Here is a 288,358-nt window from a genome sequence, read left to right on the forward strand (position 1 = left end):
TCATGCCCCGTGGTTGAGAATCACTGTAATCAATTACTGATAGATTTAGACTTCATTTCCCATCAGACCCAGCAATTATTTTGCTTGATTTCCGCGTCACATGACGATGAGAATCAACATTTGTTTGCTCATCTCATCTGCAAACTTGCATAATTGTAGGGCCAGACAATTTCAATTGTTAACAAAAGAGCAGTCAACAGCCAGTAGTATTTAGACGTGCGTGAGTATTTTGAATCAGTTTAGGGTGTTGAGATTTTTTTTCGTGTGTAAACTTTTAACTCACGATATTCAGCAAAAAAAAAAAAAAAACTTTTCAAGCCAACCCGGAAAGAACTTAAAGCTACAGTTAGCTACTAACTTTGTTTAGCCAAACGGACAATTTCTACCTACCTAACATTAAGTTAATTTGGTAACTAGCTACTTCATTTGTTTCTTCGAATGAATGTTGAATTTTCATGCTCCTCTATTAAAACGTTAAGTATTCGGCTTCCTAGCAAGTTACATGACATATGCATAGTAAAAGCTAACATGTACTAGCTAGCTTGCTGGCCAACGCCTTTTTTTTTCTCCCTTTTTTGCCCCCATTATGCTCGTCGCACAAATATAGTTTGGAAACGTGTCGTAGTTAACATGGACCAGAATTCTGCGGCAAGCGTTTGACAGACACAACAGTACAACTTTGTGGTTAGAATTAGAATGTCATTCCGTCTTTTTTACTGAACGTTTTTTCCATTTGGATAACTTGTCAAACGCCAGATAGCTTTCCAGCTTTACATTATCATAGTATTTAGGATTTACCTGCTGGGATCAAAATGGGTTGCACACTAAGTGCCGAAGATAAAGCTGCCATGGAGAGGAGTAAAATCATTGATCGGAATCTGAGAGAATCTGGCGAAAAGGCTTCAAGTGAAGTCAAATTGTTGCTTCTAGGTGAGTGTTCCTATGTGACTGACATTGGCAGGGTCTGAAGAGGGTGTTTGTCTAATTGATTACTTTTATGTAGGGCTCATGACTGAATGATCATGACAACTTTCATTTGAGCTTTCATGCTCATGGTGTAGCCTAATTGTTTCCGCTAGATTCTCAGACCAGGTGTAAAGGCCCCAAAGCAGTAGGGTGGGGGGGTGTAGAACATAAACAGATGGATTCTGCTGGTTCTGAGCACTGACTGCGTGATTGTTTTTATATCTTTACACGTTTAGTGGAGCTAAGAGTTGAAACTTTCTACCTGATCTTATGGCTTCTCTCTTTACCACTAAACTTTTCACTTCAAGGTGCTGGGGAGTCTGGGAAGAGCACTGTTGTAAAGCAGATGAAGTGAGTACATATTTCAACAGTTTTGTGCACACCCCAAAAACAGCTTTTTACTGATTAGGAACACTTATGAAGGGATTAATCATTTAGGAGCCTTTGAGATGTTATCTAGATTAGATGTTGACCACAAGCACCAGTAAGATGTGCATGATAACCTTCTCTTCCTGCACCCAGAATCATCCATGAGGATGGCTACACACAGGAGGAGTGTAGCCAGTACAGGGTTGTGGTTTACAGCAACACCATCCAGTCCATCATCGCCATCATCAGAGCCATGGGCAGGCTCGCCATTGACTTTGGGGACACAGCAAGATCAGTGAGTCAGCTTGAAGATTCTCTTACATTCCAGTGGTTTTAGAACAGTGTATGTAGTTTACTACTGCTTTTTCCCCATTTGTAAAATACCACAGTAAGTGTTGTTTCTCTTTGTTATGACTACAAGGAAGTATGAACTTTACAAGAACAATGTACAGAATGATCCACCGGCTGCAGAGACATTCCATTCCAACATGGATGGTCAGCATGTGAAGGAAATCACTTGAAAGCTGATTCTGTACCTAACATGTTGATTTGAGTGACATTTTTCTGTTGTCATACTGTTCCCACAAGGATGAGAGCTGTCAGAAGTAGTTTCTTTTTGGTAACTGTTTGCTTGGCTCCAGGATGATGCCCGCCAGCTCTTTACCTTGGCCAGCTCAGCAGAGGAAGGGGTCATGACCCCTGAACTGGCTGGGGTCATCAAGAGGTTATGGCAGGATGGAGGGGTCCAGATCTGCTTTGGCAGGTCCAGAGAGTACCAGCTCAACGACTCAGCCTCATAGTAAGAGCATTACAAATATCTGCTGTAAAACTGCGTGAATCAAGTATTAAAATGACCAGAGAACCATAGTGAATGATAGGAGGGATATCGTCTTGCACACTTGGCCATCCTCTTTGAAGAGGTAGTTTCAAATGTTTTCGGAAGATGTGCAGGGACTGTCTGAACTTCAGGGGGAAGCCGTTGCCAGGACAGAAGCGCTTGGACTGGGCTGAACTGGAGCTGACCCCTGTAGCGGTTGGAGGGCCAAGAGACCAGAGGTGGCAGAATGGAAGTGCTCAGGTTGAGGTGTAGGGTTTGCGCATAGCCTGAAGGAGGGAGGGGGAGTTAGTCATGGACCAGGAAAAAGTCCCCTGTTGCTAGATAAGTTGGCTAGGTACAAATGATTTCCCTGAAACTGACTCCTAGTTTGAGACATGTCTGACTCCTCTGATACCAGTGAGGACATGAAAGGAGGAACCCTGTGATAGACTGCTGCTGTTGCACCACACTGCTGAAACAATAGAAACGGGAAGTTCCGGCCCTAAAGGCAGGAACAGGTTGCCGTTAGTGCCAGGACAATACCATTCTCGCAATATTCTTTCCATGGCAAAAATGAAAACCGGAAGCAGACCACTCTTTGGTCCTTTAAAAACCTACTATACTAAATATTTTGTGCTATTGCTTGGAAAATAAATAAATAAATGTGACTGGATGACAACATGTTTGTTTCCAACATAAATCCGCTTAGTGTTTCGTTTCCTTGCCATGATACTAACGAGTATCACAATACTGGTATGGTCCCGGCCCTAGTTGCCGTCACTTAGTTTATTTAGGGAAAAACGGGAGATTTCAGGACTCAAGGCAAACGAGACAGACTATATGATTACAAGCTCTCTGAGTTGTTTTAGGAATCATTTCTTTGTTTATTTTATATTCCTCCATATTGGCTTTATTTGTTCACTTGCATTGTTGTTCGAATCCATAGTTGATTCAAAATCAGAACTTCCATTTGCATGTCTTGGCTCACTGTATTATCCAACAATTGGCAAGTAGTAGTGTTTAAGTAACTTTTTACATTAAGTCAGTCTGCTTTCTCCTCAGTTACCTGAATGACTTGGACAGGATATCCCAGCAGAACTATGTGCCCACGCAGCAGGATGTTCTGCGGACCAGAGTCAAGACCACCGGCATCGTGGAGACACACTTCACATTCAAGGACCTCTACTTCAAGTCAGTAACCTGTTAACACAGCACTCTGTGCACTGACACTAATAATCACTGAGGCACTTTGTCCCTACAGATAATGATTCACTAATGTGATTCAAATCCCTGAGCTGACAGGGTACAAAATCTGTCGTTCTGCCCTTGAACAGGCAGTTAACCCACTGTTCCTAGGCCGTCATTGAAAATAAGAATTTGTTCTTAACTGACTTGCCTAGTAAAATAATCATAAAATATGAATGTTTCACTGCCTTTCATACCCATTTTTTTAATGTCCTATTTTTCTCACTTCCTCATGTCTCTGTCTGACTCATCCTGGCTGCAGGATGTTTGATGTGGGGGGTCAGAGGTCAGAGAGGAAGAAGTGGATCCACTGCTTTGAGGGAGTCACAGCCATCATCTTCTGTGTGGCGCTTAGTGACTATGACCTGGTGCTTGCTGAGGATGAGGAGATGGTGAGTGGGACAGGGCATCAACTCTAGATCTATAGTCCTGTGGTATTTACAAGGTTGTGCAGTATAAAATGTACAGTACCAGTCAAAAGTTTGAACACCTAATTTCAGGATTTTTCTTTATTTTTACTATTTTCTACATTCTAGAACAAGTGAAGACATCATCAAAACTATGAAATAACACATGGAATCATGTAGTAACCGAAAGTGTTTAGAAAATATTTTATATTTGATATTCTTCAAAGTAGCCACCCTTTGCTTTGCAAGGAAGACCCACAGTTATCTCTGCTGCAGAGGATAAGTTCACTACAGTTAACTGCACCTCAGATTGCAGCCCAAATAAGTTCTTCACAGAGTTCAAGTAACAGACACATTTCAACATCAACTGTTCAGAGGAGACTGTGAATCAGGCCTTTAGTGGTTGAATTGCTACAAAGAAACACAACTAAAGGACACCAATAAGAAGACTTGCTTGGGCCAAGAAACACGAGCAATGGACATTAGACTGGTGGAAATCTGTCTTTTGGTCTGATGAGTCCAAATTTGAGATTTTTGGTTCCAACCGCCGTGCCTTTGTAAGATGCAGAGTAGGTAAATGGATGATCTTCGCATGTGTGGTTACCATGTGAAGCATGGAGGAGGTGTGAAGATGTGGGGTTGCTTTGCTGATGACACTGTTTGTTATTTATTTAGAATTCAAGGCACACTTAACCAGCACTTAACCTGTTATTCTACAATGTAGAAAATCCTTGAATGAGTAGGTGTGTCCAAACTTTTGACTGGTACTGTATATCAAGTCTTATCAAAAGAGATTGCATAACAGTTTCACCCACACAGACCCTGACACTGCTCATCTCTTTAGAACCGTATGCATGAGAGCATGAAGCTATTTGACTCCATCTGTAACAACAAGTGGTTCACGGGCACCTCCGTCATCCTCTTTCTCAACAAGAAGGATCTGTTTGAGGACAAGATCCAGAAGAGCCCGCTCACTATCTGCTACCCAGAGTACTCAGGTACATCAGTGGAGAGCAGCTGTACATAGTGGGTTCTTGTTTGAGATGTCTGAGTAATGAGTAATACCTCTATCTTGAAATATTAGCTTGTGCAATATGGGAGGAGCCTCAGGGACACACTTTGGCAAAGCAGGAAATTAAAGTTTAGCAAGTGTTTGTCCATAATAGGAAATTACTACTTTGCCCAAAGCAGTGTATTGAGTTATACCTATTTTGCATGTCCTTTGAGAATAAGTGCATAAATGAGATTGAATACATTCTCTTCCACTACTCTAGGTCCAAACACATACAAAGAGGCGTCAACCTACATTCAGTGTCAGTTTGAAGACTTGAACAAGCGGAAGGATACAAAGGAGATCTACACCCATTTCACTTGTGCTACTGACACTAAGAACGTGCAGTTTGTCTTTGACGCTGTCACTGATGTCATTATCAAAGCCAGCCTGAAGGAGGTTGGCTTGTACTGAGACTCCTGCAACATCTGCCTGTCATCATAGGGGCGGGAGTGTGTTGGAATCCTCTTGCGCATTTACAAGTGGGAATTGCTCATTGCCATTGACAGTCCACATCTATGATTGGCTATTGGAAAGGTTCAGTGTTTGAACTGCAGAAGTAGGCTGCAGAGTACATGGGGGTTGTTAGACCATATACTGTTGCCATAATGTATGATGAATCCTTGGATATTTCAAGACAAGATTACATAGGCCACTTATGTGCTTTTGCTTTTCTATACTTTTGTTGTGGATTCATGGCTATGGACTTTTTAAGTTGTGAGTGTTGGATTTCTAATTTTTGAATGTTATTGCCAAATATCTGTCAAACCTTTCAAACATCTGCACTTAGGCTTTCAGCGTTCACTTTAAAGGGTTAAAAGGTATTAATTACATTGTAAATGTTGAATAGGATATCAACTATTATGCATTTTCTGAGTTTTGATAACTCTTTATAACTGTCTTTATAACTAAGTCTTTCTTACAGTATAAATGGTCATGGCCTTGTACACTAGTGTTAAGTATTTTTAATTATCTCTTGGTAATGTTAATATGCTGAATTCTTATTGTTTTAATTCATCACTATTCAGATCGTTACATAACACTTAAGTAGTTTACTGGCTGTAAACCAACTGTAAGAGATTAATTTTCAGATGATATCACTTGATGTTTTAAACCACTTTTAAAGAATAAGCTTTTGTAATGGTTGCCTTGACTTGGATTATGTTGCCTATTTTCTTTGGATTATCTTTGTATATAACTATTTGTATAAAGATTATGGCCTTTCACTTAGTGGCCTTATTAGAAACTAAGTATTTGCCATTGAAATGCTCCTTTTTATGTTAATCACATTGCCATTTGGACATTTAACATGAATGTTCCTTTGATTAAATTGAATGTGGGCCAAACTTGTCTGATTACTCAATAGTAATTATAAGATTGTAAAAAAGTTATACTGTTGATTCTCATACAGTGGGTTCAGAAACTATTCAGACCCCTTGACTTCAACATTTTATTACGTTACAGCCTTATTCTAAAATTGATAGTTCTTCCCCTTCAATCTACACACAATACACCACAATGACAAAGCAAAACAGGTTCTTAGATTTGTGCAAATTTATACAAAAATGTCAATTTAAAGTATTCAGACCCTCAGTGCTTTGTTGAAGCACCTTTGGCAACGATTACTGCTTAAGTCTTCTTTGGTATGACGCTACAAGCTTGACACTTGTATTTGGGCAGTTTCTCTCATACTTTTCTGCAGATCCTCTCAATCTCTCAGGTTGGTTGGGGAACATTGCTGCACAGCTATTTTCAGTGCTCTCCAGAGATGTTCAAGTCTGAACTCTGGCTGAGCCACTCGTTTTGTCTTGGCTGTGTGCTTAGGGTCATTGTCCTGTTGGAAGGTAAAACTTTGCCCCAGTCTGGTCCTGAGTACTCTGGAGCAGGTTTTCATCAAGGATCTCTCTGTACTTTGCTCTGTTCATCAAGGATCTTTTAAATGAACATAAAGAGACCTATAAGCAGTTGTTACAACAAGAAAATAGTGTCAAGTGTTTTGTTCAAATACTTCTGGATTCTACTAATAGAAGAATGGACGACCTGAAGAACAGTTTGCAGTTCTCCCAGTGTCAGCTCGACAAGTTGAAACAGAACGGCAAGATGACATCAGTTCTGTCTGAGTCCATGATAACAATGAGATCTCGAGGGGCAATCAAGGTGAAACAACATGGTTGTGGATGGAATTGCATAATCTCCACGAGACCTTAATTGAGTCTGAGGACAAAGTGAGGGAAATGATCTCAGAAAATGTTTTATTTATTTTACTAGCAATGTCAATTAAGAACAAATTCTTATTTTCAATGACGGCCTATGAACAGTGGTTAACAAACTTGTTCAGGGGCAGAGCAACAGATTTTTCCCTTGTCGGCTCAGGGATTTGATCTTGCAACCTTTTGGTTATTAGTCCAACACTCTAACCACTAGGCTACCTGCTGCCCCAAATTGAACATGGACCACAGGAAGATTGAGGTTGAGCACGCCCACAGGACTGGAAAACCCACCACCGGCCTAGATGATAGGCCCAAGCCGATAGTGGTCAAGTTCCTGAGGTTCAAGGACATAGTAGCTGTTCTGGAAAGAGCCAAGAACTTGAGAGGAACGTATATCTTCCTCAACGAGGACTATCCTGAAGCTGTGCGCCAGAAGAGGAAAGACTGATCCCACCCATGAAAGCTGCCAGAGCACGTGGGGACATTGCGTACATCCGCTACGACAGGCTCATTGTCCACCCTCCCTCCCAGAAGCCTGGAAGGGATGAGAGAGCCAAGCCTATGGGTTCATAGCCTCAACTCCGCAGCACGCATGCACGCACACACGCACACACACACACACATACATATACACACACACACACACACACACACATCAATTGATTAATGGACTGCTGAATGTATTTTTTTCTCTTGCTTTGTCTGCTCTTTTCAATATTATGTCTATCTCTGATAAGCTACCCAGGAAAGGGCTGAAAGTAGCCCATATTGATATATGTAGCCTTAGAAATACGGTTAATGACATCAATAACTTGCTAACATCAGATAACATTCATATATTAGCCATTTCTGAGACTCACTTAGATAATTAATTTGATGATACATCAGTAGCAATACAAAGATATAACATTTATAGAAGAGACATAAATGCTTATGGGGGAGGAGTTGCTGTATTGTCAAGAGAATTTTCAATCCCAATGATAACTGACAATCAATAGCTCTGACCAATCCCCGAGATCTGTAAAACCATGGGTTTGATAATAATTAATAATTCCCTTATCAATCCACCCTTTAATGACTAAATAATACACACTGATACATCAAACACTGTATGGAAACATAAATGTTATACAAGAATAAACCAAACCAATACATGTATTTACATTCGATTACTCATCAATGACTGTTCCAAGCCTATATCCAATCATAACTCTTTTGAAACATTTTTATTATAATCTTCATCAATTGAACAGTCTTGTCTAAACATTGAAAATAGTCTCATCTAACATTGGCTCCTCGTAGTTAAAAGAAACGGAGCCATCTCCTAGGCCTGGAAGCCTGTATTCGTCATCCCACTGGTCGGAGCTCGGAATCGGCCCATATCTCACCATCTGTTGCGTCATCGATCACTAGATTTCTGGTGATTAAACCTCTCACACATGGGACCAAACAACATCCACACAGAACCAAAACACGCAAACAGGTGAAAGTTGCGCACAACACATTGATTATGGCATTTTTCCATTTCCCAAACATACTGTCAAACCACCCTGTCAGGGAAATATCCACCCCAGAGTTCTCTGCTAACTCATGAGCTAATGTGGTGTCATGACGTTGGCCTGGGGGGGTAGGTTTATGACAGTCATAAATACCTCTTCCCCCCTTTTTCCTCTCTCTACCCTATTGAGGTTACATTTGCAAAACCCTTGGTTAACATAGAGATTCTGGGAATGTCAGAATGTGGGGGGAAATTAACTATATTCTGGAAATCTGAACAATTGAACATATGCGGTGGTACTTAATGAATATGATGTCAGTTCGGTTGTCATCTGAGACATTCTCATCAATGATAAGATGACAAACTCTACAGTGGAAAGTCTACACATCAGAGTTATCGGATTCACATGGAGTTGTTGTTCAATTTAAATGTTTGAATATGAAATTATTTGTGATTGGATGAAATGTGGTTTTAGCTTCTAAAATGTGAGATGTAGGTTTTCATAAGATATTGCTGCTCACTCAGTGGCCCGCCCATGTGAAGAGAGAGAGGTTGTAAACTATGAACCACACCCCTTTTCTCCCTTCCTATATAAAGCCTTGACGACAATAGAACTTCCTGTTCTGATGAGGCAGGATGACGATCCTATGTCAGAATGGTTCAGATAAAACTACACAACGAAGCCAACATCAGCATGACCTTTGGTTGCGAATGGTATGTACTTTGAACTCTTATTCACGACAGAAGTGATACCTCCTAGCCGTTGAGTTAGCGACCGCAGCTACAAACGCAGGTTAGGAAGGAACAGACAGAGTATCCCATCTACCACACAATGACGTTACTACAACTTATCCAAGTGACCACCAGAGACATTCTTTAAAGGACAGAGGCCTCGGTTTGGCAACACGGTCTTCCATCTACCACCAACCTACTGAAGCATAGCTCAGAGGAAAAATGTATTGCATTTTCCTTTTCCAAATGGGCAGTAATTTAGAATGCATAAGATACTGTAATTACGATAGCACAGCGTCGCCTTTGTTCCTGTCTTCACGCTCTTTCACTCAACCCAGCCCCTTTCCTTTGTGTAACAAGTTGTCATATCTGTTCCGCCCACTAGGGATGTTTTCCTATGACGTAATTCATTCTTTGTGTATGTGAATTCTGTGTAATTAGTTAGGTATTTAGTAAATAAATAATTAAACCCAATTTTGATTGCTGATTCAACTTGTTAGCCAGGGTTCTTGCAGATAACCAAGAATTTTCAACTTTCAGATTATGAGACTGAAGTAAGATGACGATTGATATTGACTGCTATTGATGTAAAATATTACAAGATCTTTAAGAGTTTATTCGGAAAATAACAGCTCTATAAATATTATTTTGTGGTGCCTGACTCTCTAGTTAATTACATTCACATGATTAGCTCAATAAAGTGATATTAATTACGGAGAAATTATTTTATAGAATTGCATGTTTTAGGAATTAATCCGGCATAGCCAAAGACACAACAATGGTAAAACCTGTCAGTGCCTTGGTCACTGATCCATCTGGAGCTGTGTTATTAAAAAATAAACGTACAGCAATGAACCCCAATCATTCTACATACCCCGCCCTTTTCTGCCAATAACATATCGAGAGTCAGTCTATTTTACCAGGTCATGAGGGAGGTGGCGGATAATTGGTCAGAGAACCCCTTTACTGCATCCCCAGTATCATTCACACATCTCTGTTGATTATAATAGATGTCATTAATCCAATCCACATTTGTATTTATTGTCAACCACCAAAATAAGGTAGTGGTAAAGCCTTCACCTATTTGATTCATCTGGAACCTCCCTGAGGATGCCAATAGCATCCATCTAGACTCCTCCTGTGCCTACTTTAGCCTCCTTTAACTGGCCTCTGATGACTAACTCAAACTAGTTGGACCAATAACCCCAGGGCGCAAGTTCCTAACCACACTTTTTGGTAGTTTCTGTCGTATGCATCCTTTGCTGGTCCGTGCCCACCCTACATCAGTTATAGGTGCTGAATTTTCTCCTGTACTTCTTAACCTAAGTCAGTCACATTAACGATTACCTTTCAGCCATTAAAATCATCTGAGTTCTTGGTGCCATTCTTGTATCTATAACACTGGTACTCATCAGGAGTTAAAGTGAACCGAGGTGGGTTGGCCAAGTACTTCAATCTGGCCAACCCAATCCCTGTAAAGTTATTTGTTTTCCTAGGGAATTGTTTAATGTTTACCTTAAATCATACACCTTGATCTTCTTTGACTCCTTACTCTGTAAGTCACTCATCAGTGTATTATATAGTTTATCTATTACTTCTTATCAATGACAACGGTGTCATATAATTAGTACTGGAAGGTGGTGGATCTGGATGTATCAGAAAGGTTACCAAGACTGTGATGCAGCTCAGAGCCCCTACTCTTCCCAAAAACCGCCAACCCTCTCCTGTCCTTAGTCTGTCTGCTAGGTACCACCGCATACTCACACTTCTAGGATCACCCACAGTGATGAACGGTCGGGATAGGAAATCTTCGTTAAATCTTCGTTAAGGAGGTAACCCCCAGACCCTGTTGGTACTCGGTTCTTCTCCTAACTCTGTGTGTGATCCGCCGTGCTCATATGTGTACATACCTTCTTGCAGTGGGTAACATGGACCCAAGTGACTCTCTAGGCTATTCTAATGGCAAAGGCGGTGGTTTAACAGAACCTGGTATGGGCCTTCCCAACGGGGCTGCTTCCCGTCTATTCTCCTCAGGGACTGGATCAACACCCAGTCTCCTGGTTGGATTGAGTGAATCACATTCTCCTGTAATTCACCTGTTTGACACAAAATCTTGGACATACAGGTTTGGTTAACAAACAGTCTTTTCATGTGTTCTGCTAGTATATCTTCAACTTCTATGTCTACTTGTTCTGGTCCCTAATTCTGGCATTCTATTTGTTCTACCTGATTAGCTAGAATGTCATCCATTATTTAAAGAAATAGATCCTAGTAAACCAACTCTAGGCATAATATCTTGACCTAATATTTTAACTACCATAATCATGTCCATCAAGTAAGTTGGGCATGCTTCTACCCCTTTAATATACGTAAATATTATTGTTAAACACCCCTTCTTTCCCTCACTTCGGAATAGTTCAAGAAGTCCATTTCCAAATGTTGGAGTGGATATTCTATTTTTTTTAAGTAGTTATCCTCTAGGCCACTAAGTCTTTCCTAACCTGCAGTGTTTCCTAACCTGCTCTACCACCTGGTATTTCCTAACCTGCTCTACCACCTAGTGTTTCCTAACCTGCACTACCACCTGGTGTTTCCTAACCTGCTCTACCACCTAGTGTTTCCTAACCTGCTCTACCACCTAGTGTTTCCTAACCTGCTCTACCACATGGTGTTTCCTAACCTGCTCTACCACCTGGTGTTTCCTAACCTGCTCTACCACTTGGTGGTTCCTAACCTGCTCTACCACCTGGTGTTTCATAACCTGCTCTACCACCTGGTGTTTCCTAACCTGCTCTACCACCTGGTGTTTCATAACCTGCTCTACCACCTGGTGTTTCCTAACCTGCTCTACCACCTGGTGTTTCATAACCTGCTCTACCACCTGGTGTTTCCTAACCTGCTCTACCACCTGGTGTTTCATAACCTGCTCTACCACCTGGTGTTTCCTAACCTGCTCTACCACTTGGTGTTTCCTAACCTGCTCTACCACCTGGTGTTTCCTAACCTGCTCTACCATTTGGTGTTTCATAACCTGCTCTACCACTTGGTGTTTCCTAACCTGCTCTACCACTTGGTGTTTCATAACCTGCTCTACCACCTGGTGTTTCCTAACCTGCTCTACCACTTGGTGTTTCCTAACCTGCTCTACCACTTGGTGTTTCATAACCTGCTCTACCACCTGGTGTTTCCTAACCTGCTCTACCACCTGGTGTTTCCTAACCTGCTCTACCACCTGGTGTTTCCTAACCTGCTCTACCACCTGGTGTTTCATAACCTGCTCTACCACCTGGTGTTTCCTAACCTGCTCTACCACCTGGTGTTTCATAACCTGCTCTACCACCTGGTGTTTCCTAACCTGCTCTACCACCTAGTGTTTCCTAACCTGCACTACCACCTGGTGTTTCATAACCTGCTCTACCACCTGGTGTTTCCTAACCTGCTCTACCACCTAGTGTTTCCTAACCTGCTCTACCACCTAGTGTTTCCTAACCTGCTCTACCACCTAGTGTTTCCTAACCTGCTCTACCACCTAGTGTTTCCTAACCTGCTCTACCACATAGTGTTTCCTAACCTGCTCTACCACCTAGTGTTTCCTAACCTGCTCTACCACATAGTGTTTCCTAACCTGCTCTACCACCTAGTGTTTCCTAACCTGCTCTACCACCTGGTGTTTCATAACCTGCTCTACCACCTGGTGTTTCCTAACCTGCTCTACCACCTGGTGTTTCCTAACCTGCTCTACCACATAGTGTTTCCTAACCTGCTCTACCACCTAGTGTTTCCTAACCTGCACTACCACCTGGTGTTTCCTAACCTGCTCTACCACCTGGTGTTTCCTAACCTGCTCTACCACCTGGTGTTTCCTAACCTGCTCTACCACCTGATGTTTCCTAACCTGCTCTACCATCCTTCCTCCCTGTTGGCACATGGCTCTGCCCATGTGTCAATATTGCTGCATATCTAAACAATGACTTAGGTAAGATTAGTAAATTCTCCTTCTGACATTATCTTGTAGGATCGCCCGTTTCATTTTCCACATGTCTAATTCTCCCTGGGGCGTTCGTTCTTGGCTATCCTGTAACAATTCTCTGTCAAGTGTCTTATCTACTTTAAAGATTTATCTGTGCTGCTTCGTATGGTTTTAAATGCATATGTGCTGTCTATGTAAATAGTAACCTTTCTCTCCTTTCTTATTTCGCAGGCTCTAGTCAATGCTACTATTTTGGCCTGCTGTGCCGAATAATTTCTGGGCAATGGTTCAGTGTCTAACACCTTAGTTCCTGAAACCAACTAAGCTTTCATTCCACTTTTAGTTAGGATAACAACTACTTCCAACAAAATCATCATATCTCTTCCTAGCGAATTTAATAACCCTACCCTTAAAATATAAACTAAAATACCTGCCTCCTCACCTAACTTTTCATATTTGAAAAACCAATGGAGCTGACAGTCTCTCCATTAATTAATATCCTAAAGCTAAGCGAACCAAAATCTCTTCTGAATCCCTCTATTCCTGTCTTAGGATGTGCAACTTCTTCTAATGCCCTCGCTACATCCCTCTGTGTCCATGCCCTATAGACTTCTATCGTGTCTGGTTATGTTCCGTCCCCAGCTCTGGGGTTGAGTAAGGTTATGAGTGGGGATTGGGGTATCTTCTCATTGTCATCGAACTATTCTGTGTCACTTCTATCTTCTCTCAATCCTGGCTTATTATGAGATTCTAACCTTCGTAACGCTCCAGGTCTCCTGCTCCTCACTCCCAGTCTCTCCCTCTCATTCTCCGCATATTCCATCGGCTCTCTCTCTATCTTGCTAACTTCCTGCCCCCCCCCACTCCTCCTCCTAATACGCCCAAACCATCAAGGTCACCTTAGGGCCCAGTATAGGGCGGGGGAGCCCTTCTCCGTCTGCCCTTCCTTCTATCTGTTTGTCGCTCTTTCTTATAACAGTCAGTATTAAATATGGGTTGTTTCCAAATATTGACTAAATGTCTCACTGTCTCCCCGTCTGCACTCATGGATTTTTAGAAAAATTCACATGTCTATGGTAGTAATCTCTAAGATTATTACCTAGTTGATAAAGTTTTCCTCGATTACTCTCAATGATCCTGAATCATTACAGCATGTACCTGTCCTGTTGGCTCAGAATATGTCCTAAATACTTAACATCAGAACATTCCCTTCTCTAATGAATTCACGTGTTTAATTAAAATTCAGAAAATTAAACTTCTACAATTCCATGTGTGTGTGTACCCCTTCAAGATATCGTGGCTCTAGGAAAAATGGAAATCTCCTCAAACCCCTAGGTTAAAAACAAACAAAACATTTCCAGGCCTTTTCAATTTGGTAGAAATATGCCTCTATATCACTCGCTCCCTTCAAGATTACAGCCCCAGAAAACATTCCATGTTGGCTTTAGCCAGCCAAACATGAGTGGTGTCGAGCCCTTCTGTCCGTTGCTTCTCTGCCTATTATTGTTGTTATGCTTCTTCTCACAATCTATGTGTATGTGCTATTTACCTTCTATGTGTGTGTGCTTTCTACCGTTATTATCCTTAACCTATGTTGATAAATACCTCCCGTTAATCTTTCCTAGATTTTTTGAATAATTATTTGTAGCTCTTATGTGGATGATGTTAAAAATATTTGTTGGTCTGATGTGATTAATGAGGAGCATCCAGACGCTGCACTTGATGAATTTATGAAATTGCTTCTTCCAATTATTGATAAACATGCACCTGTTAAGAAACTGACTGTTAGATTGATGAGGAATTGAAAAACACATGCTTGAAAGAGATGGGTCAAAAAGAGTGGCTAATAAGTCTGGTTGTACATCTGACTGGCTTACTGCAAATTGAGAAATTATGTGACTAAACTCAACAAAAAGAAAAAATAACTTTATTATGAAGCCAAGATCAATGATACAAAGAATGATTGAAAAAAACTTTGGAGTACTTTAAATGAAATTATGGGCAGGAAGACAAATCAACTCCATCTTTCATCGAATCTGATGGCTTATTCATCACAAAAACCATTTGATGTTGCCAATTATTTTAATCATTATTTAATTGACAAAGTGGGCAAACTTAGGCTGGAAATGCCCATGACAAACAGTGAGCAATTATATTTATGTATAAAAAAACAAATAATGAAAGAAAAGCAGTGCAAGTTTGAATTTTGTAAAGTTAGTGTGGGAGAGGTGGAAAAATTATTGTTAACGATCAATAATGACAAACCTCCTGGTATTGACAAGTTAGATAGAAAGCTATTGAGGATGGTAGCTGACTCTATAGCCACTCCTATCTGTCATATTTTTAATCTGAGACTAGAGGAAAGTATTTGTCCTCAGGCCTGGAGGGAAGCCAAAGTAATTCCGCTACCAAAGAGTGGTAAAGTGGCCTTTACTGGTTCTAACAGCAGACCTATAAGCTTGCTGCCAGCTCTTAGCAAACTGTTGGAAAAAATTGTGTTTGACCTAATACAATGCTATTTCTCTGTAAACAAATTAACAACAGACATTCAGCATGCTTATAGAGAAGGGCACTCAACGTGTACTGCACTGACACTAATTACTAACGATTGCTTGAAAGAAATTGATAATAAGAAGATTGTGGGAGCTGTACTGTTAGATTTCATTGCAGCCTTTGATATTATTGACCATAACCTGTTGTTGAAAAAACTTAAGTGCTATGGCTTTTCAACCTCTGCCATATCGTGGATTCAGAGCTATCTATCTAATAGAACTCAAAGGATTTTCTTTAACAGAGGCGTCTCTAATGTCGAACATGTAAAGCGTGGTATACCGCAGGACAGCTCTTTAGGCTCTATACTCTTTTCTATTTTGAACAATGACCTGCCACTGGCATTAAACAAAGCATGTGTGTCCATGTATGCTGATGATTCAACCATATACGTATCAGCAACCACAGCTAATGAGGTCACTGAAATCCTTAACAAAGAGTTGCAGTCTGTTTTAGAATGGGTGGGCAGTAATAAACTGGTCCTGAACATCTCTAAAACTAAGAACATTGTATTTGATACAAATCCTTCCTTAAATGACTTCAGCTGAATCTGGTGTGGCTGTTGAACAAGTTGAGGAGACTAAATTACTTGGCATTACCGTAGATTGTAAGCTGTTGTGGTCTAAACATATAGATTCAATGGTTGCAAAGATGGGGAGATGTCTAGCTGTAAAAAAAGAGATGCTCTGCTTTTTTGACACCATACTCCAAAAAGCAAGTTCCGCAGGCTCTAGTTTTGTCTAATCTTGATTATTGTCCAGTCGTGTGGTCCAGTGCTGCAAGGAAAGACCTAGTTAAGCTGCAGCTGGCCCAGAACAGAGCAGCACATTTTGATCTTCATTGTAATCAGAGGGCTAATATTAATACTATGCATGCCAGTCTCTCTTGGCTAAGAGTTGAGGAGAGACTGTCTGCATCACTTCTTCTTTTTGTAAGAAACATTCATGTGTTGAAAATCCCAAATTGTTTGCATAGTCAACATACACACAGCTCTGACACACACTTATCCCACCAGACATGCCACCAGGGGTCTTTTCATAGTCCCCAAATCCAGAACAAATTCAAGAAAACATACAGTATTCTATAGAGTCCTTATTGCATGGAACTTCCTTCAATCTCATATTGCTCAAATAAACAGCAAACCTGGTTTAAAAAAACAGATAAAGCCACACCCTGTGGCACAACGTCTCTCCCCTATTTGACCTAGATAGTTTGTGTGTATGTAGGCTACGTGTGCCTTTTTAAAAATGTATGTAAACTCAGCAAAAAATAAACGTGCTCTCACTGTCAACTGTGTTTATTTTCTACAAACTTAACATGTGTAAATATTTGTATGAACATAAAAAGATTCAACAACTGAGATATAAACTGAACAAGTTCCACAGACATGTGATTAACAGAAATGTAATAATGTGTCCCTGAAAAAAGGCGGGGTCAAAATTAAAAGTAACAGTCAGTGTCTGGTGTGGCCACCAGCTGCATTAAGTACTTGTCGTAGCAGAATCAGAATTAGTTGGGTAACATAGATAAGATGTTTTATTTTCATAATATGCTTGTGAGATACTTGTCATTTAGAATGTATTTTGTTGTACTATAGTGTTGGCCATTTTCAGTTATCTGTTCTCTGTCAGGGTTCAGTTAATTGGGCCAAAGAAAGGGGAGAGGTCAAGCTTGTCTTCATATGTAAACGTATCTTTTAAACCATGTGAAGGGATGATTGAGGGGGAACCAATTATCTCTTGGCTTCACAATGTCTGTGTGCCAGTCACTCCCTACTTTTCTCATCGGGGAGAGGAGGATGGCAGTGTCTTGAACCATTCTATGTTCCCTCTGAGGTTGCCCTTATCTTGACCTAGAGAGTCACTCTCCTCTCTGTGATCTTGTCCAGGAGGGGGTGTATTTGATATATGCCATTGGGTGAGGTAATGGTGTTGGTCCTGAGTGGTACCAAGAGTGAGATAAGAACATAGTTTAGGAGACAAAGCTGAACGATAATTTATAGCCAATGCTGTCTGGCTATGTGTGTCTTTGCTATAAAGGATCTCAGTTGCAATGTGTAAGCACTCTCAGAGAATTCATTTATAGACACTGAATTGATCTGAGAGTCACAGGGATGTGATGGTGCTCATATAATTAAAGATGGACTTTATGATAACTCTGACTTGTATGTGGTTTGCTCTCATGATTTGGTAATACAGGAAATGTCCACTACATACTGCAGTGCATCTCCTCCTCATGGACTGCACCAGATTTGTCAGTTCTTGCCGTGAGATGTTACCCCACTCTTCCCCCAAGGCACCTGCAAGTTCCCGGACATTTCTGGGGGGAATGGCCCTGGCCCTCACCCTCCAATCTAACAGGTCCCAGACGTGCTCAATGGGATTGAGATCCAGGCTCTTCGCTGGCCATGGCAGAACACTGACATTCCTGTCACGCACAGAACGAGCAGTATGGCTGGTGGCATTGCCAGGCTGGAGGGTCATGTCAGGATGAGCCTGCAGGAAGGGTACCACATGAGGGAGGAGGATGTCTTCCCTGTAACGCACAGCGTTGAGATTGCCTGCAATGACAACAAGTTCAGTCTGATGATGCTGTGACACACCGCCCCAGACCGTGACGGACCCTCCACCTCCAAATCGCTCCAGAGTACAGACCTCGGTGTAACGCTCATTCCTTTGACGATAGACGCAAATCCGACCATCCCCATTGGTGAGACAAAACCGCGACTCGTCAGTGAAGAGCACCTTTTGCCAGTCCTGTCTGGCCCAGCGACGGTGGGTTTGTAACCCACAGGTGACGTTGTTGCCAGTGATGTCTGGTGAGGACCTGCCTTACAACAGGCCTACAAGCCCTCAGTCCAGCCTCTCTCAGCCTATTGCGGACAATCTGAGTGAGCACTGATGGAGGGATTGTGCGTTCCTGGTGTAACTCGGGCAGTTGTTGCTATCCTGAACCTGTCCCGCAGGTGTCATGTTCGGATGTACCGATCCTGTGCAGGTGTTCTTGTCTAATGATGTTCTGTATTATGTCATTCTGTATTATGTTGCATGTTTTGTGTGGACCCCAGGAAGAGTAGCTGCTGCTTTTGCAACAGCTAATAGGGATCCTACTAAAATTCCAATACCAAATCTTTCCCTAGATCCTGACTAGTCTCCCAGTCCCTGCCGCTGAAAACATCCCACCATGCATCACCATAGGGAGGGGGTCATATTTCCTTGAGATGTGATGCTTGGCATTCAGGCCAAAGACTTCAATCTTGGTTTCATCCGACCAGAGAATCTTGTTTCTCATGGCCTGAGAGTCTTTATGTGCCTTTTGGCAAACTCCAAGCGGGCTGTCATGTGCCTTTTATTGAGGAGTGGCTTCCGCCTGGCCACTACCATAAAGGCTTGATTGGTGGAGTGCTGCAGAGATGGTTGTCCTTCTGGAAGGTTATCCCATATCCACAGAGAACCTCTGGAGCTCTGACAATAAGTGACCATCGGGTACTTGGTCACCTCCCTGACCAAGGCCTTTCTCCTCCGATTACTCAGTTTGGCCAGGCGGCCAGCTCTATAAAGAGTCTTGGTGGTTCCAAACTTCTCCTGTTTAAGAATTATGGAGGCGACTGTGTTCCTGGGAACTTTCAATGCTGCAGAAATTTGTTGATACCCTTCCCAAGATCTGTGCCTCGACACAATCCAGTCTTGGAGCTCTAGGGACAATTCCTTCGACCTCATGGCTTGGCTTTTGCTCTGACATGGACTGTCAACTGTGGGACCTTATATAGACAGGTGTGTGCCTTTTCATATCATGTCCAATCAATTGAATTTACCACAGGTGGACTCTAATCAAGTTGTAGAAACATCTCAGGGATGATCAATGGGTCTGAATACTTATGTAAATAAAATATTTCTGTTTTTTTATATCTATTTTTTTTTTTACAGATGCACAACAATCTAAATTCACTAAAAAAGTACATAAAAGTACATAAAAAGTCTGTTTTCGCTTTGTTATTATGGGATATTGTGTGTAGATTGATGCGGAATTAAAAAAATAGATTTTAGAATAAGGCTGTAAAGTAACAAAATATGCAAAAAGTCAAGGGGTTTGAATCTTTCCGAATACACTGTATAGTGTCATATAAATGTGTTTGTTGGCATTGTGTATCTCTGAGTCAGTGGTTGACAGCACAACACAATTCCAACCACAATGGGGGTTATTTCATACAACATATTAATTAAAGCCTAAAAGCCACATCACATATCTTGATAAAAAAATACAAAGAATGATGACATGCAGAATTGGCCGTTTCTATGTCGATCTTTATTTTGAATGTCTTATCTTTCGCAAGACCGGTCAGAGTTACAGGTTCAATTGTCAATAGTCAAAATGAAATATACATGTACATCACTAGACATGTCACTGATGTTGAACATTTTGATATATATTTTAATATTAATATAAGGCCCACTAATCTACTATTGTATTTACAAAATACTTTGCTAACTTGTTTTGAGGGTACTTTTTCTGAAATTCCAGTTTAGACCTGGCTATTTGAACTCACTGATTGGAATTAGCTAAATATGTTTTTTTACTGTGTTACATCTGGTGTAAAACAGTAGGCATATCCAAACAGAGTTCTAATTTGAGATACTTAGAACTAGATAAAAACATTATAAATCATGGGGCAAGAGCAATGTTACTGGAAAGGACTTCACTCTGACCATGTTGAGTAAGATGGATCACCTCAAAACATATTCTTTCATGAGTTTATCAATAGGAGTCCTGAGCAGCTTTGGACACTTTCCTCAACACAAACCCATCATAAAGAACCAGAAATAATTCAGAATAACAAAGTACCTATATCAAACAAGTGTTAATTCTGCTGTTCTTCTGACTTCTTATCCTCATTTCCATCTGAAGGACATCATCATCCACATTGTCTCCAGGAGGGACATGTTGCCATCTTTGTTCGATTTGTTGGATATGATGTGTGTTAACTCCCTTTGGAGTAAATTGGGTGCTGTTCCCTAGTGTTTGCATTCATTACTCATCATTTAGGGTGTCAGGAGTTAGGAAGGAAGGGATGGGATAGTCTAGAATTGAAGGGTCTGAAGAGTCTTATGCCATTACAAAGCCTTCTGTTGTGCGTTCTGTTCCTACTGCTCAACTTCAACATGAATCCAAGTGAAGGGATGAGGGGGGAAAATAAAATCTGTGAGGAAGAAAACCAAAACATTTAGGTGAAAAAATAACCACATATAATCATAAAAGAACAATAAGATGCTGAATTTCAAATCAACACCTACCCTTGAAACACTTTAAATCTGAAAGAATTGGATGGCTGTATCCAACATGGTGAAAATGTCACCTTGTCTGTCTGAGGCAAGTCTTATTTGAGCCCTCCAAATCTACTAGAAGTGTCAATGTGTACAGCCTAGGTGTCAATTTGGGTTACAAGAACAGACAAGAGATAACTACTGCACCTTTTTTGTGTTTCTGCTTAGAACAGACCGCAAGATTTTAGGTTCTCTTTGATAATGATGTCTGTCACAGCTCCAAACACAATCTCAACATTCTTTGTGTCCGTGGCGCAGGTCAAGTGAGAGTAGATTTCTTTGACACCCTTCTTCATGTTCAGCTCCTCAAACTGCTTCTTGATGTAGTCGCTGGCATCATCATACGTGTTGGGGCCTAGTGGCAGAGTAAGCAGGCAGCTCATGAAGTGGTTCTCAGTTGTTTTCAATTGTAGATGATGAAGTTGACAGTATCTATTCTGTTGGCTAGTATCTTGCCACTGCATCATATTGCAGTAGAAGATAAAACATTTCCATCATTCCTGTCCTTGGGAAATCATGCGGTTTTACTATGCTGTTTTTACTTGTGGTTACTCTTACCATCGTAGTCGGGGAAGCAGATGCTTAGGTGGACCTTCTTGATCTTCTCCTCGAAAAGATCCTTCTTGTTGAGGAAGAGTACGATGGAGGTGGTGGCGAAGAACCTGTGGTTGCAGATACTGTTGAACAGGTGAAGAGACTCATGCATACGGTTCTGTGGAGAAAAGGAAAAAGAGGGTTAGGTTAAGTGGCAACAATCTCACAGTTTCTTTCATCAATCCTCACTCAGGCTAGATTAGTATGCTAACTATACTGAACAAAAATATAAACGCAACATGCAACAATTTCAAAGATTTTACTAAGTTACAGTTCATAAGGAAATCAGTCAATTGAAATAAATACACTAGGCCCTAATCTATGGATTTCACATGACTGGGAATACAGATATGCATCTGTTGGTCACAGATACCTTAAAAAAAAAGGTAGGGGCGTGGATCAGAGAACCTGTCAGTAACTGGTGTGACTACCATTTGCCTCATGCAACGCGACACATCTCCTTCGCATAGAGTTGATCAGGTTGTTGATTGTGGTCTGTTGAATGTTGTCCCACTCCTCTTCAATGGCTGTGCGAAGTTGCTGGATATTGGTGGGAACTGGAACACTCTGTCGTACACGTCGATCCAGAACATTCCAAACATGCTCAATGGGTAACGTGTCTGGTGAGTATGCAGGCCACAGAAGAACTGGGACATTTTCAGCTTCCAGGAATTTTGTACAGATCCTCGTGACATGGGGCCGTGCATTATCTTGCTGAAATATGAGGTGGTGGTGGCAGATGAATGGCATGAATGACAATGGGCCTCAGGATCTAGCCATGGTATCTCTACATTTAAATTGCCATTGATAAAAGGCAATTGTGTTCGTTGTCCGTAGCTTATGCCTGCCCATACCATAACCCCACCGGAACCATGGGGCACTCTGTTCACAACCTTGACCTCAGCAAACCGCTTGTCCACACGACGTCATACATGTGGTCTGCGGCTGTGAGGCCGGTTAGACGTACTGCCAATTCAATGAAAAGACGTTGAACATTCAATTCTCTGGTAACAGCTCTGACTGAAATTCCTCATGTCAGAATGCAAATTGCACACTTCCTCAAAACTTAAACTTGAGACATCTGTGGCATTGTGTTGTGTGACAAAACTGCACATTTTCGAGTGGCTTTTTATTGTCCTCAGCACAAGGTGCACCTGTGTAATGAGCATGCTGTTAAATAAGGTTTTTGATATGCCACACCTGTTAGGTGGATGGATTATCTTGGCAAAAGAGAAACGTTTACTAACGGGTATAAACAAATTTGTGCAAAAACATTTGAGAGAAATAAGCTTTTTGTGCATATGGAACATTTCTGGGATCTTTTATTTCAGCTCATGAAACATGAGACCAACACTTTACATGCGTTTGTATTTTTGTTTAGTGTATACTCTTAACCACATGTGCCAAACTCATTCCACGGAAGGCCGAGTGTCTACGGGTTTTCGTTCCATGGGTTCTACGGGTTCTCGTTCTTGGATGATTAATTAAGGTCACTAATTAGAAAGGAACTCCCCTCACCTGGTTGTCTAGGTCTTAATTGAAAGGAAAAAACAAAAACCTGCAGACACTCGCCCTCCATGGAATTAGTTTTACACACCTGCTCAAACCAAAGAGATTATCTAATTTCCTATTTTGGTCCTTTGGCAAGCACACAAACACAACTCTACATGTCTTCTGTGCTTGAACTGGGGTGATGTTATTAGGTACAGGACTGTGAGGCGATTGAGAAATCATATTGTATAGTCATCTGAGCTATGTCCTTGGGGAGTTTAACATGTGATGGCCTGGTAGGGTTCAATAAACTTGTGACTGAATAATCCATTGTTTACTTGATGTCAGACTGGAGAAAATACCCTTCAGTTAGAATCAGAACATCTGATGCTCTTTCAATCTTACCAAATGGATCACAGTACAAAAAAAGAGAAATCCAAGTAAACAGTACAAAAGTACAACATTTGGACTAAAAGGGCCACATAGAGGCGTTCTGTCTCGATATGGAAAATCACAACTGTGACAAACTAGTTGAACTATCAGAGGTCAACTGTAAAGCCAAACCCACCACTTCATCGTCCTCTACAAGCACCATGTCATAAGCACTGAGGGCTCCGCAGAAGATGATGCAGGTTACACCCTCAAAACAATGGATCCACTTCTTTCTCTCCGACCGCTGGCCGCCCACATCGAACATCCTGTCAGGGGGGATGGGTTAAAAAGGGAGATGTTAGATATGACTGTAAAGAGATAATCAACGATTGTGCAAAATCACACCCCAAAGGAAATGGAATGAACATGCAAGGATGTATGGAAGACCACTGTAGGCCCTTTGTGGTCTCCCTTGTTTGGCTAATATTCCCTCACCTGAAGTGCAGCTCTTTGCAGGAGAACTGCTCCTCGATGATACCGGTGGTCTTGACTCGAGAACGCAGCACATCCTGCTCGTTGGGCAGGTAATCAGACTTTGTGATTCTGTCCAATTCTCCAAGATAGCTGTTGAGCGAGATTTCAGTTTAGCATACATTCACACCCCCATATAGAACATAATCATGCTCACCAACAAAGATATGACCTGAACTGTCATGAGAATGATATGACTGTCATAACAAACTATAACAGTTGCTGTGACACTCACTAGCCAGCTGAGTCGTTGAGCTGGTACTCAGCTGCTCTCTCGAAGGAGGCCTGGACACCACTGTCACTCCAGAGCCTCTTGATGACATCAGCCAGCTCAGGGGGCATTGAGCCTTCTTCAATGGAGTCTGACAGGTTGGACAGCTTCTGCCCGTCTTCCTGCACCATGAAGTCAACTGGTGAGTTTTACTGCTACTAAAATGAAAATGTAATTCTATTGTACGGTAATTAGCTAAGCTAACAATGTAGTGTTGTTATTTCTATTTGAATAACATGTGCAACTACTGAAACTTCTGCTGGTGTCTCAATGTCTATCCGTGTGTGTCATTGAGGGGCTATTTGGTGGACCAGAAGGGTTAGAGATGCAGGGTGGGACTCACAGATCCCTTTGGTGATCCAAAGTCAATTGACAGCATCTCCATGCCTCTGATAATGGCCAGAGCAGACTGCAAGATGTTACCATAGATGATCGCCCTGAACTCCAATTGTTCTTCTTTGGTATAACCACCTTGATGGAGAATTCTACCCAATACAAGAGGAAGAAAACAGAATTGTAATTACAGTTTAAAATACAACTGACATACAATGCTACCAACAACCATTATTGGCCAGAAGAACTAGTACTAGTCATTCTGCAGCAAGTGTTTTAGTGTTTTGTTCAGTAGTCATCAGGGTATATGTCAATTGTAGCTGCCACAATTTATTCTATCATGGTCCATTTTGTTTTCCCATATGATTATGAGCCATAAACTTATTGAACACCCAATTCACACCTTTTAGAGTGATGGTAAAGTATATGGACAAGGTTTGGTTGCATGTACATTAGGAGGGAGGAGGAATTACATGCAATGTCAAAGGTGTTTGTTTTGTTATACTCACTTCATCTGCTTGACAATTGTGCTCTTCCCAGACTCACCAGCACCTGGTAAAACAAAAGAAGAAGTAGATACACCTGTATGTTACAATGGCTTTCCCATGTACAAACACATCATCCTCAGTCACCCTGTAGTTGGTTAAAGGGAACCTGAGGGCCAAAACATGACCTATGCAAAGAGATGTATAATGACAGCACATAGTGAAAGAGGAAGCTCAGCAGTTGCCCATCCCCTCCACTGGTACAGATCCAGTCCTCTGAGACACACAACATGACAAGCATTCAGTGGTGTTGCAGAAGTTACAGTTGTAGTTATTTCACAGCTGTTATATTATGACCTTTTGTTTTGTGTTTAGCTTTGTTTCTGCATGTTGTTGTTGCATTTGTACCATGAGTTTGGCTATAGACACATCTTATGGGATACTTCCCATTGTAACAACATACTTAGCGGAGGGGGGGGGGATAACAGAGAAATCTGAAATGAATAAACAAGTACTGGGCCATAGGGCAGACTGGGCTGAGCAGTGAAGTTGTATGTCATAATACCAGTAAGCTAATTTCCCTCTGGGCTTATATCAAACAAGACTCACCACCAGCGGATTTGTTATCCCACCTCAACGGGGTCATCTAGGCTTCCTGACTATTTGGAAATGAGCATATGAAAGGGTTTATGGCTAATGTGATGGACATCTGTCCCAATGGTTTAGCAGAGGCCAATGTCCTTATTAGCTAAGGGCTAAATGGATGGGATTTGAGAAGCCATATCGGCCGATATGTAAAGACGTCACTAGGAAGACGTCAGTCCATGAGGAATCGTGAGTTTGTGTCACTCTAAAAAGTTCCTGGGATAGTGTGTCCTTCTCTCCGTTGGTTCTTATCCATGAAGGTAGGCGAGAGGGCTACCTAGATAGGCTGGGGTGACTGGGCTGTGTCCATAATAGACCTATTTCACCATCAATATCTCCATGCATAGGTTTATTTTCCTGAAGGCAGGCCTGATATTCCTGAATAAAGCCATTCCTCCAAATGTAGGCCTATTTCTTCATGCTCTCCACAAGTAGGTTGTTATCTCTTAAGGTAAGTGTGCACCAGTACATTGATACCTGATGCAACCAGAAGATGGCATTGGTTGTGGAGCATTGCATTCTGCAAAGTTCAATTGCTTTTTAAAACAAGAGGTGAGTAGTTACTGTTCTTGTACCCCAGATACAGTGCCTTCAGAAAGTATACATATCCATTGACTTATTCCACATTTTGTTGTGTTACAGCCTGAATTAAATTAAATTGATGTTTTTTCTCACCCATCTACACACAATACCCCATAATAACAAAGTGAAAATATGTTGTTAGAAATGTTGGCTAATTTATAGAAAATTAAATAGAGAAATACACTTACAGTTGAAGTTGGAAGTTTACATACACTTAGGTTGGAGTCATTAAAACTCATTTTTCAACCACTCCACAAATTTCTTGTTAACAAACTATAGTTTTGTCAAGTCGGTTAGGACATCTACTTTGTGCATGACACAAGTCATTTTTCCAACAATTGTTTACAGACAGATATTTCACTTATCATTCACTGTATCACAATTCCAGTCGGAGATAAGTTTACATACACTAAGTTGACCATGCCTTTAAACAGCTTGGAAAATTCCAGAAAATTATATCAAATCAAATGTATTTATATAGCCATTCTTACATCAGCTGATCTCAAAGTGCTGTACAGAAACCCAGCCTAAAACCCCAAACAGCAAGCAATGTAGGTGTAAAAGCATGGCTTTAGAAGCTTCTGATAGGCTAATTGACATCATTTGAGTTAATTGGAGATGTAGCTGTGGATGTATTTCATGGCCTACCTTCAAACTCAGTGCCTCTTTGCTTGACATCATGGGAAAATCTAAAGAAATCAGCCAAGACCTCAGAAAATAAATTGTTGATCTCTCCACAAGTCTGGTTCATCCCTGGGAGTAATTTCCAAAAGCCTGAAGGTTCCACGTTCATCTGTACAAACAATAGTACACAAGTATAAACACCATGGGACCACGCAGACGTCATACCACTCAGGAAGGAGACACGTTCTGTCTCCTAGAGATTAATGTACTTTGGTGGGAAAAGTGCAAATCAATCCCAGAACAACAGCAAAGGACATTGTGAAGATGCTGGAGGAAACTGGTACAAAAGTATCTATATCCACAGTAAAACGAGACCTATAATCGACATAACCTGAAAGGCCGCTCAGCAAGGAAGAAGCCACAGCTTCAAAACCGCCATAAAAAAGCCCAACTACGGTTTGCAACTGCAAATCGGGACAAAGATCATACCTTTTGGAGAAATGTCCTCTGGTCTGATGAAATAAAAATAGAACTGTTTGGCCATAATGACCATCGATATGTTTGGAGGGAAAAGGGTGAGGCTTGCAAGCTGAAGAACGTCATCCCAACCGTGAAGCATGGGGGTGGGAGCATCATGTTGTGGGGGTGCTTTGCTATAGCAGGGACTGGTGCACTTCACAAAATAGATGGCATCATGAGGTAGGAAAATTAGGCGGATATATTGAAGCAACATCTCAAGACATCAGTCAGGAAGTTAAAGCTTGGTCGCAAATGGGTCTTCCAAATGGACAATGACCCCAAGCATACTTCCAGAGTTGTGGCAAAATGGCTTAAGGACAACAAAGGCAAGGTATTGGAGTGGGCATCACAATGCCCTGACCTCAATCCTATAGAACATTTGTGGGCAGAACTGAAAAAGTGTGTGCGAGCAGGAGGCCTACAAACCTGGCCTACAAAGTGGTGATCCTAACTCACCTAAAACAGGGAATTTTTACCAGGATTACATGTCAGGAATTGTGAAACTGAGTTTAAATGTTTTTGGCTAAGGTGTATGTAAACTTCCGACTTCAACTGTATATGGACACCTGCTCGTCAAAAATCTAATTCCAAAATCATTGTCATTAATATGGGATGGTCCCCCCCTTTGCTGCTATAACAACCTCCACTCCTGGGGAGGCTTTCCATTAGATGTTCGTCCATTGCTGCGGGGACTTACTTCCATTCAGCCACAAAAGCATTAGTGAGGTCGGGCACTGATGTTGGGCGATGAGGCCTGGCTCGCAGTCGGTGTTCAAATTCATCCCAAAGGCTGTCTGATGGGGGTTGAGGTCAGGGCCCTGCGCAGGCCAGTCAAGTTCTTCCACACCGATCTCGACAAACCATTTCTGTATGGACCTCGCTTTATGCATGGGGGCATTGTAATGCTGAAACAGGAAATGGCCTTCCCGAAACTGCTGCCACAAAGTTGGAAGCAGAGTATCGTCTAGAATGTCATTGTATGCTGTAGCGTTAAGATTTCTCTTCATTGGAACTAAGGAATCTAGTCAGAACCATGAAAAACAGCCCCAGACCATTATTGCTTCTCCACCAAACTTTACAGTTGGCACTATGCATTCGGGCAGGTAGCCTTCTTCTGGCATCCACCAAACCCATATTTCTCTGTCGGATTGCCAGGTGGTGAAGCGTGATTCATTCTTCCAGAGAACGCGCTTCCACTGCTCCAGAGTCCAATGGCGGCGAGCTTTACACCACTCCAGCCGAGGCTTGGCATTGCACATGGTGATCTTAGGCTCGTGTGCGTGCGGTTGTTAGTCATGGAAACCCATTTCATGAAGCTCCTGACGAACAGTTATTGTGCTGACATTGCTTCAAGAGGCAGTTTGGAACTCGGTAGTCAGTGTTGCAATCAAGGACAGACGATGTTTACGTGTTAAGCACTTCAGCGTTTGGCGTTCTTGTTCTGTGAGCTTGTGTGGCCTACCACTTTGTGGCTGAGCCGTTGTTGTTCCTAGACGTTTTCACTTCACAATAACCGCACTTACAGTTGACCAGGGCAGCTCTAGCAGGGCCAAATTTGACGAACTGACTTATTGGAAAGGTGGCATCCTATGATGGTACCACGTTGAAAGTTACTGAGCTCTTCAGTACGGACCATTCTACTGCCAATGATTGCATGGCTTTGTGCTCGATTTTATACACCTGTCAGCAACGGGTGTGACTGAAATAGCCGAATCCACTAATTTGAATGGGTGTCCATATACTTTTGTTGTGTATCTCATTTAAATACGTATTCACACCCCTGAGTCAATACGTAGGAAACCGCTTTGGCAGCGATTACAGCTGTGAGTCTTCCTGGGTAAGTCTCTCAAAGTTTTGGACACTTGGATTGTACAATATTTGCACATTATTATTTGTTTAATTCTTGAAACTCGATCATGTTGGTTGTTGATTTTATTTATTTTATTTAACCTTTATTTAACTAGGCAAGTCAGTTAAGAACACCTTTTTATTTACAATGATGGCCTACAATGACAGCCTATTGATCATTGCTAGACAGCCATTTTTAAGTCTTTCCATCGATTTTCAAGCCAATTTAATTGAAAACAGTAAGTAGTCCACTCAGGAACATTCAATGTCTGCTTTCTTTTTTATTTATTTTTATCTACCAATAGGTGCTCTTCTTTATGAGGCATTGGTAAACCTCCTTGGTCTTTGTGGTTGAATCTGTGTTTGAAATTCAATGCTCGACTGAGGGATATTACAGATCATTGTATGTGTGGGGTACAGAGATGAGGTAGTCATTAAAAAGTAATGTTAAACACTATTATTGCATACAGAGTGAGTCCATGCAACTTATTATATGACTTGTTAAGCACATTTTTATCCTGAACTTATTTAGGCTTGCCATAACAAAGGGGTTGAATACTTATTGACTCAAGACTTTCAGGCTCCTGAGTGGCGCAGCGGTGTAGGCACTGCATCACAGAGCTAAAGGCATCACTACAGACCCTGGTTCGATCCCGGGCTGTATCACAAACCCGGCCGTGATCAGGAGTCCCATAGGGGGACGCACAATTGGCCCAGTGTCGTCCGGGTTAGGGGTGAATCATTTCTGAAGGTACTGTAAATATCATACACTAAGCTCTGACAGCATTTTGTTGACTATGACAACATTGATAGGGATGATGTACCTACATTTCATTCAGAATACAGAACAACTTGGTCTTTAGAAGCCTAATTGTTACTCTGCCAGAAAATTGGCTTTGCTGCGTCTGTGTTGTGTTCTGCAGGAGCAGCAGGAGACACATGGATTAATGGCTGTTAATTGCTGCACTTCATCCACAAAGCCTCAACTCATTCTTTGGCTGCAGTCCTACCAACTGGATTGTGGGTCATTTCACGTCTTCAGTTTTGCAATGTGTCAATATTTGACCAATTCCTTCAGCTGTCACTGCATCTCATTGGTTTAGTTTAAAATATGGCCAATAACTACTACAATATGGTTATTTCGTTTAAGATATGGACAATAACGACTACAATATGGTTATCTTAACCACCAAAACCTCATACCAACAGGGGAAAGTATGCCATTTTTGATGCCTTAAACATGATTACTGTTAGTGAGGGGTGTAGACAGGTGAGACAGGGGTTATGGTTTACAAGATGTTACATCTGCACATGTGATCTTTTTTAAATGAAAGTGTCTCCATTAATGTAAATGAATGTTGATAATATGATGATCTATGGCCCAGATAGTCATTTGTTCCTGTCAATTGATCCTAATAAGCTTTTGTTGCTGCTGGCCCTGATTACTCTGATGGTTGACCCCTCTGAGTTTCTCTGGTAGTCTTCTAATGTTGACCCTATTGTCTGCAAACTTTTAGTGGATTGGTACCTGTTGTATTTGGCTTTTCATAATTGCTGTATTGATCAGCATCTCTATTTGTCCCTTGTTATTTTCCCTGTCAATTAACTTGTGTCATTGGCCCTTGCTTTTTGCCATGTGTGATGACTACTTAGCATTTGATGATGCATGTTGCAGGCCATGATGTAACCCGGTGCTAGGGAAATTATTACAGGGAGTCTAAGTAGCAGGAAAGGAAGCATAATTGGGTTACCATGATCCTATGGGAAAGGCTGACTAAATCCTGCCCCTGAACCCTCACAAAGCTATTTATACCCAGAGCTCATGACACATCTACCGCTCATTGTTTTACATACTGTATTGAGACACGTGCTGCTGATATGTCAACATTCATAACTGTTGCCACTTCTACAGACAGTCATATAACCCTGTTTTCATAACCTACGAAGACAATATAGGGCTATTCTAAATCCTCTCAGAGCCAAACATTAACACTAATCTGATTCCCTGCTAGGTAGTGTTCCAGATTTTCTACTTTACAGACTTTTCTCGGAGTCTAATATCTATTGAAGTAGCTAATATAGAAATAGACTCACAATGTCCCTTCTAGTAGTTATGAATCAACACATTCAATATCAGGGGAACTTAAAAAACAATGCTCAGCTATCAACCTTATAGTTGCTGAGAAACATTGAATGACCCCATACTACAGTAGCGACTGTCATACAGATTGTCATTATGAGAGAATTTGTTGTTTCAATCAAGGGAAATGGTATTGCCTTTTATTATGGTGTTTTCTAACACCTTTGACCCCACAAATCCTACGATTTCTCATTTCAGTCTTGAGGTAACAGAAGCAGTCACTCTTGGACTTATCTGATTTAATGTAAGCTACTTTCAGCGTGACATGCTTATCTGTTTACATCCAGGCTGTGTTACAGTGACATGCCAATTCACATTCACGTTGAATGTGCAAAGGCAGAACACCAATGTAATATATAACAGATTACCGTTAAGCTCTTGTCATATATAACTGAGGCTAGATATCAGGATCAATGCTAGTGTTCTGATTGAGTAGGCCTAATAAGTTTAGCCTGTTTTTGAACGCACCATTTCAGCATTGGCAAGTTTCCACAAATCTGGAAGTGTTACACAATGGGAAAAGTCCATTCCATTGATCACAATTCAGATAATTTAAGACATTTTTATAGGTTGAGCCTGTTTTTGAATGCACCATTTCAGCATTGGCACGTTTCCATAAATCTGGAAGAGTTAAACAATTGGAAAAGCTCATTACATTGATCAAAATTATATTTTTTAGCTACATTGAATGTTCCAGAAGGACCTTGAGCAGCAAGCACCATCGATCAAGTTACCATATCAAAGTGATGAAGAATTCACAACAACTATGCTAACTTCGCCAGGGAATATTCAGTCTCATATAATTCCAACTGTTATCATCAGTGTAACCTACTAAAGTCCATCTTATCTAATACGTAAGCTCATACAGAGGTTGGGTATTGGCATGACTGCTCATTGCAAAACCAAATTTATTTTCTTCACATTATGTAAAATTCAACTATTTATGCCTTTCATTGCTGTGCAATTTCCAATACAATGCCCCCTAACAAAAACTGTTTGACTCTCAAATCTCTCAAAGATCAGGGCACATAGTTGCATAATATTCAACCAATATCTTTCTTTCAGTTTTTTTAATAAGATGATGATATCCTGATTGTTTGCATCAGACACTGCTATGGTCTATGCCTGACAGACCACAAGCCAGTTAAGGGTCTCATTCTACTTTTCTGAAGTTTCAGAAGAGGCCCCACAGGCACAACAGCTCCTTACCAAGCAGCAGAAGCTTGACTGTCTTGGATTCTTTGTCTGCATCCTCCGCCAGCTGCTTTTCCAGCTCCTTGGACTTTGCGGCTAATGCCTTGTCTTCGACACTTCCTCCAGCTCCCATTTTAAACTTTGGGTCTTTCTCACTCCTTCAAGTCAAGATCCTGTGTGGTACGGAAATGCGGCCGTCCGCTCCCGCCGTCTGAGGGGTGCACTGGGAGACAGGCAAAAAGGAGGGCAGAGGTGGGGGCTGGGAACAAGGGGTCCTGGCCTCAGTCAGGGGTTGGTGGATGGAGGAAGAGGACTCTGGAGATGTATGCTGGCACGCAGTCGGACAATCACTACTTGGGGACTAAGGGAAGCTGTCTTCTCTCTGGTGTTAGCCCTCCCTTATTCCCCTACGTTAAACCTGACATCTTGAAATCAGGTTGGGATTGGGCAGGGCTTTTTCTGGCGTTCCCATGGGAACCATTAGATCCAATTAGGATGAAGTAGAGGGCAAAAGTGAAGGGTAAAAAAAGCAAACGCCAAAGGGTTTAGAAAGAGATGGATGGATTAGAAATAGAGAAGGTCTGGTTTTTTATAGCTCAATGGTCTGGGTGTTCAAAGTTGACTTTCTCTACCTCTTGCACAGTTTAGCTCCCCCAGCCTCTGTCAAGTATGGCTCAAAAAGAGATGGTGACAGGTGTGATAATGTTCTTGTTCTTCTTGTTCTCATTTAGAATAAACTTATAACCACAGAAATAAAACAATATGATGTGCTCTGTCCTGTTTATGCTGTAGGGATTTGTAAATACTTTTTAGATTTTACCAGACTTTAAGTGACAATTGGCTTACAAACCTGAACCATGAAAATACACTAATTGTCACGAAGGCATTTCTACAGCATAAGACCTTGGCTTTGTGTCTTTACTGGTGAAGGATGGAGAGTTTAACAAGCATCAGGTATTTACATTAAAAAAAAACCTATTTAACTAAGCAAGTCAGTTAAGAACAAATTTTATTTACAATGATGGCCTACCAAAAGGCCTCCTGCGGGTACTGGGGCTGGGATTAAAAATATAAATATAGGACAAACACTCATCACGACAAGAGAGACACCACAACACTACATAAAGAGAGACCTAAGACGACAACACAGCATGGCAGCAGCACATGACAACACAGCATGGGAGCAACACAACATGACAACAATACGGTAGCAACACAACATGGTAGTAGCACAAAACATGGTACAAACATTATTGGGCACAGACAACAGCACAAAGGCAAGAAGGTATAGACAACAATACATCACACGAAGCAGCCACAACTGTCAGTAAGCGTGTCCAGGACTGAGTCTTTGAATGAAGAGATGGAGATAAAACTGTCCAGTTTGAGTGATTTGTTTTTTATAGCTCGTTCCAGTCGCTAGCTGAAAGAGAACTGAAAAGAGGAGCGACCCAGGGATGTGTGTACTTTGGGGACCTTTAACAGAATGTGACTGGCAGAACGGGTGTTGTATGTGGAGGATGAGGGCTATTGTAGGTATCTCAGATAGGGGGGAGTGAGGCATAAGAGGGTTTTATAAATAAGCATCAACCAGTGGGTCTTGCAACAGGTATACAGAGATGACCAGTTTACACAGTATAGAGTGCAGTGATGTGTCCTATAAGGAGCATTGGTGGCAAATCTGATGGCTGAATGATAAAGAACATCTAGCCACTGGAGAGTGCCCTTAGCTGCCGATCTATAAATTACGTCTCTGTAATCTAGCATGGGTAGAATGGTCATCTGAATCAGGGTAAGTTTTGCAGCTGGGGTGAAAGAGGAGGGATTACGATAGAGGAAACCAAGTCTAGATTTAGATTTAACTTTAGCCTGCAGATTTGATATGTGCTGAGAGAAGGACAGTGTACCGTCTAGCCATACTCCCAAGTACTTGTATGAGGTGACTACCTCAAGCTCTAAACCCTCAGAGGTAGTAATCACACTGGTGGGGAGAGGAGCATTCTTCTTACCAAACCACATGACCTTTGTTTTAAAGGTGTTCAGAACAAGTTTAATGGCAGAGAAAGCTTGTTGGACACTAAGAAAGCTTTGTTGTAGCATGTTCAACACAAAATCCGGGGAGGGGCCAGCTGAGTATAAGACTGTATCATCTGCATATAAATGGATGAGAGCGCTTTCTACTGCCTGAGCTATGTTGTTGATGTAAATTGAGAATAACATGGGTCCTAGAATTGAGCCTTGTGGTACTCCCTTGGTGACAGTTCCTGGCACGGCACGGGGTGAGGCATCGGTTGAGAATAGAAGCCTTGTGAGTTCTACCATTTACAAAGAAGCATAAGTCAGTGGGTTACCCCACTGGCCTTTTATACAGACAGACAGAGATTGCATACATCTCAGACTACTGTGTCATGGGTCAGCACAAAGATTTACTGTAATCAGCAGTTTTCCAATAATAATCAACTTTTTCCCAGATAAGAATGTTGACAGGGTGCCTTCTGTGCACAGTGCCATCTGTGCTTCTATGTGCCTAATTGAAAATATCAGCTATTTATAGATGCATTTTGCAGGAGTTTTCATAACCAAGAACTTTGCATGTAGTGAACTCCAAGGTGGACTACATCTGTATCAAAACAATAGAGACATGAACAGCTAGCTACTGTTTGACCAGGCTTAGTTGTAAACAAAGTAACAAAGGCAATTCTAATGTAAAAATGCTTCATGCACCTGATATCAGACACTGGGGGTCTGGTCGGCATCTAGAGGCAATACGACATCAGGAAGAACTACGCCCTCTAGGGGTCTTGGCACTAATCGGGACATTTCCGGGGACAGCTCTAGCTGGGGACCGGCCACCAAAATCAGGGACTGTCCCCGGATATCGACGTCTGATCAGCTTAATCTGAATGTGACTTGGATCTAAAAGGAATTGCTCTGAGACTGGTGCAACAATATTTATTTAAAATTAATAGGGCCGAGACTAGTACATGTAAGAAGAATCAAGTTAGCTCCTTAGCCAATTTCTCCTCCTGTGAGCTAGTGATAGCCAGTGATAGTGATGCCCAAGCTAGGTGTATTTGAAACTTCGCCATCTCCTGGCAGCTCTTACCCGATAGATTCAGTAGCTTGAAATTCCGCAAAAAGCTTGAAAACCCCATTGAAAACCCCATTTGATTTTATGCCCAATTATTTAAAAAATTGGTGAAAAATAAATAAATAAATGAACATACTTCATGATTGTTTTTATACTAGTTAGTTTTGGAATTAAATATACTAGTTTCAGTATAGTTTTGTTTTTCAAACGGATTTGTTAATTGTTTTATTTCAGTTTACTAAATCGTTTTAGTTTAACTTTTAGTTTACTACAATAACCGTGATGTGGACAAACTCAAATGGTGTGGCACTAGTTGTGGTTAGCTAGGTAGTGGGCTCTAACTTTGCTGCATGAAGAAAAAGCAAGATATTGGCCCTTCCACCTTCAGATACTATGAGATTGCCCAACCTGCAAAAAAAGAGAGAAATTTAGAGAGAGATCTTATCTGATGTCACATGGTCTCATGGCAAGAAGTGGGTTGCAGGGAAATTAGGCCCCCACAAATGCTTCAGAGAGTAAAACAGGCGGCTAATTAGGGCATCCTCCAATTCCGTAGTCCCTTTCTAATTCTGACCCTTCAAGCTTTGACTCTGTCCTTCCTGCTGCATCCTGGGATTGGCCTGGTGCAGCTGATCTGTTGATAAGATTATCCAGAGAACCCTGTTAAATCTTGGGCCACAGTTTAGGCCAGCAGATGGCCACTAACTGTGAGAGAGGTGCTGGTTATGAGGTGTAGTGCAGTGTTGGTTGTACAGTAGCAGGGAACAAGGGTAATGATACTAGTTCACCTCTCTTTCAGAATAGTTCCACCCTCTCTGCTCACCTGAGTGACAAGTCAGCCGGTCAGACCTTTGAGTAAGAAGTAAGAGGGTGATTGGATAAATGCACATCCAACTGCCCCTAAGACACTGTTCATTATTAACTACTTTAGCTCATCTGAGGGTAACTGAGGTGGACGCTCTGGACGTTTGAATATGTTGATTCATCTCATCCAACTCCTTTCACCAAAAAACAAAAAAAGTTTGTGAATTTACACATGCACTTACACATGATGAAGGCGCAACAGCTCCTCTTCAACCTCAGGAGGCTGAAGAAATTTGGCTTGGCACCTAAAACCCCCCCACTTTTACAGATGCACAATTGAGAGCATCCTGTTGGGCTGTATCACCGCCTGCTACGGCAACTGCACAGCCAGCAACCTTAAGGCTCTCCAGAGGGTGGTGCGGTCTGACCAATGCATCCCCCGGAGCAAACTACCTGCCCTCCAGGACACCTACAGCAGCCGATGTCACAGGAAGGCCAAAAAGATCATCAAGGACGACAACAACCACCCGAGTCATTGCCTGTTCACCCCGCTATCATCCAGAAGGCGAGGTCAGAAAAGGTGCATCAAAGCTGGGACCGAGAGACTGAAAAACAGCTTCTATCTCAATGCCATCAGACTGTTAAATAGCCATCACTAGCACATTAGAGGATGCTGCCTATATACATAGACTTGAAATCCCTGGCCATGTCAATAAATGGAACACTAGTCACTTTAATAATGTTTACATATTTTGCATTACTCATCTCATAGGTATATACTGTATTCTATTCTATTGTATCTTAGTCTATGCCGCTCTGACATTGCTCGTCCATATATTTATATATTCTTAATTACATTATTTTACTTAGATTTCTGTGTATTGGGTATATGTTGTGAAATTGTTAGATATTACTTGTTAGATAATACTGCACTGTCGGAGCTAGAAACACATGCATTTCGCTACACCCGCAGTAACATCTGCTAAACAAGTGTATGTTACCAATAACTTTGTTTTGATTATATTGACTAGATACTCTAGTGCCTGCTCTGCAATGAAAATAAATGTCTTCAAAATTGGAAGGCAATCCGGAGGAGCCTAGATCAGGTGGGACCATTCTAGCCAATGCGAGGACAGATACGCGTGTGAACAACAGGCACAACGCTTTCCACTAGTTACTACAGCCACAAAGTCAAACGTGGCTATATCATAAAAGTTCACGAAAACAAAAATGGTTAATTAATTAACACACCAATGGTGTTAATTTAAGGTTAGTCATAAGGTTAGCAGTGTGGTCAGGGTTTAAAATCAAATTTTAAGAAAATAAATTGTAGAAATATGCGGGGTGTTTGACTTTGTGGCTGTGGTAACTAGTGACGACTAGGCACAACTCCGATAGTTTTTTTCTCAAAGTTGCCGGGATGTCACGTGTCCTACTTACGTCAGTACACTCGTAACAACCCAAATACTGCGAAACGTATGTTCGAGCAAATAAGCCATTACATTTACTGTTAACCAAATTCGACACTCTCGTTGACCTCCTCCACAAAAACTCCTCGCTATGGGGAGCAAAAAAAACAAAATAAACGAAGAGCGCCACCTGCTGAAGAACACTTATCCCTCTCGCTTTGCATCTTCCTCTCGGTCAAAAGTCCCATCCGCCAAAGTGCAGATAATGTCAGATAAGTGCCTGTAATGTCAATGAGTCTCACGAAACGAAGACAGCAATTTAGAAATGATCCAATTGTTTAGCTAACGAGATATATATATTTATACATTCGGTGGAGAAATGCATTTACTCAAGCAAATAGCTATTGCAGCAATATAGCTACTTAGTTAGACAATAAGTTCACATTTCTGGAATATTTCCAAAGATCTTTGTTTTGAAAAAACGGCTTGCTGGCTAGCGAAGTTACCAGTGAAAACAACTGTTATAAGGCTGTATTCGGGACGTCTGAGAGAAACAAACTGTCAGCTACAGCAAGGTTATCAGTTGTTTCCTGGGCGAGGACAAGACAAGTGCTACAACTTTCTGCATCAGCTCTTCGAGCTGAGCCAGTCCTCAACCATGGCAGGTGGTAAGTACACAGACAGAGCAGCTAAAGTGAATTCTATGCTGCATTCTTAACAAAGTGGGAAGGTGGTAATTATCAATTGTGACGTTTTAAATTAAAATTGAATGCGTACTTTGAACTCATTGAAAAACGCCGATTGTCTAATGGCTAAGCTGCTTCATCCATAAACCAAAAGTGCGGCTTTCATGCCTGTAAACAAATTAGTGTTCAAAAACCACATGAATAGATTACTTTTTAAAAATAATATTTGTTGTTAAATGTAACTGCTGAAAATGCTGTTGAGGCTATTTCCTTAGGTGACGTGTCAGCATGTGGGAGAAGTTGGAGCTCAGGGATGATATGAGTTTCCCACTAGTAATATGGCGAGTTTAAAACAACTGGGAACTCTGAAAAAAGAGTGACGTCAGTGATTTTCGGGGCCGGAACTCGGAGCTCTAGAAAGAGAGGCCCGAGTTGGATGACCATTCAAATAGATTTTTCCCAGCTGGAGCTCGTTTTTTTCAGAGTTTCCAGTTACTGAAGCACATTTCATTCGTAGACCTATCTGTACTGGCAAAAAATCTACTACTCACCTGGAGCCTCTTAGGATCGCTCACCGTTGGCCCATCCTCAACTTTCTTCACAGGTATAGCATAAGACACCTTCTGTACAACTCTGATCCTGGCAACCTCAACCTGCCTCTCCAGCACAGGACACTTGCACGGTATACCGGTACTACTGTAATATGGTGACGAGGGGGGGATGCAGACCTTGATCAGTCTTCTGTTGTTACATTTTTACATTTGTTTATTAAAAAAAAAAAAAAAAACTTCATTTAACTAGGCAAGCAAGTTAAGAACAAATTCTTATTTTACAATGACGGCCTACCTGGGAACAGTGGGTTAACTGCCTTGTTCAGGGGCAGAAGGACACATTTTTACCTTGTTAGCTTGGGATTCGATCAACAACGCTCTAACCACTAGGCTACCTGCTGCCCCATTTGATATATTGGAGCAGCACACAGAGCGAGCAAAGTTCATAGCCTACATTGTATATAATTTCATCCCTGGTATAACCAAGACCACATGGTGTATGGAGCGATTTCAGTGCCAACAGAAATTGTATTTGAATTCCATAATTCTGAATTTGTATTAGGATATTGAATTTGAATGTAATGTTTTTATTTGTAATACACAAATTGAATCATTGAATTCATAAATTGAACTTGTATTTCATGATTTGAAACTAAATTGAGTGAATATTGCATTCTGTTTTCAAATTCAATTTGAATATTAAAATTCAATATTTATATATTCAGTTTCAGAATGGTAGATTTTGTATTCATTGTCTTTGTGGCAAGTTTACAAACTATAATTTAAAGTTTATCGAATTTTCATATAATCAACTTCTCAAATGCATTCAGATTAAGTTTTAAAATTCAGTTCTCTTAATTCAAAACCAAAGACAATATCTTTGCCAACCATGAAAGGTAGAGGAGAACAGAGAATCAAAGCTTTCTGTGGTAAACTGAAGCTTCTGGGGATTTCTGAAGCCAATGTAGCATGTTGAATTTATTTTCTTCTTATGAATTTGGCTTTAGCATTCTAACCGTTTAGGCTATAAGATTATGACCCCATTCCTGAAAGCTAAGACTCTCTGGAACATGGACGTGCTTTCTGTTCCACTCTATGATGATCACAGGTCGTACTAGAAGGGAGTGTCACAAAAACAATTTGGCCTCCATAGGAATACAGTTGAATAGCAATGTCATAAACCTTCTAAGGATAGCTTTTCAGCTCCCTATTTAATCTTGCTCTTGTGACTGACTGGGTTCGAACCAGGTTTCCTGCATGTCACAAGACTGTTAGCCCACTTAGCTAAAGCCCATAGGGATGAGTCGAGCAAGGTTACTCGTCAAAAGAGCGTGGTTCATCGAACCACCTCAGTTACAGTTAACCCCACTTTGACCTCACACTCAGTGATCATGGCACCAATATACCCTACTGGGTTCGAATATCAGTCCTACTGCATAACAACACTTTCTGAGGCAAATAGAAGCAGAAGGATCTGTGCACCCCATTTAATGAGAGTGCAACAGAGGTGGTTTGGTGATCCATGCTTATGTAATGAGCATCCTGGCCAGAGACCTACAGATTTGTGTTAGATTGACCGATGGGGTTCTAACCCATGTCTCCTGTGTACCAAACAATGCAACTTTTCAGGTCTCAGACATGTTACTCATCACACAAGCGTGATCACCGAACCACCTGTGTTACACTTCACCCACCTTTGAGAACCATCCAAGTCACAGGACCAATGCCTAGGCTTTAGCTCAACAGTTTTGACCTAGTAAGTCACATGTTAACCTTTATAATGACTATCCTTGCTGGAGACTTGAGTCTAACACAAACTAAAACATGTCAAGCTAACATGTCTTCAGGTCTCAGGCAAGGTTTTCATCACATAAGCATGGATCCCCAAACTATGCTCTTTTGATGAGTAACCTTGTTGGATCTTAGTTATTAGTGTAGCAGATGGACATCAGTGAACCTCACTCATCAGCCTGATGTGTCACCCCTTGCGCAATTAAATAATGCCTTTTTTAATAGCACAATGTGTTGGAATGCTTCTGGAGGGCGGTTAGAGGTCCTGAGTTCGAGTCTCCATATGAGCTGAATCAGGGGGAAGCAGTACTAGCCAAGCAGGCAGCGTGAAGCCTTTACAGTGGAGCCACTGGACCTGGATCTACAGTTGCACTTGTTCAACCACTGGGGTCACTGGGGAGTGAGTTTAGGGGATGAATGTAGCTAATGGGGATCTGTGAAACTCACTCAGTGTCTCCCCTTGCGCAATCGAAGAAGGCCTTTTTCAATAGCATGGTGGGTTGAAACACTTCAGGTGGGTGGTCATGTGTGTTTGTGAGGCAGATGTCCCGAATTCAAGTTTTGGTATGAGCTGAATCAGCGGGAAGCTGTACTTGTTAAGCATTTACATTTTTGTAATTTAGCAGACACTCTTATCCATAACGACATACAGGAGTAATCAGGGTTAAGTGCATTGTTCAAGGGCTCTTCAACAGATTTTTCACCTAATACGCTCGGGGATTCGAACCAGAAACTTTTCGGTTACTGGCCCAACAATCTTAACTGCTAGGCTACCTGCCTAGCAGCAGCGTGTCGTCATTTAAATGAATGTCCTGAACTTATCCCTATAGCCTTTAGCTAAGTGTGCTAACACGGTCTTGTAAAATTTAGGAGACCTGGTTCGAACCCAGTCAGTCACAAGAGCAAGATTAAATATGGAGTGAAAATGCTATCCTTTAGAAGGGCTATAACAGGGCTATTCAACTACTTACTGTATATTCTTATGGGGGCCAAACTGTGGTTTTTGTGACACTCCCTTCTAAGTTGGCCTGTGATCATAGAGAGAAACAGAAGGCACGTCCATGTTCCAGAGTCTTACCAAAACGGTTCAAACGCTAGAGCCAAATTCATGGGAAGATAATAAATTAAACATGCCACATCGGTTTCAGAAACCACCAGAAGCTCCTGTTTTATCACAGTAACTGTTTGATTCTATCTGTTCTATTCTACCTTTCCTTGCTGGCAAAGTACCAGGATGTTGTCTCTGGTTTTGAATACGAATTTAGAGAACTGAATTTGAAAACTGAATATGATAAGTTGAATATATGTAACTTTGATACACTTGAAGTTATAGTTTGTAAACTTGATACACAGACATTGAATATCTACCATACTGAATATATAAATATTTAATTTTAGAATTAAAACTGAATGCAATATTCACTCAATTCACTTTCAAATAATGAAATACAAGTTCAATTAATTAAGTTATAAGAAAATGATATTCAAATTCAATATCCTAATACAAATGTGAAATTATGGAATTCAAATACTATTAATGTTTACACTGAAATTGCTCCATACACAGGCCAGTCTGATAGGCTTTGCAAGTTCGCTGTCCCACAGCTGTGCCAGAGTGGAAAAACAGCTTTGCAACATTCATGCTTGCAGCTTTACATAAAGGAAACAGCTTGTCTCTAGCTCAAACGATAAAAAAAAATATGACTCCTATTACTGGAGCTACCTTTTTTTCCCCTGTGCGATTTTGCATGCATTTGATATAATTTCACAAACCATGTCGCCGGACGTTTTTAAACTAATCCCAGGCCTCTAATTATTGTTTTGATAACAACGTTGTTCAGTTACCTAGCTATCTAACAACCTGGTAACTTGACTGTAGGTCTAGACAAATTTGATTGGTACAGGAAGGAAGGAAAATGATCTGATATGTGCTTCAAAGGTAGGATTCATATAGGCCTAATGTAAGCCTAAATTATAAAAAATCTATCTCTTTCTGGTGCTCCTTACATTCTGTTTGGTGCCTTTTACAGTTGGGAGCAGTGTCAATAGTTGGTGGGAGAGAGATGGAGTGGTGTGTGTTTATGAGAGTGATGGAGAGAGTGTGTGTGTGTGTAACTGAAGACTAAAGGTTCCATGCTGTGCTTTCACCATATTGACACTGACATGCAGGTCATTATGCATGAATATTCCTTACTCTTATTCCTCCAGCAAAATCACAGGTAGGCCTTTGCAAATATGAGCAAATGAACCATTCTATGCAGTATTCTATTATACAGTGTGCAGTTAAATTCAATATGTGTTGTATTGAGTAGAAGTGTGAATATCAGTGACAGGTTTTTTTGTTTGGCACATGTGCATGTTTAGACAACAGAGACAAGTGTCAGGGACGGGGTGAACAGGACATTAGACCAATCTGGATTTTTCCGCCCCAGTGGTCTTGTGATACTACCCGGTATCATGATACTTGGCCTGGTATCATATTGTTAGTAATATGTTGGTATTGTGACAACACGACTTCTGATCCCCAGCAACATGGGCACCCCTACAGTTAACACATCCCGCTTCTTTCACCGATACTACACATTCCTTTGTCTCGTGTATACTTCTCACATCTAGGAATCTCCCTCTTACAACCTGCTGCAACCATGACCATAAGCTTGGCACCTGAAATACCATAGTGGGTTTGGCACAAAACCTTGTATGGGTTAACTGATATATCCTAGCATTACTTTGTCAGGTAAAGACTTAGCATCAAAACTCAAAAGGACAGACGGTGACTCTTCTATTCCACCACGCTCGCCACCGGGTCTGAGTCGCACCAAATGGCGGGCTTCACACCGGGAATTTTCGACTTCAGTTGATCTACCTCCATCCTTACCACTACCCCAGTAATCACTATTTTCAATGGCGCCCTGTTCCTGAGAGCAAAGCAAGTAACAGTTCTTGTCCAGCATGACCAGCAGAGCTTGAAAGAAAAGCACAGAGGAAGGAATAAGAACCTGAGGAATTCCCAATAACAATCCTCCACATTCTCAGGTTAAGGACTGTTAGATAGTGTTGGCATCATTTGTCTTCATTGCCTGCCATAGACTTGGGGCTTTTGGGTGACGTATTTTTTTACATGGGAAAAAATGTAGGCCTCTGTTTCTAGCCGTGTAGCTACACTTCAGGGAGGGAGAGGAGGGGAAGTCAGCACCCAGCATTGTAATCCATGAGGAGACTGCGTGGCAGGTTGACCACCTGTTACGCAAGTGCAGCATCAAAAGGACCTTGTGGCTGCAAGGAACCAAGGTAAGTTGCTAGGTAGCGTTAAACTCATCTTATAAAAAAACAATCAATCTTCACAATCACTAGTTAACTACACATGGTTGATGATATTACTAGGTTAACTAGCTTGTTCTGTGTTGCATATAATCAATGCGGTGCCTGTTAATTTATCATCGAATCACACCCTACTTCAACTTGATTTAACAAAAGTGCATTTGAGAAAAAAGCACAATCTTTGAGTAATGTACGTAACAATAAACATCAATGCCTTTCTTAAAATCAATACACAAGTATATTTTTTAAAACCTGCATATGTAGTTAAAAGAAAGTCATGTAAGCAGGCAATATTAACTAGGGAAGTTGTGTCACTTCTTTGCGTTCAGTGCAAGCAGAGTCAGGGTATATGCAGCAGATTGGGCCGCCTGGCTCGTTGCAAACTGTTGAAAGGCCATTTCTTCGTAACAAAGACCATAATTAATTTGCCTGAATTTTACATAATGATGAAATAACATTGAAGGTTGTGCAATGTAACAGTAATATTTAGACTTAAGGTTGCCACTAGAGGTCGACCGATTATGATTTTTCAACACCGATACTGTAATGGTCCCCCACATCATAGTTTCACTCCACCGGGCTGAGCTTCTTCAAAAGAAAGCACAGGGGCGGAGCTTTGGTGGTGTACCCGAGCGCTTAGAGAGCACGGCCCCTATCCCAGCCTCGGACGCGGCCACCTCCACTATGAATGCCAAAGAGGAATCTGGATGAGCCAGCACGGGAGCCGAGCAAAGCCCTCAGGTGACCAAAAGCCCTGTCCGCCTCAGCCGACCACTGCAGTCGCACCGGTCCCCCCTTCAGTAGTGAGGTAATGGGAGCCGCTACCTGACCAAAGCCCTGGATAAACCTCCGGTAGTAGTTGGCAAACCCTAGAAACCGCTGCACTTCCTTTACCGTGGTGGGAGTCGGCCAATTACGCACGGCTGAAATGCGCTCACTCTCCATCTCCACCCTTGAAGTGGAAATGCGGTACCCCTAAACACCTCCCGAGCACTTTCATGACCACCCCTTGAGAGCCCTCTGTTGCCACGAAATAGTGGGGTCATGACAGGCCAACCAGGGTAGGCCCAGCACCACGGGAAATGCAGGAGAATCAATAAGGAAAATACTAATTCTGTCCTTGTGACCCTCCTGCCCTCCATGCCCAGTGGAGCGGTGGCCTCCCTAATGAGCCCTGACCATAATGGTCGACCTATCTAGGGCGTGCAAAGAGAAGGGCATATCTTAATTTATGGGAAAATGCTCTGTCAATAAAATTCCCAGCTGCGCCTGAATCTACGATTGCCTTATGCTGGGAATGCGGGGAACACTCATGAAAATGTATAGAAACATTTATAAACAAAAACATGTGAGCAACAGGGGGCTCTGAGTGAGTCTGGTGCCGACTCACCTGGGGTGACACGAGAGTGCCCTGCCTGCTGCCTCGACTCCCAGAGGAACCTCCCCAGCACCGACCAGCAGTGTGCCCTCTGCGGCCACAGATGGTACAGGGAACAGTCCAACTCCCGATGTATGTCCTCGCGCAGACTGCACCGGTAGTGATCGATCAGGGCCCTGTCGTTCCATCCCGCGCTGGCGGCCAGGGTCCAGGAGTCCAAGGCGAACTCCTGTGCGCTCCTCATCCTCTGCGTCAGGTGGAACAGACGTTCACCCGCCGATCTACCCTCAGACGGGTGGTCGAAAACTGCCCGAAAGCGGCGGATGAACTCTGCTTCCCCCCATACGGCATTGGCCCACTCCAGGGCTTTCCCTGAGAGACACGATCTCACGTCCCCGAAGGAGCCGGGTGGACGGTCGCCAGGTAGTGTTCCAGCTGGAGCAGGAACCCCTGGCAGCCGTCCCATCATACTCCCTCGGGAGCGCGAGCCGAATCCCACTGGGACCGGGTGAACAGTGGTGCTTGTTGTAGTGGTGCCGGTGGAGGCGCTGGAAGAACTCCTCCTCTCTCCCATCGGTCCATCGTCTGCAGCACGCGATCCATGGCGGTGCCGAGATGTTGCAACATGGTCGCATGCTGCTGGACGCGCTCCTCGACCGCCAAAGGGGGGTTGTCTGCTCCTGCTGACTCCATTTTTGAGGTGCGTGGTTCTGTAATGGTCTGGGTATAGCTGGTGCAGAGGAGTCAGGCGCCGGACAGCAGAGATAACACAAGTAACTTTACTCAAATATTCCAATAACATGTCATAATACCGAGCCCGCAATAACGGACTGAACATACATAAAACAATCACGCACAAAAACCATGGGGAAAACAGAGGGTTAAATAATGAACATGTAATTGGGGAATTGAAACAGGTGTGTAAAACAAAGACAAAACAAATGGAAAATGAAAAGGGGATCGGCGATGGCTAGAAGGCCGGTGACGATGAACGCCGCCCGCCACCCGAACAAGGAGAGGGACCGACTTCGGCGGAAGTCATGACAGATACCGATTTATTGGAGGACCAAAAAAATCCGATACCGATTAATCGGACAATTTAAATATATATACACTTTGTTTTATATAATATTAAAAAATATATAATATTATATAAAAAAATTATATCAAAAAATGTTTATTTAATTTTTTTGGTTGTAATAATGACAATTACAATAATACCGAATGAACACTTTTATTTTAATATAATATATCAATAAAATCAATTTAGCCTCAAATAAAAAATGAAACTTGTTCAATTTGGTTTAAATAATGCAAAAACAAAGTGTTGGAGAAGAAAGCAAAAGTGCAATATGTGCCATGTAAAAAAGCTAATGTTTAAGTTCCTTGCTCAGAACATGAGAACATATGAAAGCTGGTGGTTCCTTTTAACATGAGTCTTCAATATTCCCAGGTAAGAAGTTTTAGGTTGTAGTTATTATAGGAATTATAAGACTATTTCTCTCTCTACCATTTGTATTTCATATACCTTTTGCTATTGGATGTTCTTATAGGCACTTTAGTATTGCCAGTGTAACAGTATAGCTTCTGTCCCTCTCCTCGCCCCTACTTGGGCTCAAACCAGGAACACATCGATAACAGCCACCCTCGAAGCATCGTTACCCATCGCTCCACAAAAGCCATGGCCCTTGCAGAGCAAGGGGAACAACTGCTTCAAGGTCTCAGAGCGAGTGCCGTCACCGATTGAAACGCTATTAGCACGCACCCAGCTAGCTAGCCATTTCACATCAGTTACACCAGCCTAATCTCGGGAGTTGATAGGCTTGAAGTCATAAACAGCTCAATGCTTGAAGCACAGCGAAGAGCTGCTGGCAAACGCACAAATGTGCTGTTTGAATTAATGCTTACGAGCCTGCTGCTGCCTACCACCGCTTAGACTGCTCTATCAAATATCAAACCATAGACTTAATTATAACATAATAACACACAGAAATACGAGCCTTAGGTCATTAATATGCTCAAATCCGGAAACTATCATTTCGAAAACAAAACATTTATTCTTTCAGTGAAATATGGAACCGTTCCGTATTTTATCTAACGGGTGGCATCCATAAGTCTAAATATTCATGTTACATTGCACAACCTTCAGTGTTATGTCATAATTATGTAACATTCTGGCAAATTAGTTCGCAACGAGCCAGGCGGCCCAAACTGTTGCATATACCCTGACTCTGCGTGCAATGAACGCAAGAGAAGTGACACAATTTCCCTAGTTGATTTTGATATTGATATTGATATATTGATATTGATTTTAAGAAAGGCATTGATGTTTGATTGTTTTTTTCTAAGATAACGTTTAATGCTAGCTTGCACCTTACCTTGGCTCCTTGCTGCATTGGCATAACAGGTAGTCAGCCTGCCACGCAGTCTCCTCGTGGAGTGCAATGTAATCGGCCATGATCAGTGTCCAAAAATGCTGATTACCGATTGTTATAAAAACTTGAAATCGGCCCTAATTAGTCTGCCATTCCGATTAATCGGTCGACCTCTAGTTGCAACCCGTTCAATAAAATACGGAACGGTTCCGTATTTCACTGAAAGAATAAACGTTTTGTTTTCGAAATGATAGTTTCCGGATTTGACCATATTAATGACCTAAGGCTCGTATTTCTGTGTGTTATTATGTTATTATTAAGTCTATGATTTGATATTTGATCGAGCAGTCTGACTGAGCGGTGGTAGGCATCAGCAGCCTTGTAAGCGTTCATTCAAACAGCAGCTCTTAGTAATGCTGGGATGCAAAGTGCCTGTAAGAACATCCAATAGTCAAAGGTATATGAAATACAAGTGGTATAGAGAGAAATAGTCCTATAATTACTACAACCTAAGACTTCTTAACTTCTTAACTGGGAATATTGAAGAACCAGGAATATTGAACCACCGGCTTTCATATGTTCTCATGTTCTGAGGAAGGAAGTTAAACATTAGCTTTTTTACATGGCACATATTGCATTTTTACTTTCTCCTCCAACACTGTTTTTGCATTATTTAAACCAAATTGATCATGTTTCATTATTTATTTGGGTCAATTGATTTTATTAAGTTAAAATAAGTGTTCATTCAATATTGTTTTAATTGTCATTTATTACAAATATATACATTTGAAGTCGGAAGTATACATACCTTAGCCAAATGCATTTAAACTCAGTTTTTCACAATTCCTGACATTTAATCCTAGTACAAATTCCCTGTCTTAGGTCAGTTAGGATCCCCTCTTTATTTAGAAAATGTGAAATAATAGTAGATTGTGATTTATTTCAGCTTTTATTTCTTTCATCACATTCCCAGTGGGTCAGACGTTTACATACACTCAATTGGTATTTGGTAGCATTGCCTTTAAATTGGGTCAAACATTTCGGGTAGCCTTCCACAAGCTTCCCACAATAAGTTGGGTGAATTTTGGCCCATTCCTCCTGACAGAGCTGGTGTAACTGATTCAGGTTTGTAGGCCTCCTTGCTCGCACACGGTTTTTCAGTTCTGCTCAGAAATCTTCTATAGGATTGAGGTCAGAGCTTTGTGATCGCCACTCCAATACCTTGACTTTATTGCCCTTAAGCCATTTTTCCACAACTTTGGAAGTATGCTTGGGGTCATTGTCCATTTGGAAGACCCATTTGCGACCAAGCTTGAACTTCCTGACTGATGTCTTGATGTTGCTTCAATATATCCACCTAATTTTCCTACCTCATGATGCCATCTATTTTGTGAAGTGCACCAGTCCCTCCTGCAGCAAAGCACCCCCACAACTGGATGCTGCCACCCCTGTGCTTCACGGTTGGGATGGTGTTCTTTGGCTTGCAAGCCTCCCCCTTTTTCCTCCAAACATAACGATGGTCATTATAGCCAAACAGTTCTATTTTTGTTTCATCAGACCAGAGGACATTTCTCCAAAAAGTACGACCTTTGTCCCCATGTGCAGTTGCAAACCGTAGTCTGGCTTTTTTATGGTGGTTTTGGAACAGTGGCTTCTTCCTTGCTGAGCGGCCATTCAAGTTATGTCGATATAGGTCTTGTTTTACTGTGGATATAGATACTTTTGTACTTGTTTCCTCCAGCATCTTCACAAGGTCCTTTGCTGCTGTTCTGGGATTGATTTGCACTTCTCGAACCAAAGTACGTTCATCTGTAGGAGACAGAATGTGTCTCCTTCCTGAGCGGTATGACGTCTGCGTGGTCCCATGGTGTTTATACTTGCGTACTATTGTTTGTACAGATGAATGTGGTACCTTCAGGCGTTTGGAAATTGCTCCCAAGGATGAACCAGACTTGTGGAGGTCTACAATTTGTTTTCTGAGGTCTTGGCTGATTTCTTTAGATTTTCCCATGATGTCAAGCAAAGAGGAACTGAGTTTGAAGGTAGGCCTTGAAATACATCCACAGGTACAGTTCCAGTTGACTCAAATTATGTCAATTCGCCTATCAGAAGCTTCTAAAGCCATGACATTTTCTGGAATTTTTCAAGCTGTTTAAAGCCAACTTAGTGTATGTAAACGTCTAACCCACTGGAATTGTGATACAGTGAATTATAAATGGAATAATCTGTCTGTAAACAATTGTTGAAAAATTACTTGTCATGCACAAAGTAGATGTCCTCACCGACTTGCCAATGCTATAGTTTGTTAAAACCTCTTAGAGCTACCCCCCTACTTTTTTCAATTTCCGCCTGAAGACATACCCAAATCTAACTGCCTGTAGCTCAGGCACAGAACCAAGGATATGCATATTCTTGGTACCATTTGCAAGAAAACACTCTGAAGTTTGTGTAAATGTGAATTGAATGTAGGAGAATGTAACACCAATAGATCTGGTTTAGATAATACAATGAAAAAACATACGTTTATTTCTTTTTATTGTAGTATCATCTTTAAAATGAACAAGATAAAACAAACATTCAGATAGGACGATGGGGACAATTTCAGTGAAAAACATAAGAGGGCAACAGTACTTGTGCAACGTTTCAGAATGATAACTTCCAAAATGAGTGTGTCCCACACAAGCCCAAATGTACACAAGTGGCCAAATTGGTGAAGTTATACATTTTAAATGGAATAACTATATACAAAATACCAAAATGGTATTCTAACACACACCCCCCAAAAATGGAGAAAAAACATGAAAAAAATATACATTTACAAAATAACACTTTCAATATTTGGAAGACCCTGGGTCCTCTACACAATATTGTGCTGCTGATGCCAGGTGCCATAGCACATCCATGCCTGCAGAAATACATTTGGGCAAATGAACACCACTTGTGGCAGGAGCTGGATGAACCAGCTTCAGTGGGGGATGGACACCTTGGCACTGGGGGCTCCCATTCGGAGTCAGTGTCACTGTGAAAGAAAATGTTCAGTTAGAATAGTTTCACATATGAGCCCTGTATCAACAGGTATAATAAACAGATATATATAGAGTACAGGGAACATAATATTATGACAGACCAGCTAGATCTACTGTCTTTATTATATTACAACAGACCAGCTGTATCTACTGTCTCCATTTCACTTTGGCCATTGTTGTGGGCCTGCCCTCCCCTCAACAGCCTCAAATAGGCTATTTCATTTCACAAATAATATTTTATATTATTAATTTCAAACAACAGCATTAGCATGAGAAGAACTTACCAGTCCAAAACGATGTCCTCTCCGTTCAAAAAATATTCCTCCATTTGGGAATCGCTAAATTAATCGTCCTCGATCAATTTCTTCTAAAATTGTGTGTAATTGTCTGTAAATCTAGACTTAGATCTAGCTTTCCCTGACTTAGTCGCCATACTGATTTTTTTATATATATATATATATATATATATATATATATCAAACAGCTGAATATGCGCTTTACCAAAACAATGCTGTGCGCAACATGCGTGGCTCCTTCTGGTATGAATCGTCAATGGCGAATGAACCTCTTTACGCCGGAGTTTACTAGATGGGTTGGTCTTCCAACACATAAACATTACATATTGCTGTTTACCTCAGCTCATTGGCTATCTACCCAGCTAGATTTCAAGACGATCAGTGGTCATTGGGTTAAAATACCATCAATCAACGAAACAGCGGGCAAATCATTGGTGCACAATGATGTCATTACTTGTTGTCTTCAAATCGGTTTCTTTCAGTCAATACGTCCCGCAAAATGACCCATCAGGTTTGGTTGTGTTACAAACAAACCAGTTGTTTGCAATGAAACCAAACATGACTGTAAAAGTTACATTTTGTGTGTGTATTTACCTCGAATGTGTCGTCGAAAATGGAAGGAATTCGGAATTCACGGAATTCACGACACAAGCGGTTCACAAAATGTGTCGTGTTAGGCTATAAAAATGGATTTTATCAAACGAAAGACCATTGTGTAACAATGAGCATTGGGATTGCAAACAGAGGAAGATCGTCAAAGGTAAGCGATGTATTTTATTGCAGTGTGTGATTTTGTTACGCCTGTGCTGGTTGAAATAGTTGTTTTTTTATGAGGCTCTATCCTCAGATAATCGCATCGTATTCTGTCGCAGTAAATTCTTTTTTAAATCTGACATCGCAGTTCGATTAGCAAGATTCTAGGCTTTCGAAACATGTGAGACACTTGTATTTTCATGAATGTTTAATACGACTATTTATGTAGCGATCACCGTATGTTGTCGAATTTCATCCCGCTACCGGGTTCGGTGCGCAGAGAGGTTAACAAGAAATTTGTGGAGTGGTTGATAAACAAGTTTTAATGACTGCAACCTAAGTGTATGTAAACTTCCGACTTCAGCTGGATATAAAACTCAGCCAATTAATCGGTATTGGATTTTTTTTGGTCTTCCAATAATCTGTACCGGCATTGAAAAATCATATTCGGTCGACCTCTAGTCTTGATAACCTACCTTGTAAAGGATGTTCTTGTATGGACTGAGAGAGAGAGAAACTGTTGATTTTATCTGTGTGAATTCCTGTCTTGTTAAAACATATTTTTATTTAACTACGCAAGTCAGTTAAGAACAAATTCTTATTTACAATGACGGCCTACACCGGGCCAAAAGACGCTGGGCCAATTGTGCGCCGCCCTATGGGACTCCCAACCACGACCGGTTGTGATACAGCCTGGATTCAAACCAGGGTGTCTATAGTGACACTTCAGTCTTGTTGCTAATAACATTGCTTAGTGTTGACATGATTTTCGGATGTTGACATGCTGTCAACATTCTCTGTATACCACATGACATGAGAACAATTAATAATTATCATAATTATTTTCTCTGGCACTGGAATGAGTTTACACTTCTCTCATTGCTTGTATGGCTCAGTTTCTTGCAGGGCAGTAGGGTGATTTGGCTCTAGATGACAGTGTATTGACATGGCAGGAAGTTTGGAGCATGTCATGGAGTGCTGAGTTGGCCAGCCTGCCAGGAAAGGTATCTAGCTTTTTCTGCGTCATCACAGGGTATTTATAATCCATAATATCAGGCATGCAGAATTTCATCCACCCCTCTGCCCTGGCTGGTCTGCCTGCCTTCTCTCCCCAGAGAGATCTTCCAGGAAAGGAGCCTGTGAGCCTACTAGTCTGCTTATAAAGCACTCTGTGTTGGATTCTCCCACACCACCTTAAATTCTCTCATTTGGCTTCCAGCTGTGTCATCCATTTTTTTTTTGGTATTATTTAACAACCGATCAATGATATTTGTCATACATTTTTTTTTTAGAAGACGAGATAAACTTTCTGGTGCTCTTGTTGGTGCTGCTGTGCTGTGCTGTACCATGTCTGCTGTGGTGTAGTCTTGTCTCTCTCTCAGGGCCTACTGCCTGTCACACTGACTGCACTGAAGACTCTAAACTGCAATGCCCTCCTCCTCCGCTGTCTTTCTCCGCATTGGCTCTCGTCAGCTTGTTCCATGGTTGCTGGGGCAACCGAGTAGGATGGGGCCCAGTGGGGCAGGGGGAAACCTTGGGCTGCGTTGTGTCCCGCCCCTGTGCTGCCTGACTGCTGACCTGCTGCTGGGGTTGGGGCTAGGCAGGGGGAGGAACCAGCCCTGCAGAGGGACTTCCACAGGCCCGGGATGGGCCCTGCCATCCAGCTGCATAAAAGTCCCCCTAGTGTTAGTGCTAGTGTCACAGCTGCTCCTCCCTGCCGGCTGTTCTGCAGCTCTGTCTCACTCTGCTCCGACTGTCACAGGAGCACAGGCAGCAAGATGTCATCCTCCTCATCCAACGAGGGCCAAGGGAAGCCCAAGCCCAAATCCCCACTGCACAAGAGAGGGAGTCTGCAGAGTACCACCAGCCCTGGTGAGTGGAGAGGTGTGGGTTTAGGGGTTCCCAGAGAGCGGAGTAAAGGAATGCAGGGGTTAAAGGGGGGGGGCACATCTGGAATCGAATTGACACATTTGCTAGTGTAGTAGTGTGAAGACACTCAATGTTAAAGGAAACAGAAGTGGATATCTTAATGTTCTTTCTCTGATACTCCATTTTTTGGGGATGAGTTTGTTCTTAGGCCTATGTTCTAATGAGAGTTTTGCAAGCACTTTGACTTGTACTATATTACACTGACTGTGAAGAGGATGTAGTGCAAAGTACTGTAAAAAGGGGTTTTCCTTCTGTATTTATTTGAAAAAATACATGCTTGGTAAATGCATGGGTAATCATGGAATGTGGCTTGCCTGATTGTTTCTAATAGCCTAATCAAGGTTGTTATTCACCAACAGCAGCAGATGGAATCGCCAGACAGATTGATTAAAAGTGTGATGTTTTTATCATTGCTTTAGCATTAAGGTACTGAATCTCCCAGTAATACCCACTGTAGCAACTCAGTGTAGTGACTTGGTTGGCCTGCTGATGATGCTTGACTCTAGTGTAGGAGAGGCTATGAAGGAGAGAAGTTCAAAGCAGTGTTTAAACCTAAAGGCCCTACTTGCACACAGTCCTTTTTTTTAAAATTCAAGAATGTACTCATAGTGTCCATGTGCATGACACAACTCTTCCATCCCCTCCATATCTCCTCCAGTGAGCTTGGACAGGGCACAGTCATAGGGGCCCTTTATCTCCTATCATCACAGCCCTCACCATGGAGTCCAAACAGGAAATAACACAACAAATACCTAATATAAATATACATACATAGCACTACATTTACATTTCAATTTAGCCATTCAGCAGAAGTTCCTATCCAGAGCGACCCACAGCTAGTGCATTCAGGCGAGAATAGGCGAGACAACCAAATAGCACAGTCATATCCCAATCACGTATCACATACATAATACAATGCAAAATACAATACAAAATGTTGTATTCCCATCCTCTGTTCTGGACCTGGGGACTGTGAAGAGACCTCTGGTTGCATGTCTTGTGTGTTACCGATGAGTGTCCGAACTGTGTGCCAACTGCTTGAACAGTCAGTTCGGTACCTTCAACACCTTGCACAAAGACCAACAGTGATGCACTCAATCTCTCCTCAACTTTGAACCAGGAGAGATTGACATGCATGTCATTGAAATTCGCTCCTTGTGTACATCAAAGCTCAATACGAGCTGCTCTGTTTTGGACCAACTGCAATTTGCTTATGTCCTCCTTTGCTGCAGCTGACTTGACCACACAACTGGACAATGTTCCAGGTGCAAGAAAACTAGGACCTGTAGGACCTGTCTGGTTGACTGAGATATCAAGAAATTACAGCAACGCCTTATCATGGACAGACCTCTTCCCATTTTAGTAACCATTGAGTCTATATGTTTTGACCATGATAGCGGGCTATCTAGGGTGACACCCAGCAATTTAGTCTCTTCAACTTGCTCAATAGGCACATTATTGAAAATGATGCTTTTCTTTTTGTGATATTTAGCACCAGCCTATTGCTAGTTACCCATTCTAAAAATCACTGGAGTGCAATGTTAACGGTGTCAGTTATTTATTTTACTGTAAGGAGCCGGCGTGTATACTGTTGAGTCGTCAGCGTACATGGACACACAGGCTTTATTCAAGGTCATTGGAAGGTTATTAGTAAACACAGAAAACAATAATGGTCCAAGCTGGCTGCCCTGCGGTACATCACACTCAACCAAATTTGTATTAAAGAAAACCCTCTGTGTTCTATTGGATAGGTAACTGTCCATCCATTGTAAGGCAGAGGATGTTAATCCGTAACACCTAAGTATTTTCATCAATATGTTATGATCAAAGCTAGCACTGGAGTCCAACAAAACAGCTCCCACAATCTTCATCAGTCATTCTATATAATAACATTGCATTTTGTCGAATACAATTTTTTTCAGAAGTTTGCTAAGCACCGGTAACAGGCTGATTGGTTTGCTGTTTAAACCATTAAAGGGTGCTCTGCTATTTTTGGGCAGCGGAATTACCTTTGCTTCCCTCTAGGCCTGAGGGCACACTGTCTTTTAGGCTTAGATTGAAGATGTGGCTAATAGAAGTCGACATGTATTCCTCTACCAACCTCAGTAATTTACCATCCAGGTTGTCATTCATCATCTATCTATGGGGATTTGGTCGTTTTAACATTCAGTTTCTTTATGGGCGCTGCCTGTCAGTATCCGGAAGAAGCAATTTCATAAATGCAGCGGCAGGATGTTCCTCATTACACACATCGGACCAACAAATATTTTTCACATCTTTGACATACGTATCATTGCAAAACCTCTTGTATGATCACTTATACACTATTTTAGGACCAGTCTTTGGAACTTTGGTTTTCTTAGATATGTCTATCTAGTGGGTGTGGATACTGTTTTAGAACAGATTTCTGCAGCATTCGTATGGATATGGTTAATACTTTTTACTGAGCGGACAGCTTGATGAATGAAGCCAGTCAATATTTAGGTCACCCAGAAAGTATACCTCTCTGTTGATATCACATACATTATCAAGGATTCTACACACATTATCCAGATACTGACTGTTAGCACTTGGTGATCTAGAGCAACTTTCCAAAATAATAGACTGAATCAATCACGAGAGCCTGAAGTAGCTAAGCAGATTCTTTATCAACATTATTTGCTTTAAGTTTCCCAAAAAGTTTTGTATGATCCTTCAAATATTGTAGCGGAGTCGGCATGGTGCGGCTATTAAGATAAAAAGATGGTGCCTTCCGGGCTGGGGGCCCCTGATCTCCCTACACCTCTCTCTGTGTGGCCAGGATGGTTTATCAGAGGACAGCCTGGCTGGGAGTAGGACAGCACGTCTTCCAGCCCCTCCATATCTCCCCCAGTGAGCTTGGACAGGGCACAGTGATAGGGGCCCTTTATCTCCTATCATCACAGCCCTCACCATGACAATGGCCCCTCTGGCTGTTTATACAAGCGATGCTATGTCACACAGGGGTTGGTTTGACTCTACTGCGATGCGTTCACTCAAAATACAAATATGTCCAGTCACATTGGGAGAGGAAGAGACCATTGAGAGTGGTTCCTTTTTCATGGACTTCTGCAAACCTTGTATTTCTAGCTGGAGGCCGAGGGGCCCTTTAGTCAGTATTTTGTTAGGATCCCCAATTAGCTGCTGCCGAGGCAGTGGCTACACTTACTGGGCTCCAAACAGGAAACAACACAACAAATAAATACATAATATAAATATACATACATAGCACAACATTTACATTACAATTTAGCCATTCAGCAGAAGTTCCTATCCAGAGCGACCCACAGCTAGTGCATTCATATTATGATAGCCAGGCGAGACAACCAAATAGCACAGTCGTATCACGTATCACATACATAATACAATGCAAAATACAATACAAAATGTATAAAAATGTCTGTGTCTCTTCGCTGTACCAGTCATGCTGTAAGGTGTTCTTTTATTTTTACATGATTTTATTGCTAGCTGAGTTACCTGGGGTGGCAGACAGTTCCATGTAATACTGTGTGTTTCCCATCCTCTGTTCTGGACCTGGGGACTGTGAAGAGACCTCTGGTTGCATGTCTTGTGTGATACAGATGAGTGTCTGAACTGTGTGCCAACTGCTTGAACAGTCAGTTCGGTACCTTCAACACCTTGCACAAAGACCAACAGTGATGCTCTCAATCTCTCCTCAACTTTGAACCAGGAGAGATTGACATGCATGTCATTGACATTCGCTCCTTTGTGTACATCAAAGCTCAATACGAGCTGCTCTGTTTTGGACCAACTGCAATTTGCTTATGTCCTCCTTTGCTGCACCTGACTTGACCACACAACTGGACAGTGTTCCAGGTGCAACACAACTAGGACCTGTAGGACCTGTCTGGTTGACTGAGATATCAAGAAAGTACAGCAGCGCCTTATCATGACAGACCTCTTCCCATTTTAGTAACCATTGAGTGAGTCTATATGTTTTGACCATGATAGCAGGCTATCTAGGGTGACACCCAGCAATTTAGTCTCTTCAACTTGCTCAATAGGCACATTATTGAAAATTATGCTTTTCTTTTTGAGATATTTAGCACCAGCCTATTGCTAGTTACCCATTCTAAAAATCACTGGAGTGCAATATTAAGGGTGTCAGTTATTTATTTTACTGTAAGGAGCCAGCGTGTATACTGTTGAGTCGTCAGCGTACATGGACACACAGGCTTTATTCAAGGTCATTGGAAGGTTATTAGTAAACACAGAAAACAATAATGGTCCAAGCTGGCTGCCCTGCGGTACATCACACTCAACCAAATTTGTATTAGAGAAGCTTCCATTAAAGAAGAGGATGTTAATCCATAGCACCATTAAAGGGTGCTCTGCTATTTTTGGGCAGCGGAATTACCTTTGCTTCCCTCTAGGCCTGAGGGCACACTGTCTTTTAGGCGTAGATTGAAGATGTGGCTAATAGAAGTCGACATGTATTCCTCTACCAACCTCAGTAATTTACCATCCAGGTTGTCATTCATCATCTATCTATGGGGATTTGGTCGTTTTAACATTCAGTTTCTTTATGGGAACTGCCTGTCAGTATCCGGAAGAAGCAATTTCATAAATGCAGCGGCAGGATGTTCCTCATTACACACATCGGACCAACAAATATTTTTCACATCTTTAACATACATATCATTGCAAAACCTCTTGTATGATTGCTTATACACTATTTTAGGACCAGTCTTTGGGACTTTGGTTTTCTTAGATGTGGGTGTGGATATTGTTTTGGATTAGATTTCTGCAGCATTCGTATGGATATGGTTAATACAAGTGGATGATTTGGATCCTGTTCTGTTTGTAAATACCCAGGTAGGTTGACTGATAACCTGAACCAGTTTGCAGGCACTGATAACAGTTTGAAGCTTTTTATTGAGTGGACAGCTTGATGAAGCCAGTCAATATTTAGGTCATCCAGAAGGTATAACTCTGATATCACATACATTATCAAGGATTTCAGACACATTATCCAGAGACTGACTGTTAGCACTTGGTTGTCTGTAGCAACTTCCCACAAGAATAGGCTTTAGATGAGGCAGGTGAACCTGTAGCCATGTTACTTCAACTAGAGGTCGACCGATTAATCGGAATGGCCGATTTAATTAGGTCCGATTTCAAGTTTTCATAACAATCAGAAATCGGTAATTTTGTGTGCCCATTTGGCGATTTAAAAAAAAAATATATATATATATATGTGTATATTTTTATACCTTTATTTAACTAGGCAAGTCAGCTAAGAACACATTCTTATTTTCAATGACGGCCTAGGAACGGTGGGTTAACTGCCTCGTTCAGGGGCAGAACGACAGATTTTCAAGTTGTCAGCTCGGGGGATTCAATCTTGCAACCTTACAGTTAACTAGTCCAACGCAATAACGACCAGCCTCTCTCTCGTTGCACTCCACAGAGAGACTGCCTGTTACGCGAATGCAGTAAGCCAAGGTAAGTTGCTAGCTAGCATTACATTTATCTTATAAAAAACAATCGATCATAATCACTAGTTAACTACACATGGTTGATGATATTACTAGATATTATCTAGCGTGTCCTGCGTTGCATATAATCTGACTGAGCACACAAGTATCTAAGTATGTGACTGAGCGGTGGTAGGCAGAAGCAAGCGCGTAAACATTCATTCAATCAGCACTTTCGTGCGTTTTGCCAGCAGCTCTTCGTTGTGCGTCAAGCATTGCGCTGTTTATGACTTCAAGCCTATCAACTCCCGAGATGAGGCTGGTGTAACCGAAGTGAAATGGCTGGCTAGTTAGAGTGCGCTAATAGCATTTCAAACGTCACTCGCTCTGAGCCTTCTTGTAGTTGTTCCCCTTGCTCTGCATGGGTAACGCTGCTTCGATGGTGGCTGTTGTCGTTGTGTTGCTGGTTCGAGCCCAGGTAGGGGTGAGGAGAGGGACGGAAGCTATACTGTTACACTGGCAATACTAAAGTGCCTATAAGAACATCCAATAGTCAAAGGTTAATGAAATACAAACGGTATAGAGGGAAATAGTCCTATAATTCCTATAATAACTACAACCTAAAAATTCTTACCTGGGAATATTGAAGACTCATGTTAAAAGGAACCACCAGCTTTCATATGTTCTCATGTTCTGAGCAAGGAACTGAAACGTTAGCTTTCTTACATAGCACATACTGCACTTTTACTTTCTTCTCCAACACTTTGTTTTTGCATTATTTAAACCAAATTAAACAAGTTTCATTTTTTATTTGAGGCTAAATTGATTTTATTGGTGTATTATATTAAGTTAAAATAAGTGTTAATTCAGTATTGTTGTAATTGTCATTGTCAGTGTAAAAAATCAGCCGATTAATCGGTATCGGCTTTTTTGGTTCTCCAATAATCGGTATCGGCGTTGAAAAATCATAATTGGTCGACCTCTAACTTCAACAGCATTTGACACGAGATCCTCTCTAAGCTTTTCCCAGAAATATGACTCTAAGTATAAACCGCAATGTCTCTTCCGTAGATATTATAACCATATATTGCTACCACCGTGTCATCAAAGCGATTATCTAAGTGAGTTTCAGAGATACAGTGGGGCAAAAAAGTATTTAGTCAGCCACCAATTGTGCAAGTTCTCCCACTTAAAAAGATGAGAGAGGCCTGTAATTTTCATCATAGGTACACTTCAACTATGACAGACAAAATAAATGTTAAAAAATCCAGAAAATCACATTGTAGGATTTTTTAATGCATTTATTTGCAAATTATGGTGGAAAATAAGTATTTGGTCAATAACAAATGTTTATCTCAATACTTTGTTATATACCCTTTGTTGGCAATGACAGAGGTCAAACGTTTTCTGTAAGTCTTCACGAGGTTTTCACACACTGTTGCTGGTATTTTGGCCCATTCCTCCATGCAGATCTCCTCTAGAGCAATGATGTTTTGGGGCTGTTGCTGGGCAACACGGACTTTCAACTCCCTCCAAAGATTTTCTATGGGGTTGAGATCTGGAGACTGGCTAGGCCACTCCAGGACCTTGAAATGCTTCTTACGAAGCCACTCCTTCGTTGCCCGGGCGGTGTGTTTGGGATCATTGTCATGCTGAAAGACCCAGCCACGTTTCATCTACAATGCCCTTGCTGATGGAAGGAGGTTTTCACTCAAAATCTCACGATACATGGCCCCATTCATTCTTTCCTTTACACGGATCAGTCGTCCTGGTCCCTTTGCAGAAAAACAGCCCCAAAGCATGATGTTTCCACCCCCATGCTTCACAGTAGGTATGGTGTTCTTTGGATGCAACTCAGCATTCTTTGTCCTCCAAACATGACGAGTTGAGTTTTTACCAAAAAGTTATATTTTGGTTTCATCTGACCATATGACAATATGACATTCTCCCAATCTTCTTCTGGATCATCCAAATGCTCTCTAGCAAACTTCAGACGGGCCTGGACATGTACTGGCTTAAGCAGGGGGACACGTCTGGCACTGCAGGATTTGAGTCCCTGGCGGCGTAGTGTGTTACTGATGGTAGGCTTTGTTACTTTGGTCCCAGCTCTCTGCAGGTCATTCACTAGATCCCCCCCCGTGTGGTTCTGGGATTTTTGCTCACCGTTCTTGTGATCATTTTGACCCCACGGGGTGAGATCTTGCATGGAGCCCTAGATTGAGGGAGATTATCAGTGGTGTTGTATGTCTTCCATTTCCTAATAATTGCTCCCACAGTTGATTTCTTCAAACCAAGCTGCTTACCTATTGCAGATTCAGTCTTCCCCACCTGGTGCAGGTCTACAATTTTGTTTCTGGTGTCCTTTGACAGCTCTTTGGTCTCGGCCATAGGAGTTTGGAGTGTAACTGTTTGAGGTTGTGGACAGGTGTCTTTTATACTGATAACAAGTTCAAACAGGTGCCATTAATACAGGTAACGAGTGGAGGACAGAGGAGCCTCTTAAAGAAGAATTTACAGGTCTGTGAGAGCCAGAAATCTTGCTTGTTTGTAGGTGACCAAATACTTATTTTCCACCATAATTTGCAAATAAATTCATAAAAAAATCCTACAATGTGATTTTCTGGATTTTTGTTCTCATTTTGTCTGTCATAGTTGAAGTGTACCTATGATGAAAATGACAGGCCTCTCATCTTTTTAAGTGGGAGAACTTGCACAATTGGTGGCTGACTAAATACTTTTTTGCCCCACTGTATATAGTGTACTTTATAATGATTTGGACATGAATTGTGAAAATGCTAATATCGGTACCATTGACTTGCCTTGGATTTGTGCCACAAATGCAAAAAAAAACATTTTGAAACTGGACAATAAAACCAAAGCATGGATTTCTGTCATACCTTGTCCATAAACTGCTTACAGGGTAAGGAAACAAATATGTTATTTTGTGATTTGGTTGAATTGTCCCTATCTAGTGGTCAGAGCCTGGTAATATCAGGATGTCAGATGGAACATAAACCTAACAACTTCAATTACACATATCTGAACGGTGGAAAAAACATCAACTTCCCTGAGTGCATTCGGAAAGTATTCAGACCCCTTCCCTTTTCCCACAATTTGTTACAGCCTTATTCTAAAATTGATTAAATACAAATATTTCCTCATCAATCTACACACAATACCCCATAATGACAAAGCAAAAAGTTTTTGGGACATTTTTGAAAATGTATTAAAAATAAAAAACAGATACCTTATTTATATAAGTATTCAGACCCAGCCTGCTTGGAGTTTGCCAAAAGGCCCCTAAAGGGAACAAGATTCTCCCGTCTAATGAAACCAAGATTGAACTCTTTGGCCTGAATGCCTAGCGTCATGTTGGAGCGAATGGAATGGCATCAAACACAAAAGGTGGAAAGGCAGATGGAAGGAGGCAAGATCAGGTGTGAACATTCTAGCCAATGAGAGGGCAGATACGCAAGTGAACAACAGACACAAAACTCCAATTTAAAATAGTTTTTCTCAAAGTTGCCGAGATGCCACGTGCGTCCACTTATATCAATACATTCTTAACAAACTAAAGATTACATAACTTCTATTCCATCAAATAATTCTCACTTAGCAAATTGACAACAAAGGAAATAGTTGGCCAAATCCCCACTTGGTTTGATTCTTGTGTGGACTGATTTTGACAGAAGTGGAGCCTCTTGGTTTGCCTCTTCCACTTTGACTTGCCTGCCTAGTTAAAGGTTAAAAAAAAATAAAACTCTGAGCATGCAGGCGCTTCTCTCTATTTTACCCACTAGAGGGAGTCTTTGACAAAGTAATGTGTCTTATCTCTGACCATCAATTTCAACTAGGGCCAGAGCAGAAAGTTGCATCTTCTCTGTGTTAAGATGGAAAATTCCAGAGCTCTCTACTTCTAAGAATAGTTCAGAGGTAACAGAGGATTTGGAATAACCAGGAACAAAGCTCCAAGGGCTACCATCATGGCAGGTGGAAATGTTGCCGGGGGTAACCAGATAGCCCGGCAAGGCCCCCTCTTCCACCCCTTCCATACAGTCTGAGTCAACTACTGCACTTAATCCACACCCCACTGGATGGCCATTGGTCCCTCTCTACCCAATGGGGTGGTTTGCAGGCTGACGGTCTGTGTTTATGATGAGTTGTATTTCATGGTTGTGGTACAGTTAAGCATGCTGCTCGCCTAGGGGCTGGGCTGTGGCCACCGCTCCTAACGAGGTTCCAGTTAATCCCATTGATATGAGTGCTGGTATATCTCTGTCAGCTGGTATTGGGCTGATATGCCACCAAAAATATCCCCCCCTGACTCAATCGCTCACTCGCTCAGTTACCCACCCATTCACTCACTTTTGTGCACTGACTCACACGGGTGGGATATCACAGTTTAGTGATCCTCACACGTCTCACTGAATAAACTGAACATTCCTGCAAGCCCAGGGCAGCTGTAGTCAGGGTCATATATCAGACAGTGCTCTGTGTGGAGAGTCAGAATCTTTATAACACAGGTCTGTGGCTCAGTGTGAATGTGTATATTTACGAGGGCTGTCCCCGACTAAAAAACATCTTGTTCGGCAGAAAGTCGTCTGTTCTTTCGACCAATTGATTGGTCAACATTTTTCGTGTATTTTCCCGTATAGACACACCCTATGTGTTTTAATAAAATAAACTATATGCATTGAGCTTGTCTGATGCTTTAAGTTTACGGTTTGATGAAATAAGACAAATGCCTTGAGGGTGCCAGAGAACCTGACCGAAATATTCTCCTCCTGCTCCTGCTGGCTTTCGCAGATTCTGCCATTACTCTCCTGAAGTTGCCTGTAATAGGTTGCCGACTCGTCGTGTAGTCTTTCTCACGTTACAGGCCAGTTTCTCTTACCATTTCTACCGATCTACATGCCAGTTATGGTTTCCATATGCACATTTTCGTGAAACAGTTTAATTTATAATAATGTCTTCGTATCTCAAAATCCTTGTCATGTGGTTAAACAACATTCTATCCAAATCTAAATGATAACCTAAAAAGTAACTTCTTTTGCTATTGCCAACTATGTAAAAATAGCCTACATAAAGCCAACAAATAAAAACATTGCAGCCTGCAAGTAGAACATATCCTGATAAAAAATAAATATCCTATAAATCACATTGGGTAGACATGGCCTGTCTGCTATGAACTTGAAACATTGTATCAACTATTAAGTTGGGTCCATCCCAAAGCTGCACTAGCAAACCTGTAACATTGTATGCAAAATATTCTGGGCCTGTCATGCCAAATTCTGGGCCCGTCCAAAAAGTGTCTCTCTCTCTCTGCATCACAATGGGATTCGATAAACTATTAGCGTCCGATGATTTGAATTTTGAAGATCATTACAGCCTAAATTACGTTATTTTCACCGTCACTATGCAAACAAGGCTGATTTCCGTGACAATTTCGCTGTTTAAACCAGTTTTGTTTAGCTAATAAAATGAAAACATTAATTTGAACTACTTGTGGTACCTTGTTAACATTACAACATGAAATACATGTCTTAAACGTTGCTACGTTTTTCGGAAATGGCAAAGAAAACGTGTAAGATGCTTGACACATTAAAGGTACTTACCTTACAGATCACCAAGTCAGCTAATTTCCACTCCTTTCATATGCAAATCCATTTTATACATACACTGGCTTGTCTGGCTGTCATGTTTTTATTTAACCTGCCTTTCCCTAGTCCTTTATTATGATATATACATCTCATGTAGCTCATTAGTACACACTTGTGGTTAAATATGTATTTATTGTAGGTCCTATTATACAACAATAATGTGGAACAAATACATACCATCAAAGGATACCTTAAAACATACAATAATGAACACCTTGTGAAACAGCTGTGAAAACCAACCTGACAAAATGTAAGATTTTAATACATAAACGTTGTTTTTTAAAACAGTTGTCATTTTATATATATATATATATATACACACACATGGCAATCATAAAACTCTGGTGTGTGGAATATTGACGAGGTGGTTGCTGTGTGGGTGGAGGTTTCTGCCTGTCACTTGTTCTCAACAGGCAGCCAGTCTCAGAAGGTGGACTTGAAGAGGGAGACTGCAAAATCCAAGCACTGCTCTCTTTGTTCTGAGTGTTTGCAGTGCTAATGTTTTTAGTTAATTTGTGTATCTCACATAATTATGTACCCAGTATGTTAGAGCAAGAAAACGTTCTTAGCAGATAATGACAATAACAGTAGCTGTAGATGATGTAATGAAACGTTGAAGGGTGACTGGTAATGAGGACGTCAGGTGGATCCAGGTCTGGGTGTTGGGCAGAACCCCTAGGTCCTGGAGAACAGGAGCAGAGTTAAAGGGAACAGGGTAGGAGGCAGAGACGTAAACAAGGAAACACTCCAACTGCTCCAACTGGAGAAGATTGTTTGCTTCCACTGAGGTAACCCTAGGAAGACAAAGAGAAAAATATCAGTGTTAGGGAAACTAAAACTAGCTTCAGGTTATTTTTTGTGCAAATGCAAATAGTTATTATCTAAGATTTCTTATATTCACCTTAACAGATGGTGACCCCAGCTAGGAGCGAAAGAGCAGCGAGGTTTCCCAGGCCTCTCCTTCCTTTCGTCCTTCTTCCAAACCAATTGCATTGTTTACGTCAGTCAACAGCTGCGGCTTCCGTCTGTACTCAGTGGAGGCCTGGATGCTGTTGTTGTGTGCAAAAAGAATTACCTTTATAATTACGATATCTATTGACAATGTAAGATATTGAAATATGTCTGATTATGTACCATGGACAAACAAAAACTAATTGTAAAAAATAAATCAAACCATTGGTGACAGAATATAACTTATAACATCCGTACCTTGTTCCAGCTTTCATGACCTCGGTCACTCAAGATGACCTCTGGAGAACCGTGGGTGTTGAAGATGTCGCCTTGGTGATGTCGCCTTGGTCATCGCCTTGGTGGTGGCCTCGCCAGTCTCGTCCTTGATGGGTATCATACAAAACAAAAAATATATTTTTGGTTCCAAGCACCCTTTTTAATTGGTTACAGACGGGAATTTAGAGTTATGCATGTACTCTTCCTTTTACTGACCTTAATGGGTTTTGCCTCCACCCACTTGATAAAGTGATTGGTTGCCATCAGACACCAGCTGTTGCCATTCCTGGATTTTGTGAAGGGTCCGATGAGATCCACCTCTAACATTTAAAGTGTTAGAGAGAAGATTACGTTATTCTTACCCGTATCGGTCTTACAGTATGCACATTTTCATATTTGTAAGGATATTGACACACACACACACACACACACTTACACATTCTATGATATTGAACTCTGCTGTGGTCAAATAAAGCAACCATTACAAAACAACTTATCAGGGCAAAATTTGAATTGGGACACTTACCGATCATGGTGAAACAACTTTGATGGGCTTCAACTCCGATGCCACAGTCTTTGCCCTCTCAAACTTCTGGCAGGCTAGTCAGGGTACTGACCTTTAAGCAAAAAGTGACATTGAAACATTGTGTGCTCTCTGATATGACATTCATTGAAATCATAATAATTTCAGATAGAATGTGATTGATAAACAAAAGGTTATTTCACTTGCCCAGCTGACCACCTTGATAATTATCTGTCTCCAGCTCTCTCTGTCTGTCTTCCACTCTCTTCCCACCTCTCTCTCCCTCTCTCACTTTAATCCTTTCTTTCTCACTTTCTTCCCCTCCCCCCCCTCTCTGTGTCTGTCTAGCGAAGACACCTAGTTAAGGGCATTTGGGGGGGGGGCACATTTTGACACGGAGACACTATTTGTCATGACAGGCCCTCAGTTTCCACCCCAGTGAGCTTGGGACAGACACAGCTGTAGGCTATTCGCGCAAAGGATAAGAAGCAGTGTTTGACTTCAGGAGGAACTCACCGGAGCTGAGTACCGGCACCTCAAATGTTCTACTGCTTGGGCTCCTGTTCCTCTTATAGAATAATAGCTAAAAAGTATTGTGTAGCTCCTGCACATAAATAAACTCAGCAAAAAATAAATTCAACAACAGACATAAACTGAACAAGTTCCACAGACATGTGACTGACAGAAATTGAATAATGTGTCCCTGAAGAAAGGAGGGGTCAAAATTAAAAGTAACAGTCAGTATCTGGTGTGGCCACCAGCTGCATTAAGTACTGCAGTGCATCTCCTCCTCATGGACTGCACCAGATTTGCCAGTTCTTGCTGTGAGATGTTACCCCACTCTTCCACCAAGGCAGTTTTGCACATCGAGAGACTGACATTTTTTCCCCATTCCTCCTTGCAAAACAGCTCGAGCTCAGTGAGGTTGGATGGAGAGCATTTGTGAACAGCAGTTTTCAGTTCTTTCCACAGATTCTCGATTGTATTCAGGTATATGTTTATTTTTGAACCATTCCATTGTAGATTTTGCTTTATGTTTTGGATCATTGTCTTGTTGGAAGACAAATCTCCATCTCAGGTCTTTTGCAGACTCCATCAGGTTTTCCAGAATGGTCCTGTATTTGGCTCCATCCATCTTCCCATCAATTTTAACCATCTTCCCTGTCCCTGCTGAAGAAAAGCAGGCCCAAACCATGATGCTGCCACCACCATGTTTGACAGTGGGGATGGTGTGTTCAGGGTGATGAGCTGTGTTGCTTTTACGCCAAACATAACGTTTTGCATTGTTGCCAAAAAGTTCAATTTTGGTTTCATCTGACCAGAGCACCTTCTTCCACATGTTTGGTGTGTCTCCCAGGTGGCTTGTGGCAAACTTTAAACTACAATTTTTATGGATATCTTTAAGAAATGGCTTTCTTCTTGCCACTCTTCCATAAAGGCCAGATTTGTGCAATATACGACTGATTGTTGTCCTATGGACAGAGTCTCCCACCTCAGCTGTAGATCTCTGCAGTTCATCCAGAGTGATCATGGGCCTCTTGGCTGCATCTCTGATCAGTATTCTCCTTGTATGAGCTGAAAGTTTAGATGGACGGCCAGGTCTTGGTAGATTTGCAGTGGTCTGATACTCCTTCCATTTCAATATTATCGCTTGCACAGTGCTCCTTGGGATGTTTAAAGCTTGGGAAATCGTTTTGTATCCAAATCCGGCTTTAAACTTCTTCACAACAGTATCTCGGACCTGCCTGGTGTGTTCCTTGTTCTTCATGATGCTCTCTGCACTTTTAACGGACCTCTGAGACTATCACAGTGCAGGTGCATTTATACAGAGACTTGATTACACACAGGTGGATTGTATTTATCATCATTAGTCATTTAGGTCAACATTGGATCATTCAGAGATCCTCACTGAACTTCTGGAGAGAGTTTGCTGCACTGAAAGTAAAGGGGCTGAATAATTTTGCACGCCCAATTTTTCAGTTTTTGATTTGTTAAAAAAGTTTTAAATATCCAATAAATGTCGTTCCACTTCATGATTGTGTCCCACTTGTTGTTGATTCTTCACAAAAAAAATACAGTTTTATATCTTTGTTTGAAGCCTGAAATGTGGCAAAAGGTCGCAAAGTTCAAGGGGGCCGAATACTTTCGCAAGGGACTGTATTCAATAATTGTTTATGGTTCATTGAACAAGCATGGGGAACAGTGTTTAAACCCTTTTCAATGATGATCAGTGAAGTTATTTGGATTTTTACAAATTATCTTTGAAAGACAGGGTCCTGAAAAAGGGACAATTCTTTTTTTGCTGAATTTATAAACAGTACCAACGCCCAAAATGACTACTGGAACCTAAAAGTCAAGCACTGATAAGAAATAATCAGGTAGGCCTATTTTATGACGTTTCTACTGGATCAGAGCTTTACATTTTTCCCTTTCACGCTGAGTGGTTATAAAAAGGGGGAGAGCTGGAAAGCTTTTTCAAATACATTGAGGAACTATTGTAATTCTCAGTGGATGTAAAAACAGACTTTGTTTGCTCCCTGTTTGAGATGAAGAAAACCTTAATTTGAGACGCTCCACAAGTCACTAGTGGTGCTGCATTAAGCCAATCAGAAATACTATCAGATCCCCAAATGGGCCCATTTATATTCCTACATTTGCGTGCAGGCCAGGTAGCCTATAGACCCACTTCTATGTACAATCAGGCCAGGTAGCCTATAGGCCTACTTCTATGTATAAACAGGCCAGGTAGCCTATAGGCCTACTTCTATGTATAATCAGGCCAGGTAGCCTATAGGCCTACTTCTATGTACAGTCAGGCCAGGTAGCCTATAGGCCTACTTCTATGTACAGTCAGGCCAGGTAGCCTATAGGCCTACTTCTATGTACAGTCAGGCCAGGTAGCCTATAGGCCTACTTCTATGTACAGTCAGGCCAGGTAGCCTATAGGCCTACTTCTATGTTTAATCAGGCCAGGTAGCCTATAGGCCTACTATGTTTAATCAGGCCAGGTAGCCTATAGGCCTACTATGTATAATCAGGCCAGGTAGCCTATAGGCCTACTATGTATACTCAGGCCAGGTAGCCTATAGGCCTACTTCTATGTACAATCAGGCCAGGTAGCCTATAGGCCTACTATGTATACTCAGGCCAGGTAGCCTATAGGCCTACTTCTATGCGTGCGCGTCCTTACTCAACATTGACAGAAGCGCTCCAAACAAAAGACAGACTACATTTACAAAACTCATAAATGGAGTGAAACAAACTAAAACTTGTTTCTCACAAGTGTAGCATAGGTTGCGGATTCTGAAAACAATGTGTCCACTCAGAGAATGAGAAGAAGAAGACTGGAATAATAATAATAGTGAATGCATTAACAGAAATTACTGTAACCAAAGTAACAAACATCGTAGATTAGAAATTATTGGAATTAACGGTAAATGTACTACTGGTGATATATGTAATGTGGGAGAATGAGAAGACACTAACAATCAAAGGCAATCAATTCACACAATGATGTTACAAAATAATGAATGTGCACAAAATTGGCGGGAGAGTGTTCATTCTGGATAGAGAAATGCATTGTGCATCTGGGTGCATGGTCAATCCGACATCTACATTGACCATGCAGCATTTACGGTGATATGGCCTCAGAAGTCAGGGCATTCGTACTTCTTGCGCTTCACGGAGCAGTGCAGTTATACAGGATTATACAGGATGTACCGCCCCAACCAAGTTTATACAGGATGTACCGCCCCCACCTACCGTCAACTAATCATGTCATTGTGGAACTATACAGAGCCCTCTGCATTGTTTAAAAAATCGGGAGAGGCATGGTGATGCTCGATTTGGCCTCTGCATGCCTCTGGAGGCTCTGCTATTGCATCACATCCTCCATATAGAGCCTCCTACCACATTTTTAGATCAAGCCGAAATGGGCTTTTAGTCTAGGCCTCTGCAATGGATAAATTCACTGAGATGGGCGCAAATATATATTTGTTACTGCTCAACTAAAATGATCTCGGTCGACCATCAGCCTAATCTCCAAACATTCGACCAGTCGACTAATCGGGGTCAAGCCTAATATTTACAGTACATGAGTGACAATTATAAACATAGGTGTTTCCTGTTTGTCTTGCCTTCCAACGTGTGTGTGTGTGTGTGTGTGTGTGTGTGTGTGTGTGTGGTCTTGTACTGCTCTAGTCTGTCTGCCCAACCAGTGCACCCAAGTAGACTGAGCTGCCCCTTAAACACCATCCATCATGGGAGAGGCTCTGAAAGCCCCCCCCCCCACTCAGCCCTCCTAGTTGACCTCAAGATAGCCGGTTTAGCTGAATGGTTAAATCCCTGAAGAAATAGCTGTGGCACAGTGTATGTTATGTGTAAAGTGACACTGGTTCTGGGCTCCCTCTTTGCTATATTCAGATACTGTGAAAGCTGTGCTGATAAGCAGAGGGGCTGGTGAGTGGTGAAGTTAGGGCTAGGTTATCAGAGATGGGAGGGAGAAGAGGAGCAGAGACTCTGGTAGCCTTGGGACAGTGAGTGTGGGATATTAGGGTATGTGTGGACGGAATGTTTTGAGAACCCTCTCAGGGATGGGCTCTCACAGAGATACGGAGCATCATGCTGGGGTGAATGGTGAGATATCAGACCGGAGCTAACAAGATTTGGTTGTTTTTTTCATTTGTTTCAATTTCTAATTATTTGTTTCACATGAGAAAGAAGATTGAACAAGTTCTTGTTAGATTTTTCCCCACTCTGTATTTCATCATACCCATGTCTACTGTCTAAAGTTGAACTCATTCAATCAGCTTACACTAGATGACTGGCTTAAATAAAAATCAGCATCCAAATTAGTCGTCCTGGACCAGAGTTGATAAACAAATGGTGTTGTTCTGCAGCACAGTGTTCTCTGGTCATCTCTAAAGACAGATCTCTTTATATCTCCAGAGGTCATCATGGTGTCAGGTCCAGCTCATGTATGTTTTCTTTCTCTTTCTGGTAAAGCAAGAGTGTGAAAACAGTCTGGACAACCCCTCCCTCTCTCTCTTCTCTCTCCAGTTATTGTCACCTCCCAGCTCTTACTGACATCTACCCATGAGCCCCATCTTTCCATTTACTGAAACCAGCCCTCTTACCCACCGAGCACCGACTGACACGGGACATCATGGACGTTGAAAAGTAGTTGAAACTTGGTCAGTTCAAATCTGAACCAATCATGGGCGTTTGTTTCACAAGTTTGGAAAGCACAGTACAGTAAAGAAAAGTAGAGTATAGGTCAGTACTATACAGTACATTACTATAAAGTTTAGTACAGTAGAGCACAGTCCAATTTAGTGTACTGAACTTTACTGAACTCTACTGTGCTGCACTGAACTCTACTGTGCTGCACTGAACTCTACTGTGCTGCACTTAACTGTACTGAGCTGTACTGTGCTGTGGTCTACTGTGATGTACTGTGATTTCCAAAGTTGTGAAACATATACGTCTATGATTGGAACAGGTTTGGTCCGGTCCGACCAACCCAATTGGGTCTTGTTTGGGGCCGGAGCTCATTGGAATAAGTGTGTAGAATAATACCCAAACAAGCAAAGGAGGATATAAGTTGTGTACCTATTCAGGATATGTCACCATGAAGAGAATGACATTTATAATTATGCATTTTTGTATAGTACAGATCAGGGACCCATGATGTCATTCTGTTACCATCATTCTGTTACCCGGGTATAAATCCACTTCAATTACTGTAGTTCAATAACTAAAATGGATTGAAGTCGTGTCATAGCGGACAACCCATTCTTTCAGCAGACATCTTTGAATATTAATTTGTGGCCACAAAAAAAACAGTCATTCTGTTACCAAACTTTACGCCTGCACTGTTATTTCGAGACAATTTTGTTTTTGTAAAAGTTTCTGTAGAAATTGTTAAAAGTAGTCCTTGTGTGTAGAGTTGTATGGTTTTTCACTTTGTAATCAATGGTTCAGAGACAAACTGACTGTTTGGCATACTTTTAAAGTGAAGAGTCTCAGCGTTGTTCTGTTACAGTGGAATTGCCTCTTTGCTCTGCTCCTCAGTGTTATTTCTGTCGTTCTCTCTTTGTATTCTCTGTTCCTATCCTCCCAGTTATGTAATATTATCTAGGGCTAATGTCAACAGTGACACAAACTAACAATGCACCATGCCCTATCTTCATGACTTCCAGCCACTAAACACCTGCTCTGTCACTCAACCATCATGTAGCTACCCTCTTTGAGCATCTTTTTTTCTCAGTGGGATGAGATGGGATGCTTTGCTTCCTAGTGCGTACTCTCTTTTGGGGGGTTTAGACTAACGGAAGTACTGTGTTTTGTTCTGCTATGGTGCATTTTCTGCACCAAGCATTAACAAGAATTTATGGAGAAAGAAGATGTGGTATCCCTAAACATAGGAACTCATTTTAGTTTTTTAGGACTACAAGCTAGCAAGCTCTATTGCATGAGAAGCTCCGCCCGCTAAGTGCACAGCTGGGGGGGATGGACTGTATCCCGGTATCCCTTGGGCTCCCAATGCCACACGCCTAGAGGCTGGTAGACCAGTACAGTGGGAGAGGCGGCATTTGCATGTGTGTGTGTGTGTGCTTGTGTTTTCAAATGTCTGAAAGTTTGAGGACAGGAATATCTAGGTCAGCTTTCTTCCTTTTTCAGTTAACTGGTACATTCTGGAGTGAGGTTTTCAGTTAACATCTGGTACATTCTGGAGTGAGGTTTTCAGTTATCTGGTACATTCTGGAGTGAGGTTTTCAGTTAACATCTGGTACATTCTGGAGTGAGGTTTTCAGTTAACATCTGGTACATTCTGGAGTGAGGTTTTCAGTTAACATCTGGTACATTCTGGAGTGAGGTTTTCAGTTAACATCTGGTACATTCTGGAGTGAGGTTTTCAGTTAACATCTGGTACATTCTGGAGTGAGGTTTTCAGTTAACATCTGGTACATTCTGGAGTGAGGTTTTCAGTTAACATCTGGTACATTCTGGAGTGAGGTTTTCAGTTAACATCTGGTACATTCTGGAGTGAGGTTTACCGTTAACCAGATGTTTTCAGTGGAGGCTTGTAAAGGGGGTTGGGTGAAGTATCATGTTTTAGTTTAGAAAAAGGAACATTTCCAGTACTGTCAACTTTGTCGGAGCCCTTAATGTCTTATCTCACAGTGCATCAGAGCTCATAAAATGTTTTGTCAGACAATGTTCTTATCTTTCATTGTATCAAGAGTAATAAGATAAAACCAAGTAATCTGTTGATTTAGCAACCAGTATGAAACCAATCTCACAGCAATCAGATTGAAGACTATATTGTATTACATTACACTGCAGAAGTCAAGACAGATTTGGGTCGTCCTACCCTTGTAACGCCCAGAAGAACATGATTTCACTTGGAAAGGCCAGTCACTGCCTTTTAGGGATGTCATTTTATGAGGACATGACTGACCTGGAGGATATAGTGAGTGTTTGTGTTCCGGCCAGACAGAAAATGACTCTACTGCTGTAACCATTCAGATAGTAGAACAAGCCACTCAGTGAAGGTTAGGTCAACTCCTGTGTAATTATGTCTATTTATGTGTGCTGTTTTTTTTCAGACAAAACAGGAACCGTCAGGAATCTGACTCTTGTCTAGCTGTGGTGTGTGTCTAGGCTGTGCCTGGGTCTATATCAGGGTTGTCAAATGGCCCGCGAGTCCTATCAATTCGAGCCTAAGGTGGTTTGAGTAAGCCTTTCTTTAAATATTTTTTCCCCTGGGGAAAAATTCTCAATTGACATGACTAAAACCAAATAGAAATGGTGTAGAAATGACAATGACCTACATTTCTAGTCTCTTTACTCTGTCCAGCTTGCGAACAGTCTTCAAAACGAAAACTAGACACAGGATTTTTTATTTTTTGACGGCGAGGAAATATAACCAATCTTAAGTGCGGCCCTCCGGACTTCGCGGAAGACCGCGTATGGCCCGCTGGGCAAAATGAGTTTGACACCCCTGGTGTCGGCTATATGCTTATCTCTGGGGGGACTGTGATCCTGTGTCTTCATTCTCTGCTATGAAGGGAATTTCCCTCTTGTCATTTCCACACCCCCACTTAGTCCTCAGCTTCTCATTCTGAGAAGGTTGCACTACATACTTTTTCTCTCAGACTTTCCTGAAGAAATAGAGGAGAGTCAAAGAATGAGGGATTGAGAATACAAAGAGATAAGAAACGGGAAGAATAGAGAGGTAAATAATAATAATACAACTACTCCTACGGAGTTCCAGCAGTCTCCTAGGGAGGGATGACCAAGCCTGACTCACTAGAAGAAACAGGCTTCCCTTTAACAGCAGTCATGTGAGGAAGGAAGCAGGAAAACCCCTCTTCCCCCTGCCTGGCCCCTTACATGCTGCATTAGAGCAGAGAGTTGTCTGCTGTCAGGGAGGACTATATGATACTAATTCACACATGCTAATGTAGTGTACTCACTCCCATTACATCATAGAACTGCATTAGTCTACACTTTGTGGAGTAGGCTAAATGCTCAAAGGTGTTCACTGTTCACATTTGCAAAAAACAAACACGCATTAAAACTAACAATAACAGTATAAACTATGTGTATCTTCAGGCACTATAGGCGACTTTCTATTAATGCAGACTAAATGAAATACTCATGATTTTAAAGAACACAAAGAAACAAACCACTTTCATATAATTTAAGCTACATCACACATTAACACACACACACAGCATGCAGTAATACTGTGAGGGGGAGGGGGAGAGAGATGGAGACAGTGGAGGGGGAGTGCTGAGAGAAACCCAGCCTCCTCCATTCTACAGCACATGAAGTGGTGCAGCCCACCTCACACCCCTTAGCACCACGTGGTACACTCCAGACCAGTCATAGGGATTTAAAGGGATTGTTATGTGTACAGAAAACCGGCCTAATCCAGGAAGCAGCACAGGCACAGAGGCAGAGAGAAGGGGGGAAGCAGAGGAAAACAGACTCAGTGCAAAACGGGACTGAGTGGGAAAACTAAAGAGACAGTGATAACAGAGAATCAGAGAGACGGAGAGAGAAGACAGTGTATCCCGCTGCTGCTGCTGAATGTGAGGGTGAGAGCATACTCTGTCTCTCTCCCTCTCTCTCTTTGTCATCACTCTTTCCACGTCCGTCCGCTGTGTCTGTGGGGGAGGGAGCAGCAGCCATCCTGTCCCGGGCCTGGTGACATGTCCCAGCATCCCACAGGAGCCCTCACAAGCCCACCGCCACCACAACCGTGAGGTACTGTAACACTAACTGGAATGACAGTGATGTAGCCAGTTATCTTCTCCTTCGGGGATAATATAGCCATGTTGTTAGAACGCTAGTTGTGTGGTGGAGACCACTTCTGTATTGTACCCTGCTCTGCTACTTCTGAGACAGGAGCGGGATGTACACATGCACATTGCACACACAACACACACTGACCAACACAGGCACCATCGATCAATGCAGCAGGAAACTGCTGTTGCTGACAGCAATTAAAAGAGGGATGAGAGGGGGATGAGGATGGGGGTGGGGGGGTGTGATGATGAACGAAAGCATCCTTTGGGAGGAGAAGGAGAGGGCAGATAGAGAAGGCTGCGTCACAGTTGTACCACCGGGCCGGTCTATCGCTAGTCTCACCGATCTCGGTTGTACTTACTGCAGTGTCAGAGTGCAGCCAAAGGGCTGCATGTGTTTGGGTGAGGGGGTAGATCTCTAAGAGAACATATTGCCTGTGTGTGATGACCGCTGATATCCATGTTGTGAGTTAAAGTACCTGCCGGTGTCCTACAGTCAGTTTGTCTCTAAAATCATAGTCGTTTGAACTTTACATTGTGGAGTACTGTGACATTTGAAGTAGGAATTTCTTCTGTCCCCACCCATAAAAGGTCCTTTCAAAAGTCCTCAACTCAGCACAGTTAAAAATGTTCAGCGTATGTGATACCACAGTCTATTTCTAGCAATGTGGTCCCAAACTTGAATTGCTAGAATTATAAACTACAGAGTATTTCATGTTTGTTTACCACAATCCTGCTAGTTATAATTGTCCACTTCATTTGGTGAAGTAGGCATTCCTGTGGTGGGCTAGTGGCCTAAGCCACATGTACCAAGCTAGCATGGGTTTGAATCCGGTCCATTGCCTTTTCAGCACACTGTTTTTACCTTTCGTCTCTCTACCTCTCTCTATCCTAACCAATAAAGTAAAAATACCTAAGGAGTGGGACCTGCTGTCACCCCCGCAAAAAAAAAGATGGGGGGATAATTATGCATTATTGTTGCATGTGTCATTTGTGTGACATGACAGCATTTTGATTGCGTGCAGAAATGTGAGAGGATCAATAGCAGCTCTCACTCAGGTATTCATCACTGGTCCTTTTCACCTAAACGGCCTTTAGGGTCTTTCCTCAGTTACCTCGACTAACCGGTGACCCCGAACATTGACTCTGTACCAGTACCCCCTGTATATAGCCTCGCTACTGTTATTTTACTGCTGCTGTTGAACTATTTTTAACTTTTATTTTCAGTTTTTTACATAACACTTTTTTTTTCTTAACTTCTTAAAGCATTGTTGGTTAAGGGCTTGTAAGTAAGCATTTCACTGTAAGGTCTACAGTTGTTGTATTCGGCGCATGGGACAAATCAGATTTGATTTAATTTCCAAGGCTCTGTAGAAAATATTCCATACTGTAGCAAGAAGACTTGAGGAATTCAGGCTACATTTGAGACAATATATTGAGGCAAAAAGGGGTTCAAAGTACAGTTTTATTCTTATCTGTGGTTGCTAAGGAATATTTGCAGAGTATGTCGCCCTCTCAGGGAATAGAGCGAGGGAGGTGTAGTGAGCTGTGAAGCAACAGCTGCCTCACACACTGACGCCATAAACAGTCTACAATACAACATATGATACACACACACAGATATGGTCAGACACACAATCTGTGTCTCACGAAAACAATCAGGATAGACACATCTCTTTCTTAAACACACACACCACACACTTCTCACACACACACACAGCATCGTCTCCTCACTGTGTCCACTGTCTGAGAGCTCTTGTTATCGTATGTAGGTCACCGCTCTGTGAGGATGTCATCTGTCACTTAGCACTAGGTCAGATGATGATGAGGGGAAAACTGAGGTGAGCTCAGCTGACTGACTGCACTGTCATGCTGTGTGTTGAGGAGCTGGGCTTTCATTGCAATGAGGATTAGTGGTAAGTAGGACCTAGGACAGCATACCCCCACCCCACAAACACACATATTTTGTAAACAGTAAAAAACATGCAAGCAGCATCTTACTGGAAATGTGCTACAGGCTAGATGGCACACAAACTGTACAGAGTACTGATGTACCAAGGTACATTCACAGGGAAAGTAGATTATACAGGTGCTCCAAAATAACAAACACTGTCTGGGTTCTTTTAAAACTGGATGAATGCAGTGTGTTATCCTGGAGTGTTTGCATAAAATGGAAATACGCTCACACACGTTTGGTCCTCATTCAAAAACAATTGGTTGTGAATGGATGGATTTTCTCCTCTGTGGTTTTCAGACTGTTATTAATTGTTACTCTCCAATACCAATCAGTTGTCATGGCGCTGGGCTCCGTCAGTGCGCGCTAACATCAAAAGCTTTCCTCTTGCGTTGTGAATGAATTAACTAATGATGTCCCTGTACCATGTAGGCCTAATGCTCAGAGATCTGTCCCTGCACATGATCAGGGTATTTGTATTTACTGTCATATCACTGTCTTTCTGTACTTTGAACTATATATTAGTTTACATGAAGCACAGTAGTCTCTTTGTCCTCTTTCCATGATCACTAATAGCTCCTTCTCCACTTCAAAACTAGCCCCTCTGTCCTTATCTAAAACAACCACTAGGCTTTAAGCTGCTGTATTGGGTTGCATGTTTTGATTCATGTTTTAAATCAGGGTCACACAATGCAAATCCTAATCCTCTGGGCCACTGTGTCTGCAGTGTGCAGTAGTTTTGTTACGCCATTACTTTGTAGTAGCCCATCACCCAGTCATATAGCCTGCCTAGTGTTGTTAGTATGAGTTAGTTATTGGCAGTGTTTACTGCAGGATATGTCTGTGGTGTTGTTGCCCCCTTCCCTGATGTCACTGAGCTAAATGGGTCTGGGGGGTGCTGGATTAAGAGGCATATGTGGTGGAGGGAGGGGAGGATTATGTGGAGGCTACGCAGGGGAGAATGGAGTATGTGTCCTTGTCTCTGTGTCCTGCTCTGTGCTTTGATTGCCAATGCTGATATCACTGAAGAAATACTGAATAATGTCCCATAAACGGGAAATATAATACTATATCTCATATAGGGGTGTTAATGTGTGCTGGGGAGGCCTAGCGCCATCAACTACTGTAGTCGTGTCTAAACCTGCCGACATAGACATGCTGCTTTAACCCAGTGGTCTAGCAACACAGTTGGATGCTTCCAGGTGCTCTAGATGTTAGTGGGTTGCTTTAGCCTCCCAGTAATACTAATCTGAATGACAGTGGAATAAGGAATACAAATATTCCAAAACATGCATCCTGTTTGCAATAAGGCACTAAAGTAATACTACAAAAAATGTGGCAAAGAAATGAACTTTTTGTCCTGAGTACAAAGTGTTATGTTTGGGGAAAACGCAACACATCACTGAGTACCACTCTTCATATTTTCAAGCATGGTGGTGGCTGCATCATGTTATGGGTATAATTGTCATCGGCAAGGACTGGGGAGTTATTTAGGGTAAAAAGAAACGTAATAGAGCTCAACACAGGCAAAATCCTAGTGAAAAACTTGGTTCAGTCTGCTTTCCAGCAGACACTGGGAGATGAATACACAAGGCCAAATATACACTGTAGTTGCTTACCAAGATGACACTAAGTGCCCTAGTTACAGTTTTGACTTAACTCAACTTGCAAATCTACAGCAAGACTTGAAAATGGCTGTCTCTAGCAATGATCAACAACCAATTTGACAGAGCTTGAAGAATTTTAAAAAATTAAAATAATGTGCAAATATTGTAGTCCAGGTGTGCTAAGTTCTTAGGGACTTACCTAGAAAGACAACTGTAATCGATACCAAAGTTGATTCGAACATGTATTGACTTATCTAGTATTTGATTTTTGTATTTGATTTTTTATGTTTGAATTTTTCTTCCACTTTGATAGTACAGAGTATTTTGTGTATATTGTTGACAAAAAAATGACAATTCACTACATTTTAATCCCACTTTGTAACATAACAAAATGTGAAAAATGTCAAGGGGTGTGAATACTTTTTAAAGGCATTGTAGCTGAATGAATGGACAGTCATTGTAATGGAGCCCAGAGTCTGTATGTCTGTCTGTCTGTATGTGTTTTGATGAGTCCCAGTTGCTCTGGCATCTTTCATTGGGTGATTTGGCCCTGGTCAATTTTCCAGACAGCCATTAGGCCTATCAGAGCATGCTGTTGGACACACACACACTAATCTACAGGGCTCGTCTATCATAAAGTAGAACCTTCTGCATCTCAGGGGTCCCATCCAGTCCAAAGGCCTTATGAGTATGCTACGGTAGCATTCTCTGTGCAGGAAAACACACACACACAGTTTAGCAAACTTCCACGTAGCTTTTGAGCTCATCCCTCATCTGTTGGTTATTAAGCCTCCATCGCTCTCTCTCGCTCTCTGTGTGTGTATTTTCTATGGGACAGACACAATGGGGTCTTTGTCTTGTGCCTGCCTGCCTGTGTAGTGTGTGTACTTTCTCACCCTGCTTTGTCCGTCTCAGGGGAAGGTGCTGTCATTGTTCTCCCCCCTACCTCGCCTCTCTCTGACCAGCAGGCCAGGTCTCCATGGCAACGGGTGGCTGGAATCTAACTAAATGTATCTCTGTTAATGAGCACTCCACCTGAATGGCTCCCAGTGTGGGCTGTATACCACAGAGACTGCTGCCACACACACACATCACTCCGACTCCTGCTGCTGCCTGACACACACTGCAGTGAGAAGGTACCCAGCTCAGAGTCAGCAGTGCTGTGGAGAGACTAACACACCACTGACGCTGTCGTACAGTAGGGAGGCTCCTCTGTGCTGGTTACGAAGCCACAACACCGCTGCTGAGAGCAGTTGAGGGTCGGAGGGGAGTCTACTAGTGTAGGCCCATTTTGTAGGTGGTGATGCAAGAGTTCTGGCTGTGAAAATATGTGTTTTAATGTTTGCTCTGAATATAGCAAATCCATGCAACTCACTCTATCTCCCTCCCAGTTTTTTGACTTTTTTATTTTCTTTGTCTTTTTTTGTAATGTTTGTTATTTGTTGTTTAACGCTCTCTCTGTCTCTTTCTCTCCCTCCCTTTGTCTCTCCATCACCCTCCCTCTCTAGATCTGCGTGGTGTAGCAGAGCAGGCCAAGACCCTGAAGCCTCAGCGCTCCCTCCCTGGGACGCCCGTCACTAACCCACTCAAACACTTCCCCATCGACCTGCGTACATCCATGGACGGAAAGTACAAGGAGATTGCAGAGGTGAGATCACAGGGACACAGTGTTATCACTACCCTAGTGTTTGTGTGCGACTGCGTGCGTTTTTAGATGTTTGTGTGTGTTAAATGCTCATATTGTTTATGGGCGTTAGTGTATTGTAATGATTCTTTAGCTCTTCCTGTGCGTGTAATGTGTGTTCTAATGTTAATTTGATGGTGTATCTCTCAGGAGCTGTTCACTCGCAGCCTGACGGAGAGTGAGATGCGCACCGCTCCTTATGAGTTCCCTGAGGACAGCCCCATCGAGCAGCTGGAAGAGAGACGCCAACGCCTGGAGAGGCAGATCAGCCAGGACATCAAGTGAGAGATGCAGCAGACACGCACACACACATACACACCAACACAGCTCCCATATACACACCCAAACAACCCACCTCTACCCACAGGAACTCATACACGCTCAACAGCTTCCATCGTGTTGGTTGCAAGCTACCAGCGAACTAACATAAGCAAACAGCTAATTGAATTAGTCCGTAGCATTCACATCCTAGTGTTCCAGTCTGTTCCACCCACAAGAAAGGGAGGGGGAGGGAGTTCTGTCTGTGTTGCTGGGGTGGCGATGGCCGGTTTCACTAAGCCAATCTCAGGGGGTGGATCTGACACACTAAGGAATCCTTGCTCCACTCAATGCAGCAGGGTCATGTGACCAATCAAGGTATACGTACCACTGCTAACTGATCATGTTTCTCTGTTTGTCTCATCCCACCTGATCACTCTTCACACTCTGGTCCCATTTGTGTGTCATGTGCATTTCTATGGCTCTTTTGTGTGTTATGTTTGTGTACCTGTATTTGCATCCTCTTTCTGTGTTTCGGTGTGCACGTGTGCTTTTGTTTATGTGTGCTTGTGTGGCCCTTTCTCTTTCCTTTTGCTTTGCCTCACCCGTACCCATGGTGCCCCCCTGCCTTCTGACCTCGCCTCGCCGCGCTCCGCACTACGCCCCGCCAGGCTTGAGCCAGAGATCCTGCTCCGCGCAAAACAGGAGTTCATGAAAATCGACAGTGATGCCGACCTGGAGTGAGTGAGCTGTCCTTTCAGTCTCTCTCTTTCTCTCTCTCTCTCTGTCTTTTGCCTTTTCCTAACAATCTTGCTACTGCACAAAGTCATGTTTTACCTACATCTGCACACCGTATGTACAATCCTTGGCACTCAGTTGCAGAAGAGTTTGATTTTAAATGTATAATATTGTCTCATATTGAGAATGTTCCGGTCCAACTCCATTCCAACTCCATTAACTAAATACCATATGAGTTCCCTGTTCCCTGGTGATGTGAGGTATATATTACCACAGGTGTTTTAAAAAAATAAAAATAATTTTTTTTTATTGAGTTGTTGATGTTTAGTCTTCAGGGGGGCCTCTGAAGTGCCAGGCTGTTAATGCATTTACATTTGAGTCATTTAGCAGACGTTCTCATCCAGAGTCTTACAGTTGGTGTATTCATCTTAAGAAGGCTAGGTGAGACAACCACATACCACAGTCGTAGTAAGTACACTTTTCCTCAACACAGAGGTTATTATCAAAGTCAGTGCTAGTAGGAACAGAAGAGTGCCAAGGTGTTGTTTTTTTTAATTGGGGGGGGTGTGTGAGACTGAGATGTCTTATTTAATATACTCTTTGAAGAGGTAGTGTTTCAGAGGTTTTGGGAAGATGAGCAGGGACTCCTCTATCCTAGCGTTGGGGGGAAGCTCGTTCCATCTTTGGGGTACAAGGCCACCAGTGTCAGGCCCAGGTGCAACCTTTCACTGGCCAAATTGGCGCCTATCTCCAAGACGCTTATCACCATGGTTTCCACAACATCAGCAAAACGCTTTGATATTCATCTTATTAACAAACCTCTGTAGATGTCTCTTTGTATTCATCACGTCAATAGTCATTCAGTTTTAATGCAGATATGCAACAGCTGAGGCCCAATTCCCAGAGAGACGAAGACTACCTTCTGTTCTGACTCATTTCCAACTTAACCTTCTTCAAAGTGTACTTTACCAATAAAGTATTGATGAATGTGTTTTCATAGCAGAACTATTTACATGAGGTTTCTCTTAACATTCCCTCCACATCATACCTCCATTCGTGTTCTCTCCTACCCTCCTCTACCTCTCTCTTCTCTCTCTAGGTTGATGAATCAGGAGGGTGGTGTGGACAGGACCGATGATGGCTGGATGAAGGAGAGAGTCTTACCGATGGAGCGAGAGTACCAGCGTGTGTCAATATCAGGGGAGGAGAAGTGTGGGGTGAGAGCCACTGACTAAACAACTTGATTGAATAAATCCAATCACAGTCCATCCTGATCTGTGTTTTATCAAATCAATCAAATGTTATTTGTCACATGCGCCGAAAATAAGAGGTGTAGACCTTACAGTGAAATGCTTACTTACAAGCCCTTAACCAACGATGCAGATTTAAGTGTTTACTCAAATAAACTGAAGTAAAAAAATATATATATATATATATACCGTTCAAAAGTTTGGGGTCACTTAGAAATGTCCTTGTTTTTGAAAGAAAAGCATATTTTTTGTCCAATAAATCACATCAAATTGATCAGAAATACAGTGTTGACATGGTTAATGTTGTAAATGACTATTGTAGCTGGAAACGGCAGATTATTAATGGAATATCTACATAGGTGTACAGAGGCCCATTATCAGCAACCACCACTCCTGTGTTCCAATGGCACGTTGTGTTAGCTAATCCAGGTTTATAATTTTAAAAGGCTAATTGATCATTAGAAAACCCTTTTGCAATTCTGTTAGCACAGCTGAAAACTGTTGTTCTGATTTATAGAAGCAATAAAACAGGCCAATAGTCATTTACAACATTAACAATGTCTACACTGTATTTCTGATCAAGTTGATGTTATTTTAATGGACAAACAATTAGCTTTTCTTTCAAAAATAATGACATTTCTAGCAGTAAAATAACAATAGTGAGGCTATATACAGGGGGTTATCAAATCAAATCAAATTTTATTGGTCACATACACATGGTTAGCAGATGTTAATGCGAGTGTATCGAAAAGCTTGTGCTTCTAGTTCCGACAATGCAGTAATAACCAATGAGTAATCTAACCTAACAATTTCACAACAAATACCTTATACACACAAGTGTAAAGGGATAAAGAATATGTACATAAAAATATATGAATGAGTGATGGTACAGAACGGCATAGGCAAGATGCAGTAGATGGTATCGAGTACAGTATATACATATGAGATGAGTAATGTAGGGCATGTAAACATATAAAAGTGGAATTGTTTAAAGTGGCTAGTGATACATGTATTACATAAAGATAGCAAGATGCAGTAGATGGTATAGAGTACAGTATATACATATGAGATGAGTAATGTAGGGTATGTAAACATTAATAAGTGGCATTGTTTAAAGTGGCTAGTGATACATTTTTCCATACATTTTTCCATTATTAAAGTGGCTGGAGTTGAGTCAGTATGTTGGCAGCAGCCACTCAATGTTAGTGGTGGCTGTTTAACAGTCTGATGGCCTTGAGATAGAAGCTGTTTTTCAGTCTCTCGGTCCCCGCTTTGATGCACCTGTACTGACCTCGCCTTCTGGATGATAGTGGAGTGAACAGGCAGTGGCTCGGGTGGTTGTTGTCCTTGATGACCTGTACAGAGTCAATGTGCAGGGACACCAGTTAGTCAAGGTAATATGTACATGTAGGTAGAGGTAAAGTGACTATGCATAGATAATAAACAGAGAGTAGCAGCAGCGTAAAAATGGGAAGTGGGGTGGGGACAATGCAAATAGTCCGGGTAGCCATTTGATTAGCTGTTCGGGAGTCTTATGGCTTGGAGGTAGAAGCTGTTCAGAAGCCTGTTGGACCTCGACTTGGTGCTCCGGTACTGCTTGGTTGATCTTTCAGTGTGCCGCATGCTCACTATCGAAGTCAAACCAATTCAGTCAACAAACTGAATTGAAGAGAAAAGAGGAGTGGGCTAGGAATGGACATGACTTTGACTTGTAATTCTTTCGACAGTTGGATATACAGGGGAGTCAGAGTAGGGAGGAGAGCCTGGTCTGGGTAGTGATCCCTGTTCTTCGGTTTGGGGACAGCAGGTGGGCTACAGTGTTACCAACTCATACACTCTCAGGCACGTTGCAATGGCCTCTTGGCAGTGTGTGGATGTCTAATCACTGTAGACTATGTCTGCCTTGCCCAGGTGCCCTTCACAGACCTGGTGGATGCAGCTAAGTGTGTGGTGAAGGCCCTGTTCATCAGGGAGAAGTACATCGCTCTGTCCATGCAGAACTTCTGTAAGACCACTGCCCGTGAGCTGGGGGAGCTGGGAGAGAAACCCCTGGACCTACGCATCTATGAGGAGATCCCTGAGACCCCCGTTGATGCAGGCATGACACACACACACTAACACACACACCTGACACGTTGGGTATGACACACACGCACACCTGACACGTTGGGTATGACACACGCACACCTGACACATTGGGTATGACACACACACACATCTAACACGTTGGGTATGACACACAGACACACCTGACACGTTGGGCATGACACACACACACACATCTGACACGTTGGGTATGACACACAGACACACCTGACACGTTGGGTATGAGACACACCTGACACGTTGACACACACCTGGTGGGAATGACACACACACACACACACCTGACACGTTGGGAATGACACACACACACACACCTGACACGTTGGGTATGACACACACACACACACCTGACACGTTGGGTATGACACACACACACCTGACACGTTGGGTATGACACACACACACACCTGACACGTTGGGTATGACACACACACACACCTGACACGTTGGGTATGACACACACACACCTGACACGTTGGGTATGACACACACACACCTGACACGTTGGGTATGACACACACACACGCCTGACAAGTTGGGTATTACACACACACTAACACACGCACCTGACACATTGTGTATGACACTAACTGAGACACACAGGCATAGCTATAGTGTTTCTGTCCCAATCTCCTTTAGCAATTGAGTTACTTTGTGCGATTGTGAATGAAAATGTTGTAATATGAATCATTGAGGTATTATAGTGTGGTCAACGTTTCTCCCTTCCCTACTGTCTCCCACAGATGCTCCAGTCCACCCCCCTGTCTCAGAGACTCACCCCTATGAAAACCAGGTCACCAAGAACATGCCTGCAGACACAGGGTACAGCTGTAAGATGGTGGATGGGGTCATGCATGTCTACACCAAGAAGAGCCCCATGGAGAAGTGAGTGTTTGTTTGAGTCTGCTTGTTTTCAGTTAGTTTCTAGTTGTGTGTGTGATGGGCTAATCTGGGTCTGTAGTCTGGGTCTGTATGTTTGTGGAAGAGAGAGTGGATAACTGATTGTCCATCATTTCCAGGAGTACAGAGTTGGACCTGCCCTACCCAGACCTGAAGGAGTACATCGCTGACATGAATGTCATGATGGCTCTCATCATCAACGGACCAGTGTGAGTGTTACTGGTTCTTCGCTTTAGAATCATATCAGTCACATCTGTTGGCTCTGCAGTAAAATAAACTGTCAGTGTGTGTGTGCGCGTGTTTGTGCGCGTGCAGGAAATCGTTCTGCTACCGCCGGCTGCAGTACCTCAGCTCTAAGTTCCAGATGCACATTCTGCTGAACGAGATGAAGGAGTTGGCAGCCCAGAAGCAGGTTCCTCACCGCGACTTTTACAACATTCGCAAGGTGAAGGAACACCAGCACAACAGCATCTGCAACACGTCTATAATGCCTGCATAGTGTTCCACATCAGCTAGTCCCCCCACAATGTTGGATAGAAATGTATTTAGAAGTTTACACCAGAGCTAGAAAAAGCCTGGGTTGGTTTGGGTCTTTCTGGCATCCATCCTAAATGCCTCACTGTCCCTGAACCTCCCCCTCCCTCTGCCCCCAGGTGGACACCCACATCCACGCTTCGTCCTGTATGAACCAGAAGCACCTTCTGCGCTTTATCAAGCGGGCCATGAAGAAGTACCCTGGGGAGATAGTCCACATGGAGCACGGGCGGGGACAGACCCTCATGGAGGTGTTTGAGAACATGAACCTGACCGCCTTCGACCTGAGTGTGGACACACTGGACATGCACGCGGTGAGGAGAGGGGAGGGGTGAAGAACATTGTTAAAGAGGGATGGGTAAGAGAATTGGGGAAGACGAGTGGAACAGTAGATGTAGTGTCACCTGTCTGTTCTCAGGACCGCAACACGTTCCATCGCTTCGACAAGTTCAACGCCAAATACAACCCCATCGGAGAATCCATCCTGAGAGAGATCTTCATCAAGACAGACAACCACATCGAGGGCAAATACTTTGGCCACATGATCAAGGTCTGAAACCAGCCCATGTTACCTTAAAACAGCCAAAGAAGCAGTTGTGTTTATGTGTTAGTTCACCCCACATAGTAATGTATATTCATATTAAGTTTTAAATTGGTACGATTGAATAGAATGATGTATTGATATTGTTGATGTTCCATCAGGAGGTGATGGCTGACCTAGAGGAGAGTAAGTACCAGAACGTGGAGCTGCGTCTGTCCATCTACGGCCGCTCCCGGGACGAGTGGGACAAGCTGGCCCAGTGGGCCGTCAAACACCAAGTCTACTCTGACAACGTGCGCTGGCTCATCCAAGTGCCCCGCCTCTTGTAAGTAGTGTCTGTACCTAATACAGCATCAACAAAGCAGTTACGCACATCCACCTTTAGTCAGCTTGCCTGGATGTAAACCTCTCCTATTTGTGTCAAGTATTATGAATGAAGGTCATGAATCTGTAAATGAGGACTATGCGTGAATGTGAGTCTTCCATATTATGTGCGAGTGACGTTAACCCTCCTCTGACTGCAGTGATGTGTACCGAACCAAGAAGCAGCTGGCTAACTTCCAGGAGATGATGGAGAACATCTTTATGCCTCTGTTTGAGGTCACCATCAACCCCCGCAGCCACCCTGAGCTGCACCTCTTCCTGCAGCACGTGAGGCACTAGCCCAGCACTAGCCCAGCACTAGACACTAGCCCAGCACTAGACACTAGCCCAGCACTAGACACTAGCCCAGCACTAGGCACTAGCCCAGCACTAGGCACTAGCCCAGCACTAGACACTAGCCCAGCACTAGACACTAGCCCAGCGCTAGACACTAGCCCAGCACTAGACACTAGCCCAGCACTAGACACTAGCCCAGCACTAGACACTAGCCCAGCACTAGACACTAGCCCAGCACTAGACACTAGCCCAGCACTAGACACTAGCCCAGCACTAGACACTAGCCCAGCACTAGACACTAGCCCAGCACTAGACACTAGCCCAGCACTAGGCACTAGCCCAGCACTAGACACTAGCCCAGCACTAGACACTAGCCCAGCACTAGACACTAGCCCAGCACTAGACACTAGCCCAGCACTAGACACTAGCCCAGCACTAGGCACTAGCCCAGCACTAGGCACTAGCCCGACACTAGCCCAGCACTAGACACTAGCCCAGCACTAGACACTAGCCCAGCACTAGACACTAGCCCAGCACTAGGCACAGCCCAGCACTAGGCACTAGCCCAGCACTAGGCACTAGCCCAGCACTAGGCACTAGCCCAGCACTAGGCACTAGCCCAGCACTAGGCACTAGCCCAGCACTAGGCACTAGCCCAGCACTAGGCACTAGCCCAGCACTAGGCACTAGCCCAGCACTAGGCACTAGCCCAGCACTAGGCACTAGCCCAGCACCAGGCACTAGCCCAGCACTAGGCACTAGCCCAGCACTAGCCCAGCACTAGGCAGTAGCCCAGCACTAGGCAGTAGCCCAGCACTAGGCAGTAGCACAGCACTAGGCAGTAGCACAGCACTAGGCAGTAGCACAGCACTAGGCAGTAGCACAGCACTAGGCACTAGCCAAGCACTAGGCACTAGCCAAGCACTAGGCAGCACTAGGCACTAAACCAGCACTAGGCACTAGCCCAACACTAGCCCAACACTAGCCAAGCACTAGGCACTAGCCCAGCACTAGGCACTAGCCCAACACTAGCCCAGCACTAGGCACTAGCCCAGCACTAGCCCAGCACTAGGCACTAGCCCAGCACTAGGCACTTGCCCAGCAGTCCACACACACCCCAACATATCCTCAAACAGACACTTCAGATTCCATTTTCAGGGCCCTACCTCCTTCATACACTTCAGGCACTGTTTTAAAGGGACTTATCGGTGTGTTGTTAGGTGGTGGGCTTTGACAGCGTGGATGACGAGTCCAAGCCGGAGCACCACATCTTCAACATGGACAGCCCCCTGCCAGCCGACTGGACAGAGGAGGACAACCCTCCCTACTCCTACTACCTCTACTACACCTACGCCAACATGACCGTGCTCAACCATCTGCGCAGGTAGCAGGCTGCTTAACGAACCTCCGCACACAGACCGCTAGATCAATGTTTTAACAACCGAAAGGATGTATGTCACATCCAAACCGTTTAAGGATTGTTTATGAATAGGCTTTATGTTTGTTTGTATCGTGCAGGAGGCGTGGTTTCCACACGTTGGTGCTGCGCCCTCATTGCGGGGAGGCGGGGCCTGTCCACCACCTGGTGTCTGGTTTCATTCTGTCAGAGAACATCTCCCATGGGCTGCTGCTCAGGAAGGTCAGTCAGCACACATGCCGTCTCCCATAGCGACAACACACTACTATGGCAACAACACTACTGACAAATAGAGTTCAGTTCATAGGTGACCTCTGAAGGATTTGATTGGGTTTGATTGATTTATTGAATTAAGTTTTGGCTTTTGGAGTTTGTTCATCCGGTTTCTTAAGTTTTAATTTAAGAGAATTCAGGAGAACAATCAAACAGTTCCCTTGAATTCCTGCAGTTGTGCATTCAACAAGATAGACAATTGTCTTTTTCCTCCTCTTGTCCCCAGGCTCCAGTGCTGCAGTACCTCTACTACCTGGCTCAGATTGGCATCGCCATGTCCCCCCTGAGCAACAACAGCCTGTTCCTCAGCTACCACCGCAACCCCCTGCCTGAGTATCTGGCCAGAGGCCTCATGGTCTCTCTGTCCACTGACGACCCCCTACAGTTCCACTTCACCAAGGTCAGTGCACAGTGGTGCTCTGTCAGGACACACACACACACACACACACACACACAGAGACATAGACACACACAGAGACACAGACACACACAGAGACACAGACACACACAGAGACACAGACACACACACAGAGACACAGACACACACATCGTATGTGTATGTGGACTCAGCGTATTCGTCAATGTTTCGTATTGCATCAAACAACAACATTGACGAATACGCTGATTCGGTGAGCGAGTTCATTAGAACGTGTGTTGAAGATGTCGTTCCCATAGCAACGACTAAAACCTTCCCCAACCAGAAACCGTGGATTGATGGCAGCATTCGCGTGAAACTGAAAGCTCGAACCACTGCTTTCAATCAGGGCAAGGTGACCGGAAACATGACCGAATACAAACAGTGTAGCTATTCCCTCCGCAAGGCAATCAAACAAGCTAAGCGTCAGTATAGAGACAAAGTAAATTCTCAATTCAACGGCTCAGACACAAGGGGTATGTGGCAGGGTCTACAGTCAATCACGGATTACAAAAGGAAAACCAGCCCCGTCACGGACCAGGATGTCTTGCTCCCAGGCAGACTAAATACATTTTTGCCCGCTTTGAGGACAATACAGTGCCACTGACACGGCCCGCAACCAAAACATGCAGACTTTCCTTCACTGCTGCCAACGTGAGGAAAACATTTAAACGTGTCAACCCTCGCAAGGCTGCAGGCCCAGACGGCATCCCCAGCCGCGTCCTCAGAGCATGCGCAGACCAGCTGGCTGGTGTGTTTACGGACATATTCAATCAATCCCTATCCCAGTCTGTTGTTCCCACATGCTTCAAGAGGGCCACCATTGTTCCTGTTCCCAAGAAAGCTAAGGTAACTGAGCTAAACGACTACCGCCCCGTAGCACTCACTTCCGTCATCATGAAGTGCTTTAAGAGACTAGTCAAGGACCATATCACCTCCACCCTACCTGACACCCTAGACCCACTCCAATTTGCTTACCGCCCAAATATGTCCACAGACGATGCAATCTCAACCACACTGCACCTAACCCATCTGGACAAGAGGAATACCTATGTGAGAATGCTGTTCATCGACTACAGCAACTGGGTACTGGACTTCCTGACGGGCCGCCCCCAGGTGGTGAAGGTAGGCAACAACATCTCCACCCCGCTGATCCTCAACACTGGGGCCCCACAAGGGTGTGTTCTGAGCCCTCTCCTGTACTCCCTGTTCACCCACGACTGCGTGGCAACGCACGCCTCCAACTCAATCATCAAGTTTGCGGACGACGCAACAGTGGTAGGCTTGATTACCAACAACGACGAGACGGCCTACAGGGAGGAGGTGAGGGCCCTCGGAGTGTGGTGTCAGGAAAATAACCTCACACTCAACGTCAACAAAACTAAGGAGATAATTGTGGACTTCATGAAACAGCAGAGGGAACACCCCCCTATCCACATCGATGGAACAGTAGTGGAGAGGGTAGTAAGTTTTAAGTTCCTCGGCGTACACATCACAGACAAACTGAATTGGTCCACCCACACAGACGGCATCGTGAAGAAGGCGCAGCAGCACCTCTTCAACCTCAGGAGGCTGAAGAAATTCAGCTTGTCACCAAAAGCACTCACAAACTTCTACAGATGCACAATCGAGAGCATCCTGTTGGGCTGTATCACCGCCTGGTACGGCAACTGCTCCGCCCACAACCGTAAGGCTCTCCAGAGGGTAGTGAGGTCTGCACAACGCATCACCGGGGGCAAACTACCTGCCCTCCAGGACACCTACACCACCCGATGTCACAGGAAGGCCATAAAGATCATCAAGGACAACAACCACCCGAGCCACTGCCTGTTCACCCCGCTATCGTCCAGAAGGCGAGGTCAGTACAGGTGCATCAAAGCTGGGACCGAGAGACTGAAAAACAGCTTCTATCTCAAGGCCATCAGACTGTTAAACAGCCACCACTAAAATTGAGTGGCTGCTGCCAACACACTGACTCAACTCCAGCCACTTTAATAATGGGAATTGATGGGAAATGATGTAAAATATATCACTAGCCACTTTAAACAATGCTACCTAATATAATGTTTACATACCCTACATTATTCATCTCATATGTATACGTATATACTGTACTCTATATCATCTACTGCATCTTTATGTAATACATGTATCACTAGCCACTTTAACTATGCCACTTTGTTTACATACTCATCTCATATGTATATACTGTACTCAATACCATCTACTGTATCTTGCCTATGCCGCTCTGTTCCATCACTCATTCATATATCTTTATGTACATATTCTTTATCCCCTTACACTTGTGTCTATAAGGTAGTAGTTTTGGAATTGTTAGCTAGATTACTTGTTGGTTATTACTGCATTGTCGGAACTAGAAGCACAAGCATTTCGCTACACTCGCATTAACATCTGCTAAACATGTGTATGTGACAAATACATTTGATTTGATTTGACACACGGAGACACAGACGCACACAGAGACACAGACACACACACAGGCAAAACCACCCATGCTACAACTATGTAACTATGGGAGCCGCAATGGTGAGTCAGTACAGTCAATAAGTATAATTCACTTAATGCTTATTTTGTCTTTTGTGCGTGCGTTTGTGTTTGACCTCAGGAGCCCCTGATGGAGGAGTACAGCATCGCCACACAGGTGTGGAAGCTGAGCTCCTGTGACATGTGTGAGCTGGCCAGGAACAGTGTCCTCATGAGCGGCTTCTCCCACAAGGTATCCATCCACTTCCTCTTATCTCATCTCTCTTTTTGCCCTCTTTGGTCTCTGAGCTTCCCTTTTAATTTGTCTCTTATAATGGATTAATAATGGATTTAATTAAATTAAGTTGTGCATAGCAACCATTTTGTGCCAAGTGCTCAGCTCTGACATTCTTTCTTGTCTCCAGGCAAAGAGCTACTGGCTGGGGCCCAAATACAGCAAGGAGGGCCCTGAGAGCAACGACATCCGTCGCACCAATGTCCCGGACATCCGCGTGGCATACCGCAGTGAGACCCTGCTGGAGGAGCTCAACCTCATCACCCATGCTGTGCACACCAAGGAGCTGGACAACATCGACGAGGAAGACACCCTCTCCATGGCCCCCGTTGGGGCAGAAGGACACTAAATCAACAACCCCACCCCGACTTCTAACCCCCGGCCCCTCCCTGCATGACACTGAGGGGCTGCAGTATGAGTGGACTCCAGCTTGTTGTTTAACCTCTACCTCTTATCCCCTTATCCCCCTCCCACTAGGGAATTGGACTGTGCACTCGTCTCTCAGCTCTCTTGTACTAAAGCCAAGGATACAATGCTCCCTGAGTGGCCCCATCTCTCTGTCAGTGATGGGGGTGGTCAGTATGGACTCATGTTCCAGTCCCCCCTTCTCCCTCAACCCAGGTTCCCTCTTCAACTCTCTCTGGGTAGCCCCTGTTTTTCCTCTCTACTTCTTTTGACTCCTCCCTATCTCTCTAATGCTCACTGTGAGATTTCAATCAGCACGGCCAAGGTTGGCAGGGGGAACATCCAGTGCTTGGATTATTTTCTAATACACATATGGGAGGAGAGAGACTGTAGCCTGAAGTCTTTTTTTTCACCTCATCTGTTCTTCGATCAGTTCCTGGATCACTTTCTCTGTAACTTTGATCTCCTGACCCTTCAAACCAATACTTCTGCCCTTTGCTTTGTCATGTGACCCTGCATGAGAAAAAGGGTCCCACAGTTCAGCCTGTGATATGTTGGCATGTTTGTACCCATCACCTATATTACACACACACACACACACACACACTACACAGTTTAGCTGTCCTGAAAACTGCTCCTCTTCCATCACACAGTCGTGTTGCCTGAAGCTCATCTAGTATCTTAATATCTTCACAATGAAGTAGGGAAGCAGATACAACTTAACATAAATATAATGAGGGTGTTGTCCATGGGTCGCCTAACCTACACAACATGGACACACCTAAACAATGCATAGGTGAATGTTCCACCCCACATTGTTCCAACACCCGTTGCGCACTGATAGGAACAGTCACATGTAACTTAGAGTTTCATGGAAACCGCGGTAACAAACTTCTAATGTATGGACGTACTGAGTTAAGAAAAATGGAGAAAGGACCAAATCTGTGTGGCCTAGAAGCAGAAGTCGTGCACAAGTCCAGTCTCTGCTGCTGGGTATCCGATGGCTTTCATCCTTCTCTGTGCTTCTGGAAGGTTGTAGGGAATTATTGGCTAAATGAGTCCTCTCGGCCGGTCTCCCTGATCTAAGTCAGCTCTGAATGAAATAGCAGGCAGGACATTCAGCAGAGAAACGGCAGCAGCCATCAGGGCATGGAGCTGTGTACCTGACTGGTCTAGTGCAAACATTCCATTAAAGTAATATTAAGATCAATGTTATTTTTATTTAACAAATCACATTAGTTATAGAATATGCAGACACAAATAGTAGATTTATAGTATTCCATGGTGTGTACAATATACTAAATATCTAAAAAGGATATAGATACGTGTGTATATCTAAAGAAGAGGTACATGTGTGTGTATATCCAAAGAGAAGATATCAGTCTGGTAGTGGATGCTTAGAGGTGTGTTTGATAAGAGATGTTAAACCACAGCTTTGTTTTCCAAGCACAAGTCCAGAAGAATGTCAGGGAGGCTCCCCTGTCCCCCTACAATTACCTCAACACTGTGTGTGTGTGTGTGTGTGTGTGTGTGTGTGTGTGTGTGTGTGTGTGTGTGTGTGTGTGTGTGTGTGTGTGTGTGTGTGTGTGTGTGTGTGTGTGTGTGTGTGTGGAGACCAGGACTGAACTCTGGGCCCACTATGTTAGTTATTGCATGCAGTGCCCTGTATGCACCAAACCAGACTTACCAGGTGAAGGCCTTACCACTGCTAGCCTGTCACTCTCCGTTTTCATGACCTGCTGCAACGCCTCACTCCTCATCAACCATAACCATAACACCTGTCCTCTTCAAGTTTAAGCATTTTTGCTGTCCTAACATCAAGGAACTGATACCAGGCTGCGTGCTGTATGTTAAAGTACTTTATCCTTTATCTACCCAGGCCTTCCAGTGAAGTGGAAGAAGCGTTTTTAGCAATGCTCTGCTTTGCCTGCATTTCCACCGTGCATCTGATGTTGTGCATGTCTGCATGGACCACTGTGTGGCCACGGGAGTGTCTGGGAAGCTGGTTAAAGTGCTCTGTAATGTGAAAAAGCAACACATGACAATCCAAGGAAGCTGAACAACTGTCATGTATGAAGTATGTGTGCAGTCAATAATTGTTGTTAGTTTGAGTTCTGCAAAACAAACTCAAATCCAGCTCATCTCTATGGTAACGCTCAAACCATGGGGAGACAAAGTTGCTTGGTTGTTATCAGCATCAAATTAACTCACCCCCATCAGTCATGGTTTTCGTGGTCACCAAAACAGATGTGATCTGTACCATAGAGATCCTATTGTAATTCCTAATTATATGTTCTGTAAATTCATCACCATCTCACCCAACGAGCCTTTTCCTCATCGGACCTCTTCTGTGACTCAAACTGTGGGAGTTCTATTTGTACAGTCCTATTATTTGCCAAGACTGTTAATTACTGGGCCCTAGTTGTAAAATGTTCACCACGCATTGCATACCATTACCTACCAGCCCATTTTAAAAACCTAAGTGTGACAAAAGCCACACAAAATATACGAGTAAATGTTTGAGAAACCAGATAATTTAGGACAAGCTGAACATGGGGATGGATTTAATATATAAAGTGTATTTTTTTAAAGGCTATGGAAATAAAAGGTTTATATAAACAGTATATCAATATCTAGATCACAAACTTGAAGTTTCGTTGCTGTAGATCATTTTAAACTGCCCTTATTTAAGCAGAAAGATGTATTTTGTCATATTATTATTGGCCTTGTCTTTCACTAGATTTACAATTGGACTCAATATTTCCATGTATATTCTTTTATTATTTAGTATTTTAATCGTTTTTCTGGTGTTCTTGTTGTGTTAGGACTGTTGAAGTGTTCCATGTAGCTCTCTCTCAGTAGAGTATTGAGTGATATTGATTAAGTTAGCTAGGGTTATTTGGAGAGGCCTTCATCAATGGTAGGACCCAGAGCCATAATGGGTATCCCCTCTGACATTTAACTCAGCCAGAGCTGCCAATGTAATCTGGCTGTACATTCACACCTAAACACCCACTCAAACACTGTAATCCTTCCCACAGACATACAGCCATAGACTGGAACACTGTTTCTCTTTGATTGATCCAAAGAGGGCTTTAAAAAACAAGCAACCGTTCAGTACAACTTTTGATTTGATTCTTTGAAATCGTATTTTGCAGGGAATTAGAGGATGCATGTATGATTTGAAGGGTTTGTGTCTCCTCATGTGGAGTAGGATGTGTGTAGTTACTTGATAAACGATCAGACATCCATGTTTAGATCCAGGTGTGGCTCACTGAGGGACCCAACAACTTCGTTGACCTTTTCATTTCCGTCTGTCCATTTCAGATTGTCCATCAGAGTTCACAGATGTGTTCTTTCAAAACCTCACTAACTCCTGTTGTTGGTCTCCATCTGTAAAATGAGTTTAGTTTCTTTGCTTGTTTATAAACTACAATGCTAGCGAACCTGTTGGTTCTACTGGTACCATAGACCATACTTTATCAAACTTCACTAAGGACTGCCATATGTATTTCTGTTCCAATCGAAAGAGCACACAAACAAAGTTGGAAGAAATAAGTCAAATGCTGTTTGTTTTCTTGCACTGTGTTCAGTAGTGCAAAGAGTCTTGGGCAGTAGTGATATACAGTGTGTTGTCATCACAGAACACAAACCAATTAATCAGTCAATTATCACACTGCAAGTTTTGTTTTTTGTTCATTTGATTTTCTCATTGCAAAATCACATAGTATTCTTTTCACTTCATTATGTTTAATACAATGAGTTTGTTGACTTGTTTTGTGCCTCCATTCATTCATTGTTTTAGACATTTGAATGTTTTTCCATGAAAGGTTCTCTGCACGTGTTTTATTATTGACATGGTTGTCTTTCATTTGTTTAAGTCTATTGTAGTCACTATCATGACTTTAAATGAATGCCAATGTTTTACATTTACTCAAATGCTTCTGATATGGTACATGTGTAACGTCTGAAAAATGAAATAAAGCATGTTTATTCATCGAACGTGTTGTGTCCTACATCATTCATTCAGTTGTTGGCTGGTGTCATTCAGCTAATTTACTTAAGTCAAATAATACAAGTGATTTATATGGATAGACAGAGCCAACCTTGAGATACATGATTAGTTTACAGAGATACACACGGACTTACATGTCCATACATATCACTACCAAAATAAATTGTATATCAATTGATTACATTTCAGATACATCAAAAACAAGATACATAAAGTATTATAACACTTAACGTACATTTCTACATGTATAAATGGTGACTTGAATAAATTAATCAAGATCAATCATAGAATCAAGTGGCATCAACACTGGTTTGATACAATACATATGCTAAACATATTTCAGTTAAAACAGTTGATACAGAATATATATAGAGAGAATCTGTCTTTAAGTATTGGATCTTATCAAATGCACTAATAGTATTTTTTACTAAATGTAACTAACACTAGAGCTTTGATACGTCCGCCCTACATCTAACTAAACTCTGCTTACTTTGTTTTCAGTGGATATAATCACTATTTTCTCTACTGCACAGCGGAAATTTGAAGCTCAAGGGTTGAAACTTCATGTCCTGACTCGTCTGTGACTCTCTGGTCATCTTGTCTTCTCCCGTCCTAAGGCTCTATGGGCCTTACCTCACTGGCAAGCTGGAGGGGAAAGGAAAAACAAATCAGTTTGTTACCTGTCATGTACAAGAATATAAATCAACAGTTTTCGTGGTGGTGTGGGACTTGCTGAGTGGTGTGGGACTTACAGCCATGGCAGACTTGATGTTCTGGAGCTGGAAGAAGACCCGCCCCCCCTCCTCAGGACACACAATCTTCAGCTCCTCTCTTGTCATCCCCAAGAGCATGGAGCCACTCAGCACACCCAGACAGTGCACCGTGCTGAGAGAGAGGGAGGAATGAACAAATCATGGAAAAGAGATACAAGACTTATCCTGTAATTTTCTCATGCTCACTTTATAATTACTGTAGTCAATCACATGTATGCCTACAGAGATCAATAATCTATAGTTAATGTGATTGGGAGTTTGAGTGCTCTTACATTTTACTGAAGCCCTTGTGCTCTAGCCAGGCCTTCACTTGGTCAGGCTTGGACCTCTTGGTTAGGGAGGGAGGACCACTGGTTCCCTAACGGGGGGGGGAATAAAGTCTTGATAATTACACACTAATACAGTGCACTAAACACATGGAGCTCGATTCAGACTTAGGAAATCTATTCCTTTTTATGCGTTTTGATTGAAGCACTTCTCAGTATTTGGTAATCAGACTTACTCTATATATACAAAAGTATGTGGACAACCCTTCAAATTAGTGGATTTGGGTATTTCAGCCACACACATTGCTAACAGGTGGATAAAGCCGAGCACACAGCCATGCAATCTCCATGGACAAACATTGCCAGTAGAATGGCCTTACTGAAGAGTTCATTGACTTTCAATATGGCAACAAGTCCAAGTCCAACAAGTCAATTCATCACATTTCTTCCCTGCTAGTTGTGCCCCGGTCAACTGTAAGTGCTGCTAGTTTGAAGTGGAAATGTCTAGGAGCAGCAACGGCTCAACAGCGAAGTGGTAGGCCACACAAGCTCACAGAACACGACCCCCGAGTGCTGAAGCGCGTAGTGCGTAAAAACGGTCTGTCCTATGTTGCAATATTTACTACCGAGTTCCATACCGCCTCTGGAAGCAACATCAGCACAAGAACTGTTCATCGGGAGCTTCATGAATTGGGTTTCCATGGCCCAGCAGCCACACAAGCAGAATATCGCCATGTGCAATGCCAAGCGTTCGCTGGAGTGGTGTAAATCTCGCCGCCATTGTACTCTGGAGCAGTGGAAACGTGTTCTCTGGGGTGATGAATCACACTTCACCATCTGACAGTCTGATGGACAAATCTTGGTTTGGAAGATGCCAGGAAAACTCTACCTGCCCCAATGCATAGTGCAAACTGTAAAGTTTGGTGGAGGAGGAATAATGGTCTGGGGCTGTTTTTCATGGTTTTGGCTCCTTCGTTCCAATGAAGAGAAATCTTAACGCTACAGCATACAATGACATTCTAGACGATTGAGTGCTTCCAACTTTGTGGCAACAGTTTGGTGAAGGCCCTTTCTTATTTCAGCATGACAATTCCCCCATGCACAAAGTGAGGTCCATACAGAAATGGTTTGTCAAGATCAGTGTGGAAGAACTTGATTGGCCTGCACAGAGCCCTGACCTCAACCCCATCAAACACCTTTTGGATGAATTGGAACGCAGACTCCGAGCCAGGACTAATCACCCAACATTAGTGCCCAACCTCACTAATGCTCTTGTGGTTGTGGTCCCTGCAGCAATGTTCCAACATCTAGCGGAAAACCTTCCCAGAAGAGTGGAGGCTGTTATAGCAGCAGAGGGGGGACCAACTCCATATTAATGCCCATGATTTTAGTATGACTAGCAGGTGTCCACATACTTTTGGTCATGTAGTGTACCTACATGACCAAAACAAGCTTTTTGGGAGTAAAAACTGAGAAACGCCCAGGCATATAATTAAAACATTCTGGAGTGCATAAATCAACTAGGTAGGTTGAGCCAAATTTCATCCCCGTAAATTGTGTAAACATACAATTAAAATTGGGAATAACAGCAGAGCTATTTATAGCCTAATTCACAGTGGAAAAGGGGCCGAAATACATGTCATGTTGACATGAATTATAGTTTACTTACATATGACGGGCTTCACATTCGGCTCCAGCAATAAGGAAAAATCATCTGAAACATTGGTAATTACAATTCCCTTCTCCAAACGTATAACTAATTTACCTAGCTCTTATCAATGTATACTTTACAGTGCATGGAGAATGGCGTTATTTCTTTCTGAAATAGTAGATGTTTTCTCACTTGGAACTGACATGTGCTCAACCTTATTCATGGTTTCCTCGCGAGTAAAGGTGTTGGAATTATGAGGGAATTAAGTCAAGGTCAGAATAGGTGTATCTCTAGACACACCTCTGCCACACCTCCATTTTTCTGTGATCACCTCCCCAAACTAATATCTGGCTGTCACATGCATTTCCTCATGCTTAAGATGAAGGTCAGAATACGCAGAGAGAAAGTGAATAAGGGAAAGGGAAAAGGGAATAAAGTTCCATTTCCACAGGCGTAACACGGGTCTGAGTTCCCCACATGGAGCATACACAACATAATAACACACAGCAGGCGTTCCAGTATAAAGTGTTGCTGAGTGTTGAAGTATCTTGCCTGCTTTTCCTGATCCTTGTCCACTGACTCCAGTATGTTGTTGGGCACAAAGCCCTGCTCCCCTCTGTCGCTCCTTACTTTCCACCATTTCTTGGACATGTCCAGTAGCTGTGGAAGCACAGAGCACACAAATGCTTCTGTCAAAACCTCCTCTTGGGCGGGCGGCAGACAGACAGCAGACAGACAGACAGACAGACAAACAGACAGGCAGGCGCCATGCAGACAGACAGACAGACAGACAGACAGACCGACAGACAGACAGACAGACAGACAGACAGACAGACAGACAGACAGACAGACAGACAGACAGACAGACAGACAGACAGACAGACAGACAGACAGACAGACAGACAGACAGACAGACAGACAGACAGGCGCCATGCAGGCAGACTTCAAAGTGCTCACCTGAACCACTTCTCCCTTGGAGATGCTCAGCTCTCTGTTGTTCCTTGCAGTGAAGTCATACATCACACGCATGTAACTGGAGTTTGGCTCATCTGGACTGAAAACACATACATAGAACTATAGACACACACAGAACAACATGTATCCATAATACTTCCATGGCTTTTAAATAGTTTATAATTGTTTCTTATTAATGCATACCGTGATGGTGAAGGCTTCCATTGGGCCGAACTCTACAGGGGAATATTTTGAAAGAACTTATCGAAAGAAACCTTATTGAAACTTCCCAACCTATAGAAAACTATAATATGCAGCTCACTGGGTATTTACCTTTTCAGGGGTGGAGAATGGAATCTGACTCTGCTGCCTCCTCTCAGGTTCTCTCTTCTCTGGCTCTCTCCCTGGGGGAGAGTGGGTCACCTCTGGGGGCTGCCAACCATCGTAAAACTCCAGAGTGTAGGTAGGGATGTCCTCATCATCCTCGGGCCATTTTGTACTGATAACCCATCAGGGACATAGGAAGCCATTGTCAAAATGTATGGAAGTACATTTGTATGTACAGAGCACCCCTGACTGACAGTAACTCTCCCAATTCCCTGATAAGCTACTAATCACTGATTCTCACCTGGGGATGTTCCAGGCGTCTCCCAGTGACTGCCACAGCTGGTCCTCCTCAGGGGTGGCTTCCTCACTCAGCAGACGGATACACTCAGGCTCCAGCAGGGGCGCCACGATGGTGGGGGGCAGCTCCTCGGGACAGTGGGATACCACCTGGAGGAGGGGGGGGGGGATAGCGGAAGTGGTGGGAAACAAGCGCACGGAACTCATTGATGGGAAGTTATCATACACTGTCAATTCATTTGCTCATATAATCAAATGGGACAGAAGGTAGGCAGGTTCAAAACATATGGTTGAAAAATATGATCATGGGTGAATCCCTGTGTTGAAAACAAAGATGGAGTAAGCAGTAACTTACAAATGCCAGGGTGGAGAAGAGGCAGTGGACGAATTCCGGAGCGCTGGGATTATTAATCTTTCCATTGAGCTCCCCCTATCATAGTGAACAGACAAAAGATACTGGATTAAGCTCTCATATTAAATGAATAACATTTATTAATTCATGAGTCCACAACAACAAAAATAACGGAGATATTTGAATACACACCAGAAGGTTGAACCCGTATTTGATTTTGTGGAGACAGGTTTTAAACTCCTCTGCTGGTGGCATGCCGTCAATGCCTCGGAAATGAAACAAATGGCATCAAAAAAATCAAACCTTAGACCATAGTTTTCCCAATGTCATCTTGCACCTGAATATGAGATATCCCAGGGGTTAAATAATGGGTTCAGGTGGGGGAGCCAAGATTAGGTTTAAGGTTATTCCAAGTTTTGGTTACCGAACTAACCCTGACCCTAACTCTAGCTTCATGTCCACACCCCAACTCAACCATTTCCCTTTCCCTATCCATAACCCTGACCCTAACCCTAGCTTCATGTCCACACCCCAGCTCAACCCCTATCCATTACCCTGACCCTAACTCTAGCTTCATGTCCACACCCCAGCTCAACCCCTATCCATTACCCTGACCCTAACTCTAGCTTCATGTCCACACCCCAGCTCAACCCCTATCCATTACCCTGACCCTAACTCTAGCTTCATGTCCACACCCCAACTCAACCCTTACCCTATCCATTACCCTGACCCTAACCCTAGCTTCATGTCCACACCCCAACTCAACCCTTACCCTATCCATTACCCTGACCCTAACTCTAGCTTCATGTCCACACCCCAGCTCAACCCCTATCCATTACCCTGACCCTAACCCTATCTTCATGGCCACACCCCAACTCAACCCTTACCCTATCCATTACCCTGACCCTAACCCTAGCTTCATGTCCACACCCCAACTCAACCCTTACCCTATCCATTACCCTGACCCTAACCCTAGCTTCATGTCCACACCCCAACTCAACCCTTACCCTATCCATTACCCTGACCCTAACCACCATTACTCTAACACTTACTTTGGTTTATCATACCCTTATTCTACTTTTCTCTTTGGACACATACAGTAGCTCTGGCCCAATTTAACCACTGGTGTAGCCTTTTTTGGAATAAGGGGAAATACATTTCTAAATCACCTTTATCCTTGTTCTTCTTCTTTTTTTTCTTTTTTTTCATCTCGGCTTTGGCTGCTATAGCAGCGACTTGGCCCATAAACATCTCAATATCATTGAAAATATGATTCAAGATGTCCTGTGGAAAAAAACAAGAAAATGTTGTACAATATTCATATGCAACCCACTAAAAGTACCTTAAGCAATCATCCACAGTACTGCTAACATTAATAATATATTAATAGAGGCAGAGTACTGACCACATTCCTATCAGTCTCTGCGTATGGGCGTGGATGTGAGACAGGGGTTGTCTCGGGCTTGTCCTCCATAAAGAGGGGTTGGACTGAGGTTTCCTTCCTGTGAGGAGAGGGCTCTTCTCTGGGCATGGGCGGTGTAGGTGTAGGTGTAGGTGTAGGATCTTCATCTATTGAACACACACATTGATAAATACAGAACTGATTTGATTTCAAGATATTTGGCATCACCTTGACTAAAGCTATTCATCTGTCATTAACATTGGAAACAAGCCCTTGACCAAATCGTCTCAGGGTTTCTTACAGTGATCGAGACAAGCTCACAACCGTAGTCCTCTTGATCAATGGTTTCCAATGACTACAGCGGTATTTTGGGTTGGAGCATGCCATTGACTTACCATAGTCCGGTGCGCTCCATTGAGCTGAGGGTTCTTCTGGAGGAGTCCATCCTCTCTGCTCAGGGGGTGGGCCAGTTTTCTGATGATTCCTAACAATTTGATGGCCAGACATAACTTCTAGATTGACCCTGCTAGAGAGAAGAGGTTTACCCAGAGAAAATGAGCATATACTGTGATAACCTACAGTAAACCACCAATTTATACGCATTTGTAGACTGTTATTACCTGTTGTTGCTGTGATTGCTAAAGTCATCTCTCTGGTGAGGGAGTGCTCTCTCTAGGTCCCGTTTTATGAAATCGGCCTGAAATGAATCACCAACATCCATTTAAAACCATTTTGAAACATGAGAGTAACATGATGATCATAATACAGGCTGGTGATAAGGTCAGGGATAAATAACAGTCTCCTCACCCGGAGGTCCTCACACTGGAACATGAAGACACTGGTGGTCCTCTTGCTGCAGTCCTTGACGGTCGCGGTCAGCAGGGAGTTGTACACACAGCTGTCCATCACAGCCTTCAGCTCCACAATGCTGCTCAGAGGCAGGGACTCCAGCTCCTCCTAAACCCCACACAGGGAGAGGGGAGAGGGGAGGATGGGGAGGATGGGGAGAAGGGAGGAGGGGGAGAGGGGAGGAGGGGGAGGTGATAAGAGAATAGTAGGTCATGAATCAGAACTGAAAGAGATTTTTAAGCCATCTGTACATTTGAAAAGGCAAAGATAAATGTAAAACGACAAACAGAAACCATAGCTATTACTGCCTGTATGTTGTGTACAGCCTGTATGTTGTGTTGTGTACAGTATGTATGTTGTGTTGTGTTGAGTACAGCCTGTATGTTGTGTTGTGTACCGTATGTATTTTGTGTTGTGTACAATATGTATCTTGTGTTGTGTACCGTATGTATGTTGTGTTGTGTACAGCCTCTATGTTGTGTTGTGTACCGTATGTATGTTGTGTTGTGTACAGCCTGTATGTTGTGTTGTGTACCGTATGTATGTTGTGTTGTGTACAGCCTGTATGTTGTGTTGTGTACAACCTGTATATTGTGTTGTGTACCGTATGTATGTTGTGTTGTGTACAACCTGTATGTTGTGTTGTGTACCGTATGTATGTTGTGTTGTGTACCGTATGTATGTTGTGTTGTGTACCGTATGTATGTTGTGTTGTGTACCGTATGTATCTTGTGTTATGTACAGTATGTATGTTGTGTTGTGTACAGTATGTACAATGTAGAAATGTCCTTGTTTTCAAAAGAAAAGCCAATTTTTTGTCCATTAAAATAACATCAAATTGATCAGATATACAGTGTAGACATTGTTAATGTTGTAAATTACTATTGTAGCTGGAAACTGCAGATTATTAATGGAATATCTACATAGGCACAGAGGCCTATTATCAGCAACCATCACTCCTGTGTTCCAATGGCACTTTGCGTCAGCTAATCCAAGTTTATCATTTTAAAATGCTAATTGATCATTAGAAAACCCTTTTGCAATTACATTAGCACAACTGAAAACTGTTGTTTTGATTAAAGAAGCAATAAAACTGGCCGCCTTTAGACTCGCTGAGTATCTGGAGCATCAGCATTTGTGGGTTCGATTACAACTCAAAATGGCCAGAAACAAAGAACTTTCTTCTGAAACTCATGTCTATTCTTGTTCTGAGAAATGAAGGCTATTCCATGTGAGAAATTGCCAAGAAACTAAAGATCAATGTTTTACCATCTAGCGTTCAGTCGAAATAACAACACAATGTCAAATACAGGTAGCCTAGTCAAATAATAAACAGCCAATCACATTAACCGTTACTCTCTCGCGGGGAACCTTCACTCTTGCGCAGACATTTAAAAACGAAACATGACCATTTGAAAAATAAGCCAGTTTTTGGAGCGAGAATAAAGACAACTTTCGAGTAGTGAGACATGTATAAAAGCAACAGATACCGTTAATAAGAAGCATCTTATATGGTGAGCAACTGAGTGGCTAGGACAGGCAAGCCCCATACTATTGTGGAGGACTTAATTCTTCCTGCTGCTGCGGATATGGCTGGGACAATGCTGGGAGAACTATATAGACAATGTCTTCATCAAACAACACTGTTTCACGACGCTTCTGAGATGTTTCAAAACAATTACTGCTTTGCATACAAGCTGGATGGGCCTGGCACAGCTCCTGGTATATGTCCGTTGGGTTTATGAGGGGGCAATTAAGGAAGACATCCTCTTCTGCAAATCACTGGAAACCAGGACAACATGAATTTGATATATATATATATATTTTTTTTTTACCCCAATTGGTAGTAGTTACAGTCTTGTCTCATCGCTGCAACTCCCGTAAGGACTCGGTAGAGGCAAAGGTCGAGAGCCACACGTCCTCCGAAACACAACCACACTGCTTCTTGACACAATGCACAGCCAACCCGGAAGCCAGACTCACCAATGTGTTACACCGTACACCTGGATACCTGGTAAGCGTGCACTGTGCCCGGCCCGCCAGCTTTGTGACATCAAACGGACTTTGGTGGTCAAGCTGTGTTGGTATCTGTACTGATGGCGCAAAAGCCATGACAGGAAGACATAGTGGAGTGTTAACGTGCGTGCAAGCAATTGCTCTCGACGCCACCTGGGTACACTGCAGCATCCACACACTGCAGCATCCACCGAGAGGCTCTTGCTGCCAAGGGAATGCCTGACAGCTTGAAAGACGTTTTGGACACTACAGTGAAAATGGTTAACTTTGTTAAAGCAAGGCCCCTGAACTATTGTGTATTTTCTGCACTATGCAATGATATGGGCAGCGACCATGTAACGCTTTTACAACATACGCTGGTTATCAAGGGGCAAAGTATTGACACGTTTTTTTAATAGAGAGACGAGCTTAAAGTTGTCTTTACTGACCATAATATTCACTTTTCTCACACGACTGGCCTATCTGGGTGATTTTTCTAGCCTGAATGATCTGAGTCTAGGATTACAGGGACTCTCCTCAACTATATTCAATATGCGGGACAAAATTGAGGCTATGATTAAGAAGTTGGAGCTCTTCTCTGTCTGCATTAACAAGGACAACACACAGGTCTTTCATCATTGTATGATTTTTTGTGTGTAGATGAACTCAAGCTTACGGACAATGTCAAATGTGATATAGTGAAGCACCTGAGTGAGCTGGGTGCGCAATTACGCAGGTTCTTTCCCGAAACGGACGACACAAACAACTGGATTCGTTATCCCTTTCACACCCTGCCTCCACTCCCCTTACCAATATCTGAACACTAGAGCCTCATCGAAATTACAACAAGCGGTTCTGTGAAAATGTAATTTAATCAGAAGCCACTGACAGATTTCTGGATAGGGCTGCGCTCAGAGCTTCTTGCCTTGGCAAATCGTGCTGTAAGGACACTGATGCCCTTTGCAACCACATACCTATGTGAGAGTGGATTCTCGGCCTTCACTAGCATGAAAACTAAATACAGGCACAGACTATGTGTGGAAAATGATTTAAGACTAAGACTTTCTCCAATACAACCAAACATTGCAGTTATGTACATCCTTTCTAGCACCCCCTTCTCATTAACCTGTGGTGAATTATTCACAATTTTTGATGAACAAATAAGGTTTTATATGTAAGATGGCTCAATAAAGAGCAAAATCATTGATTATTATTATATTATTATTTGTGCCCTGTTCCTATAAGAGCTCTTTGTCACTTCCCAAGAGCTGGGTTGTGACAAAAACTGTATCTTATAGTGTGTGTTATAGTGTGTTATAGTGTGTGTGTGTGTGTATGTGTGTGTGTATGTGTGTTATAGTGTGTGTGTGTGTGTGGCAGGTTTACATGACTGCAAAATAAAACAACATTTGAGAGTGTGCTGACCCTGATGCTAGTGGGGGTACACAGCTGGAGGTTGAATATTTGAAGGGGTACGGGACTATACAAAGTTTGGGAACTACTGCTCTAGAACACTTCATATCTGCTAGTGAACTATGGGTATAGCTTTGCCCATTCAATGTTTTAGTGTCAAGTGTAAAGTGTGTGCACCAACCTTGGTCTCGATGTCTGTTAGCAGCAGGTTCCCATCCCGCACCTCCAGGACCATGTCCTGCCCCCACACCCTACCCATCCCATCCAGTATATTCAGCCTCTCAACACAGTCATTCACATCACACACCTCCCCACCATCCAGGTCACAGGTGAACAGATGCTGGAGAACAGACACAGGGTTTATATAAGCATATGATATCACAGAAATAGCTCAGTATCTATTGTGATCAAAGGCAGACCATTATCATGGCTAGATGATGAGCATAGTAAAATCATATTGGATAAACCAAAACAATACCTCTACTCTGTAATGGAATTTGTCCATAATCTTGGTGATAGAGTCTGCATACTCCTTCCTCTGCACTGATGGGATACATGGAATGATTAACCCGTTATGCATGGTTGCTTTTCACAAAACAATCTATAATAAACAATGCTTTAGGTAATCAGTTTCAATTTCTCAAGGTCAATAGTCAATGTTAATGGTCATGTTTTCTCTTTACTTACTATATATTGACTTGGCACTTGGTCTGGACAGATTTGATATCTGTGATGACCGATCATCCACTGAATAGCCACTGCCAGAAGAGAATTGAGAGAAAAGCATATATAGATTCAATTTCAGAGGCAGAATATACAAGAGTTAAGAAGAGAAAGAAACATAAATGGGTTATAGCCACAATGCAAGCACACAAGAGAACACCTACTTGGACTGGATGGACTGGACAGATCCTGTGTAACTGCTAGAGTCAAAGCCATAGGGACTGTTAGTCCTGTACATCCTTAAACACCTTGTTCACACAACTGTAACACAAGGAGACATCGAGACAGTAAAGACACGAGAACACCAGCACAACCTCAACCACAAGAGCGTAATACAACTACTGCTGCAATTGCAACTGATACTTAATTCCACCTTATTGGCTACTGATAGAGTAACATAAATCACTCACCTGTGATTGTTGTTATTGTCATGACTATATTCATTTGATTTGATACATGATGTGCTATGAATGAGTAACATCAGACTCCAGAGCTGAGCTGAACCACGAGGACAAACCTTTAGTCGTCACACCTCATAAACCCTAGTGTTAATCATTCATTATGTTATTACAGGCAGTACAGCGCACTGTATGTATAGCCTAAAGACCATGTTTAGACATTTACAGTATATTAGTTGTGTACTATTGCAATAGATCCCAAAGAAAACAACAACTTGAAACCAGAAACCTCAAAGCTCTGTGAACTTCTGTGATATCTTAATTTATATGATTGAGATGTGCAACCACACATGAACAGTGCAAACAACAAATCTTAATTACATTCTCCATCCACCCTATTAGTTGAAACGAAAGCAACACAAGCGGCTGAAAATGTTGATATTGTTTGAAGTAAAGTCAAACATTGATCCGTTAAGCATTAATAAATGACAGAAGACGGTTTATCATGGTTTATTATGAGTTAGCTATGGATTTGACACCTAGCAACACATCATATTTTTATCATCAAATCCCAACGCTAATTAGGGCTAGCTATGTACATAGTTTCAAGATAAGTCAGCTTACAGCAGGTTAAGGGGGCCTATATGTTGTATAATTAAGCATTTGAGATACTCATACACTAACTCAGCTATATTAAAAAATGGTTTAAATCAACACTGGACTCATTAGCTGATCAAACTCTCACCAGGAAAAACACTGAAAAGAAACACAGGACAACCTATGGTTTATAGATGTTACAGGTACCTTACCTGTTGTATCCGCCAATGTATTTTCTGTGTTATTTGTTGTGGATAAGTGTATTTGTCTCTTCTACTTCAAAGCCGATACCACTCATATTTCAGGCCTGGGTTTGTATTGCGGAACAAATACTTCCAAGATTTAGTTCCACATAAAAGACAAGGGCAAAGTCCAGAGTCAAGAGCACATTGATCCAATAGAGGGACAGCACTCAATAAGGTGTTACTGTTGAGACAAATTCCTTATGGGAGAAAATGCCAGAAATGCTCCACGTTGGGAATATCTATGCCTATTGTAAAAATCTCTCTCCCTCTCCCCTATGTAGGACATCGTTCAACTCTCTGAGTATCTACAGGTGTGTAATCCTGCTCTGCTGACTCCTTAGATTGCTGCAAGTGCTTCTATATTGGAATCTGTAATGATAATACATATAATTGAGACATGCCATTCAGTCAGAAACTTACTTGTATTATGGTGCATCTCTTTCCATAGGAGGCTCTGCGGCGAGAGGATTCTCTGAAACAGAAGCTGTCTCTACTGCAGCACACCACCTCTACTCTACTGCTCTCACATGACAATGTCTGGAAGGTTAGGACCTGGATCTCTTATACACTGATGTGATTACTCTATTTCTATATCATACTCTGTTTCATGAAGTGACTGCCTTGAAGTTGACAGTAGGTTGGTGTAGTGTGTCATAGATGTTGACACAGGAGTGAAAATTAATTCCTGTCCCGTCTTGTATTGTATCTCGTTTAAACTCGGCTCCAGGGCAATGGTTGTCGGTGTGCCTGGTATTCATGACGGCATCCCTACAGAGCAAAGGTCTGTCAGGGAGGGATCCTTGACTAGCCCATGCAGACTCCTGTAAATCACTCCTGTGTCAACAAGTTGTGAGTATGATAGCAGTTAACAGACTATTTTAGAGTCAGTTGGGAATAAAATGGAGATATGTAATGTGGTTCAAAGTTTATACATCTTCTAAACATATACCGTGTGGCACACTATAAGCTTTGGCTTATCACTAACCACAGTACCCCTACATTCTGCAGGCCTTCAACTGTCCCACACCACTCTATAGTAGCTCAAAATGTATGTTTCCTACATGTCACTTCTCTGATGGTTTGCCCATGTGTGACGACAGTGTGAGGATGCAATGTGGGTGTCATGATAGTGGAACAGAAGTGTGAACATGAGCAGTGTGGTTTCTCTCATTTCCTGTTCTGAGAGTGAGTATGTGACAGTTACTGAATTCAAAGACAACAGAGGAGGAGAAACGATAGAGGAGACATCAGGCTGCTGGGTTCTTTGAACATTTTCAGGTTTGTTTTTGCTACTCACACTCACAAGGTTTAATCCGTGGAGAGATGTGTGGTTTTGGTCTTCTCTTGACCTATGGTGTGTTGTGAGTGATCTGTCTCAGCTTTGTGTCAGCAGCCTTCTCATACATTGAGATGGCAACCTACAGCTAGTTGTTGCTTAAGGTGAAGCAGAACTCATATACATAAAGTAGAACTTCATACCACAGGTGTTTGAATGTCAGGCTCAATTTCCTTCATTCAATTGATACTGAAAGTCATGCTTGCTGTCCTCATTTCTCTAGAGTCAAAGCTGAATGCACTGCATCCTGTTTTGACACACCCATAACCAATCATGCTTTCTTTAAGAATCTGATGGAAGGATACTGTCTTATTCTGAATCCTGCAGTTGAAGTTCATCCACCAAAATGGAGATCCAAAAAGACCTCAGGATGAGACGACCTCAGATGGAGAGTTACGACCAAAAGCTGGAACAACGGGCAGCAAAACATGAGTTCTTGAGAGATCGCAACAATGTGACGACATGTCGCAGCCCAGGACACAAGCTGGAGGCAGACTGGAAGAGTGAGATGCAGCAGAAAAGACAGATAGAGTTCCAGAGAAGGAGACAGATTGTCCAGGCTGCCACTCATCAGGCTGATGAAAAGCAGTCAAACAAGGAGACCAAAGTCACGATGAGGACCAACAGGCAGAGAGTGCCTCTCATACACAGACAGTCCCTCATATCAGCAGAGGATCTGGGGATCACCTGGCCAGACGTACACTCCATCGGGAAGGTAAGCACATAACACAGGGTGGCAGGTAGCCTAGCAGTTAGGAGCATTTGGCCAGTAACCGAAAGGTTTTAGGTTTGAATCCCAGAGCCGACTAGGTGAAAAATCTGTCGATATGCTCCTTCCTGTGGGTCGCTGTAGATAAGAGCATCTGCTAAATGACAACATTTTTAAATGTAATACACATTACCTGCGTGACATTATTTTATAATATGTATCTTAATACACAAATACTAGAATATTCCGTTTGGTCAAACACAAAATGAGTGTCACAGACGCAAAACTGTTTCACCAGGCGACATGGATCACCTCACCACCACTGCATGGGGCAGGAGGGAAAAACAAAATAGGGCAGCTCCACTCTGACGTCTCACAGATATTCCCTCAAACACCACAGCAGCCCTCACTGAGGAAGAGTATGGATATCAGAGATAAAGGTAAAATTGGACTCACTGGGGATCCTTATTTTTTAATTGATTGAGGTTGGACACCCATGGCTGTACTGTCAATCATCAAACTTGAATTTCAACATACTTATTAAGTTTGAACACTGAGTTTGTTGGTGAATTTCATGATCTTCCTCTGTCCTTCTTAGTAGTTAAACAGGACCAGAGTGGCCTAGTAATGTTAACCAGACAGCTCCAACAAAGGAATGCCTGCTGTCAGACAGAGTAAGTACAGTAAGCTACTGACCTCAACATGAAGACACTGATCTGTTTAACTGTTTTATCTCTGTCATGTATTGCATGTATAACACTTTGACCTCTGACCCCCCACTCATTTCCTGTCATTCACAGGCATGGCTATAGCACTGTGAAGGAGACAGTAAGTAACTCCAATGTACTGCATCTCTGTAATGTTTTTGGGTAGATTCTAATTCAAATGTGAGACACAGCAATGAATCACAGTTCTCATCTACACAATCGTTCATCATTCTGACAAGAGGCCGCATTCCCATAAAGTTATGAAGAAGGCATCACTATCAGTTGTGTTGCATAGAAACATAGAGATAGATGTTATGATATTTGAACTATCATGGGTGCGACATACATAGTCAACCACCCATTATAACTACATATATGATGTCCTTCCTTGCTCCACGTTGGGAATATCTTTTATGCCTATTGTGAAAAATCTCTCTCCCTCTCCCCTATGTAGGACATTGTTCAACTCTCTGAGTATCTACAGGTGTGTAATCCTGCTCTGCTGACTCCTTAGATTGCTGCAAGTGCTTCTATATTGGAATCTGTAATGATAATACATATAATTGAGACATGCCATTCAGTCAGAAACTTACTTGTATTATGGTGCATCTCTTTCCATAGGAGGCTCTGCGGCGAGAGGATTCTCTGAAACAGAAGCTGTCTCTACTGCAGCACACCACCTCTACTCTACTGCTCTCACATGACAATGTTTGGAAGGTTAGGACCTGGATCTCTTATACACTGATGCGATTACTCTATTTCTATATCATACTCTGTTTCATGAAGTGACTGCCTTGAAGTTGACAGTAGGTTGGTGTGGTGTGTCATAGATGTTGACACAGGAGTGAAAATTAATTCCTGTCCCGTCTTGTATTTTTCCCCTGTGCTGCACTGATCCTGCAACAGTTCTATAACTCCTGAACTTTGCTGTCCCTTCCCGTTAAAAATCACTCCCATTCTGTGCTCATTTTTGCACCCAGAAATATAGGCTATTGTGTTTGTTTACTAACTATTCAAAATAATGTCAGTAACATGTGATATGTTAACTTGGCTATTTTAGTTAAATGCACTGATTGTTGGCCTAAAATGCTCTGGATAAGAACATATTCTAAATTACCTAAATGTTTATCGATCAAAAAGGTTGAAGGATGAGGACAGAGACCCCAGCAGGACGGTCTGCACATAACAGCACCGGCATAAATCTGTAGCCTACAGTTGAGCACTGCGCACATATGAACATTAACAACACATTAAAATGTATAACATGGACACTAAACAAATGATAATAACCCGTGTGGCAGTAGTGCATAGGTCAATCTATTTTTATTTCACTCTTCACCTCAGATGGCACGGGATTAGTTAAATATGTGAACAATTGGCCTTGACTGGAAAGTGAGTAGAGCAGCTATGCAGCTTCAGGTCGCTTTCCACTCTCCAGTTGGTAGCGTATTTGATTAAACCGCAGCATTTTTTACAAGCCACGTATACTGAAGCGAGGTGCGAGAGTGAACCGACTGAAGAAAATGCTGAATTACATTTTTGTATTGATTTGTACTTTTATTGACACGCTTTACAGCGTGATTGAAATGTAGCGGAGACTGCATTCACGTTAAACGCTGCACATGTCGGCTCAATCTGAAATTACCGTTACATTTCTATCGCGGAAGCGTTACAGATTGAATAGAGCCCTAAATTAGGTAATAGGCTACCGTGTTCGTCTCAGTGATCTGGTTGAAGACTGACTGTGGTGAAAGACTGACTGTGGTTTCAGAGTCGAGTTCACAGCGTTTCCACCCTCATTCTACTGGAGACTACCCTGCATCCTGTCAATGAGAAGTTGAAAAAGAAACATACAGAGAAAAAAGAAAGGGCCTAATAGCCATTTGCCATCTACCATTTCCTATCCCCTTTACATCTCATATTTCTCTACCCTCACAGGTCTGTTGCAAAGAGGACAAGATGAAGGGAAAGATTGGGGCACTAGAGTCACAGCTGAAGATCTGTGTGCAGGTGTGTTCAGGCACAATGTCTGTACCTACACTACCATTCAAACGTTTGGAGTCACTTAGCAATGTCCTTGTTTTTAAAATACTTTTTTTTGTCCATTAAAATACCATACAATTGATCAGAAATACAGTGTAGACATTGTTAATGTTGTAAATGACTATTGTAGCTGGAAATGGATTATCTACATAGGCGTACAGAGGCCCATTATCAGCAATCATCACTCCTGACAAATGTCCTCTGACAAATCAACTGTAAATTTCGGTGTTCCTCAAGGTTCCGTTTTGGGACCACTATTGTTTTCACTATATATTTTACCTCTTGGGGATGTTATTCGAAAACATAATGTTAACTTTCACTGCTATGCGGATTACACACAGCTGTACATTTCAATGAAACATGGTGAAGCCCCAAAATTGCCCTTGCTAGAAGCATGTGTTTCAGACATAAGGAAGTGGATGGCTGCAAACTTTCTACTTTTAAACTCGGACAAAACAGAGATGCTTGTTCTAGGTCCCAAGAAACAAAGAGATCTTCTGTTGAATCTGACAATTAATCTTAATGGTTGTACAGTCGTCTCAAATAAAACTGTGAAGGACCTCGGCGTTACTCTGGACCCTGATCTCTCTTTTGAAGAACATATCAAGACCATTTCAAGGACAGCTTTTTTTCATCTACGTAACATTGCAAAAATCAGAAACTTTCTGTCCAAAAATGATGCAGAAAAATTAATCCATGCTTTTGTCACTTCTAGGTTAGACTACTGCAATGCTCTACTTTCCGGCTACCCTGATAAAGCACTAAATAAACTTCAGTTAGTACTAAATACGGCTGCTCGAATTCTGACTAGAACCAAAAAATTTGATCATATTACTCCAGTGCTAGCCTCTCTACACTGGCTTCCTGTCAAAGCAAGGGCTGATTTCAAGGTTTTACTGCTAACCTACAAAGCATTACATGGGCTTGCTCCTACCTATCTCTCTGATTTGGTCCTGCCGTACATACCTACACGTACGCTACGGTCACAAGACGCAGGCCTCCTAATTGTCCCTAGAATTTCTAAGCAAACAGCTGGAGGCAGGGCTTTCTCCTATAGAGCTCCATTTTTATGGAACGGTCTGCCTACCCATGTCAGAGACGCAAACTCGGTCTCAACCTTTAAGTCCTTACTGAAGACTTATCTCTTCAGTGGGTCATATGATTGAGTGTAGTCTGGCCCAGGAGTGGGAAGGTGAACGGAAAGGCTCTGGAGCAACGAACCGCCCTTGCTGTCTCTGCCTGGCCGGTTCCCCTCTTCCCACTGGGATTCTCTGCCTCTAACCCTATTACAGGAGCTGAGTCACTGGCTTACTGGGGCTCTCTCTTGCCGTCCCTGGAAGGGGTGCGTCACCTGAGTGGGTTGATTCACTGATGTGGTCATCCTGTCTGGGATGGCGCCCCCTTGGGTTGTGCCATGGCGGAGTTCTTTGTGGGCTATACTCAGCCTTGTCTCAGGATGGTAAGTTGGTGGTTGAAGATATCCCTCTAGTGGTGTGGGGGCTGTGCTTTGGCAAAGTGGGTGGGGTTATATCCTTCCTGTTTGGCCCTGTCTGGGGTGTCCTCGGATGGGGCCACAGTGTCTCCTGACCCCTCCTGTCTCAGCCTCCAGTATTTATGCTGCAGTAGTTAATGTGTCGGGGGGCTAGGGTCAGTTTGTTATATCTGGAGTACCTCTCCTGTCCTATTCGGTGTCCTGTGTGAATCTAAGTGTGCGTTCTCTAATTCTCTCTTTCGCGCTCTCTCTCTCTCTCTCTCTCTCTCTCTCTCTCTCTCTCGGGGGACCTGAGCCCTAGGACCATGCCCCAGGACTACCTGACATGATGACTCCTTGCTGTCCCCAGTCCACCTGGCCGTGCTGCTGCTCCAGTTTCAACTGTTCTGCCTTATTATTATACGACCATGCTGGTCATTTATGAACATTTGAACATCTTGGCCATGTTCTGTTATAATCTCCACCCGGCACAGCCAGAAGAGGACTGGCCACCCCACATAGCCTGGTTCCTCTCTAGGTTTCTTCCTAGGTTTTGGCCTTTCTAGGGAGTTTTTCCTAGCCACCGTGCTTCTACACCTGCATTGCTTGCTGTTTGGGGTTTTAGGCTGGGTTTCTGTACAGCACTTTGAGATATCAGCTGATGTACGAAGGGCTATATAAATAAATTTGATTTGATCCTGTGTTCCAATGGCAAGTTGTGTTAGCTAATCCAAGTTTATCATTTTAAAGGGTTAATTGATCATTAGAAAACCCCTTTTGCAATTATGTTATGTACTTGTCCTCTTGCTCAGTTGTGCACCGAGGCCTCCCACTCCTCTTTCTATTCTGGTTAGAGCAGTTTGCACTGTTCTGTGAAGGGAGTAGAACACAGCGTTGTATGAGATCTTTAGTTTGTTGGCAATGTCTCACATGGAATAGCGTTCATTTCTCAGAACAAGAATAGACGGCAACTTTCATAAGAAAGTTATTTGTTTCTGGCCATTTTGAGCCTGTAATCGAACCCACAATTGCTGATACTCCAAATACTCAACCAGTCTAAAGAAGGCCAGTTTTATTGCTTCTTTAATCAGAAAAACAGTTTTCAGCTGTGCTAACATAATTGCAAAAATGGTTTTCTAATGATCAATTAGCCCTTTAAAATGATAAACTTGGATTAGCTGATACAACGTGCCATTGGAACACAGGAGTGATGGTTCATGATATTGGGCCTCTGTACGCCTATGTAGATATTCCATTAAACATCAGCCGTTTCAAGATACAATGGTCATTTACAACATTAACAATGTCTACACTGCATTTCTGATCAATTTTATGTTATTTTAATGGACATTTCTTTCAAAAATAAGGACATTTCTAAGTGACCCCAAACTTTTGAACGGTAGTGTATGTAACTTACAGTATGAATGTACATACAAAATCGCCACCAGGCTGAAACACCAAAGAGCAATCATTATTCTCCTCTTCCTCAGAGGCTGTCCAGGGATGGAGCCAAGAAGCTGCTGCTACAGTCGGAGCAGCAGAGGCAGGAGCTGGAGGAGATGGCCGTGGCCTCACTCCAGAGGGTCACTGACCAAAAAAACAAGGCCCAGGACAGAGCTCACAGCCTGGAAGTAAGGGGTCAGACAGGGCTGCAATCTGGATAATGCATAATAGCACTGTGTTCAATTGGTATTTTCCTATTACAGTCAATTATTAATTTAATTCATGTAATTGATTTGCGAAATATGAGATTATTTAGTTTCAAATTAATATGAAGGGATGTCACAGGAGTGTCACTGTGTGTGTACTTTGTGTGTCCAACAGATGGCACTGCAGACTGCCCAGGTTGAGTCATCACAGTGCCGAGAGCGCTATGAAGAGGAGAGGAGGAAATGCACCCAGCTGAGGACGTCTCTGGTGCAGAACATAGACCATATAAACCTATTACAGAGCCAACTAGAGGTATGCACGCATGCACACTCACTCTATATTTTACGAGAGTGAAATAATATATGCTTTAAATAGCATCATGTATCCCCCTGTGCATGCAGAAAGTGATGGGACAGGATGCAACTCTGGAGAGTCAGCTGCTGCAGCACCGACACACTGAGGCTGAGCTCCACCTCAAGATCAACCTCCTAGAGGACAACCTCCACACCTGCAGGACACAACTAGAGACATGGAGACAGCAAGACACCATGAAACAGCAGGAGATTGTCAGAGGACAGCAACAGGACTCCATAGGTATAGTACCGTCGTGGCTAAAAGTTGAGAATGACACAAATACTAATTTTCACAGTCTGCTGCCTCAGTTTGTATGATGGCAATTTGAATATACTCCAGAATGTTATGAAGAGTGATCAGATGAATTGCAATTAATTGCAAAGTCCCTCTTTGCCATGCAAATGAACTGAATCCCCCAAAAACATTTCCACTGCATTTCAGCCCTGCCACAAAAGGACCAGCTGACATGTCAGTGATTCTCTCGTTAACACAGGTGTGAGTGTTGATGAGGACAAGGCTGGAGATCACTCTGTCATGCTGATTGAGTTCAAATAACAGACTGGAAGCTTCAAAAGGAGGGCGGTGCTTGGAATCATTGTTCTTCCTCTGTCAACCATGGTTACCTGCAAGGAAACACCTGCTGTCATCATTTCTTTGCACAAAAAGTGCTTCACAGGCAAGGATATTGCTGCCAGTAAGATTGCACCTAAATAAACCATTTATCGGATCATCAAGAACATCAAGGAGAGCGGTTCAATTGTTGTGAAGAAGGCTTCAAGACACCCAAGAAAGTCCAGTAAGCGCCAGGACCGTCTCCTAAAGTTGATTCAGCTGCGGGATCGGGGCACCACCAGTGCAGAGCTTGCTCAGGAATGGCAGCAGGCAGGTGTGAGTGCAGCTGCACGCAAAGTGAGGTGAGGACTTTGAGGATGGCCTGGTGTCAAGAAGGGCAGCAAAGAAGCCACTTCTCTCCAGGAAAAACAGAGACAGACTGATATTCTGCAAAAGGTACAGGGATTGGACTGCTGAGGACTGGGGTAAAGTCATTTTCTCTGATAAATCCCCACTCCAATTGTTTGGGGCCTCTGGAAAAAAGCTTGTCCGGTGAAGACAAGGTGACTGCTACCATCAGTCCTGTGTCATGCCAACAGTAAAGCATCCTGAGACCATTCATGTGTGGGGTTGCTTCTCAGCCAATGGATTGGGCTCACTCACAATTTTGCTTAAGAACACAGCCATGAATAAAGAATGGTACCAACACATCCTCCGAGAGCAACTTCTCCCAACCATCCAGGAACAGTTTGGTGACGAACAATGCTTTTTCCAGCATGATGGAGCACCTTGCCATAAGGCAAAAGTGATAACTAAGTGAACAAAACATCGATATTTTGGATCCATGGCCAGGAAACTCCCCAAACCTTAATCCCATTGAGAACTTCTGGTCAATCCTCAAGAGGCAGGCAGACAAACAAAACCCACAAATTCTGACAAACTCCAAGCATTGATTATGCAAGAATGGGCTGCCATCAGTCAGGATGTGGCCCAGACAGCATGCCAGGGCAGATTGCAGAGGTCTTGAAAAGGGTCAACACTGCAAACATGGACTCTTTGCATCAACTTCATGTAATTGTCAATAAAAGCCTTTGACACTTATGAAACACTTGTTACTATGGAATACTGAAGTATAATTACATCTGACAAAAATATCTAAAGACACTGAGGCAGCAGACTGTGAAAATTAATGTCATTCTCAAAACTTTTGGCCACAACTGTACATTATATATCCACTAGCAGATTTAAATAAAAGTTGGATTGCGTAAATTATTGTAGTGGGTCAAAGTTGTTTTAACTGCTATTTTGACCATGATATTTAGTCTGTAAATGTGTTGACATCAATAGAGCATTCATTGGATGAGCAGTTTCAGCCAGCCATGTCACACCCCAGCAACAAGAAACAAAGCATGATGGAAGCCAATGTCAAAAGGAGAGAGGTCAGAATTTGTCTACAATTCCTTTTCATCTTAGTCATGTCAAACCCAGAGCACAATCAATCACTTTCTGTCGCCAATGTCTTCATCCTGTACGTCTCCAACATTTTTATTAGCTCTGCTCGATTTTAATCCTATATTGAACTTGATACTGACAGAATCTTTCTTTTTCCACCAAGAGACGTTGTCATCCCTGGTTCATCCTGACCCTGTTCGTGGTAGTCATGATGGTGGCCATTTTGACATTGTTACTGGCCAATATCCCCACGACAAATCAGCTGTGGGACCTTTACCAAGTACTACAGGAACACACAGAGAAGTACCTCTATGACATTACCACAGCATTGCTATAGGCCCATATGACAAGACCTGGGAACTGATCAAACCTCTGAAGAACTTGCTCTAAAAGGTTTGGGAAATACAGTATGTTCTATGTATTTTTACATCACACTGGATACAATTTTTTTTTTGCCATCGTAAATATCTTTGCATCTTGAAGTCAATTTGTATTCATAACCATGCGTTATGGTTACTGCCTCTTGTTCATGCTTACTTGTGGTATTCGCTCAGTCAAATACATGTCCTCAGTATAGTTGACACATTTGCCACTTATAACTGGACAGTAAAACAGACATTTTAAATAACTGACCGCTTTGCTAATTTGACATTTTTATTTCAAAAAAAGGAAAATACAAATCATTAGAGGGAAAAAAGAGTTGAGATCCTTTCTAACATTAAGAGCACACCCCTTATACTATTTTCATAGGCCAAAACAAATAGATTAAATTCCATATAATGATAAGTGTAGGATATACATCTGGAAAATCATCAACATTTAAATGATTTTCTCTACTAGTATCTTTAAATGATCTTCACAAAAAACTAAGTTATAGTAAACTGTTCACATACCTAGCAAGACCAGTTAGAATCACATGAAGGAATGGATCTCAACAGTCATGGGCGGTAGGTAGTCTAGCAGTTAAGAGCGGGGAGCCAGTAACTGAAAGGTCGCTGGTTCAAATCCCGAGCAGAGTAGGTGAAAAATCTGTTGATGTGCCCTTGAGAAAGGAGCTTATCCCTAACTGCTCCTGTAAGTCGCTCTGGATAAGTGTCTGCTAAATGACTTAAAATGCAAATGTCACAATGCTACTTTTTCTTTATATTGTTTATAATAAACTGATAACTTAAAGTACATGTATCTATCACTTATTGATGAAAGTTCAACTAAATCTACTAAAATGCATTAGCACTCAAACAGGTAGCAAACATGAGATTGAGATCGTGTTTTATGAACAAGGACCAGGACAAAGCTGGATGATTATTCAGAAGTCACTGACTGTATTGTGTAACTGGCGACCAGGGTCATGTCTGTAACTCATTGACGATGTTCAATGTTGACTTGCAGCCTACAGGACTTTGACCCACAATGCTGCTCTAGTTCAAGGCCCTGGAGCTTACAACTGCAGACAGACTATCACCACACCATGTTTTACTGACTGCCACAGTAACAGTATAATTACAATGCCTGGTAGCAGCATTTACCACAATATATACACATGGACCAATGAACCCTATAATAGACCATAATAACAAAAGGGGGAAAAGAAGCTAAAGCAATGCGATTCCTCTCCCTATTCTGATGAACATGCCTCTATAAACATAAGTACTAGTTTGCTGATTATAGATCCCCTCTTGGACCAGCAGTAGAGAGGCAGCAGTGTCCAAACAGAGCTGTGTGTGAGAGAGACTGACTGGTCTGGTAGGGCCGTGGTGGACTAGGCTACTTCACTGGGCATGCAGGGCCGGGGACAGGTGCATGCCGGCTCCTGGGGCCAGAGCCTGAGGCCAGCCTTCCTGGCCCTGGTGGGTCTGCAGCAGGCGGTACAGCTGCTTGAGGTGGGTCACGATGTTGTCCTTGATGTCTGGGATGGAGATCTGCAGGCGCACGCTGCCGCTGTCGAAGGAGCGCATGCAGTCGCCTGAGAACATCTCAGTGATCATACGTGCTACCACTGGAATAATCTGGAGGGGAGCAGAGGGCCAAAAGACGTGGCAGTTACAGCTAAGGGACTCAACAAAACACATGCTTGAGGGTCAATTCAACATTTTAAAATAATGAAAAACAAATATTTAAATGAGTTTTCTATGAATCATTGCATCCTGATACAAAGACAGTCTCGCACCTGCACCATGATGAGCTTCTTCTCTTTGGGTCTGCTGTCAGGCCACTCCTCTCCGAAGCACAGGTTGATGTCAAACTGAGGAGGGCTGGCCGACTGGCCCCTCTGATGGGCTATCACATCTGCACACAAACCCATCACAATCATATCACATAGCAATTTAGTCTCACAGCACACATGCAATAACAGCTACAGTACATGCCACACTATCACAATACCGCATAAGGGCCCAGCCTAAAACACAAGAAAGATGTGTGAAGAGTCTATGCTAAGAGGATCGGAGTCACTGCTTACCACTGAGAAAGGACTCCAGACAGAACAGCTTGATCTTCCTCTGCCTCTCTATGAGGTTGGGTGCTTTGGGGTTGGGGGCGCAAGGGCCTGACCAGTACACCTTGCATTGGCAGAGGCGGATGGCATAGATGTCATGGCCGCTGATCTCCAGGACGAGGCCTCGGTCCATGACATCCAGCAGGCGGTTGGTGAAGACCCTCTGCGTGTCGTTGGCGATGTGCTCAGTAGAGGGGAACCTCAGCTGCTCCAGGCTGATAGGACCAAACAGCTCCTCCTGGTTGACCATGGGACCTAGGTCCCCGTAGAAAAGCCTACAGCCCTGGGGGTTACTGACCGTCATGGCTGGACACACCTCCTTACCACGGTACTGGAACTGCACCTCCAGGTCTGTCACTGAGGGAGAGACAACGAAACACATGAAGATAAAGAGAGTCACTCATTGGTTGTCTGTATGGACAAGATGCTGAAATACTGTATTCAGTCCTATATTTATCTAATGGAGGAGTTTGTGTAGTTGTGTTAGTGTTCTCACTAGGCAAGGAGCTGATCCACATCTCTGGGGAGGCGAACATCACGTCAGGCATGGGAGGGGGAGGCATGTCCAGTGTGGGAGGGGGTGCCATCTCCAGGGGCGAAGGCTGCATCTCCATATCCAAAGGCTCCTCTTTGGGCCACAGCTTAACTTCCTCTTTGGGCCACACTTCAACTGATGGGGGGCAGCTGGGGGGTTGGAGTGGCGATACAGACCCCGGTGGAGACCACATAAGAGCGGGGCTGGTGCCTGATTGGTTACAGAGAAACAAGGCATGATTAGTTGACATACCAAAAACCATACTGGGATATTGGAATCAAAACTGGGAGTAAGCCAAACAAAAGGGGGGCAGGGGGTTGTTCTTGGACCAGGCAAGTTGGAAAACATTATCTAGAGGCTAGATCTGGACTGTTATGTGGTCTAGGATAAATGTGGTAAAAATTAAGAATTAGTATTAGAGGGGGTCTCAAATAAATAGAGAGAGATATTTGACATGACTAACCGTTGGATTTTGGATATGGAGGGAGGGGCTCTGAGCCATCTGATTCATCTTCATCCCCATCATTTGGTGTCCAAGACCCAGGGTCTGAAGATCCTGAGGAGAGAGAGAAAAATGAGGAGGAGAGCAAGGGATGGCAAAAGTTTAAATACGTTTCAGAGCCGCTACCAAACCCAACAAGTGACTGTAAATAATCATATATCTACTATGGTTGTATAATTATTATATTTTTATGTCATCGATGACCAGTTACCTGGGTTACTGAGGGGCTGTGGGATGTCACAGATGTCGTAGATCTTCAGGGGGTTCATGGGGACTTCTTTGGTGCCGTCGTAGACAAGGTTGAACTCTCTGCTCTTGTTGAGGGCACAGCGGAGCTGAGCTTTCCACTTGGCAGGGTCAGGATCATCAATACCCTCCTGGAACTTTCCGGTCTCTAACGCCCAGGCCTGGTACAGGGGAGAGAGGAAGCAGATGAAGAATACATTCAGAGAATATAGTTAACATCAACCTTACTTCACTCACCGTTGATGCAGCCACAACCAATTCATCTGCCAACACATTAGCCCACATGTATCGTTTCACAAACTGTTACAGAGATGTGCTTTACTCACCTTAAAAATAGTGTTTTCTTCCTCGTGCTGGGGGGTGTGCCGTGTAGCGTGTTTCCAGGGGATCCTAAAGCGCTTATTGTCTCGGTCAATCCACACCAGGCCTGGGTAGAACCCACTGTCCACCTGGTCCACTAGCCAGGGCTTGAGCCGGACACGCCGCGGGGTCAACGCCATGCTTATTGTCTGGGGAGGGGGCCACAATGGGCAGGTTAGATATTTACTATCCATATGGTACACTTATGTGGACATCCTGACCAATATATCTCAAAACAGTTCTACTAGAAGCACTGTATCAGAAAAACTGTGCTGTAAGGGCATGACATAACACAACTTGTCTGAGGCGGGCACAAGATGACCAACATTACATGGCTACCAAGATTTCAAACATAGACTTGGGCCACTTTGAGAGGCAAACATTAAAATGTAGTGGCTTCGGGTCAGCCTACAGGTCAGTTTATTTCATTACTCTACTCAGACCTCAAAAAGCCCAGAATAACATGCAATTTCACTGATTTACAGCTGTTACTTAAAAGGTCCTCCCAAAAGTGCATATGGTTGGTCTTATGATGCTACTGCAGGACATGGTTGTTACACAGGTCAGTTGAGCATGGAACATAAATAAAGCAATGTCCAAAGTTAATACATTAATTCAAATGAATGAACCATAAGGTGGACTTCTTCCCAGCAAACAATCCATTAGGATAGACTACAGACTGTTGTAACATGTATGTTATGCCTCCAACCACTTGCTCGCACAGTAAATTCGAGCAACATACGAAAGACCAGTGGCTACTTTTTTTCACAAAGAAATTGTTAGTAATGATTTCAACTATTATTATTTTTTTTAATCAAGTTACGAACTTAAAACTATTTCATGGTTGCAAACAAACCAAATCTAGGAAACCGCTGTGAAACGTACCTGCTGTTGAACGTGACCAGGAAGTAGGATACTTAAGATCTGGGAGAAGGTAGAATCCCAAGCTTCAGGAAAATATTATTCTCCAAAACGTTGGAACTTCTATGTCCTTTGCAATCCAGGTAAACGTATAGATGACCCACGGATACTTCTTATCACGGGAAAACAATTCTGATAATGTCCGGAGCAGGCCGAGCAGTTTATGCCTTTTCCGCTTCCCTTAACGAAACTCAGGTAGAGCCTTGACGTCACATACATTTCATTCTGGCACACCGTTCCAGATTATGTCGCGTTCAAGTGCTAGTCAGAACAGAGAAACGTGGACATTTCCGACTTGATAACTGGTTGAACGTGGCACGTGTATAACTATAACCAGTTAGCAAATTGGACATGTCAGAGTTCGTAGATCCGATTAGGACTTGAATGTGGCACCACTTTCGGTGGAGCCTTATTGTGACCATGATGACTAAATGACTCACAATATTTGTCAGAATTGTGTTACCATATGATCTGTAAATCGCTATATGGGTTTGTTGTTTTCAAAAGTTCAAAAGCCATTTGAAATAAGCAGTTTGGAGTTTGTTGTTATTTATTTAAGCAATAAGGCCCGATTAGGTGTGATATATGGCCAATGGTTTTCTTAAGCACCAAGCAACGGCAACGTGGAGTGCCTGTATACAGCCATTAGTCGTGGTATATTGGTCATATACCACAATCCCCCGAGGTGCCTTATTGCTATTATAAACTGGTTACAAACGTAATTAGAACAGTACAAATATTTTTGGGGGTCATACCCATGATATACATTCTGATATACCACAGCTTTCACTCAATCAGCATTCAGGGCTCAAACCAACCAGTTTATAATTAAGCAATAAGGTACGAGGGGTGTGGCATATGGACAATATAACATGGCTAAGGGCTGAATTTGTTTTTTTTGGGGGGTCATACTGGTGGTATATGGTCTGATATACCACAGCAATCAGCATTCAGGGCTGGATCCACCAGGATTATAATTTCATTTAGCACACACCATGTGCCTTTTACGTATTTACACTGACAGTGAGGGGGTTCGATACATCTCGCCTGGGCACCAATGTAGGTGTGTTTTGCAAAGGCTGTAGTTGATTGCATTCGATTCGGAACTGGGCTGTGAGCCAGGTACCCTGTTCAAAGCCCACGGTGAAGTCGTCTCAAAACAAAAGTGAGATAATTAAGCACATGCAAAAGTGATTGCTTTGGATGAAAACACTATCTACATTCCCAATGAAAAATGTTATTTTATGGAAAGTAATGTTGTAAATGTCTGGATGATGCACCATGCTGCCTTGTTGACAAATTGACTGAGCAGCACAGATTACTGTTTGATTTAAGAATGCCTCCCTCCCTGCATTCACCTGAAGATATGACAAGCCTTTTCCCGGTTCCCCGCAGCTCAGCATAATCAAAATCTGCATGTTGTTACTCATCCATTACAAGTTTTACTGTATACACGTTGTTACTCATCCATTACAAGTTTTACTGTATACATGTTGTTACTCATCCATTACAAGTTTTACTGTATACACGTTGTTACTCATCCATTACAAGTTTTACTGTATACACATTGTTACTCATCCATTACAAGTTTTACTGTATACACGTTGTTACTCATCCATTACAAGTTTTACTGTATACACGTTGTTACTCATCCATTACAAGTTTTACTGTATACACGTTGTTACTCATCCATTACAAGTTTTACTGTATACACGTTGTTACTCATCCATTACAAGTTTTACTGTATACACGTTGTTACTCATCCATTACAAGTTTTACTGTATACACGTTGTTACTCATCCATTACAAGTTTTACTGTATACACATTGTTACTCATCCATTACAAGTTTTACTGTATACACGTTGTTACTCATCCATTACAAGTTTTACTGTATACACGTTGTTACTCATCCATTACAAGTTTTACTGTATACACGTGGTGGTACAGTCACACATAGAAACTAGCCACTGGCAAGAGGTCCCCACCGTAGTTTCGGCAGGGACTTTGTGCGTGCAAATGTATTTTTAGGCCAGTAAAATCAGCCTAATTTCTTGTGTGTGTGTGTGTGTTAGGATGTAAAGCTGTTGTTGGTCAGTTAAAATTGGAAAGGCATTAATAGCAGAGAAAACACATTACTGGACCAGTTTGCCATTCACTTCTGTACTTTAATAAAATCTGTGTAGCTCTAGTCTACAATAAAACAATGTTGTCTGTATTTAACTGTTTTGCTTGATCTGTTTAGTTGACTTTACATAAAAGGTCTCAATCAACTACTGATACATCACCAAGTCTTCAATATTTCTCGGCAATCATGTGTGGTAGGGAGGCAGGTGAGGGACATCCCTCCATTCTTCATGTATTAGTTTTTGCTCAGCAGAGTGCCTCGAAGCTTCTGTCTTTCTATAATGCATTGAAAAGACCAAACAAGCAACAGATTGTTCAGAACCAGGTCATTTCACTGACGTCATAGGCAAATGAGGTGGGCCTCTAAACCATGTCTATTGTGCACTTTTGACTTTGAGATGGTGATACAGAATGGAAAAACAATAGGACAGTGTAATGTCACCAAATTGTACAACTAGATGCATCATACACACATATGTGTATACACATATATACACACATATGATATGCTTTTTCGTAGCAAATGTAATGTGAGATATTTACTTCTGATTGGTAAAGCAGTACTACGCATACTAATCATATTCAACCAAGTGCTGTACACTTCAATTGGACATGATGAGTAAAGTATCCTGTTTTTGCAAAAGTTGTGCAGGGCCAACTGTACATGGTGGAATGACTGAACTGAGAGTCAGCCATTACTGTATGAAAACATTTCGATATGCCTTGAAGGATAACCAGTTCATCTCTTCAAACATACAAGAATATAAAAATATACTAATACGTTTGTGTATACATTTTGGGTATCCCTGAGTGTTCTCCGTGGGCAGTCTGTCCTGCGCACTGGCTCTCTCTCTCGCTTGCACTCTGGCACTCTCGTACTCCTCATAAAATCTTCTTGTGCTGCAACAATAGAGGTTCATCTCGACCTGGATCTTGCTGATGATGTATGAGGTCCAGACTCGCGGTCAGTGTCTCCAGCAGCTTCTCATCGTTCTGGATGCCCTCCATGAACTCCTCCAGGCCCAGCTTACCTGGCACACACACAAACGCACATGAACATCAAACCCTGTGGCACAAATACAATGATGTGGAACCTGTACACTGAGACAAGGAATCTTAGTATCTTCAAATCAAATGTTATTGGTCACATACACGTGTTTAGCAGACGTTATTGCGGGTGTAGCGAAATGCTTGTATCTTATTACCTACCATCACCATTGATATCGATCTTGTCAAACATCATGTTGGTAAGGTCCTCGGATGACATCTCATAGTTTACTTCATTGATGACATGGATAGACTAGTATGGAAGCAGGAGAGGAAAGAGAGTTTAGAAACATGACTTTATGACTTGACTTGTCATCGAAATATAATTCTCAAATATAACCAGTAGGTGTCAGGCAAGACTACCAAATTGCCTGCTAAACACAACAGTGCCTTCAGAATTCACGCATTAATTTAAAATGGATTACCTTAGATTTAATGTCACTGGCCTACACGCAATACCCCATAATATCAAAGTGGAATTATGTTTGTATAATATTTTATAAATGAATGAAACATGTAAAGCGGAAATGTCTTGAGTCAACAATAATTCAACCCCTTTGCTATGGCAACCATAATAAATTCAGTAGTAAAAATGTGCTTAACAAGTCACATAATAAATTGCATAGACTCACTCTGTGTGCAATCATCTCTGTACCACAAACATACCATTATCTGTCAGGTCCCTCAGTCAAGTGGTGAATTTCAAACAGAGATTCCACCACAAACACCAGGGAAATTTTCAAATGCCTCGAAAAGAACAGCACCTATTGGTAGATGGGTAAAAATAAAAAAGCAGACATTGAATATCCCTTTGAGCATGGTGAAGTTATTAATTATGCTTTGGATGGTGTATCAATAAACCCAGTCACTACAAAGATACAGGTGTCATTCCTAACTCAGTTGGCGAATAATAAGGAAACCGTTTAGGGATTTCACCATGAGGCCTTTGGTGACTTTAAAACCGTTACAGAGTTTAATCCTCAGTGATAGGAGAAAACTGAGGACGGAAGCAACAACATTTCAGTTACTCCACAATACTAACCTAAATGACAGAGTGAAAAGAAGGAAGCCTGTACAGAATATAAAATATTCCAAAACATGCATCCTCTTCGCAATAAGGCACTAGTAAAACTACAAAACATGTGTCAAAGAAACTTTATGTCCTGAATACAAAGCATTATGTTTGTGGCAAATCCAACACATCACTGAGTAACACTCTTCATATTTTCAAGCATGGTGGTGGCTGCATCATGTTATCGGTATGCTTGTCATCGGAAAGAAAAAAACAACTAGGGAGTTGTTTTTAGCATAAAATAAATGTAATAGAGCTAAGCACAGGCAAAATCCTAGAGAAAACCTTCTTGAATCTGCTTTCCAAAAGACACTGGGAAACAAATTCATCTTTCAGCAGGAAGAATAAACTAAAACACAAGACCAAATATACACTGGAGTTGCTTACCAAGATGACATTGAATATTCCAGAGTGGCTTAGTTACAGTTTTGACTTTAATTGGCCTGAAAATCTATGGCAAGACTTGAAAATGGCTGTCTTGCAATGGTCAACAACCAACTTGACAGAGCTTGAAGAATTATGAAAAGAATACTGTGCAAATATTGTACAATCCAGATGTGCAAAGATCTTAGAGACTTACCCAAAAAGATTCACAGATGTAATTGCTGCTAAAAGTGATTCTAACGTGTATTGACTCAGGTGTGTGAGTAAAATTAGCTATTTCTGTATTTCATTAACAAAAAATGAGCAAACATTTCTAAAAAGATGTCTTTATTTTGTCATAATGGGGTAATGTGTGTTGATGGGTGAAAAAAAAATAGAATCCATTTTCAATTCAGGCTGCAACACAACAAAATGTCAAGGGTTTTTCTTTATTTTTACTATTTTCTACATTGTAGAATAATTCAAGAATTGTTTGGTTACTACATGATTCCAAATGTGTTATTTTATAGTTTTGATGTCCTCCCCAATTATTCCACAATGTACAAAATATAAAAAATAAAGAAAAACCCTTGAATGAGTAGATGTCCAAACTTTTGAATGATACTGTATAAATATAGTATATTTTCTGTGCCACGAACCAGGTTTCCGTGCATGTCGGATATTTTTTTTTAAATCACAGGCCTGAGTAAACTTTCCAAATGCCGACAAAACAAAATACGCTTGACAAGGTGGTACCTTTTTGTGTCGGTACAATTAAATATGCAAGAAATGGCGGTGGAAACGTTTTTATGCACAAATATTGATATAATAACCATCATATCGAAGAACTTGGGAGTCACGCGATGACATATAGTGTGGTCCTCCCACTACGACTCCTTGGGAAAGCATGCAGTTTACTGTGTTGTTTATTAGGCTACAGATGAAATACATGATGATGAACTTCACAGGCTGGTGAAAGTGGAAGGTGATGAGCTTTGCTCCTTTCCAATTAATATCAAGGGTATTTTCTTTTTATGTTCACCGATGCTTGGCTGCCGTCATCACGCACAGATTTGATCTGCAACAAGTAATGTTGATGGAAACATCTCTGGTGGGAAAAATACCATATTGTTTTTAATGTGGAATGTAGAATATTCACATGAAAATCTGTTGGATGGAAATCTAGTTCATATCATATTCTAGATATAATACAAATAAATAGCCTAATATCTGAATGGCCACTGTAATGGAAACACATTTTTTAAAACTATTAAATCAACACAATTTGAGTGCAATTTCCTTGATACAGAGCTAAAGTTTAATAGTTTTCACACGAGTTGTTTAGCAAATATTACAATATGGCTTATCAATTCACATAAAGCCAGTTTAATATTTTAGGGGATATCCAATTAGGCCAAATCTCTTATAGAGGTATTGTTGCCCCTGGGTACCTCAGTTGACCACAAACCACTGATCTTTGAGTCTTTTTAAGTGTGATGTTATGTTGATGATACAAAAATCCAGACCCCTCAGTCTATATGAAAAAATACATGATGCAAAAACAGGTAGAGTATCTATAGAACGTCTACACGCCCTTGAACATTTTCACATTTTGTTGCTTTACAAAGTGGAATTGAAATATACTGAACAAAAATATAAAGGCAACACAGAGTGTTGGTCCCATGTTTCATGAGCTGAAATAAAAGATCCCAAAATGTTTTCATACACATCAAAAGCTTATTTCTCTCAAATGTTGTGCACAAATTTGTTTACATCCCTGTTAGTGAGCATTTCTTCTTTGCCAATATAATCCATCCACCTGACAGCTGTGGCATATCAAGAAGCTGATTAAACAGTACGATCATTGCACAGGTGCACTTTGGGCTGGGGACAATAGAAGTCCACTCTAAAATGTGCAGTTTTGTCACACAACACAATGCCACATGTCTCAAGTTTTGAGGCAGCGTACAATTGGCTTGCTGACTGCACCCGACCGCCACAGGAGTTCCTGGTGCACGATGGGAAAAGGACATCCCTGCCGGACAAGCCCTCCCCTAACCTAGATGACGCTGGGCCAATTGTGTGCCTCCCCATGGGTCTCCCGGTCACAACCTGGACTCGAACCCAGAATCTCTAGTGGCACAGCTAGCACTGTGATGCAGTGCCTTAGGCTACTGCACCACTTGGGAGGCCCCATGGTATGGGTATGCTTGACATCGGCAAAGGCCGGGGAGTTTTTCAGGATAAAAAGGAACAGGATGGAGCTAAGCACAGGAAAAATTCTAGAGGAAAACCTGCTTCAATCTGCTTTGTACCAGGCACTGTGAGAGGAATTCACCTTCCAGCAGGACAATAACCTACAACACAAAGCCAAATCTGCACTGGAGTTGTTTACCAAGAAGACAGCTAATGTTCCGGAGTGGCCAAGTTACAGTTTTTACTTAAATCTGTTTGAAAATCTATGGCAAAACTAGAAAATTGCTGTCTTGCCATGATCCCCAACCCCTTGACAAAGCTTGAACATTTTTTAAAAAGAATAATGGCCAAATATTGCTCAATACAGCTGTTTGAGTTTGAGTTTATTTTTACAGGGACAGTGGACCATAATCAACGTTTCAGTAAAGGTGCCGGTTTTAGCCAGCCAGCTAATTTTCAACCTCAGTCCCTGGGCAGGTTATTTAAAAAAATTACAATAACAATACAGACGAACAATGAGCAGTGAGCACATGCAGAGCAACATAGGACAAGCAACACGTCACACGCAGACAGAGCAATAGCACAAAAAGCAACAAAATAAAATACATTAAAGCGACAAAGTGTTTCCACACCTCACAAGCTACAGACAACAGACAACATGGAAAGCGGCAATACACAGCTAGGGATTATGTTCACAAGTCTGATTAGCCTTTAGCCATGTCTTTATGTTTTGTGTGAAGGTTTTAATGTTGTAGAGCAAGCTTGGGCCCAACTGCATGCTATGTGTGGGATAATCATAGTATTGAAGTACAGTTTTGCTACCTCTGTAGTCAAAGCTCTTATGACACTTACCCAAGGAGACACAGCTGTAATCTCTGCCAGAGGTGATTCTAACATGTATTGACTCAGGGGGTTGAATAATTATCTAATCAGTTAGTGTTTTGTTTTTAGTGTTATGTTTTTTATTAATAACAAATCAAAATAAAAAGTCTTCCACTTTGAGTATTTTGTGTAGATCGTTGACAAAAAAATGTAATGAAATCCATTTTAATCCCACTTTGTAACAATAAAATGTGAAGAAATCCAAGGGTGGTGTAGACGTTCTATAGGCACTGTATAAACTATGAACATTAGTGATCGAGATAAAAGTAATCTTACGTCATACATATCAAACATTTCAAACATGCGCATGACATAGGCCTTAGAAGCTTCAGATAGGTTTTTCAGGCCGAATAACTGTTTGAATTCGCAAAAGGTGAGCTGTCCAGATAGGCATTCCGTTGTGAATTTCCTGTACCACTGATCATTCTCACAGGTTCCAAGTCCTACAATAGAGACACCACTGTTATTCCCCATAATTTTACTGCCTGCAAACGATTTACTAAACAATTATCTAAATAAAAGATGATAAAAGAAAAACACTGCAAATAAAATAATTCCACAATACAGAACTTCTGTGTGTGAACCCATCCAGCGAAAGTTTACAGTCAAACAATGTTTTGTAATGAGAGGGATGCTGAGAGCCCCTTATCAGCCAATCAGAACTTTGTGCGTCTTTGACAAAGTAACTAACCCCTCGCATGTCCACTTGCTTATCAATCAATGAGCAATAAACAGACACAAAATAGAGACCTCAGGACTAGGTGATGCGGTCTGCTAGTGTTTTGGTCTCAGTGTTAGTACTAAGCCTTTAGGTCTTTATAGATACCCTTTGGGAAGGGGCATGTGGGAACTGCCAAGGAGATCTGTTTACACACACTGTCCACTATGACAGAGCATCAAGGGGTTGTATAAGGTCTTGTGTGCTACATTTTAATGTCAGTCACAAGTAACAATACATATTCTTCTCACTCATGATACAAACTTTGAATTTCAGTAGGTTTTGATTTAAATACTAATTTTGCAAGCTGGGAAAAGTTCGGACATACAATTCAGTCAATTCAGGGCAATTCAGCTTTAGGCTACTTCATGTTTATTGTGAGACCATGCCTAGCAGCTCCTCCACATGACTGGGTTGCTGGCAGGGATGCCGATGTGCCGGCGCTTGTGGTCTGCCTCCCTGGAGAAGCGGTAGCCGCAGGTGGGCTTCACCACTGTGAAGAAGGGCATCAGGGAATTGGAGCCCACGTTGAGCCAAGGCAGGGGCTCTGAGCTGCAGGGAGGACCACTGGATGGTTTGGTGGCATGGCCTGTGTGGGTCATGGGGGGCAGCAGGGCCCTCCCATTCTGTCGTCGCCTCCAGGAGAAGACAAGGAGCTCCATCTGCTTGTCCACCACTCTGTTCCTGCTGGCATTGACAGGCACCAGGGTTTTCAGTGGGTTCCTCAGGACCTGAGGGGGTCAAAGACAGACATATTTTTAAAATAGCTACATATCCCGTATGAATTCATATTGTTAAGATTAGGGGGAGGGTATGGATGGCCCAAAATATTTCAGGATATGATTAATTATTGCAGTGAAATACAGATAAGTACACTACATGACCAAAAGTATGTGGACACCTGCTTGTCGAACGTCCAAAATCATGGGCATTAATCATGGGCATTTGGGGCTCCCGAGTGGCACAGTGGTCTAAGGCATTGTATCTCAGTGCTAGAGACATCACTACAGACCCTGGTTCGATTCCAGGCTGGAACACAACTGGCCGTGATTGGGAGTCCCATAGGGCTGCTCACAAGTGGCCCAGCGTCGTTAGGGTTTGGCCGGGGTAGGCTATCATTGTAAATAAGAATTTGTTCTTAACTGACTTGCCTAGATAAATAAAGGATACAAAAATAAAATATGGAGTTGGTCCCCCTTTGCGGCTATAACAGCCTCCACTTTTCTGGGAAGGCTTTCCACTAGAAATTGGAACATTGCTGTGGGGACTTGCTTCCATTCAGCCACAAGAGCATTAGTGAGGTCGGGCACTGATGTTGGGCGATTAGGCCTGGTTCACAGTTGGCACTCCAATTCATCCCACAGGTGTTCGATGGGGTTGAAGTCAGGACACTGTGCAGGCCAGTCAAGTTCTTACACACAGATCTAAAAGAAAAAAACAAAAACAGTTCTGTATGGACCTCGCTTTGTGCATGGGGGCATTGTCATGCTAAAAAAGAAAGGGCCTTCCCCAGACTGTTGCCACAGAGTTGGAAGCACAGTATCGCGTAGAATGTCATTGTATGTTGTATTGTTAAGACTTCCCTTCACTGGAACTAAGAGGCCTAGCCCGAACCATAAACACAGCCCGAGACTATTATTCCTCCTCCACCAAAATGTACAGTTGGCACTATGCATTCAAGCAGGTAACGTTCTCCTGGCATCCGCCAAACCCAGATTCGTCCGTCGGACTGCCAGATGGTGAAACGTGATTCATCACTCCAGGGAACGCGTTTCCACTGCTCCAGAGTCCAATGGCATTGAGCTTTACACCATTCCAGCTGACTGTGAGCTTGTGTGGCCTACCACTTTGCGGCTGAGCCTTTGTTGCTTCTAGACGTTTCCACTTCACAATAACAGCACTTACAGTTGAACAGGGCAGCTCTAGCAGGGCAGAAATTTGACAGACTGACTTGTTGGAAAGGTGGCATTCTATGACAGTGCCATGTTGAAAGTCACTGAGTTCTTCCATAAGGCCATTCTACTGCCAAGGTTTGTTTATAAAGATTGCATGGCTTGTGTGTTTGATTTAATCTAATTTGAAGGGGTGTCCACATACTTTTGTACTGTATATACAGTACCAGCCAAAAGTTTGGACACACCTACTCATTCAAGGGTTTTACTTTATTTTTACTATTTTCTACATTGTAGAATAATAGTGAAAACATCAAAACTTTGAAATAACACATATGGAATCATGCAGTAACCAAAAAAACAAACAAATCAAAATATATTTAAGATTTTAGATTCCTCAAATTAGCCACCCTTTGCCTTGATGACAGGTTTGCACACTCTTGGCATTCTCTCAACCAGCTTCATGAGGTAGTCACATGGAATGCATTTCAATTAACAAGTGTGCCTTGTTAAAAGTTCATTTGTGGAATTTCTTTCCTTAATGTGTTTGAGCCAGTTCGTTGTGTTGTGACAAGATAGGAGTGGAACACAGAAGATAGCCCTATTTGGTAAAAGACCAAGTCCATAAAATGGCAAGAACAGCTCAAATAAGCTGTTCTTGCTCCCAGCCCCCGTCCCCACTCCCAGCTCCCGACCCCGCAGGAGGCCTTTTGCCTTTTGGTAGGCCGTCATTGTAGATAAGAATTTGTTCTTAACTGACTTGCCAAGTTAAATAAAGGTTCAATCAAAAAAGAAAACAAATAAAAAAGCAATGAGAAATGACAGTCCATCATTAATTTAAGACGTGAAGGTCAGTCAATCGGGCAAATTTCAAGAACTTTGAAAGTTTCTTCAAGGGCAGTCGCAAAAACCAAGCGCTATGATGAAACTGGCTCCATGAAAGGAAGACCCAGAGTTACCTCTGCTGCAGAGGATAAGTTCATTAAAGTTACCAACCTCACAAATTGCAGCCTAAATTAATGCTTCACAGAGTTCAAGTAAACACATTTCAAAATCAACTGTTCTGTGTGAATCAGCCCTTCATGGTCAAATTGCTGCAAAGAAACCACTACTAAAGGACACCAATAATAAGAAGAAATGCTTGGGCCAAGAAATACGAGCAGTGGACATTAGACCGGTGGAAATCTGTGCTTTGGTCTGATGAGTCCAAATTTTAGATTTTTGGTTCCAACCACTGTGTCTTTCTGAGATGCAGAGTATTTTATTTTACTAGGCAAGTCAGTCAAGAACAAATTCTTATTTTCAATGACGGCCTAGGAACAGTGGGTTAACTGCCTGTTCAGGGGCAGAATGACAGATTTGTACCTTGTCAGCTCGGGGATTTGAACTTGCAACCTTTTGGTTACTAGTCCAAAGCTCTAACCACTAGGCTACCCTGCCGCCCATAGGTGAATGGATGATCTCCTCATGTGTGGTTCCCACCGTGAAGCATGGAGGAGGAGGTGTGATGGTTTGGCGGTGCTTTGCTGGTGACATTGTCAGTGATTTATTTAGAATTCAAGGCGGACTTAACCAGCATGGCTACCATGGCATTCTGCAATGATACCATCTTTGGTTTGCGCTTAGTGGGACTATTGTTTGTTTTTCAACAGGACAATGACCCAACACACCTCCAGGCTGTGCAAGGGCTATTTGACCAAGAAGGAGAGTGATGGAGTGCTGCATCAGATGACCTGGCCTCCACAATCAACCGACCTCAACCCAATTGAGATGGTTTGGGATGAGTTGGACCGCAGAGTGAAGGAAAAGCAGCCAACAAGTGCTCAGCATATAGCTCCTTCAAGATTGTTGAAAAAGCATTCCAGATGAAGCTGGTTGAGAGAATGCCAAGAGTGTGCAGTAAAGAAAAACCCTTGAATGAGTAGGTGTCATTTTTGACTGGTACTGTATATATAGTGTATGTAGCTAAGATACATTTGGTGTTTTCGATAGCAGTGTCCAACTGTAGAAGACCACTGCCAGACAAGTCTTCTACATAAACAGAATACTTCAGTGAGACCACTGATCAGCCCAGTATTTTAGGAGGCCTTGAAGTGCTTGTGTTATTGGTCTGTCTCTCCCACAAAACCCTTCCCTCAAGCACCTTTTACTCAGCGCAAAGTGATCCATTCAGCTTGCCCTAGTTTACTCTTAAGACTGTAAGTCTACAACAGTTGTGGAGCTACCTGAGACATTTTTAAGGCTCCTCCATCTGGTGTCATCTCCATCACAGTGAGAGAATGGGCTGAACGGTGTGACTGGACTGAGCAGAGACAGCAATAGGCGTCTAGCCTCAAATTCCCCTTCTTCCCCCTACAAACAGAGACTGCCTCCTGGTGGCCCTGCCTAGAGCTACTGAGGCCTCAGAGTGAAACCACAAAACGAGTTGTTGATGTTGGGCCTATGACATCACAATGCTGTTTGGTGGCATCATCAATAACAGAACCCTTGGGGGGAATCCAAATCCCTTTGTGTGTCACAATCACAGAATTTGAATGACTATAATAAACAAATTACTCTATTTCTATGGTAACAATATCTCATAGATTGAGTCAAAACACAATCAACTCTATGTGGTTCAGTTTAAACTTCCCTGCTGTGATTGTGCTTTGTTTAATCACTGCAGATATTTTTAGGCTAGTCAAATCAATGTCGGTCAGACTTTTAATGTTTTAGCCATCAAATGACCCCAGATACTCATTTACTCATGAGTAATCAGTGGAGGTGGGACCAAGTCATTGTTTTACAAGTCACAAGTAAGTCTCAAGTCTTAGCACTCAAGTCGCAAGTCATGTCCCAAGTTAAGACAGGCAAGTCCGAGTCAAGTCTCAAGTCAAGACCGTCAAGTATCACATCAAGTCTCAATTCCTAAACTTTGAGTTTCGAGTCCTCTAAACAAGTCATAATGTGCTCTTCACCAAATGTAACACCATTTCATATTTTTTACACGAGTAATAGTATATGACATTTACACAAATCATGAATGCTTTTAAAATTATCTAAATATTTCTTACTTTCCAAATAAACGTTATATTTCCATGGAAATACAGGGGTGGCCATGAGAAAGACACCCCCCTCAATAGTGATCGACAATCACTATAGGGCGCAATCGGGCGATGTAGGCTTGTACACAATCGCCCAACCTTAACACACACACACACACACACACTCTCTCTGTGTGGTTACAGTAGGCTAACCTATGTCAATGGTTTTAGGAACAGCAGTAACTGCCTAGCCAGTTGTAGCTCAATCTCGGGTGCAATGATCACGTTCCCGCACTGACTGGAGGATAATTGATTTAACGTTACGTTAGCCTCAATGATACACCAGTAAAGTAATAAAATATATAGCTGTTGGCTATATTAGCCACGACTTACCGAGTTGCAAGTCATCATATTGCCAAGTCATGTGACTCGAGTCCACACCTCTGGTAATCAGTAAGCTCATTCACTGATTTTACATGTCAGGAGGACACTTATAAAACAATCAGGGAATAAGTCATCAGTAAGATTGCAGAAGTTATGCAGAAGTCACTCTCTATTATCCACTGCTGTCGTCACAGATCGGGATCTAATGTTTTATGAGCTATAGAAACAGGGTTTAAAGGTGCAGCAAATTGCAGTCATAACACAGAGCTTTGAATCATGTCTCTGGTGCTCACACAATTTATTCTTACATATGAATTCCAATTAACTGTATCCAGAAGACTTCTTCACCTCTAAGATCTTATGTGCATAAAGAACATTACTCACAATTGTCAAACTATACTGTTACTCACAATTGTCAAAATATACTGTACTACAATCGGTCAAAATCAGATTTATAGAATTTTACTTCATCATAGTCATCATAGTATGTCCAGAAACATCCAAGGCACTCTTGACATGCACTACTGCTGGCACTGCAGCTGATCCACTGGATAGACTACAGGTAGCTGTGCTCTCAGAGCCATGGGGAGGGAGTCTGAGAAGAGCCTGCCAGCATATTTTAAACATCTCTCAGCATCGGTCGCCGGTCAACATGGTGACTTCCCACTGGTGAAATAGAAACAGGGTTAGTACCTGTCTCCAAGAAAACCATAAGAAGGTGCTGAAGACGGTCTCTACTAATTGACTTCACGGTCTAAGTTTACATAGATGGCAAAATAGAGATAGAAGTGTGTGTTTCTACACATTTCTGAGATTCATTTCACAAGGCTACATGTCATCAGGTAACATCCAGTGATAGATCAAATCCAACTTTATTTGTCACATGCACCGAATACAGCAAGTGTTGTGAAAAGCTTACTTACAAGCCCTTAACCCAACAGTGCAATTCAAGAAGAGTTAAGAAAATATTTACCAAGTAGACTAAAATAAAAAGTTATAATAAAAATGAACGCAATAAGAATAACAATAACGAGGCTATATACAGGGGGCACCTGTACCAAGTCAGTGTGCGAGAGTTTTTGTCCTAAACTTGGTGCTTCGGCACCGCTTGCCGTGCGGTAGCAGAGAAAACAGTCTAGATTACAGGCAATATCCAAGCTGGGCTAAAGACTTGAGCTACTATTTACAATTATCCTGACGTGGACGAATAGAAGAAATCAAACATGCAAAATGACAATATAGGAGGAAGGTGGAATCCTATTTATTTTTTATTGAACCTTTATTGAACTAGGTAAGTCAGTTAAGAACTAATTCCTATTTACAATGACGGCCTACCCCGGCCTAACCCTAACCCGGACGACGATGGGCCAATTGTGCGCAGCCCTATGGGACTCCCAATCACGGCCAGTTGTGATACAGCCCAGAATCGAACCAAGGTCTGTAGTGAAGCCTCTAGCACTGAGATTCAGTGCCTTAGACCACTGTGCCACTCGGGAGCCCTCCAAAACAACGGCCCCCCAATTACAGCGGCTACAGTGCTCGTTGTATGTGGCAAGGCTTGCAGTCAATAAACCAGTCATGAGTTGCCCAGCGATGCAGAACTCTCAAACAAGCTAAATGCCATTTATGGTTACTTCAAGGAATATAACACTGTGCCTTGAGTGAAAGACACTGTTTTTCTGGATGACTGTGTGATCTTGCTCTCCGTGGCTGATGTGAGCAAAACGTTTAGAGGTTAACAATCAGCGGCCAGACGGAATATTAGGGCTTCACAGACATTTTCAATCTCACCTTGTCCCCGTCTGTAATACCAACATGTTTCAAGCTGACCACCATTGTCCCTGTTCCCAAGAGCTCCAAGGTAACCTACCTAAATGACTATCGCCCTGTAGCACTCACACTGGATCCTGGACTTCTTGATGGGCCAACTCCAGGTGGTGAGGGTAGGAAACAACACCTCCGCTACATTGACCCTCAACATGGGGTGTGTGCTTAGTCCCTTCCTGTACTCCATGTTCACCCACGACGCCAACACCATCATCAAGTTTGCTGATGACACGACGGTGGTGGACTTGATGACCGATGGTGATGAGTCAGCCTACAGGGAGGGGAGGTCAGAGACTTAGCAGTGTGGTGCCAGGACAACAACCTGTCCCTCAATGTCAGTAAGACCAAGGAGCTGATTGTGAACCATAGGAGAAAGAGGGGAGATCATGCCTCCATCCACATTGACAGAGCTGTTGTGGAGCAGGTCGAGAGCTTTAAGTTCCTTGGCATCCACATCACTAAAGCCTTAACATGGTCCACACACACCCGCACAGTCGTGAAGAGGGTACGGCAGGCTGAAAATGTTTGGCATGGGCCCTTAGATGCTCACAAAATTCTACAGCTGCACCAGAGAGCTTCTTGACTGGCTGCATCACCGCTTGGTATGGCAACTCCACCACCCTTGACCGCAAAGCGATACAGAGGGTGGTGCAGACAGCTGAATGCATCACTGGGGCCGAGCTCCCTGCCATCCAGGACCTCTATATCAAGCGGTGTCAGAGGAAGGGCTAAAGAATTGCCAAAGTCTTCAGCCACCCAAGCCATAGATTGTTCACTCTGCTACCGTCCGGCAAACAGTACCGGAGCATCGGCTCTCGGACCAACAGGCTCTGAGACAGCTTCTACCCCCAAGCCATAAGACTGCTAAATAGCCAGACTGCTAAATAGTTCATTAATGGTACCTGAACTATCTGCACTGACTCCATCTTGCACTGACATTACACAAACTCACTAGACTTTATATACACACACATTACACTGTCACACTACACTGTCATTCCCACACATAACCCTCACACATTCACATACACTACAAATACACACACGCACACAACACACACACGCAGACCAACACAACATAAACACACATACATACACACACTTTTACACTCATCATTTGCTGCTGCAACTCTGTTCTTTATTTACTCTTATTATTGTCTATCCTGATACCTAGTCACTTTACCCTGCCTTCATGTACATATCTACAGTTGAAGTCGGAGTTTACATACACTTTAACTAAATACATTTGAACTCAGTTTTTCACAATTCCTGACATTTAATCTGAGTAAAAATTCCCTGTTTTAGGTCAGCTAGGATCACAACTTTATTTTAAGAATGTGAAATGTCAGAATAATAGTAGAGAGAATTATTAATTTCAGCTTTTATTTCTTTCGTCACATTCCCAGTGGGTCAGAAGTTTACATACACTCAATTAGTATTTGGTAGCATTGCCTTTAAATTGTTTAACTTGGGTCAAACGTTTTGGGTAGCCTTCCACAAGCTTCCCACAATATGTTGGGTGAATTTTGGCCCATTCCTCCTGACGGAGCTGGTATAACTGAATCAGGTTTGTAGGCCTCCTTGCTCGCTTTTTCAGTTCTGCCCACAAATTTTCTATAGGATTGAGGTCAGGGCTTTGTGATGGCCACTCCAATAACTTGACTTTGTTGTCCTTAAGCCATTTTGCCACAACTTTGCTTGCAAGTACGCTTGGGGCCAATGTCCATTTGGAAGACCCATTTGCGACCAAACTTGAACTTCCTGACTGATGTCTTGAGATGTTGCTTCAATATATCCACATAATTCTCCCTCCTCATGATGCCATCTATTTTGTGAACTGCAACCTGTCCCTCCTGCAGCAATGCACCCCCACAACATGATGCTGCCATCCCCGTGCTTCACGGTTGGGATGGTGTTCTTCGGCTTGCAAGCATCCCCCCTTTTCCTGCAAACATAACGATGGTCATTATGGCCAAACAGTTATATCATTGTTTCATCAGACCAGAGGACATTTCTCCAAAAAGTATGATCTTTGTCCCCATGTGCAGTTGCAAACTGTAGTCTGTTTTTTTTTGATGGCGGTTTTGGAGCAGTGGCTTCTTCCTTGCTGAGCGGCCTTTCAGGTTATGTTGATATAGGACTCGTTTTACTGTGGATATAGATACTTTTGTACCTGTTTCCTCCTTCATCTTCACAAAGTCCTTTGCTGTTATTCTGGGATTGATTTGCACTTTTTGCACCAAAGTACGGTCATCTCTAGGAGACAGAACGTGTCTCCTTCCTGAGAGGTATGACGGCTGCGTGGTCCCATGGTGTTTATACTTGCTTACTATTTTTTGTACAAATGAACGTGGAACCTTCAGGCATTTGGAAATTTCTCCCAAGGATGAACCAGACTTGTGGAGGTCTACAATTTTCTTTCTGAGATCTTGGCTGATTTCTTTTGTATTTCCCATGATCTCAAGCAAAGAGGCACTGAGTTTGAAGGTAGGCCTTGAAATACATCCACAGGTACACCTCCAATTGACTCAAATGATGTCAATTAGCCTATCAGAAGCTTCTAAAGCCATGACAACATTTTCTGGAATTTTCCAAGCTGTTTAAAGGCACAGTCAACTTCTAACCCACTGAAATTGTGATACAGTGAATTATAAATGAAACAATCTGTCTGTAAACAGTTGTTGGAAAAATTACTGTCCTAACCGACTAGCCAAAACCATAGTTTGTTACAAGAAATTTGTGGAGTGGTAGAAAAACGGGTTTTAATGACTCCAACCTAAGTGTATGTAAACTTTCGACTTCAACTGTACCTTAAATACCTAGTACCTCTGCACATTGATCTGGTACTGGTACTCCCTGTATATATCTCCATTCTTGTGTATTTTATTCCATTCTTTGTGTTAGTTACTATTTTATTTTGTTTTATTATTTTTAAACTCTGAATCATTGGGAAAGGTTTGTGAGCAGGCTTGTCACTGTAAAGTCTACACGAGTTGTATTCAGTGCATGTAATAAATACAATTTGATTTGATTTGTGTTGTGACTGTTTTCAAGATACCAAACCATGACCAATGTCTTACCAATGGCCATGTGCTACTCTGATTCAGCAATCTGCCAAGGGAGGTAAATCAAATCATGGACAAAAAAACGAAACAATTCTTAGCAACTGACAGAACTGGTTTAACGGAGTAAAGCAGGAAAACAAAAAGATCAGGTCAACAAAAAAACTCAAATTCGGGCCCTCAATTCACACACTCACATCTCAACATTGTAAAATACTTGTGTTTTGGCTGCTATCAGCTAGCATACAGTGCCTTTTTCCACATTTTGTTGTGTTACAGGCTGAATTTAAAATGGATCAAATTGATGATGTTGGGTCACTGGCCTACACACAATATCCCATAAGTGGAACCATGTGTTTAGACATTTTTACAAATTACTTAAAAATTAAAAGCTGAAATGACTTGTGTCAATAGGTATTCTACCTCTTTGTTACAGCAATCCTAAATAAGTTCAGGAGTACAAATGGGCTCAACAAGTCACATAATAAGTTGAATGGACTGTGTGTAATAATAGTGTTAAAATGATTTCTTAATGACTACCTAATCTCTGTACCCCACACATACAGTACAATTATCTGTAAGGTCCCTCAGTTGAGCAGTGGATTTCAAACACTGATTCAACCACAAAGACCAGGGAGGTTTTCCAATGCATCGCAAAGAAGGGCACCTATTGGTAGATGGGTAAAAAAAAAAGAAGCAGATACTGAATATCCCTTTGAGCATGGTGAAGTTAATAATTACACTTTGGATGGAGTATCAATACACCCAGTCCCTACAAAGGTACAGGCATCCTTCCTAATTCAGTTGCCGGAGAGGAAGGAAACTGCTCAGGAATTTCACTGTGAGGCCAATGGTGACTTTAATAAAACAGTTACAGAGTTTAATGGCTCTGATAGGAGAAAACTGAGGATGGATCAATAACATTGCAGTTACTCCACAATACTAACCTAATAGACAGAATAAACTGCCTTGCTCAGGGGCAGAACAACAGATTTTTACCTATGCGTCTGTATTTCATTTTCAATAACTTTGCTAACATTTCCCCAAAAACATGTTTTAATGTTGTCATTATGGGGAATTGTGTGTTGGTGGTGAGAGAAGTAATCAATTTAATCTATTTTGAATTCAGACTGTAGCACAACAAAAGTGGAATAAGTCAAGGGGTATGAATACTTCCTGAAGGCACTGTAAGTCTCATTTGAATTTGATTCTAATGAAGATCATGGTTTGTTCTTTCTCTGCTTCCTCTGTGGGCTTACAAAAGAGGGAGGCACAGAGAAAGGGGAGGAGGCAGGGGCGGTGGCCATTTTCTCTCTACCTCGAAGATTTCACCGAATCAGTGAGGATTCAGTAATACACCTGTCGTTAAGACTAATTAATGAATTAATACGTTTTTGACGACTGGCTATGGAAGCTCCTGCATAATATCACGTGTTAACGATTCATCTGTACAATAGGTCTACCAATAGGACAAAAAAATGAAAAAGGGACCGTTGCATTTTTTGGGTCGAAAGAACCATTCTCTCTTCGATACCAATATTAAAATCAAGGAGATGGGTAAGTGTTTACTGTCATATTTAACAATTAACTAATAATAGTGATTGAATATTTAATCTATCATGCCGATCAGCATTTTCTCACTACTGTCCCGACCTTTGCACTTGCTACAGTGATAGATCAATGGCAAATGTGGCCTAAATGTTCACATTCTAGAATAAGAAAAATGCTGGCTGAGTCAAATTAATACACAATGTTTTACACAATGCTAGTAATCATCGAAAGTAACCAGGGGGGTCATTAGGTCTCCCAACAGTGGTAAACCTACATTTACCTGAGACAGTCACTAGACTCTGCGTTCATGACGATGCAGGTAGAATGCAAGGTGTCTGTTTTAACTAAGTATTAGATAGCTGCAGCATTGAATAAAATAAACAATTTTCGTTGCGATTATTTTAGAACATGTCAATCAAAACAATAATACAGATCAGATTTTTTAACTTGGGAATTGCGTATACTGCCCGCTGATGCGTAATAAAAGTAGTGTGGTGGAGGTATACACCGTATCACTTATGTAGTACAATAGAGAAATCATGTTCAAAGCAGCCTACACAAACGCAAAGCACGTGAGTTCCATTCATGTAAAACCTCACACAGCCTAATTTCAGTGGAATATCGCCAGACAGGCAGCAAGTGCGAGCAGCTCTCCACTTGTTGTCGGATAGAGAGCAGCTCACAGAAGAACGACATCCGTAGCAGGTAGGTCGTGTTGAGGAAATACGATTTAATGTAAGATATCTATATGCGAACCAAAAGATTGCTCCGAAATCTTGTTTGAATTTTAGCAATGCGCAATTCAGTCATGATTCAGTTTGAATGAATACTGTGTCGGTTTTCTACAAAAACATGGTGGCTTTGAGAGTGAAAACCTGCATTTTTTTATTACAACATTATGTAGGCCTACCTATTATTACCAGTAGGCCTAGGTATGTTATTGAGATCTAATAACAGACTGCGCCCTAAAAAATGTTTAGATTTTTTAAATATAGAATAATTATAGTCAAAGGAGAACATGGTAGCATAATTATTAGACCTAAAGGGTTTTTTAGTCCAGGTTTTGGGAAATGGGGACTAATTCAAAATGAATATGAATAAACCCCCTAGAGATCTGAAAACTGTTCAAAGGTTCTCAGAACTAAAAACGGGACAAATTGACATATTTTGCATTGCCCTGATTTCTGGGTATTCTATTTGATGAGGCCTCTATAACAATGGAAAGGTCAAATAAAATTAGTATTTGTCACGCTTCCTAAACAACAGGTGTGGACTAACAGTGAAATGCTTAATTACTGCCCTTTCCAACAATGCAGAGAGAAACATTTAGAAATAATAGAAAAATAACATGAGGAATAAATACACAATGAGTAATGATAACTTGGTTATATACACAGGGTACCAGTACCGAGTCGATGTGCAGGGGTATGAGGTAATTGTGATAGATATGTACATATAGGTAGGTATAAAGTGCCTAGGCAACAGGACAGATAATAAACAGTAGCAGCAGCGTATGTGGTGAGTCAAAAGAGTTAGTGCAAAAAAAGGTCAATGCAAACAGTTAAATAGTTAACCAAATAGCTACCCTGACTAACTATTTAGCAGTCTTATGGCTTGGGGGTAGAAGCTGTTCAGGTTCCTGTTGGTATCAGACTTGGTGCATCGGAAACCCCTTGTCGTGCGGTAGCAGAGACAACAGTCTATGACTAGGGTAGCTGAGTCTGACAATTTTTAGGGCCTTCCTCTGACACCGCCTGGTTTAGAGGTCCTGGATCCACAGCCTTTTCACCCCGCTACCATCTAGAAGTCGGAGACAATACAGGTGCATCAAAGCTAGGACAGAGAAACTGATAAACAGCTTTTATCTCCAGGCCATCAGACTGTTAAAGTCACTACTAGCCAGTCTCCGCCCAGTACCCTGCCCTGAACTTAGTCACTGTTACTAGCCGGCTACCATCCGGTACTCTACCCTGCACCTAGAGACTGCTGCCCTATGTACATAGTTATTGAACACTGGTCAATTGAATCATGTTTACATACAGTTTTACCCACTTCATATGTATATACAGTGCCTTACAAAAGTATTCACCCCCCTTGGCATTTTTCCTATTTTGTAGCATTACAACCTGTAATTTAAATTTCATGTAATGGACATACACAAAATTGTCCAAATTGGTGAAGTGAAATGAAAAAATGAACTTGTTTCAAAAAATTCTAAAAAATAAAATCAGAAAAGTGGTGTGTGCATATGTTTACATCCCCTTTGCTAAGAAGCCCCTAAATAAGATCTGGTGCAACCAATTACCTTCAGAAGTCACATAATTAGTTAAATAAAGTCTACCTGCGTGCAATCTAAGTAACACATGATCTGTCACATGATCTCAGTATATATACCTGTTCTGAAAGGCCCTAGAGTCTGCAACACCACTAAGCAAGGGGCACCATGAAGACCAAGGAGCTCTCCAAAGGCAAGGGACAACGTTGTGGAGAAGTACAGATCAGGGTTGGGTTATAAAAAAATACCAGAAACGTTGAACATCCCACGGAGCACCATTAAATCCATTATTAAAAAATGGAAAGAATATGGCACCACAACAAACCTGCCAAGAGTGCCCACCAAAACTCACGGACCAGGCAAGGAGGGCATTAATCAGATAAGCAACAAAGAGACCAAAGATAACCCTGAAGGAGCTGCAAAGCTCCACAGCGGAGATTGAGTATTTGTCCAAATCAAATCAAATCAAATCAAATTTTATTTGTCACATACACATGGTTAGCAGATGTTAATGCGAGTGTAGCGAAATGCTTGTGCTTCTAGTTCCGACAATGCAGTAATAACGAGCAAGTAATCTAACTAACAATTCCAAAAAAACTACTGTCTTATACACAGTGTAAGGGGATAAAGAATATGTACATAAGGATATATGAATGAGTGATGGTACAGAGCAGCATAGGCAAGATACAGTAGATGATATCGAGTACAGTATATACATATGAGATAAGTATGTAAACCAAGTGGCATAGTTAAAGTGGCTAGTGATACATGTATTACATAAGGATGCAGTCGATGATATAGAGTACAGTATCAACGTATGCATATGAGATGAACAATGTAGGGTAAGTAACATTATATAAGGTAGCATTGTTTAAAGTGGCTAGTGATATATTTACATCATTTCCCATCAATTCCCATGATTAAAGTGGCTGGAGTAGAGTCAGTGTCATTGACAGTGTGTTGGCAGTAGCCACTCAATGTTAGTGGTGGCTGTTTAACAGTCTGATGGCCTTGAGATAGAAGCTGTTTTTCAGTCTCTCGGTCCCAGCTTTGATGCACCTGTACTGACCTCGCCTTCTGGATGACAGCGGGGTGAACAGGCAGTGGCTCGGGTGGTTGATGTCCTTGATGATCTTTATGGCCTTCCTGTAGCATCGGGTGGTGTAGGTGTCCTGGAGGGCAGGTAGTTTGCCCCCGGTGATGCGTTGTGCAGACCTCACTACCCTCTGGAGAGCCTTACGGTTGAGGGCGGTGCAGTTGCCATACCAGGCGGTGATACAGCCCGCCAGGATGCTCTCGATTGTGCATCTGTAGAAGTTTGTGAGTGCTTTTGGTGACAAGCCAAATTTCTTCAGCCTCCTGAGGTTGAAGAGGCGCTGCTGCGCCTTCCTCACGATGCTGTCTGTGTGAGTGGACCAATTCAGTTTGTCTGTGATGTGTATGCCGAGGAACTTAAAACTTGCTACCCTCTCCACTACTGTTCCATCGATGTGGATGGGGGGGTGTTCCCTCTGCTGTTTCCTGAAGTCCACAATCATCTCCTTAGTTTTGTTGACGTTGAGGACCACTTTAAGCCGCACACTCCACAGAGCAGGGCTTTACGGAATAGTGGCCAGAGAAAACGTTTGGTGTTCGCCAAAAGGCATGTGGGAGACTCCCCAAACATATGGAAGAATGTACTCTGGTCAGATGAGACTATCAAGGAAAATGCTATGTCTGGCGCAAACCCAACACCTCTCATCACCCTGAGAACATCATCCCCACAGTGAAGCATGCTGGTGGCAGCATCGTGCTGTGGGGATGTTTTTCATCGGCAGGGACTGGGAAACTGGTCAGAATTGAAGGAATGATGGATGGTGCTAAATACAGGGAAATGTTTGAGGGAAACCTGTTTCAGTCTTCAAGAGATGCTAAACTGGGACAGAGGTTCACTTTCCAGCAGGACAATGACCCTACGCATCCTGCTAAAGCAACACTTGAGTGGTTTAACCTCTCTGGGATATGTGGGACGGTAGCGTCCCACCTCGCCAACAGCCAGTGAAAGTGCAGGGCGCAAAAATTCAAAACAACAAAAATCTCATAATTTAAATTCCTTAAAGCATACAAGTATTTTACACCATTTTAAAGATAGAATTCTCGTTAATCCAGCCACAGTGTCTGATTTCAAAAATGCTTTACAGCGAAAGTACCACAAACGATTATGTTAGGTCACCACCAACTCACAGAAAAACACAACCATTTTTCCAGCCAAAGAGAGAAGTCACAAAAAGCACAAATGGAGATAAAATTCATCACTAACTTTTGATGATATTCATCAGATGACACTCATAGGACTTCATGTTATACAATACATGTATGTTTTGTTCGATAAAGTGCATATTTATATCACAAAATTTCATTTTGCATTGGCGCGTTACGTTCAGTAGTTCTAAAACATGCGGTGATTGTGCAGAGAGCCACACCTATTTACAGAAATACTCATTATGAATGTTGATGAAAATACAAGTGTTACACATGGAATTAGAGATATACTTCACCTTAATACAACCGCTGTGTCAGATTTTTTAAAAACTTTACAGAAAAAGCAAACCATGCAATAATCTGAGTACAGCGTTCAGACAACAAAGCAGCCAAAAAGATATCCGCCATATTGGGTGGTTGCCATTAGTCAGAAATAGCATTATAAATATTCACTTACCTTTGATGATCTTCATCAGAATGCACTCCCAGGAATCGCAGTTCCACAATAAATGTTTGTTTTGTTTGATATTGTCCATCATTTATGTCCAAATAGCTTCTTTTGTTAGGGCGTTTGGTAAACAAATCCAAAAGTGCGTTCAGGTCCAGCCGAACATCAGACGAAAAGTTCAATACGTTCCGTTACAGCCCGTAGAAACTTGTCAAACTAAGTATAGAATCAATCTTTAGGATGTTTTTATCATAAATCTTCAATAATGTTCCAACCGGAGAATTCCTATGTCTGTAGAAAAGCAATGGAACGAGAGTTAACTCTCTCGTGACCGTGCCTCAGAGCCTGTGGCAATCTGCCAGACACCTGGCTCATTCCTCTCTCTTTCGGTCCCACTTCACAGTAGAATCCTCAAACAAAGTTCTAAAGACTGTTGACATCTAGTGGAAGCCTTAGGAAGTGCAACATAACCAATATCTCACTGTATCTACAATAGGGGCTGAGTTAAAAAACTACAAGCCTCAGATTTCCCACTTCCTGGTTGGATTTTTCTCAGGTTTTCGCTTGCCATATGAGTTCTGTTATACTCACAGACATCATTCAAACAATTTTAGAAACTTCAGAGTGTTTTCTATCCAATACTACTAATACTATGCATATATAAGCATCTGGGAGAGAGTAGCAGGCAGTTTACTCTAGGCACCTTATTCATCCAAGCTACTCAATACTGCCCCCCTGTCACCAACATTTCAATGTCAAGCTACTCAATACTGCCCCCCTGTCACCAACATTTCAATGTCTTGGAATCCAATTGAGAATCTGTGGTATGACTTAAAGATTACTGTAAACCAGCGGAACCCATCCAACTTGAAGGAGCTGGAGCAGTTTTGCCTTGGAGAATGGGCAAAAATCCCAGTGGATAAATGTGCCAAGTTTATAGAGACATACCCCAAAAGACTTGCAGCTGTAATTACTGCAAAAGTTGGCTCTACAAAGTATAGACTTTGGTGGGGGTGAATAGTAATGCACGCTCAAGTTTTAATTTTTATGTCTTATTTCTTGTTTGTTTCACAATAAAATATATTTTGCATCTTCAAAGTGGTAGGCATATCAAATCATACAACCCCCCCAAATCTATTTTAATTCCAGGTTGTAAGGCAACAAAATAGGAAAAATGCCAAGGGGGTGAATACTTTCGCAAGCCACTGTACTGTATTCTAGTCAAGGCTCATCCTATATAACTATTGCTGTAAACACCTTTTCTATTCATATACTGTCCATACACACCATCATTTATACAGTTGAAGTCGGAAGTTTACATACACCTTAGCCAAATACATTTAAACTCAGTTTTTCACAATTCCTGACATTTATTCCGAATAAAAATTCCCTGTCTTAGTTCAGTTAGGATCACCACTTTATTTTAAGAATGTGACATGTCAGAATAATAGTAGAGAGAATGATTTATTTCATCACATTCCCAGTGGGTCAGAAGGTTACATACACTCAATTAGTATTTGGTAGCATTGCCTTTAAATTGTTTAACTTGGGTCAAACGTTTTGGGTAGTTTTACAACGCTTCCCACAATAAGTTGGGTAAATTTTGGCCCATTCCTCCTGACAGAGCTGGTGTAACTGAGTCAGGTTTGTAGGCCTCCTTGCTCGCACACGCTTTTTCAGTTCTACCCACATATTTTCTATAGGATTGAGGTCAGGGTTTTGTGATGGCCACTGCAATACCTTGACTTTGTTGTCCTTAAGCCATTTTGCTACAACTTTGGAAGTATGCTTGGGGTCATTGTCCATTTGGAAGACCCATTTTCGACCAAGCTTGAACTTGACTGATGTCTTGAGATGTTGCTTCAATATATCCACCTAATTTTCCTACCTCATGATGCCATCTATTTTGTGAAGTGCAAGTGCACCTGTCCCTCCTGTAGCAAAGCACCCCCACAACATGATGCTGCCACCCCCGTGCTTTACGGTTGGGATGGTGTTCTTCAGCTTGCAAGCCTCACCCTTTTTCCTCCAAACATAACGATGGTCATTATGGCCAAACAGTCCTATATTTGTTTCATTAGACCAGAGGACATTTCTCCAAAAAGTACAATCTTTGTCCCCCTAGTCTGGCTTCTTTATGGCAGTTTTGGAGCAGTGGCTTCTTCCTTGCTGAGCGGCCTTTCAGGTTATGTCGATATAGGACTCGTTTTACTGTGGATATAGATACTTTTGTACCTGTTTCCTCCAGCATCTTCACAAGGACCTTTGCTGTTATTCTGGGATTGATTTGCACTTTTCGCACCAAAGTACGTTCATCTCTAGGAGACAGAACACGTCTCCTTCCGGAGCGGTATGACGGCTGCGTGGTCCCATGGTGTTTATACTTGCGTACTATTGTTTGTACAGATGAACGTGGTACCTTCAGGCATTTGGAAATTGCTCCCAAGGATGAACCAGACTTGTGGAGGTCTACAATTTATTTTCTGAGGTCTTGGCTCATTTCTTTTGACTTTCCCATGATGTCAAGCAAAGAGGCACTGAGTTTGAAGGTAGGCCTTGAAATACATCCACAGGTACACCTCCAATTGACTCAAATTATGTCAATTAGCGTATCAGAAGCTTCTAAAGCCATGACATCATTTTCTGGAATTTTCCAAGCTGTTTAAAGGCACTGTCAACTTAGTGTATGTAAACTTCTGACCCACTGGAATTGTGAAACAGTGAATGATAAGTGAAATAATCCGTCTGTAAACAATTGTTGGAAAAATGACTTGTGTCATGCACAAAGTAGATATCCTAACTGACTTGCCAAAACTATAGTTTGTCAATAAGAAATTTGTGGAGCGGTTGAAAAATGAGTTTTAATGACAACGTAAGTGTATGTAAACAGTTGAAGTTGGAAGTTTACATACACTTATGTTGGAGTCATTAAAACTCGTTTTTCAACCACTCCACAAATTTGCTGGTTGAGAGAATGCCAAGAGTGTGCAAAGCTGTCATCATGGCAAGGTGTGGCTACTTTGAAGAACCTCAAATACATTTTCATTTGTTTAATACTTTTTTGGTTACTTTCATGATTCCATATGTGTTATTTCATAGTTTTGACATCTTCACTATTATTCTACAATGTGCAAAATAGTAAAAATAAACTGTTATGTATATATATATATTATACTGAACAAAAATATAAACGCAACATGTAAAGTGTGGGTCCCATGTTTCATGAGCTGAAATAAAATATCCCCGAAATGTTCCATACACACAAAAATCTTATTTCTCTCAAATATTGTGCACAAATTTGTTTACATCCCTGTTAGTGAACATTTCTCCTTTGTCATGATAATCCATCAACCTGACAGGCGTGGCATATCAAGAAGCTGATTAAACAGCATGATCATTTCCCAGGTGCACCTTGTGCTGGGGACAATAAAAGACAATGCCACAGATGTCTCAAGTTTTGAGGGAGCGTGCAATTGGCACGCTGACTGCAGGAATTTCCATCAGAGCTGTTGCCAGAGAATTGGATGTTAATTTCTCTACCATAAGCTGCCTCCAACGTTGTTTTCGAGAATTTGGCAGTACGTGTAACAGACCGCAGAACCACAGATGTGTATGTCGTCATGTGGACTAGCGGTTTTCTGATGTCAATGTTGTTTACAGACTGCACCATGGTGGCGGTGGGGTTATGGTATGGGCAGGCATAAGCTACGGACAATGAACACAATTGCCTTTTATCGATTGCAGAGATACCGTGATGAGATTCTGAGGCCCATCGTCGTGCCATTCAAAATTCCACAGGCTACAATCAACAGCCTTTGCGAAGGAGATGTGTTGCTCTGAATGAGTATATTTATATTACGGACTCAAACATAGCTGGTTCTGATATTTCTTAGTTTTTGGGATTTGTGTGTATTGTGTTGTATTGTTCGGTATTACTGCACTGTTGAAGCAAGAAACATAAGCATTTCGCTGCACCTGAGAACATCTGCAAAACGTGTACGCGATCAATAAAATGTGATTTGTATGGCAGGGAGCTCAGCCCCAGTGATGTACTGGAACATACGCACTACCCTCTGAAGCGCCTTGCGGTCGGATGCCGAGCAGCGGCCGGATGCTGAGCAGTGGCCATACCAAGCAGTGATGCAGCCAGTCAAGATGCTCTCAATGTTGCAGCTGTAGACATTTTTGAGGATCTGAGTGCACAATGCTGAATCTTTTAAGCTTCCTGAGGGGGAAGAGGCATTGCCGTGCCTTCTTCATGACTGTGATGTGTGTGGACCATGATCATTCCTTAGTGTTGTGGACACAGAGGAACTTGAAGCTTTCAATGGGGGGCGTGCTCGGATTTCGGTTTCATGTAGTGCTCCTTTGTCTTGCTGACATTGAGGGAGAGGTTGTTGTCCTGGCACCACACTGCCAGGTCACTGACATCTTCCCTATAGGCTGTCTCATCGTCAAGTGGTTGTGTGCAAACATGCCACAGGATGGGGATATTTGCATATTTCAATTATGCAGGAACTCAATAGGGAAATGCCTGTCATGCCCCATTGGGAAATGTATCTGTAGATGCCAAAATACTTTAAACACTGCCTGTTGTTTCCATACTCGGTTAACAAAGTTTTGCTCATAGTTATATCAGGTAATGTAATGCATGTTAATCTGAGTCCTCTTTGAAATTCTTTGAGGTCTCTGTGCTTGACGTGAATGCAGAGCATGACCTGTGTCTCACTAACTGCTGTCTCTCAATGACATTTCTCTCATCAGTTAGTTACTTGGCAGGGACATGCCTGACATTGGAATGGGTGTTTTGTGAAGTTACAGATAAGTTGGTTCTTTATACAGTAACGTCAAAGCCTGTTGCAAACATTATAGATAGCCATCTCTGGTAAAGTATTTTACTCAGAAAACAATCAGGTGGTCCCTCTCCCCCTTCTCTGCCCAGGAATAACCTGAGGTCAGTATTGATGAACTGCAAACACTCATGACAGGGAGGCCAACAGAAAGTTGACCCCCAGAATTATTAATGTTGCACCACATTTCTATGACCCTACTGAAATTCCATTTGTAAATAGGGGTTCATTGATGATGCGTGAAGAACTCTATTTTCTACCCTATGGCACCCCATTACATTTAGGCTTAAGTGTTTGAGCAATCGGGTGAAATTACTTTTTATATTGGTTTGATTAATCCTTCAACTGCTTGAATAGTTGTTTGCTTTACCCAATTACTATTTTGCTGTCAACAAAAGAAATTTGTTTACTGCATAGCATTACATAGTAGTTTGTCAAGAATTATGAGAACTGCAGACAAAATGCCATAACTTATTATGTACATCCATAATTACTCAACTTTGCACAGTCACTAGACTGCATCTCCTTACAGAGCTGCGCTGATCGGTTGAATGGTAGACTTGTTGGTTTTTAAGCAGTGCGTTGTGCTGTTCTTTTTTTTCTTTTAGACAATGTTGAGCTGGTGTTGGATTCATCAGCCATTCCTGAATCAGGCACTGCCAAAGTGAGGTCCAGACCTGCAGTCAAGCACTACATGGTAAGTTCCTCTGCATGATGTGGGAAAAAAATCTATTACTTCAAATCCACATTTCAACACTGGAGACAGTGTTGCAGCATTTATTGAGACTGCTGTCCAGCTTCTAGGTGGTGTTCTCTAACACTTCAAGATGAAAAATCACATGGAATTTGTTGTAGGCCTTGTCTTTAGTTCTTGTCAATGCATTAGGCTCCACATAACTTTCCCACATTTGCATAAGTCTGCGGAATTGTGAATTCTTTCTCAACAAGGCCTTTGCAGTTTCTGAAAAAGAAACTGCATTGCCTCATGAAGGGCATTCCTGTAATCATTGATCACTGTGACCACCTCAGAGTTAGACCTGTCCACCACTCACACCTGGTCACTCTGAAAGCATACTTTTCTAACCGGCAGGTTTCACCTGCGCAGGCTTTTCACATATATAAAGAGGGAGTAACCCAAGTTTACTTGCAGTTAGGCTATCCATGTGACAAGGGTCAATTTGTTTGCATGTTGACCCAGTCCTCTCAAGTCATTTCTGTCGTCAGAAATTCTCACCCTATTGACTTAGACATTCTCATGCAGGACAGTAACTATAAGAATGTCACCTTGGTTCACACAATCTTGGGTCTTGTACAGTCTGCCACAATTATGGCACCTAGCTCATTTGTGCTCGATTCAACATGCTGTCCCTGTAGGTGATCCAGAAAAGCACAGCCGTATCAGATTTTTTTTTAAACAAGTTGTACTACGTTGTTATTTTGTTGTAGGTATGAAAGCCTACCTCAAAGGGGAGTGTCCTATATGATAGCTCCTCTGTTATTTGTTAGATGTGCCACACCCAGCAGCACAGGGGTTGGACTGCTCTGACTGACTGCTCTGATTTTCACCTGTGAGTCATGGAAAAGAAACATAAGGAATTAAGCCGGTTTAGAAACTGCATTTAATGCCGCACCCTTGCCCCTTGTGAAATGTTCATGCCTTTGCAATGAGCTGCCTGCCTCTATGAATAGTCTGCCATGATGACATATTTAAGGCATAAGGGAGGTGTTCCGTTCACGTTAGATGTTTTAAAGATACAGTGTAACCGAGGTTCTTGAGAAAAAACCACACCTGAACTTTTTCCACTAATAACTTAATATTTACACAGCTGCATGAAAGTTATGTGTCTGCTGCCTGAACTTGAGAATTATGTTTACCAGTTCTAAACAAAGCAAGTGATGGTGGCCTGACCATCAGGCCAAGCACAGTAAGTTGATTACAGTTTACAGTTACAGGGGTGGACCTAACTTTGGATTGTTTTGGTAGATTAGAGGCCCTCTTGCCCATAGTTACACTGGTCAATGTGTTTTTTGGTCTGTAACAGTGACTTCCAGTCCCTGGTGTAGGGTGATTCTGACCACAGTCTAACAGCGTTGGAAGGGCACATCTCTGTTCTGTCTGCAGGGCATGTGTTGTGTCAACACAGTCTGTTTATTTATGGCTGTGATGCGAACGGTCAGTCACACAGGCAGGCAGCAACATGATGGCACATCCCCTTTTCTCTGAGGCAGTCACACCCACTTAACGTTTTCTTACAAGAAGAGATGGGAGTGTTGCCTGTGCCTTATCCACAGGCAGGGCGTGGTGTGGGCGAGGCATGACAGCGTGGCTATAAAAGGCAGTAATGTTCTGAAAAGGGCCCAAAATAGTGCTTGTAAGCTTCAGCTAGTGTCTAGCAAGTGGTTAGACACAGTACACCAGTGGAAAATATATTGCTGAATCATTTCAAGTGGGATACTCAGTGTCAGAGATGATGTAGCCTCAATCTGCACCAAGAGGCTTTGCTGTTATAGAAAATGACTCCAACTGTTGGGAAGACTAAAAGGAATTTTGGATGAAAAGCCCTTTCCGATTTAATGTGCCTGGCCTTCCTCTTTCTTTGGTAATTGACACTACTTGTACACTGATGTACTTGTTTTCTGAGTGCAAGGTTTAGTAAATTAAAAGTTTTTGCATCAGTGTTGTCATCACGCAGCAAACATGATAACCTGTTCTAAAGTAGATGCAAGTAGTCATTTGGATAACAGGTTGGATCACTGCAAGCCATAGTGCAGTCTAGAAACAATCCATTCCCTTCCCTCTCACACTCAGTTCCTCTTACAATCTCAACAGTGAATCTCTAAACTGACACCAGGGTGTTATGTCAACCGTCTGTTGGCGTTTGCCCTTGTTTCCCACAGTCCTCCTCTGATGTTGTGCAAGGGTTTGCTGTCCCAACACCCAAAGTTCCTGTCCTCCCCCCTTTCAACAGTCCAAAGATCAACAGGGCAGGTGAGGGTCTCCCAAGTCTCTGTGTTTACCAGAGTTAAGCTGTGCAGCTAAATCATTTACATTTCTATGAACTTAAGCCGTAGTGCTGGTTTTAGATTCAGTTGATTGATCAAATTTCGGCACAAACTCAAAGCAACTCTGTTTTCATAAAGGGCTTAAATATACAGTACCAGTCAAAAGTTGACACCTATTCATTAAATTGTTTTTATTTTACTATTTTCTCAATTGTAGAATAATAGTGAAGACATCAAAACTATGAAATAACACATATGGAATCATGTCGTAACCAAAAAAGTGTTAAATCAAAATATGTTATTTAAGATTCTTCAAAGTTGCCACCCTTTGCCTTGATGACAGCTTTGCACACTCTTGGCATTCTCTCAACCAACTTCATGAGGTAGTCACCTGGAATACATTTCAATTAACAGGTCTGCCTTAATGCATTGGAGCCAATCAGTTAAGTTGTGACAAGGTAGGGGTGGTATACAGAAGATAGCCCTATTTGGTAAAAGACCAAGTCCATTGCAACGTAGACACTGAGTCGGGAAGCAAGTGCAGGTGGTGAGTTTAATAATAAACGAAACAATAAAAGAGGAGCGTACGGACATGAAACAACATCAATACTGCCTGGGGAATAACCCTAAGTGAGTGGCAGATATAGGGAAGTTAATGAGTGAGGAGTCCAGGTGTGCCTCATCATGAGGTGTGCGTATTGATGGCGACGTCGAATGCCGGAGAGGGGGAGCATGAGTAGACGTGACATCCATATTATGGCAAGAACAGCTCATATAAAAGCGAAACGACAGCCCATCGTTACTTTAAGACATGAAGGTCAGTCAATCCAGAAAATTAAGTAGTCACAAAAACCATCAAGCGCTATGATCAAACTGGCTCTCATGAGGACCGCCACAGGAAAGAAGACCCAGAGTTACCTCTGCTGCAGAGGATAACTTCATTAGAGTTAACTGCACCTCAGATTGCCCAAATAAATGCTTCACAGAGTTCAAGTAACAGACACATCTCAACAGCAACTTTTCAGAGGGGACTGTGTGAATCAGGTCTTTGTGGTCAAATTGCTGCTGCAAAAAAAACACTACTAAAGGAAACCAATAAGAAGACTTGCTTGGGCCAAGAAACACGAGGAATGGACATTAGACCGGTGGAAATCTGTCCTTTGGTCTGATGAGTCCAACCGCCATGTCTTTGTGAGACGCAGAGTAGGTGAAAGGTTGATCTCCACATGTGTGGTTCCTACCGTACAGCATAGAGGTGGTGTGATGGTGCTTTGTTGGTGACACAGATTTATTTTTTAGAATTCAAGGCACACTTAACCAGCATGGCTACCACAGCGATACGCCATCCCATCTTTTTTGCAGTTAGTGGGACTGTCATTTGTTTTTCAACAGGACAATGCCCCAAAACACCTCCAGGCTGTGTAATGGCTATTTGACCAAGAAGGAGAGTGATGGAGTGCTGCATCAGATGACCTGGCCTCCACAATCAACCGACCTCAACCCAATTGAGATGGTTTGGGATGAGTTGGACTGCAGAGTGAAGGAAAAGCAGCCAACAAGTGCTCAGCATATGTGGAACTCCTTCAAGACTGTTGGAAAAGCATTCCAGGTGAAGCTGGTTGAGAAAATGCCAAGAGTGTGCAAAGCTGTCAAGGCAAAGGGTGGCTACTTTGAAGAATATAAAATATATTTTGATTTGTTTAACACTGTTTTGGCTAATACATGGTTCCATGTGTGTTATTTCATAGTTGATGTCTATTATTCTACAATGTAGAAAATAAAGAAAAACCCTTGAATGAGTAGGCGTGTCAACTTTTGACTAGTATTGTACATAAGTTATTTAATTTATTTAAAAAAAAAAGTTTTCACTTTAATTATTGGGTATTGTGTGTAGATGGTGAGAAAAATCTTCAATTTTGAATTCAGGCTGTAACACAACTAAATGTGGAATAAGTGAAGGGGTATGAATACTTTCTGGAAGCACTGTAAATGTTTGTCTAAGATCTTGCACAAGAACACTACAAATATCCAAGCAGCCATTCACAAGCATGTTTGCAGAGTGGGAGGGTACAGATCAAATGTAATTTAATCAGTTTCACCATAAATCAGGCCAACAGAACTAAAAGTAAAATAATGTATTTTGACAAGTTAAATCAATAAAACACTTGTCTGATGGTAGTTCTCTCTTTATAGTAAATGACGATCGGTTTTCCAATGGATCGGCTATATCTGTGCCCGATTTGGTGGATGGGGAGATATTTATTCCACCTCCCCCTACAATGGCACCCCCACCCCCCCCGCCCATGTTCAGCCCTCCCCCACCAGATTTCTTGGGTGACTTGGACTCCCTTAAGCCTCCCTCCATGCCCCCACCAAAACCTCCATCAGTGCTTCTGTCTAAAGAGTACGAGGATTTCACCTCCCTGAAACCTCCACTAATGCGCCCCCCGAAGCCCCCGTCAACTTCCTCCAGTGCTTCTAGTTCATCTTTGTCCATTTCTATACCAACACCAGTCCCTGATTTTACTGAGCCCCCAAAGTTTGCCCCTCCACAGCCCCCTATAGACATGAGACAAGCTGCTCTGAAAGCCCTGAAGACCCCACCTCCAAAGCCAACAAGGCTGTCCTCCATCCACAGCATGGACGAAGCCTCCCAGGTTCCAGCCCAAGCTTCCCCAGTACAGATCCGGACACCCTCCAGCTTCAACCCCCAGAACACAGCTAAGCTGGTCAAGCAGGAAGCGTCTCCAGGCCGGAATAACAAGTTCAGTCCTATGCTGGACAGTAAACTACGCAACCTGAAGGCCAGTGATGTCACTGGGATGAGGGGGGACGGTCCTGCCGCTTCCCCCCTGGCTTTTCTCATGGCGGCTAAAGAGCGAGAGAGGCACAGGTCCAGTCTTTCCCTTGAAAACAGCACAAAGAGTAATGAGCCATTAGCCAGCATCCAGCACAGTGAATTCAATCCCAATTCTTTCACCGTCATCCCTAGGGCCACCTCATTCACTTCTGTAACCTCACAACATAAACCACAGTCTGTGGTCCCACTGGAGGCCACAGTGGTAATCCAGATTCCAGCAAAACCCCAGATTATTGAGTCAGCGGTGAAGGGGCCAATTGCAAATCCAGTAGTTAAAAGGATTCTGCCCACCTCTAGATCCTCATCCTCCAGCAGTCTAGCCATGGAGAAGCAAAGTGGAGAGCAGAGGATTGATTCACCCTCTAGCCTTGTCAGGGATGACGAGAACCTATGCATGCCATTACTCCCTCCCCCTCCCGAATTCGATGACCATGATGTCGTGGACTCTCCTCCCAGCTCACCTCCACCTGACCCTCCACTGAAGAAGGTCCTGCCTCCCACTCCCAGCCCTGTCCTTCCAGTCCTGTCCTCTTCTGCCAACCCTGTCCTTCCTGTCAAAACTCCCTCGCCTCCCCCTCCAAAACCTAAATCCCCAAGCCCTCCCAAATTCCCACCTCCTGTCATGGAGATCAAACCCAAGCTGCCTGTTCAGATCAAACCCAAGCCGCCTCCCACCCAGGCACTCTCCTCCAGCCAGGCCACACTCCAGAGCATCCTGCAGAAGAAGATGCTAGAGATGGACTGCAAAATGGACAACAAAATGCTGGCCATGAAGGAAACAGACTCTGATGACTGGGGGTCTCCCTTGTCTGATGAGGAGACCAAGTTCCCGGTTGTCCCCAGAGTCACCCCGAAAAACCCTGTTATCACTACAAAGAGCAAGAGTGCCACTGTGCCAGCCACAACACAAGGACTTGACATGAAGGAGCTGGAGACAAAAATGGCCATGAAAGGTCAGGGTTTGTCAGAGCCATCAAGAGTTCCCACAAGGTAGGACTTGCTCTCTGTCCGCTTGGCTTTTTGACAAAATGTGGGGGGAAAAACTTCATTATGGTTTAAGATTAGGGTGTTGTGACTAGTTGGACTTGGTTTCTGTTTGTCTAGTAGTGTCCCTAATTGCATGTTTTGACTCATAGTAAATAATGTTAGCTAGATGTATTAAAAAATATTGCTAAATGCAACTAGATCAACCTGATGTGTTTAAATGTTAATTATTTATTCCTCTACTTTTTAGCAATGGGCCACGGTCAAAGCAGGCGTATGGCATGACTTTCATGGTACAACCCGGAACCAAACAACCAATCACTGTTGTCAGCAAATGAGGATCCAACTCAATTATACCACATACTGTACCATACAGCCCCTGTCAAGAGCAAGGACAATGGAAAGAGAGCACCTTAAATACTGCTAAAAATGGATATATCCAATAAAACACTAAGTATGTATGCCAAGGATGTTTTCACCAAGCCCCTGGAGAGAATACAAGGTGCTAAGCATTTGTCTAGAAAAGGTTTTGCTGTACCACAGCACATAAACCTGCCCCCCCCAGAGGTGGTGTCAAATAGCTTCTTGTCTAGGTGCCAAAGTCTAGAGTGAGTAGACTGTTGGAACAGCTTTCAACAGTATATTTGACTGCTACGGTTTAATCAGTGCTAGTACACATTGCCTTATTTTGTGAGGCTGTTTTTAAAAATAGGATCTGTAATTTGCCAGCCTTAATATACACTGAATAATGTCATGCATCATAAGGATATTTTCATAAATGTCTTGAAGAATTACTATACGGATGTGTACAGATTGTTTTTGCTTATGTTTCCATTGTGTCACAGTAACTGTACATTCTGTATATTTTCAGAACAATGTAGGGAATTGAACTAGTCTACTACAATACATTAAGAACAAATGTATATTGTTCACTATATTATACTTAAGGGTGCAACAACTATGTAAACTGTTTATATTTTGATCTTCTACTTCAGTCATGTGAGCAAGATATGTTCCATACAATGGAGGACTAAATAGAAGCAACACAGATGTCAGTCATTTACTACATAAGGACAGAAGTAATATGGTCTCCATGGTCTGTAGAACCCACAGTGGTCAGTTTATTAGGTACACAAGCCCCATTCACAAAAATAGTTTGCTCCTACAGAGTCAAGCGGCTATGGTTTGTTATATAACTGAACATTAGAAATGGGCAGAATGAGTGACCTAAGCAACTATGAGCGAGGTATAATTGTCGGTGACAGGTGCACCGGTTCCACTATATCAGAAACAGCCAGCCTCCTGGGCATTTCATACACGGCAGTGTCGATGGTTTACTGAGAATAGTGCGACTACCAAAAACAGATCCTGTCAGCAGCAGCCCTGTGGGCGAAGACCGGTCGTTGAGAGGTCGGAGGAGAGTGGCAAGAATCGTGCAAGTTAACAGGCAGGACACAAACAGGCAAATAACGGCACAGTACAACAGTGGTGTGCAAAACAGCATCTCAGGACGCACAACTAGTCTGTCCTTATAGTAGCAGACGACCACACCGGGTTCCACTCGTATCAGCTAAAGCAGGTCCAGTGGGCACGCGATCAAACACTGGACAATTGAGTGGAAAAACATTGCCTGAAAATTATATTTCGGATGGTGTCAATTTAATTGATTCATTTTGGAGTAGAACGTTCTTAAGTCACCAGGAGTGACTTAAACAGTTCAAATAAATACGGAGAGGTATGCCCCGGCACGCTACTTTGGCCATTGTGTCTGTCATTACTAAAGCTGCTCATTTATCCAAAAATATAGTTTTTAATGTAGTTAAACCATGTATCAAGGCTGTTGATATCTCCTGACAGGAGTGTAAGTTCACCTGACCATCTGATTTTTGGCAACTTTGGCATGTTCCAAGTCCTTTTAGAATGATTTTGCACAAAAGCCACCTTCAGAAACAATTGAAACTATAATTACCCTAGACTGCCTTCCCTGGATTTCTGGTTTTAAACATTGAATTATGCCAAATATACCAGGGCACAGGCCACTCCTTTGTATTATTATTTACATGTGATAATAAAAATGTAGTAAAGTTACTAATTAGTTTCTACCAAATTGTCTGAGAATAATTTCCTACAGAGGTCTAAAGTTCAGTAAAATTCAAGTGCTCGGAAAACCAACAGCAACTCATGACTATACAGTATTCAGACATACTTTATTCAAGGATGGAAAAACAAGTAGATTCAGTTAAGTAACACTGCTCGGACTTCCAAAAAGCAACACCAGACATGTACTGTACTTTCTGTTTCTGGCACACATGAGACGAGACCATCTAAACAAAAGAAAGTGCCAAGGGGGGAATAATATGGAATCACATTGGGACAAATAAGCCATGTAGTGAAGTTAAGGACTTTACACATTTACAGAAATGACTAATTTAGAAAACAAATTGCCCATGGTATTGAACCATGTCATTCTAGTCTTGTGATTACAAACTGCAAAACAAAGGTGATCTCCAAAACGTGGTTAACATACACCTTAAAACAGACTCCGCATATGACGTTGCCATGAACAGAAAATATGCAAGGCAAGACTGCACTCCCCAAAAATGTAGGCACATGTGCGCTTCACGCTGCTACAACTTGATCAATGCTGGACCAAAACAGCAGAAATGTGTAGCCTCTCAAATCACCCAGTTGTTGCGAAAAACATCCCAATTTACTTCGTTTATCACTGACTACCCTCACACATGATTTAACAAATCAATTGAAAAGATAACCCACCATGGCAAGGGGTACTTAGACTAGGAAAACCATCTTCATACTGCTCTGCTCCGTTCGGTGTTGACCATTTCTACCCTCATGCCAACCCCTCAAATTCTCCCCACAAAACCATACTTTTACACCCCCCGACCCAGGCTGGGTGGTGGGTCTACAGTGGGGATGTGGAGTATCCAGTGGCGGGTCCATCCTGTCCCATGACGTGGTGGAGGACCTGGTGGTCCCAGCCCACAGTGGTCAGTGTGTCAGAACTGCCAGGGGCCCAGCAGACACCCCGAACAAAGTCCTGGTGCCTCTTGTCTCTCAACCTGGAGTGGAGCAGTAGAGCCACATGTTTAAGAGACTGGGTACAAATACATAATTTTCACAATTTTATTTCATAGCTTGAGTTAACAAGCCAAAAGGATGAACTAGGGAGCAATTGTAAACAGGCCATACATCGACACTTACGTTTCCTTAAGCTCAGAGTTCATCACAGCAACAGTGCAGTCATCACTGATTGAGGCAAGCAAGGGGGCACTGTGTTGGAAGGTAAGAGATCATTGTGTTAGTTTAGTCTGACAAACCATTGACTGCTGTAGATGTGCGAGTTGGTGTTTACCTGTGTGATGAGAAGGCTAGGCCAGAGACCCTGCGGCTGTGGGTGCTCTGTGTCTGGCCAGGCTCTGTTCCCTGAAAGTCCTTCAGTGTCACTCGTCCCAGCTCGTCACCTAAATCAACACAAACGCCATTCTCAACAAACATATCATTAAAGCCGGGCAGATCAATCATTGAAAACAATGTGCTTGGACCACTATGCATCATGGGAAATGTAGCACTGGTCCTTACCGTAGGCGATTGTGGTCCTGTGGTGGGGATGCCAGGCTACTGATGTAGGACAACAGCTGGGCTCTACGTCTGAGACAATATAAAATCTCCAAAGTCAGCTGGGAAATCACCAACATGCACTGGACAACATGGTTGGGCACACCTGACCATGTACATGTTTTGGATTTCCACACTTTACATGTATTGCATGTGCACTTTGAACACAACAAATGTGTAATTGGTGTGCTGTAGATGTCTAGATACTTTTGAAGTGGATATTTACAAAACACAGAATTGTCCCAACACACAATTATTGAAATTACTAGGGTCACTGGTAAAGTTTTATACATTAGGAAAATTAAACCACATTTTCCAAATAACCCTGTTTTTCAACATGTTGTTCTAAGTTCCTACTGCAGTGACCCACCCTGCATTTATCAGAATTCATAAGATTGGGTTACTCAAGGATATACACTTCGACAACAGAATCCAAGGCTACCTAAAAACCACGAACCACTGACAAGCCAAGATAAATTGTCACTGTCAATCCATTGGCAACAGAAGACTATGCATCTCGGCCCCGTGAAAATCCTGCTGCCTAGCTGACTGCAGTTCAGAGTGGTTCTATTCACCTAATCTAGAGGCTGGTTTGGTGGGTTTCCTCCTGTCCCAAAGCAACAAACGACCATCCTGGGGGAAAGGGAATGGAGAGAGACATCAATGAGAGGAGACCGTGCATTAACAAGTTCATACAAGAACAATGTTCTCCTTTCAGTAAGTTACAACCTACTGTCTCTAGCTTCATATTTCATAGCACACAATAGAAAAGCCATATTCCAAACTGAACCGATTAAAACAGACAACCCTCTAATTAGTATTGGCTCTTACCTGGCCACATGAGAGGAAGAGGGAGTCATTGGATGGATTGCAGGACACACAAGTGACTGGCTTCGAGTGAGCTGTGGAACAGGTGACCGATCCAGTTAAATAGACAAGCTATAGAAACATGAGAAACTGCCACTGACATGTTCACCATAGTGCAGCTCAAAATACAGAGATGAGGTATGGTTTCCTTACCATTATATGTGGTGACCACTTCACCCTGAATAAGGTCCCAGACTTTGATTCTGCAGCAGGCAGAAAAGAGAAAGAACTGAGCAAGACTTAGGGCTATGACAGCTTTAAAATGAATGCAAACCAAGCTACAACACTCCCATTACCTGCAGCTGTCAAAAGAGACTCACAGCCAGGCCAGTTACACTGAGGGCCTAGGTCTGTCATGCCAGTAATCCAAAATGTGCATGAGACCAGAGTATGTGAGCGGAGTTGAGCGGTCTGAAATCCCTCTCATCACTCAAGGAGCGTTGCTTGCACACCGCTCAGGCGCTCCACCTTTCCAACTCTCGCTCACAGGAAAACAAACTGCTGCCCCAAATTCGCTCCATTCATTAAAATCACAATTGAACCAACACCATTTTACTTGGACATACCATTTGGTTTTGAAGTATAGAACCCAAACCATATGATTCATGAAAAGTATTTTCATTATTTCAAGGCTATAGCCTACAAAGGAATAAATTGTGAAGCATTTGAGTGTGACACAATAGGCTGGTAGGGACAAAGTTGTCAGCATTTAAACATTTTGTTGAATTAAATCATTAGTCTATAAACAGCACATAGGCTGTGACTAATTCATATTTCTTTTTAAGTCAAACTAAAAAAAGTCTCATTTTTAGAAACACGAGTTTGGCCAGTCTGGGGCTTCAGGCTCACGTGATGGTGACTGGAGAGCCGGCCAGCACCGGAGAAAAGACTCCACACTTGCAGAGCCACTGGGGACACTAAACACCCTTTTAGCCACTGTTGCCAGGCAAGTTTCATTGTTCTATAGGTAGCCCTAAAATGTTTTTTAGGCAAAATTACCCAATCAAAACAGAAAAGGTCTTTGAAAGTGGGAATATGCCAGGCCTATTGGGCCAAAATCAATTATAGCCTATTGTTTGCATACATGACCTTTTCTGCCTAGAAAACCAGCATCTGAGTCGCCTCTTCACTGTTGACGTTGAGATGAGACGGGTGTTTTGCAGGTACTATTTAATGAAGCTGCCAGTTGAGGACTTGAGGCATCTGTTTCTCAAACTAGACATCAAGATGACGTAGCAGTGCAGACATGGTTTGTTGTCCTCTTGTTTACTTTTTGTGTGTGTGTGTGTGTGTTATATATATATATATATATATATCAATTTATTATTCAATCTCTTCCATTTTTAAATTAAATATACCTTCCGGTAATCCGCCTCAATCATTGTGACTTGAATCCGCATTTTTTTTAGACCCTATAGCCAAAACATTCATCAAAAAGTAGCCAGCTATTCCCACAACGAAATTCCCACAACTACAGTACCTCTTTCGCCATCTGGCCGGTCCCTTAGTCGACACAGCGCCCCGCCGTACCACCACGACTGGTCCGAAGACGTAATTACATCAGCTGAGCCTTCAACCGGCCTTTGCTGGATGACGGAGCAGACGCTTCTACTTACTTGCAGACTGCTAACTTTAAACACTGTCTCCCGCGTGCTAGCGTAGTAACTACCTAGCGGCTTCCCTGTTTCATCTATTGCTGTAGACTGGAGCCTATGATCACTTGGCTACATAGCTGATGCCTGCTGGACTGTTCATTTATCACGGTACTCCACTTTGTTCATCGCCATTTTACCTGTTGTGGTTGACTTAGCTGATTAGCTGTTGTCTTACCCATTGTTGACTTAGCTCGCTCTCCCAATCAACACGTGATTGCTTTATGCCTCGCTTTATGTCTCAAATGTCAATATGCCTTGTATACTGTTTAGGATAATTGTCATTGTTTTAGTTTACTGTGGAGCCCCTAGTCTCACTGTACATGCCTTAGATACCTTCTTTGTCCCACCTCCTACACATGCGGTAACCTCACCCAGTATAAACAGCATGTCCAGAGATGCAACCTCTTAACACTCAGTGCCTCCACTGCACCCGCACCCCACCATACTTGTCTGCACATAATGCCCTGAATCTATACTACCACACCCAGATATCTGCTTCTTTTATTCTCTGACCCCAACGCACCAGACGACCAGTTTTGCTAGCCTTTAGCCATACCCTCATCCGACTCCTCCTCTGGTGATGTGGAGGCTAACCCAGGCCCTGCGTGTCCCCAGGCACTCACTTGTTGACTTCTGTATTCGAAAAAGCCTTGGTTTCATGCATGTTAACATCAAAAGCCTCCTCCCTAGGTTTGTTTTACTCATTGCTTTAGCACACTCCGCCAACCCCGATGTCCTTGCCGTGTCTGAATCCTGAATCCACCAAAAATTCTGGGACTTCCATATCCAACTACAACATTTTGCCAAAGGGGGAGGAGTTGCAATCTACTGCAGAGATAGCTTGCAAAGTTCTGTCATACTTTCCAGGTCTATGCCCAAACAGGTCGAGCTTCTAATTTAAAAAATGAATCTCTCAAGAAATAAGTCTCTCACTGTTGCCGCATGTTATAGACCCCCCTCAGCTCCCAGCTGTGCCCTGGACACCATATGTGAATTGATTGCTCCCCATCCATTTTCAGAGTTCATTCTGTTAGGTGACCTAAACTGGGATATGCTTAACACCCCAGCAGTCCTACAATCTAAGCTAGATGCCCTCAATCTCACAAATTATCAAGGAAACCACCAGGTACAACCCTAAATCCGTAAACACAGGCACCCTCAGAAATTATCCTGACCAACTTGCCCTCCAAATACACATCTGCTGTTTTCAATCAGGAGCTCAGCGATCACTGCCTCATCGCCTGCATCCGTAATGAGTCCGTGGTCAAACGACCACCCCTCATCACGGTCAAATGCTCCCTAAAACACTTCTGCGAGCAGGGCTTTCTAATCGACCTGGCCCAGGTATCTTGGAAGAACATCGAGGATGCCTGGTCGTTCTTTAAAAGTAATTTCCTCACCATCTTAGATAAGCATGCCCCGTACAAAAATTGCAGAACTAAGAACAGATATAGCCCTTGGTTCACTCCAGACCTGACTGCCCTTGACCAGCACAAAAACATCCTGTGGCGGACTGCAATCGCATCGAATAGTCCCCTCGATATGCAACTGTTCAGGGAGGTTAGGAAAGCAAAGGCTAGCTTTTTCAAACAGAAATGTACAACCTGTAGCTCTAACACCAAAAAGTTTTGGGACACTAAAGTCCATAGAGAACAAGAGCACCTCCTCCCAGCTGCCCACTGCACTGAGGCTACCACCGATAAATCCATGATAATCGAAAACTTCAACAAGCATTTCTCAACGGCTGGCCATGCCTTCCTCCTGGCTACTCCAACCTCGGCCAACAGCCCCCCCCCCCAGCTACTCGCCCAAGCCTCCCCAGCTTCTCCTTTACCCAAATCCAGATACCAGATGTTCTGAAAGAGCTGCAAAACCTGGACACGTACAAATCAGCTGGGCTTGACAATCTGGACCCTCTATTTCCACCGCCATTGTCGCAACCCCTATTACCAGCCTTTTCAACCGCTCTTTCATATCATCTGAGATCCCCAAGGATTGGAAAGCTGCCGCGGTCATCCCCCTGTTCAAAGGGGGAGACACCCTGGACCCAAACTGTTACAGACCTATATCTATCCTGCCCTGCCTATCTAAGGTCTTCAAAAGCCAAGTCAACAAACAGGTCACTGACCATCTCAAATCCCACCGTATCAATCAAACAGGCAAAATGTCAGTAGAGAGAGTGGGGGTCGCAATTCAAATGGCTCATATGTGGCAGGGTCTACAGACAATCACAGATTACAAAGGGAAAACCAGCTACGTCGGACACCGACGTCTTGCTCCAGGACAAGCTAAACACCGCCGCCCGCTTTGAGGACATATTGCAACCGACACGGCCCACTCCCAAGGACTGCTCTGGTTCTCCATGGCCGGCGTGTGTAAGACATTTAAACATGCTAACCCTCGCAAGGCTGCCGGCCCATGCGGCATCCTCAGAGCATGCACTTTCAATCTCGCTGTCCCCACATGCTTCAAGATGTCCACCATTGCTTTCTTGTGTACAGGAACAAAGGTAACTGAACTAAATGACTATTGCGCCGTAGCACTCACTTGTCATCATGAAGTGCTTTGAGAGGCTAGTTAAGAATCATATCACCTCTACCTTACATCTTAGACCCACTTCAATTTGCATACCGCCCCAATAGATCCAGACGATGCAATCGCTGTCGCACTGAACACTGCCCTATCCCATCTGGACAAGAGGAATACCCATGTAAGAATGCTGTTCATTGACTTTAGCTCAGCCTTCAACAGCATAGTACCCTCCAAGCTCATCATTAAGCTCAGGGCCCTGGGTCTGAACCCCGCCCTGTGCAACTGGGTCATGGACTTCCTGACGGGCCACCCCCAGGCGGTCAAAGTAGGATACAACACCACTTCGCTGATCCTCAACAAAGGGGCCCCCACAAGGGTGTGTGCACAGCCCTCTCCTGTACTCCCTGTTCACCCATGACTGTGGCCACACATGCCTCCAACGCAATCATCAAGTTTGCAGATGACAATAGTTATATGCGTTATTACCTACAATGATGAGAGCCTACATGAAGGAGGTGAGGGCCCTGGGAGAGTAGTGCCAGTTAAATAACCTCTCACTCAACATCAACAAAACAAAGGAGCTGAATGTGGACTTCAGGAAACAGCAGAGAGAGCAGGCCCATATCCACCGTCAGGACCACATTGGAGAAGGTGAAAAGCTTCAAGTTCCTCAGCGTACACATCGACAATCTGAAATGGTCCACCCACACACAGAGTGTGGTGAAGGCGCAACAGTGTCTCTTCAACCTCAGGAGGCTGAAGAAATTTGTCTTGGCCACTAAGAACCACAAACTCTTACAGATGCACAATTGAGAGCATCCTGTCGGGCTGCCGCAATCGCAGGACTCTCCAGAGGGTGGTGCAGTCTGCACAACGCATCACCAGGGGGGACACTGCTTGCCCGCCAGTACACCTACAGCACCTGATGTCATAGAAAGGCCAAAAGGATCATCAAGGACATCAACCACTGATCCTCGGCTTGTTCACCCCACTACCACCTAGAAGGTGAGGTCAGTACAGCTGCATCAAAGCTGGGACGAGAGACTGAAAAACAGCTATCGCAAGGCCAGCAGACTTAAATAGTCATCACTAGACAGCTACCACCCAGTTACTCAACCCTGCACCTTATATTATAGGCTGCTGCCCTATATACATAGACATGGAATCACTGGTCACTTTAACCTCTCTAGGATAGGGGGCAGCATTTGGAATTTTGGATGAAAAGCATGCCCAAATTCAACTGCCTGCTACTCATCCCCAGAAGATAAGATATGCATATTATTAGTATAATTTGATTTTAAAAATACCTTAAGCTGTATTACAAAACTAGTTTGAAATGTTTTGGCAAAGTTTACAGGTAACTTTTGAGATATTTTGTAGTCACTCTGCGCAAGTTGGAACCGGTGTTTTTCTGGATCAAAAGCGCCAAATAAATGGACATTTTGGATATATATGGACGGAATTATTTGGACAAAAGGGCCATTTGTGATGTTTATGGGACATATTGGAGTGCCAAAAGAAGAAGCTCGTCAAAGGTTTATTTCTGCGTTTTGTGTCGCGCCTGCAGGGTTGAAATGTTCTCTTGTTTATGGAGGTACTATCCTCAGATAATAGCATTGTTTGCTTTCGCCTTTAAGAAATCTGACATGTTGGGTAGATTCACAACACGTGTAGCTTTAATTTGGTATCTTACATGCGCGATTTCATGATAGTTAGATTTTTATAGGAATTGATTTGAATTTGGCGCTCTGCATTTCCTCTGGCTTTTGGCCAAGTGGGGCGCTACCGTCCCACATATCCCAGAGAGGTTACTAAATGTTTACAAACTGCTTTACTAATTTCAAAATATATATACTGCATTATATTCTACTGTAGTTTAGTCAGTGCCACTCCGACATTGCTTGTCCTAATATTTATATACATTTTACTATAGATGTGTGTATTGTTATAAATTGTTATGATATTACTGCATTGTTGGAACTAGGAACAAGTATTTCGCTACACCCGCAATAACCTCTGCTAAATATACATATGTGACCATTCAAATTTGATTTAATAGTTGGACACCATCACTGCACTGCCTCTTGCGCTTGGTCCTCATCTTTGTAACTCACCTTGATTTTGCACCCATGATGTTGTTACCAGTTTCTTTATGAAAATACTAAGTGAACTCCATGTTAATAGCTAAAGCAAGGGGGTACCGCAGCACACAAATGCATGCTTGGCCAGGAAAGCCCTGAGCTTGTGAAGTGAGCGCTTACTGGATTGAAATTACAAGTGGGCGAGAAGGCCAACGCTCCAGCCTTTGGGAATATCGCATAACGCCTCAGTCAAATTGGTCACACTCTGCTCCTCGCACACATACTCTGAATGAGAAACACAAATTGAGACTGCCCCCTACTGACCGGTTGTCCATACTGCCGCTGATGGCATGGCTTGACCCAGCAGGGCTCACGCTGGTAACGATGTGATCATGCTCGAGTTTGGCGAACCGTTTCTCCAGCAGACTCTCATCCTCTGATAGCTCCCACAGCTCAACAGCACCTACAACACCAGTCAAACCACATTGCATCCACACTTTTGTATAGCTCGCAAATAATCTAGATGACATCGGCCTGAATTAAATGTAATCATTGTACTTTTAACTATATTTCCCTCACTTTAGACCAGCCTTATTTACAGCAGAATATGATATGCATTTAGTAATGATTACTGTCATTCCTACTTACCAGAGTCAGATGCAACTAGGACACCCCTCTCTGAAACCCACTTTGCCTCTGTGATGCCTGCCTCTGTCTGGACACCAGCCTTACAGAAGCCCTCTTTGGGAGACTGCTTGGGATCACAGTAGACCCAGATGGATCCCTGCCAGCACCTGCCTGTCAGACTGGAGGCCCCCAACAACAGGGTGCCATCTATGGGAAGAAAATAGAAAAATGTCAATAGTTGAATCATATGGTGTCTTGTGCCTGTGCTGAAGTGCCATAGGATAGGGTGGCAGGTTATTTAGCATAGCTAGCAAACTATAATTGTTAGATTATGTCCAACGTTAGCTAGCTAGCTTGCAATATGATAACGTTAGAGGAACTAGTAACGCACCATTGAAGCGCTATGAGATTGTTATGAAAAGCACTATATAAATATCAATTATTATTCTCTTCGAAATTACAAGTTAGCTGTAGCTTGCTAGCTACAGTAGCTTGCTAAAGTGTGGTACAGTAAATTTTACCATAGAACAAACATGACTTTACTGTGTTTTTGCTGTTAATGATGTAAGTTCGATAGGTTATGACTTGGGTCACTTTATTTTGCGATAACAACGTGCTGTGCCGGTAGTTAGCTAGCCCTTTCTAATAGTTAGCTTCCAGACACATGGCTATCACACAAGGCTGCATCAAACACCAGCTGTGTGACTTTGCTTACCTCCCCTGTACTGCGCCGACTCCAAATGCTTCTCCATACACGCGGGGGCATTTGGGGGTATGTTCCATCCGTTTTCCTTTATCATATTGGCATTTACTGTACTTTTCATCCAGGCAACTCTGATTCACTCAAGCTAGTGTTTGCGATACAAATAATTATTTATACGATAAATGTACTAACTTAGCTAGCTATTCGAGAAACCACGGACTAAGAAACTACTTGATTTACGTTTCCGTTCTAGTACTGCATCGTGCACGGCAGAAATGAATGAACTTTCAAACAGCCAAAGAACTCCATCGTGTACGTTCCCCAATTATCTTCAATGGGCCGCGCGATGCATTCTGGGCGATTCTGGACAAAGAACACTCCCTCAAGAAGTCGATAGCTCAAAAACCCAACATTAGCATGAAGTACAACATAACAGTTATTTTCAGAGATGTGAGATAATTAACTTGTTCTCTATAGTATCGTATAGCTTTCAACTCGTGACATACCGTACTTCAAGGAAATAGTCTGGTTTCTCGACTCATACCCTGACTTTTACTAAGAAGGGATTGCGTGACAATTTGCTAGTTTAGCAACCGCGTGACGCAACATGACCTCAAGTGGTCGACAGTCTGCTGGGCAGAGCATACGTCTCTCCCATTCATTTCCAGCTCGGATTCTTATCCCATCCTTTTATACCTTTTAATGGGGTGATTGTAGTCGAATCGAGTGTTTTCTAATACTGACATAGTGAGATTGTAGACGCCTACATGCACCACAGATTATCCATCATATTTACCAGATACTTTAGTGGCCGCTCTAGCAATGAGAAGAAAAGTCTTAAAATGGAAGACAGTCGGAAGGAGGCAAGAACAAGTGGGACCATTCTAGCCAATGAGAAGGTGTGTGGACAAAAGGCACAACTCAGCTGTAAAGTGCTTTTTTTTCTCCAAAGCTGCCGGGATGTCACGTGTTCTACTTTACATCAGTACACTTGTAACAACCGAAGCATTACGAAACTTCTATTCGATCAAATATTCCATTCCATTTCATGTTAACCAAATTCGAAACTAATTGACTGCTATACTCCTCGCTCGGTGACCGAAAAAAATACAAAACTCCACCTGCTGGAGAAGAGCGATTTGGGGCGCAGTTACACCGTCATGGCTAGGATTGATCTTGCTTTTTTTTTTTGGTTAAGGTTAGGAAAATAGTTAGGATTAGCTAAAATCCCCCAAAATTAAAATTGCCGTTATTTGGACAATTTTTAAAAATTCATTTTAGCCAGGGTTGTACAATATTTGTATAACTAACCCAAGATAGACGTTTCCAATGGGAGCAAATTAATCATAGTTGGCAGAATAAGCAAGGAGGTGGGCAGAGGTTAGGATGAGCTAATGACATCCTATTGGCACGTTCTATAATTTATTTGCACATTTCCGTTGGGGAACGCTTACTTCTGAAGTGCACGTGTGCAACAACTAAATTAGCCCTTGCACTCCTAAACTTTTCCAGTCTTTACAGATTCTAGTTTTGGTATACAGAAAACTATGGAGATCAAAAGTTTAATCGATGAGAAAATGTGCAGAATGTCGGCCAAAATCCATCTCGCTTCTCGCACTGCCAGCCACTGTGCTTCCCTCATCATCATATTTGGTAGTGAGTGGAAACACCAAACGGATGCTTCACATTTATATATCAGGTGAACATTCTGTGGGGTTATCCCTCTCACTTCTCCTCTTCCTCTGTTTATACAACTAAGGTACAAGGGCTGCAGTCCAAGCACTTTATTTGAATCTCCTCAGCCCTTACACTAGCCACTTTCGGGGAATCCCTGTTGTAACCAGATGCAGTTTGATTGCCATCTTAAGTGCCAGTCCAATTCACTACCTTGGCCCCCGATTTCATTTGAGGGAGTGAGTGAAGAACTTTGATCACTTGTGGGGTTGATATGACCTACAATTCAATGCAAACTGTCGTCACGTGTTATTCTATTTTATGTTTGACATTTATTTACGCAACTGAGTTAAATTCTTATTTACAATGACAGCCTACCCCGGCCAAACGCTTCCCTAACCCAGACGACACTGGGCCAATTGTTCGCTGCCCTATGGTACTCACAATCACAGCCAGTTGTGTTACAGCCCAGAATTGAACCAGGGTCTGCAGTGACACCTCTAGCACTGCGATTCAGTGCCTTAGACCGCTGCACCACTCAGGAAACCTTCTCCTACTCTGGTGGCCACGAAGTGTCAAATTTAAATCAACATTTCGGCATGTCTGTCAAAATTATGACGCTAGCTTGCTTAAAAATATACAGTACCAGTCAAAAGATTGAACACACCTACTCATTCAAGGGTTATTTATTAATTTGTACTATTTTCTACATTTTAGAATACTAGTGAAGACATCAACTATGAAACAACACATATGGAATCATGTAGTAACCAAAAATGGTGTTCAACACTTCAAAGTATATTTTATGTTTGAGATTCAAAGTAACCACCCTTTGCCTTGATGACAGCTTTGCACAGTCTTGGCATTCTCTCAACCAGCTTCATGAGGTAGTCACCTGGAATGCTTTTCCAACAATCTTGAAGGAGTTCCCACATATGCTGAGCAATTGTTGGCTGCTTTTCCTTCACCATCTCAATTGGGTTGAGGTCAGGGGGATGCAGAACTCCATCACCCCCCTTCTTGGTCAAATAGCCCTTCCACAGCCTGGAGGTGTGTTTTGGGTCATTGTCCTGTTGAAAAACAAATGATAGTAGGACTAAGTGCAAAACAGATGGGATGGTGTATCGTTGCAGAATGCTGTGGTAGCCATGCTGGTTAAGTGTGCCTTGAATTCTAAATATATCACAGTGTCACCAGCAAAACACCCCCACATCCATGCTTCACGGTGGGAATTAAACATTTCAAGATCATCCATTCACCTACTCTGCGTCTCACAAAGACACGGCGGTTGGAACCAAAAATGAAACATTTGGACTCATCAGACCAAAAGACAGATTTCCACCGGGGTCTAATGTCCATTGCTTGTGTTTCTTGGCCCAAGCAAGTCTTCTTCTTATTGGTGACCTTTAGATGTGATTTCTTTGCAGCAATTCGACCATGAAGGCCTGATTCACGCAGGCTCCTCTGAACAGTTGATGTTGAGATGTGTCTGTTACTTAAACTCTGTGAAGCATTTATTTGGGCTGCAATCTGAGGTGCAGTTCATTGACGATTTCTTAGGCTGGTAACTAATGAACTTATCCTCTGCAGCAGAGGAAACTCTGGGTCTTCCCTTCCTGTGGCGGTCCTCATGAGAGCCAGTTTCATCATACCGCTTGAAGAAACTTTCAAAGTTCGTGAGAATTTTCTGGATTGACTGACCTTCATGATGATGGACTGTCGTTTCTCTTTGCTTATTTGAGCTGTTCTTGCTATAATATGGACTTGGTCTTTTACCAAATAGGGCTATCTTCTGTATACCACCCCTACCTTGTCACAACACCACTGATTGTCTCAGACGCATTAAGGAAAGAAATTCCACCAATTAACTTAAGGCACACCTGTTAATTGAAATGGATTCCAGGTGACTACCTCATGAAGCTGGTTGAGAGAATGTCAAGAGTGTGCAAAGCAAAGGCAAATGGTGGCTATTTGAAGAATCTCAAATATATTTTGATTTGTTTAACACTTTTTTGGTTACTACATGATTCCATATGTGTTGTCATAGTTGATGTCTTCACTATTATTCTACAATGTAGAAAATAGCCAAATAAAGAAAAACTCTGGAATGAGTAGGTGTGTCCAAACTTTTGACTGGTACTGTGTGTGTGTGTGTGTGTGTGTGTGTATCGATAGATGAAATTGATTTCCGTTGGCAAATTGGCTTAGTCTCGTAGCGAGGAGCCTATCAAACATGTTTTTTGGAATTTTGAAATGTATTGGTATAAATGTCCAAACTAGCCAGTTATGACTGTAGCTAGCTAGCTACCTGACTGGAGTGGTAGCTAGTTACGTTAGCTTGCTAGGGACTTAATAGCTGTAGGTTGGTTGTTTTTAAGCTCAATTTCAAGATTTCCAACCAAGGACGTTGCATCTCCGATCATCACTCTCCCTCGCTTGGGCAAGGGACATTTAAGGTACACTCGGATGTGACGATGTAAAACGTAATTCAAGAGCTGAGGGTTTGGGGCCGAGGGATGTCTACTTTGAGTTTGGACTGTTGCCAAGGTTTACATATACTGCACTTTTGAAACAGAAACCCAATAGTGAACTGCATACTTCCACTTCCTGGCTCCACACAGCTGGAGGTTTTGGTTGTCACAGCCACAAAGTCAAAATAGCTTTTTGGTCTTAATTTAAAAAGGTTAGGCATAAGGTTAGCAGTGTGGTTATAGTTAGGTTTAAGGCTCAGTGAGGTCAAACATGATTTCACTGTGTGTGTATACACACACACACACACACACACACACACACACACACACACACACACACACACGTTGGAAATTGTAATATCTTTTTCACAATATAATGCCCTTTTAGCGTAAGAGCTGTTTGAAAAGGCCGCCTGAAATTTCAGCCGGTTGTGGTGGGATGGCGTTTTGGCACCAGGAGGTAAATTAGTTTCGACCAATAAGGAGTTCCAAACATCTCTGCCAATAACAGCTAGTTTTCAGTTTTCCTATCCCCACAAAGACCACTCCCTGACAGTCTTAGCTAAATTCTTGCTTGCGAAATTGCTCTTTGCTAAGGTATTTTTGTTTCTGCTTGACCATTTTAATTGAAAAACAATCACAATAAGGTACTTAATTGTTCCTCCCAAATGATTTGATATCAAGATAAAAACAGCTGCATTTGACCTTTTAAAATCATATTTTAAGAAATAATAGAAATAGGCGGGTTTAGCCATAATTAAGACTTTGTGGCTGTGACTAGTGATGCCACTACATTGGGACTGTTTTATGGTAGTTTTAAAATTTTATTATTTTTGATCTGTGGATTTGAACAAAATGGAAAATATACAATGTTTCATTTTTCAGTAAAAGTCATTGAGCAAAATCTGAAAGACAAACAGTGTAATATGAGGGCACTAACATGTTCTCAAATCAAACCATCTGTTGCAGATTTCATGTTATCACAAATGATAATCTGAGGGTGATAAGAGAAGCCTATTTAGTCAAATTCAACATTGATATAGCAATCTGGCTACTGAACGTACACTGAATCCAGGTAAGACTCAAATTTTCAGAGTGTTTGTTAAAACACTAACTTGGCTGCTCTTCACCAATGTATTGTTGGCACACATTTGTAGTACATTCTTGTCTTTCGTTCACTTTTACCTTAGATCATCCAATTAACAGTTCATGCAGAATTTGTTTTCAGTAACTCTAAATCCCCATCATAAAGAACCCAAGCAGACTGGTGTAAGCCCCATCTTCACCTGGTTAGGCTTCAGTGGTCCCCAACTGTGAAGCCTGTAGACTCTGAAGCTGTTGGATCTTAATATTCATCACCTCAATTACAGCTAGAAGACAGAACAAAAAACACAGATAGGAAGGGATGAGCAAAATAAAATACAAGTTATATTGCATTTAAGTGAAATACTTGTATTACAAATATGACAAACGTTTGTATTTGTGTGTGTTACCTTGTTTCATTCCATGTTTCTCCTGCAGAGCCGGTTGAACCTTCTCTATCTGCTTGGTGAGGAACTCTATTTTGCGCTTGAAAAACTCTTTTGTGCCATCAACATTCTGCAGAGATATTTCAAATGAGGCTTACAAACTCATATTATACAGACAGATTTCCAAATAATTGTACTAACAAGCAAATAAATGTATATGGAACAGCAGAGTTTAACAAAATATAGTCAAATGACTCCTGGGTTCTCTGAACAAAACAAAAAGTTTAAAAAACAAGTGAAACTTGTAGGAACGATCTTTCAGAATGGGTCTTGTTTTCCTTTTTCCATTGCTACAGTGTGCCTTCATGAACACAACCCTGATAAATGCAAAGGATTGGGTCATGTCAGCGTACACGAAATTAGAAGATATTATTGCTCCAGCTGGGCAAGGTTAAAATAAAAAAAATCTATTTGGTACTGGAAAACAGATTACTTACCTAAAGTGAACTTATGCGTCAACTGTACAATGAAAGGTATTAGCAATTTGTTATCAATTACTTTTCTGCCCACCTTTTCAACGTAGTATCCTGTCCCCACATCCACTAAGACATGTTCCACGTCATTAAGTGTTCCAGGGATGTACATCTAATAGCAAGTGATGTTAAAAAGGACAACAGAAAACTTCCAACTACACTATTAAGAAATGCATACTGAAGATATTGTAGCGAACTCAGGTCCAGTGACTGTCAAGCCAACACCTTAACCGTTACGCCAAGAGTTCCGAAACGCTTGACGAGGTATTATAGTTGGGTTAAGGTCGCTACACTACCCCCTTTCTTACGAGAGATTATGTCCCCACTATTCTCTATACTAAGTCCTTCACTTATACACACTTCTGAACCTTTTGACGAGGTCGTTAGGTATTGGGTTAAGGTTGCTACAATATAAAATGGCAGAGAAGGTGCTGTGGACTCATTTTCATGTTTTAAATACTGTATTTAACAATGCACCTTCAATCAATCTCAAATTAGAGTAATCAAGTGTGTTGAATGTGAGAAAAATGAGTTTGCTTGTAGTTTGAAAACTAAGAGGCTTTCAGTAGGCAAGTACAAAAAAAATACATATATAGGCATCTCCGATCATTAACATAAGGATACAGAGCTTGTGAGCGGCACCAGCAATTCTTTTCCTAAAAGAAAAAGGTCAAATGTAAATTATCAATTGAAGTGTCATACTTACAAACACCAATGTGGGGTGAGATCTTCATAAAATATCATTTCAATCAATTTATTTCAGTATCTGTAAAAGCTTCCATACAAAAAAAAAACTGAACAAAACATAGGATGCATTAACAGTGTAGTTCGAGCAGCTCACCTGCATTGTTTTTGTTGAGGACACTCAAACTGTCCTTAGCTTCTACATATTTCATCTGGACAACTTTGAGCTGACCTATAGAGGAGGTCAAAAACTCTGCCTCCTGCAAAAAAATTAAAGAAAGAATCAGGTGATGTAACTTAGACGGATACCAGACACATTAGCTGCAGTATTTTCATTCATGAGGTAAAGAACTAAGTTTACCTGGCCCAAATATATTGCATTGATTGCTTATATCAATATTGGCCTGAAATAAAGGAGCAACATTATTATAGTCTACTGACATTTACTTTATGTTCGTAATTGTATTTTGTTATTGTTGATGCAGTGTCGAGAAGTAACCTACAAATAACAAGCATTTTGTTGGACGATGTACAGTATAACATGCGTTTTCCGTACATACGACTAATAAAACTTGAAAATGGAGAAGCTAGCTACATGAGATCATGTAAGAAATACACTGAGCATGATTGGACACTAGATAGCATTCAAAAATATCTTAGCATTTAGCTACGAAATTGTAGCTTTACTTGACTAATCGCGCTCTAGCGACTCCTTGTGGCGGGCCAGGCGCCCGCAGGCTTCGGTCATCAGTTGAAAAGTGTTTCCTCCAACACATTGGTGCAGCTGGCTTCCGGATAAGCGGGCAGGTGTTAAGAAGCGCGGTTTGGCGGGTCATGTTTTGGAGGACACATGACTCGACCTTCGCCTCTCCCGTTGGGTAGTTGCAGCGATGAGACAAGGGGGGGAGTGGGAAAAATACTAATATATATATACAGTGGGGAGAACAAGTATTTGATATTTTGCCGATTTCCCTACTTACAAAGCATGTAGAGGTCTGTAATTTGTATCATAGGTACACTTCAACTATGGGAGATGGAATCTAAAACAAAAATCCAGAAAATCACATTGTATGATTTTTAAGTAATTAATGGATCTTGGCCAATAATTTCACATGCTGGAATAGACAACAGGTGGAAATTATAGGCAATTAGCAATACACCCCCAATAAAGGAGTGGTTCTGCAGGTGGTGACTACAGACAACTTCTCAGTTCCTATCCTTCCTGGCTGATGTTTTGGTCACTTTTGAATGCTGGCGGTGCTTTCACTCAAGTGGTAGCATGAGACGGAGTCTACAACCCACACAAGTGGCTCAGGTAGTGCAGCTCATCCAGGATGGCACATCAATGTGAGCTGTGGCAAGAAGGTTTGCTGTGTCTGTCAGCATAGTGTCCCGAGCATGGAGGCGCTACCAGGAGACAGGCCAGTACATCAGGAGACGTGGAGGAGGCCGTAGGAGGGCAACAACCCAGCAGCAGGACTGCTACCTCCGCCTTTGTGCAAGGAGGAGCAGGAGGAGCACTGCCAGAGCCCTGCAAAATGACCTCCAGCAGGCCACAAGTGTGCATGTGTCTGCTCAAACGGTCAGAAACAGACTCCATGAGGGTGGTATGAGGGCCCGACGTCCACAGGTGGGGGTTGTGCTTACAGCCCAACACCGTGCAGGACTTTTGGCATTTGCCAGAGAACACCAAGATTGGCAAATTCGCCACTGGCGCCCTGTCCTCTTCACAGATGAAAGCAGGTTCACACCGAGCACATGTGACAGTCTGGAGACACCGTGGAGAACGTTCTGCTGCCTGCAACATCCTCCAGCATGACCGGTGTGGCGGTGGGTCAGTCATGGTGTGGGGTGGCATTTCTTTGGGGGGCCGCACAGCCCTCCATGTGCTCGCCAAAGGTAGCCTGACTGCCATTAGGTACCGAGATGAGATCCTCAGACCCCTTGTGAGACCATATGCTGGTGCGGTTGGCCCTGGGTTCCTCCTAATGCAAGACAATGCTAGACCTCATGTGGCTGGAGTGTGTCAGCAGTTCCTGCAAGAGGAAGGCAGTGCTCCTCCTCTCAGGCTGCTCTCAGGCTTTTGGAGCCGACAGAGATGGCCGCCTCGCTTCGCGTTCCTAGGAAACTATGCAGTTTTTTTTTTTTTACGTGTTATTTCTTACATTAGTACCCCAGGTCATCTTAGGTTTCATTACATACAGTCGAGAAGAACTACTGAATATAAGATCAGCGTCAACTCACCATCAGTACGATCAAGAATATGTTTTTCGTGACGCGGATCCTGTGTTCTGCCTTACAAATAGGACAACGGAGTGGATTCCATGCAGCGACCCAAAAAAACGACTCCGAAAAAGAGGGAAACGAGGCGGTCTTCTGGTCAGACTCCGGAGACGGGCACACCGTGCACCACTCCCTAGCATTCTTCTTGCCAATGTCCAGTCTCTTGACAACAAGGTTGATGAAATCCGAGCAAGGGTAGCATTCCAGAGGGACATCAGAGACTGTAACGTTCTATGCTTCACGGAAACATGGCTCACTGGAGTGACGCTATCCGAGGCGGTGCAGCCAACGGGTTTCTCCACGCATCGCGCCGACAGAAACAAACATCTTTCTGGTAAGAAGAGGGGCGGGGGCGTATGCCTTATGACTAAAGTGACATGGTGTGATGAAAGAAACATACAGGAACTCAAATCCTTCTGTTCACCTGATTTAGAATTCCTCACAATCAAATGTAGACCGCATTATCTACCAAGAGAATTCTCTTCGATTATAATCACAGCCGTATATACCCCCCCCCCAAGCAGACACATCGATGGCTCTGAACGAACTTTATTTAACTCTCTGCAAACTGGAAACAATTTATCCGGAGGCTGCATTCATTGTAGCTGGGGATTTTAACAAGGCTAATCTGAAAACAAGACTCCCTAAATTTGATCAGCATATCGATTGCGCAACCAGGGGTGGAAAGACCTTGGATCATTGTTACTCTAACTTCCGCGACGCATATAAGGCCCTGCCCCGCCCCCCTTTCGGAAAAGCTGACCACAACTCCATTTTGTTGATCCCTGCCTACAGACAGAAACTAAAACAAGAAGCTCCCACGCTGAGGTCTGTTCAACGCTGGTCTGACCAAGCTGACTCCACACTCCAAGACTGCTTCCATCACGTGGACTGGGAGATGTTTCGTATTGCGTCAGACAACAACATTGACGAATACGCTGATTCGGTGTGAGAGTTCATTAGAACGTGCGTTGAAGATGTCGTTCCCATAGCAACGATTAAAACATTCCCTAACCAGAAACCTTGGATTGATGGCAGCATTCGTGTGAAACTGAAAGCTCGAACCACTGCTTTTAATCAGGGCAAGGTGTCTGGTGACAAGACTGAATACAAACAGTGCAGCTATTCCCTCCGCAAGGCTATTAAACAAGCTAAGCGTCAGTACAGAGACAAAGTAGAATCTCAATTCAACGGCTCAGACACAAGAGGCATGTGGCAGGGTCTACAGTCAATCACGGACTACATGAAGAAATCCAGCCCAGTCACGGACCAGGATGTCTTGCTCCCAGGCAGACTAAATAACTTTTTGCCTGCTTTGAGGACAATACAGTGCCACTGACACGGCCTGCAATGAAAACATGCGGTCTCTCCTTCACTGCAGCCGAGGTGAGTAAGACATTTAAACGTGTTAACCCTCGCAAGGCTGCAGGCCCAGACGGCATCCCCAGCCGCGCCCTCAGAGCATGCGCAGACCAGCTGGCCGGTGTGTTTACGGACATATTCAATCAATCCCTATACCAGTCTGCTGTTCCCACATGCTTCAAGAGGGCCACCATTGTTCCTGTTCCCAAGAAAGCTAAGGTAACTGAGCTAAACGACTACCGCCCCGTAGCACTCACATCCGTCATCATGAAGTGCTTTGAGAGACTAGTCAAGAACCATATCACCTCCACCCTACCTGACACCCTAGACCCACTCCAATTTGCTTACCGCCCAAATAGGTCCACAGACGATGTAATCTCAACCACACTGCACACTGCCCTAACCCATCTGGACAAGAGGAATACCTATGTGAGAATGCTGTTCATCGACTACAGCTCGGCATTCAACACCATAGTACCCTCCAAGCTCGTCATCAAGCTCGAGACCCTGGGTCTCGACCCCGCCCTGTGCAACTGGGTACTGGACTTCCTGACGGGCCGCCCCCAGGTGGTGAGGGTAGGCAACAACATCTCCTCCCCGCTGATCCTCAACACTGGGGCCCCACAAGGGTGCGTTCTGAGCCCTCTCCTGTACTCCCTGTTCACCCACGACTGCGTGGCCACGCACACCTCCAACTCAATCATCAAGTTTGCGGACGACACAACAGTGGTAGGCTTGATTACCAACAACGACGAGACGGCCTACAGGGAGGAGGTGAGGGCCCTCGGAGTGTGGTGTCAGGAAAACAACCTCACACTCAACGTCAACAAAACTAAGGAGATGATTGTGGACTTCAGGAAACAGCAGAGGGAACACCCCCCTATCCACATCGATGGAACAGTAGTGGAGAGGGTAGCAAGTTTTAAGTTCCTCGGCATACACATCACAGACAAACTGAATTGGTCCACTCACACAGACAGGATCGTGAAGAAGGCGCAGCAGCGCCTCTTCAACCTCAGAAGAGGCTGTCACCAAAAGCACTCACAAACTTCTACAGATGAATCGAGAGCATCCTGGCGGGCTGTATCACCGCCCCACTGCTCCGCCCTCAACCGTAAGGCTCTCCAGAGGGTAGTGAGGTCTGCACAACGCATCACCGGGGGCAAACTACCTGCCCTCCAGGACACCTACACCACCCGATGTTACAGGAAGGCCATAAAGATCATCAAGGACATCAACCACCCGAGCCACTGCCTGTTCACCCCGCTATCATCCAGAAGGCGAGGTCAGTACAGATGCATCAAAGCTGAGACCGAGAGACTGAAAAACAGCTTCTATCTCAAGGCCATCAGACTGTTAAACAGCCACCACTAACATTGAGTGGCTGCTGCCAACACACTGACACTGACACTGACTCAACTCCAGCCACTTTAATAATGGGAATTGATGGGAAATGTAAATATATCACTAGCCACTTTAAACAATGCTACCTTATATAATGTTTACATACCCTACATTATTCATCTCATATGCATACGTATATACTGTACTCTATATCATCGACTGCATCCTTATGTAATACATGTATCACTAGCCACTTTAACTATGCCACTTTGTTTACATACTCATCTCATATGTATATACTGTACTCGATATCAGCTACTGTATCTTGCCTATGCTGCTCTGTACCATCACTCATTCATATATCCTTATGTACATATTCTTTATCCCCTTACACTGTGTATAAGACAGTAGTTTTGGAATTGTTAGTTAGATTACTTGTTGGTTATTACTGCATTGTCGGAACTAGAAGCACAAGCATTTCGCTACACTCGCATTAACATCTGCTAACCATGTGTATGTGACAAATAAAATTTGATTTGATTTGATGCTATGGACTGGCCCGCCCGTTCCCCAGACCTGAATCCAATTGAGCACATCTGGGACATCATGTCTCGCTCCATCCACCAACGTCACGTTGCACCAGACTGTCCAGGAATTGGTGGATGCTTTAGTCCAGGTCTGGGAGGAGATCCCTCAGGAGACCATCCGCAAGGTCATACAGGCACGTGGAGGCCACACACACTACTGAGCCTCGTTTTGACTTGTTTTAAGGACATTACATCAAAGTTGGATCAGCCTGTAGTGTGGTTGTCCACTTTAATTTTGAGTGTGACTCCAAATCCAGACCTCCATGTGTTGATCAATTTGATTTCCATTGATAATTTGTGTGATTTTGTTGTCAGCACATTCAACTGTGTAAAGAAAAAAAGTATTTAATAAAAATATTTCATTCATTCAGATCTAGGATGTGTTATTTTAGTATTCCCTTTATTATTTTGAGCAGTGTATATATGCGTACTAGTCAAAAGTTTGGACACCAACTCATTCAAGGGTTTTTTATTTATTTTTAGTATTTTCTACATTGTAGAATAATAGTGAAGACATCAAAACTATGAAAAAACATGGAATCATGTAGTAACCAAAAATAAAGGTACATACTTCAAAGTAGCCACCCTTTGCCTTGATGACAGTTTTGCACACACTTGGCATTCTCTCCACCAGCATCATGAGTCATTTGGAATGTATTTCAATTAACATGTGTGCCTTGTTAAAAGTTAATTTGTGGAATTTCTTTCCTTAATGTGTTTCAAGCCAATCAGTTGTGTTGTGACAAGGAAGGGGGGTATACAGAAGATAGCCCTATTTGGTAAAAGACCAAGTCCATATCTTGGCAAGAACATAAGCAAAGAAACAACAGTCCATCATTACTTTAAGACATGGAGGTTAATAAGGAAAATTTCAAGAACTTTGAAAGTGCAGTCGTAAAAACCATCAAGCGCTATGAAGAAACTGGCTCTCATGAAAGGAAGTCCCAGAGTTACGTCTGCTGCAGAGGATAAGTTCATTAGAGTAACCAGCCTCACAAATTGCAGCCCAAATAAATGCTTCACAGAGTTCAAGGAACAGATACATCTCAACATCAACTGTCCAGAGGAGACTGTGTGAATTAGGCCTTCGTGGTCGAATTGCTGCAAAGAACCACTACTGAAGGACACCAATAAGAAGAAGAGACTTGTTTGGGCCAAGAAACACAAGCAATGGACATTAGACCAGTGGAAATCTGTCCTTTGGTCAAGAGTCCAAATTTGAGATTTTTGGTTGCGACCTGTCTTTGTGAGACGCCGTGTTGGTGAATGGATGATCTCTGCATGTGTATTTCCCACTGTAAAGAATGGAGGAAGTGTTATGGTGTGGGGGGGCTCTGCTGGTGACACTGTCTGTGATTTATTTAGAATTCATGGCACACTTAACCAGCATGGCTACCACAACATTTTGCAGTGAAACACCATCCCATCTGGTTTGGGCTTAGTGGGACTATCATTTGTTTTTCAACAGGACAATGACCAAAAACACCTCCAGGCTGTGTAAGGGCTATTTGACCAAGGAGGAGAGTGATGGAGTGCTGCATCAGATGACCTGGCCTCCACAATCACCCAACCGCAACCAATTTAAAAAAAAAAAGTTATTTATTTCACTTCTATTTAGCCAGGTAGGGAAGTTGAGAACAAGTTCTCATTTACAACTGCGACCTGGCCAAGAATAAAGCAAAGCAGTACGACACATACTACAACAGAGTTACACATGGAATAAACAAAACATACAGTCAATAATACATCTATATACAGTGTGTGCAAATGAGGTAAGAAAAGGGAGGTAAGGCAATAAATAGGCCATGGTGGCGAAGTAATTACGATATACCAATTAGACACTAGAATGATTGATGTGCAGAAGATGAATGTGCAAGTAGAGATACAGGGGTGCAAAGGAGCAAGATAAATAAATAAATACAGTATGGGGATGAGGTAGTTGGTTGGGCAATTTACAGATGGGCTTTGTACAGGTGCAGTGATCTGTGAGCTGCTCAGACAGCTGGTGCTTAAAGCTAGTAAGGGCGATATAAGTCTCCAGCTTCAGTGATTTTTGCAATTCATTCCAGTCATTGGCAGCAGAGAACTGGAAGGAAAGGCAGCCAAAGGAGGAATTGGCTTTGGGGGTGACTAGAGAGATATACCTGCTGGAGCACATGCTACGGGTGGGTGCTGCTATGGTGACCAGTGAGCTGAGATAAGGCGGGGCCTTACCTATCAGAGACTTGTAGATGACCTGAAGCCAGTGGGTTTGGCGACGAATATGAAGCGAGGGCCAGCCAACGAGCGCGTACAGGTCGCAGTGGTGGGTAGTATATGGGGCTTTGGTGACAAAGCGGATGGCACTGTGATAGACTGCATCAAATTTGTTGAGTAGAGTGTTGGGGGCTATTTTGTAAATGACATCGCCAAAGTCGAGGATCGGTAGGATGGTCAGTTTTACCAGAGTATGTTTGGCAGCATGAGTGAAGGATGCTTTGTTGCGAAATAGGAAGCCGATTCTAGATTTAATTTTGGATTGGAGATGCTTAATGTGAGTCTGGAAGGAGAGTTTACAGTCTAACCAGACACCTAGGTACAGAATGGTGTCGTCTACGTAGAGGTGGATCAAGGAATCACCAGCAGCAAGAGCGACATCATTGATGTATACAGAGAAGAGAGTTGCCCCGAGAATAGAAGCCTGTGGCACCCCCATAGAGACTGCCAGAGGTCCAGACAACAGGCCCTCCGATTTGACACACTGAACTCTGTCAGAGAAGTAGTTGGTGAACCAGGTGAGGCAGTCATTGGAGAAACCAAGGCTGTTTAGTCTGCCGATAAGAATGTGGTGATTGACAGAGTCGAAAGCCTTGGCCAGGTCGATGAAAACGACTGCACAGTACTGTCTTTTATCAATGGCAGTTATGATAACATTTAGGACCTTGAGAGTGGCTGAGGTGCACCCATGACCAGCTCTGAAACCAAATTGCATATCGGAGAAGGTACGGTGGGATTCGAAATGGTCGGTAATCTGTTTGTTTGTTAACTTGGCTTTCGAAGACTTTAGAAAGGCAGGGTAGGATAGATATAGGTCTGTAGCAGTTTGGGTCTAGAGTGTCTCCCCCTTTGAACAGGGGGATGACCGCGGCAGCTTTCCAATCTTTGGGAATCTCAGACGATACGAAAGTGAGGTTGAACAGGCTAGTGATAGGGGTTGCAACAATTTCGGAAGATAATCTTAGAAAGAGAGGGTCCAAATTGTCTCGCCCGGCTGATTTGTAGGGGTCCAGATTTTGCTGCTCTTTCAGAACATCAGCTATCTGGATTTGGGTGAACGAGAAATGGTAGGGGCTTGGGCGGGTTGCTGTGGAGGGTGCTGGGCAGTTGACCGGGGTAAGGGTAGCCAGGTGGAAAGCATGGCCAGCCGTAGAGAAATGCTTCTTGAAATTCTCAGTTATAGTGGATTTATCGGTGGTGACAGTGTTTCCTAGCCTCAGTGCAGTGGGCAGCTGGGAGGAGGTGCTATTATTCTCCATGGACTTTAGTGTCCCAGAACTTTGAGTTTGTACTACAGGATGCAAATTTCTGTTTGAAAAAGCTAGCTTTAGCTTTCCTAACGGTCTGTGTATATTGGTTCCTAACTTACTAAAAAGTTGCATATCACGGGGGCTATTCGATGCTAATGCAGAAAGCCACAGGATGTTTTTGTGCTGGTCAAGGGCAGACAAGTCTGGAGTGAACCAAGGGCTATATCTATTCCTGTTTTTTTAATGGAGCATGCTTATTTAAGATGGTGAGGAAGGCACTTTAAAAAAATAACCAGGCATCCTCTACTGATGGGATGAGGTCAATGTCATTCCAGGATACCCTGGCCAGGTTGATTAGAAAGGCCGGTTCACTGAAGTGTTTTAGGGAGCGTTTGACACTGATGAGGGGTGGTCGTTTCACCGCAGACCATTACGGATGCAGGCAAGGATCGCTGAGATATTGGTTGAAAACAGCAGAGGTGTATTTGTAGGGCGAGTTAGTTAGGATGATATCTATGAGGGTGCCCGTGTTTACAGATTTGGGGTTGTACCTGGTAAATTCATTGATAATTTGTGCGAGATTGAGGGCATCAATCTTAGATTGAGATGGTTTGGGATGAGTTGGACCACAGAGTGGAGGAAAAGCAGCCAAACAAGTGCTCCGCATATGTGAGTACTCCTTCAAGACTTTTGGTTGGAGAGAATGTCAAGCGTGTGCAAATATGTCATCAAGGCAAAGGGTGGCTATTTGAAGAATCTAAAATCTAAAATATATTTTGATTTGGTTAACACTTTTTTGGTTACCACATGATTCCATGTGTTATTTCATAGTGTTGATGTCTTCACTATTATTCTACAATGTAGAAAATAGTCCAAATAAAGAAAAACACTTGATTGAGTAGGTGTTCTAAAACTTGACAGGTAGTGTATATCTACATTCTGAACAGGATTATCTATTTTGGATGCAATGTTAATGGAATTCATGGGGAGAGAAAGACTATGGCAGAGTGCTCCCGTGCGCACTGATTTAAAGCAACAATATTCGCCCTGCGTAGCATCGAATGAGCCGCAATATCATGCTTAAGTGTCAAAGTCGATATCCACGTTTATAATCACAGGGTCATTAGTTATTTATGGGCGTTCAATTTATTTTACAGTACAAGCGAAGGGTCACGTGAACTAGCAATTTAGAGGTTAGTTGGTTTGTTAACTACAGTGGTTGGCTACTGCCACCAAGTTGTTGTTTTATCAGATAGCCTGTTCCAGTTTGCAGAATGCATACAGGTATTTGAAATATAAACTAGCGCGTGAAAAAGGGAATCCGGACGCATGACCTGTTCGGAATTCCATGATTAGAACTCCATTATCAGAATACAAAAGCTGCATAAACTGCCAAGTGTAGACACTGCCTCGCAATCATAATTACATTCCAAACCCAAAACAGCTCGGTGTAAACAAGCGCAGTGGTAGGATCTGAATCTTCTGCCAACCGGTAATGTAATTAGTTAACGTTAGTTACTCAGATGGCATGACTAGCTAATCAGCTGGGCTGGCACAAGCAAACAGTAGAAAATAATGGCCCCAGAATGACTTCAACCGAGATTCAAGATCCCTCTGTTACCTGCTCAAATTGAGTCTTTAGTCCCTCCAATTGAGGAAGGGAAAGCTCTGTCAGATTTACCGCCATGTTGAAAATGTGAGACAAAACAGATTGACCCTTCTGACTAACGTATTTCCAGTTTGAGAAAACGCCCTTTTCATTGCGAAGGTGCAGAAGTATAGTGATATACTGACCCCTACTGAGGGATATTCCTTTCTACACCAAAGTGCAAGGAATGTTTGGCAAATATACTGCATTTTTATTGTCAAGCATTTATTTATACATTTATGTACACATTTCACTAACATTCAAAAAGGAAAATCAAAGGATAAAACATTGTTTATATTTAAGAAGGCAGCCTTAGCAGATAATACACACAAGCAAGTCTAAAATCACATCCTCCAATTCGTGTTTTGGGGATCAGTGGCTTCGGATCAGTGGAGTTACTAAATACATTCAAGTTTGTGTGTTTGGGGATGTCCTTTCACAGGTAGATGGGGAGTCCATAGACCATGGGTGCTTGAGGCCTGGCGGGACAGGGCCATGTTTTTATTTAACTAGGCAAATCAGTGAAGAACAAATTCTTATTTACAATGATGGCCTAGGAACAGTGGGTTAACTGCCTTGTTCGGGGCAGAACAACAGATTTTTACCTTGTCAGGTCAGGGATTCGATCTAGCAATCTTTCAGTTACTGGTCCAACACTCTAACCACTAGGCTACTTGCTGCCAAATGTGGTCCAGGAGTGGAGCCCTGGGACCTGCAGACAGCCAGGACTCCAGCAGAGCCTTGTTGAAGCTCTAAATGTCTCAGTCCATCACATCCCACAGGCTCCCCAGAACCAATGGGCTACATGTCAAAATCACACACAGACAGGCAAAATCACACACAAACAGGCAAGTTAATCTATGAGAAATAAAAAAGGGAACCTAGTCAGTTGTCCAACTGAATGTATTCAACTGAAATGTGTCTTTCGCATTTAACCAAACACCTCTGAATCAGAGAGGTGCGGGGGGCTGCCTTAATCACTACATATTCTGCTCTTCTATCGTGTGTGCAATGATGTCCGAGGGGGAAAAAACAGTGTTTGGTGTTTGCAGTAACTTCTTTGTTGTTGTAGCAGTTTCACCATTAAGGATTCCAGCTTTAAGTAAGAACGGTTGAATTCTGACACCAATTCAAAGCATCTAACATCTAGCATGATACAAGTCATGAGAGAAAGTCAAGCTTCATGTTAAACAACATTTGACAGTGTGTGTATGTAGTAAGGCAAACTATTGACATCTCTGCTGTCATACACTTCTCCTTAGCATGTAGAGGTCTTTGGCAGTCACAGCCTCCTGCAGTAGATCTGGGTCAGGAGCCACCCCACACCCACAGAGAGAGCGAGAGAGAGAGAGAGAGAGAGAGAGATTCATCAAATTCTAAAGGACACAGAGATAAGGCAGACAAATAAAGCCCCCTGATACAGTGCTGTTGGTACTGTCTCACCTGGTGAACCACAAGTTGTCATCAAGGTTGAGCACGTAGAACACCTGCTTGGGGTCCACACCTCCATTCAGGAGATTCCCGGTCAGACTGAGGGCCAGAAGAGAAAGAGAGAGACGTGCATGCATAAGTAGTCAACAACTCATCTTTATGAAATAAAATAGAGTTTTCTGTATTAACGTTTTAATTGGCAAATGTGTGTGTGTGTGTGGTTTGACCTCTCTTAGAGCACTGTGGCCAAGCAGTGAGTGTAGAGAGGGCATGTGGGTGACAGAGCGAGGCCTGAGGCAGGAGATGCTCTCCCATGGCAGCTTCTGGAGGTACTGCAAGATAGGACAAGACAAACATTTCACTGGGCGTTATCACAGCAGTCACACTCATAGGCAATGTGTTCATGTCACGGTAGACTTTCCTCAACTCTCCTCTACACAAAGAAAGTGCATTGTTCCGCAATGTAGGTTGATCTTGCACATTAGAGTCGATTTGAGTGGAGGGTGCAAGTGTGAGAGACTCCCATCCTGTCCTAGATGAGCACCACGTGTCATTGTGGGGTCGGGCCTCTCTGCCAGTACAGCCGCAGTTGTCTGCAGAAGGTCCAAACACTCCCTGGGCTAACCACTGCAGCTGGGACTGGGAGGGCAGGGGAGAGGCAGACAGCACAGCCTGGAACACACAGGATTGAAATAACAGTTATTTAAGTTTTTCCTAGCCAATGTGCCTCTGGTTTTGCTTGTCTTGTCTTGATTACTGTGAAAGCACTTTGTAACAACCGCATATGTAAAAAGGGTTTTTAGAGATAAATGTGATATCTATGATATACAGTACACTATAAGGCATGTAGAAGCACCTTGAGCATTTCCTCTGAGGCCAGTGCCCCCCAGGCAGTGAGGGTCTTCTGAAGGCGTTTGACCTGGACAGACAGCTCAGGGTCACAGGTCAGGGGTAGGAGGTGCCCCTGCCAGCAGCCCAGCAACCCCTCCATCTCCTCCAGCAGCCTCTGAGGAGAGTGAGAGAGTCTAAAAGGATATTTAGGGACATACCAAAATTATCTCATCATCACCATAAACCACAAAGAGATATGTAGTAATCTATGCCACACCTTTTTGCGTCTACTATACATTATTTCTCTTACCCACCCACCAATCTTACCGAGAGTATAAGCATTCCTTCAACATACGTTTTTGAACAGAACCCCTCTCATTTTACTTTATCCCTTTTTAACCAACCCCAGATGTACTTCCCTTCACACTAGTCTGAGTGAGTCTTACCTCCATCTGTGTGTTCAGGGCCCTCCTCCTGTCCCACCACTTGGCCTTCTCTGACACACAGCTCACAGCCTTCTGCTCCTTCTGAATATTAGCCATCTCCTGCACCAGCCAGCTGATAGGGTGCTGCTGATACAAAGGAAAGACAGAGGTCACTCACAAGTAGCATCCAAGGTTGAGAAAACTATTAAAGGTTTAGAGAGAGACAGAGAAGAGAGATAATTAATCTCAAAGTCTAAGCCTTTGGGGGGTGGGCTCTACTAAGCTAACATATGGAATTGTTTTAAGATGATCATACCATGGATGATTTAGCTATTTGATTTAGAATTCTAGGACCCCTGTAGGTACATAAACAAATATTTAATACTATAGCCCAAAGAAACGCATTGAATAACACATTCATAAATGGAAAAACAGTCCCCATAAGGAATAAGGTTATGAAATGTCTGTCCTATATCTAGGCGATATAAGAAAGCTCTGAAAATATTTATGTTTTTTGGACACATTGAACCCCTTTTTTTGTTGGCACAAAAAACTACTTCCACATGTCCATTCATTTTTTTAAACCGGTACCTTCAGACAAGCCCTGTAATAGTTGTGGGGGTTGTAGAGCAAGACGGAGAACACCATCATTTTTGTGAGATTCTCCCCTTTCCATAGTGGGGTCATATTAGTTTGTAACCCAAACGGTCCGGACGCTACAAACAGAAGTTGGGGAAATGTTTTGCAAGTAAAACGTACACTCTTCCCTCTGATTGGACCAGCAAACTGTCAATCAACACAGGTTGAGTGAGTTAGCGTGGTGAGAAGGTGCTCGTTTGAGTGGTAAGGCAAAAGCAACTGACTAGACAAAAGCTGAGGGGTGAAGTCGGGGGTGGTATATCTGTGACAGCCAAAACTCAGACACTGATGTGGTTTTCCAACAGCAATGCTCAGTGCAACATGGCAGTGTTGCCATTGTTTATAAAAGTTGTTCTTTATGATGTTGAAATAAACATGTCTCCAACTCCCATATCACACACTCACAAACTGCAAATATACGTGTATACATTGTACAATCAATTGGTGGGAGAGAAAGCCTCAAATATCACATTAAATCGTACATAGCAACTGTATACATGAATTGCGTCTAAGTTGGTTCCTGTTTCAAACAAAAACACCCTAATTGACAATAGAGACTCCCACAAACAGGCGATGGCTGCAGGATGAAGTTGGTGAAGAGCAACTGCAGAAACTTGGAGTTGACTGTAGCCAAAACTTCATGACCTTTGATCACAATATTTTTTGTAAAGTTAATGCAGGCGACATGTAGGCTCAAGTCAAGTGGGTTTATGCAGATTTTTTCACAATTATTTTGTATTTTTTCGACTTCAGACTCTGACCTTGCGACTTGAGACTTGCTTGTGACTCAAATAATAGTGACTTGGTCCCACCTCTGGCGTGTACCTCTGGGGAGCATCCCCTACCTCTCGTTGGGCCATAGGGATGTCGAAGGAATGATGGGAGCTGAGTGTCACGTTCAGACCTTAGTTCCTTTTTTATGTCTTTGTGTTAGGTTGGTCAGGGTGTGAGTTGGGGTGGGTAGTCTATGTTCTTTTTTCTAGGTTGTTATATTTCTATGTGTTTGGCCTAGTATGGTTCTCAATCAGAGGCAGGTGTCGTTGGTTGTCATTTTGTAATGGTCTCATGACAATGTCATTTGTTCCTCTAAGCCTGATGTCCACCAGAGGCATATTCGTTTTGTTTTTCCGTACTTGACGCAAGTGCTTCGCTTTTCAACTAGCTAAAAGCTTGCTAGTTGGAGTCTGTGTGTTTAGACCTACTTCTGTTTGTATCACCATACAGTAAAGCAATGCACGAGTTTAAAATACTGAAAGCATATGGTACAACGAACTCACCACAGCTTAGTGCAGCACCCCCAACATAGCGTTGCGGACTGCTCCATTGACAATAAATTACTTCTGCCGGAGAGAGAGAGAGAGAGAGAGAGAGAGAGAGAGAGAGAGAGAGAGAGAGAGAGAGAGAGAGAGAGAGAGAGAGAGAGAGAGAGAGAGAGAGAGAGAGAGAGAGAGAGAGAGAGAGAGAGAATTATATTTAGTTGTATTTTATTCACTTTCACTTACTTAGTTAGCTAAGGCAGCTAGCTAATTTTGCCTATTCAAACACCTGGCTCAAACAGAGACGGATGCTATGTTAGCTAGCTGGTTCAGGATATCCAACACGGGAACTCTTCCAACGCAAGGTACGTTTTCGGTTTTATGAATTCATTGCCACTGGGCCCCCCCAGTGTAACTGCTAAACTGCTTGCTGTACACTGCACTGCATGATTGTAGCGTGTTTACTAAATCATTAGTTCTAGTAGCCATGTTGACTATGACATTGGCTAATATGGTGACAACGACGTAGGATGTGTGTAGCGGTTAGCAGTTATGATATGAAGGTTTGGCTTGGAAAGGTTTTTTCACCTGGGGATAAACATACTTGGATTTGTCCAATAGAAACTTTTGTTTGCAACTTTTTGGACTAATAATTACACTCTAGATCAGCTAGAAGCAGGCAAGAGTGTGCAAGGCGGTACTGTCTGTCACCTTGATTACTCACATTTTTCTCTTGACCTGTTGTAAACTTTCATTCGTAGGCTAGGTTGTAGCAATGCCATGATGGGTATAGGGACAATTTGAGGATCACGTAGTAGCCTAAACCTATCGATGTTACATTGAGCTGGGTGAATGTAATATGAATGACAGTCGTCAATATGTAAGGTATAATCAACGAGGGGCTATGCATGGGAAATAATGAACATGTGGAAGGTGAGGCGCGGAGTGGAACTGACCTTCCACAGAGCTACATATTTTCCAGAGAACGCATTGAGCCACAAGTTGTTTATCCATTTTATACCATGGCTATAACTTAAAACATTTGCCGCTAGAAATCTGGTCAACATCCACTGAAGTAGCTAGCAAGTTTATTAGATAACTACAGTAGTTGCCTTGGTAACCAAACACACATACTTGCTAGTTAGCTAACCAAACCATCAGTCCTAGTTTGCTATTCTGAAAATCGAATTAAACAATGCTGATATACCGTGCGTGCGAGTTACAGGGAAATAATGCATGCTCTAGAATGCCCTTCAAGCCAATCAGAAACGACTATTCAACAATGCCACGGTATAAGATGTATTATAAACTGGGTGGTTCGAGCCCTGAATGCTGATTGGCTGAAAGCCGTGGTATATCAGACCGTATACCAGGGGTATGTTGAAACATTTATTTTTACTGCTCTAAATACGTTGGTAACCAGTTTATAATAGCAGTAAGGCACCTCAGGGGGTTGTGGTATATGGCCAATATACCATGGCTAAGGGCTGTATCCAGGCACTCCTAGTTGCGTCGTACGAAATAACAGCCTTTGCCATGGTACAGTGATTTGCGAAAGTATTCACCCCCCTTGGCATTTTTCCTATTTTATTGCCTTACAACCTGGAATTAAAATTGATTTTTGGGGGGTTTGTATCATTTGATTTACACAACATGCTTACCACTTTGTATAGAAGAAAGACAAGAAATAAGACAACAAAACAGAAAACTTGAGTATGCTTAACTATTCACCCCCCAAAGTCAATACTTTGTAGAGCCACCTTTTGCAGCAATTACAGCTGCAAGTCTCTTGGGGTATGTCTCTATAAGCTTGGCACATCTAGCCACTGGGACTTTTGCCCATTCATCAAGGCAAACTTCTCCAGCTCCTTCAAGTTGGATGGGTTCTGCTGGTGTACAGCAATATTTAAGTCATACCACAGATTCTTAATTGCCCAGCTCTGTGGAGTGTACGGCTTTGACTAGGCCATTCCAAGACATTTAAATGTTTCCCCTTAAACCACTCGAGTGTTGCTTTAGCAGTATGCTTAGAGTCCTTTTCCTGCTGGAAGGTGACCCTCCGTCCCAGTCTCAAATCTTTGGAAGACAAACAGGTTTCCCTCAAGAATTTCCCTGTATTTAGCGTCATCCATCATTCCTCCAATTCTGACCAGTTTCCCAGTCCCTGCAGATGAAAAACATCCCCACAGCATGATGCTGCCACCACCATGCTTCCCTGTGGGGATGTTGTTCTCAGGGTGATGAGAGATGTTAGGTTTGCACCAGACATAGCATTTTCCTTGTTGACCAAAAAGCTACATTTTAGTCTCATCTGACCAGGGTACCTTCTTCCATATGTTTGGGGAGTCACCCACATGCCTTATAGCGAACACCAAACGACTTTGCTTATTTCTTTCTTTAAGCAATGTTTTTTTCTGGCCACTCTTCCGTAAAGCTCAGCTCTGTGGAGTGTACGGCTTAAAGTGGTGAATGCTTTTGCACGCAACACTTTTCAGTTTTAAATTTTTTTGAAACAAGTATTTTTTTTCATTTCACTTCAACAAATTTGGACAATTTTGTGTATGTCCATTACATTAAAAATAAAAATAAAAATCCATTTAAATTACAAATTTAACCAAAACCTCAAGGAGTGATTAACACTTGCAAGGCATATACCCCCCTATTCCTTATTTCTTAAATAGAAACAAGACCATGCTCATAAAAAAATATTGTCCTCCCTAATCTTAAACAGCACCGACCGCCATTGGTTTCTACAGATGGTAAATTAAAGATTAAAATGTGTATTATATTATTGATTGATTGACTAAGGCTTTTCAAGTCAGCCAGCAGTGCTATTTGCAGAGTAAGTTCTAGGTAAATGGTGTGATTTTTTAGCCATTCCTGAACTTGTAACCAAAAACAAGCTACAGACATATGAGCAGTACCAAAACAATTTATCTAATGATTCTGTCTCTTTGCAGCAAAATCTGTAGAGCTGGGATGGTTGTATTCCCCATATACAATTTACATCAACAACATAGGTCAAGCAGTAGGAAGCAGTTTTATTCTAAACTGGCCCCTCCTTGGATTATGTGTTAAAATCTCTACAACAAAGCTTTCTTAGTGTCCAACAAGCTTTCTCTGCCCTTAACCTGGTTCTGAACACCTCCAAAGGTCATGTGGTTCGGTAGGAAAAATGAAACTGAAATTGTAACCATCTTTCTATGGCTTGTTTCAAAAATAGGGATATTTTGGAGAGGTTTTCATTTTAAAATAACCGAAAGTGAGAGGTTATAATCTGGACAAAGGGGAAAAGGCCATTTTTGAACAAGGGGTGAGTCATTCTTACTAATCTGCTAGAGAACCAGTTCCAATTTAAGTATAACTTTTATATGACTTAAGCCTTTAGGGAGATTCAATATTCTAATATTTTATAATTTTAGCCCTTCAAATGTATATTTATTATACAAATCGGCTCATTGAATTTTTCCAATTAAAGTGGATAAAGGAACAAGCGGTTCCTCTTCTAGAAGTTTGGATCAGTATATGGTCCCGCTTTCGCTTATTACTGTATGTAACAGATTTTCCTGAAGTAAAGTGTTGGTTGGCTTCAGAGTTGAATGGGTTTGGATCAGTCCTCTTGAATGTGTATGGGGTTCATAACTATGGTTGTGGCGTCCTGGAACAAAGGATTTTCGATCTGAAACACAAAGGACCAACGAGATAAGTTTAGTACAGAGCGAGCATCATGTTATCAACAACCAACACTTAACATTATAAATCTTGCATTAAAGACTCCTTAAGTTGATTATTTGCTTTAAAAAAATGACAAAACAACAATAAGAAGGACAAACACATTCACAAATAATAAAGAAATCCACTATTCATACAATAAACTATGAGACTGAGAACAATGGACAGATATTTGGTTATGAGAAACGACCAGTTAACGCAGAGACATCTAGCCTATTTGACATATCATGGTGATTCATTGTCATGTGTATACTGTTCTTTCTCTCACATTTTTCCAGACTACAGTCTCCGTTGCTTTGAGGAAGCTGGCGTACTCTCTCCGGTAGTGGAACTCCAGCATCAGCCAGCTGATGAGGATCACTGCGATCCCAATGAAGATGATGCTGGACACCGAGCTGCCAATGATCACATAAGTCTTGTCAACAGAGCCTGCCAGGGATGTGAAGAGGAAGAGTTTGTAGTAGAACACGAGTCCTGACTTTTTGTCTAACGCAAAGCATCTTTGATCAAACAACTATAGCAGAATAGGTCCATATACGCAGAATAAGGATGTCATAGGAGTGATCTTTTTTTAGGTGTGCCTAAGAGCTAGCAATATTATGAATTGCTCCAATGAGCAGTGAGAAGAGAAATGGTAAAAACAGTAAGCCAGTTGGATACATAGCCATGTTAAAATCTTGAAAATAATGGATAATCACGGGGCAGATCTGCGTAGAGGACCAGGATGTTGCCGTCAGGGAACAGCTCCACTTTGTAGGAGATGGTGTCTTCTCTGCAGGGGAACTCCTGGGGTCCCTCAACCCAAGTGGGCTTGACTGAGCCACATGGTCGGCTACAGTTACTCTTTAGTCCGTCACTTTCCTTATTGGCCAATTCACACGTCACACAGGCCCTGGAAATGTTACACAAAGACAGGTTAACAGACATACTGAATGTACACAGGCACACACACAAGCACAAACACAGACACTGCATTAGTGTAATGTAAAGCGTTCCTGTAAGGTCACAATTGAAGTACTAAACTTTGGCAACCTGGAAACTCAATCCAAAATGACTAAGTTATTTTCTTGTACTCACAGGAATTTTGCGCATGCATTAGCAATCTTTGAGCAGCTCATGCCAAAGAAGTCATTGTTGCACTGGCACTGGTTACACTGGCATGTTCCCTGGCCATTGCACAGCTTCCCAGCAGTCCTGCACTGGTCGGTGAGGGTGGAACAGTCACACGCAGAGCCTGTGTAGTTGGCATGACACTTACATGTTCCACAGTCACACTGCCCATTACCTGCAGGAGACAGGCGGCAAACGTTGTCAAACACAGCTGAAAAATGGGCTCCAATAAGGTGCAGCTATAAGGAACACATTCTTAATCTAAATGCATGGCCTGAACTAACTGTTTTAGTTTACTCACCACTGCAGAGCATGTTGTTGTGGCGGTCACAGCTGTTGTCATCACATTGGCAGAAATCACCACGGTGGGTGCCCTGGCACACACATATGCCACACTCACAGCCCCCGTGCCCACTACATAGCAGCAGGGAGCTGTCTTGGTGACATGTTGTGTCCATAGAGTCGGCAGAGATCATGTCCTTAGGCTGCTCACACTCACACCTTTGACCCAGGTGATCCTCGTCACAGCTAAAGGGCACAGCATTTTATAAAAACAATGAAAGAAATAGGGTAAAACAACAAAAAACGGGACATTCTGGGACTTAATTTGGGCTAGGAGTTTTTTTCTGGTCAGGTCACGTAATCAGGGAAGACTTCTAGCCCTACTCATCAGTACATCAAAAACACTTTAATCACTGTAACAATGGAAAACTATTCACTTGAATCCCCTCAAGTTTTGATTCTGAGAACTTTTATATTTGATACATTTCTTTAACTATAGAAACTTGTTTACTGCTATGTGGTAACAGTCAAACTGCAGTCTGCAGCTGTTTCCCTTACTGTGTGCAATTTGTAAGCACAGTTCTCTAATCTCACCAACCAGGAGGTGCTGTGAGTTCTCGTCATAATTTGAGGACTTGCCTGCAGATTCCGCAGTTGAGCGTTCCCTTTTCATTGCAGTGTGTGGACTGCTGTTCTCTGTCATGGCAGTCACAGTCACACAGGGTTTCCACGGAGACCTTCAGGGTCTCGCTGATGCCCTGCAGTTTGAGGAAAAACTGCTTCTTCTCCTTCAGACATTCTCCTTCAGACATTGAAATATTCAGACTCACTGTGAAGTCAACCTGGGTGCAATGGAGAGGATAATACACCATAAATTGGTCTGTAACACAAGTCCTATACAGTATACCAATAAATAAACCCAGTGTATGCTGGTTTTGTTGTTTTCTGCCATTGATGTCAAGTGAACAACTATTACATAACTACATATATTACATGACTAAATCCATTAAAGACATGAGCCTTGCTTTCCTTGTTCACATGTTTTTGCCCTCCACCCCTGCTTTGTGCCAGACCTGCTGGTTGAGCTTGACGTTCATGCACTCGCCCCTCCTCTGCCACGGGGTGTTGTCCCCTTCTGCAGGGGTGCAGTGGGATCTGTAGGTCACGTCCAGACCTGAGGGGGCTCCATGGTGCTCCAATAAGATAGTGGAGGACAGGTTCTGTGAACAGATATGCATTACTATAGATAGGAGAGTTGATGATTTTACATTTTTGTCCATGTGTCCAATAAATGGAATTTCATTGCAAAGCCACAGTGATACGTTTGTTTGTAAGTAATACATTTCAAAAGTAGTTTATATTTCTCTAGGCCTAAATGTCTTAAATTCCTAGAGAAATGTAGGTCTATCATGTATGAAACCTTAACTTTACCACTAGGAAAATTGAAACATAATTTGCCAGTATATTTTTCTACTTGTGAGAGCATAGCACACACTATATCCGTCACTAGCTAACCATGAGGCCAGGGATTCCAGTGAAAATACATATGGGAGCTGGTTCTACTATTTTAGTCTGCTGTGTGAGTCATGGCCATAACCACAGACATGATTTTATGTCCTCTTTTGAATATGCATTTTATTGGTCATTGCAGCCTTTTGCCATTGAAGTATTTCACAATTTTGCAGTAGCTTGGCATTAATTATTGTCAACTGTGTTCTAGGCTTGAGACCGTTGAGATACTCACACTGTAGGCCTCTAAGATGAGCTGGACCACGTTGCTGGAGTCGTTCTTCAGGACTCCCAGCACTGACTGAGGGATTAGTTTACTCAATGCCTAGAGAAGTGTTTGTGTATATGTGTGTTTGTTTAGATATGGGCACAATAGAGAGAGACGGGGTGAAGGTAGAAATACAGAGGTTAAACATTTTGTGAACTTTTGGAATTTGCTTTAACAAACTATCTCTCCTATCAGTCCTGACCTTGTAGGCAGCAACACTGTCCTCGGTGACAGCAAAGATGAGCTGGATGTTATTGGCTGCCAGGACCCTGGCGAGCTGGCCAACCGATGGGTAGTCCTTAGACACATAGGAAGTGGATTAAATAACCACAGAAAGGCGTCGTAGTTGCCCAGCTCTTCCACAACAAATGTCACTGAAACAAGCTCACTTCTTCTAAGTGTTGATCATCCCACACCTCTGTTGATAACTCACATATTTAGTGCCATCGTAGAAGCCGCTGCCATTGAGATGACACTTCCCATCATTAGGTTCGAATATCCCAGCCAGCCTGCCGTCCCCGGCAATGTGGAAGGTGTCATCTGACGTGTAAACCAGGATCCGGGTGACATTGTTCCAACCAATCACACCCTGGAGGGAGGGAGGGAGGGAGAAAGGGAGAAAGAGAAAGGGAGAAAGGGAGAGAAATAGAAATGAACAATGTAGACATACGTTGTAGCAGACTGGTCTCCTCGACCAAACGTAACATAGTAAATGTAAATCTGGGGCATTCACATTAATATGATATGTAACGTTTGGTATGGTTTCGTAAGATGGAAGGTTACTTAACCCCCAACCTAGCTAACGTTAGCCACCTAGCTAGCCACCCCTAGCTAACATTAGCCACAACAAAATGGAATTGGTAACATATGATACGTTTTGAAAATTCGTAGCATATCGTACATTTTGCAAATTCGTAAGATATCGTATGAATTGCAATTCGTAACATATTATACAAAATGGAATGTCTCGGGATTTACTACTAAATGCTCTGAGACCGCATTGGTTGTAGACATCCTAGCCTCTATACAGAGGTAACTGTGTTTGGTCATGTATGACAGTCCTACCTGGCAGACAGCTGCCTGCATGATGGCGTCAAAGCCGGACTCGGGGGAGTCCAGGTTTCCAGAGATGATCTGGTTGCTGACCCTGGTCTTGAACTCGGCCACGTCTTGGGTTAGTCCCAGAATGTTCTGGAAGCTGAAGGCAGGTTGACAGGTGTACAGGCGGCTGGGACAGGGGTTGTTCTTCTTGTCCTTAACCTGGCTGACATATGGCAGAGCCACCTTGTCCACAAACGAGCCAAAGCCTGATAGGGAGAGAGGCGAGGGATAGAGATGGACAAAATGAGGATAGGTGGCATAGTCAGATGACTACACACAGTTGATTAAATCCTAACTTGAAATCCTTACTTCTGCAAAAGTCTGTCTCCTCAGCACTCACCTATGCGGACCTTATTGGTGACGTTTTTTAGCGTAGAGAGGATTTCCTGGCCCAGATTCTTGATGGTGTCCAGGTCGTCCCTCATGGAGAAGGACAGGTCCATTAGGTAGTACAGGTCTATGGGGTAGCCCTCGGCTCTCTTGAATGACACACTGAAGGTCTGAGGGACTCCTGAAACCAGACGGGTCAGTTAGTACAGTTATGGCAAAGCATGCATCAATAGGAGACTAGTACTGTTATTTCTAGTACTTCACACTCCTTAATAAAGGATCAATAAAGCACCACAAAGAATTTCAGATTTGGACCTGTCCTTGCTTGTTCACTGAGAAATACTGAGCAGCTGCTGTGTACGAGTCATATAATTCTCACCGACTCTGAGTTTGAAGAGGAGGTTTTGTGGCTTAAGCTGGACCACATTGTCTGGGTCGCTGCTGAGCTCATTGTTCTTTAGGAAGACCAGTTCTGATTGGGGGTTGATGATGTCTGTCTGCTCACAGCCTCTGGTCCTCAGAGACTCAGCAGTGTCACACCTCCTCTCAGTGGACTCCCCAGACTTCAGGAAGTCCTGTCAGGAGGATAGGTATTATGGTCTTAGTTCATAATGATATAGACAATAAAACACTGACTCATACCAGTGGGGTGCCAGGTTATCATGTGGGCCTGCCTCTTGTCAGTTAAACAGATGGGGTTACATCTCTGTTTTAGGCTTAGAATTCTTACACAAAAACATTGTTATTATTTTTAAACATATATGGGACATGTGATTATGATACATAGGACCTATAGATTAGACCGAGAAAGGGTTAGATTGCAAGGAGAAATGACAGAGAAGAAGTCAAAAGCCAACAAACATTTGAATATCTTGATTCATGTCGGAAAAAAAAAGCAGTCAACAACAAAATTACACAGAGAAAAAAATACAGCTAATTTAAAGTATTGAAAGTAAAAATGTGCAGGAGATGAACGTGGAAATAGAAAGACGGAAGTGAGTCTGACACCAGTAGCATGACGCTGTCATAAGAAATCACAGAGAGCTGCAGCAGCACAATACACAATTAAAATATCGACCCTTTTTGGTTCCAGGTAAAACTATTTTGTGTTCCATGTAGAACCCTACATGCAAACAGTTCTAAACAGAACCCAAAGTTGTTTTTTTTACCTGGATCCAAAAGGGTTCTACAGTCCCTTCCCACTGGTCAAAAACTGGTTGAATGAACATTGTTCCATGTCATTTCAACCCCAAAAATCTATGTGATGACGTTGAATCAACGTGGAAAACTAATTGGATTTGCAAAGTCATCAGCGTAAGTGCATTTCATCTTTTCTTTCACCCAACTTTTAACCTAAATCCAATGACATGGTAAAATGTTTAGTTGATTTCACATTGCATTCACGTTAGCTGACAACTCAACCAAATGTAAATCAAAACAATATGTTGAACTGACGTCTGTGCCCAGTGGGATACGGTATCCGCTACGGATCCGCAGTCAAACGACCACCCCTCATCACTGTCAAACGCTCCCTAAAACACTTCTGTGAGCAGGCCTTTCTAATCAACCTGGCCCGGGTATCCTGGATAGATATTGACCTCATCCTGTCAGTTGAGGATGCCTGGTCATTCTTTAAAAGTAACTTCCTCACCATTTTAGATAAGCATGCTCCGTTCAAAAAATGCAGAACTAAGAACAGATATAGCCCTTGGTTCACTCCAGACCTGACTGCCCTCGACCAGCACAAAAACATCCTGTGGCGGACTGCAATAGCATCGAATAGTCCCCGCGATATGCAACTGTTTAGGGAAGTCAGGAACCAATACACGCAGTCAGTCGGGAAAGCAAAGGCCAGCTTCTTCAGGCAGAAATTTGCATCCTGTAGGTCTAACTCCAAAAAGTTCTGGGACACTGTGAAGTCCATGGAGAACAAGAGCACCTCCTCCCAGCTGCCCACTGCACTGAGGCTAGGTAACACGGTCACCACCGATAAATCCATGATTATCGAAAACTTCAACAAGCATTTCTCAACGGCTGGCCATGCCTTCCTCCTGGCTACCCCAACCTCGGCCAACAGCTCCCCCCCACAGCTACTCGCCCAAGCCTCTCCAGGTTCTCCTTTACCCAAATCCAGATAGCAGATGTTCTGAAAGAGCTGCAAAACCTGGACCCGTACAAGTCAGCTGGGCTTGACAATCTGGACCATCTATTTCTGAAACTTTCCGCCATTGTCGCAACCCCTATTACCAGCCTGTTCAACCTCTCTTTCATATCGTCTGAGATCCCCAAGGATTGGAAAGCTGCCGCAGTCATCCCCCTCTTCAAAGGGGGAGACACCCTGGACCCAAACTGTTACAGACCTATATCTATCCTGCCCTGCCTATCTAAGGTCTTCGAAAGCCAAGTCAACAAACAGATCACTGACCATCTCGAATCCCACCGTACCTTCTCCGCTGTGCAATCCGGTTTCCGAGCCTGTCACGGGTGCACCTCAGCCACGCTCAAGGTACTAAACGATATCATAACCGCCATCGATAAAAGACAGTACTGTGCAGCCGTCTTCATCGACCTTGCCAAGGCTTTCGACTCTGTCAATCACCATATTCTTATCGGCAGACTCAGTAGCCTCGGTTTTTCTGATGACTGCCTTGCCTGGTTCACCAACTACTTTGCAGACAGAGTTCAGTGTGTCAAATCGGAGGGCATGTTGTCCGGTCCTCTGGCAGTCTCTATGGGGGTGCCACAGGGTTCAATTCTCGGGCTGACTCTTTTCTCTGTATATATCAATGATGTTGCTCTTGCTGCGGGCGATTCCCTGATCCACCTCTACGCAGACGACACCATTCTGTATACTTCCGGCCCGTCCTTGGACACTGTGCTATCTAACCTCCAAACGAGCTTCAATGTCATACAACACTCCTTGCGTGGCCTCCAACTGCTCTTAAACGCTAGTAAAACCAAATGCATGCTTTTCAACCATTCGCTGCCTGCACCCGCACGCCCGACTAGCATCACCACCCTGGATGGTTCCGACCTAGAATATGTGGACATCTATAAGTACCTAGGTGTCTGGCTAGACTGTAAACTCTCCTTCCAGACTCATATCAAACATCTCCAATCTAAAATCAAATCTAGAGTCGGCTTTCTATTCCGCAACAAAGCCTCCTTCACTCACGCCGCCAAACTTACCCTAGTAAAACTGACTATCCTACCGATCCTCGACTTCGGCGATGTCATCTACAAAATAGCTTCCAATACTCTACTCAGCAAACTGAATGCAGTTTATCACAGTGCCATCCGTTTTGTTACTAAAGCACCTTATACCACCCACCACTGCGACCTGTACGCTCTAGTCGGCTGGCCCTCGCTACATATTCGTCGCCAGACCCACTGGCTCCAGGTCATCTACAAGTCCATGCTAGGTAAAGCTCCGCCTTTTCTCAGTTCACTGGTCACGATGGCAACACCTACCCGTAGCACGTGCTCCAGCAGGTGTATCTCACTGATCATCCCTAAAGCCAACACCTCATTTGGCCGCCTTTTGTTCCAGTTCTCTGCTGCCTGTGACTGGAACGAATTGCAAAAATCGCTGAAGTTGGAGACTTTTATCTCCCTCACCAACTTCAAACATCTGCTATCTGAGCAGCTAACCGATCGCTGCAGCTGTACATAGTCTATCGGTAAATAGCCCACCCAACTTTACCTACCTCATCCCCATACTGTTTATATTTATTTACTTTTCTGCTCTTTTGCACACCAATATCTCTACCTGTACATGACCATCTGATCATTTATCACTCCAGTGTTAATCTGCTATGCTTTATCTTGGCCAGGTCGCAGTTGCAAACGAGAACTTGTTCTCAACTAGCCTACCTGGTTAAATAAAGGTGAAATAAAAAATAAAATAAAAATAAATACTTCAGTAATTTGATACTAGTATAAATGGCTGAGGATACCTATAAATGTTTTCTTTAAATGTATAACAATGTGAAGGAGGAATTGAAACATTCACTTGACTGTATTTCAGTCAATCTCTCACACCTCTTATCATCAGGAGGTAAAGAGTTGTTATTTTGACACGTCACGGGACCTCTTCCACCGCTAAATATAAAAGGTCCTGTATAATTCAACCCAGAACTGTTAGCAAAATGTCTGCCAAACTGTAGAAGCTGTTGAAAATGTTGAAAAAATAAGATATATATTATCTTACATGAGCTTGATGGGACATCATTGTCTAGGATCTCACCAAAAATGCACAAGGATATTACCATTCAGACCGCAATGAAGACCTATTGTATGTCGGCTCCTATTGTAAGTAGCTCCTACAGTGGCCCTAATGTCGTTGTCCCTACATGTTGTAAGTCAACTCACAAAGCATTCAAAGGCCATTGAGTTCAAGAATTAAGAGTAGAGAAAGTATAGCAAAACTCTAGGATAAAACATGATACAGTTTTAAACAAATACAGGCAGCAGCAGCAAGCTAGTTGATACATGATAAGGCTGACCTTGTGTTTGCACCAAGCACATCCAGGGCTCCTCAGGCAGGCTGAACATGAAGGCTGGGACACACATATTTGGGGGATCCCTGACACACCAAACAAAACAGTGAAATATGTAATTACCCCTGACTCTTTCAGACACACAGCAGAGATTGAGGAGATTGTGTTTGCTCTCATAACGGAGCTGCTATTACCCATGTCTGCCTTGTCAATTCAGAAAGTTAATTCTAATTCAACAATTGCAAAATCCTAATTTGGAATTAAATGACACTTCAATTCAATTTAAATGGGATACCCCCAACCCTGACTAGTAGTTGTAGATGAGACTTACCTTGAATTTGTATCTGTCCCACACAGTACAAAATAAAGGTTCCTAATAAAAAGAAACCAACCATTGCCTGAGGATAGCGATGGAATGAGAAATAGACAGACAGAGAGGATTAGGAACTTCTCCTGGATAGAAAAAATCAAGTGAGTTGTGAGAAGACGGAAGCAGCAGGCAGACAGAACTCAGCAGACAAGCCATTTCCCCTTGAGTTCTCACAAATTGTCAACCACCTACCACCTACATACTTCATTTTCGGAGGTTTCTGTAGTCGGTGCTCTTGGAAATAAGAAAAATAACACACAACCAATTCTGAGTCACTAGTTTGACACCAGAGGCTTTCTCCAATCTCCTTCATGTGAGAAATGAAACTCAAAGCTAAACCAAACCTTATTTCTACTTCAGAAACGTTCCCCTGAAGTTCCCATATTGGTATGATCACACATGATAGGATCAAAGAATTGTAGTGATTTGAATATCACTCTTACATTTACAAACACATACTGAACAAAAATATAAATGCAACATGTAAAGTGTTAGTCTCATGTTTCATGAGCTGAAATAAAAGTCTGCAGATATTTTCCATATGCACAAAAAGCTTATTTATCTCAAATTTGTTGCACACATGTGTTTACATTCCTGTTAGTGAGCATTTCTCCTTTTCCAAGATAATCCATCCACCTGACAGGGGTGGCATATGAAGAAGCTGATTAAACAGCATGATCATTACACAGGTGGACCTTGTGCTGGGGGCAATAAAAGGCCACTCTAAAATGTACAGTTTTGTCACACAACACAATGCCACAGATGTCTCAAGTTTTGAGGGAGCATGCAATTGCCATGCTAACTGCAGGAATGTCCACCAAAGCTGTTGCCAGATAAAAAATGTTCATTTCTCTACCATAAAACGCCTCCAACGTCATTTTAGAGAATTTGGCAGTACGTTCAACTGGTCTCACAACCGCAGACCACGTGTAACCATGCCAACCCAGGACCTCTACATCCATCTTCTTCACCTTCGGGATCGTCTGAGACCAGCGACCCGGACAGCTGATGAAACTGTGGGTTTGCACAACCAAAGAACTTCTGCACAAACTGTCAGAAACCGTCTCAGGGAAGCTCATCTGCATGCCCATTGTCCTCCCCAGGGTTTTGACCTGACTGCAGTTCGGCATCGGAAACAACTTCACTGGGAAAATGCTCACCTTAGATGGCAACTGGCACGCTGGAGAACTGTGCTCTTCGTGGATGAATCCCAGTTTCAACTGTACTGGGCAAATGGCAGACAGCAGGTATGGCGTGTGGGCGAGCGGTTTGCTGATGTCAACGTTGGGAACAGAGTGCCCCATAGTGGGGGTGGGGTTATGGTAGGGGCAGGCATAAGCTACGGACAACGAGCACAATTATATTTATTGATGGAAATTTGAATGCACAGAGATACCGTAATGAGATCCAGAGGCCCATTGTTGTGCCATTCATCCACCGCCATCTTGTCATATTTCAGTATGATAATGCATGGCCCCATGTCAAAAAGATCTGTACACAATTCCTGGAAGCTGAAAATGTCCCATTTCTTCCATAGCCTGCATACTCACCAGACATGTCACCCATTGAACATGTTTGGGATTCTCTAGATTGACGTGTATGACAGCGTGTTTCAGTTCCCACAAATATCCAGGAACTTCGCACAGCCTTTGAAGAGGAGTGGGACAACATTCCACAGGCCACAATCATCAGCCTGATCAACTCTATGCAAAGGACATGCAACCTGCCTAAATGACTACAGACCCGTAGCACTCACGTCCGTAGCCATGAAGTGCTTTGAAAGGTTGGTAATGGCTCACATCAACACCATTATCCCAGAAACCCTAGACCCACTCCAATTTGCATACCGCCCAAACAGATCCACAGATGATGCAATCTCTATTGCACTCCACACTGCCCTTTCCCACCTGGACAAAAGGAACACTTACGTGAGAATGCTATTCATTGACTACAGCTCAGCGTTCAACACCATAGTGCCTTCACAGCTCATCACTAAGCTAAGGATCATGGGACTCCTTCTGCAACTGGATCCTGGACTTCCTGACAGGCCACACCCAGGTGCTTGAGGGTAGGCAGCAACACATCTGCCACGCTGATCCTCAACACTGGAGCTCCCCAGGGGTGCGTGCTCAGTCCCCTCCTGTACAACCTGTTCACCCACGACTGCATGGCCAGGCATGACACCAACACCATCATTAAGTTTTCAGATGACACATGATTACCAACAACGACGAGACAGCCTATAGTGAGGAAGTCAGAGACCTGGCCAGATGGCGCCAGAATAACAACCTATCCCTCAACGTATCCAAGACTAAGGAGATTATTGTGGACTATAAGAAAAGGAGGACCAAGCACGCCCCCATTCTCATCGACGGGGATGTAGTGGAGCAGGTTGAGAGCTCCAAGTTCCTTGGTGTCCACATCAACAACAAACTAGAATGGTTCAAACACACCAAGACAGTCGTGAAGATGGCACGACATAGCCTATTCCCCCTCAGGAAACTAAAGAGATTTGGCATGGGTTCTGAGATCCTCAAAAGGTTCTATAGCTGCAACATCGAGAGCATCCTGACCGGTTGCATCACTGCCTGATACGGCAAATGCTCGGCCTCTGACTGCAAGGCACTACAGAGGGTTGTGCTTACGGCCCAGTACATCACTGCCATCCAGTACCTCTACACCAGGCGGTGTCAGAGAAAGGCCCTAAAAATTGTCAAAGACCCCAGCCACCCCAGTTATAGACTGTTCTCTCTACTACCGCATGGCAAGCGGTACCGAGTGATAAGTCTAGGACAAAAAGGCTTCTCAACTGTTTTTACCCCCAAGCCATAAGACTCCTGAACAGGTAATCAAATGGCTACCCGGACTATTTGCATTGTGTGCCTCCCCCAACCCCTCTTTTTACGCTGCTGCTACTCTCTGTTTATCATATATGCATAGTCACTTTAACTATACATTAATGTGCATACTACCTCAATTGAGCCGACCAACCAGTGCTCCCGCACATTGGCTAACCGGGCTATCTGCATTGTGTCCCACCCACCACCCGCCAACCCCTCTTTTACACTACTGCTACTCTCTGTTCATCATATATGCATTGTCACTTTAACCATATCTACATGTACATACTACCTCAATCAGCCTGACTAACCAGTGTCTGTATGTAGCCTCACTACTTTTATAGCCGCGCTACTGTATATAGCCTTTCTTTTTACTGTTGTTTTATTTCTTTACCTACCTATTGTTCACCTAATACCTTTTTTGCACTATTGGTTAGAGCCTGTAAGTAAGCATTTCACTGTAAGGTCTCAGCGCACGTGACAAATAAACTTTGATTTGATTTGAAGTGTCGCGTTGCATGAGGCAAATAGTGGTCACACCAGACACTGACTGGTTTTCTGACACCCCTACTTATTTTTATTTATTACATTTTTGTTGTTGTTGTATATTCTCCCCAATCTCGATCTTGTATCATCGCTGCAAATCCTCAACGGGCTCGGGAGGTGAAGGTCGAATCATCCATCCTCTGAAACATGACCCGCCAAAACGCATTTCTTCACATCCGCCCGTTTAACCCGGAAGCCAGCCGCACCAATGTGTCGGAGGAAACATTGTTTAACTGACAACCGAGGTCAGCCTACAGGCGCCCGGCCCGCCACAAGGAGTCGCTAGTGCACAATGAGCCAAGTAAAACCCCACAGCCAAACCATCCCCTAATCCAGACAACCCTGGGCCAATTGTGATACAGCCTGGGATCAAACCCAGGTCTGTAGTGACACCTCTAGCACTGAGATGCAGTGCCTTAGAATGCTGTGCCACTCGGGAGGCCCCCTTGCATTTTTTTTGTAAGGTATCTTTGACCAAACAATTGCATATCTGTATTCCCAGTCATGTGAAATCCATAGATTAGGGTCTAATTTATTTATTTAAATTGACTGATTTCCTTATATAACTCAGTAAAATCTTTGAAATTGTTGCATGTTGCATGTTGCATTTATATTTTTGTTCAGTTTTCTTACTCATCCACAACTATACCCAACGTTTAAAAAAAGCTGCTCATCCACCTACTTTACATACATTACACTCATACATTTCAAGGCCTGCTTTGAACTTGGCTTTTGGGCATTACAGACCCATATCTATGGGCCTCATCCAAGATATGCTCTCTTTCTCTCTCTCTCTCTCTCTCTCATACATACACACACAGCAGATGTTCTGGGCAGGAAGTTGACCTGTCTGGCTCTGAAATGGAGCAGACGTTGACTAGCACAAACCACAGACTACAGATTACTTAGTGCAACCTTTCTGACTGGCTGGGAGACTACCTGTAGTTAGATAGAGGTCATCATATTGTGTACACACACGTTTGGTATACTTTATAACATTTGTAACTGAAGGAGAAAGAGTAAAGAGGGAAATGGTAATGGTTAAGCTTCATGACTCATAGAAACCAGGAGACCTTGCACTAGCAGGTGCCACGGTCTTCATCTCTTCTGTCAGTCATCATCATCATCATTGTTACCAATCAGCCTAAGAACATTTAGCCTTTTCAGCATTTTTGAACCCATACCTTACATTTTTTATTTGTTCAATTACTAAATTCATAACAATTTTATTATTTGGGTTGGCTGTACTTAGTCAGCCTATTAGGCATAATTTAATAAAAGACTATGTAAGTTATTGTGATAAAAAGCCCCACAAAATTTGTCACATTTTCTATGCAATACATTGTTACTATTTTATCACTAAATATTCAATATTCATTAAACATAGTAAATTTGACATGATCTTTTATCATGTCATGTGTGTAACAAAAAAAACAAATACAACCTCCAGAAATGAAGCAGAGTTTAATTACATATCCTAGTTCAGTTTCAATGCAAGAAAGAAGTCTTCATTTTGTAAACTGTTCTGCCATACAAATAGGGGAGAAAGCAGTGAGCCAGACACAGGAAACAGCACACCGAGAGTGTTTTTGTGGCTTTAAGATAAAAGTGTTAGACTGACTCCACTGAGAGATCTGCACAGTATTGTTGCAGGGTTTCTGCAGAATGGTGTAGAATGACTTCTGTGATGTAGAACAGTTCAAAGCTCCACACAACAAACTGTATGTACAGTCTCTTCCTCATAACCACTAGGACTACACTGAGATGCTACACACATCTGTTGACTGAATGGTTGACTGTTACCATCCCTTTCTCTTCATAGGAGTGGGTGGGCCGAGATGCAATACCAAGGGTCGGTATGTATGTGTTTATGTGAGGTTGTGTTTATATGTGTGTGTTTATTTGTTTGTTTACATTTTGTCCCCCTTGACTAGGCCTGTCTTCTTGATGACGTGCTCCATGGCAGCCACCTCAGAGGTGTCCATTTCCACAGTGTCATATTTGGCCAGGATTTTCAGGATGGGCCTTAGCCTCAGCCACCACTCTGTCTTTGGGATACGGTGCCTATGGAGGGAGGAGGGAAGGGTGGAGTGAGGGAGAAGAGGGGGAGGAGATAGAAGACAGGGTGGTGGAAGAGGGGAGTGAGGAGGAGGACAAAGGGATCAGAGGAAGAAAACAGGAAATAGAGGGAAATAAACAAGGGAAATGCTAGAAGGAACCTGGGCTGGCTTTCTGTGAGCAATCTGTTCAAAGAAACATTTGATGGTTCTAAATGGATTGGCATAGACTTCCAGACAACAGCACTTTCAACTTAACTACCATTGGTCGTTAGTAAAACCCAATTGAACTCAATGTGGAACGCATAAAGAATAGTCACAAACAGGAGGGAGAAGGAGGAGAGAAAGGAAGTGTGGAAACAGAGGGATGACTAGTACTTACTCAAAGTCAGTGTCGTCCTTGAGGGAAGCCAGGGGCTGGAAGACCAGGGATCTCTTCTTCATGCCCAGCACACAGGCTGAGTCTGGCATGTTGGCAAAGATACGACCTGGGGACACAAAGAGGGCCAGCATCAGTTTAGGAGGGCAGTAGCCTGGCTGATCCCAGACCTGTTTGTATGGGATTTATCCAGCTCCTCTCTCATGGCAGGACAATAGTAGTCAGAGGAGCAAGTTATGAAGACATTGCGCTTCTTGATGGAAAAAGTATTGAGGTGATCGAAGAAATTAAGTCAATTCCATATGCTTGAAGACATTTGGTCCAGCGTGTCAATGATCCTCACCGTGTCTGTAGCACTCCTTCAGCTTGTTAGTCAGCCACAGGACAGACTTGGATCCCATCTTGGTACCAAAATTCCTGTCAAAGGGGCTGGGGGTTCCACCCTGGTGGTGAGACACAGAGAAAGAGAGAGAGACATTGAGAGAGAGAGCAAGAAAGCAAGAGAGAGAGAGAGATAGAGATAGAGGGGGAGAGAGAAAGATAGATAAATTGTGTGTGAGAGAGAGAGAGGTATTCCCATATGAGCATACACATAAATTGATTCCAGGGAAAAAATATTATATATATATATACACTGAGTGTACAAAACACAAGAACACCTGCTCTTTCCATGACATAGACTGACCAGGTGAATTCAGGTGAAAGCTATGATCCCTTATTGATGTCATTTCAATCAGTGTAGATGAAGGGGAGGAGAAAGGTTAAAGAAGATTTTGTAAGCCTTGACACAGTTGAATGCACCAAAGAGCACCAAAGAGTGAATGGGCAAGACAAGAGATTTAAGTGCCTTTGAACAGGGTATGGTAGTAGGGGCCAGGCACACCAGTTTGAGTGTGTCAAGAACTACAACGTTGCCTGGGATTTCACACTCAACAGTTTATGTGTGTATCAAGAATGGTCCACCAAACAAAGGACATCCAGCCAACTTGACATAACTGTGGGAAGCACTGGAATCAACATGGGCCAGCATCCCTGTGGAAGGCTTTCGACACCTTGTGTAGTCTATGCCAGACGAAAGGAAGCTGTTCTGAGGGCAAAAGGCAACTCAACATTAGGAACTCAGTGTACAAAACATTTTAGGGATGAGAAAAACGCTTTCGGTATTAACTAAAACAACTAAAACCAGATATAAAGTATGTGGAAAAGATAATGGACCTATATATATATATATATATATTTATCTTTAAGAACTAAAAATAAAATAAAAAATACATTTAACAGTATATATTTTGATCTCTAAAATGCAACCAAGGGTCAACAGTACACCCTGCGACACCCCCTGCCACGCCCCCCTGCCACACTCCCTGCCACGCCCCCTGCCCACTCCCGCCACCCCCTGCCTCACCCCCTGCCACGCCCTCTGCCTCACTCCCTGCCACGCCCCCTGCCTCACCCCCTGCCACGCCCTCTGCCTCACTCCCTGCCACGCCCCCTGCCTCACCCCCTGCCACGCCCTCTGCCTCACTCCCTGCCACACCCCCTGCCACGCCCCCTGCCACGCTCCCTGCCATGCCCCCTGCCACACCCCCTGCCTCGCCCCCTGCCACACTCCCTGCCACGCCCCCTGCCTCGCCCCCTGCCAGACTCCCTGCCACACCCACCACCTAAGCCCCTTTATGATCCAAAAAAACCCTGGAATCCTTATACTACTTCAGAAATATTATCTACAGGTTTAGAGTTGAGTCCATGAAACAGCTAGAAGAAGCATCCATCAGACCTGCTGCATGTGTCCTAAGACATTCATCCTGCAGTCGAACGTGCCCTTTCCCTCCTCTGAGTACAGGTTGTAGAGGAACTGTGTGGTGTAGTTCTCATTGGCATTAGAGTTCCTGTGGGCAGGAGGAGGGCGGTATTATTATAAGACAATCCATAATTTGTTAGTTGTAGTAACAAGAGAAACAAGAGAATGATAATGTCTGAGGGATATCAGGCAAGGATGTGTTTTTGAGGAGAGCACACTCACCTGAGAATGAGGCCTCTCTTCACTGAGGTCTTCATCTTTTCTATCAGATGCTCCACGTTCAGCTACAATAAAACAATACAACAGTAAAACCATGATTTAACAGCCCAAGGTCCCCATTTTTTGGGATATGTCTGAAATATACCACATCATCTATCCATCCATCTGTGTTATTCTGAATATGGCCTCTGACCTCTAGGTCACGGATATGGAAAGGCTCTTCATAGATGTAGGCATCATCAGCCCCAGATGACAAGCCAGCCATGGTTGCTAAGTAACCGCAGTATCCCCCCATGGTCTCAATGATGAACACTCTCCTCTTAGTGCCAGCAGCAGACTGCTTTATCCTGTCGCAAGTCTGACAGAGGAAAGAGAGGGGCAAGTATGAGGAGGGATGTTTGTCTGGGTATTGTCATATGTGTATTTAAACCTTTGTGTGTATGGGGTACAGTATGTTTGTGTGAGTTTGTCTGCATGTGAGTATCTGGGGTACAGTGTGTGTGTGTGTGTGTGTGAGAGTGTGTGTTTGTCTGCATGTGTGTATCTGGGGTACAGTGTGTGTGTGTGTGTGTGTGTGTGTGTGTGTGTGTGTGTGTGTGTGTGTGTGTGTGTGTGTGTGTGTGTGTGTGTGTGTGTATCTGGGGTACATTGTGTGTGTGTCAAATCAAATGTTATTTGTCAGATGCGCTGAATTAGCATTGAAATGCTTGTTGGGAGTCCTTCCCAACGGTGCAGAGTAAATAAAATACATTGTAACACAAGAGAAATAAAATACACAGAATGAATCTATATACAGGGAGTATAAGTACCAGATCAATGTGCAGAGGTATGAAGTATTTGAGTTAGATATGCACATAAAGGCAGGGTAAAGTGACGAAGCATCAGGATATGTCTGACCATGGTGATGGTGTTAAGGGCGGTGTCAGCTCCGATGCTGAAGTCCGATCCAGGAACATTGTTAGAGACGGTGGCGGGAATGACCACCATGGGGATACACAGCTCCTCGTACATCTCCCTGGCTGTCACCAGCTCCAGACCACCCAGATACGCCTGACAAGGAGACAACGGCATCAACATCTGGATTAGGCATCAACAGACATGACAATATTCATGATACTAATAGTTTGTCAACTATAGTGCTTATGCTTAATGAATATGTTCAATCAAGAATATTTGTACACTTATACTTTAAGGACCGATTCTATGAAGTGTCATGATGGTGGGCCAGTGAACCATCATAACACTCTCTCTAATCCAACAACTTGATCCTCACCTCAAAGCCTCCGATGATGATCAGAGAATGGATGTTGAACTTGGTAATGTTCAGGCTGATTTGCTCAATGTTTTTACCTGGCAGGTGTCTTCACACCAGAGAGGAGAAACACAGAGTTAAATGTGACCATCTGGTTAATCTGTCAACAGAAGCTTCTATTCCTATAATTAGGGCCTTGTGTTCATCCTAAACATGTGACTTTTAGCTTTTCCTGGACAGGTCACATGGTCAGGAAGACCTCGAGGCACTACATAGTGGTGTGTGTGCTCTGTGGAGATGTCTCACCTCTTGGTACCGAGATTGGACCCTCCCTTCCCAGTCCATCCACCCACTTGAGCCCAGATGATAGGCTCAATCTGGAGAAGAGGAAAGAGAGATGAGTATGATATGTTTGTGCGTGTGCACATGCGTGTGTCATTTGTGTTGAGCTGTCCAACAACTTGGCAATGAACTGATGTTCCTGAGGATGTCACTTGTTCACTTCCCTTTGCTGAATTTAAAGGAAATTATTAGTATAAGAAAATGGTGGAAACCTCCACTAGCCCAGGCTTCCACCAATCCAATGCTTTAAGGCCCCGATTCTGACCCGAGTTTAGAGTGCGTAAATGGAATGGAATTCCCTTTTCATGCACTTTTCTCTCTATGCCTTTTCTGACCTTGAACTTAAGCATGAGAATAGTGTGCTACTCACCTGCTATTCATTTTGGTTGGGATCAAATAAATGAAGATGTGGTGGAGGTGTGTGTACAGACACACCATATTCTGACCTTGACTTAATTCCCTAATAATTCCACCCCTTTATGTGCCAGAAAACCATGAATAAGGTCTAGTGAACCTACCGGTTCCAAGTGGAAAAAGCATCTACTTCATTTTTTACAATATAAATAACCACCACCATTCTCCATGCTCTGTCATTTACAACTTGATAAGAGCTATTGAAAATAGATGGGTAAATGAGTAATCTGTTTGGATAAGGGAATTCTAAATATAAATGACACTTGTTATAGATATATTTGACCTTCTAATGGCTGGAGACAAATGTGAAACCAGTCATATGGCAGCAAATTAAAGCATATCAACATATCAACTTTCCCCCAGTAAAGTTGAAATGATGTGCCATTACGCAAAATTTTAATTGTACGGCCTTTTAAGTTGGAGGAATGGGCACTCTGGATTGTCTTAATTATAGGCTCCCCTGACTTTCTCTGCTTCCTATTCCTATCATGTTGAATATTAGACAGTATCAGTATCGACTGTCAGTAGGCCTAATAACAACACATATTACACTGCTAATTTACTGTTAGTTCTCTTCAGTTGGTATAAACTACATTATCATTCCATTTAATTCCATTGTTTCGTTGACCTTCATTTGCTTCCTCTGTAAACGCCGTCACTGCCGTGTGGTTGTTGCTGAGGATCATTAGTAACAGTTGATAATATAAACATGACATGTAGGCTAATTAACTCGTTCGGAGCACAGACCAAGCCGTAACAGTTTAAACCTGACACATGGCGCAAAACTTGGCGGTGTCATCACACAGTTCCTTAGTTAGCGCAGGCAACAAACGAGAGTATAGCCTAATTGTCACGACCTGACCTTAGTGATCTTTTTATGTCTCTATTTTGGTTTGGTCATGGTGTGATTTGGGTGGGCATTCTATGTTCTATTTTCTATGTTTTTGTATTTCTTTTTTTTGGCCGGGTATGGTTCTCAATCAGGGACAGCTGTCATTCGTTGTCTCTGATTGGGAATCATACTTAGGTAGCCTTTTTCCCTTTGTTATTTGTGGGAAGTTATCTTTGTTAGTGGCACTATAGCCCTGAAAGCTTCACAGTTGTTTCTTCGTTTGTTGTTTTGTTGGCGACATTTTAAATAAAAAGGAAAATGTACGCTCACCACGCTGCACTTTGGCCGTGACACTAATATTGTACACTATTATTTTATGTGTAAACGCTCTCCAAAACTGTTTTTTATGATTCATAAATACTTTTCTAACCCTAAATAATCTACTAACATTTTTCCCTACCAATTGATGCTGAAACGGAGGGGAATCTGCATATATTTAGATGGCTTTCTTTCATTGAGCCCTAATATTCTGAACCCGTTCTCTCGATATATTCTAGTGAGTCTGTTGACAAAATTATAACTAAAAGGCACACCGTATTGAAAGGTATGGCTTAAGATAAATGTACTGAAAATGTTATTGAATGAAAACTCAAAAAGAACATTTGTTTGCCAGCAAGTGGAAGGGATTTCAGCACTTGAATTAAACATATTCAGCGTGTGCAAGGGAACCACGCCTGCAAAGCTCATTACACTCATTCACTGAGAAGTGCATAGGAAAGGTGTGTGTAAGAAAGACATCATTTCCTAAATTGGAATCAGGCCCTACGATTTGTGGGAAGTAGTGAAGGAGTGCACCCTTCAAGAGATATTATTGGGATGCACCCAGTGACTCCTAACAGCTTGAACAAGATGTCCACTACAGGAAATCCTCAGGTGGAATGACCCACCTGTCCGTTAGCCAGGCCGTCAAAGCCGTCATGTACAGCTAGCATCTGATGTCCCTGGATGATACCGACCCTGACAGCTGCACGCACTGCTGCATTCATCCCAGCACAGGGGGCGCCAACATTTATAATGGCAATGTTGATGTTGCTCTGAGAGTGGGAGAACAGGAGAGAGGATGTATTTTGGGCGCAACATGATTATAAGAACTACACTGTGGGAAAAACGTCCTATAACGCCTTCAAATGTGCAACCAGTTGCCCAAACACGTGACCAAGACAGCAAGAAAAAGAAAATGCTGCTCACCTTCATTTCTGGGGGGGTCACGTGAGCCAGCATTTTGTATGTGTCCCAGTTATTCTGAAAGCTCCTACAAACAGACAGTGAAAAGAAAATGACCAACGGTTTTTATCTCAAAGCGCAAATAAAGAAGGAATAAAAGAAGCCAAGTAAAAGGCTCACTTTCCCCTGAGCTTTACAGCATCTTCAAATCTCCCCTCAGTCATGGCTACGGTCACATCTTTAGTCTGAGAGAAAGAGAGAGAGGCAGGAAGGTGGTAATGGAGCGAGGAGAGAATGAAAATCTTAGATAGGAAATAGAACTCTCTGTAGATAATAAAGGTGATTTATCAACAATAAGAGAGGAAATATAACAGTTTGATGTGGCGTAGGTGTATAGCTCACCACTTGGACACACTCCATGAGAGGCAGCCTGACGGCCATGTTCCCAGAAAGACTGACAACACAGGCTGGGGTTTCTGGGGTGGCCTCCAACAGAGCCATCACAGCCTCCACACCCATCCTGCTACCCTGGGGGACAGAAAGAGAGAGAGAGAGAGAGAGAGAGAGAGAGAGAGAGAATTAATTAATTAATTCATGAATAAAGGATTGATTATCATTACAGGAACATTACAGGCACTATATAATGACCCTGAAGGTCAAGAAAGATTAGGCAACAGAGTGAAAATAATACAGGCAGAGACAGACTGATTGACAGACACAAAGTGGTGACAGACAGATGGATTACCAGGATTCTGTCAAAAGCAGAGGGGGTGCCACCTCTCTGTACGTGTCCCAGGATTGTGGAACGGGTGTCGAAGCCAAGTTTCTTGGATACCAGCTGTATAGAGTGACACAGAGAGATTACAGCATCAGTCCTCTGTCAGATCACATTACGCTAGCCCGTTATAACCTTAACCATTAGGGGATCTGTGCCTGCATCCCATTCTCTATATTGGGAATAAAATGCCATTTGGGCCACGTTTCAAGTTTTATTAGTCATACTGTATATACGGAATGAATATGGTATCCAACGAAATGCTTACTTGCAGGTTCCTTCTGGACAATGCAACAACAATAATAAATAATAAAATAATACAAACATAAAGTAAATGGCTCGGTAGAATAGAATTAATGTTTTTGCATAAGTATAGCAAGCAAAGTAATAATTAAAAAATTGGGAGTAGAGCAGGAACTAGCAATACACGAGCCCTCTTCATCACCGCCATCTCAGCCTGTTTCAGAGGTTAGGGCCAGCTTCTACTGACTGGGGGATGTCATATCTCACATTTTTGACTTGGTCACAGGTGATGGGTTTCTGGTTACGGTCCTGGGCTCCCTCTGCCAGAATGATGACGTTCAGACGAGAACCACGCCCCCTTTGCTGAGAGAGAGATGGAGAGAGAGCTTTGTTTTGTGTGTTAGTATATGAGGAAGAGAGAGGGTCAAAGAGATGCTCAATCAGAAGACGTGGAGAAAGGATTGAGGGATAGAAGAATAGAGGGATAGAGGGAGAAGGACAGGAGGTGTGGTACCGCAATCAATCTTTTGCACAAATGTTCCTCCCAGTTTTCCTCTGGGGGCATTTCTGGGATGAACACCCAGTCAGCACCACAGGCCAGAGCAGTCACCAGGGCCAGGTAGCTGTGGAGACAGAGATTAATGTTAATACACACACAGGCACGCATACACGCATGCATACACACACAGGCACGCACAGGCACGTACGTAGGCACATACAGTCAGGCACGCACCCGCAGTGTCTGCCCATCACCTCCAGGATAAAGGTCCTCTGGTGACTGTCAACAGGAAAAAGTGAAAGAGATTTACTCATGTTCACAAATGCCTTAATATTGGTGTGTGTGTGTGTGTGTTATGTGTGTACCTCTGTGCAGTAGTCGTGATGGCGTCAACCACCTCTATGATGCGGTGCAGGGCGGAGTCGGTGCCGATGGTCATGTCAGTGCCACAGAAGTCGTTGTCGATAGAGCCAACCATGCCCATGATGTTGAGATGAGAAGAACGATTAGCCTCCTCCGCTGAGATCTTTCCTGGTGGTAGACACACAAACTAGAAGACAACTCTCACATTTAATACACTACAGCCTGTGTGGCTCAGTTGGTAGAACATAGCCCTTGCAACACTCAGGTCGTGGGCTTGATGCCAGCTGGGGCCACCCATTTGAAAATAAATGCAAGCACTACTGTAAGTCACTTTGGATAAATTACTTGGGTCCACAAGGAGGCATTAAAGTACACTATAAGGAGCCACATATGGATCAGTTTAGGCTTTTAGATCATAAGGAATGATAACCTAATCCCCTCCTTTTAGGATTATCCACCGGATGTGTACCAAACTCACTAAAAGTGGCAGTAATAAAGCCTCTCTTGAAAAAGCCAAACCTTGACCCAGAAAATATAAAGAACTATCGGCCTATATCGAATCTCCCATTCCTCTCAAAAATGTTAGGAAAAGCTGTCGCGCAGCAACTCACTGCCTTCCTGAAGACAAACAATGTATACAAAATGCTGCAGTCTGGTTTTAGACCCCATCATAGCACTGAGTCGGCACTTTTGAAGGTGGTAAATGACATTTTAAAGGTGTCAGACTGAGGCTCTGTATCTGTCCTCGTGCTCCTAGACCTTAGTGCTGCTTTTGATACCATTGATCACCACATTCTTTTGGAGAGATTGGAAACCCAAATTGGTCTACACGGACAAGTTCTGACCTGGTTTAGATCTTATCTGTCGGAAAGATATCAGTTTGTCTCTGTGGATGGTTTGTCCTCTGACAAATCAACTGTAAATTTCAGTGTTCCTCAAGGTTCTGTTTTAGGACCACTATTGTTTTCACTATATATTTTACCTCTTGGGGATGTCATTCGAAAACATAATGTTAACTTTCACTGCTATGCGGATGACACACAGCTGTACATTTCAATGAAACATGGTGAAGCCCCAAAATTGCCCTCGCTGGAAGCCTGTGTTTTAGACATAAGGAAGTGGATGGCTGCAAACTTTTTACTTTTAAACTCGGACAAAACAGAGATGCTTGTTCTAGGTCCCAATAAACAAAGAGATCTTCTGTTGGATCTGAAAATTAATTTTGATGGTTGTACAGTCATCTCAAATAAAACTGTGGACTCGGCGTTACTCTGGACCCTGATCTCTCTTTTGACGAACATATCAAGACAGTTTCAAGGACAGCTTTTTCCCATCTACATAACAGTGCAAAAATCAGAAATGTTCTGTCCAAAAATGATGCAGGACAATTAATCCATGCATTTGTTACTTCTAGGTTAGACTACTGCAATGCTCTACTTTCTGGCTACCCGGACAAAGCACTAAATAAACTTCAGTTAGTGTTAAATACGGCTGCTAGAATCCTGACTAGAACCAAAAACTTTGATCGTATTACTCCAGTGCTAGCCTCCCTACACTGGCTTCCTGTTAAGGCAAGGGCTGATTTCAAGATTTTACTGCTAACCTACAAAGCATTACATGGGCTTGCTCCTACTTATCTTTCCGATTTGGTCCTGCCGTACATACCTACACGTATACTAGGGTCACAAATGCAGGCCTCCTAATTGTCCCTAGAATGTCTAAGCAAACAGCTGGAGGCAGGGCTTTTTCCTATAGAGCTCCATTTTTATGGAACGGTCTGCCTACCCATGTGAGAGACGCAGACTCAGTCTCAACCTTTAAGTCTTTATTGAAGACTCATGTCTTCAGTAAGTCCTATGATTGAGTGTAGTCTGAGCCCTAGGACCATGCCTCAGGACTACCTGGCATGATAACTACTTGCCGTCCCCAATCCACCTGGCCGTGCTGCTGCTCCAGTTTCAACTGTTCTGCCTGCGGCTATGGAATTTACTCCTGAGGTGCTGACCTGTTGCACCCTCTACAACTACTGTGATTATTATTACTTGACCATGCTGGTCATTTATGATCATTTGAACATCTTGGACATGTTCAGTTATAATCTCCACCCGGCACAGCCAGAAGAGGACTGGCCACCCCACATAGCCTGGTTCCTCTCTAGGTTTCTTCCTAGGTTTTGGCCTTTCTAGGGAGTTTTTCCTAGCCACCGTGCATCTACACCTGCATTGCTTGCTGTTTGGGGTTTTAGGCTGGGTTTCTGCACAGCACTGAGATATCAGCTGATCTAAGAGGGCTATATAAATCAATTTGATTTGAAATTTGATTTGATAATCTAAAACGTGACTGGTTGTAGTAGTGGGTTACATTAAATTTTATAGTAGTTGGGTGCTTTGAGTGAAGGTTGCTGGGTAATGTAGTCTTTTTGGTGACCCAGGTATCTCACCCCCTTTTCTCAGGTCAGCCAGCAGCTCGCTCCACTCTGTACGGAACTGGTTAGCACCAGTCAAGCTGCCATCACCGCCGATCACACACAGATTGGTGATGCCCAGTTTGACCAAGTTGCAGGCGGCCTTCAGACGTCCCCACTTCTCTTTGAAGTCCATACAGCGGGCACTGCCAATCACAGTTCCACCCTGAGAAGAGACAGTAGACGGGGCGGGATCAGTGAATGACACAAACAGAATCCACATAGACTGCCAACAGAACACATTCAGTTGGGCTAAAAAAGGTGGAGAGATGGAGGAGGAAGTAGAGAAGGAAAGGATGTGGGTTATAGAGGGGGATGAGAGAGATTGTGGTTATGAATATAGTGTTTGTATGTCATGTACTTTAATGAGCCATCCTCTACACTAAAAACACCACAAAAAGAGAGGGAGAGAGAGCGAGAGAGAGAGAGAGAGAGAGAGAGAGAAGAGAGAGAGAGAGAGAGAATGGAGAGAGAGAAAGGAAAGGAGGAAGATGAAACCCCAACCTCTCCTTCTGAAGCCCATTAAATCCAGTGAACTCTGACATTTGATTAGTTCCTCCTGGCCAGAGGGTCACTGGTCTAGGACCAGCTTGAGTTACAGAGGACAGATTCCACGTCCTTCACTGAAAGGTTACATTTGGTTAGGAACTAAGGAGAGCTCAAGACAGTGTGAGGGTGGAGGTAATTGGAGAGTGAGTGAGTGTGTGTGTGTGTGTGTGTGTGTGTGTGTGTGTGTGTGTGTGTGTGTGTGTGTGTGTGCACATGCGTATGTATGTGTCATGCATGTGCTTGCATGTTTTTGGGAGTGTCTGTGTGTCTATATACACGTGTGTCTATGAATGCATGTGGTGAATGTGTGTGAGTGTGTGCAAGCATGCTTTTTGTCTATGCATGTGATTTTGTGTGGGTGAGTGTGTGTGTGTATACTGTATACAATATGTGTGCTCACCAGATGCAGCATCATAGACACACTCTCCCAGGTGGCAAGTTTGATGTTGTCACCTCCATCCACCAGACCCTGGTAACCCTGGAGATGAAGACACAAACCTGTCACTCGCAGTCGTGGGAGTGTCTAAGGTGAAACCCAGGGTAACTGAGGTGGCTTATCTGACAGACCTTTACGTTAAGGTAACGGGCATGGAAAATTGAAAGTAACATCGCCCTTTCTCAAATCCAGTTCTTGGGGGCCTTAACACTGCTGGTTTACATCCTATTCCCTCTAATCAGGGATTGATTGAAACTTGAGACACCAGGTAGGTGGAATCTCTGGGCAATAACATTACTCAGTCAATTAAGTACCATGGAGTAGTAAATCCTGCAGTGCTGTGGAGTTTGAGGCGCAGGTTGAAGTACCCCCATTGTAATCTGTATTATTTAAAGGCCCAGTGCAGTCAAAATGGGATTTTCCAGTGTTTTATATACAGTACCAGTCAAAGGTTTGGACACACCTATTCATTCAAGGATCTTTCTTTATTTTTACAATTTTTCTACAATTTTCTACATCAAAAATATGAAATAGCACACAACGAATCATGTAGTAGCCGAAAAAGTGTTAAACAAATTAACATATATTTTATATTATAGATTCTTCAAAGTAGCCACCCTTTGCCTTGATGATTGCATACTCTTGGCATTCTCTCAAGCAGCTTCATGAGGTAGTCACCTGGAATGCTTTTCCAACAGTCTTGAAGGAGTTCCCACATATGTTGAGCACTTGTTGGCTGCTTTCCCTTCGCTCTGTGGTCCAACACATCCGAAAACATCTCAATTGGGTTGAGGTCGGGTGATTGTGGAGGTCAGGTCATCTGATGCAGCACTATCACTCTCCTTCTTGGTCAAACAGCCCTTACACAGTCTGGATGTGTGTTGGGTCATCGTCCCACTAAGCGCAAACCAGATGGGATGGTGTATCGCTGCAGAATGCTGTGGTAGCCATGCTGGTTAAGTGTGCCTTGAATTCTAAATAAATCATTGACAGTGTCACCAGCAAAGCACCCCCACATCATCACACGTCCTCCTTTATGCTTCACGGTGGGAACCACACATGCAGAGATCATCCGGTCACCTACTCTGCGTCTCACAAAGACATGGTGGTTGGATGCAAACATCTCAAATCTGGACTCATGAGACCAAAGGACAGATTTCCACCTGTCTAATGTCCATTGCTCATGTTTCTTGTCCCAAGCAGGTCTGTTCTTCTTCTTGGTGTCCTTCAGTAGGGGTTTCTTTGCAGCAATTTGACCATGGAGGCCTGATTCACGCAGTCTCCTCTGAACAGTTGATGTTGAGATGTGTTTGTTAATTTAACTCTGTGAAGCATTTATTTGGGCTGCAATCTGAGGTGCAGTTAATTGACAATTTCTGAGGCTGTTAACTCTAATGAACTTATCCTCTGCAGCAGAGATAACTCTGGGTCTTCCTTTCCTGTGGCGGTCCTCATAAGAGCCAGTTTCATCATAGCGCTTGATGGTTTTTGCGACTGCATTTGAAGAAACTTGACATTTTCCAGATTGACTGACCATCATGTATTAAAGTAATGATGTTCTGATATTTGTCTTTGCTTATTTGAGCTGTTCTTGCTATAATATGGACTTGGTATTTTACCAAATAGGGCTATCTTCTGTATACCACCCCTACCTTGTCACAACACAACTGATCGGCTCAAACGCATTATGAAGGAAAGAATATCCACCAATTAACTTTTAACAAGGCACACCTGTTAATTGAAATGCATTCCAGGTGACATTCCAGGTGACTCATGAAGCTGGTTGAGAGAATGCCAAGAGAGTGCAAAGCTGTCATCAAGGCAAAGGGTGGCTACTTTGAAGAATCTCAAATATAAAATATATTTTGATTTCACACTTTTTTGGTTACTACATGATTCCATATGGGGTATTTCATAATGTTGATGTCTTCACTATTATTATACAATGTAGAAAATAGTACAAATAAAGAAAATCCTTTGAATGAGTATGTGTGTCCAAACTTTTGACTGGTACTCTATATTTCATTTTCCACACTACGAGGTTGCAATAATAATGTGAATTTGTGAAAATTATGATAATGTACTTTTATTGTATGAGCTTTTTGTGAAGACAAATGTCAGCCTGTTGTGGTGGGATGGAGTTTTGGCCTGCCTGGTGACATCACCAGATGGTTAATTAGTTAATAGATCAATAAGAAAGAGGGGTCCAAAACTTTCTGCCAATAACAGCTAGTTTTCAGTTTTCCCCTCCCCACTCAGACCACTCCCAGACAGTCCCAGCAAAATTCTTGCTTGAGAAATTGCTCTTTGCTAAAAAGTTATTTTTGTTTATTTTCACCATTTTAATTGAAAACAGTCACAGTGAGGTTGCATTGGACCTTTAACAGTTATAGACAATAATAGAGTATGGGTAACATGAAATAGTAGATGAGATGGGGTGGATACAAGTCAGGTACTAACCTCATGAACGAAGTAGACCTTGGCCCCAGTGTAGATGCCCATTCTGACTGTGGCCCTCACAGCAGCATTCATACCTGTAGCACAGAATGGTTGTTTAAACATCACTGACACAGTCCCACCTGCACAGGTGGTTTTGAACTATGACGCACAACACAGTGTGATTAAGCTTTCATGCTGTGTGCTACAAATTTGACACATGCATAATTATACTGAACAAAAATATAAACGCAACATGCAACAATTTCAAAGATTTTACTGAGTTACAGAAAATTGGTCAATTGAAATAAATGATAATCTATGGACTTCACATGACTGGGAATACAGATATGCATATGTTGGTCAAAGTTACCTTACAATAAAGGTAGGGGCATGAATCAGAAAACCAGTCAGTATCTGGTGTGACCACCATTTGCCTCATGCAGCGTCACACGTCTGCTTTGCATATAATTGATCAGGCTGTTGATTTTGGCCTGTGGAATGTTGTCCCTTTCCTCTTCAATGACTGTGCGATGTTGCTGGATATCGGCGGGAACTGGAATACACTGTTGTATACGTCAATCCAGAGCATCCCAACCATGTTCAATGGGTGACATGTCTGGTGAGTATGCGGGCCATAGAAGAATTGGGACATTTTCAGCTTCCAGGAATTGTGTACAGATCCTTGGGCCTCAGGAACTTGTCATGGTACAGTATCTCTGTGCATTCAAATTGCCATTGATAAAATGCAATTGTATTCATTGTCCCTGGCTAATGCCTGTCCATACCATACTGTTACCCCAACACCAACATGGGGCAATCAGTTCACAACATTGACATTAGAAAATCATCGCCCACACAACGCCATACACGTGGTCTGTGGTTGTGTGGCTGGTTCGACGTACTACCAAATTCTCTAAAACAGCTTATGGTAGAGAAATGAACATTGTGTTATTTGGCAACAGCTCTGGTGGACATTCCTGCAGTCAGCATGCCACTTGCATGCTCCCTCAAGAGATCTGTGGCATTGTGTGACTAAACTGCACATTTTAGAGTGGCCAGCACAAGATTTCATTGTCCCCAGCACAAGATGCACCTGTGTAATGATCATGATGTTGACCAGCTTTTTTTTTTTAGCTTTATTTAACTAGTCAAGTCAGTTAAGAACAAATTCTTATTTTCAGTGATGGCCTAGGAACAGTGGGTTAACTGCCTGTTCAGGGGCAGAACGACAGATTTGTACCTTGTCAGCTTGGGGATTTGAACTTGCAACCTTCCGGTTATTAGTCCAATGCTCTACCACTAGGCTACCCTGCCGCCCCAGGTGTGCCGCACCTGTCAGATGGATGGATTATCTTTGCAAAGGAGAAATGCTCACCAACAGGGATGTATACAAATTTGTGCACAACATTTGAGAGAAATACTATTTTTGTGCGTAGAGACAATTTATGGGATTTTTTTATTTCAGCTCATGAAACATGGGACCAACACTTTACATGTTGTGTTTCTATTTTTGTTCAGTGTAGATAGGAAACACCAGGGGCCAGCCACATTAGTACCAGAGTGACTGGTTTATTTGGAAGCTAAATGGGCTAAATAACAGTTCAGGACCCCAGACAAGGTTAAACCCTCATAACAGCTCGTATCTCTTTACTCTATCACTTAATTCTTAACAAACTTGTCTAATTTTTGTGATTTTACTGAACATCAAATAAGCATGTACATGTACCCGATCATGATGATCATGTACTAGGGTCAAGAGGGTTCAGGCTTAAAATGCATGCCCGTGTAGGGCTTGACTGTGAGTTCACATGGTCAGGAATAACTTGGGCCCCTGATCGTCATATATGGCTGAGAGGAACCATAGCATAGTGGAACACTGAAGAGTTCTCCTGTCACATTCACACAATTGGAATGACAATGCACTTTTAAGCTCTCCTGGGCATGTAGTTGGAATGTAACTGCCTATGTCTCTGTGTCACTGAACTGGCAGGACAGACAAGGCAGACAGGACAGACAGGGCAGACAGGACAGACAGGAGAGACAGGGCAGACAAGGCAGACAGGACAGACAGGACAGACAGGAGAGACAGGGCAGACAAGGCAGACAGGGAGAGTAAGGCAGACATGGAGAGTAAGGCAGACAGGACAGACAGGAGAGACAGGGCAGACAGGACAGACAGGGAGAGTAAGGCAGACAGGACAGACAGGAGAGACAGGAGAGACAAGGCAGACAAGGCAGACAGGGAGAGTAAGGCAGACAGGACAGACAGGAGAGACAGGAGAGACAGGGCAGACAAGGCAGACAGGGAGAGTAAGGCAGACAGGACAGACAGGAGAGACAGGAGAGACAGGGCAGACAAGGCAGACAGGAGAGACAGGGAGAGTAAGGCAGACAGGACAGACAGGAGAGACAGGAGAGACAGGGCAGACAAGGCAGACAGGGATAGTAATGCAGACAGGACAGACAGGAGAGACAGGACAGACAGGGCAGACAGGAGAGACAGGGGAGACAGGACAGACAGGGGAGAGAGGTGCATTTCACCAGCGCATTGTCTCAATACACCAGCTCATTGTCTCAATACACCAGCTCATTGTCTCAATACACCAGATTGTCTCAATACACCAGATCATCTAAAGGGCAACACATGTGGATAGTGTGTCTGTTGAGGTGGCAAGAGTGTCTCCCCTTTCAACATGCATGGAGTAAAAAAAAATAGGTGGAAGAGGAGGGAGAGGATAGAGGAGGGATAGGGTGGCACACTTCACTATTCCTCCTCCTCCACCTCTCCATGTCATATGACAGAAAGGTCACCCCTCTAAAATTACCCCCCTCCAACAGACACTGAGAGATTGAGAGGGAAAGAGAGGGAAATAGAGGAAAGATAAAGATACGGGTGAATATTTAAAGAACAGAGCAGCCAGGGTGTTTAGAAATAGAATAAACAACAGAAAGAGAGAGAACCTTGGATTAACATCTAGCCGACAAGAGCCACCCAGCTCCATAATGATGTAAAGTTCAGACAGACAGACAGCTCCCTGACATATGGTCATTTGTGGTCAGCGGCAGACATCCCAAAGTTCCAAGGGGAGGTATTTATCATCCAGCTAAAGGTCAGGGGGAAGGCTTCTGGGATGTCCGAATAATCTTTCCTTTCTCCCGAAGTGTGTACTTGTTCTCTTCCATTGATTGATTTAAAACAAAATGACTGGTTTATGGAAACTCCCCCTAGCCATGCCTACACCAATCCAATGATTTTTAATTTGTGGGGAGTAGTGAACAAGTGTGAATGCTCCGGTGACCCTGGAAACCTTGGATGGAAGATTTCACGTTGCCCTTTCCATGTGATAAGATATCTTGGTGACAACCAAGAGGAGGGGTCTTTACGTGCCATGTCATACATGTAATACATCTCATATGTTCAACAGTGTGACAACATATCCTTTTACTATCAGAACTCCTCATTCTACAATCATTACAGTTTCTTTAGTAGTGGGTGTGGCAAACTGTGGGACTGTAACTGTGACTGAACCACCCTGTCAAGAGGCATGCTTTCTATTAGTTGATACAGTACATATGTGCTGTGACACATTTCACTTTGAACAAAAATCAATGCATTTCTGTAGTACAGTCAGTCTATGCATCCCCCTGAAGTACAGCCATGACTTTGAACAGCACAAATTATATTTACAAATCACTTCTTACGTTAACTCCCTATAATCTATTGTTTTCCTACTTCAAATTCCATGAGAGCCTCTGAGAGCTCTGAGCGTGAATTATGGGAATTGTTGACTTAAAACGTCTCATAGTTTGCTGCTGCCACATGCGAATGGGAACTGTTCCCAAATACTGATATTACTCTGGCCCGACTCAGCCACCTGCAGATTACCAACAAGCCTCTGGGCTGTCTGTCCTCCCTCATATTTCCCATGTCCTTGGAGCTGTAGCTTCCCCCTACCAGTCCCCTGGAACCCCCCTGCCCTCGACCGTCCCACTCACCCTGGGCATCGCCTCCGGAGGTCAGCACGGCGATGGAGCGGCCGATGCCCATCTTTCTGGGGTCTTTATGGGGTGCTTCATGATGTGCCATGGTCCTGGATCTGCCTGTGAATGGAGAAGGTAGAGAAAGACAAGATGGGAGAGAAGGATTAGCCTAGCCTATAGTGTGTGGTTTAATGCAGTAGAGTGTCTCTCTCCTATCACCTCTTTCTCTCCTCTCACTCTCTCTGCCTGCCTGACTAGGAAAGTGACTGAATGGGACAGGGGGGGGTGCAGTTTAACCCCCCCTCTGCTTGACAGGAATCTGAGGCACGTGCGTGATGAGAGCCAGTGTTGTAAAAATACTTACAACATTTTTGGGGGTTTCTGTACTTCAGTATTTCTATTTTTGACACCTTTTACTTCACTACATTCCTTAAGAAAATATTATACTTTTTACTCCATACATTTTCATTGACACCCAAAAGTACTTAAAATCTAATTTTATTTGTCACATGCGCCGAACACAACAGGTGTAGACCTTACCGTGAAATGCTAACTTACAAGTGCTTAACCAACAATGCAGTAAAGAAAATAGAATATTTACTAAATAAACTAAAGTAAAAAAATAAAAAAGTAACACAATGAAATAACAATGAGGCTATATACAGGGGGTACCGGTACCGAGTCAATGTGCTGGCGTACAGGTATGTCGAGGTCATTCGTATATATGTAGATGGGGTAAAGTGACTATGAATAGATAATAAACAGTGAGTAACAGCAGTGTAAAACAATGTAAATAGTCTGATGGCCATTTGATTAATTGTTCAGCAGTCTTACGGCTTGGGGCCGAAGCTATTAAGGAGCCTTTTAGACCTAGACTTGGCGCTCAGGTACTTGTTACATTTTGAGGTCTGGAAAATAGTCAAATTCACACACTTATCAACCAAACATCCCTGGTCATCCCTACCGCCTCTGATTTGGAAGACTCACTAAACACACATGCTTCGTTTGTAAATTATGTCTGAATTTTGGAGTCTGCCCCTGGCTTTAGGTAAATGAATATAAGGAATTTGAAATGATTTATACTTTTACTTTTGCTTTTGATACTTTTGATACCCTAACTCCTAGCCTTAAGGGCTCAGACACACAATAGCGTTAGCACCTCTGAACATAACTTGCGAAACCGAGTGAGCACCAATTTTACAAGTAGAATCTAATGAAAACACAGTGCGCTGAATGATAGGGAGATGAACACTGGGTCCACATTTGGTGTGATGTGTGCGATCCCTAACCCCTAAGGCAATTTTCCTTGTTTTACTATCCTTGTGAGGACTTCTGGTCCCTACAAGGATGGTAAAACCAAAAACACACACAGAGTAGTGGTAGCACTCATACAAGCAAATACATATACACACATGCAACACACACCACTCTCGACTCTAAACTAAATATAAAACCAACCACCGTCACAGCATGTGCCTTCATGCATAGTGTACAATCAAAAAAGCTTGGTAAGCAGCAATCACAGAATAGGTTCTCCAAGACTACACTGAGCCTATCAACAACATACCATGGACAAGAGTGGTTTGGGAAGATAGAGTGTGTTTGTTGGAATAAAGATCTTCATTGAGAATTAACTTGAGTGTACTGTAGTGAAAGTGTATGGGTACCCTCATATCAAACTACTATCAATTGAAGCATAAATGAATGTCTTTGATAAATGTTGAACTCACAATCCTCCTGTGTTGATAGCAGGCCATGGTTAGTGGACACCTCATCTGCTGTTCCATCAGAACATGAAAGCGTATTTCCACCTGCAGTGATTAAGAACAACAGATAACCAGCAATACCACTCGAATGTTGATCTGTCTGACTTTTTCAAATGTTCTATCTCTGATCCATGATTGTAAAATCGACTTTTATAATACGTGATTAAAACATTAAAGCAGCTAGCAATAAAATAATTTAAATGTTCTAAATGCATGCATAAATATACATCTCCAATAATAGTCATAATGAAGTTATCTATTTTTCCTAATTGTTAACTAACTAGCTAATGCCATGACTGAGGCTTTGAATCAGATAGCCTGCTGAATGTTGCAATCCCCCGGAAGAATAAACCCACTGGGCACACACTGGTTGAATTGTTTCAACGTCATTAGTCAACCTATTGTGACGTGGAATCTATGTGGAATACACATTTGGATTAGCAAAAAGTCATCAACCAGTACAGTTTTCATCTCATTTCAATCCGCGTTATAAACATTGAAATTAGGGTAAAACTTAAACTTAAATGCAATGACTTGGATTGATGTAACAGGTTGTTACATCAATCCAATAATCATCAGAACTATGTATATGTTGAAATTGCATCCTGCTGATATATTTTTCGTCCTATATTCATCCTGAGTGTACAAAACACCAGGAACACCTGCTCTTTCCATGACATACACTGACCAGGTGAATCCAGGTGAAAGCTATGACCATTTATTGATGTCACCTTCAATCAGTGTAGATGAAGGGGAGGAGAAAGGTTAAAGAAGAATGTTAAAGCCTTGAGACAATTGAGACATGGATATTGTATATGTGCCATTCAGAGGGTGAATGGGCAAGACAAAATATTTAAGTGCCTTTGAACAGGGTATGGTAGTATGTGCTAGGCACACCGGTTTGAGTGTGTCAAGAACTGCAATAATGCTGTTTTTTAAACACTCAACAGTTTTACATGTGGATCAAGAATGGTCCACCACCCAAAGGACATCCAGCCAACGGCAGGCCAGTGGTCAAAAACAGGTCATTGATGAAAGAGGAAGAAGTAGGCTGACACAAATTGTGCAGTGCAACAGACTGAATGACAGTCCAGTACAACATTGGTGCCTTAAAGTCACCATTGGCTTAATGGTGAAATCCCTGAGCGGTTTCCTTCCTCTCCGGCAACTGAGTTAGGAAGCACACCTGTATCTTTGTAGTGACTGGGTGTACTGATACACCATCCAAAGTGTAATTTATCATTTCACCATGCTCATAGGCATTTGGGCAAATCAGATGTCAATTTAGCCTACATAAACCCAACCTCACTTTTACTTTCACATACAGCTTGTGTAAGAAAGTTAGAGTTACTTTCAATTAGGAGGGTGGTGGGATAAACTAAAGGAGGATAAGCTCATTGTAAAAGCTGGAATTGAATTAATGGAACAAAGTCAAACATGTGGTTTCCATATGTTTGATACAGTTCCATCAATTCCATTCCAGCAATTAAAATGAGCCTTTCCTCCTATAGTTTATCCCACCACCCTCCTAATTGAAAGTAACTCTAACTTTTCTTACACAAGCTGTATGTGAAAGTAAAAGTGAGGTTGGGTTTATGTAGGCTAAATTGACATCTGATTTGCCCACCAGCCTCCACTGTTTTCAACTCTTCAATATTATTTAGGTAGTCTATGCAAATAAGTATGGAAGCTGATCAATGTCTAAATGTGTTGACATGATAGCTCAGTTGAAACGAACACAGCTAATCTGTAACGCCTGTTGGAAGGAGTGGAGGACCAGGGTGCAGTGTGGTACGTGTTCATCTTTATTATTTGAACTGAACACTGATTAACAAAAAAACAACGAAGAGAACGAACAAAACCAAAACAGTTCTGTCTGGTGCAGAAAGACACAAAACAGAAAAACAACTACCCACAACACACAGGTGGGAAAACGCTACCTAAGTATGGTTCTCAATCAGAGACAACGATAGACAGCTGCCTCTGATTGAGAACCACACCCGGCCAAACACACAGAAATAGAAAACATAGAACCCACAACATAGAATGCCCACCCCAACTCACGCCCTGACCAAACCAAAATAGAGACATAAAAGGATCTCAAAGGTCAGGGCGTGACATAATCAGGGTACATAGGCAGGGTACTGTACATACACTGCTGCCATGAAAAGATGCACCTGATTGACAATGATGTTCAGATATCCTGTGGCATTAAAATGTTGCTCCACATGTATCAAGGGGCTCAATGTGTGCCATGAAAACACACCCCACACCATCACACCACCACCACCACCAGCCTGTAATGTTGACACACAGCCAGGGGTGGGAAAAGTACCCAATTTTCATACTTAAGTAAAAGCAAAGATACCTTAAAAGAAAATTACTCAAGTAAAAGTCACCCAGTAAAATACTACTTGAGTAAAAATCTAAAAGTATTTGGTTTTAAATGTACTTAAGTATCAAAAGTAAGAGTATAAATCATCAACCAAAGTATTCATCCTGTTTGCAATAAGGGACTAAAGCAAAACTGAAGAAAAATGTGGCAAAAAAAGAAACTTATGTCCTGAATACAAAGCGTTATGTTTGGGGCAAATCCAACACATAATCACTGAGTACCACTCCTCATATTTTCAAGCATGGTGGTGGCTGCATGATTTTACAGGTATGTTTATCATCGGTAAGGACGAGGGAGTTCTTTTTTACGACAAAAAGAAAAGGATTGGAGCTAAGCACAGGCAAAATCCTAGAGGAAAAGCTGGTTCAGTCTGCTTTCCAACAGACACTGGGAGACAAACTCACCTTTCAGCAGGACAATAACCTAAAACACAAAGGCCAAATATACACTGGTAATGCTTACCAAGATGACATTTTTATTTTTTACATTTTTTATTTCACCTTTATTTCACCAGGTAGGCTAGTGGAGAACAAGTTCTCATTTGCAACTGCGACCTGGCCAAGATAAAGCAAAGCAGTTCGACACATACAACAACACAGAGTTACACATGGAATAAACAGACATATAATCAATAATACAGTAGAAAAATCTATTACAGCATGTGCAAATGAGGTAGGATAAGAGACGTAAGGCAATAAATAGGCCATGGTGGCGAAGTAATTACAATATAGCAATTAAACACTCGAATGGTAGAATGTGCAAGTAGAGAAACTGGGTTGCAAAGGAGCAAGATAAATAAATAAATACAGTATGGTGATGAGGTAGATTGGATGGGCTATTTACAGATGAGCTATGTACAGGTGCAGTGATCTGTGAGCTGCTCTGACAGCTGGTGCTTAAAGATAGTGAGGGAGGTAAGAGTCTCCAGCTTTAGTGATTTTTGCAGTTCGTTCCAGTCATTGGCAGCAGAGAATTGGAAGGAGAGGCGGCCAAAGGAAGAATTGGCTTTGGGGGTGACCAGTGAGATATACCTGCTGGAGCACGTGCTACGGGTGGGTGCTGCTATGGTGACCAGTGAGCTGAGATAAGACGGGGCTTTACCTAGCAGAGACTAGTAGATGACCTGGAGCCAGTGGGTTTGGCGTCGAGAGCGTACAGGTCACAGTGGTGGGTAGTATATGGGGCTTTGGTGACAAAACGGATAGCACTGTGATAGACTGCATCCAATTTGTTGAGTAGAGTGTTGGAGGCTATTTTGTAAATTACATCGCCGAAGTCGAGGATTGGTAGGATGGTCAGTTTTACGAGGGTATGTTTGGCATCATGAGTGAAGAATGCTTTGTTGCGAAATAGGAAGCCGATTCTAGATTTAATTTTGGATTGGAGATGTTTAATATGAGTCTGGAAGGAGAGTTTACAGTCTAACCAGACACCTAGGTATTTGTAGTTGTCCACATATTCTAAGTCAGAACCGTCCAGAATAGTGATGCTGGACGGGCAGGCAGGTGCGGGCAGCGATCGGTTGAAGAGCATGCATTTAGTTTTACTTGCATTTAAGAGCAGTTGGAGGTCAAGGAAGGAGAGTTGTATGGCATTGAAGCTCATCTGGAGGTTAGTTAACACAGTGTCCAAAGAAGGGCCAGAGGTATACAGAATGGTGTCGCCTGCGTAGAGGTAGATCAAAGAATCACCAGCAGCAAGATCAACATCATTGATGTATACAGAGAAGAGAGTCAGCCCGAGAATTGAACCTTGTGGCACCCCCATAGAGACTGCCAGAGGTCCGGACAACAGCCCCTCCGATTTGACATACTGAACTCTGTCAGAGAAGTAGTTGGTGAACCAGGCAAGGCAATCATTTGAGAAACCAAGGCTGTTGAGTCTGCCAATAAGAATGTTGTGATTGACAGAGTCGAAAGCCTTAGCCAGGTCGATGAATACGGCTGCACAGTAATGTCTCTTATCGATGGCGGTTATGATATCGTTTAGGACCTTGAGCGTGGCTGAGGTGCACCCATGACCAGCTCTGAAACCAGATTGCATAGCGGAGAAGGTACGGTGGGATTTGAAATGGTCGGTAACCTGTTTGTTAACTTGGCTTTCGAAGATCTTAGAAAGGCAGGGTAGAATAGATATAGGTCTGTAGCAGTTTGGGTCTAGAGTGTCTCCCCCTTTGAAGAGGGGGATGACCGTGGCAGCTTTCCAATCTATGGGAATCTCAGATGATATGAAAGAGAGGTTGAACAGGCTAGTAATAGGGGTTGCAACAATTTTGGCAGATCATTTTTAGAAAGAGAGGATCCAGATTGTGTAGCCCGGCTGATTTGCAGGGGTCCAGATTTTGCAGCTCTTTCAGAACATCAGCTATCTGGATTTGGGTGAAGGAGAAGTGGGGGAGGTTTGGGCGAGTTGCTGTGGGGAGCGCAGGACTGTTGACCGGGGTAGGGGTAGCCAGGTGGAAAGCATGGCCAGCCGTAGAAAAATGCTTATTGAAATTCTCAATTATAGTGGATTTATCGGTGGTGACAGTGTTTGCTAGCCTCAGTGCAGTGGGCAGCTGGGAGGAGGTGCTCTTATTCTCCATGGACTTTACAGTGTTCCAGAACTTTTTGGAGTTTGTGCTACAGAATGCAAATTTCTGCTTGAAAAGGCTAGCCTTAGCTTTCCTAACTGCCTGTGTATATGTGTTCCTAACTTCCTTGAAAAGTTGCATATCATGGGGGTTGTTCGATGCTAATGCAGAACGCCACAGGATGTTTTTGTGCTGGTCAAGGGCAGTCAGGTCTGGAGAGAACCAAGGGCTATATCTGTTCCTGGTTCTACATTTTTTGAATGGGGCATGCTTATTTAAGATGGTGAGGAAGGCACTTTTAAAGAATAACTAGGCATCCTCTGCTGACGGGATGAGGTCAATATTCTTCCAGGATACCTGGGCCAGGTCGATTAGAAAGGCCTGCTCGCTGAAGTGTTTTAGGGAGCGTTTGACAGTGATGAGGGGTGGTCGTTTGACTGCAGACCCATTACGGATGCAGGCAATGAGGCAGTGATTGCCGAGATCTTGGTTGAAAACAGCAGAGGTGTATTTGGGGGGAAAATTGGTTAGGATGATATCTATGAGGGTGCCCGTGTTTACGGATTTGGGGTTGTACCTGGTAGGTTCATTGAAAATTTGTGTGAGATATAGGGCATCAAGCTTAAATTGTAGGATGGCCGGGGTGTTAAGCACGTCACACTTTAGGTCACCTAGCAGCACAAGCTCTAAAGACAGATGGGGGGCAATCAATTCACATATGGTGTCCAGGGCAGAGCTGGGGGCAGAGGGAGGTCTATAGCAAGCGGCAACAGTGAGAGAATTGTTTCTGGAAAGATTCATTTTTAAAAGTAGAAGTTCGAATTGTTTGGGTACAGACCTGGATAGTATGACAGAACTCTGCAGGCTATCTCTGCAGTAGAGTGCAACACCGCCCCCTTCGGCAGTTCTATCTTGTCGGAAAATGTTATAGTTAGGGATGGAAATTTCAGGGTTTTTGGTGGACTTCCTAAGCCAGGATTCAGACACGGCTAAGACATCCGGGTTGGCAGAGTGTGCTAAAGCAATGAATAAAACCAACTTAGGGAGGAGGCTTCTAATATTAACATGCATGAAACCAAGGCTTTTACGGTTACAGAAGTCAACAAATGAGAGCACCTGGGGAGTAGGAGTGGAGCTAGGGACTGCAGGGCCTGGATTAACCTCTACATCACCAGAGGAACAGAGGAGGAGTAGGATGAGGGTACGGCTAAAGGCTATCAGGACTGGTCGTTTAGTGCATTCAGAGCAGAGAGTAAAATGAGCAGGTTTCTGGGCGTGAGAGAATAGATTCAAGGCATAATATAGAGACAGAGGTATGGTAGGTACATTGGAGGTAAACCTAGGCATTGAGTAATGATGAGAGAGATATTGTCTCTCGAGACATTTAAACCAGGTGATGTCACCTCATATGTGGGAGGTGGAACTAAATGGTAGGTTAAGGCATATTGAGCAGGGCTAGAGGCTCTACAGTGAAATAAGACAATAATCACTAACCAGGACAGTGATGGACAAGGCATATTGATATTGGGAGAGGCATGCGTAGCTGGGTGATCAATAGGGGTCCAGTGAGTGGTTGGGCTGGCTGGAGACACGGCGATTCAGACAGCTAGCAGGCCGGGGCTAGCAAGCTAGCAGACCAAGGCTAGCAAGCTAGCAGACCAGGGCTAGCAAGCTAGCAGACCGGGGCTAGCAAGCTAGCAGACCGGGGCTAGCAAGCTAGCAGACCGGGGCTAGCAAGCTAGCAGAAGGGCCTTATAGAGGGACGTCTCGATGGAGGAAAGTCTGTTTTGGCATCCTCGTGCGGTGACGTCGATAAACCAGTCATGATGGATTAGTAGGGTTCCGAGTAGCAGAGGGGTCCAAGTCCAATTGGCAAAATAGGTACAGTAGCCCAAGAAAATGGCCGATGGATCTATACAGTTAACAGTCCAATATGCTCTAGACAGCTAGCAGCTAGCGGGCCGCAGCTAGCGGTGGGCATTTAGGGGTGGTCGCGATGTAGGAGCCAGTTGAGTACCCCCTCGAGCAGATCCAGTCGTTAAGGAAAAAATATGAAAAAGTTATGCGAAGAAAAATATATATACACGGGACACGACAAGACGAGGACAAAAGACATCTGACTGCTACGCCATCTTGGATTTTGATTTTATTTTTTAAATTGAATGTTCCTGAGTGGCCTAGTTACAGTTTTGACTAAAATCGTCTTGAAAATCTATGGCAAGACTTGAAACACGTTGTTTATGTTTAGAATCAATATCTCTGGTTAATATTGAGAATTTATTCATATATTTGTCAAGTTAATCTGATTGTTAAATAATAGTTGTAGACATGCTTTCAAATGTTATCGGAGTTTAAAAAAAACATATTAATCTAATACTAAAGTAGAATTGGGTAAATCCAAAACAGTTCATATAAACACACAACCACTTCACTTTCTCAATTACAGTGGTAAAAAACGACACAGTAGTAGTAGTATGTTACAATGTAGTATTAGTGTAGTAGTACAGTACTGGCATATCTTGACAACTAAAATATATTTTGTAACATCCTTTAAAAGTATAAAGCTACTTGTTTATTATCAGAACGAGTAGTATAAAATATATCAGTGTATCCCTGTTTCACCAAAGATTATTTTTCTCAACAGTCAAACATACACTACCATTCAAAAGTTTGGGGTCACTTAGAGATGTCCTTGTTTTCCATGAAACCATACATTAAATTAGTTGCAAAATGAATAGGAAATATAGTCAAGACGTTGACAAGGTTATAAATAATGATTTTGAATTTAAATAATAATTGTGTCCTTCAAACTTTACTATCGTCAAAGAATCCTCCATTTGCAGCAATTACAGCCCCGCAGACCTTTGGCATTCTAGTTGTACATTTGTTGAGGTAATGTGAAGACATTTCACCCCATGCTTCCTGAAGCACCTCCCACAAGTTGGATTGGCTTGACGGGCACTTCTTACATACCATACGGTCAAGCTGTTCCCACAACAGCTCAATAGGGTTGAGATCCAGTGACTGTGCTGGCCACTCCATTATAGACAGAACACCAGCTGACTGCTTCTTCCCTAAATAGTTATTGCAGTTTGGAGCTGTGCTTTGGATCATTGTCCTGTTGTAGGAGGAAATTGGCTCCAATTAAACGCCGTCCACAGGGTATGGAATGGCGTTGCAAAATGGAGTGACAGCCTTCCTTCTTCAAGATCCTTTTTACCCTGTACAAATCTCCCACTTTACCACCACCAAAGCACCCCCAGACCATCACATTGCCTTCACCATGCTTGATAGATGGCATCAAGTACTCCTCCAGCATCTTTTAATTTTTTCTGCATCTCACAAATCTTCTTTGTGATCTGAACACCTCAAACATAGATGTGTCTGTCCATAACGCTTTTTTCCAATCTTCCTCTGTCCAGTGTCTGTGTTCTTTTGCCCATCTTAATCTTTTCTTTTTATTGACCAGTCTGAGATATGGCTTTTTCTTTGCAACTCTGCCTAGAAGACCAACATCCCGGAGTTGCCTCTTCACTGTTGACGTTGAGACTGATGTTTTGCGGGTACCAAACTCAGCAAAAAAAGAAACGTCCCTGTCTTTCAAAGATAATTTGTAAAAACCCAAATAACTTCACAGATCTTCATTGTAAAGGGTTTATACACTGCTTCCCATGCTTGTTCAATGAACCATAAACAATTAATGAACATGCACCTGTGGAACAGTCGTTATGACACTAACAGCTTACAGACGGTAGGCAATTAAGGACACGAAAGAGGCCTTTCTACTGACTCTGAAAAACACCAAAAGAAAGATGCCCAGGGTCCCTGCTCATCTGCGTGAACATGCCTTAAGCATGCTGCATGCAGGCATGAGGACTGCAGCTGTGGCCAGGGCAATAAACTGCAATGTCCATACTGTGAGATGCCTAAGACAACGCTACAGGGAGACAGGATGGACAGCTGATCGTCCTCGCAGTGGCAGACCACTGCTGGACTGAGGGCTTGTAGGCCTGTTGTAAGGCAGGTCCTCACCAGACATCGCCGGCAACAACGGTGCCTATGGGCACAAACCCACCGTCGCTGGACCAGACAAGACGGGCAAAAAGTGCTCTTCACTGAATCGTGATTTTGCCTCACCAGAAGTGATGGTCGGATTTGCGTTTATCGTCGAAGGAATGAGCATTACACAGAGACCTGTACTCTGTGTAACGAGTGGGATCGATTTATTTGGAGGTAGAGGGTCCGTCATGGTCTGGGGTGGTGTGTCACAGCATCATTGGACTGAGCTTGTTGTCATTGCAGGCAATCTCAACGCTGTGCGTTACAGGGAAGACATCCTTCATGTGGTACCCTTCCTGCAGGCTCATCCTGACATGACCCTCCAGCATGACAATGCCACCAGCCATACTGCTCGTTATGTGCGTGATTTCTGCAAGACAGGAATGGCAGTGATCTGCCATGGCCAGCGAAGAGCCACAACGTCTCAGTTGTTGAATCTAGTTATGTTCATACAAATATTTACACATTAAGTTTGCTGAAAATAAATGCAGTTGACAGTGAGAGGACATTTGTTTTTTTGCTGAGTTTATTTAATCAAACTTCCAGTTGAGGACTTGTGAGGCGTCTGTTTCTCAAACTAGGCACTCTAATGGACTTGTCCTCTTGATCAGTTGTGCCCCGGGGCCTCCCACTCCTCTCTCTATTCTAGTTAGAGCCAGTTTGTGCTGTTCTGTGAATGGAGTAGTACACAGCGTTGTATGAGATCTTCAGTTATTGCATGGAATGGAATAGCCTTCATTTCTCAGAACAAGAATAGACTGACGAGTTTCAGAAGAAAGTTCTTTGTTTCTGGCCATTTTGAGCCTGTAATTGAACCCACAAATGCTGATTCTCCAGATACTCAACTAGTCTAAAGAAGGCCAGTTTAATTGCTTCTTTAATCAGAACAGTTTTCAGCTGTGCTAACATAATTGCAAAAGGGTTTTCTAATGATCAATCAGCCTTTTACAATGATAAACTTGGATTAGCTAACACACGTGCCATTGGAACACAGGAGGGATGGTTGCTGATAATGGACCTATGTACGCCTATGTAGATATTCCACAAAAAATCTGCCGTTTCCAGCTACAATAGTCATTTACAACATTAACAATGTCTACATTGTATTTCTGATCAATCTGATGTTATTTTAATGGACATAAAATGTGCTTTCTTTCAAAAACAAGGACATTTTTATTTTATAACATATTTTTACATTTTTACCCCAATTTCGTGGTATCCAATTGTTTAGTAGCTACTATCTTGTCTCATCGCTACAACTCCCATACGGGCTCAGGAGAGACTAAGGTTGAAAGTCATGCGTCCTCCGATACACAACCCAACCAAGCCGCACTGCTTCTTAACACAGCGCGCATCCAACCCGGAAACCAGCCGCACCAATGTGTCGGAGGAAACACGTGCACCTGGCAACCTTGGTTAGCGCACACTGCGCCCGGCCCGCCACAGGAGTCGCTGGTGCGCGATGAGACAAGGTTATCCCTACCGGCCAAGCCCTCCCTAACCCGGACGACGCTAGGCCAATTGTGCATCGCCCCACGGACCTCCCGGTCGCGGCCGGTTACGACAGAGCCTGGCCGTGAACCCAGCTGGTGCCCTTAACCACGGCACCACCTGGGAGGCCTACAAGGACATTTCTAAGTGACCCCAAACTTTTGAACGGTAGTGAATAAACAATATTTCACTCTCCTGTAAAAATGTATTTTTGGAGTATAAACATGTGAAATGTGGCTGCTAAACTATTGTCATGTCATATCCATCAAAAACCAAGGGTCAGTCAATATAATTCTCAAGATGTGGTATGGAAAAACTTTAGTACTAAGAAACTGGGGGATATGTTAGAATGTTTAAATAAAACAACTTGGCCATGAAGAAGTTTCAGTGGATTACGAACTGATTCCTATAAAGCTATGAGGTGTAGCTACACATTATAAAGTCATACCACAAAATTATATTACTTCTTACTGACATTCAACCTGCAAATGTTTTCATTTGTATGTGTAAATTAAAGCATGCTCAAAACTGATTTTTGTATTACAACAGATTGTATTACAACGTCTGTGTTTCATCTGAACGATAGTTCAGCAGTGTGGTAAAGGTCCTGAAAAAACTTACTAGATAGTTTTATAATGTTTGTAGGAACATCAATATTTACTAGTGATGGGGGATGGATATGGAAAATCCACCCAATACATCTGATAATGATCAAATCAAATGTATTTAAATAGCCCTTCGTACATCAGCTGATATCTCAAAGTGCTGTACAGAAACCCAGCCTAAAACCAGGTAGTCCTGGGGCATGGTCCTAGGGCTCAGGTCAGGTCCTCCGAGAGAGAGAGACACCCAATTTTTCAGTTTTTGATTTGTTAAAAAAATTTGAAATCTCCAATAAATGTCGTTCCACTTCATGATTGTGTCCCACTTGTTGTTGATTCTTCACAAAAAAATACAGTTTTATATCTTTATGTTTGAAGCCTGAAATGTGTCAAAAGGTCACAAAGTTCAAGGGGGCCGAATACTTTCGCAAGGCACTGTATGTACGGCAACACCAAATCAGAGAGATAGGTAGGAGCAAGCCCATGTAATGCTTTGTAGGTTAGCAGTAAAACCTTGAAATCAGCCCTTGCCTTGACAGGAAGCCAGTGTAGGGAGGCTAGCACTGGAGTAATATGATCAAATGTTTTGGTTCTCGTCAGGATTCTAGCAGCCGTATTTAGCACTAACTGAAGTTTATTTAGTGCTTTGTCCGGGTAGCCGGAAAGTAGAGCATTGCAGTAGTCTAACGAACCGCCCTTGTGTGAATCTAAGTGTGCATTCTCTAATTCTCTCTTTCTCTCTCTCTCGGAGGACCTGAGCCCTAGGACCATGCCCCAGGACTACCTGACATGATGACTCCTTGCTGTCCCCAGTCCACCTGGCCGTGCTGCTGCTCCAGTTTCAACTGTTCTGCCTTATTATTATTCGACCATGCTGGTCATTTATGAACATTTGAACATCTTGGCCATGTTCTGTTATAATCTCCACCCGGCACAGCCAGAAGAGGACTGGCCACCCCACATAGCCTGGTTCCTCTCTAGGTTTCTTCCTAGGTTTTGGCCTTTCTAGGGAGTTTTTCCTAGCCACCGTGCTTCTACACCTGCATTGCTTGCTGTTTGGGGTTTTAGGCTGGGTTTCTGTACAGCACTTTGAGATATCAGCTGATGTACGATTTGATTTGATAAATTTTATTTTATTTTATTTGACATGATCAAGGGATTCTACAGAGTATAGTATACTACAGTTTACTATATAATTCCATAGTAAGTACTGTAGTATTCTATAGTATATGTATTTATGTTGAGCAGACTAAGACAGAATTCACATTGTTTAGTCCTCTCACCCCCAGCAGAGTGCAGTATAACAACAGCCAGCCAGTCAACCAGGCTGTCGGTCTACAAGTGTTTCCAACCTCCACACATGACCCAACAGAAACTGGGTCATATTCACTAGGGCACAGAACAGAACAAGTTTTAAAATATTTTAAATGGCTTCCTATTGAACAAGTCTATGTAATCCCTCCCTGTTTCGGTCCATTTCTTCAGTTTGTTTTAATTGACCCTCTACAAGCGCCACACCATGTTAGAAGGATCATGTTGCACATCTGTGACATTCTGTCTTGATATGTTTTACAGCATGCTGATTTTGTTTGAGCTTTTCTACGTTTTGCATGCTGTCAGGCAGGGGTGCAACTTTGGTTTTAGAAATGGGGGGAACCACATTTTAATCCAGTCGGATAAACACTCCAAACAGCCAACCCGACTGCCTGGAGGCGTCCACATGGTCCTAACGCACACTGTTGCCTATTATTGTGTCACATTCCCATGATAAAACTAAGGGGAACCAAAATGCAATTTCAGAATGTGGGGAGGACATGTCCCCCCCTTCCCCAGTGAAAGTTGCGCCCCTGCTGTCAGGTATTACTTCACCATGTGAAATATACAAGCCCTAACTTAATTACAAAATGTATGACAATATGTCAAGACATGCCATGATAAAACAGGCCATTTGACTTACGGTAATTGGCACAGAGGCACTTGTTATGGCAACTAATTAGCCAATAGATCACATCATGGTGTCTGTATAGAGAATAGGTCAATGATGGCAGCAGGTGGCCTAGCGGTTTAAGAGCATTTGGCCAGTAACTGGAAAGTCTCTGGTTCGAATCCCCAAGCAGATTAGGTGAAAAATCTGTAGATGTGCCATTGAACAAGGCACTTAACCCTAATTGCTCTAGATAAGAGCATCTGCTAAACGATGTAAATTTAAAAACACATTTAGATTTGTTTAACACTTCTGGTTACTACATGATTCCAAATGTGTTATTTCATAGTTTTGATGTCTTCCTTATTATTCTACAATGCAGAAAATAGTCAAACATTAAGAAAACCCCTTGAATGAGTAGGTGTGTCCAAACTTTCGTAACGAGCAATGTCAGAGGCCGGAATATAAATATATTTAAATACAATATATATACAAAGGTATGTGAACACCCCTTCATATGACTGGATTCGGCTATTTCAGCAACACCCTTTGATGACAGGTGTGTAAAATCGAGCACACAGCCATGCAATCTCCATAGACAAACATTGGCAGTTGAATGGTCTTACTTAAGAGCTGTGACTTTCAACATAGCACCGTCATAGGATGCCACCTTCCCAACAAGTCAGTTTGTCAAATTTCTGCCCTGCTAGAGCTGCCCCAGTCAATTGTAAGTGCTGTTATTGTGAAGTGGAAACATCTTGGAGCAACAACGGCTCAGCCGCAAAGCGGTAGGCCACACAATCTCACAGAACAGGAACACTGAGTGCTGAAACACGTAGAGCTTAAAAATCGTCTGCCCTCGGTTGCAACTCTCATTACCATGTTTCAAACTGCCTGTGGAAGCAACGTCAGCAAATTAACTGTTCGTTGGGAAACCCATTTCATGGACAAGCAGCCACACAAAAGCCTAAGATCACCATGCGCAATGCCAAGTGTCGGCTAGAGTGATGTAAAGCTCGCCGCCATTGGACTCTGGAGCAGTGGAAATGCGTTCTCTGGAGTGATGAATCATACTTCACCATCTGGCAGTCCGACGGAATAATCTGGGTTTGGCGGATGCCAGGAAAACGCTACCTGCCCCAATGATTAGCACCATCTGTAAAGTTTGGTGGGGGAGGAATAATAGTCTGGGGCTGTTTTTCATGGTTCGTGCTAGGCCCCTTAGTTTCAGTGAAGGGAACTCTTAAGCTACAGCATACAATAACATTCTAGATGATTCTGTGCTTCCAACTTTGTTGCAACAGTTTAGGGAAGGCCCTTTTCTGTTTCAGCATGACAATGCCATACAGAAATGGATTGTCGAGATCGGTGTGGAAGAACTTGACTAGTACTCTACTCTGCTTGCACAGAATTCTGACCGACTGCGAACCAGGCCTAACCGTCCAACATCAGTGCCTGACCTCACTAATGCTCTTGTGGCTGAATGAAAGCAAGTCCCTGCAGTAATGTTCCAACATCTAGTGGAAAACTTTCCCAGAAGACTGGAGGCTGTTATAGCAGCAAAGGGGGGACCATATTACTGCCCATGATTTTGGAACAAGATGTTCGACGAGCAGATGTCTACATACTTTTAGTCATGTAGTGTATATAAAAATATATATCTTTTTTTTTTAACCTTTATTTAACCAGGTAGGCTAGTTGAGAACAAGTTCTCATTTACAACTGCGACCTGGCCAAGATAAAGCAAAGCAGTTCGACAAATACAACAACACAGAGTTACACATGGAATAAACAAACATACAATCAATAATACAGTAGAAAAGCATATATACAGCATGTGCAAATGAGGTAGGATAAGGGAGGTAAGGCAATAAATAGGCCATGGTGACGAAGTAATTACAATATAGCAAAAAAACACTGGAATGGTAGAATGTGCAGAAGATACTGGGTTGCAAAGGAGCAAGATAAATAAATAAATAAATACAGTATGGTGATGAGGAAGATTGAATGGGCTATTTACAGATGGGCTAGGTATAGGTGCAGTGATCTGTGAGCTGCTCTGACAGCTGGCGCTTAAAGCTAGTGAGGGAGGTAAGAGTCTCCAGCTTTAGTGATTTTTGCAATTCGTTCCAGTCATTGGCAGCGAACTGGAAGGAGAGGAGGCCAAAGGAAGAATTCGCTTTGGGGGTGACCAGTGAGATATACCTGCTGGAGTGCGTGCTATGGGTGGGTGCTGCTATGGTGACCAGTGAGCTGAGATAAGGCAGGGCTTTACCTAGCAGAGACTTGTAGATGACCTGGAGCCAGTGGGTTTGGCGTCGGGTATGAAGCGAGGGACAGCCAACGAGAGCGTACAGGTCACAGTGGTGGGTAGTATATGGGGCTTTGGTGACAAAACGGATAGCACTGTGATAGACTGCATCCAATTTGTTGAGTAGAGTGTTGGAGGCTATTTTGTAAATGACATCACCCAAGTCGAGGATCGGTAGGATGGTCAGTTTTATGAGGGTATGTTTGGCAGCATGAGTAAACGATGCTTTGTTGCGAAATACGAAGCCGGTTCTAGATTTAATTTTGGATTGGAGATGTTTAATGTGAGTCTGGAAGGAGAGTTTACAATCTAACCAGACACCTAGGTATTTGTAGTTGTCCACATATTCTAAGTCAGAACCGTCCAGAGTAGTGATGCTGGATGGGTGGGCAGGTGCGGGCACCGATCGGTTGAAGAGCATGCATTTAGTTTAACTTGCATTTAAGAGCAGTTGGAGGCCACGGAAGGAGAGTTGTATGGCATTGAAGCTCGTCTGGAGGTTAATTAACACAGTGTCCAAAGGAGGGCCAGAGGTATACAGAATGGTGTCGTCTGCGTAGAGGTGGATCAAAGAATCACCAGCAGCAAGAGCGACATCAATGATGTATACAGAGAAGAGAGTCAGCCTGAGAATTGAACCCTGTGGTACCCCATAGAGACTGCCAGAGGTCCGGATAACAGGCCCTCCGATTTGACATACTGAACTCTGTCAGAGAAATAGTTGGTGAACCAGGCGAGGCAATCATTTGAGAAAACAAGGCTGTTGAGTCTGCCAATAAGAATGTTGTGATTGACAGAGTCGAAAGCCTTAGCCAGGTCGATGAATACGGCTGCACGATAATGTCTCTTATCGATGATGGTTATGATATCGCTTAGGACCTTGAGCGTGGCTGAGATGCACCCATGACCAGCTCTGAAACCAGATTGCATAGCGGAGAAGGTAAGGTGGGATTCGAAATGGTCGGTAATCTGTTTGTTAACTTGGCTTTTGAAGATCTTAGGGTAGAATAGATATAGGTCTGTAGCAGTTTGGGTCTAGAGTGTCTCCCCCTTTGAAGAGGGGGATGACCGCGACAGCTTTCCAATCTATGGGAATATCAGACAATACGAAAGAGAGGTTGAACAGGCTAGTAATAGGGGTTGCAACAATATATATATATATATATATTTATATATATATATATATATATATATATATATATATAGAGAGAGAGAGAGAGAGAGAGAGAGAGAGAGAGAGAGTGGTGTGTATTGACAGTATGGACAGTATATAAAAAGAAAATGTGTGTACAGCAGTAGTTACAGTTGAAGTCGGAAGTTTACATACACTTAGGTTGGAGTCATTAATTACTTTCTGCAACAATTGTTTACAGACAGATTATTTATTATTTGTAATTCACTGTATCACAATTCCAGTGGGTCAGAAGTTTACATACACTAAGTTGACTGTGATTTTAAACAGATTGGAAAATTCCAGAAAATTATGTCATGGCTTCAGAAGCTTCTGATAAGCTAATTGACATAATTTGAGTCAATTGGAGGTGTACCTGTGGATGTATTTCCAGGCCTACCTTCAAACTCTGGAGGAAACAGGTACAAAAGTATCTATATCCACAGTAAAACGAGTCCTATATCGACATACCCTGAAAGGCTGCTCAGCAAGGAAGAAACCACTGCTCCAAAACCGCCATTAAAAAAGCCAGACTACGGTTTGCAACTGCACATAGGGACAAAGATCATACTTTTTGGAGAAATGTCCTCTCGTCTGATGAAACAAAAATAGAACTGTTTGGCCGTAATGACCATCGTTATGTTTGGAGGAAAAAGGGGGATGCTTGCAAGCCGAAGAACACCATCCCAACCATGAAGCACAGGGGTGGCAGCATCATGTTGTGGGGGTGCTTTGCTGCAGGAGGGACTGGTGCATTTCATAAAATAGACGTCATCATGAGTAAGGAAAATTATGTGGATATATTGATGCAACTTCTCAAGACATCAGTCAGAAGTTAAAGCTTGGTCGCAAATGGGTTTTCCAAATGGACAATGACCCCAAGAATAAAAGCTGAAATAAATAATTCTGTCTACTATTATTCTGACATTTCACATTCGTAAAATAAAGTGGTGATCCTAACTGACAGGGACTTACTAGGATTAAATGTCACGAATTGTGAAAAACTGAGTTTAAATGTAGTTGGCTAAGGTGTATGTAAACTTCCGACTTCAACTGTATATAGGATGAGCCTTGACTAGAATACAGTATATACTTATAAAGTGTGTAAAACAGTATGTAAACACTATTAAATTGACCATTGTTCAATGACTATGTACATAGGGCAGTAGTCTCTAAGGTGCAGGGTAGAGTATCGGGTGGTAGCCAGCTAGTAACAGTGACTAAGGTTCAGGGCAGGGTACTGGACAGAGGCCGGCTAGTGGTGACTGTTTAACAGTCTGGTGGCCTGCTAAGTCTCTCTGTGCCAGCTTTGATGCACCGTACTGTCTCTGACAGAGCTGTAGATGTCCTGGAGGGCAGAGGCAGTGTGCCCCCGTTGGTGCGTTGGGCTGACCATACCACTCTCTGGAGAGCCTTGCAGTTGCGGACAGTGCAATTCCCATACCAGGCGCTGATAAAGTCTGACGAGATGCTCTCAATGGTGCATCTGTAGAAGTTTGTGAGGGTCTTAGGGGCCAAGACTCATTTCTACAGCCTCCTGAGGTTGAAAAGGTACTGTTGCGCCATTTTAAGTAGTCAACTGTGTGGAAGAGGACTGGCCACCGCTCAGAGCATGGTTCCTCTCTAGGTTTCTTCCTAGGTTCCGGCCTTTCTAGGGAGTTTTTCCTAGCCACTGTGCTACATCTGCATTGCTTGCTGTTTAGGGTTTAGGCTGGGTTTCTGTACAGCACTTTGTGACATTGGGCTTATGTGAAAAGGGCTTCATAAATACATTTGATTGATTGATTGTGGTGATTCCTGAGTTAGGCGCAACCAGCCAATGAAGAAAAAAAATGTACTACTTTAAAATGCTGTCACAGATGCTATAATGGCATAGATACAAAGATTAGTTATTTATCCATCTCAATGGCTGTTGTCCACATGCATATCTGCCATCTCATTGGCTAGAATGTTCCCACCTGGTCTTGCCTCCTCCTGCCTGGCTTCCATCTCTGAGGACATGTATTTGATTTGATTTCCATTGATAAAGCAGTCACTTGACTATCTTGTCAATATAATAGACAATCTTTGGTTAGGGGCAAGACTATGGTACAAATGTCTCCTCCACTTCCGAAATTTGAAAGACACCTGCGAAATCGGGATTTGTCCAAATAATCAGTGACGAAAATATGCGCACCGGCAATAAATTCCTTTTGAGTCTTTGCATCCTAGTCTGTTGACAGACGTTACGATACCAGTTATATCACGTGCGTCTTTCCAATGAGAGATTGGTGTTTTCATAACTTAGCATGTCTGTTGCTTATGATACAAGCTATAGAGTTCGCCAGTTTGTAGCCATTCATTTTTATTTTTTATTTAACCTTTATTTATGGGGGAAATTAATGTTGTTGTTTTTAAAGGAAAAACAACAAAAAATAAGGTCTGATGTTAACACAGGTTTAGGATACCTTACATTTGGTTCTATGAGATAATATCAGTCAGTTATCATGACCTTCATGAATTATGAAGCTTTTATGTGCTTATATTGATTACGTAAATGCTTCACAATTCACAAAAAGTGACGTTAGCTGCTGCTGATGATCTCATAGAACAAAATGTATAAGTCTGTGTTTACCATATATATTATTTTTGGCGATTATCCCAAAAAACATTAAAACATTCCCCATAGGCTTTGACCAACGTGCCATGGCGCAATTAGTCTGTTAGTGCCTACAAGAAGACAACATAACTATTGCTCTCTTTTGGGTTCCAATGCACGCAGCTGCAGCACTCTAAAGCCACCAATAGGTGGCAGCAACATCTGCTGTTTCCCCACTACAATCCTCAGTCTGTCTGGTCTCTGATGGAGGAGGATACTTGAGGATGCAAAGCGCTGGACTAATAAATCAGGCGCTGAAACTGTCGGTACAAGTTATGTTAGATTTTATTGCAGTTTAATCAGCTCAATTAATGTTTTAATAGGCCAATATTTCAGAGTGGGAATGGCAATGTGGTGATAAATTGTGTTAGAGGAGCGTGGCCCCCTTTTCTCTTGGTCTCTATTTCTCTCACAGCAGAGTTCAGAGTTAATGTGTGTACCTGGTCTGGGGTTTAATGTCATTGTGTTTTTAATGTTAACAGGCCAAATACATGTTGCTGCATAATAACAGTCAGTCATCCCTCTCTCACACTTCACTCCTTAGCTTTATCATTCTCTCCTTCTTAATTCTCAGTCATGCCATACATTTGTCCCTTCTCCTTTCTTGTCACCGTTTTCTCCCCTCCTCTCGTATTCTCTTCTTCATCTGCTCTGCTCTTCTCCAGTCTTTCTCCTGCATCATGTTTAAACACTGGACCTCACCCCACCTCTGGGTCTCCCACAGCGTTTAATGTCTCTTTACCCTCTCCCCTTCTCTCTGTTTTTGTGGATCTCTCCATTTCTCCATTTGACATTCCTGATCCCTCGCTCCCATCATCTACACACCTTAATCGCCTACTTATCCCTCTTCTCCTCCCTGTCACCCGCTTTCTTTCCTAATTTTCCTGACCTTCACCCACCCTTCTTCATCACTCTCTCCTTGTCTGTCCCCCCCCATATACTCCCTCTCCCAGGCAGAGTGAAGGAGTAATGGAATGCAAAAATCAACATTCCTGTGACATTTTGGGACCCCCACCTCCCCCTCCCCCCATTAGACCCCACCATTGCACCCCCACCCCACATTAGCAATGATGTATGATGGTTGGCATGACGATTCTAATAAGGACTTGGGAGAAGGGGTGGGTGGGGGGGTGGTAGGGGGATGTAATTAAAGAACAAGGGTCCTGGGAGGAACTGGGGAATGGAGATCAAATAACATTTTATTTATCACATGCGCCGAATTCAACTGGTGTCAATGAAATGCTTGCTTACAAACCTTTCCCAACGATGCAGTTTAAAAAATATATATATACAAAAATAATAGTAACTAACATGAGGAATAAAATCAAAAATACATATATACAGGAAGTATCAGTACCAGATCAATGTGCAGAGGTACAAAGTATTTGAGGTAGATCTGTACATAAAGGCAGGGTAAAGTGACTAGGCATCCGGATAGATAGATAATAATAAGAGTAAAATAACAAACTGAATAGCAGCAGCAAATGTGTAAAAGTGTGTATGTATGTGCATGTACTTTTTGTTTATGTTGTATCGGTATGAACAGTGGGGCAAAAAAGTATTTAGTCAGCCACCAATTGTGCAAGTTCTCCCACTTAAAAAGATGAGAGAGGCCTGTAATTTTCATCATAGGTACACTTCAACCATGACAGACAAAATTAGTGAAAAAAATCCAGAAAATCACATTGTAGGATTTTTTATTAATTTATTTGCAAATTATGGTGCAAAATAAGTATTTGGTCACCTACAAACAAGCAAGATTTCTGGCTCTCACAGACCTGTAACTTCTTCTTTAAGAGGGTCCTCTGTCCTCCACTCGTTACCTGTATTAATGGTACCTGTTTGAACTTGTTATCAGTATAAAAGACACCTGTCCACAACCTCAAACAGTCACACTCCAAACTCCACTATGGCCGAGACCAAAGAGCTGTCAAAGGACACCAGAAACAAAATTGTAGACCTGCACCAGGTGGGGAAGACTGAATCTGCAATAGGTAAGCAGCTTGGTTTGAAGAAATCAACTGTGGGAGCAATTATTAGGAAATGGAAGACATACAAGACCACTGATAATCTCCCTCAATCTAGGGCTCCACGCAAGATCTCACCCCGTGGGGTCAAAATGATCACAAGAACAATGAGCAAAAATCCCAGAACCACACGGGGGGACCTAGTGAATGACCTGCAGAGAGCTGGGACCAAAGTAACAAAGCCTACCATCAGTAACACACTACGCCGCCAGGGACTCAAATCCTGCAGTGCCAGACGTGTCCCTCTGCTTAAGCCAGTACATGTCCAGGCCCATCTGAAGTTTGCTAAAGAGCATTTGGATGATCCAGAAGAAGATTGGGAGAATGTCATATGGTCAGATGAAACCAAAATATAACTTTTTGGTAAAAACTCAACTCGTTGTGTTTGGAGGACAAAGAATGCTGAGTTGCACCCAAAGAACACCATACCTACTGTGAAGCATGGGGGTGGAAACATCATGCTTTGTGGCTGTTGTTCTGCAAAGGGACCAGGACGACTGATCCGTGTAAAGGAAAGAATGAATGGGGCTATGTATTGTGAGATTTTGAGTGAAAACCTCCTTCCATCAGCAAGGGCATTGAAGATGAAACGTGGCTGGGTCTTTCAGCATGACAATGATCCCAAACACACCTCCCAGGCAACGAAGGAGTGGCTTCGTAAGAAGCATTTCAAGGTCCTGGAATGGCATAGCCAGTCTCCAGATCTCAACCCCATAGAAAATCTTTGGAGGGAGTTGAAAGTCTGTGTTGCCCAGCAACAGCCCCAAAACATCACTGCTCTAGAGGAGATCTGCATGGATGAATGGGCCAAAATACCAGCAACAGTGTGTGAAAACCTTGTGAAGACTTACAGAAAACGTTTGACCTCTGTCATTGCCAACAAAGGGTATATAACAAAGTATTGAGATAAACTTTTGTTATTGACCAAATACTTATTTTCCACCATAATTTGCAAATAAATTCATTAAAATCCTACAATGTGATTTTCTGGATTTTTTTTCATTTTGTCTGTCATAGTTGAAGTGTACCTATGATGAAAATTACAGGCCTCTCTCATCTTTTTAAGTGGCAGAACTTGCACAATTGGTGGCTGACTTAATACTTTTTTGCCCCACTGTATGTGTGTGTTATGCGTGTGTGTGCTTATGTAGTGTTAGATTGTGTGAGGGATTTGCGTGGGAGTGAGAGTGTAGTGTGTGTGTGAGTGAGTATGTACAATGCATTCAGAAAGTATTCAGACCCCTTGACATTTTCCACATTTTGTTGCGTTACATACAGTCTTATTCTATAATTTATTATATTGTTTTTCCCCCTTATCAGTCTACACACAATACCTCATAATGACAAAGAAAAGACAGGTTTTTAGACATTTTTGCCAAAAAACAATTAATCGAAATATAACATTTACATATATATATAGACCCTTGACTCAGTACCTTTGGCAGCAATTAAAGCCTTGAGTCTTCTTTGGTATGACGCTACAAGCTTGGCAAACCTGTATTTGGGGAGGTTCTCCAATTATTCTCTGCAGATCCTCTCAAGCTCCATCAGATCGGATGGGGTGCGTCACTGCACAGCTATTTTCAGGTATCTTCAGAGATGTTCGATTGGGTTCAAGTCCGGGCTATGGCTGGGCCACTCAAGGACATTCAGAGACTTATCCCGAAGCCAATCCTGCATTGTCTTGGCTGTGTGCTTAGGGTCGTTGTCCTGTTGGAAGGTGAACCTTCACCCTAGTCTGAGTTCCTCTGGAGCAGGTTTTCATCAAGGACCTCTCTGTACTTTGCTCTGTGCATATTTCCATCGATCCTGACTAGTCTCCCAGTCCCTGCCGCTGAAAAAACGTCCCCACAGCATGATGCTGCCAGCACCATGCTTCACTGTAGGGATGGTGCCATGTTTTCTCCAGATGGTGATGCTTGGCATTCAGGCCAAAGAGTTCAAACTTGGTTTCATCAGACCAGAAAATCATGTTTCTTATGGTCTGAGATTCCTTTAGGTGCCTTTAGGCAACCTTCAAGCGGGCTGTCATGTGCCTTTTACTGAGGATTGGCTTCCGTCTGGCCATTGGTTGAGTGCCGCAGAGATGGTTGTCCTTCTGGAAGGTTCTCCCATCTCCACAGAGGAACTCTGGAGCTCTGTCAGAGCTCTTGGTCACCAAGGCCCTTCTCCCGATTGCTCAGTTTGTCCGTGCGGCCAGCTCTAGGAAGAGTTTTGGTGGTTCCAAACTTCTTTATTTAAGAATTCTGGAGGCCACTGTGTTCTTGGGGACCTTCAATGCTGCATACATTTTTTGGTACATTTCCCCAGATCTTTGCCTCGACACAATCCTGTCTCGGAGCTCTACGGACAATTCCTTCGACCTCATGGCTTGGTTTTTGCTCTGACATGCACCTTCAACTGTGGGACCTTATATAGACAGGTGTGTGCCTTTCCAAATCATGTCCAATCAATTAAATTTACCACAGGTGGACTCCATTCAAGTTGTCGAAACATCTCAAGGATGATCAATGGAAACAAGATGCGCCTGAGCTCAATTTTGACTCTCATAGCAAAGGGTCTGAATACTTAATAAGGTATCGTTTTTTAATTTTTAATACATTTGCTAAAATTACTGAAAAACTTTTCATCATGAGGTGTAGTGTGTAGATTGATGAGGGGGAAAAACAACTGGATCCATTTTAGAATAATAGGCTGACCACACCGCTCGCGTCGCGTCAACGAGCATCTGCGTTGCCAAGGGCTAAAATAGAACTCCTATTTCTGACACAGATTGCACTGCAAGTCCTGCCTCTCCCATCTCCTCATTGGTTTATAGAAGCAGGTACCCACGTGTCATTTCCTCATTGGTTATACCCACGTGGGTGATTGAAAGACGAACTGTGTTGCCGGTCGGTGTAGTAATACTATGAAAGTTTAGATGCCAATCACCATATAAGTTCAAAGGTTAAAAAGCCTGGAAGGAGGAGAGATGACTAGAAACGATTCGGTTGACCGTTTTATGTGTGGATTAATTGTCGGAGTAGAGGTCCTTGTGCATTTCAGGTAAAATAACCACTCAATGTTTATATCGCAGGACAAATTAGCTAGCAACAGCAAGCTAGCTAAATAGGACAAATTAGCTAGCAAGTACAAGCTAACTAGCTAAATTGGCATAAATGTTTAATGCTTTTCAACCTGTTCCCAAATTAATGTAATTAGTTCAGTTTGTTTTGATATTTTAACCTGCGTGTTGTGATCGCGTTTGGTGTAGGGGAACAAAATACATTTATGCACGGTGGTGCACAATGGTGCACGCGCGCAGCTGGTTTGGGTTCCATGTTAGGCTGTAACGTAAGAAAATGTGGAAAAAGTCAAGGGGTCTAAATACTTTCCGAATGCACTGTACATGCTGTGTATATAAAGTCTAGTGAGTGTTCGTAGGGTACGTGCAAGATAGCCAGTGCAGATAGTTCAGGTACCATTAATTGACTATTCTGGCTATTTAGCAGTCTTATGGCTTGGGGGTAGAAGCTGTCTCGGGAGCCTGTTGGTCCGAGAGTCGAAGCTCCGGCTACAGTAGCAAAGTCTGCTACAGTAGCAGAGTGAACAGTCTATGGCTAGGGTGGCTGGAGTCTTTGCCAATTTTTCGTGCCTTCCTCTAACACCACCTGATATAGAGGTCCTGGATGGCAGGGAGCTCGGCCCCAGTGACGTACCCTTTGTAGCGTTTTGCGGGTCAAGGGCACTGCAATTCAAGATGCTTTTGATGGTACAGCTGTAGAACTTCTTGGAGATCTGAGCGCCCATGCTAAATCTTATCAGCCTCCTGAGGGGGAAGAGACGCTGCCGTTCCCTCTTCACAACTGTGTCGGTGTGTGTGGACCATGTTAAGTCCTTAGTGATGTGGACGCCAAGGAACTTGGAGCTCTCGACCCGCTCCATAACAGCCCTGTCGATGTAGATGGAGGCGTGCTCTCCTCTCTTTTTCCTATAGTCCACGATCATCTCCTTGGTCTTACTGACATTGAGGGACAGGTTGTTGTCTTGGCACCACACTGCTAAGTCTCTGACCTCCTCCCTGTAGGCGGTCTCATCGCCACCGTCATGTCATCAGAAAATTATGATGATGGTGATGGAATCATGCAAGGCCACACAGTCGTGGGTGAACAGGGTGTACAGGAGAGGACTAAGCACACACCCGAGGGGCCCCCGTGTTGAGGGTCAGCGTGGCGGAGGTGTTATTGTCTACCCTCATCACCTGGGGCCGGCCCGTCAGGATGTCCAGGATCCAGTTGCAGAGGGAGGGGTTCAGTCCCAGGGTCCCTAACTTGGTGATAAACTTGGAGGGGACTATGGTGTTGAATGCTGAGCTGTAGTCTATGAACAGCATTTTCACATTGTTATTTCCCCTCTTGTGCAGGAGGGAGAGTGTAGTGTGAAGTGCAATAGAGATTGAGTCATCTATGGATCTGTTGGGGCGGTATGCTAATTTGTTGGTCTAGGGTGTCTGGGATGATGGTATTGATATGTGTCATGACCAGCCTTTCAAAGCACTTCATAATTACAGATGACGGTGGCTATGCACTAGCTAGAACGATAAATCAATGACAAATCGCCCCTTCCTTTCACAATGCACTCACCCCCCCTCCCAAAAAGCAATTCCGCCATGTCTTGTTAGCCCATTCGTCTTCATCAGGACCAGCAGGAGGTTCCAACCAAACTACACATGCACACACACAGGCCTGATTGATCAAAGCAGAACCAGTCAGTGGATCAGTGCTGGTCCTTGTGTCATATCTGACATTACACACACACACACAAACACGCATATGCACACACCACAACAATATCCCAATCAGGGTTTCCCATAGTTAATGACTAGGTGGTTAACACACTCCACACACTAACGGTAGTCAGGTCCAATTAAGGCCTAATTAATGACTTCCTACAACGCTTATGAACATGTTCATTGGCAGTGAACCTTTGATGTTCACTGACAGTCATGAGAAGAATGAGATCCCTTATGTCACAATCAGGCTTAGATTGATGTTATGCAATATTTATGTTTGTTACCTGGTAATATTAAATGCTGGTTAACATAACAATAGTTACAAGCATCAGTACTGTATTCAGGAGGGAAAAGGTTTACAATAATTGATTTTACAGCTATTATGTCCGCATGTTTTACTGTTGCTCAAGAATACGGAACAGCTAAATAAGTGACTGTCAACTTTAATAACTGTTAATAATGTCCATCAGACTAAATAACAAATTGGTAATCTATACTGTAAAATGATAGAATGCCTTATTACTCTGACATTATACAGCTTTCTTGGGCTAAATGTACCAGAGCCACACAATAGAATGAGTAGTAGCCTAACAAACAACTAGAGAAGAACATTGAAACAATGAGAACAAGAGTTCAGACAGAAAAACACCAGGAGGGGGGTTCAGGCTATCCATCAGCCCTTCTCATCACACCTCAGGACTGACTTTGATTGACAGCTGTCAGTCAATTTGACAAGCCCAGAGTGAGGGGGGGGGTCAGACGACGCACCAGCGGGGCCGTCAGTGTCATCAAAGAAGGACAGTGGAGTAGAGGTATACTGAGGGGTGGGGGGACGAGACAGGAATAGACACAATCTGATTTGACCTGATCTACTCAGCTCTCATCTACCAACCCAGGGTGTATGTGTGTTTGTGTGGCTCTGTCTGAGTGTGTGTTTAAGTGGGGGCGGTTGGAGGAGAGACTTTCTTCTGAGGATCGGGTTGACCACAGAGGGAAAAGCCCTCCAGGCTCCACCATGTATCCAGCAGGTCACCTCCTTCCACCAGGCTGTGACAGAGCCTAACACTCAGAGACAGACACAACAAAGACTAATACAAACAGAAAGATGCAACAAAGACAAATACACATAGTCAGATGCAACAAAGACAAATACAGAGATGCACCAAACAAAAACACAATTGTGACAAACACACACACACCCACACACAATCAAAGGTGAAGGGGAGTCCGGGATGTCACTTCAACCTAGCCTGGCAGGTACCCTAGATGTTAAGAGCTTTGGGCCATTAACCAGAAAGTTCAAATCCCAGAGCTAACTAGGTGAAAAATATGTTGATGTGTCCTTGAGCAAGGCACTTAACCCTAATTGTGTCTGTTAAATTCCACGCCACCCCTACCCCACCAAAAATATGTTTTGCTTCAGTAGCTAGGTTTCCATCCAGTTGGGAGAGATTTTCATGTAATTAATAAACAATATGCACATTTTCTCACCAAATATGCTTGTTGTGGATAAAAGGCTGTGTGTGATGATGTAGTGCACATAAAAAAACTTATGCGGTTAAATTCCCATGTCCCAAATAAAATATACAAGTTAAATGGGTTTCCATTGTATTTTTAACTCTACTGATGGTAAAATGTTGCTTTATAAAGGGAATGTGCCCACTCTGGTCTTGGCATGTGGGCTCTAGCCAAGAACTCGTAGATACAGTGCATGTATAGCCTACTATATGATGAGATTATTATGGAAAAAGAGCGAGATCATTTTTATTTGTCAAACAGCAGCCAAGCATCGATTATCATGTCACCAGAATATGCCCCTCGATATATGTTGGAGAAAACATCACGCAATGCACAGTGCACTTCCACCACCCTGTGAAATTCATAATTAATTTCATCTGTAGCCTAAAAAACTGCATGATTTCCCGAGTTGTAGTGGGAGGACCACACACCCTATCATCGCTTGACTGCAAGTTTACTTATCATTATTATATCAATATTTGCGCATAAAGCTGTTTCCACCGCCATTTCTCTCATAATTAATTTTAACACAAACAAAAATATCCCACCTTGTCCAGCGTATTTAGTTTTGTCGACATTTGTAACGTTTCCATTATGCCTGTCATTACATTTTTTTCTCTGACATACTTTACTGGCATAAAAGGGTTGGATGAAAACCTGGTTTCACCCCTACCTACATGTACAAATGACCTCGACTAACCTGTACCCCCACACATTGACTCGGTACAGGTACCCTCTGTATATAGCCTTGTTATTGTGTTACCTTTTATTATTTTTTACTTTAGTTTATTTGGTAAATATTTTCTTAACTCTTCTTGAACTGCACTGTTGGTTAAGGGCTTGTAAGTACGCATTTCAGGGTAAGGTCTTGTTGGTTTCTTTTTCTGGGTGTCACGACTTCCGCCGAAGTCAGCCCCACCAACCTTCTAGCCATCACTGATACATTTTTCATTTTCCATTGGTTTTGTCTTGTCTTCCATCACACCTGGTTCCAATCCCATCAATTACATGTTGTGTATTTAACCCTTTGTTTCCCCTCATGTCCTTGTCGGTGATTGTTTGTTGTATGTATTGGTGCTAGTTATGTTCTGGTGTGCGACGGGTTTCGCACCCTCTTATTTTATTTTGTATATGTAGGTTTCCGGAGTTTTTGAATATTTATTAAACTGCTCAGTTTATACCAAGTTCACTCTCCTGCGCCTGGCTTCTCTGCCACCAGCACGCACCCATTACACTGGGCTCCGTTATTTACTTAACAAATAATGAATACTCTGAATGTGAATATATAAAATGTAAGATATTTTAATTAGAATACAGCTGTAGACATAAGTCAAAGATCAAACATACAACTTATGTCTCTCCTGATTTCTGAAAAATAGGGAAGGTCCAAGTTGCTTTAATATGCTTGCAGTCAACCCCTAGTGATGTAGCTGCCTACATTAACACCTTCTACTCATGAGACCAAGCCCATGCATATACAGTTATACAAACTTACAGGAGAGAACAATAGTTCGTGTTTTCTAAGGGCTCAGCAGTTATTTTCCACTCCCCAAGTTGCTTTATAGTGGTGTGACTGACTTGTCTCTTATCTCTTTCACTCCCCTGCAGGGTTCTGTGTCTATGAATCTCTTTAGCCTTGAGGTGCTTTCTCACAGACACCCTGTGTTGACTGCAATAACTCACATCTCTCAGACTGTTTCTTATAAGAAGCAGAGACTAGAAAAGAACTGTGGAACAATATTAAACCATATAATGCATATATATATTGCTAATCTGTAGTCCAGGACCCTATAAATGTAGTGGGGGAGGGGTCTTATAGCCCTTCCCCTTCTATTAATACAACATAAGCATAATCAATTATTATCATACATCAATCATTTGGTGCAGCCCCTATCATGACCCCAAGGTGACCCCCATCAGTCTACACTTGTTGTATTCGCCAGGTATGACAAATAAAGTTAGATTTTGTAAGTGACAGACAGTTTGAAAAGACACCTCAAATCATGACAGATAGTGAAGAGGAGAGAAGTAGAAGAAGGGAGAGAGAGAATGATTGAGCATGGGAGATGGATGCTAAAACACAGTAAGGCCTTTTGTGCAACGCAAATAAATAAGCAACTAAGCAGGCCAGTGGCAAAATGCATCTTTCTCAGGAGAGAAATTAAAGGAGACATGAAAAGAGAGAGGCTAAATGGCCGGAGGGAGAAATACAAGTTTGTTTTCCAAATAAGATTGCAGAGGTTGGTCCCAGTCTACGTGGAAGGCAGGCAGAAAGACTGTATGAGAGAGAGAGGAAGGTAGAGAGAGTAAAGAGAATTAATAAAGAGAGCAACAGAAGGAAGCAGTGGGGATGGTAGTGTCAAAAAAGACTACATAGACAACAGGCAAATCCCTGAAAGCATTCACCTTTAACAAGAGTATGATAAACTGACAGAGAGAGAGGATTGTTGCTTATGACAGGACCTATAGTTGAGGTAGGAAGTTTACATGCACTTAGGTTGTAATCATTAAAACTAGTTTTTGAACCACTCCACAAATTTCTTGTTAACAAACTATAGGTTTGGAAAATTGGTTAGGACATCTACTTTGTGCATGACACAAGTCATTTTTCCAACAATTGTTTACAAACGGATTATTTCACTTATAATTCACTGTTTCACAATTCCAGTGGGTCAGAAGTTTACATACACTAAGTTGACAGTGCCTTTAAACAGCTTGGAAAATTCCAGAAAATGATGTCATGGCTTTAGAAGCTTCTGTTAGGATAATTGACATAATTTGAGTCAATTGGAGGTGTACCTGTGGATGTATTTCAAGGCCTACCTTCAAACTTAGTGCCTCTTTGCTTGACATCATGGGAAAATCAAAAATTGTAGACCTACACAAGTCTGGTTCATCCTTGGGAGCAATTTCCAAACGCCTGAAGGTACCACGTTCATCTGTATTAACAATAGTACGCAAGTATAAACACCATGGGACCACGCAGCCGTCATACCGCTCAGGAAGGAGTCGCGTTCTGTCTCCTAGAAATTAACATACTTTGGTGCGAAAAGTGCAAATCTAAATCTAAAATCAAATCAAATGTATTTGTCACATACACATGGTTAGCAGATGTTAATGCGAGTGTAGCGAAATGCTTGTGCTTCTAGTTCTGACAATGCAGTAATAACCAACGACTAATCTAACCTCACAATTCCGAAACTACTACCTTATACACACAAGTGTAAAGGGATAAAGAATACGTACATAAAGATATATGAATGAGTGATGGTACAGAACGGCAAAGCCAAGATGCAGTAGATGGTATCGAGTCCAGTAGAAACATATGAGATGAGTAATGTAGAGTATGTAAACAAAGTGGCATAGTTTTAAAGTGGCTAGTGATACATGTATTACATAAAGATGCTGTAGATGATATAGAGTACAGAATATACATATACATATGAGATGAGTAATGTAGGGTATGTAAACATTATATAAAGTAGCATTGTTTAAAGTGGCTAGTGATATATTTTACATCAATTTCCATTATTAAAGTGGCTGGAGTTGAGTCAGTGTGTTGGCAGCAGCCACTCAATGTTAGTGGTTGCTGTCTAACAGTCTGATGGCCTTGAGATAGAAGCAGTTTTTCAGTCTCTCGGTCCCTGCTTCGATGCACCTGTACTGACCTTGCCTTCTGGATGATAACGGGGTGAACAGGCAGTGGCTCGGGTGGTTGTTGTCCTTGATGATCTTTATGGCCTTCCTGTGACATCGGGTGTTGTAGGTGTCCTGGAGGGCAGGTAGTTTGCCCCTGGTGATGCGTTGTGCAGACCTTACTACCCTCTGGAGAGCCTTACGATTGTGGGCGGAGCAGTTGCCGTACCAGGCGGTGATACAGCCCGACAGGATGCTCTCGATTGTGCATCTATAGAAGTTTATGAGTGCTTTTGGTGACAAGCCAAATTTCTTCAGCCTCCTGAGGTTGAAGATTCGCTGCTGCGCTTTCTTCACGACGCTGTCTGTGTGGGTGGACCAATTCAGTTTGTCTGTGATGTGTACGCCGAGGAACTTAAAACTTACTACCCTCTCCACTACTGTCCCATTGATGCGGATAGGGGGTGATCCCTCTGCTGTTTCCTGAAGTCCACAATCATCTCCTTAGTTTTGTTGACGTTGAGTGTGAAGTTATTTTCCTAACACCACACTCCGAGGGCCCTCACCTCCTCACTGTAGGCCGTCTCGTCGTTGTTGGTAATCAAGCCTACCACTGTAGTGTTGTCCGCAAACTTGATGATTGAGTTGGAGGCGTGCATGGCCACGCAGTCGTGGGTGAACAGGGAGTACAGGAGAGGGCTCAGAACGCACCCTTGTGGGGCCCCAGTTGTGAGGATCAGCGGGGTGGAGATGTTGTTACCTACCCTCACAACCTGGGGGCGGCCCGTCAGGAAGTCCAGTACCCAGTTGCACAGGGCGGGGTCGAGATCCAGGGTCTCGAGCTTGATGACGAGTTTGGAGGGTACTATGGTGTTAAATGCTGAGCTGTAGTCGATGAACAGCATTCTCACATAGGTATTCCTCTTGTCCAAATGGGTTAGGGCAGTGTGCAGTGTGGTTGAGATTTCATCATCTGTGGACCTATTTGGGTAGTAAGCAAATTGGAGTGGGTCTAGGGTGTCAGGTAGGGTGGAGGTGATATGGTCCTTGACTAGTCTCTCAAAGCACTTCATGATGATGGAAGTGAGTGCTACGGGGCGGTAGTCGTTTAGCTCAGTTACCTTAGCTTTCTTGGGAACAGGGACAATGGTGGCCCTCTTGAAGCATGTGGGAACAGCAGACTGGGATAAGGATTGATTGAATATGTCTGTAAATACACCAGCCAGCTGGTCTGCGCATGCTCTGAGGACGTGGCTGGGGATGCCGTTTGGGCCTGCAGCCTTGCGGGGGTTAACACGTTTAAATGTTTTACTCACGTCGGCTGCAGTGAAGGAGAGTCCGCATGTTTTGGTAGCGGGCCGTGTCAGTGGCACTGTATTGTCCTCAAAGCGGGCAAAAAAATTATTTAGTCTGCCTGGGAGCAAGACATCCTGGTTCGTGACGGGGCTGGTTTTCTTTTTGTAATCCGTGATTGACTGTAGACCCTGCCACATACCTCTTGTGTCTGAGCCGTTGAATTGCGACTCTACTTTGTCTCTATACTGACGCTTAGCTTGTTTGATTGCCTTCTGAAGGGAATAGCTACACTGTTTGTATTCGGTCATGTTTCCGGTCACCTTGCCCTGGTTAAAAGCAGTGGTTCGCGCTTTCAGTTTCACATGAATGCTGCCATCAATCCACGGTTTCTGGTTTGGAAATGTTTTAATCGTTGCTATGGGAATGACATCTTCAATGCACTTTCTAATGAACTCGCTCACCGAATCAGCGTATTCAATCCCAGAACAACCTTGTGAAGATGCTGGAGGAAACAGGTACAAAAGTATCTATATCCACAGTAAAACGAGTCCTATATCGACATAATCTGAAAGGCAGCTCAGCAAAGAAGAAGCCATTGCTCCAAAACCGCCATAAAAAAGACTGCACATGGGGACAAATATTGTACATTTTGGAGAAATGTCCCAACCGTGAAGCACGGGGGTGGCAGCATCATGTTGTGGGGGTGCTTTGCTGCAGGAGGGACTGGTGCACTTTACAAAATAGATGGCATCATGAGAAAAGGAAAATTATGTGGATATATTGAAGCAACATCTCAAGACATCAGTTAGGAAGTTCAAGCTTGGTCGCAAATGGGTCTTCCAAATGGACAATGACCCCAAGCATACTTCCAAAGTTGTGGCAAACTGGCTTAAAGACAACAAAGTCAAGGTATTGGAGTTGTAACGGTTGTCGTCGGTGGAAGAAGGTGAAGAGGACCAAGGTGCACCGTGGTACGTGTTCATGGTAGATTTAATAAAGAAACTGAACACTAGAACAAAAAAACAACAAAGCGGAACAAACAAAACAGTTCTGTTTGGTGCAGACACACAAAGACAGAAAACAACTACCCACACCCATAGTGGGAAAACAGGCTGCCTAAGTATGGTTCTCAATCAGAGACAACGATTGCCAGCTGCCTCTGATTGGGAACCATACCAGGCCAAACACATAGAAATACAAAACCTAGACTACAAAACATAGAATGCCCACCCCAACTCACGCCCTGACCAAACTAAAACAGAGACATCAAAAAGGAACTACGGTCAGGACGTGACAGGAGTGGCCATCACAAAACCCTGACCTCAATCCTATAGATAATTTGTGGGCAGAACTGAAAAAGCTTGTGCGAGCAAGGAGGCCTACAAACTTGACTTAGTTACACCAGCTCTGTCAGGAGGAATGGTCCAAAATTCACCCAACTTATTGTGGAAAGCTTATTGTGGGAAGCTTATAAGCTTATTGTGGGAAGCTACTATTATTCTGACATTTCACATTCTTAAAATAAAGTGGTGATCCTTACTGACTTAAGAAGGGAATTCTTACTAGGATTAAATGTCAGGAATTGTGAAAAACTGAGTTTAAATGTATTTGGCTAAGGTGTATGTAAACTTCCGACTTCAACTGCATTAACGGAGGGAGAAAATAGGGGGAGGGAAACAGGGAGAGATGAAAGTCGATGAAGAAGACGGAAGAGTTGGAAAGAAGGAGAAGAGAGAGCGCAGGATGAGTTGAAAAGCAGAAAGAAGTGTGAAAACAGCTTCCTCCACCAACTAGAAACAACCACAGGCACACCAACACACACACCCTCAGTGATCCATGGTTCTGGCAGACTGTCTGATCCCCTCTCTCCTCAGGGGGGTGTTAGTCTGGAGGAATCTGAGGGGTTTTGTTTGGACACCACTGTGAGAGGAGTAATAATTATCTCTCTCTCTCTGACACACACATGCACATGCCCACACAGTTGAGTCCATGTGAAGTATTTTCAAACTGTAAATTGATCTTCCATACTGTATAAGTTGAAATAATGAAAAATAGACAGATGGGTACTGTATGTGTCACCAGGTATTGATGTATTTCCATTACCATGTGGAAGAATGAATGGTGGCCATCAGCATTACACAAAGTAATAGGTGAAGCATGTGCAAGCATACACATACAGTTGAAGTCGGAAGTTTACATACACCTTAGCCAAATACATTTAAACTCAGTTTTTCACAATTCCTGACATTTAATCCTAGTAAAAATTAGGATCACCACTTTTTAAGAATGTGAAATGTCAGAATAATAGTAGAGATAATTATTTATTTCAGCTTTTATTTCTTTCATCATATTCCCAGTGGGTCAGAAGTTTACATACACTCAATTAGTATTTGGTAGCATTGCCTTTAAATTGTTTAACTTGGGTCAAACGTTTCAGGTAGCCTTCCACAAGCTTCTCACAATAAGTTGGGTGAATTTTGGCCCATTTCTATGCCTCCTTGCTTGCACACACTTTTTCAGTTCTTCCCACGCATTTTATATAGGATTGAGGTCAGGGCTTTGTGATGGCCACTCCAATACCTTGACTTTGCTGTCCTTAAGCCATTTGGCCACAACTTTGGAAATATGATTGGGGTCATTGTCCATTTGGAAGACCCAATTGCAACCAAGCTTTAACTCCCTGACTGATGTCTTGATGTTGCTCCAATATATCCACATAATTTTTCTTTCCTAATGATGCCATCTATTTTGTGAATTTCACCAGTCCCTCCTACAGCAAAGCACCCACACAGCATGATGCTGCCACCCCCGTGCTTCACAGTTGGAATGGTCTTCTTCAGCTTGCAAGCCTCCCCCTTTTTTCTCCAAACATAACGATGGTCATTACGGCCAAACAGTTCTATTTGTGTTTCATCAGACCAGAGGACATTTCTCCAAAAAGTACGATCTTTCTCCTCATGGGCAGTTGCAAACCGTAGTCTGGCTTTTTTATGCGGTTTGGAGCAGTGGCTTCTTCTTTGCTGAGCAGCCTTTCAAGTTATGTCATTATAGGACTCGTTTTACTGTGGATATAGATCGTTTTGTACCTGTTTCCTCCAGCATCTTCACGAGGACCTTTGCTGTTGTTCTGGGATTGATTTGCACTTTTTGCACCAAAGTACGTTCATCTCTAGGAGACAGAACACGTCTCCTTCCTGAGCGGTAGGACGGCTGCGTGGTCCCATTGTTTGTACAGATGAATGTGGCGTTTGGTAAATTCCTCCCAAGGATGAACCAGACTTGTGGAGGTCTACAATTTTTTTTTTAGGTCTTAGCTGATTTCTTTTGATTTTCCCATGATGTCAAGCAAAGAGGCACTGAGTTTGACGGTAGGCCTTGAAATACGTCCACAGGTACACCTCCAATTGACTCAAATGATGTCAAATAGCCTATCGGAATTTCTGAAGCCATGACATCATTTTCTGGAATTTTCCAAGCTGTTTAAAGGCACAGTCAACTTAGTGTATGTAAACTTCCAACACACTGGAATTGTGATACAGTGAATTTTTAAAAACATTTTTTACATTTTTACCTCTTTTTCTCCCCAATTTTGTGGTATCCAATTGTTTTAGTAGCTACTATCTTGTCTCATCTCCACAACTCCGGGCTCGGGAGAGACGAAGGTTGAAAGTCATGCGTCCTTCGATACACAACCCAACCAAGCCGCACTGCTTCTTAACACAGCGCGCATCCAACCCGGAAGCCAGCCGCACCAATGTGTCGGAGGAAACACCGTGCACCTGGCAACCTTGGTTAGCGTGCACTGTGCCCGGCCCGCCACAGGAGTCGCTGGTGCGTGATGAGACAAGGATATCCCTACCGGCCAGGCCCTCCCTAACCCGGACGACGCTAGGCCAATTGTGCGTCGCCCCATGGACCTCCTGGTCACGGTCGGTTGCGACAGAGCCTGGGCGCGAACCCAGAGTCTCTGGTGGCACAGCTGGCACTGCAGTACAGCGCCCTTAACCACTGCGCCACCCGGGAGGCCCGATACAGTGAATTATAAGTTAAATAATCTGTCTGTAAACAATTGTTGGAACAATTACTTGTGTCATGTACAAATTAGATGTCCTAACCGACTTGCCAAAACTATAGTTTGTTAACAAGAAATTTGTGGAGTGGTTGAAAAAGGAGTTTAATGACTCCAACCTTGTGTATGTAAACTTCCGACTTCAACTGTACCTATATCATAATATACTGTAGGATATGGAATGGGAGAGTGAGTGGGAATGGATGTCCTTATCACGGCTGTCAGCTGTCTCATCAGATCCAGAGTAGCAAATCCAGCCCAAATTCCCCCTATCTCCTCTCAGCCCCACAGCATGAGACAGATGGAATGAGGGAAGGAATGACAGGGGGATGGGATGGGAGGAGTGTGAGATGAAGGGACAGAGGGTGAAAGGAATAGGCACCTACAGGTAAGATACATTTTATAATAGGTTAACTAAAATCTGAGTGCAATATGCTCTGCAAAAAGCTGTGTGTGTGTCTGCATGCTAAGGTGTACGTAAACTTCTGACTTCAACTGTATGTTTGTATGAATGTGTGTGTATGCTCAGATTCATATCAAACATCAACACTGTGGTACCATATTCAGTCTGTGGGCCTATCAGAGAGAATGTCAAAAGTCTCCATTGAGACAGCACCCTGCCCCCCTCCTCTCCTCTTTTCGTCACCTTCTCCCCAATTCATTATTAACGAGCTCTGTGGGCCTCGTTAGTGGCCAGCCACACAATGCTGCTTCCACAAACAAAACAAAACGCTCCAAACCGGCCCGGGTAATTGCCTTTTCCCTCCATGTCTCTCTCTCCCTCTTTCTCTCTTCCTCTTTCTTCTTCTGCTGACACCTGCCGCAGGAGAACTTGTAAACAAATGGACACACTCACCAGGACTGACTCATCTCTCTCTCTCTCTCTCTCTCTCTCTCTCTTCGTATTTCTCTCTCTGTCTCACCGATCGTCTATATCCACCTCCCATTTCTATCCTTCTCTCTAGTCTTCTAGGCTACAGTTTTGCTTCAATCTTATCCCATCCCTCTCTCGCAGACATTTTGTTTCCATCTAACTTGTAGCCATTCACTGCCTCTTTTTCCTTCACCTTTCTCTCCAACTTACTCCCCCCTCTCCCCTCTTTCTCTAGCCCTCTTCTCCCTCTCATTGGAATTCTCCACATCATTCTCTCTTCCTTATTAGGACCATCTCTTTGAGCCAATTATACCAGCCCTAACTCCATTTCTCCTCTCTCTCTCTCGCTCTCTTCCAAACTGTACACCTCTATAACTTCTCTCTGCCTTTCTCTCCCCCTCAACGTTTGGGGACGGAAGCATGCAAAGCTGTTAAACTCTCAAATAATGCAACCAAGGACGCCCAGAGACAGAAAACTGGTTCAGAGAGAGAATAAAAAGAGTGAGACAGAAGAGAGCAGAGAGAGAGAGTGAAAGACAGGGGTGTGGAAAGGGAAAAAATAAAGATGGTTTGATAAGGAAGAAAGAAACAGATGGGATGCTCTACTGCCTGGCTGACACACACAAGGTCTCTGCAGACAGAGAGAATGGTGAGGAGAAAGGAAGAAGAGAAGAAAAGAAAGAGAGTTTATGTTATAAATGTACCCCTCCTTTTCCCTCCCCCCTCCCATGAATGAAATTGTATGCTTGGCTTCTCTTGGATCCTTAGCATTCCTCTCCATTCCCTTCCCCTGACTCAGAGGAGATGCAGACAACACTGCCTGTCATAGTCACAGGCCCAGGTCCAAAGTGTGTGTGCACTTGAGTTTTAGCCACACAAGCCCACATCCCCGCACGTGCTGTTTCTCTGATTCTCTGTCACTGTCTGTGCTTCTCCTTGTTCTCCTCTGTCTGTCTGTCTGTCTGTCTGTCTGTCTGTCTGTCTGTGTCTGTCTGTCTGTCTGTCTGTCTGTCTGTCTGTCTGTCTGTCTGTCTGTCTGTCTGTCTGTCTGTCTGTCTGTCTGTCTGTCTGTCTGTCTGTCTGTCTGTCTGTCTGTCTGTCTGTCTGTCTGTCTGTCTGTCTGTCACTCCTAAGTGACATATAGAGCCAACATATTAAGGAACTGGCAGTGTCTCTGCTAAGCATCCTTTGCCACAAAACTGGTACCGGAAGACCACACTGCCTGTGCTGGGCCCAACAATATCATAGTTGTGAATGAATAAACACATAAGATAAAGAAGAAAAATGACAATAAATGCCTAATAGATGACCATTGGCTCATAATACCTTATGAAAGCATAACTACTTATATTGCAAATATAAGTGCCTGGCTGTCATACATAACCCTATCCTAAGGGTTAAGTACTATTACATATATATTATAGAGCCAAAATATGTGTCAGCGTCTCTCTCTGTCTCTTTCTCTCCATTTTCCCTACGTCAACTACACTTGACTGCCGTAGCAGCAGCTGAGCTGTAAGCCTAGCATCACTGGGAACAGACGACCAGGGGACCCCACTGCCTGTGCTGGGCCCAGCAACATCCTAGGGTAACACTTTGAGGGTTCATAATAAACCATTTATAAGGTATTTATAAAGACATTTACAAACAGTTTGGGCATTTATTAATCATTACTCCCACATTGTAAATGTTAGTAAGCTAGTTATTCCCACATGTTATATATTTCCTTAAACATCCTGTATTGTGTGCAGGAATGTCTACCAATGGCATTATCATCTTTCTGTGAAAAATTACACTGGTCAATCAAAACATTTATAAAGTATAAATAGCACTCACTTTAGATTAGGGACTGCAAAAATACTACTAATGATTATTAAAAGATGTATCAATGTGGGAGTAATGATTAATAAATGTTGAACACACAATTTATAAATGCCTTATATATTGTTTATTATGGACCCTTAAAATAAAGTGTTACCTATCCTAGTTGTGAACGAATAAGCACATACAATATATTGCACAAAGAAGTAAATCACTGAATATATGCCTTAGCCATCACCATTGGCTTATACAGTATAATACCTTATAACAGCCTTAACTACATATTTCAAATTAGTGCATGGCATGTGTTCCGCCCTGGCCACTTAGCTAAGTGTTTGCTACATATAATTCAATAGAAGAAAACAGACAAGACAAGGAGAGAGAGAAGCTGTTAGTTACTTCATGTTTTGGCTTTATAATACAGCCAATGGCTACATTAAAGTGGAACTGACAGCGTTTTAGCAAAATGAAATCTTAATCAAATCGGTTCATATACAACCCCTGGAAAAATATGACACGTTTTAAACATTTTCAGACAAGCGAGCACTTAGATATGATCATTTTCATAAATTCATAGAATGTACGGAAATTATGTAGAGTAAGGCATTTGTGAAAATTCTATAGCAATATAAAGTGGGAAAGCGGCCATACGTTTGGACAATTAATAGACAGTGCAGTAAATAAAACCAAACAAAAACATATTGTCTGTCCAGAACAGGAGTCTACGCAGACTGGTGCGCAATAGCCAATCAAAGCAACAATAGGCCTTTATGCAAATAAGCCACATGGACCTGGCATCATTCACTTTGAACTGGACTTTGTATTTACAGTCAGTAGCAATAGCGCGACTTTAAATCATTGGATCGCATCCGCTGAAAGCCACAAAATCAATTGTCCTCTTACATTTGGGAACTTTACAGTCCTATTGGTCAAACCATGAAAAGGTAGTCTCTCTCTCACTCAGTTATGCACATCATCAACAACAAGATCAACAACTAACGCTAGCCAGAGCGAGTTGAGCTAAAATCTAATGAAGGAACATTAGATAACCCCTTTCAAACTCTTTCAGCTAGTTGGCTTCAAAAAGTGCACTGCTAAACAATGGGGAACAGTAGCCTGCTCCTCCTCCTGCAGCTTGCCTGCCCGCCCATTTGATCGATGCCAAATACATTTGATTGACAACTAAGTGTGCGTTGTAAATTGCCTCCAGTGTGTAAAAAAAAAGCTCTCAATGTCATTCATAAATTCAGAGCGTTGTCAGATTGTCGTAAATTCAAAGCGTTTCAGAGCGCACACTGCACTATTGACACTGAAAGCTCTGGCTGAGGAGTAGGGTTGAACCAAGCGTTCCTCACAACCGCAGTCCAGCACCCAACTAACTGGCTTAAGTTATGCTTGCTAGCTACTTCCAGAAACAAATGAGAGAACATCTCACTCTGACAATTTTACTCACTATAAGCAGAGCTGGTTAGGCTGTTTACATGTTATCTAGAGCGTTAGTGACTAACTGTGCTGCTTGCAAAAAAGGTATTACTTTTTTTTTGCCAATGTTTATAGACACTGGTCATATTCAGTGGGTGTTGTGTGTTCGTAAATTCATAGCGGAGTAGATAGCCAGAGTGAATTTACTAACGCAAGAGACATGCTAACTGGATAACAGTCGTTCATGTTCAGCATAGCTAGCTAGCTAGCTAGCTAGCAAAGTGATTCATATTTCTTGCTAGCTAACCAAATGACACCTGCATCTCTAGCTTTAGCCACTGAAAAACTATGAGGGGAAAAAATCGGTCGGTCGGTCACTCACCCACTCCTCCAATGACATGACATCCTCCCAGCATGCTAGCTAATGTTAGGTTCCATGGTTTTAGCTTGCTAAGTAAAGTAGCTACATAAAGTAGCTACATAAATAGATGCGCTAGCAATATTGAGCCATGGAAAATGAAAGTGACACCTAAATTGGTGGAGGCAGCAAACAATGTACCAGGCCAGCTGTGATTTACAACCTGAATGCAGTATTTTTTGGACTGCCAAGAAATGTATTGATTAATTATATTAATCATGCATTGGCTGCATCCATCTATTCTGCAAACAATGCCTTACTGTACGTCATATAATTTTGAGTCAAGCAACCTATTTTAAAAACCTCTTACAAAGTTGGTTTTGAAGCATAAACTGGGAATTTTATTGAATTCAATAAAATGACCGTTTGTCATAGAATGAGGCCGGGACTAGCATATGTGGGTGCAGATAGATTTACAGTGTGGTGCTTCGTTTGACAGTGCCGCACGCATTACACCGTCCCTCGAGATTGACAAAACTAATAATATACACAGGCAGTCCCCGGATTGACCTTTTATTGTAATACATGATGACTTGTGTTTAAAAAAAAATTTAAAACACTGTATACATGTCTAGTAGATGGCCATTACCTTACCTATGTGTTATAAAAGCCAATCTAATGACTTGTTAGGCTATACAAGTAGCTCAGCAAATAAAAACATTTAATATCTGTCCCATTTTGGTATGGGGGCCGGTCGTTGCACACTGGTCAGCCACATGACCAATGTGGATTAATATGACAACAGAGAAATTGCGCAAAAGTCCTAAAAACCGAGTGGGTTCCGTCTGGCCACTACCATCAAGGCCTGATTGCTGGAGTGCTGCAGAGCTGGTTGACTAGTCTCCCAGCCCCTGCCGCTGAAAAACATCCCCACAGCATGATGCTGCCACCACCATGCTTCACCGTAGGGATGGTGCCAAGTTTCCTCCAGATGTGACACTTGGCATTCCTGCCAAAGAGTTCAGCCTTAGTTTCATCAGACCAGAGAATCTGGTTTCTCATGGTCAGAGTCTTTAGGTGCCTTTTGGCAAACTCCAAGCGGGCGGTCATGTGCCTTTTACTGAGGAGTGGCTTCCGTCTGGCCACTCTACCATAAAGGCTTGACTGGTGGAGTGCTACAGAGATCTTTGTCCTTCTGGAAGGTTCTCCCATCTCCACAGAGGAGTACTGGAGCTCTGTCAGAGTCACCATTGGGTTCTTGGTCACCTCTCTGACCAAGGCCTTTCTCCCCCGATTGCTCAGTTTGGCTGGGCAGACAGCTCTAGGAAGAGTCTTAGTGATCCTAAAATTCTTCCATTTAAGAATGATGGAGTCCACTGTATTCTTGGGGACCTTCAATGCTGCATAAATGTTTTGGTACCCTTCCCCAGATTTGTGCCTCGACACAATCCTGTCTCGGAGCTCTACGGACAATTCCTTCGACCTTATGGCTTGGTTTTTGCTCTGACATGCACCGTCAACTGTGGGACCTTATATAGAGAGGTGTGTGACTTTCCAAATCATGCCCAATCAAGTTGTAGAAACATCTCAAGGATGATCAATGGAAACAGGATAGACCTGAGTTCAATTTCAAGTCTCATAGCAAAGGGCCCATATACTTATATAAATAATGTATTTCTGTTTCTTATTTTTAATAAATGTGCCAAAATAAAAATATATTTTTTTGCCTCGTCATTATGGGGTATTGTGTGTAGATTGACAGGGAAACATAACAAAATGTGGAAAAAGTCAAGGGGTCTGAATACTTTCCGAATGCACTGTATATAATCATGAGCTCCCGAGTGGCGCAGAGGTCTAAGGCACTGCATCTCAGTACTAGAGGCGTCACTACAGACCTTGGTTTGATTCCAGCTGTATCACAACCGGCCGTGATTAGGAGTCCCATAGGGTGGCACACAATTGGCCCAGCGTCGTCCGGGTTAGGGTTTGGCTGGGGTGAGCCCTCATTGTCAATAAGAATTTGTTCTTAACTGACTTGCCTAGTTAAATAAAAGGTTACATTTAAAGAAAAACAATATTTTACTTATTTTTTTTGTTGTTGTCAATTTCCACCAGTGCTCCCCAATAAAAGATGATGTGGCCCTTCTGGTATTTGCCAGAATTAGCAGACGGCCAAACCACCCATGCGTGAGCAGGCATTTGTGTGTGTGGTATCTGTGTGCATGTGTGCCTGTGTGTGTCTCTGTGTGTTAGTGTGTTTGCTTTGTCAATGAGAACGGACAGGAGATGTTAGGCTGACAGTATTGACAGAGAGACCTCTGTGACTTCTGTATGCTTAAAAACTCACACCAGGGACTTGAGCTGGACACACCCTCCTCCCTGTCCAGCTTTTCTCCAATAACTATGAATTATTCACACAACTTTGATTGACAGGCTGGAAATCCTAATTAGGAAATAGTTGCTAAAAGTAATTATATGTGTGTGTGTGTGATATGTCAGACATGTTTTTTCCTACAGAGACTGTAATTACAAGCAGCGCCGCTGGACAAGAGGAATCATTAAGACTCTGCCTAATTAATTAAGCCATGGAGATGTTAAAAGACACACAGACACTGATACTACAGCCATATATTACACTGATGGACTGATTACACACACACACTCAACCACGCAATAAATGTACACAAATGTCAGCTCTGTAGATAAATGCTCTCATTAAGACAGAGAGCGACAGCACGAACAGTCTACACGGAGTGTACAAAACATTTGACCCTCTTTATATGTATATACTGTTCTAGTCATGGCTCATCCTATATACAGTATACTGTCCATACACACCATTATATATACACTGAGTATACAAAACATTAAGAATACCTGCTCTTTCCATGACTGAACAGTTGAAAGCTACAGTATGATCCCTTATTTATGTCACTTGTTAAATCCACTTCAAATCAGTGCAGATGAAGGGGAGTAGACAGGTTAAATAAGTATTTTTAAGCCTTGAGCCATTTGAGACAGAATATGTATGTGTGACATTCAGAGGGTGAATGGGCTAGACAAAATGTTTAAGTGCCTTTGAACGGGCTATCGTAGTAGGTGCCAGGCGCACCGGTTTAGTGTGTCAAGAACTGCAACGCTGCTGTTTAACACTCAACAGTTTCCCGTTTGTATCAAGAATGGTCCACCACGCAAAGGACATCCAGCCAACTTGATATAACTGTGGGAAGCATGGAGTCAACATGGGCCAGCATCCCTGTGGAACGCTTTTGACACCTTGTAGAGTCCAAGCCCCAACGAATTGAGTCTGTTCTCAGTGCAACTCAATATGTTCCTAATGTTTTTTACACTCAGTGTATATCCCTTCCCCTCTCCACATTGAGCTTTCTGGCTAGTTAACACACTAGGGACACAAACAGAGAGTTGACACAAGCGTGTGGAGGCGTACCCCCACAGTAACATCCCCCCTCTCTTTTTCTCTCCATCTCTCTCTCTCCCGCCCTCTATCCTTCTACCTCTCTGTTACCTTGGAGTCTAGCCATCATGCTCCTGTGGCTCCAGTCTAAAGGTTACGCTGTGTGTCACCGCCTGTCACTCCCCCAAACTTCTCCCCCGCTCTCCCTCGACAAGCCCTGGCCCCTGTCAGCCCATCTCATACCCCTGACCTCAAATCACCACTGTGACCCTGAAGTACCCTGCCTACCTCCTTATCCTCCTCTCGCCTCTGCTTCCTCTTTTTCCTCTTCCTCCACTGAACTTTGAAGGTTAGAGGAGAAGAGTGAGTGGAGGGGAGAATGGGAGAGAAAAGAGAGAGAAATTAAATGAGAGAGAAGAATAGGTTTAAGGGAATAGCTAAGTGTTAAATACCTGTGTTACAGTAGGTGGAGTGTCAGAAGAATACAGGTCAAGTCAGGGCCTAGGTCTGTGGATCAGGTTTTCATGCTAGGATGTGGGTGTGTGTATACGTGTATACGTGTGTGTGTGTGTCCATCACTGCAGAGGATTGGTGTCTTGCTCTTTCTGGCAGCGGCACATGGAATAAAAAGCGTTTCACTTGACAAGACACCAGGGAAGGCCTCAGAGATTCTGCTCTTTTATGCTTCTTTCTCCTCCTCTCTCTCTCTCTCTCTTCTTTTATGCTTCTAGCTACACTTCTTCTCCTTTACGATTATTTATCTTCTTCTCCCTCTCTAGCATCCACTTATCATATTTCGTAAACTGATTTTTTACTACCATGTTTTTATGTTAGGATTTGTATTTAGTAATGGATGCTCCTTTTATTGTTTACACTATTGTTATTCTTTACTCTCTCCACTTCTCTCCCTCCCTCCTTTTTACGCTTCCTTCTCCTCTCTCTCTCTCATCTCCCCTCTCCTTGCATCAATAGTTCCTCAAAACATTTTTTTTTTTACTACATATCCATTTCTTCACTGTATCTTCAGCTAAATCAAAATGTTATTGCCTATTTCCCCAATGCCCATTTCCTGTTCTCTCTCTCTCGCTCTCTCTGATTCAGTTCAATTAGGCCATATAAAGTGTGTATAAATTGAGTGGGGGCAGAGCAGTTAAAAGGCAAAAATCAATGAGAGCATGGGCTCACCGTGAGAATATTATCTGGCTAATGAATGAGACAAACCCACTAGAGGCCCAGGCCCATTTTAAAGACTCTCACAACAATGTACACACACGTGCATGCACACATAATAGTGCAAAAATAAACACGCACACACAGGCATGCATATACACTGAGTGGACAAAACATTAAGGACACCTGCTCTTTCCATGACACAGATTGACCAGGTGAATCCACCTTCAATGTTAGGAAGGTGTCCTTAATGTTTTGTACACTCAGTGTATATTACATACACACAAGCTCAGTCTGCACATATGATAATTTTACCATTCCCAGTCAAAACACTGTATACTGTACAGTCGTGGTCAAAAGTTTTGAGAATGACACAAATATTAATTTTCACAAAGTCAGTGTTATGAGAATTATGTTCTCAATGTTCATAAACCAATTCAATTAAACTACTCAGTCTGCAACCCAGGATTTGTAAGATACTGGTTGAATGAAACAGATGGAGGCCCAGCTATGATAGCCAAAACGTTTATTCACGAGAGCGCTAGTCCGTTGTACAAAACCATTCATTTTATACTGGCTCCTTATGCACTTACATTCACACACAAACAGTAGGTATCCTACGCACATACTGTATCACTACCCAGCCGACAAAGATTAGGGAGACGGTGGGAAGCACTCCCTGTCCTCCCCCAAGATTAGGGAGTCCGTGAGAAGTACTCCCTGCCCTCTCCCAAATCTCTCAGAGGCCCCTATCAAGGTCAGCACCGAATTTTGCTCAGACAGTCTGTGTTTAAGATACTATAAAGATCTATTGTACAGATATATGTGTTCAAGATACTATAAAAATATATTGTACAGATATATAATTTTATTGACTTAACCTAAACAAACCCATCAGTTAATAAATGTATGATTCTAATCAATTTCATGCAGTTATAAGGTTTCAGAGTGGAATTATTTCATCATTACTTTTCAACATTTAAATGACTTTAACAATCCACCCTTAATGACTAAATAATACACACTAATACATCAAACACTATATGGAAACATAAATGGTTTCCAAGAATATTTAAAACCAATACATGTATGTATATTCGATATTCATCAATGACTGTTATAGGCCTATATCCAATTATAACGCTTCCTGTTAGGATTTTTATTACAATCTTCATTAAAAAAACTGTCTAAACATAAAAAATAGTCTCATCCAACATTGGCTCCTCGTAGTTAAGAGAAACGGATCCATCTCCTAGGCCTGGAGGCCTGTATTAGTCATCCCACTGGCTGTAGCTCAGAATTGGTCCGTATCTCACCATCTATTGCGTCATTGACCTCTCCAGAGTCCTGGTGATCAAACCTCTCATACACGGAATCAAACAACATCCATACAGAACCAACACACTCATAAAGGTGAAAGTTGCCCACAACACAGTGATGATAACATTTTTCCATTTCCCAAACATACTGTCAAACCAATTTGTTAGAGAATTATCTGCTAATTCGTGAGCTAATGTGTTTAAACCAGCCAGGGCCTAAGTCACTGATCCGTCTGGATCTGTGTTATTTAAAAAATAAACGTACAACAATGAACCCCAATCATTCTACATACCCCTCCCTTTTCTGCCAATTAACATATCGAGAGTCAGACAATTTTACCAGGTCATGTGGGAGGTGGCGGATAATTGGTCAGAGAACCCCTTTACTGCATCCCCAGTATCATTCACGAATCCCTGTTGATTATAATAGATGTAATTAATCCAATCCATATTTTTATTTTTTTTGTCAATTACCAAAGAACGTAGTGGTAAAGTCTTCACATATTTGCTTCATCTGGAACTTCCCTAAGGATGCCAATAGCATCCATCTAGACTCCCATCCTGGTACAAGCTCCTCCTATGCCTACTTTAGCCTCCTATAACTGGCCTCTGATGACTAACTCAAACTGGTTGGACCAATAACCCTGGGGCGCAAGTTCCTAACCACCCTTTTTTGGTAGTGTCGTATGCGTCCTTTGCTGGTACGAGCCCACCCTACATCAGTTATAGGTGCCGTGGGGTTAAGAATTGTCTCCTGTATTTCCAAACCTAAGTCAGTCACATTAACGATTACCTTTCAGCCATTAAAATCATCTAAGTTCTCGGTGCCATTCTTGTATCTACAACACTGGTACTCATCAGGAGTTAAAGTGAACCGAGGTGTGTCGGCCGAGTACTTCAATCTGGCCAACCCAATCCCTGTAAAGTTATGTGCTTTCCTAGGAAATTGTTTAATGTTTACCTTAAATCCTACATCTGGATCTTCTTTGACTCCTTATTCTGTAAGTCACTCATCTGTGTATTATATAGTTCATCTTTTACTTCTTATCAAAGACAATGGCGTCCTATAATTAGTACAGGAAGGTGGTGGATCTGGATGTATCAGAAAGGTTACCACGACTATGATGCAGCTCAGAGCCCCTACTCTTCCCAAAAACCGCCAACCCTCTCCTGCCCTTAGTCGGTCTGCTAGGTACCACCCCATACTCACACTTCTAGGATCACCCACAGTGATGAACGGTCGGGATAGGAAATCTTCGTTAAGGAGGTAACCCCCAGACCCTGTTGGTACTCGGTTCTTCTCCCAACTCTGTGTGTGATCAGCCGTGCTCATATGTGTACATACCTCGTTGCAGTGGGTAACGTGGACCCAAGTGACTCTCTCAGCTATTCTGTTTAACAGAACCTGGTATGGGTCTTCCCAACGGGGCTGCTTCCCATATATTCTCCTCAGGGACTGGATCAACACCCAGTCTTCTGGTTGGATTGAGTGAATCACCTTCTCCTGTAATTCACCTGTTTGACACAAAATCTTGCACATACAGGTTTGGTTAACAAACAGTCTTCTCATGTGTTCTGCTTGTATATCTTCAACTTCTATGTCTACTTGTTCTGGTCCCTAACTCTGGCATTCTATTTGTTCTACCTGATTAGCTAGAATGTCATCCATTATTTAAAGAAATAGATCCTAGTACACCAACTCTAGGGATAATATCTTGACCTAATATTTTAGTTACCATAATCGTGTCCGCCAAGTACTTTGGGAATGCTTCTACCCATTTGCTATATTTATCTATTTAAAAAAATGTTTTTTGTTTATTATCCAATAGGCCACAAAGTGTGTCCTAACCTATCCCCCCTGTTGATACATGGCTCTGCCCATGTGTCAATATTGACGCATATCTAAACAATGACTTAGGTAAGATTAATAAATTATCCTTATGTCTGACATTATATTGTAGGATCGTCCCTTTCATTTTCCACATATCCAATTCTCCCTGGGGCGTTCGTTCTTGGCTATCCTGTAACAATTCTCTGTCAAGTATCTTATCTTCTTTAAGATTTATCTGTGCTGCTTTGTATGGGTTTAAATGCCTATGTGCTTGTCTGTGTAAATAGTCACCTTTCTCTCCTTTCTTATTTGGCAGGCACTAGTCAATGCTACTATTTTGGCCTGTTGTGTAGAATAATTTCTGGGCAATGGTTCAGTGTCTAACACCTTAGTTCCTGAAACCAACTAAGCTTTCATTCCCCTTTTGTCTCCACTCAGTAACTGTTATCTACCCATTCTGTGTCACTTCTATCTTCTCTCCTCCTGCTACTCCCCAAACATCAAGGTCTCAGCAGTGTGGGGAGGGCTTCTCCGTCTGCCCTTCCTTCTATCTGTCTGTCGCTCTTTCTTATAACAGTCAGTATCAAATATGGGTTGTTTCCAAATATTGACTAAATGTCTCACTGTCTGAACTCATGGATTTTAGAAAAATCACCTATCTATGGTGGTAATCTCTAAGGTTATTACATAGTTTGATTAAGGTTATCCTGATGTTCTCAATGATCCTGAATCACCACAGATGTCATATATCCCTGTTCTGTTGGCTTGGATTAGGTTCTAAATACTTAACATAAGTCTACCATTAATCCAAGGCTATGCCATTTCTTTCTTCTCATTGGTTCAAATTACAAATATGTCAAAGAACTATAAACTCGTTCATAATTATCAATTACACAAATGACCTTGAAATCAGTATTACAAATGACCTTTAAATGCATTATCCAAATGGCCCTCCCATGAGGCTGATCAGACCACAAAGGAAAGCCATGATAGAGGTCAAAAGTCATACCACCCTTTCACAGTTGTGTTTCTTACTATATTAGACAAATGAAAGAAAAACCATCAAACATATTCTACATGTTGTATCCCAGGTTCCCAGAACATTCCCTTTATATCTAAATAATTCACGTGTTTAATTAAAACTCAGAAAATAAAACTTCTAATATTCCATATGTGTGTGTACCCCTTTAAGATATCATGTCTCTAGGAAACATGGAAATCTCCTCAAACTACTTGACTAGTTTAGCCCAAGATTGCTTTGCAACCTTAAAACCCATTCAGCCTGTCTGCAAACAGTCTCTCAAAATGCTTGATAGGAAAACCCTGCCATTAGACACACACAACCGTGATTAATGTGCACTGTCCCTGTAAAATAAAATTAACTCAACCTGCAATTCACTTTACTGACCTGACATTGTTCCACGTAATGGAAACAGATTATAATGTTAGAATACATTAACTTTCTGTTCCAATTCACTGGTGTTACCTAAACAATCAAACCAAGAATCATTAACAAGAAACTATCACAAAACTTTTATCCGGCATCAGTCAATCCATAAGAACAAAAAACACATTTTGATGGGCATAAGTCTATCGCAATTATCTCTCTGCTATTATTTAGAATTCGTTCGATTTAGGTAACTGTCTCTTCTATGATTCAGTCATTTAAATACGACTCCATTCTCAATAGGTTATTCCAGCAGACCATTTAGGCAAGACACCGTTTTGCATCGAAATTCACTTCGCTACTTTTTTGAATGAATTAGTCTCTCAATTGAACCTTAACAAGCTATTAAACATTCAGTTTATATCTTAAACAAACACTAACAGCAATATCTTTCCAGCAAAAACATATCAATAGTGGTTGTGTCCTACTCGGTCACAATGTTTACGGGGAGCCTTACACTCCCGGGCAAAATGTCCTGGCTTGCTACAGTTGTAACATGTAGGTCCCTCTCTGTCTTCTCTATTCAGAGTTCTTTGTCTTTTCTCACCTCCACCCTTTTCTACCTCTATCCACTTTCTCAATAAGGTTGATAAATCCTGTCCTCCTTTCTGTGCCTCTTCCTCTCTTCCTCCCTGAGGACCATCATAAGGGCGAGGGGTACGGGACGGGCGGCACCTGATGCGGCTGCCTCCGTTTCATTACCACCACCTCGTCGTCTGGATTTTCCCTCTCCCCCTGGTCTGCCAGGGAGGGGTATAATTTGGGTTTAGGTGATGTCTCTGTGGGAGACGTGGGAGTCCTCTCTGTCTGCTCATGGCTACCTAATTCTTCTTCCTTAGTAGCTCCCTTTTTCGGACCTTCTTCTGTTGCCTAAGTGGCTCTACACCCAATTCCTATTTTCCAATTGCCTAGAATACTACCTACAGTTGGGCAAAAAAAGTATTTAGTCAGCCACCAATTGTGCAAGTTCTCCCACTTAAAAAGATGAGAGAGGCCTGCAATTTTCATCAAAGGTACACTTCAACTATGACAGACAAAATTATATTTTTTTCCCAGAAAATCACATTGTAGGATTTTTTATTTATTTATTTGCAAATTATGGTGGAAAATAAGTATTTGGTCACCTACAAACAAGCAAGATTTCTGGCTCTCACAGACCTGTAACTTCTTCTTTAAGAGACTCCTCTGTCCTCCACTCGTTACCTGTATTAATGGCACCTGTTTGAACTTGTTATCAGTATAAAAGACACCTGTCCACAACCTCAAACAGTCACACTCCAAACTCCACTATGGCCAAGACCAAAGAGCTGTCAAAGGACACCAGAAACAAAATTGTAGACCTGCACCAGGCTGGGAAGACTGAATCTGCAATAGGTAAGCAGCTTGGTTTGAAGAAATCAACTGTGGGAGCAATTATTAGGAAATGGAAGACATGCAAGACCACTGATAATCTCCCTCGATCTGGGGCTCCATGCAAGATCTCACCCCATGGGGGTCAAAATGATCACAAGAACGGTGAGCAAAAATCCCAGAACCACACGGGGGGACCTAGTGAATGACCTGCAGAGAGCTGGGACCAAAGTAACAAAGCCTACCATCAGTAACACACTACGCCGCCAGGGACTCAAATCCTGCAGTGCCAGACGTGTCCCCCTGCTTAAGCCAGTACATGTCCAGGCCCATCTGAAGTTTGCTAGAGAGCATTTGGATGATCCAGAAGAAGATTGGGAGAATATCATATGGTCAGATGAAACCAAAATAGACCTTTTTGGTAAAAACTCAACTCGTCGTGTTTGGAGGACAAAGAATGCTGAGTTGCACCCAAGGAACACCATACCTACTGTGAAGCATGGGGGTGGAAACATCATGCTTTGGTGCTGTTTTTCTGCAAAGGGACAAGGACGACTGATCCGTGTAAAGGAAAGAATGAATGGGGCCATGTATCGTGAGATTTTGAGTGAAAACCTCCTTCCATCAGCAAGGGCATTGAAGATGAAACGTGGCTGGGTCTTTCAGCATGACAATGATCCCAAACACACCGCCCGGGCAACGAAGGAGTGGCTTCGTAAGAAGCATTTCAAGATCCTGGAGTGGCATAGCCAGTCTCCAGATCTCAACCCCATAGAAAATCTTTGGAGGGAGTTGAAAGTCCATGTTGCCCAGCAACAGCCCCAAAATATCACTGCTCTAGATGAGATCTGCATGGAGGAATGGGCCAAAAAAACAGCAACAGTGTGTGAAAACCTTGTGAAGACTTACAGAAAACATTTGACCTCTGTCATTGCCAACAAAGGGTATATAACAAAGTATTGAGATAAACTTTTGTTATTGACCAAATGCTTATTTTCCACCATAATTTGCAGATAAATTCATAAAAAATCCTACAATGTGATTTTCTGGATTTTTTTTTCTCATTTTGTCTGTCATAGTTGAAGTGTACCTATGATGAACATTACAGACCTCTCTCATCTTTTTTGTATTGGCCATAGTGGAGTTTGGAGTGTGACTGTTTGAGGTTGTGGACAGGTGTCTTTTATACTGATGACAAGTTCAAACAGGTGCCATTAATACAGGTAACGAGTGGAGGACAGAGGAGCCTCTTAAAGAAGAAGTTACAGGTCTGTGAGAGCCAGAAATCTTGCTTGTTTGTAGGTGACCAAATACTTATTTTCCACCATAATTTGCAAATAAATTCATTAAAAGTCCTACAATGTGATTTTCTGGAATTTTTTTTCTCATTTTGTCTGTCATAGTTGAAGTGTACCTATGATGAAAATTACAGGCTTCTCTCATATTTTTAAGTGGGAGAACTTGCACAATTGGTGGCTGACTAAATACTTTTTTGCCCCACTGTATATCAGGGTTCCCTACACAAAATTCTAAAAATAGGTCACCAGATAAGAATGCCCTTTGGGAATTTTAAAATCAACACCTAAACTACACAAAAACAATCAAATATATTTCTGAATGTACCCCGAGCGTCAATTCCCCAAATTCGTTAATAAAGATTTACTGACCTTCGTCTCGTAGACTGGGAAAAGCAATGTGGGTTAGATTCCGTCACTGTATCTTATATACCGGGCT

At 42.7% G+C, this 288,358-nt stretch overlaps 12 protein-coding genes across 31 annotated transcripts; 4 read left to right on the forward strand and 8 right to left on the reverse strand.

Annotated features, from left to right (window-relative positions):
- The first annotated feature begins 106 nt into the window (after nt 1-106).
- Nucleotides 107-6,201, forward strand: LOC112254578 (guanine nucleotide-binding protein G(i) subunit alpha-3). The gene is made up of 8 exons (XM_024427281.2): nt 107-930; nt 1,275-1,317; nt 1,489-1,630; nt 1,977-2,134; nt 3,215-3,343; nt 3,660-3,789; nt 4,649-4,802; nt 5,079-6,201. The coding sequence occupies exons 1-8, from the start codon at nt 813-815 to the stop codon at nt 5,267-5,269; spliced, it is 1,065 nt and encodes a 354-aa protein (XP_024283049.1). The 5' UTR covers nt 107-812; the 3' UTR covers nt 5,270-6,201.
- A 13,897-nt stretch (nt 6,202-20,098) lies between these two features.
- Nucleotides 20,099-33,169, reverse strand: LOC112254579 (guanine nucleotide-binding protein G(t) subunit alpha-2-like). Its single transcript, XM_024427282.2, has 9 exons — nt 32,781-33,169; nt 25,238-25,280; nt 24,739-24,880; nt 24,360-24,517; nt 24,089-24,217; nt 23,790-23,919; nt 21,695-21,848; nt 21,284-21,491; nt 20,099-21,012 (listed from the first exon to the last, which is right to left on the reverse strand). The coding sequence occupies exons 1-8, from the start codon at nt 32,896-32,898 to the stop codon at nt 21,301-21,303; spliced, it is 1,065 nt and encodes a 354-aa protein (XP_024283050.1). The 5' UTR covers nt 32,899-33,169; the 3' UTR covers nt 20,099-21,012; nt 21,284-21,300.
- Nucleotides 33,170-38,146: 4,977 nt separating this feature from the next.
- LOC112254585 (AMP deaminase 2-like) lies at nt 38,147-97,881 on the forward strand. 5 transcript variants are annotated; one of them, XM_042324460.1, is made up of 18 exons: nt 38,147-38,737; nt 81,428-81,567; nt 81,754-81,884; nt 82,533-82,601; nt 83,699-83,816; nt 85,761-85,947; nt 86,699-86,840; nt 86,975-87,064; nt 87,171-87,300; nt 87,509-87,703; nt 87,808-87,939; nt 88,092-88,255; nt 88,455-88,581; nt 89,811-89,974; nt 90,109-90,229; nt 90,507-90,680; nt 93,322-93,432; nt 93,605-97,881. In XM_042324460.1, the coding sequence occupies exons 1-18, from the start codon at nt 38,728-38,730 to the stop codon at nt 93,821-93,823; spliced, it is 2,424 nt and encodes an 807-aa protein (XP_042180394.1). In that variant the 5' UTR covers nt 38,147-38,727; the 3' UTR covers nt 93,824-97,881. The 5 variants fall into 5 exon arrangements, with proteins under 5 accessions (XP_042180394.1, XP_042180396.1, XP_042180391.1 ...); XM_042324462.1 differs by lacking the exon at nt 38,147-38,737 and adding an exon at nt 39,222-39,359; XM_042324457.1 differs by lacking the exon at nt 38,147-38,737 and adding an exon at nt 53,870-54,118.
- Nucleotides 97,855-113,512, reverse strand: LOC112254583 (epidermal growth factor receptor kinase substrate 8). Of its 6 annotated transcripts, none has more exons than XM_042324466.1 (21): nt 113,482-113,512; nt 110,104-110,198; nt 109,061-109,157; nt 108,861-108,931; nt 108,652-108,716; nt 108,355-108,513; nt 104,724-104,873; nt 104,537-104,613; nt 104,312-104,442; nt 103,920-104,083; nt 103,684-103,798; nt 102,707-102,780; nt 102,518-102,592; nt 102,167-102,312; nt 101,872-102,037; nt 101,743-101,774; nt 101,542-101,638; nt 101,137-101,244; nt 98,940-99,025; nt 98,647-98,779; nt 97,855-98,539 (listed from the first exon to the last, which is right to left on the reverse strand). In XM_042324466.1, the coding sequence occupies exons 3-21, from the start codon at nt 109,132-109,134 to the stop codon at nt 98,507-98,509; spliced, it is 1,956 nt and encodes a 651-aa protein (XP_042180400.1). In that variant the 5' UTR covers nt 109,135-109,157; nt 110,104-110,198; nt 113,482-113,512; the 3' UTR covers nt 97,855-98,506. The 6 variants fall into 6 exon arrangements, with proteins under 6 accessions (XP_042180400.1, XP_042180402.1, XP_042180398.1 ...); XM_042324468.1 differs by lacking the exon at nt 113,482-113,512 and adding an exon at nt 110,557-110,893 and having other exon boundaries at nt 104,312-104,439; nt 110,104-110,223; XM_042324464.1 differs by lacking the exon at nt 113,482-113,512 and adding an exon at nt 110,557-110,892.
- LOC112254580 (TRAF3-interacting JNK-activating modulator) lies at nt 111,258-121,588 on the forward strand. Of its 5 annotated transcripts, none has more exons than XM_024427283.2 (13): nt 111,258-111,414; nt 111,800-112,187; nt 112,480-112,621; nt 112,780-112,855; nt 112,982-113,009; nt 113,343-113,372; nt 113,510-113,605; nt 114,827-114,898; nt 117,893-118,033; nt 118,227-118,364; nt 118,454-118,646; nt 120,306-120,397; nt 120,574-121,588. In XM_024427283.2, the coding sequence occupies exons 2-13, from the start codon at nt 111,819-111,821 to the stop codon at nt 120,745-120,747; spliced, it is 1,551 nt and encodes a 516-aa protein (XP_024283051.1). In that variant the 5' UTR covers nt 111,258-111,414; nt 111,800-111,818; the 3' UTR covers nt 120,748-121,588. The 5 variants fall into 5 exon arrangements, with proteins under 5 accessions (XP_024283051.1, XP_024283054.1, XP_042180404.1 ...); XM_024427286.2 differs by having other exon boundaries at nt 112,783-112,855; XM_024427284.2 differs by having other exon boundaries at nt 111,297-111,414; nt 111,760-112,187.
- LOC112254581 (interferon regulatory factor 6) lies at nt 121,051-125,682 on the reverse strand. The gene is made up of 8 exons (XM_024427287.2): nt 125,433-125,682; nt 124,514-124,696; nt 124,153-124,348; nt 123,903-123,995; nt 123,401-123,649; nt 122,869-123,261; nt 122,578-122,696; nt 121,051-122,416 (listed from the first exon to the last, which is right to left on the reverse strand). Exons 2-8 carry the CDS (start codon nt 124,685-124,687, stop codon nt 122,180-122,182), a joined length of 1,461 nt encoding a protein of 486 aa, XP_024283055.1. The 5' UTR covers nt 124,688-124,696; nt 125,433-125,682; the 3' UTR covers nt 121,051-122,179.
- Nucleotides 125,683-128,475: 2,793 nt separating this feature from the next.
- On the reverse strand, nt 128,476-133,697 carry LOC112255275 (guanylyl cyclase-activating protein 1-like). The gene is made up of 3 exons (XM_024428299.2): nt 133,331-133,697; nt 128,803-128,893; nt 128,476-128,624 (listed from the first exon to the last, which is right to left on the reverse strand). Exons 1-3 carry the CDS (start codon nt 133,625-133,627, stop codon nt 128,476-128,478), a joined length of 537 nt encoding a protein of 178 aa, XP_024284067.1. The 5' UTR covers nt 133,628-133,697.
- An 11,661-nt stretch (nt 133,698-145,358) lies between these two features.
- On the forward strand, nt 145,359-164,031 carry LOC112254587 (formin-like protein 14). 2 transcript variants are annotated; one of them, XM_024427298.2, is made up of 5 exons: nt 145,359-145,616; nt 156,033-156,121; nt 158,323-158,413; nt 160,621-162,277; nt 162,522-164,031. In XM_024427298.2, the coding sequence occupies exons 1-5, from the start codon at nt 145,538-145,540 to the stop codon at nt 162,607-162,609; spliced, it is 2,004 nt and encodes a 667-aa protein (XP_024283066.1). In that variant the 5' UTR covers nt 145,359-145,537; the 3' UTR covers nt 162,610-164,031. The 2 variants fall into 2 exon arrangements, with proteins under 2 accessions (XP_024283066.1, XP_024283067.1); XM_024427299.2 differs by lacking the exon at nt 145,359-145,616 and adding an exon at nt 146,173-146,315.
- A 428-nt stretch (nt 164,032-164,459) lies between these two features.
- Nucleotides 164,460-175,208, reverse strand: LOC112254589 (methylosome protein 50). Its single transcript, XM_024427300.2, has 10 exons — nt 174,385-175,208; nt 173,691-173,876; nt 173,367-173,505; nt 166,928-166,977; nt 166,739-166,809; nt 166,483-166,540; nt 165,872-165,940; nt 165,645-165,753; nt 165,494-165,562; nt 164,460-165,351 (listed from the first exon to the last, which is right to left on the reverse strand). Exons 1-10 carry the CDS (start codon nt 174,491-174,493, stop codon nt 165,195-165,197), a joined length of 1,017 nt encoding a protein of 338 aa, XP_024283068.1. The 5' UTR covers nt 174,494-175,208; the 3' UTR covers nt 164,460-165,194.
- A 4,112-nt stretch (nt 175,209-179,320) lies between these two features.
- On the reverse strand, nt 179,321-192,034 carry LOC112254590 (prefoldin subunit 5). The gene is made up of 6 exons (XM_024427301.2): nt 191,907-192,034; nt 181,361-181,463; nt 181,144-181,175; nt 180,557-180,631; nt 180,011-180,116; nt 179,321-179,887 (listed from the first exon to the last, which is right to left on the reverse strand). Exons 1-6 carry the CDS (start codon nt 191,970-191,972, stop codon nt 179,808-179,810), a joined length of 462 nt encoding a protein of 153 aa, XP_024283069.1. The 5' UTR covers nt 191,973-192,034; the 3' UTR covers nt 179,321-179,807.
- A 109-nt stretch (nt 192,035-192,143) lies between these two features.
- LOC112254586 (integrin beta-7) lies at nt 192,144-210,018 on the reverse strand. Of its 6 annotated transcripts, none has more exons than XR_006083761.1 (21): nt 209,678-210,018; nt 209,353-209,432; nt 205,227-205,422; nt 204,858-205,028; nt 204,482-204,723; nt 203,850-204,005; nt 203,619-203,714; nt 203,384-203,473; nt 202,713-202,859; nt 202,279-202,481; nt 201,659-201,885; nt 201,325-201,532; nt 200,946-201,139; nt 200,516-200,642; nt 200,064-200,194; nt 196,537-196,599; nt 194,642-194,764; nt 194,221-194,389; nt 193,592-194,036; nt 193,377-193,463; nt 192,144-193,236 (listed from the first exon to the last, which is right to left on the reverse strand). XR_006083761.1 is itself a non-coding variant. In XM_024427296.2 (15 exons), exons 1-15 carry the CDS (start codon nt 209,739-209,741, stop codon nt 200,126-200,128), a joined length of 2,304 nt encoding a protein of 767 aa, XP_024283064.1. In that variant the 5' UTR covers nt 209,742-210,018; the 3' UTR covers nt 199,432-200,125. The 6 variants fall into 6 exon arrangements, 1 of the variants encoding a protein (XP_024283064.1); XR_002954168.2 differs by having other exon boundaries at nt 192,145-193,236; nt 194,221-194,283; nt 200,516-200,676; XR_002954167.2 differs by having other exon boundaries at nt 192,145-193,236; nt 194,221-194,370; nt 200,516-200,676.
- Nucleotides 210,019-214,547: 4,529 nt separating this feature from the next.
- On the reverse strand, nt 214,548-233,637 carry LOC112254591 (ATP-dependent 6-phosphofructokinase, muscle type-like). Its single transcript, XM_042324472.1, has 23 exons — nt 233,591-233,637; nt 233,387-233,491; nt 229,412-229,485; nt 226,916-226,993; nt 225,943-226,132; nt 223,505-223,670; nt 223,374-223,418; nt 223,155-223,263; nt 222,908-223,003; nt 222,368-222,460; nt 222,025-222,150; nt 221,803-221,867; nt 221,647-221,710; nt 221,346-221,492; nt 219,117-219,187; nt 218,832-218,919; nt 218,456-218,608; nt 217,752-217,916; nt 217,562-217,623; nt 217,316-217,427; nt 215,882-215,981; nt 215,542-215,647; nt 214,548-215,166 (listed from the first exon to the last, which is right to left on the reverse strand). Exons 2-23 carry the CDS (start codon nt 233,475-233,477, stop codon nt 215,013-215,015), a joined length of 2,355 nt encoding a protein of 784 aa, XP_042180406.1. The 5' UTR covers nt 233,478-233,491; nt 233,591-233,637; the 3' UTR covers nt 214,548-215,012.
- Between the last annotated feature and the right edge of the window lie 54,721 nt (nt 233,638-288,358).

Source organism: Oncorhynchus tshawytscha, linkage group LG07 (genome assembly GCF_018296145.1).
Source record: "Oncorhynchus tshawytscha isolate Ot180627B linkage group LG07, Otsh_v2.0, whole genome shotgun sequence".
NCBI classification, from domain to species: domain Eukaryota; kingdom Metazoa; phylum Chordata; class Actinopteri; order Salmoniformes; family Salmonidae; genus Oncorhynchus; species Oncorhynchus tshawytscha.

What these genes read in the sequence shown, in the direction of transcription:
- LOC112254581 (XM_024427287.2), bottom strand. Translation starts at nt 124,687, where the DNA reads ATGGCGTTGACCCCGCGGCGTGTCCGGCTCAAGCCCTGGCTAGTGGAC. An exon ending in ACAGCCCCTCAGTAACCCAG is followed by an intron (nt 123,996 to 124,152) that starts GTAACTGGTCAT and finishes CTCTCTCCTCAG; the next exon opens with GATCTTCAGACCCTGGGTCT. An exon ending in GTGGATCAGCTCCTTGCCTA is followed by an intron (nt 123,262 to 123,400) that starts GTGAGAACACTA and finishes TCTCTCCCTCAG; the next exon opens with TGACAGACCTGGAGGTGCAG.
- LOC112254591 (XM_042324472.1), bottom strand. Translation starts at nt 233,477, where the DNA reads ATGGCACATCATGAAGCACCCCATAAAGACCCCAGAAAGATGGGCATC. An exon ending in CTCCGGAGGCGATGCCCAGG is followed by an intron (nt 229,486 to 233,386) that starts GTGAGTGGGACG and finishes TCTGTGCTACAG; the next exon opens with GTATGAATGCTGCTGTGAGG. An exon ending in CCCTTAACACCATCACCATG is followed by an intron (nt 217,917 to 218,455) that starts GTCAGACATATC and finishes TTCCTCTGTCAG; the next exon opens with ACTTGCGACAGGATAAAGCA.
- LOC112255275 (XM_024428299.2), bottom strand. Translation starts at nt 133,627, where the DNA reads ATGGGGAATAACAGTGGTGTCTCTATTGTAGGACTTGGAACCTGTGAG. An exon ending in CTTCACATTTTATTGTTACA is followed by an intron (nt 128,894 to 133,330) that starts AAGTGGGATTAA and finishes CTTCCATACTAG; the next exon opens with TCTATCCATGTCATCAATGA. An exon ending in GATCGATATCAATGGTGATG is followed by an intron (nt 128,625 to 128,802) that starts GTAGGTAATAAG and finishes TGTGTGTGCCAG; the next exon opens with GTAAGCTGGGCCTGGAGGAG.
- LOC112254583 (XM_042324467.1), bottom strand. Translation starts at nt 109,134, where the DNA reads ATGTACAGGACTAACAGTCCCTATGGCTTTGACTCTAGCAGTTACACA. An exon ending in ATGGAGCGCACCGGACTATG is followed by an intron (nt 104,084 to 104,311) that starts GTAAGTCAATGG and finishes TGTGTTCAATAG; the next exon opens with ATGAAGATCCTACACCTACA. An exon ending in CATTCTCCACCCCTGAAAAG is followed by an intron (nt 101,775 to 101,871) that starts GTAAATACCCAG and finishes ATTCCCCTGTAG; the next exon opens with AGTTCGGCCCAATGGAAGCC.
- LOC112254580 (XM_024427283.2), top strand. Translation starts at nt 111,819, where the DNA reads ATGGAGATCCAAAAAGACCTCAGGATGAGACGACCTCAGATGGAGAGT. An exon ending in TATGGATATCAGAGATAAAG is followed by an intron (nt 112,622 to 112,779) that starts GTAAAATTGGAC and finishes TGTCCTTCTTAG; the next exon opens with TAGTTAAACAGGACCAGAGT. An exon ending in AGCTGAAGATCTGTGTGCAG is followed by an intron (nt 114,899 to 117,892) that starts GTGTGTTCAGGC and finishes CCTCTTCCTCAG; the next exon opens with AGGCTGTCCAGGGATGGAGC.
- LOC112254590 (XM_024427301.2), bottom strand. Translation starts at nt 191,972, where the DNA reads ATGGCGGTAAATCTGACAGAGCTTTCCCTTCCTCAATTGGAGGGACTA. An exon ending in CCTCAACAAAAACAATGCAG is followed by an intron (nt 181,176 to 181,360) that starts GTGAGCTGCTCG and finishes TTTTTCTTTTAG; the next exon opens with GAAAAGAATTGCTGGTGCCG. An exon ending in CAGGATACTACGTTGAAAAG is followed by an intron (nt 180,117 to 180,556) that starts GTGGGCAGAAAA and finishes ATATCTCTGCAG; the next exon opens with AATGTTGATGGCACAAAAGA.
- LOC112254586 (XM_024427296.2), bottom strand. Translation starts at nt 209,741, where the DNA reads ATGGTTGGTTTCTTTTTATTAGGAACCTTTATTTTGTACTGTGTGGGA. An exon ending in TCTACGATGGCACTAAATAT is followed by an intron (nt 203,715 to 203,849) that starts GTGAGTTATCAA and finishes TATGTGTCTAAG; the next exon opens with GACTACCCATCGGTTGGCCA. An exon ending in CCTCTACGCAGATCTGCCCC is followed by an intron (nt 200,677 to 200,945) that starts GTGATTATCCAT and finishes CATCCCTGGCAG; the next exon opens with GCTCTGTTGACAAGACTTAT.
- LOC112254585 (XM_042324457.1), top strand. Translation starts at nt 53,893, where the DNA reads ATGGGCCCTGCCATCCAGCTGCATAAAAGTCCCCCTAGTGTTAGTGCT. An exon ending in CAGGGGAGGAGAAGTGTGGG is followed by an intron (nt 83,817 to 85,760) that starts GTGAGAGCCACT and finishes TGCCTTGCCCAG; the next exon opens with GTGCCCTTCACAGACCTGGT. An exon ending in CTCATCATCAACGGACCAGT is followed by an intron (nt 87,065 to 87,170) that starts GTGAGTGTTACT and finishes GTGCGCGTGCAG; the next exon opens with GAAATCGTTCTGCTACCGCC.
- LOC112254587 (XM_024427298.2), top strand. Translation starts at nt 145,538, where the DNA reads ATGAAAAAGGGACCGTTGCATTTTTTGGGTCGAAAGAACCATTCTCTC. An exon ending in TCCAAAGATCAACAGGGCAG is followed by an intron (nt 158,414 to 160,620) that starts GTGAGGGTCTCC and finishes CTCTCTTTATAG; the next exon opens with TAAATGACGATCGGTTTTCC. An exon ending in CCATCAAGAGTTCCCACAAG is followed by an intron (nt 162,278 to 162,521) that starts GTAGGACTTGCT and finishes TCTACTTTTTAG; the next exon opens with CAATGGGCCACGGTCAAAGC.
- LOC112254579 (XM_024427282.2), bottom strand. Translation starts at nt 32,898, where the DNA reads ATGGGAGCTGGAGGAAGTGTCGAAGACAAGGCATTAGCCGCAAAGTCC. An exon ending in ACAATTGTCAAGCAGATGAA is followed by an intron (nt 24,881 to 25,237) that starts GTGAGTATAACA and finishes TGTATTGGGTAG; the next exon opens with AATTCTCCATCAAGGTGGTT. An exon ending in TGCAAAGAGCTGCACTTCAG is followed by an intron (nt 23,920 to 24,088) that starts GTGAGGGAATAT and finishes CCCCCCTGACAG; the next exon opens with GATGTTCGATGTGGGCGGCC.
- LOC112254589 (XM_024427300.2), bottom strand. Translation starts at nt 174,493, where the DNA reads ATGAAAAGTACAGTAAATGCCAATATGATAAAGGAAAACGGATGGAAC. An exon ending in GTCGGCGCAGTACAGGGGAG is followed by an intron (nt 173,877 to 174,384) that starts GTAAGCAAAGTC and finishes TTCTTCCCATAG; the next exon opens with ATGGCACCCTGTTGTTGGGG. An exon ending in AACTCTGAGCTTAAGGAAAC is followed by an intron (nt 165,352 to 165,493) that starts GTAAGTGTCGAT and finishes GCTCCACTCCAG; the next exon opens with GTTGAGAGACAAGAGGCACC.
- LOC112254578 (XM_024427281.2), top strand. Translation starts at nt 813, where the DNA reads ATGGGTTGCACACTAAGTGCCGAAGATAAAGCTGCCATGGAGAGGAGT. An exon ending in TTGCTGAGGATGAGGAGATG is followed by an intron (nt 3,790 to 4,648) that starts GTGAGTGGGACA and finishes TCATCTCTTTAG; the next exon opens with AACCGTATGCATGAGAGCAT. An exon ending in CTGCTACCCAGAGTACTCAG is followed by an intron (nt 4,803 to 5,078) that starts GTACATCAGTGG and finishes CCACTACTCTAG; the next exon opens with GTCCAAACACATACAAAGAG.